Here is a 288,358-nt window from a genome sequence, read left to right as displayed (position 1 = left end):
ATTCACTTTCTCAGTTAAATATCTTCTTCTCTTGGTGACTTATCAGGCCTTCCCAATAATGCCCCAATTGCTCCCACTAGAAAGCTCCTGTGAAAAAGTTTTATTAATGGAGAAGCAACTTTTGTATTACATTGGAAGGTATACATGTTGTTAAGGGTGCAGACCCTTTTGTGTTTGGCAAGAAATTCCTGAAGAGGGCTCCAGACACTTTTAAGTCTTACTCAGAAAAAGAAATAGACTAGGTTGAATGATTAGTCACAGAAGCTTACAAACTTGCTCTAATAATAATAATACATTTATTGTCTTGTACAATGTACATTGTACAATGAAATTAAATGAGCCTCCCTCGTTTAAACAAGCACTCAATCTCTTATCGAACAACACACCACCTCACAAGTCAAAATGTTATTTTCCGTTCTACAGCCTAACAGCCCACGGATAGAAGCTTTTTTTTAGCCTGTTGGTACAGCTGATTACACTGGTCAACAACAAATTTGTTGTCTGTGTTTTTTCAGTTGATTTAGGACAAATCTGATGCGCTGAATCCAAAAATCACATTGGTTTTGCTCAATCAGGTCAAGTTTTTGAGCTATGGCCACATGTCGTTTTTTTACATTTTTGTTCACATGTACGCTTGTGTGGAGCATTTTAGAAGAAGTTGGTGGGGGTAAAATGCCATGTCCAATAACTGTTTTGATTGGAAATGATTATTTTAATGACAAGAAGTATTCAGGTCCGATAGTTGTGGGTGATTATGTCGAAAAGGGATCAGTTTGAAGTCATAAAACCTTGAAATCTTCCATAAATTGGTGCGGCAAAGCATAAACTTGGGAGATCAAAACTAAGTTAATGGGGCAGCCGCCCCATGAAGTATCCTGATCTTCAATCAGCACGTCGTCCTCTAGCTCATTGTGATGAAATTCCAGTGCCTATCTTCGGAGAACTTCCTGACATTAGTGATGAAGATGCCTCCAGTGTTGAAGGACATGAAGAAGAAGAAGTGGTTCTTGAAGATTATGCTCCACATCCATTTTCCCAAAAGGAGTTGAATGATCTAGTTCGCGACCTCAGCTTGTCAAAGGACTCTGCCGAACTGTTGGCATCCAGATTGAAGGGAAAAAACCTCCTCTCTGACAGTGCTCGCATCAGTTTCTTCCGCAACAGGCATCAAGAGTACCTCCGTTTTTTCTCAGAAGAGAAGGACTTGGTGTACTGTGCAGATATTGCGCAGCTTCTGCTCAAGCTTGGAGTGCTACAGTATGAACCCAAAGATTGGAGACTGTTCATTGACAGCAGCAAGCGATCACTGAAATATGTTCTGCTACACAACGGCAACCAGTTTGCCTCTAAACCCCTGGCTCACTCGAGTACACTGAAGGAGAACTATGAAGCGGTGAAGTATGTGCTGGAGAAAATTGGTTATGATCAGCATAAGTGGTTTATTTGTGTTGACCTGAAGATGGTGAACTTTTTGTTGGGACAAGTACCAAGTACCCATGTTTTCTGTGCATGTGGGATAGTAGGGACCGTGCTCAGCATTACACGAAGAAGGACTGGCCTGTGCGGGAGGAATTGGTGCCTTGCAAAGAAAGGAATGTCATCAACGACCCTCTGGTGTACAGAGACAGAATACTCTTCCCACCGCTGCACATCAAGCTCGGCTTAATCAAGCAGTTCACCAAGGCTCTGGACAAGGATGGTGACTGCTTCACTTACTTGTGCCAGGCTTTTCCAGGATTGACCATGGAAAAGTTGAAAGCTGGCATCTTTGACGGTCCTCAGATCCATCAGCTCATCAGAGATCCAGAGTTCAGAAAGTCAATGAACGAAGTGGAACTGGAAGCATGGAAGGCATTTGTTCTGGTAGTGAAGAACTTTCTTGGCAACAATAAGGCCAGAAACTACGCAGAACTTGTCAACAACATGCTGACTGCTTTCAGAAACCTGGGCTGCAACATGAGCGTCAAGATACACTACCTATTTTCACATATGGACTGGTTTCCTGAGAACCTGGGTTCAATGGGTGACGAGCAGGGGGAGAGATTCCATCAGGACATGAAAGAGATGGAGACCAGGTATCAGGGTCGCTGGGATGAAGTCATGATGGCTGACTACTGTTGGACTCTGAAGAGAGACCTCCCTGCCGCTGAGCATTCCAGCAATTCCAAGAAACGGAAGTTCAAGCCCTGAAGTTTGAAAAATGTGTACTTACCTTTATCAATGCCCACCATTCAGTTTACAGTAAACCTGACCTGATGGAGAGAAACGGATGCCATTTCCTGATTCAGCAGTACAAAAATACCCTAAATCAGTTGTAGAAATCTAGACAACATTCAAAAAGTAAAAAAATTGTTGCCCAGTGTTATACTTCTATATCTCCTGCCCGAGGGTAGAAGATTAAAGAGGTGCTGGCCAGGGTGTGAGTCATTCCTGAGAATTTTTCTCGCTCTCCTAAAGCAATGATCCCTTGCAATGTCATCTAGTGGACTCAAGGGACAGCCCATGATATCATGTGCTGTATTCACCACCCTCTACAGACTTTCTGTCCGTGGCTGTCAGACCACTTTCTATTGTGGACCGGTAAAAGGAGTTCATCAGCTGTTGTTTAACATTATTCTTTTGCAAGACTCTGAGGAAATGGAGTCTCTGTTGGGCTTTTCTGACCATCTGAGTTATGTTGATTTTCCAAGTGAGGTCCTCACTAAGGTAAGCTCCCAGGAATTTAAAGGAGGAGACTCTCTCCACACAGCCCCCCCCCCAATATATAATGGGGCAGGTTCCCCTCTCTTCCTCCAAAAGTCCAATACCATCTCCTTTGTCTTGCTAATATTTAGGTGCAAGTTATTCTCTAAGCACCATGTAGATACTTTTTTGAACCTCCCCCTGTACACTGTTTCATCTCTGCCTGCAATTATTATATTATCATTTCCCAACTAGAATCCACAGTGAAGGTCTGGGTTCAATTTGTGACAAAAGCAATATGGCAATCTTCCCAGGATGCAATGCTTCCCTATGAATTCCATCTCTGCTACAGAAATAAGGAATTGTGATATAGCTATACAGTGGTACCTCAGGTTACATATGCTTCAGGTTACAGAAATAGTACCTCGGGTTAAGAACTTTGCTTCAGGATGAGAACAGAAATCATGTTTCAGCGGCGCGGCAGCAGCGCGAGGCCCCATTAGCTAAAGTGGTGCTTCAGGTTAAGAACAGTTTCAGGTTAAGAACGGACCTCCGGAACGAATTAGGTACGTAACCAGAGGTACTACTGTACAACCATCACACAATTTCTCCTTGCCATGCTCTTGAAATTTAATAATATGGACAAAGTCTAGTATTGCCTAGGAGGCATCACCAGACCATTCTAGATCTCATCTAATATGATCAGTCTCCAATATGGTGAAAGAAAAGTGGCATCACCTACCTCTTTACCTCCTAGCATGCACTGAGCAACTTGTATGCCTAGAGTATCTAAGGATCTATTCTAAATTTCACAATCCATTATGGAGTTTAAGCAGTATAAAATCTATTCATTCCACACTGCATCACAACCCGTCAGATTGTTTCTGTTCACCCTAGTCCCTATCATAGTATTTGGAAGACAAAGTCATGTAATAACTTGTCATCACATTTTCTTCCTAGGTCATTTCCTCTCTATGTCATACCCACAATGTAATTATCAATATTCGTGTGCCAGCATACAATATGTTGTAGTTCTATGCCCAAATGTTGCCCTGATTCATTTGTTTTTATAACAATCAATTAATGAGAAAAGAAATTACACCTGAAAAACCATCAAATGAGAGATAATATTTCAGTGAAATTCTGATGAGCGCAAGGATTTTGTTTTGCTAACCTTACTTCCAAGATGAGGAAGGGGTCTTTGCCCTTGCATTCTGTAAAACATATATCTAGTGATCTTCAGTCTTCTTGGTTCCTGTGTTTCCTGAAAACACCAATGTATCCTCAGTTGGTAAAGCTAGATGTAGAAAAAATGGAATCCACTTTCAAAGGGGAAGAAAACTTTTGAGAAATTGGAGTATGGGTTTTGCCACAGCATTCTTATATTCTGCATGTGTGTGAGAGTGTTGCTGTGTGAAAGAGAGATAGGGGTTTAACTCCACTCACTAAATATTTCCTTATTTTCCTCATCTTACAATGGGGTAGCACATTACTACACAGGTTTATTCAGATGTCAGTCCCAGGGTATTCAATGGGTTTGTCTCCCTATTAAGTGTATTTGAAATTGCAGCATAAAATTCAAATGAATTGTGAGTGGATAGACCCGAGTCTTAGCTGAGAGCATTCTACAACTACTTTTACATCTGCTTTGTCAATTTATATTGTTTAGATGAATTCAGAACATTTCTTGTGACCTTTAAAGCCCTTGGCAGAAGCTCTTCCATGGTAGTAAAGATAAGCTGGAAGACGTTTGGTCTATAACTGGGTTTGAACATTCCATTGAGATAGCACTTTTGAAATTTGCTTCCCTTGGCAGCCTTAACAGAAATCTAGGCTAGTGACCTTCAGAGAATAATGCAAGACATATTTTTTTATGTTTAGTACTTTTTTTTCATTTGAATGTCATACCTAATTTGTGTTTTAATCTTTGTAATTCAGGTTTTGGCTGACATAACTGATATTAATAATAAATGGATAAAGCCATACTTATTTTATAATGCTTCTCCTACATATACCTGTCAAAACCTTATATGAGCCACTAAAACAAAAATATGTTTGTTAGCCAATTTATTTTCTCAGTATCTCTATGTCCCCCTTTTAGTACGTGGATAGGAATTGTTTGTTCCAAATATTTTTCCTCCAACCTTGGAAATGATGTTCATTTTTGAGATCATTGCATAACAAACCCTTGATTAAGGAGGTTAATAGCAGAGAATCTCATGTTGCCCTCTATATTTGGACAAAACAAAATTGGAAATACATTTTAGAAGGCTATGGATTGTAAGGTCAAGACTGAAGTTTTCGTGCTGGAAACCATACCTTGGCTTGCGATACATTAAATCAGCCTTCTCACACCTGGTGCCCTCCAGCTGTTTTGCATTACAACTCTCATCAGCCCCAGCCAGCCCCATGCTGGTTGAAGCTGATCAGAGTTGTAAGCCAAAACAGCTGAAGGATAACAGGTGGAAGAAGGAAACCTTAAGGGCTAACATTGATTATGCTATTCTCTTCTAAAGGCAAGGACCTCTGATCACTCCATGTTCTGATAAAGTGGTTTTGTCTTGCCTACAAAAGCTGATGGTACAGTACATTTGTAAGGCTTCAAGGTGCCACAGAAACTACTATAGATGAATATGCCTACTCATTTAGAATTTTTGCCTAAGCTTATAAAAGTGACTTAAGTCTGACAGTGACTTAAGCTGGTGAATGTGTTGATATTTTGATGGAAAACAGGTTACAGTATATCCATCATGAATACTTGCTCACATCTATCAATAATAAATTGAAGAGACATACTAACCATTTTCTTTGTTACACCAATGAATGATCATAAGTGGAATACAAAATTTTACATTTTTATTATGGTTTACTAATTTTATTGTGCACTACCATGATATTTTAAAAGAGGGCTTTTGTGAAAGAATGTGTGCGATTTCTGCATGAGGCTTAGAACAAAATCCACCCATCACTCCTTCTAGAAATTTGAAACCATGAGTAGCCCACATACAGAGAACCAGAATAGCATAAAGTAACCACTTCAAGTCTGGAGGCTGATTAAATTATGCCCATGCTCCCTGAACAGCTAGGGTACCACTGTGGCATGGCTGCTTCCTATGCCATCACTGTAATATTTGAAAAGAAGAAAATGTGGTTGAATCATCTGAAGTGAGAACTTCAAGGGCAATGCTGGGGCAGATTAACTATGTCACCTGGCCCATTTACACATCACTCCAATGGCATGAGAAGCAGCCATGCCAGGCTGGATCTCACACTGTTCTGGGAAATTTGATCTAAGGCTCACACTTTACACCAGCAGCTATTCCAAAGTATTCTTGGATTTGATGTGGGGAACATTCCTAAATGTCAGTGCCAAAGAGTTTGATTCATTTTACCTTTCAGATCTTCATTTTTGGACTGCCACCCTATGTATAAATCTAATGCTTTTCAGCCCAATCATCCATACCTTAGAATACATATGCCCAGTTTCAAAGAAGTGCCTTTGGGTGTATTTTCAAAATTAATCCCAGATATAATATTTGCAAGTCAAAAACAGGTTTTCTGCATAGTTTTGCCAGTAGGAAAATGCACAACATGTCTTTGGAACAACTATCATCCAGGTGCCTGACAAGTGAATCGTCCAAGCCATCTTCAGATCAATCATATCAATGTGACTTGCTTTGTTGATCTGCAATAATTGGTGGTTCATCTCACATTCTTTTATCAGAACATCCATATGGATATTATACTGAACTGTAATGTTAGGTAAAAGCCATGGGCAGAAAATCTATTCAGTTACAGCAATGGAAGAACACACCATACAAAACAGATCACTATCTGACTTCCCAGTTCAGAAATTGAAACTGAATTGTTTGTTCTGTAACTGAATTTGATCAGGCAAGTGTTCTGTGCTTCAGAAGAAGGACAATTCTAGAAGCATAAAGTTCACTTCCCTTTTATTAATGTCTGACATGTTACCATGTCTAGACTCAGAAAATGTACATTTCAGTACCCATTCACCTATTACCTCTCTAATCAATTACTCCTGTTATTCATGCTTTTGCAACCTCCAGATTAAACTCTAATGTGCAAGACGAGAGGTGCCCTCTGTAGACAATTCAGAAACTGCAGTTTCTTCAAAATATCACTGCTAAATTGCTAACTAGCATTGGTGATTTCTCCAATGCACTCATCTCCAGTCTGTTTCCAGGTTCATTTTAATGTGCTGGTCTTTTGAAGCTATTTGCAGCTTGGGATCAAAACACTGCCTGTCTCCACACATGCACCTGCCCATTTTAGTATATGGAGCAGGCTCCAGATACCATCTGGGGTGCATTGGGAGGCTGTTGGAAAAAAGATCTTTGAAGTAGTGGTCCCTTGATTGTGGACCTTCCCTATTCAGGATGTTCACCTGGTGACTAACTTGATGTCTTTTCGGAGCCGATTTAAACATTAGTTATCCAGGCTTTAAAATTGTTTAACTTAATCTGGTTTACCTTTGCTAGTGGTTTGGTGCTGCTCTTTCGGATTTCTCTCTGTGTGTGAATTTTTAAGATATAATGGCCAAATGGCCAGGTAGCAGGAAGGAGAGACATTTTGCAATCACATTTTTTGTAGACTGTATTGCAACATATTTTTTGGGTGCTGGAAAGTAAGTAATGAGCAGGGGAACAGTGTCTGAGTTAGCAATAGTTTGAGTCTTAGCTGAGCTATTTTTTGTTCTTGTGGCGAAAATGTGATGCATTATCAAAATCCTATATATCTTCTTTCAAGGAAATTGAACACGTGGTATTCTATGTAAGATAAAGGATAATTGGGAGTTGTGAATGACAGAATTGTCAAATAAAATATATTTTGGGATGTGTGGTCAGTGTATTATATAGTTTTCAGTAGTTTATTTTTAATTAATTCTTGTACCCATCAGTGGTCTCACCGTGGATGTTAAAATACATTTCACTGATTTGGGTAACTTCACAATTTGAATGTAGGAATTGTCCCTATGATCACAATCTAGCTGGATGAGTTGGAAACGTAAGCCACAAGTAAAATAATCCAAATTAAAAACATGTTGATTGAAAATCTGTCATGTTTGGGCTCCCACCAACCAAATATTTGTGTAGAAATATGGCGCAAAGCTGCATCCTTGCAGATTGGAATTAGTCTGGCTTGAACGGAGTGATTTTTATTATTTCTAAAGAACTGTGAAAAATAGACAGACCTGACACATAAGCGTTCTGCCATGCAATGGTCCTCATGTGAGCTCAGTCAGGACTTACACTCATTTAATCTTCTGCCAGAATGAAGGCACCACCGTGACTTTTTGTAGCTCTTTCTTTCCTGGCCATATGATTTTGTTTCCCTTTACAGCCTCTTTCTTCTCTTTCTTTCCCTTTCCCTTTTTTTGCCACATATAGAATTCCAGCCATAATTCAGACTATTAGCTTTTCCACACAAATAATACTACTACAGATAACACAGTCTGTTTCTAGGCAAATTCGTCTGCAAATATATTGACAGATTTTTATCACGCCCCACCCAGACTGGGTTTAATTTACAGGCAGCCCTAGCAATGGAAGAGGTGAGCCAAGTAAGAGAAGCAATAGTAATTCTTCTAAAGGTTTGCTGCTGGTTTGGCTGTCTTTTGCTTATCTGCCAAACTACTGCTTTTTAAAGGGCTCTTACTCCCATCCTTCTGGCAAACTACTGCTTTTTAAAGGGCTCTTACTCCCATCCTTCTGGCAAACTCTTCAGGAACTTTAATGCCATATTTTCCATTACTTCCTTTCAATAATGCTGTTCTGGGTTAAATCTCAACCCTGTCTTAACTCCAGAATCTTAGAGGGATGACCCATTATTCTTCCCCAACTTGGTGCCCTCCAGATCCTTTGGATTACAATTCACCTGCCCCAGCCAGTATGGCCAATGATCAGTAATGTATCGACTTTCCTAGATTAACCATGCTGTACTCCTCTAAATTTAATAAAACATCCTGCTTTTCTGGGTCATCTCTTGTGGACTGAGATCAGCCTGTCCCATTGCAGAAATAGTCATGGGTGGCAGATTTCCCCTGGCACCAGTTATAAATTCTTCCAGACATAGCCCTAAACATAATTGCATAGAAGCTAGTGCTACTAAAATTAACAAGGATTATACTGTACACTTGGCTCTCTTTGAATTCAGTGATATGCAGGTATTGGCCAAGTGACATACAGTAATGTGGCATGAGGTAATTTCAATCTGTTTTAGTATTTTAACTTTTCCATGTTTTAAAGTACAGTTCTGATTTTGTATTGATTTTATTGTTTTATCTTCTAGTAAAACTGCTTTGAGATTTTTTTTACAGTCAAGAGGTGTATAAATTTTTATGAAATAAATAAATAACAACTTTATGCCACTGGCAACAGTGACAGGCTGGAAAATTGAGTAGAACATGGGGGAGTGGATTTTTATTTCTTTTTAAGCACAGAGTTTGGGTTCTCTCTGTGTTCAACAGTTTTGTTATGGGTATGTAGGAAGCCATGTTATTCCAGGTCAGATGATGTTGTCAACCTAGGCCACTGTTGTATACTGACTCACAGAACATCACCTGGTTCTTAGGTCTGTCCATTCGGCTTCCTGGTGGTACCATCTCTGTTATCTCTTCAGTGCCTAGTGAAGGCCTTCCTCTTCCTACAGGTCTTTTAATTGTACAATAAAGTCTGCATCTGTTTTGGAATTGTTTTTAGATTTTTTTATAGCTTGTGTGGTTGCCACCCTGGACTCCATTGATAAATTTAACAACAGAAAATGTTGGGGTGGAGTTTGATCTGAGACCCCTGTATACAGGACATGCACTCTGTCACTGAACTAAGGTTCTTTCCCATATCTGCAATACCATTCTAAACACCAGGAGTAAAACCCACATTCCCTAGTAAGTGTGCTTAGAATGTTGTTTAGGAAACAACTTCTTGAAGTCTGAGCTATAGGTTTTGTTAGAGCTTGTGTATACCCTTCATCCATTTATCTGTTAGTTTATCAGGGATTAACCTTAGATAGGAGGTCAGCTCCTTCCAGTAGAGATAGCTTGTTGCCAGTGACACTAAGAATTATTTTAGAAGATATAAAAATATGGCTGAAGTGGAGCTTCACAAACCATTTTTCTAAGAAATTCATTGATATGAGTGGGAAGGGGGACTTCTAAGAAAACAATATGCTACAGTGTTTGTCAATTATGTATATATAATTGGGTTTTATTTTTAACAATACGTTTGACTCATAATTGAATCTAGAAACTATGGAAAGGTGATCCTGTTTCCTGGTAACTCATTACTGAAAAGGTTTTTCAGATAATTAGCGTGGCTATTTTGTAGCTGAAGATAGAAATATTTGGAGATCGTATTTTTTTAAAAAAAAACCTGCAGTCAAAACAAAAATTAAACAATAAATTATTTAATTCCCCTGGTCTTTCATGTCCTTTAGTTGAACTAAACCAAGCTCTACCTTTCTTGAGGTTTAACTGAACTGGCATCAACATCAATTAAAATTGGAGGGGGAGGTGCAGCAAAGAGTCAAACAGCAGTTTCTTGGGAACAGTTCTGATTCTAACAAGTCTTTACAACTGATTTCAATGGATTAAACTGAACTTTGAATCTTTCTAAAGATATATTTGATCTTGCAAATGAAAGTAGCAGACAATATCTTCCTGAGTCCTCTCTTTCTGGCTTGCTATAATCTTATCAAGAAAAACAGAGTGGAAACAAAGTACACAAAATGACCACCAAGGGAGAAAATCTTGGACTAGCAGATATTGCTTCATGCCTTGATGAAGGCAATTACTGTCAAAATACAAAATCTGCATGCCTCCTTACTTGCAAAGTGGCAAAGAGGCTTCAACACTATTAAAGATCCATGAGAAAAATTAACTCGGAAGATACAAGTACTGTAATAGAATTAAGTGCAAATGAAGCTATGGAATTGTGTGTGGAAAACTCTGGGGAAAAAATCCAAACCTTTCTACAATATAATAAAGAGCTGTATGACCATGTGGGTGTTAAGTAAAATCATGACAGACTTTGGAATTTAGATCAGTTTTAGAGGGTGCAGAGCAAAAAGATTAAAAAAAACTTTCTTGGCAGCCATAGAGAGAGCTTGTAACTTCTCCAGTGTAGTAGAAAAGTCCTAAAATTGGTCACATGTATGATATCTCACTTCTTTGCAAATGTCAACCATATTTTCTGCTGTATCACCAAATTTCTGGAGGGGTTGCAATAAACTTGGTACATATTATTTATGGTGGGAAATGGCAGTTGGTGCAAGATTTTTGGGATTTAATTTTGACAAATGATAAATATTACTAAAGAAACTATTGTTTGTTGTCCAAAATTAATGTTACTGAATATTTTTGATGATACTATTGTAAATATATCTTCAAAAGAATTGGTCTTGTATGTGATTTTGGTAGCACAATAGTATGTGCATCACAATGGAAAACAGCCAAAAATCCTACACTGGATGTTTAGAGCCACCCACTCTGGAACATAGCTATAGTGGAGAACATCATACATAATTTGATATTTTGACAGGGACAAAAACCTCCAGTAACATTTCATATGATTTGGCATTCATTTATGACATTTACAGTGGAACCATCATTTTCAAGACAATGCTTGTCACAAGCCTGGCAAATCTAGAACTCCGCTTGATGATCTGATAAAGTTGATAGTGTTTATCTGGACTTTGTTATTTTAACTCATGTGCAACTCTACATGCCTATGTTATAGTTTGGTTTTTCATCTTTTAATTGTGTGTATAACAACAACAACAACAACAACAACAACAACAACAACAACAACAACAACAACTTCACCAAAAAAAGCCCTATCAAATAAAATCAGGATACTGTGGCTTTTGTGTATGGGATACATATTTATGATGTCCAATGCCTTATCCTTTGCAAGCTCATTCCACAACAGTAGAGAGGAAGAGACTGCAGATCTGTTGTAGACTACAAGTCGCATTAGCTTTGGTTAACCCTATGCTGAATCAGGTTATAATTATAAAGTGCTGCAGTGATGCACAATGTACTGATTATCAATACAAGGGATGAAAGATTAGAGCACCCAAGTTTCCAGACAGGTGGAAGCTATCCAACTAATTCATAGGAGGGGACAGTACAAAAGATAGAGATTGGGTATTAGAGGCTGGAAACAAGATGTCAAGTTTAAATTGCTGCAGATATATCAAGATTTAATCACTGGCTCTTGGCAACTTAGATGCTAAATATTTGCACTGGCAAATCTTCCTGTGATGCAGGAGTTAGTATCCTTGCAGTGCCAGCATAACCATGATCTGAGACATTGTGCTGACATAGCAGCCTGCATGTCCTTCCTATCCAAAGTGTTTGATTGCACAGCAACACTTACCCTATGGTTGCAAGGAACTTTTTTAAGTGTAATGGATTTTTAATCATGTTTCTATCTAGCTGCTAGCTCGCTCATATTCTGCAGTGGCACAATAAACATTGTATGGCAGGAGAGAGGATAAAAAGCAAGGGAAGGGAAGTGTTAGCCGGGCTTCTGTTGTTCTGACATGCCACCACCGCAGATGGCCAGAAGGTCTCCTGTAGCTTTGAAGTCCAGCAGGATCAGGTGACCTGACTCCCCAGTCTAACTTGTTGCTCAGTGCAGATACATTATCAGGCATGGGCCTGATAACTCATTGTCCTGCCTCCCAGTCACCATATTCAGATTGTCTGGAAAGTGAACTTAACCCCAGACTGAAAGAAATATATCAGATTCAAATAGGCATTGTTCAAATCATGCCTGATGTCTATCTGTGCTTTGAACTACATATATTGTGCAATTTATCATTAACTAATTTGTTTCCATCTGAAACTGTCTTTCCACAAAAGATCCTCCTGCCTTTCATAAGAAAGACCTAAATACGCTTTTTTTCTTCTTCTTTAAGCAATTAAGGTGCACTTTAGGTGGAAATATCCTTGACTGTCCATTACACAGTCAGTCTATCTCAGACATAGGCAAACTCGGCCCTGCAGATGTTTTGGGACTACAACTCCCATCATCCTTGACCACTGGTCCTGTTAGCTAGGAGTGGTGGGAGTTGTAGCCCCAAAACATCTGGAGGGCCGAGTTTGCCTATGCCTGGTCTATCTGTTCCAAGCCCTGTTATATTGGATTTGACAATAACATAGTCCTGTTTAAGCTAACATGTTTCCAACAGACTGTCATATACATTTATCAATGCAATTTCCATCAAATATATGTATGTATGTGTCAGGGGTTTAGGAGCAGAGGCACGGGCAAGGGAGGAAACAGAGAGCGAAGGGGAGGAGGCAGAAGAAAAGATGAGTGATGACGACGACCCGAGATCTCCTAGTCTTTCTAGTGAATCAGAGGATTCACAGAAAGGAGCACCAGTGGCCAGGGCAAGGGGGGCACCCCAGGAAGATAGAGCCAGAGGGGACTCAGGGGGGAGCAGCTGGAAATCGGGACCAGCGTCACCGCCAGGAAGCAGGGAAGAGGAAGGGAGCCAGGGGGGAAGCGCTGGCAGCTCACCACAGGAGGGAGGGCATGAGTCAGGAGTGGCCACACCTCCATCGGGGAGCGAAGAAACGGTTAAGAGGAAAGTGGAAGGTTGGGCGCGCGCGCCAAGTTCAAATGCAGAGGAAGGCGGCGCAGTAAGCAGCCCCGAAAGGGAACCAGGTCCTAAAGCCCGGCGCAAGGAGGCAGGAGGGTCCGGGTCAGCGTCAGAAGAATCCCGGAAGGAAGAAGCCCCGGGGGGTAGAGGGACCCAGAGGAGGACAGTCAGGCGGAAAAGGTGGAGCAAGGCTAGGATATAAGTTGGTGCACACGGGGCGGAGACTCAGACGGAGCTTCGCCGATCTAGCTACTAGACGTAGAGTTTGCGCGCAGCAGCGTGAGAATGGAAACTGTAATTCAATAAAGACTTTTACTTAATGGTCGCTGGCTAGCGTGATCCTCTGTGAGCTAGGATCTTCAAGCAGCTCTGACAGTAAGCTCCGTCTCTCCATTGTGGGCATCTACAGCCTCGAGGAGGGGAGAGAAACAGGTGCCTACTAGCGAGCTCACGAACGGCAGACGACATGACGGCTGAGCAGCAGATAGAGGACCTCAGAAAAGCAGTGGCACAACTGAACGCCGAGGTTCTCGCATCCAGGAAGAGAGAGGAGGAGGCAGCTGCCGCCTGCAGGGATCTCCAGGTCAGGTTAGACGTGCTGACAAAGCAGACACCCCGGCAGGAGGGAATTGGGTTGGCGAGACGGACAGGCGGGCTAGTCTCTCACTTCGATGGGAACCTGCAACAGTATCCCAACTTTAGAGCCGACGTACTGTGCGCACTGCAACTGCTGCATAAAGACTTTAGAGATGAACAAGAGAGAGTGGGGTTCATCATGTCCCATCTGCATGGGGATGCGAAAGCATGGCTACGCAATTTATGGAGAGATAATGATCCGGCGCTCCAGAATGCGGATGCCTTTATTAAAGCGATGGATGGGTGCTTTTTATCAAGTATTGACGTGGATCTTGCACGGAAGGAGGTGCATGGGCTGAGACAAGGGAGGGCCAGCGTCAGGCAGTATCATGCCCGCTTTTTCGCCTTGGTCAGTGCCCTGGAATGGGACAGAGATTCGGCTCCTGTAAGAGACCTCTTTTGGGAGGGGCTGCACAACTCGATTAAAGATGAGATCGCACGGGGGGAGAGACCCCGAACCACCCAGGAGGTCGTTCAGAGGGCACTGGCAGTGGGGGTGAGGCTGGAAGGACGTCCGTGGAGCAAGGACGAAGGGCGTGGAGGGCGCGAACCAGCCGGGGGCCCCTCCTTCCTTCCCAGAGAAGCAGCGCGGGCGCAATCCACGCCTCCGCCAGGAGGAGGAGCCGAACCTATGGAGGTTGGAGGTGCAAGGGCTCAGTCAGCAACCAGAGCCCTAGCACCGGCAGCAGTGAAAGCGAAGCCTCCTAGAGGGAACAGGAAGTGTTACGTCTGTGAGGAACCAGGGCATATGGCAAAAGAGTGTCCCCAGAGGCCCCACAAGCTCACTGCAGCCTCAGCAATGGTGACTGCAGCAACGCAGCAAGGAGGACCACAGCAGGGAAACGACGCGGTCTGGCTGGAGGAAGAGGCACTGGGGCCCAGCCAGACGTGTTAGTGACGCAGTCCCCAGAGATTTTACAGCCCGTGAACCCCCTCCCGCCCAAACCAGTAGTGAGGCTCACAGCATCTCTCCAGCTGCCCAATGGAATCACCATAGACGTGCCAATCACCATTGACTCAGGCAGCAATGCGGACTTTATAGGGCAGGACTTTGTCGACAGGCACGCTGTGCAGTTGCTGCCGGCCACACTGCCCCTGCAGGTTGTCACGGTGGATGGCAGGGAGCTGCTCGGGGGGCAAGTGGTGAAGCAGACGCCACCAATGGTGATGCGACTTGGGAATCACAGAGAAATCATCAGCTTCAACGTCACTCAACTATCTGACACGCCCGTTGTATTGGGCATGAGTTGGCTGGACAAGCACAGCCCAACGATGGCTTGGTACCAGAGGCAGCTGACCTTCGGTTCTTCCTTTTGTGCTGAACACTGCATCGTGCCCAGGCAGGAAGGAGAGGAAGAGGAGTCACAGCTGCTGCTAGGCACGCTGCAAGCGATTCCCCACAAGTACGCTGAATTTTTGGAAGTTTTCTGCGAGAAGGAGGCAGACAGGCTACCCCCTCACAGACCATATGACTGCAAAATTGACCTGCTGCCGGGGGCGGCGCTGCCTAAAGGGAGACTGTATTCCATGTCAGAGGACGAACTGCAAGAACTCAAGGAGTTCATTGATCATAATTTGCAGCGCGGCTTCATCCGGGAGTCCAAGGCAGTGGGGGGCAGTCCCGTATTCTTTGTTAAGAAGCGGGACACGCCCCAAAAGAGACTCGTAGTGGATTACAGGATTTTGAACAGTGTGACTAGGCCATCGGACTTCCCCATGCCCCGAATTGACGACCTCCTCGCAAAGGTACGGAAGGGCAGAGTGTTCACCAAGTTGGACCTGCGGGGGGCGTACAACCTCATTCGCATGCGGGAGGGTGATGAGTGGAAGACAGCCATGTTCACGCCACTGGGGACCTACGAATATAGAGTTATGCCTTTTGGATTGCAAAATGGCTCCCACGTTTTTCAAGCATTTATGCATCACGTGTTGGCGGGACTTCTCTACAAGACGTGCGTCTGTTTCTTAGATGACATCCTGATCTTTTCGGAGTCGCAGCAGGAGCATGACAAACACGTCAAGGAAGTGCTGAGCAGGCTAAAGCAACATAGGCTCTACGCCAAGCTGGAGAAGTGCCAATTTGACGTGCCGGAGGTGGATTTTCTGGGCTACAAGCTGTCTGACAAGGGGCTCGCCATGGACAGCGCCAAGGTTCGAGCGGTGTTGGATTGGAAGAGCCCGCGCAACCGGAAGGAGGTCCAACGGTTTGTCGGCTTTGCGAACTTCTATCGCAAGTTTATCAAGGGCTTCGCGATGCAGACGGCGGCCATCACTGACACGCTTAGCTCCAAGAAAAAGAAGTTCATTTGGACAGAGCAGGCGGAGCAGTCCTTTCAGGCACTCAAGCGTCTCTTCGCGTCGGAAGAGCAGCTGCTTCATGTCAACCCCAGCAAGCCGATGAGGGTGGAGACAGACGCTTCGGACAGAGCCGTGGGGGCGGTCCTGCTGCAGAAAGACCCGCAGGGGGTGTGGCGACCGGGAGCGTTTTACTCCAGGAAGCTCAGCAAGTCCGAGCAGAACTACACCATCTGGGACAGGGAGTTGCTGGCCATTCACGCAGCGTTCAAGGCGTGGAGGCACTTTCTGATCGGCGCCAAGCACACGGTGCAGGTTTGCACGGACCACAAGAATCTAGAGCACTGGCGCACGGCACAGTTCCTGAACCAGAGGCAGATACGTTGGGCTGAGTTCTTTGCGAACTTCGACTTCCGAATAGAGTATGTCCCGGGGGACACCAACATCATGGCAGACGCTCTCTCCCGTAAGCCACAGTATCTGGAGGACGCAACGCCAGCGGCAGCCATGCACATCTTCGCACCGACAGTGTGGGCGTGCGCCGCGGCGACCGTGGACCTAGAGGCGGTGCGACGAGCGTTGCAGGGGGACTCCTTCGCACAAGCAAAGATGGCAGAGGTGCAAAGGGGCAAGGCAGCGGCCGACGGTTTCCAGCTAAGAGATGGATTGCTCATCCGTAAAGGGGCCATCTACGTGCCGGGAGACGAGCTTCGAGCCAAGGTGCTGCAGCAGCTGCACGACGCGCCCACGGCCGGGCACTTTGGCAAGGAGAAGACGGTGGAATTAGTAGCCAGGGATTTCTGGTGGCCTGGAATGAGAGGGGAGGTCGCAGACTACGTGGCGAGGTGTGACACCTGCCAGAGGGCCAAACCAGTGCACAAACCGCCGGCCGGACTGTTGGAGCCGCTGCAAACTCCGGTAGAACCTTGGGAAAGGGTGGCCCTGGACTTTGTCACGGATCTGCCCAGCTCAAGGGGCAAGACGGCAGTGCTGGTGGTGGTGGACCTGTTTTCCAAGATGGCGCATTTCATTCCGTGTGCTAAGGTGGCCACGGCGGAGCAAACCGCCAAACTGTTCATAGACCACGTGTTCAAGGTTCACGGTCTGCCACGGTCTATTCTGTCCGACCGGGGGCGGCAGTTCATCTCGAATTTCTGGCAGAAGCTGATGGGCTTCCTGAACGTCAAGATCAACCTGGCGTCGGCGAGACACCCGCAGACCAACGGGCAAGCGGAGCGGGTCAATGCCATCATGCAGCAGTACCTGAGATGTTATGCAAATCAACAGCCTGCGACGTGGGTGGATTACCTGCCGCTTGCCGAGTTCGCCTACAACAACACGAAGCACGTGTCCACGGGGGTCACGCCGTTCTTCGCCAACAACGGGAGGCACCCCAGAACCTTCCCGGGACTGGAAAGAATGGGGGAGGGGGAGCCGCAGACAGCAGATGCGTTCGCGTCGGAGCTGCAGGAAGTCCACGATCAGCTGAGGCGCCACCTGGAGCTGGCCAAGCACGCATACAAGGTACAGGCAGACAAGCACAGAAGGGTTGGAGAAGAGCTCCACGTGGGAGACTGGGTTTGGTTAGCAGCCCACGCAGTGCCGGCCAGGTCGTTGGCCAAGAAGAAACTAGGGCATAAACAACTGGGGCCCTACCAAGTCGAAGAGCAGGTCAACCCGGTAGCTTTCAGACTGGCACTTCCGGAGGGTTCCAGAATGCATCCGGTATTCCACAGATCGGTGCTCACTCCCTACAAGGCACCGCACAGGTTCCAGGAACCCGGAACGGCGCCGAGTCCGGCCAGAGACAGAACAGGGCACGCGGGAGTGGCACAGAAGGAGCGCATCAACGAAGTCACGGAGATTTTGGACTCCAGATGGGGGGAAGAGGGGGTAGAATACTTTCTCGCCAAGGAGGGCACCCCGGCCAGTGCGAACAGCTGGGTGCCGGGCTACGCCTTAGACGAACCTCTGCTCAAAGACGAGTTTCATGCCCTCTTCCCACATAGACCTATGCCAGCAGACTTTTTCGACGACTGGCTTTTCACGCCCACGCTTTCGGCCAGCACGTTCCGGGGGTTCGACTCGGACGAGGAACCGACACGAGACGTCCGTTCCCCGGAGGGGTCACCCTCGGGATCCGCCTCAGAACCCTCGTATTGGTGGGACGATAGGCCAGAGGAGCAGTTCCGCAGAAAGTGGCTGGAATGCTCAGGACGAGCAACGCCGCCAGGAGGAAGTGAGGGAGAGACGGACATGGACATTTTCGGGGACGACCCTGGTTTCGAGCACGGCGGCACAGAGATGGAAGCGGAGGTGACCGTCGTCGACGAGAGCAGGGAGGAAGACCCGGGAGAGTTCAGATGGAGGCCCGCCACGGGAAGCGACCGATATCCGACGTTCGTCCCTTTGCAACAGCAGCCCCCAGCTCCAGCACCGGAAGGAGGGGAGGGGGGAATGGGGGGCTTCGAGGGGGGGATGGATGTCAGGGGTTTAGGAGCAGAGGCACGGGCAAGGGAGGAAACAGAGAGCGAAGGGGAGGAGGCAGAAGAAAAGATGAGTGATGACGACGACCCGAGATCTCCTAGTCTTTCTAGTGAATCAGAGGATTCACAGAAAGGAGCACCAGTGGCCAGGGCAAGGGGGGCACCCCAGGAAGATAGAGCCAGAGGGGACTCAGGGGGGAGCAGCTGGAAATCGGGACCAGCGTCACCGCCAGGAAGCAGGGAAGAGGAAGGGAGCCAGGGGGGAAGCGCTGGCAGCTCACCACAGGAGGGAGGGCATGAGTCAGGAGTGGCCACACCTCCATCGGGGAGCGAAGAAACGGTTAAGAGGAAAGTGGAAGGTTGGGCGCGCGCGCCAAGTTCAAATGCAGAGGAAGGCGGCGCAGTAAGCAGCCCCGAAAGGGAACCAGGTCCTAAAGCCCGGCGCAAGGAGGCAGGAGGGTCCGGGTCAGCGTCAGAAGAATCCCGGAAGGAAGAAGCCCCGGGGGGTAGAGGGACCCAGAGGAGGACAGTCAGGCGGAAAAGGTGGAGCAAGGCTAGGATATAAGTTGGTGCACACGGGGCGGAGACTCAGACGGAGCTTCGCCGATCTAGCTACTAGACGTAGAGTTTGCGCGCAGCAGCGTGAGAATGGAAACTGTAATTCAATAAAGACTTTTACTTAATGGTCGCTGGCTAGCGTGATCCTCTGTGAGCTAGGATCTTCAAGCAGCTCTGACAGTATGTATGAATGAATGTATTTTCTAGACCACGTTTCATCTGAGGCTCACAGAATGGTTTACAATATAAAAACACAAAAAATAGCATAGTAACAAACAAAAAGAATACCCCCTCAAGTGACAGCAAAGGATCTAGAAGTACTGCCAAGCTGTGTATCCACTTCTTCCAACCCCAGACTATTTGTAAAGTTAACGTTATAATTAAAAATGTGGTATTAAATGCTTGCAATTATGAATGGTCTAACATTAACTTTGTTCTTTTCCTCCTATTGATTGTGCAATATTTTCCAAGAGACAACTCTTTATGTAAATGTAAACATGACAGAGGGATTGTCACCAAGAAATCCATAACCAGTTATTTGCATAAGTAGAGGATATTGTGTCAGTGTGTTAGCATTTCATTTCCTCAGAGAAGTGTTCTTTGTCAGAATTTTAATGTCATATTAAATAACCTTTTGTGCTATTTAGTTTGCCAAGATTCAGAAACTCTTCATTTGTTACAAAATGAGGTAGTCCTAGAACCCAATGCTACCTTGAGATGATACACAAAGGAAGTATCATCCCTACTGACAGATCAGTCACATCCACACCATGCATTTAAAACATTCCTGCTCTACTTTAGCAGTCATGGTTTCCCATGGGAAAGCCGGGAAATGGAGTTTGCTAAAGGTACTGACCTTCCACATCTACAATCCTGGCAATTCTTAACAAACTATAACTCCAAGGATTCTCCATGACTGTTAAAGTGGAATAGGAGTGTTCAAAAAGTACAGTGTGAATGTGAATTGAAGGCAGGTTAAATGGTCCGTGGTTAAAATTCCTGGCCTGCGACTTATAATTCATGCTGAAAACATCCATGACAAGGTCTTTTGCATTTTTTCTTGGACAGTCAGGTCTTGTATCCGCAGCAGTGAGCACTGCTAGGAGTGCAGAGAGAAGACACACCATGGTGCTCCTGTAGCAGCAAAACCAGATGCCTTCATCTGCCCCACCTGCAATAAGACATGTCCCTCCTCTACAGCCAAAGCCAGCGCTGTAACTCTCCAATGGTTTGACCTGAGGCTGTACTCTTCCATTTTCTCCTGAGACAGAAGGGTGCCAACAATAACATTGTGTCCATGGCCTCTGCTCCACCATGCTGCCACTAAAACAACATGTGGTAGAGCATGGAAGGAAAGGAACCTACCTTTGGGGAAGGAAAGCAATCGATTCTGAGCAAAGAAGCAATTTTGACAGAGCAAGCAGGCAACTCATGTTCCTTGCCTGAAAGCAGTAGTGAACAATTAAGACTGTAGCATCCATGCTCCTTGCAAGAGCAATGCATTTGGTATTTCTTAAAAAGGCAATGACAGAGATAGATGGATAGAGAAAAGGAGAGAATGAATGGCTGTTGGTGTGGGTGCAAAAGAAAGAAAGACAGAGATGTGTGAGGAAGGAAGAAAGAATGGGTGGTAATGGAGAGGGGGGGAAACATGGATGGGAAATGGAATGAGAGAGATATTGGCGGAATATGTGGCTGGCTGGATTTGTGTGAATGCCTGGGTATGTGTCAATGGATTTGTGTAAATGGATGTTGCTTTTGACCAAATCACATATGACTGATCCTACTAACTTTTAGTTTTTATCATATGCATTGCTGGCATATGGAAATAGTCCATGAGGTAGAAACAGCCAAAAGAGCCTTCCAAGGCCTGGTCTCATGTATGACAGAAGAAAATCCAAATACTACTTTGCTTATAACACTTTCCAGATCTTGCTTTTAAAAAAAACCAAAAAATATTCCTGTAGAGCAATTGTCACAGTCATGGCTTCAGAAAAGCATGTGGCAGTGCAATGATGGCGGGATATACTCCCAGTCAGCATCTCCTTGGGACTACCTCCATCTCCCCCGCCCTCCATTTTTTACATGGGAGGTTGTCTTCTTGGAGATCATCTCAATGTAGGGGGAACATAGGAATATGTTAATTAAAAAAATTTGTAAGCACCTATTTTACTTTAAGCATGTATGCTGGAAGCTAAATGCAAGTACAGTGGTACCTCGGGTTACATACGCTTCAGGTTACATACGCTTCAGGTTACAGACTCCGCTAACCCAGAAATAGTGCTTCAGGTTAAGAACTTTGCTTCAGGATGAGAACAGAAATCGTGCTCCAGCGGCGCAGCAGCAGCAGGAGGCCCCATTAGCTAAAGTGGTGCTTCAGGTTAAGAACAGTTTCAGGTTAAGAACAGGCCTCCGGAACGAATTAAGTACTTAACTTGACGTACCACTGTAGTGCACCTGAAGGAAAATAGAAACCCATTCTTTCTTCACAAATGATAGTGCAGAAGAAAAGGGAGAAATAAGATTGGGGGGTGGGGAATGCCACATGTGATACAATCCTCAGTATCTGCTGTTATGTGTCTCATGTGCACGTGTGTGCATGTACACATAACGTTGTTCCATTTAACTCAGTACTGTCTATATTAACTGGCTTTCCAGGAGTGCAGATAGGAGACATTCCCAACTCTACCTGTACATGAGAAGCATTGAACCTGGAACTTTCTGCATGCAAAGCAATTCTACCACTGTGCTATAGTCTTTCCCTTCTAGAGGTCTTTGGGTGGTGGTGTGGAGGAACAAGGAGTCATAAACACTCTACATAAACACCCAGGTCTCAAATTTGCTTATGCATTGAAATTGATTCTTATGGGAAGAGATAGTATAAATGAGTTTGCAAAATTCTAACAGAGAGGTATAGCACTGAACTCCATTCAGAGCCTTCGTGTTGCAGAGGATAGAGTGTGGCACTTGGGGCAGGGAGACCCAATTTCCAATCCTCATCCAGCTATCATGTTCACCACGGGCAAGTCAGAATTACTTAGCCAAATAGCTCTCTCAGCACTCCAGAGTAGATTATACAGTACGTAGAGGGTGGGCTTATGCAATGCCCCAAGCGCCTTGGTAGAAGGGTGGATTACAAATGTAATGAACAAACTCAGCAGGCATGACTGTTCCTGTAGTTCCCTGTCACAGGCACATAGGCTTTTGTGTGAAATTTATGTGCTCTGGAGTGCAACTTAGTCTCTCCTCTGTTTCTATGGGGATGGTGTACAGTATGAAATGTATGGTGCATGCAGGTAGTAATTGATTCCTTGCCCAAGTCCTTCTGATTGGCAAGACATGGCAAAAGAAGGGAAAACATTCAGCTCTTCCTCTACTAGCTAAATAACCGAATGTTGGCAACATCAATTTCAGAGACAGTAAGCAATGCAGACTGTGGACTTGCTTTCTGTTGGTGGTCTAGCAGGACTCCAAGGGCTTCACTTAACAGACTGGGCAGAAGGGTCCTGAAATAGAGCAGATCATGTTGAAGTGGGAGAGATAAAACATGTTACTTTCTAAAAAGGGATGCCTGTAGGACTTGGGTCAGAGAGGCGCACCTTCCAATCCTATTTCAGCTATGAAGTTCTCCATGTATCATTTGCCATTCCTTAACCTAAGGTTAGGAATATAAATTTACCTTCTGCTTGCATCACTGTTGACTTTTTTATATATAGGACTGAGTTTTCTAAGTAAGGACTTCAAATACTAACCCTTCCCATAATAATAACAAATCATATATCTAACTGCAGTTCTAATTTGCTTAGTACATCAGTGAGAAACCATTTTGGGTTTTCCCTTACTCTGTTTTGCACTCCTGCTCATTCTCCACCCCATGAGAACTGACATGGCCTTGGGATGCCATAGGTCAGCCTGCTGTAGTGTGTGCCCTACAGAGGTTTTGGAATACAGTTTGGGATGGGGGAGAACTTCAATTCACTTTTCAGTTAAATGTGGGCTTACCTGAATTGTACTATCTGAAAAAGTACACAGACTGAAACACATGCTTTCAGATTTGTACTTCTCCAAATTGGGCACTGCTTATTAGGGGAATTTGCATGCAAAAAAGTCTATGTCAGGGGAGGGGAGTGCACTGAAATGCTGATGAATGTGAACAAGGCCTTCTTGTGGAAAATCAAACTTAAGACTGTAAAAATGGGAAACACAGATTGACAGATCCCCAAGGGCCCCAGTCAGCACAGTTGAGAAAGACTGATGTAGCTATTCCATTTACTATCAACCACATGCAAAAGACAGTCAATACTGGGAAATAGGTTCCTTGATAGGTTCCAGTATCTGGAACACTCTGCATTTCTCCTGTTCCTGTTGGAAAACTCTTTCTGAACAAGCCTTTAAATAAAATACCAGCATGTGGCATCAATATGTTTTAGGATCTGTGTGCTGTTTGCCTGCAATAGTTATGCTGACTAGCCTTTTGTGCTTTGCTTGGACTAGGAGAGGGGCTTTCTTTATGCATGTTCTTTCTGAGCAGCAATATATTTTAACAGCTGATGAGATAGAGGGTTACCCTCTGGTATCACTCTGTATGACAGGGAGCTTGGCTCTATCCTTGCAATGTAACAGATGTTGTGGAAACTGCCAGGAAATAAGCAAGTAGAAAAACAAAGAGTCATGTTGCAATTTTGCATGGTATATTCTTGATTAAGAAGGACCTTAGGCAGGCAATATCCAGATGATAATATTATTTAAGCACAGAATTCAAAAATATGCACCCTATGCTCATGAAGAAAAACAGAAGAAAGCAAGTGGAGTGTGACCAGGCTCCAAATTATTTAATAAGGTTAAGATCTCTGAAGGGAAGTTAAACCAGATGAGCCTAACACAGGTAATGTTTTATCTTTCCTAGGCAGAAAAGGGAACTGATTCTGCCTTGCAGAGCTCCTCCATATGAGGAAGTTTACCTTGTTATGAGGAAAGAACACAACACCGACTTATTCAAGCCCCATTGTGAATGGCAATGCTGAAGAAGCTTGTATTCAGCCCAGGCCCAGAAAGCCCAAACACAGCTCTTGATTTTGTTGAGGCCTAGCTAGGACTAAGGACCTCTACCAGTTAGGGGCTCAAGACCAGTGTTGTCCATCTTTTTGGTGGTGGAAATTCCTCAGTTGGTACTCTAAGGGAGTCTCTCTTCTTCTGTCTCTCCCTGTACCAAAAATCATCATCAATGTACATCCCTTCACTTGACTCTGCTAAAGGATCTATGCAATCATGAATCCAGCAAGAAAGATGCTGCAGAAGAGTTGAAATAGACAAGAGGAATATACTTACTTGAGGCCAAGGTGAGGTGATCAGGTTCAATTCACAGCACTGTTAAAGGAAACTTGATGTGTTACCAATTCTAATTGTTAGAGTGACCTCCTTCAGGGGTTACAACCATGAAGGGGCAGCTTGTTCAGAGAAGGACACCTGTAGCCACCACCACCATCACCTGAATGGACTAGTGTCATTGGACATGCATTGGATTTGGCAATTCAAGGCATCAGTGCATTATCCCACGCATTTATCCCTGGTACTTACCTCCTCTGAACATTAGAGCCTAATTTTGCTCCTTCATTACCATGAAAACTCATTTCCCCTTTCATACCAGTTGCCAGTGCAAAAAAGACCACTTTACATACAACATAAAGCTATTTAGGGACTTAGAATAAGATTTTCTCTCCCCCCCCCCCCAATCCATTATTTAGGAAATTGTAATGCTGGAAGGACTATCTTTTCTTCCATCCAGCTAAAATGTATAGGTTGAAAATATCAGGCTTATTACCAAGTAGAGTGTGTAATATCTCCATATCTTAGAATAGCAAAGTTGTTTGAACATGACTAGATTTGTAAGAGTATCTTGTATCTATCTGACCCTCAGTTCTATAATGTGGGGCAGTCAGATACATTTTTATTGTAATTTTGTTCCCTATTTATGATTGTCAATATCATTTAGCAATACTTTGTGTTGTTCAAAGTACAGGCAGAGGGGGAAAAAGATTTTATTTCTGAAGCCGGAAGGGGAAAAACAGATGAGGCAAAAGTAGGCACTGTCTTGCCTCATATGTTTTGAAGCCTTCAAATTCAGTTACTAGAATTGGCTGTTATTACATAATGACTGGAATTTTTAAACTTCAATTAAGGACCATGGCCTAGTTTTACAGCAGGGATGTGGGGTGGGGGGAATTCTGTAAAGGAGTGTGCTTACCTGTTATTGGTCTGCCTACTAATCGGGCCTGATACCTTCTCTTCCAGTTCCCTACAAGTATTTAGGATGGGCAGCCAAACCAATAACTGGGAGTAGGCAGAAACTGTGTAGAGCATCAGCATTTATGCCATTGATTCCTCATCCTGCTACCATTTTATCTTGATCCACACAGATATTTAGGCCTGGAGATGGCAGTTGAAGACAGTAGCCTCTGTGCATGCCTTAGTGTTGCAAAAATCTGCACTTTAGAATACATGAAGAGTATGCCGGATGTATTGGAAGAGTCCAGCATGTAACATGCCATGTGGTAAGAAAGATGCCAGTGAATATTTCCTTGCTTTTGTATAGAAGACATTGAGGACTGCAGATTTCTGCCACCCTGTGTGTGCTGCACATGTTGGTAACTAGATGCTATTATGTAACTAGTATCTTTGAGTGAATTTGCATATTTTTGTTTTTTAAAAAATGAGTGTTTTGATTGCACTATTATATGTATTGCATTTTTATCATATATTTCTTCTATAATATGTATTAATAGTGTTCACAAATTTGGGGGCTTTCAGGCCAAAAAACAGTTTTTAAATGCTATGGGGACAGGTTCACATTTGCTGTGTTGACATACAAAGCCCTGAACAACTTGGATCCAGAATACCTTTGGGAATAACTCAGCCCTTATATCCCAACTTGATCACTTAGCTGATCCATGGAGGTGCTGTTAGCTGGCCCCTATGTTGCAGAGGCCTGACACCTTCACTCAAAGCCAAACATTTAGTGCTTCTGGTCCTATCCTGTGGAATTTGGCCTGCAGACATTCAGTAGTAATCCTTTGACTTCCAGGCATCTTTGTGCTTTTTATGCAGGCAGGTCTTTGTAGTTGTTTACATTGATTAACCAGTCACATTAATTACTATTGTATTGTTTTAAATGGTGTTTCATGCTTTGTTGTACACCACCATGATATCCTATGGTGTGACAGCATAGAAATACTTCTGTATCATAAATCAAAGGAACAATGTTGTCACCCAAAGCATGTCAGCAGAAGGCATGAGCCTTCCTTGTCATCACTTACCTTGCCACTCTTCAAAAAGTCTGCATTGCGCTCATGTACATATCATAACTCCTAAGTTCAACTTAAGCCACAAGTGGATTTAGCTTGGAATATGTCCACATCCTTCAGACACAAAGACTGTGACATCTGTGCTGCAGAGGTGAATGCAAAGGCTGCAGGTGAAGGTGGGTGTTTTTTTGTGTTCTTTCTGCAAACGGTTATACCAGAAATGAATTTGTAGACCTTTTGCTTAAACAAAACATGACAGTGTGAACTACAGCTGCAGAGAAATACTTAAGAGGCAGTGTGCCTACCTTCTAGGCATGGTCCCAACTTGCACAGCTCTGGCTGGCCACTGGGGATATAAACTGCATGATCAAGATAACTATGATTAGAGTGGATAAGTGTGCTGAAATCCTCTGTTTCAACCTTCAAGGCTGATCTACGGCATTTCTCTCCCTGCAGAGTCTGTTGTTAAAAGCCTTCCAAATACTCCAGGCTCCAGTAGAAGTTGATTTAATTCAGCAGGGGGAACAGACTTGAGGGGGAGGTGAGCAGGGGGGAAAGGAGTGCAAAGGACTCTCATGAGAAATGGCAGATTGACAGTGCTTAGAGAGACCTCTTCCATTTAAAAACATTGGAAAAAGCAGAAGATTCCAGTTTCATGTGCAAATACATTTCTTATCTTTCAAGGAAGAAATGTTTATAGGGGAAAAAAGAACAGAGTTCTCTTGGACTCCTCATCTTCTTGAAAGAAAAAAAATGGAATAGAAGCCTGTTGGTGCAAGGGCAAAATAGCTCCCTAATGTCTGCCAGTTTGGGAGATGCTTGTCTTCTCATTCTTCTCTCCTCTTTCTGATTGGGAGTGATCAACTCATTTTCACAGAGTCTACCCAAGCTGCTTTCAGCTAATAATGACTTCAGCTCTGTTCCCATTCATGTTCAGATCTGAACTTCTAATACCATATCCCATTATCGACCAACAGTTCTACTCTCTTAAAGAGGTCTATTATATAGAGAACTGAGTCTTGACTTAAACTTAGTTATGAGTAGAATGTGAAAGGTTTTTCTTTAAAAATGTCGGAATGTCTGTTATAGCTTCACTGCAAACTATACAGGTACTGTGGGGGGGGGGGAGAGAGAAAGAAAGTCCACCTTAAAGCAATAGATAATTTAGCCAAGGATGGGGAAGTCTGATATAATGTAGCATCTCACTGCTTATATTGATTCTTAGATGAAGGGGAATAGTGAAATAATTGCAAGGATATGTAACTGGATTCATTACAATTATTTTGTATGTATATAACTAACGTCAACCTCATAATAAAATGCCAACAGTGCAATCCTATACATTAAGTTCTGAGATGACCCCCATGGACATCAAAATGGCTTACTCCCAGGTTGCATAGGCTGTAATCCAATATCCACTTATTTGGCAGTAAGCCCATTTTAATTCAGTGGGACTTATTTTTGAGTAGACATGTATTGTTGGCATCTGTCTGTCTCAATAGATAAGTAGGTAGTTGTCTCAACAGACAACAGAATGAGCCTCTGAGGGCAAAGTCAAACCGTTGGAGAATCACAGCACCTACTGTGGCTGCAGTAACCAGTAGCTTGTAACAGCTGCCTCTCTCATCATTTTTGCTGCATTAGAAGTGGGCAGTGTATATGAAGGTCCTGGGCTGCCCATTTGACAAGACCCCACTCTTGGTCTCACTAATGTGGTCCAAGCAGCGGTGGAGGAAGCCACTCAGGCACCTGGGGTGTCATGCCCAGGGGTGGGGCGGGGTGCACTGTGGGGCCTCCGGAGTCTGCCTGCCTCCTCCCACTCAGCCACCCTACAGTGGGGGGGGGGAGGCAGAAGGTGGACCGTTTGGGCAGAGTGAAGCCTGTGGGCACCCAAACCACCACATCACTTCCAGGAGAGATGCGTGGCTCGGGCACGGTGCAGGCCCCACAGTGAGTGCTGCCCAGCATTTTGTCACCCCCCCTCAGTGGTGAGACCCAGGGCGAACCGCCCCCACCGCCCCCCTTCCTCTGCCACTGGGTCCAAGGAAAGGAAAGCAATACATTTGGCAGCAGCTTGGCTGTAGGAGTTGTTGGAAGGCGCTATCCAACCATCTTAGGGATTCCACTCTGGATTTGTGTAGGGTTTACTCCTTATCCTTTTCTTTCCCCAAAGATGTCCTGCAAGGCAGCGGGTAGGAATTTTCCTTGGGGTTTATTCCTGAAGCCTTTCTCATGAATGAGTATAAGCGCAAGGCTGGGGAGCTTTAGGATCAGAGTTTCTCTTCTCCTAGATGGGCTACCCTTCCAGCTTGACCTATCTGCCCCTCATTTCCCTCTACAGCACATGCAGAAACCGCCTTTTTCACCATTGGACCCACTGTTGGTCTTATCTACTCAATCCACTTGAGCCCATCTTTGCATGTAGGGGAAGTCCCTAACTCACTGAAGGTTTGAGACATTATTTTTAACCATTTATTGTGCCATTTATTTATTCAAGCATTTCTTACATTGTTAGACCTTTATTCATAAATTTCATATGGTCATACGTCTCAACAGTATCAGAAACATCCCTAAGACTGCCTTAGATATGTACAATGCAAGTCCCTTCAGGATCAGGCATAGTGCTTATGATGACATAGGAAAAAAGGCAACAAGAAAATATAGGTGATGTTTAAAATGGTCCACAGGGAAGAACAACATGTATTTTCCGTAGACCAGCTCAGCTTTGCACCATTGCTATATTAATTTCAATTTATTTAGGCACAATCCTCAATGACATTTCATTGAATACTTTATTCATACTATCTTTTTAGTGACATATCCAGTAGGACCAAGTAAGCTTCTGCAAGAATTGCTGGTTACATCCATCCTTAAAAATCTGGATCCCTTTCATCCTTAAAATCTTTGAGTAATGCTATTCACAACATTTCCCGTCTAGAGTAGTGTATTAAAAAAAACAAAAAACCTCCTGTTTGCCAATCTAGAAAACAAACCAGCTTCATTTGTGAGATTGACAAAGTGACCTAACAGGACTTTCCCATTTCGAATTTCTGCAATTCACTTAACTGTGATAATGTGCCTAATTATCTCATTTTAAACTGATTACACCTGTAAACATTCTTTGATCATTGACCTTATGTGCTCATGTATTTTACTGACAAATTTAATGGACCAGAAGTAATAGAAAGAGAGCCAATTACTTAAGTGAAATCTATCTTCATAGCTTTTGTTCAATCATTGAGCAATTTTTTGCTTAGCAAAAGTCACAACTATATAATTTTTATATGTAAATCTCAGGTTTTGAGCAGTGGGGCATTTTTGTCAGCTTTTAAATCCTGATAAGGTCAACGAGGGTCAATTATCCTTGCAACAAAAGGGTATAAGGAATGGGAAGCTGTATTAGGATAGAAGAGATTCAAAATGAATATCAAAAATGAATGTGGCACATTACAGTATGAGGAGTCCAGGCATTTCAGCTTATGGTGCATGAAGAGAATGTGTCTATACAGAGAAACCTTTTCAACTAAGGTTTGCTTTTAGGCATATATGATTTTATAGAAAGGCGAAAAGCTCAGGCATGCAGTTTTAAATTTTCATCATAACTGACAGCAATACATTTGTTCAAACCACTTCCTGTGTAACCCTGGGTGCATTAATTCAGTGCACCTCAAGACAGGCAGTGCTTTGAATGATTCAAGCACCCACGGGAAATTTGGGTTTACACAGTTAAAGTGGATTAAAGCACTCTGACACCTTAGAAACCAAGTTCATGCAATTAGGAAAGTGACGGGAAAAACATTGAAAAGTGGAATGAATGAATGATGGGAAGACATATAAACAGCACACAAGCAAATCAGAATCAATGCAGGATGAATGGTCATTGCGGTATAACCTCACGACAAAATGGAATAAATGCTTAATAAAGACTGTTCATAGTCTAACAATCACTTTGTGCAAGCAAATCAGAAGGAATGGTCAATAAACAGGTCCTTTGGAGCAGCAGCCCCCAGAAGCAACTCCCACCATGTTCAGTAGGAGCTACTTTCATGCCTATGTTCATTGTTCTGAAGCTTTATCTCTCTGCTCCTCTAGCCTAACAGATCCCTAATAGTGACCTTTGCTCATCCAGCTACCCATACATCCAAAGCTCTCCTACTCCCCAGAACAATTCTTCCCCCTTATTTGTCAAACTGCTTTCCAGACTACCTCCTTGCCTTCCTTCAGATCTCTCCTCAACCCCTTCCCCCACTTTTCTGTGAAGCCTTTGGAAGAAAACAGCCCCCTCACTCCAGTACCTTCCTGAAAACCAAATAGCATGTAAATGACACCAAAGAATCACATACTCATTATCAAATTTATAACCCTCCAAAGCAGCATGTTCTCCCCATCTCCATTTCCATCTACTACCCTGGTGTTTCCTTTGTGTCTATTTTCAGATTTCAAGCTATCGAGGTTGGAATGTGCTAATCCCTTTCTTTGGTATGCAGATGGTATAACAGTAATAATAATAATAAATGAAACTGGCAAGAAAATGTGGCACTGTTCATTTTTGCCAAATGTATTTAAAGACGCACACACAAAAAAACACAACATAATAAAATTGGAAGCACCAGTATCTCCTTGAATGATAGCGGCAAGTACTTGAAGCAAAAGTGGGAACCAGAGGCCATTGGTTGTGGCGGGCAAGCTGGAATGGATTTTAGGAATTTAAACTAGTTCAGCTGCCAATTCTCAAAAGCTGCTAAAGGAAATATTTCATTTAGAGAAGCACTTCAGTTTATTTGCCTAATGCATTTCAAGTATATCATACACATTCTTACAGGATTTTCTGAGAAGCCTGAGTAAACCTGAGAATGATTGCTTCACTCACAAGGTTCTGGTTCCTCAATAGCTGAGGCACAAAGTGAGCCTGTTTTACCTAAAGCTGCCTAAAGGGCCTGTTAACAAAAGATTGATGTGCCTCCAGCAATATCTTAGCTATTTCCTCCCATTCCACTTAACTTTTGTAAAAGCTGGAGTTAATCATTTAATAAGGGTTCATGTTGTAGTTTGTTAATAAAGCTGTGGCCAGAGTTAACCCGACAGTACCTTACAGGCTTCTGGGAGCAAAGGTTAATACTAGTGTTCTGGCTCCCAGTTGCTGGTGAATATGGACTCAGATGATGATGCTTTCCTAAAACTTCAATGCTCAAATCAGTCTGATAAAATGCAAAAACTCCTCTGCATCTGGCCAGTCCATGACACCATGATCCATCCTTTCCCTTGCTTTGGAAACTTCTTGCGGCTCTTGTGCAGCAATAAAACACTACAGGAGATATTTCATGCTATTTGTAAAATGACTGTTTTATGGATTTTTGACACCAAGAATGTTGGTATCAAGTGTTTGCAAATAATGTGAGGAGGTGATTAAAATACAATGCACAGAAGAACACCCAAAGAACACCCAACTCTATAGGGCTTTTTAAACTGACAAGACAGAAGCCTTGCCATCTGATAGATTGTCAATATATTGTGCTCTATCCATTATGGTTTTTAGGGAGGCTATTTCTGGCATTTAGAAACTGATGTATTTGTTTATCTTCTAATATTGGCAGGTTGTGACTGGTTCTTTGAGTTTCTACAATATTCCTCAAACTAAAAGAATCTGGGATCTCCATCTGCCCTTCAATGAGCTCAAGGTGCTGTACATCATTGTTTTCATTTAGTGTATTAAAAAAAAATTCTCTGCACGATAGTAAGTCCTACTGAACTCCGTGGAGCTTGTTTCCAAATAGACATGCATAGGTGTATATTATAAACTACCCTTTTCCGAGTCCAATTTTAAAATGTAGTACCAGAGATTTTGTTTTAATTTCCTTTTGCTTAACCTTATGCAAGCACAGTCTTCTGAAATCTGAATTTCCTACTGGAAAGCGGCAGCATCTGAGGGACATGTGACCGGTGGAAGAATAACCAAGTGGACTTGAGGTGATCCACATACAACCATCTTTCAGAGAATTGTTAGTTTCTTTTACATCATATTCCTAGGGCATTCAACAATGCAAGAGATGAGAAGGCCAGTGCAGCAAGACAAAGCTTTCTGCTCCTGCCTTTAGCTATGTTCTATTACACAGGTATCTTTTGTATCCTGCTAGCCTAGATGTTCCTTCTTTCCGGTAACTGATATATAGAGTTAACACAAAGGAGGCTAATACGAAGGCTTGCAGCATTGTAGTTGTCACTTCTATCCATCTTGGAGTGTTTTCTCTCCCAGATATCATTTGTCTTCATTCTTCAAGACAGTTCTTTATCCAGATAAGCACCTCGTAGCTCCTACGATGCTTGCTGACCTTGTAGAATGTCACTTGCTGTGTGGCCATAGATTTTTTTTTTCTGGAGTAGGTAAATCCTGCCTACAACTTCCACCTGTCAATTATTTAAAATCTTGACTTAAAAAAAAAAGAAGAAGTTGGGGCAGGTCCATTGCATCCAGTATCATTTCCAAGGCATTGAGTAGGTATTGGGAACCATTTCAGTTTGAAGGATTGACTCCTTTTGGATATCCTTCTGAAGCCCACATGGCTGTGGTGGGCAGGGCCAGAGGCAAAAGAGGGTGAAGCAACAAATGCAATTTGTAGGCTAGTTTCTACACACACTGCTCTCTCTCCGTCACTGAAATGTACAAGGCAGAAACATTATCAGAGCTCAAGAATAAGTGAATCAGGATAAGGGAAAGCAATTATTACATCCTAGCCATGGGATGTAAAGCAGGTCCAATGATGTATGTGGCCTGGGGAGAGTTCTGAAGACCTTATAGAGAGGATTGGAGGGCCACATTTGGCCTCTTATCCTGAGGTTCCTTATCCCTGGTTTTGGGGGTGTAGAGTTGTTTGTTTTAAAATCGAATTAGAGCTAATAAAGCTAAGTAGGCATTGTTGTTAATTGTCCCTCTGAGCTACAACCATAATAAATTAAAAACTGGGTCAGTTCAGTCAATCATCTATGAGAACCGTTTGGTATTTTGTATTTACTGCTTATCCAGAACACCATAATGGCAGCCAACATGGAAGGAACTAGATAGCAGGATGCTCTGATACATGGAACTGTGCACAGAAGGGGAATGAAGGGAGGATAACAAGCCTGACAATGTTGCTTCTAACTTTATTAATGTGAGGTGGAATACAGCTTTACTCTGTGAATGGAAGCTTCAGAGTTGCCACTCTTGCTCAGGACACATCTACAGAATATTTCTTTGTGTTCAGGGAGTGAGCTCTCCTGCAACAAAACTGATTGGCGGAATGCTGTTCAAATGTTCTGCTAGGGCAACTGTTTCCCAATGCAACTGTGGATCTTATTCTAGTGAAAGACCAGCTGCTGTCAATCTGGTAGAGCTAGCCCAATCTAACCCTTTGACCAAATACATGGAGCCCAAGCATGGATAGCATTTTGGTAGTTTAGTCGGGCAAGCAGAGTACCCCATAAGGTTGGGGTGCAATGAAGAAAAGTCAGCACTTTTCCAGAAAATGAGGTCAATACAAAGAGTAAATTAGTAGCCAAATTATTAACTCTGAGCTTTCCCAGAAAGAGATAGGGAAAGAAGGAGGTGGGCTAGAATCAATTGCGTGGAATGTATTGTGGTCTTTCTGCATGCATAAAAAAGAGAAGTTGCTTTTGGAATTGGCAAAAGAGGTTGAAAGAGGATGAAAAACATACCATACCTATCCATATTATTGTGGCAGCAGACTGGAAAAGGGGTGGACACCAGGTGACACTCCTAAACTTTGGTAGGCAACTGGTCTGACAGTAAAAATAAGGACATTAGACACTTGGACAGGTTTAGGGAGACCCATTGAGTTCAGAGAATCTAGAACAGTCATATTTATAATCATCATCATTTTATTTATCACTTAAAACCAAAATAGGCTTGTAGGTGATTTACAAAAACCAGGTACACAAAGGTTAAAATAGACTTTAGTAAAATAGACTTTGGTAAAGGGCTTAAGATACCAAAAGATTGCTCTGGATGGGTGACTCTTGAATACAAAGAGACATGGTTGTCCTTGGCTTGATTAACAATAACAACAGAGCAGTTGACAAACTTTCTGTTGGCTTTTAGAGTGAGATTTATAGTACTTCCTTGCACAGTATCCTTTACTTTTGGGGGCTCTCATAATCAACCAATAGCACAGTACAGTGAGGGTTGGACTCTGAGGCAGGCATGGCATTTGTGCACTCAGGGAGTTCCCCTGCTAGCTGAATAGAAGGTCCACAGAGGTAGAAAATTCTGATGAGAAACGTTCTTCATTTGGTGAGAAAGACATCTTAATTTGCCTATGCAGCCAAACCTCTGCTTAGTTTTCCTTACTGTGCAAAAGCTTTTGGCGCCAAGAGGCTGAGGAACATGTGAAGTGGTGTCATAACTTTAGTCTCCTGGCAATGCCTGGCATTGTGACTTCTTATATACTCGAAAGACTAGGAGAGTTCTCTGCTCCTTTTGAAGTAATGCTACTTCCTTTTTTTCTCTGGCTGGAAGAAATATGCTCTCAACTCTCCCATTGCCTATTTTGTTGAGAGAGCTGAAGTATAGCTCAATGTCTGTTGCTTCCAACAATAATTTACCATCCTATCTCTTAAAAGGTTTTAGCCACTTTCCTGGTGGCATTTTTTTTCCATGCACACACCTGGCTTTTAATATACATCCTATTCTCGGCTTCATCTTCCCTTGAAATTGTCTCTGCATTACTTGAGCTTCTTGCCATGCTTCTACATTCTTTTCTATGCTTGAAGTGTTTCATATTATAATAGTGCCCTGCATTTCATTGGTACTTTCTATCTAAGAACCTCAGCCCTTTTCAAATATTAATAAAGAGTTTTGGGATGGTATTTTTTGGTAGCAAGCCCAAAGGAGGTTGGTTGTATGCAAAGGCTTTACTCTCAAAAAGCCTCATTATAAAAGAGACAACAAACTGTCAATAATAGCCACCTTCCCAGATATAGGTGACACATAAAATACTGCAAATTCTCCCAAATATTTGTTTTTGGGCATGAATGGGTTAAAAAAGGTAACAGAAAACAATAAAATTATAAATCTTAAGCAGCAGAGAACAGCTACTGAATATATAATTAGCAAAATTATTTTTAGTAAATAGGTGAAAGGCATGTATGGCTTCTGGAAGCTTGGTGTCCTTGGTGGAGTTGTTGCACCAGTGGAAGCTGCAACAGAGAAGGCTCCACCCAATGCAGTAGCTACTCTTACCTCTTGTATGGGTGGCATCTAGAAAGCAGGGTTGCCTTCAGGTCAGAAGATGCTTGTGGGAAGTGGTACTTTTATGGGTAAAAGGGACAGCTTGAAACCGTCATTTAAGATTCCTACAAAGTTCTAGAGAAAATCCAACATGACATTGTTCTGAGGCATTGTAGGAAATATAAATTAGGGCTGTGTGTTTTGAAATAGGCCCCCATATGCTTTAAATTACATGCGGGGGTACTTAAAACCCAAAATCTGAAGCAAAATTCAGAAAACCAAAGCTTTAGTCCTCCCATTTCCTTTCAGCGGGGAACCCAAACAGCCACTTTTTAATGCAGGTGTGTGAAATCTGAAGTGTAGACAGCCAAGAGGAAATTAACCCTGCCATATTTCAGAGTGGTAGTTCCAGGTGTCCCCCGCACCCCACCCCCGTTTTCCCAAAAATAAATTAATTTATTTTTCAAAACAGCCATGATAAGGATGTGACACTGGTTACGTAACTAAGAATTGAAGACTAATAAGTAATTTCTATGTAGACAAGGGGCAACATACAAATTAAAGAAGGGACTGTGTTGGATTGGAAAGGATAGAATGGATTGAAAAGCAAACAAGTAGGCTGGTTTTGAACTGAAAGTTAAATGGATAGGATAGATTGAGAGAGAATAAAATACAGATGTAAATAAAATACAAAACCTAACACTATGGCTAAATTTAGGGAGTAACACCTAAGTAAATAATGTGACAAGAACATTAATACTTTAAAAAAACAAAAACTAGTACTTCTGAACAAAGATCTCAAGCTCTAGAAAGAACAACTCTTTAAAAGAAAATTTTGGAGAGATGCCTCTATTGAGGATCTGGAATTTTTCCTCCTGCCAAAGCTTCTTTTACAGCCATCCAAAGTAATAAATCTTGTTCAGGATTATTACAAGAAAGTGAGGTCAGAACTGAAAATCAACATATCCTGTCAGTTGCCTAGAAGAAAAATGTCTTTCTGAGTCAGGAGTGCCATCTGTCTGGACTTTCCTCTATGCTGTTGAACTGTAAATGTTGGGCACGGTATCTTTACATTTGTTGGCAGGGAGTTAAAAACATACTGTGCTTTGTGAAACACAGATGGGAAATAATTATATTTAAGAGTGAACAACTCGGGAAAATATGGACATAGTTAGATGAAACAGGGGAAAATATGTCCTCATTGACCACTGGCTTGTTTCACTGTTAAATACAGTGGTTGCCACAAAGAATGGTGAAGAACATTTGGAGAAAATTCTACAAAAGAAGTGTCCTTTTTTCCCCAAAGGGGTGATGAAAAGAAAGCTCAGCAATTTTCTCAGAAATAACTCTTCTGTTAAATATCAGCTCAGCTCTTATTCTTTCCTTCCCTTAAAGCAACATTGTTCTATCCCTTTTCAATATCACAAGAACAGTATATCACACTACTTCCAAAGGGGTACCCATGTTTTTTCTGTTGCAACAAAAAGAGCTAAAAGTCTAGTGGTACCTTATAGACTAACACATTTATTGTGTCACAAGCTTTTTAGAACTAAAGTCCTCTTCTTCAAAAAGGCAGTGTGTTGCATCTGCTGAAGTAACCTCTAGTCCATGAAAGCTTGTGCCATAATAAGTGTGTTAGTTTATAAGGTCCAGAAGACTCTTAGCAGTATCAACCTGCTGAATCACAATTACACAAGTATAGAGCCTAGAGAAGTGTGTAGGTGGTTTTTTTTTTTCTTTCCACCACTGGAAAGGTCCTTGATGTGAACATTAATGCTAGCACATTTGCCATACCCACAGAGGATTTTTTTCCAATAGCAGAAAGAAGGAAATAAAAAGACTCAAGTAGCAGAAAAACTAAAATTAATACCACTGACAAAGAAACAACAGCTGCCTTAGTCGCAGGACTTTTTCTTTAAAAATATAAAAAAAACATGCACTTCTTATTATGCCTGTTATTATATGCTTGCCATTACCAAGGCCAATTATTATTTTAGTATAGTGACACCACACAAGACATGCTTCTAGGTCTGTAGCTATGCAGTTGGTTCTTTCTGATGAATTGAGTTGTGCAAGGAGAAAATGGAAGATGGTCCTGACTTAGTTTCCTGGGCTGATGCTAATTTAATCTACCAAATTGTCTACCTACTTCTGGTTTTCCAAGCTAAAATACAATTACAAACAGATAAGTAATTAGACATCATCTATACCATAGAACAGTGTTTCCCAACCTTTTTTGGGCAAAGGCACACTTGTTTGATGAAAAAAATCTCGAGGCACACCACCATTACAGCCCCGTGACGTCAGCGCGCAGCGTCACGCCGGGAGGGACGCACGAAAGTGTAAGTTTCAATTTTTTTCCCTCCCCCTTGCCGGGGAACCTCCAAGCTTTGGGGGTGGGGGGGGAGGAGGCAGCAAAGCGAGGCAGGAAGGAGAGCGCGGCTTGGCTGGGTGAGCTTTGGCAGGGAATGAGAGCCGCGAGGCGGGCGCTGCGGACGGAGGCGCTGCCCGCCGAGCTCGCAGGCAGCCAGCCAGGCAGACGGCGAGAGCCCCGCGCTGGGCGGCCTCTCCTCGCTGCCGCCGCCCCGCCTCTCGCCGCCCGACTCGCCCGCCTCCCTCCAGGCAACATCTCGCGGCACACCAGGCAACATCTCGCGGCACACTAGTGTGCCGCGGAACAGTGGTTGGGAAACACTGCCATAGAACACGTCTTATAAAAATAACAAAAGGACTATGGCTCACTAATATAGATGCACTTATTGACCCTAGATGGTCCCATACATTCTAAATTACGGGGGGGGGGGTTAATCTGATGCATAATACATTCTAAATTATAGGGGGGGGGGTAATCTGATGGGGAGCATGTTCCATGGTCTACAGGAGTTAATGAATGTTGAGGATCTCATTTGGCAGGGAAAGGGAGAGGAAAGGAATTTGACTGCCTGACTCCTCTTAACCATAGGAACTACTGAAATAAATGTGGCACGGGTATGTGGGGTTAGGATTGCACCCTAAGCTCCTAGCAATTTATACTCTCCAGGAGGTGGGAATTAGGGTCAGGACATGAGGCTAAACATTTCCTTTCCATACCCATTACATGGGTTTCAGAATTGTAAAGGACACACTTTCCCTTTCCCTCTCTCCAGTAAGCTTTCTCCTTCAATATATACCAATAAAAGCTATACCAGTCCAGAACTCAAGCCTCCTTAGGGCTATATATATAGTGTTAAATGGAACAACTTTGGTAGAAAAGGAGGTTTTTAAATATATATATATACACCGGTATATATTATTTTAGCTATAAATTTTATTATATGTTTGTTTTATTTTGTTTTTTTTCTCTACCTGAGAAATTATCTAAAATGCAGAATAACAATGTATTCAACAACACTTCTTCTTTTAAAGGAATCCCTTTTCCTCTTCCTAAAAACTTCCCCTAACTGCAGCCCTGAACTCTTCTGCAGCATTCCTTCTGTTGGAGGCTAGAGATGCACTGCAACATTTTGTTGCAGTACATATATATTGTTATATATATTTTTCCATGCTATATTTTTGTACAAGTAAATAAAGTCAAGTCATGTTTCTTTTCTAGCCACTATTTTGATGGACAGCATCATATCATTACTTCTAATTCAATATTTAGAGGGAATTTTAGAAATTAAAGCAGATGCAGCAATAAATGGCACATTTTAAACCCAGATGGCCAACCTTTTTAACATCTTACCATCACATGGAGTACTGCAGTTAAACAGTTGTTGGGCTTTTATGAATTTCAAATAGACCTATGCTAATCAAGGTTCAGTGAATAATTCTGAAGGGGCCAAACTCTGTTCCCAGTACATCCTGATTTTACTTGGAGTGCAGACTGGCTGAATACTGAAATACGCCTCCTGCTGTTCTCTATGGCTTGCAAATGAAAATAAAAAACCTTCTTTCTCAAACTCAGGTGTGAATTGTATCCACAATTAATTTGGGAATAAAGGTGAAGCTTATGCTGCAATCCTAACCTTTCAATAGGAGTTTATTGTTGTTTAGTCGTTTAGTCGTGTCCGACTCTTCGTGAACCCATGGACCAGAGCACGCCAGGCCCTTCTGTCTTCCACTGCCTCCCACAGTGTGGTCAGACTCATGTTTATAGCTTCAAGAACACTGTCCAACCATCTTGTCCTCTGTCATCCCCTTCTCCTTGTGCCCTCCATCTTTCCCAACAACAGGGTCTTTTCCAGGGAGTCCTCTCTCCTCATGAGGTGGCCAAAGTACTGGAGCCTCAGCTTCACAATCCGTCCTTCCAGTGAGCACTCAGGGCTGATTTCTTTAAGAATGGATAGGTTTGATCTTCTTGCAGTCCATGGGACTCTCCAGAGTCAACTCCAGCACCATAATTCAGAAGCATCAATTCTTCAGTGAACAGCCTTCTTTATGGTCCAGCTTTTACTTCCATACATCACTACTGGGAAAACCATAGCTTTAACTATACGGACCTTTGTTGGCAAGGTTATGTCTCTGCTTTTTAAGATGCTGTCTAGGTTTGTCATCACCTTTCTCCCAAGAAGCAGGCGTTTTTTAATTTTGTGACTGCTGCCACCATCTGCAGTGAGTTACTTCTTAGTAAACTTGATAAGGATTGTGCTGTAAGTCCATTTCAATAAAACTGAATTGCGTTAGATTTATGGACTAGATGTTCTTAACCATTTGTGCATAAGGTCATAATTCAGTGTTTTTCCTGCATCTTCTTAACAAATATATTTATGCATTGTTCTGTTTCTTCTTTTTTGGCGATCACTCGTAGCTGAGGAAGATAGTCTTTCATGAACACGGTCTTAACAGTGAGTCCATAAGTGAATGTGGAGGCCAATTCTGGATCCACACGTCCTTCCACAGTAGGAACATTGGTTTCTGGGAGGGAGTTGATCATGGTGAGGGTTTGCCAAGCATGCTTTCCTCTTTACACGTTTCTCCCTTTCATCCTGAGTTGGAGCATCTTTAGTAAAGGCTTTTCTGCAGTTGGGGCGCTCACAGGCCATTGTTTCCCAATTGTCGGTGTTTATACTATATATTTTTAGATTTGCCTTGAGACAGTCTTTAAACCTCTTTTGTTGACCACCAGCATTAAGCTTTCCAGTTTTAAGTTCAGAATAGAGTAGTTGCTTTGGAAGATGATAATCATGCATCCAAACAACATGATCAGTCCAACGAAGGGTTGGGGGTGTGAGACAAATTTTGGCCTCACTCCCCCCATCCCCAAGCAACAAGCCATTGTGTGGCCTGCAGATTCTCTGTTGAAGTACCCTTGCAGCCAACTTGGTATGAAAAGTTGGACCACACTGGTCTAGTGAGCCAGCATCTTTAAATATTCTAGTTGGTCACATTTGACAGGAAGGTATGTGAATGAAAGGGATATTAGGTATACTGATGAACAGCCAGTGTCGTGTAGGAGAACCAGTGTGGTGTAGTGGTTAAGAGTGGAAATAAAAAAATTCCTTCCAGTAGCACCTTAAAGACCAACTTAGTTGGTCTTTAAGGTGCTACTGGAAGGAATTTTTTTATTTTGACTATGGCAGACCAACACAGCTACCTATCTGTAACTGGTTAAGAACGGGAGACTCGTAATCTGGGGAACCGGGTTCGCGTCTCCACTCCTCCACATGCAGCTGCTGGGTGACCTTGGGCCAGTCACACTTCTTTGAAGTCTCTCAGCCCCACTCACCTCACAGAGTGTTTGTTGTGGGGGAGGAAGGGAAAGGAGAATGTTAGCCGCTTTGAGACTCCTCCGGGTAGTGATAAAACCAAACTCCTCCTCCTCCTCCTCTTCTTCTTCTTCGGCTCCTTTAAAAGTGATAGGCATCTCCAGAGGCCTGCTGGTAGGAGCCATGGAGCTCTTTCCTGGATATGGAACATCCTTGAGGCTAATGAGCCTCATCTGACTGGAGCTGTGAGGCTCAGACCAGGGGCTTCCCTGTGTACCTTAGTTGTGTGGTCCTGGTAAAGTGGTCATGACCCAGTTGGCAGAGTAGACTTGTCCAGAGTTGCCCACACAATTAATTCCTTTTGCAGATGTTTGCTTAAATAAAATATGGCCTGAGTTCAACCCATTTTACATGCCTTGTTACTTATCGTGGTTCCAGTTGCTGCACCAGCAGCAACAACAACGTTTCATATGAGACTTAAGAATGCCAAACTCATTATGCTTTGCAAGTTGTTTGCTTTCAACATTAAACTTTAAAGAGCAGCATCATGGTGATCAGCCGGGAAGCTCTTTTTTTCTGTAAACCTTGCTGAACACAGTGGAATTTATTTTAGTAAATATGAATAGGATCAGGTGCATGGTGTGCATCCAAATCATATGCATGTTAACACAGAAGAACATTCCATTTATAAATACGATTTACAGGAAAGTATACAGCTTTCCTGTATGCATACAGCCACATCCAAATTCATTTTCATGCAACATAATTTAAAGCAACCTTCTCTCAGAAATCCTCTAGATGTCTACTCAGTATTGTCCCATTGATTCCAGTAGAGTTTCCTTTCAGGTTAGTATGCATAGTAGAGGCAGCCAATGTGGTACTCTTTGGATATTGTGAACTACTACTTCTCATCATCCCTTCGACCATGCTGGCTGGGGGGGGGGGGGTAATGGGAGCTAGAGCACAAAACATCTGGAAGGCACCATTACCCACTATGTATAGGATTGCAGTATCAATAGTTCCAGTACATGTTCTTTAAAATATGCCACACAAACGTCTGAGTTTTTTAAAAAATGCTTTTTGTAGAATACAAAAAACAACCTAGTCTTTAAAAATCATCATAAAAAGAAACTATGTAGACTGACCCACAAGCAGTAAGTAAATCATGATAATCCTAAAAGGTATCGTGACAATTGCAAAACAAGATAGTATCATTGGAAGTGTGAAAAGAAAGAAAGAAATTGTAAGTTACTTCAACCATGTTCTCTTTTCAAGGGGGGGGGGACACATATTGGAGAAAATTCAAGGTTAATTTGTGTCAAAGTTTTCAATTAAAGTGAGAAAAGCTCTCTTTTCATCCAGAATCTCACCAGCGATTGAGAAAATGGAGAGAAATAGCTTTGAGTCATGGAAGGATGGGACAAGCCAAAGACAAGTAATATTATGCAATAACTGGCAGTGAGTAACTTAACAAAAGTACAGTACAGTTGCAGTCATAAGAAGAGATGGAGCTTCAGTGTGTGTACAACTAGAACTGTGGTTCAGTGACTAATGAGATGAGGAACAGAACCCCTGGACTATAGAGACTGGAAAAAGTTGAGGAAGCCAAAATGCCAAGTTTGTCACATTAGAGTTCCAAGTAATGCATGTGCAGATTTTGATACAATTTTAGCATATACTGAAAAAATCTTTGTTCACTGTGGACTTGGTTGGTTGCTTGATGCTTGTCATTGTAGAACTTTTTTGTTTTCCTGACTGTTTTCCTGGGCTTTAATTGGATTTGTGTATTGTAATTTATGCTACTTAAAATGTTCACGTAACAGGTGTTAGGATTTTTCTTTACTGTATTATGCTATTTATATGGCAATATTAAGTGACATGCTTATTGCAACCAGAGGAGTAACATCAGCAACCGAGGGCAGGAAGAGCCATGCCTAGATGTTCCAAGTGGTGATATGCCTCAGGTATTAGAGATAATTGAAAGTTGAATAATCAGTGGAAATCACTTCTAACCTCAGCTGCAGGAATCAATCAAGTATACAAAACAGAAGACTCCTCAGATGGCCACTGGTGCTCCTATCTCTCAGGTCCTTGTTCTTTATGGGGACACTACCAAGAGGACCTGGAGGACCATGCAGCCATATGAGTGATAAAATGCATTGTGACATGAATTATGAACATTTAAGAGAATGGCCTAAAGGAACCTGAAGTTAATAAGTTATTATTTCTGTCTTGATCCTCCATGCCAGGGTTCCTCAACCTCGGCCCTCCAGATGTTTTGGGCCTACAACTCCCATGATCCCTAGCTAACGGGGACCAGTGGTCAGGGATGATGGGAACTGTAGTCTCAAAACATCTGGAGGGCCAAGGTTGAGGAAGCCTGCTCCATGCTCTGACTCACATCCTCATCACATATTATTGTTCTCCCTTCTGTGTAATTCACAACATTGTCTGCCACAAAAAGCAAAAAGCAAACAAGGATCCCCAAGCTGAGTTTCTGCATGATTCCAGTAATGATTTAGTATAAGAATCCAGATGGCTTGACTAAGTGGCCAAGCTGTCATGATGTAGGGAAAGACAAAAATAAAACAAAGCCAACCTAAAACAAAACACAGAAGCTAGCCAGGATTACTTGAGACAAAATAGATTGCTGACTGGTATTTGAGGGTGGGTGCAGGGATCAGGGCATATATTATCAAAGTGGTGACTTTGTTGTGGGTGTATGGATGATGATGCTATAAGCTAATATAATGACTTATTCTGTTTACAACCTGACTAATGTTCACATGTATCAGTCTGGACTTGCAATTTAACTGTGACCTTTGATATATACATATGAGAATCCAATGTGTTTGATCCATACCAGATTGCCTCCATGCAATCAGCAGGTGTGTGGCGGACACAAGGATGTGGTTCACACACCCTATGCACATGATTGCTGTTGGCAATGTGAGTCAGTCCAAAGTTATAAAGTATGGTCTTCTTGCAGCACTGATAAATTATACAGACTCCAGGCTGAAAGCTGGCATTTTCTGATAAGAGTATAGCCAGAAACAGTGACACTAACACAGGCTCAGGGTGAATGCTGCACTCTGGTCTCCCAGCTGCATTTAAGCTGGAGTTTGTTGCCACTGTTGCTGTAATCAGTGGGAAAACTCTTTGAAATGTGCTCATGATAACACTGTAGCTCATCATTAAAGTAAAGGGTCTTGAAAGTGTCCTTTTCCTTCAGCTGGTAACTTTGAGTTGCATGCACACTAGCCATGTATACTCAGAAGAAAGTTATTTTGAATCAGTGGGGTATAATCTGAGCTAAGTAGGGCTAGGATTGTAGCCTAAGTCATGCTGATTCTACTAAAATCAATGAAACATAAGTTAGTCACATTTACATATACAAAACTGTTTTTGTGTTTTTAAGTGCAGCATGGATGAAAGCAACAATATTTGGAGTTTTCTAATGATTGCTAATCAGTAGTTATGCTTTTCTGAACGTCTTTGAACTTCATCGAAATGTTGGTCATTTTTTGTTCCTAAATTAAAAGGTGTATCATTAAACAAGAACAGAATAAAAATGTTAAGAAACTTGAATTTGAATAACACTGTTAGCTGCACAGAGAATCTGTGGTTATGGAGCTATACTGATGATTCTGCTTTAGAAAGCAAGTTGACAATGGAAGTGCAAAACAGACACATTGTTCATCACACTGCCATATCTCTCCTGAGGCTGATTCCTCTCACGCTAATTTAGAGTGCTCCTGTCCGGAGTTGTTTTATTAATCCACTTATTGGGTCTTATTCTAATTAGATAATAACTTCCCTGATTGTTTTCTAAGCATGCACACATGCGCGCACACACAAAGAAAGACACTTTTGCGGTATATACCCTAGTGAGAAGAAGGCCTTGAGGCTTTGGAGTATAGCTTACGATTGTATTCTGATTAGAATTTAGACTGTTATCATCACCATCACCAATAGAAGCCTGGAAGCTACACCACAGTATCTAAGAAATATAGAAATTATTATTGTTGTTATTGCTACTAGCCTCAATTATAATTATTAACACAATTTAGATGTTGTTTGAGCTACGTTGGGCAAAATATTAAATTCTAGGAAAGTTTCACCCTTTGCTATCCCAGTAACTGCTTGTTAGTATTGATATCTGTGGACAAATAATCTTCACAAACTTCAGTTTCAAAAGCAAATCTTTCCTAGTTAACTCCCTAACAATATAAGTTACACTGGAACAAAGCTATTTCAAGAAACTTTCTGTATGGTATAGGGAAATGAATTTTCCAAGAATGCCCCTACAAGATTTAAAGTAAATGGAAAAGATTTAACTCTTTGAAATATGTACTCTGAGCTGCTTTTAAAACAGAAAAGGCCATGCTAACACTAGTCTTTTGTTGATATTTTGCATATTTGCTACACCATGGTACATCATTGTAATGGTCTTGCTCACTGTTCTAATCAATGTTGGTGCTTACTCAATTGTATTTTTAATTGTGAGAAAGCATTGCATTTTCGATGATTACTCACTTTGGCTCATCAACATTCATTCAAAATGTTTGAAGATGACAGCTTAGTTGTGTTTGCTTGTTGTATGAAAATAACTCCTAATTTTCTGTGGCATCAGGCAGGAAGCTTTGCTCTTTTTATCTAGAATTTCCAAGGACACAAGTCTGGCCCTGTATGTGTCATGAGTCTTTTAGTCATCATTACAAAGATTCAAGTACTGAATACTTAAAAGGCCCCTGTAGCTACCAAACTGACCTGGCAACTATTTCATGAACATTTAAAACTATAGAGTCAACTGTTAACATGAATTTATTATCTAAAATGAAAGTGGTAACAGTCTCTGGTTAGGTTCAGATGTAAGGTTAAGGCATGGTTTGACCTTGAAGAAACAAGGTTCATATGCTGCCTGCTCTCATTCCATCTATATCCTACCCCCACCCCCATGTGCTCTGATTCCTTCCCAAAGATTGCTTTTACATCTGATCTACATTGGTCCCACACCCTTGCAGAGTAGAGCAGCAACATTTAGCCCAAATCTCACCAGGAAACGGTCCATCTGCAACAATGTACTCACAGTGAGCCCACCAATCAATGGAATAGTGCTAAATTGTTGTGAGACAAAGACCAGGCTAAGGGATGCTCAGCTACATGTGTTGGGTCACTGATTTACTGAGGCAGCCCCATCTGAGGCAGCCTCAGCTGGATACTAAAGTCCACCAGCACCACTGTGTGGGAGTTCTCCAACCACATCTAAGACAACTTCCGCCAGCTTGGTCAGGGAGGTTGCAAAGAGTGGGGTGGATGGCATACCAGCAACATCCTTATTCTGCCGTTCTGTCTCAAAACCACAAACTATTTATCAAACCCAGACACCATGTGGATTGGTCTCCTGGTGAAGGAAACTGCAAATCCCCTACCCTTCTGATTGGAATATGCTGCACCATGTATCCAGGTGTGCACAGCTGGGCAAATGTAGAGCTATCCGGTTCATCTGCCCAAGACTCAGTTATACATGCCAAGTCTGCACCCTCATCTACTATTAAAGCAATTGTATATCTTACAGTTAGTAATTTAAAGGTTGTTATGTCGTGTGTGTGTGTGTGTGTGTGTGTGTAAGTTATATGAAAGTCAGTTATGATGGACACTGACACACCTCACAGGAAGGGCATCCACATATCAGGAAATACACCTGAGAACCTTCTTCTCTTTCTCTCTCCCCCCCCCCCCCGTCACCACCCACAAGCTCCCAAAATCTGCCTCAGAGGATCAGAGGATGTGGTGGGAGAAGATGAAGGAGAAAGTCCTGTCATGTCCACTGGTGTGGTATTGGCCATCACCCCTTGTCTTTTTGGTTTTGGTTTTCATTCTGTTATCATATGCCCGAAACAGGGCTTGTTCAAAATATGGCTATTTTAGGCATATTGTCTTAGTTTTAGGACTACTCCATAATAAATGTATTTTCCCAAACTTGTTAGAGAAATGTGCTGGTAAAGACTGACAATTTCATTTTGATGACTGTCAGAAGTTGTCATTGTATTGTTGGACATTCACAAGATTCATCTGGAATTCCCTATATTTTGATGATTTTCAACCCAGTACTCCCAGAACCTGCACCAGGTTTCTTTGTACCTGAAAAGGATGCCTTATACCAGGCATAGGCAAACTTGGACCTCCAGATGTTTTGGGACTACAAATCCCATCATCCCTGACCACTGGTCCTGTTAGCTAGGGATGATGGGAGTTGTAGTCCCAAAACATCTGAAGGGCCAAGTTTGCCTATGCCTGCCTTCTACTGTCAGTGCACAACATATATAATGGCTATAAAACCTATAGGCATGTCATACTTTCTAAATTTTCTACCTGGCACTACAGCACTGAACACAGAAATAATGATACGTATACAAGCTATTCACAGTGTAGCATGTCTCCTGAAATAAAAGGAAATGGGCTATTGACTCTATTGGGCTTTCAGTCATCATTTGGAGAAACACTTTACCATATCCTTGAGTTTATCCTTATTCCCAAAAACATTTAAGCAATTAGGGGAGCAGTACCTGTCATTTTTCCTACACTAACCTGTCCAATTTAATGCACCTTGAGTGGACCAGATTCCACTCAAGAATTTTGCTTCTTTCTCCTAAAGGCTGCCTTTGTCTTGCCTTCACAAAGGCCTCAGGATATACTTTCAGCATCTCGTTCCCAACAAAATCATCTCAGTTTCCCTCAGAAAGTTTGTCTGTATCTGGTCACTGATATCATTCACGGTAGAGACAGAATTTCCAGGGCCCAAGCAATTTATAGTGCCATATAATGAGCATACTGCAATAGTAGTAAACTCCATGCTTACCCACAAAATTCCAAAGGGACTGCAGACAACATGTGTACACAATTGGCAGCATGGACAATGTTGGGGGTTGCTACATTTTCAGCTCCTCGCTGATGAAGAATAGAGACATCAATTACAGCTACTGATTCTGATCTCGTAGGTGTGACCGATAACTCTGTTGAACAGCACACAGCAGAAGCATCAGCCATTGAAACAGCCCTAAGTCTATAGGAATTATTGCCAAAATACAAATAAATCACCAATAAATCTGGGAGAGGGCAATTTATTAATTATATGATGTTCTATTTTGTTGTTATTATATCATAGAAAAAATATAAAGGCTTTTTTAAAAAAACCCATATAAAAGTATTCTACAGCCATATCAACTACTGCTGTAACATATTGTGATGTGTGCACCCCATTACAGGGAAGACTGCAGGAATGCAGGAAAGGGGGGAGGGGTTGAGGTACATTGAGATACAGTAGCCATGGACTGGATTCTAGCTTTAAAGTTGTGTTGCAGAGCAATGAAAAGCTAGCTATGAAGTCTGAAATTATGTAAGTATATAAAGAGAGTGGAGAAAAGCAGAAGAGTTTGAAGAGTGATTAGTAGACATCACCTCCCTCCCCTAAGGTAGTCATGGAGAGGTGGATCTCAAAGAGAGAAAAGGTTGCTGTGAACCAAGGAGTTCTAGCCAAGCATCCACCCACAATAATAAAAAAGAGGCCCGTCTGAATAGGAGTTGGAGCCAAAAAGGTGGTAGAGGATGGAACATCACATCTTCAATGTACTTTAGAAGTTGTTCCCACTCTTTCTATGTCCCGTACAGTGGTGCCCCGCAAGACGAAATTAATTCGTTCCGCAATTTTTGTCATCTAGCGAATTTTTCGTCTTGCGAATCACGAAATCCCATAGGAATGCATTGAAAATCAATTAATGCGTTCCTATGGTCAAAAAAAGTCGAAACAAAGCCAAATTTGGTACAACAACAGTTTATTAACTGCTCTTTAAAGTCACACATACTGTAAAGAGCAGTTCAAAAATTGAAGGGAAAATAAATTAACTTTATAAACAAAACATGTCTTTGTTTTTAGACAAAGGAAACAAAGCCGCGAGACGTTTTCGCCTTGCGAAGCAAGCCCATAGGGAAATTTCGTCTTGCGAGGCAAATCGAAAATGGAAAAACCTTTCGTCTAGCGAGTTTTTTGTCTTGCGAAGCATTCGTCTTGCGAGGTACCACTGTATTTTTAAAATGACTTAAAGCCATATGATGCTTTGTTACTATCAGTACGTGTGCTCAAGTCATATCAATGGAAACTGTAGACTTGCATTCACCTGCTTTTCCATGCGGTTCTCCTGACTAGGGAGATAACAGTCTCATTATTGGCAAATAGCAATGCAATATAGCTTCTGAGTAAAACTTTCTTGCTACATTATAATGTGAAAAGAGAGTGCAAACATCATTTGCTTCACTGGTTATAAAATATATACATGTATTTTTAGGTGCTGTTTTTCTGAGAAAAGGTCCTTCATAGCATTGAATTGACTGCATATCACACAAACAGTCTACCACATTCATATAAAAGGAATGGTGTTTTTTTTTTATTTGCATTAATAAAGAAGCCCAAACCAGCAATTTTATAGACGAGTAAATGAATAGGTGTGAGAATTTGTGACACTTTCAAAACACATGGAAGGCTCCCATATATCCACTTTCCTAATATTATTTAAATATTTTAACATGAAAAGACTGGCAAGTGAATAAACACAATAGTAAGGAAAGATGGTGACATTGAGGGGGGAAGGGAGTTAAGCCCTGAAACTGCATTCAAATAATCATCACTTCTTCACCAAATACTTTACTGTCCAGCTAGGAAAGAATCTGGCCAGAATCCTGCAGTTTAGATCTAATTGGTGGATGTGAGCTCTCCTGAGGACTGGTAGCAACCAACAAAGTGAATACCAAGCACCAGTTCAAGAAAGCAGGGAGCACTATTTCTAACTCAGGGGCTGTAAATGACAAGGAAATGCTCACTGTAAAATCTGGAATACAATGCCAACACAGCTATAACCTATGGGGACAAAACCAAATAATAGGTGTCAGTAGGCCTGTATAAAAAGCACAGTGTCTTACAACAATAAATGTGAAATGCTGGCCACTTGCCCTGGGGGTCACTGAGAAGTTTGCCTGTCTCAGTGGAGCATAGCTTTCAGGAACTATACAGAACAGCAGAAGGGTAGGCTGAAGACCATGGGATGAATGTAAAATGACAAAGCAGAGGTACACAGGAAGCTGTGTTATTCCAAGTTAGCATATGTATCAAGGACTCTGAATGGCAACAGTTTCCCAGAGTCTCAGGCAGACTTATTGCATGTACACAACTACTTGTTTCTTGTAACTGAAGATACAATGAAGACGTTCTGTATGAGAAACATGTACTCTGACACTGAGCTACAGTATGCTAGGCTGAAGACATCAGACAATGGTGGAATTAGGGAGCATGGTAAGTCTTTTTCAGTAAGTCTGTATACATTTCACCCTAAATATTTAACCAACGGTGAAAATAAGTAGAACTCTGTTAGATCAGATCATAGACCTGTAAGCTCAGCAACATGTTTCCCACCATGGCCGACCAAATACTTCTGGGAAGTCCACAAGCTTGGCATTAAGGATGTAGTGGGTGTTCTATTAGCTACCATAGCTAGCTACTACTGACGGAACTATCCTACAGGTTTCTGTCTACTCACATCTTATTAAGCTATCTAAGCAAGTGGCATATGGTGGGGAAGATGGGGGGAAGACCACAGTCCTCCTCTCCTGGTTCACACAATATTAATTACATGCAACGGAATGCCCAAACAAGGTTAATTTGGAATATGAGAATTTCACATCACCTTGGCGTATGAGGATGTACATTTTTTTTGTAGATCAAGATAAAATATGGTTTCAATGATAAAGCTTTACAGTTTTAAAAAAAGACAAAAACAATATTTTGCATCATATGAAATAACATCATGGCTCTCCTTGTTATGCTATCTTGAGCCTTAAAGTAGTTATCCAGTGCTCTCACCCACGCATAGCTAACCATGGACAAGTAATGTACATTTTTTACATATGGTGAAAATTGTAGCTCCTCTGTTCCTTCCTTGGTCCTGCTGCCACCATGTTAAGCCATTGTTTGGTTATGTAGCAAATAGTCCATGCCACAGTCTCTAAAGCCTTCTTATAATAACAACACTCAGAAGATTTTACTCATCTTCTGCCAGGTCTGCATAATCACTACACCACTATCTCTATATTTGCCCCTTTATCATAAACCTTCTTTTAATTATTACTTCCTTTTATACTTCCTACATAATTCCCCCCTTTCTCCTTCTCCTCATCCTTTTCATCCCCTTGTCCCTATAGACTCCCCATGTAATTAAACTCCCATCCTAGTGCTCTTGCTATTCCATATGCCTTCATGAGATTGGCATTGTGTCTTCCTCTCCGTTTGATATAATTGCAAATCCACATGTTTCTTTCCATTCTGCCTGGTACCTAGGAAATAACAGGTCCAAGCTGGAAATCGAGAGCAATGCCTAGCACAAAAGTTATTATATTTTCTTGGATATATTATTATTTTAATCTTCCTCCCTTCAAGCCTTAACTGTCATCATATAAACATGATTTTTTTTGTTCTTAGAGAATACAGATGGCACGCTGACAAGTGTGTAGACGGATGAACACTCAATCTCCCCCCCACACGCATACACAATATGCTAGTAAATTCAGACTGCATTTTGAAAGCATAGATATATGTGTTGAGCTGCTACTGAAAATCTTTGAAAGTTAATTCATATCACTTTTACTTGAATTAAAGATAACTTGATTTAACTGTGGGAGAGCCTTGTCTGAGTAATAGGAGACATGTTTCTCATGCAGAGAACTCCAGGTTCAACCCCCTTTAGGGCTGGGAGAGACACCTGTCTGAAACCCCAAAGAGCTGCTGCCACTGACAGCCAGTGTAGGCAGTATTGATGTAGAAGGATCAATGAGTCTGACTCAGTATAAGGCATATTTCTATGTTCCAAAGTGGCACTGGAAGTCCAGTAGCCTAACACAGCCTTTGTTTCACTGTTTCACTGTTTCATGTTGGAATTTGACGGCATATTTCATGAGATCTGACAATTTGATGTATGATTTTCAGATTTCCCTAGTCTAAAAAGAACTCCATATATACCAAATTCAATCTTAGTAGCTAGAGTGGAGAGGTGCATTCCATACCCCTCTTTTAACGTAGTTCATAATCATGCTGTTCTCAGAAATTTCTAGCAATTCAGATGTGTGAATATAGCCAGAGTAGGCCCATGATTGACTTAATAACCACTGGTTTCAATGAGTCTACTTTAAGAATGACAGTTCCTGGATCAAACCCAGTGTGCATCCCAAATGACAGCTTTCTAGATAATATGAATAGAGAAGCAAGCACTTGGCTTACACAAAATTTTGAACACTTTCAGATGGTTTTTCGTGAGATTGATTACAAACTTCATGTTCCTGATATTTAATTTTAGATACAGTGGTACCTCGAGTTACATATGCTTCAGGTTACAGACTCCACTAACCCAGAAATAGTACCTCGGGTTAAGAACTTTGCTTCAGGATGAGAACAGAAATCATGCAGTGGTGGTGCGGCAGGCAGTGGGAAGCCCCATTAGCTAACGTGGTGCTTCAGGTTAAGAACAGTTTCAGGTTAAAGAACGGACTTCCGGAACGAATTAAGTATGTAACCAGAGGTACCACCGTATAAACCAGCACTGGCCCAAAGATATGGAGTCAATTCAGCTCTAGCTGCACCCAGTCAATGGCCTCATAAGGGTATGAACATATTCATCCGCATTAAATGGGTCAAACTGCTACATTGGGGTGCCCTAAGAAGCACAATGCAGGTGAACATTGGAAGCCAGGTGTGCATCATTATTGCAGTGTTGGAGACTGGAAAGATTCAGGTTCAATCCCAACTCAGCATGAAGGGGAGTGATTTGGAGCAATCATTATCTCTTAATCTAGCACGGACTTTGCAGGGTTCTTGTGAAGATGCATTTGGGGAGAGAACTAGGTACGCTGCCTTGAGTGCACTGGAGAAATGACAGGGGTATAAATGCAGTAAGTAACAATCCAGATGCCAATCTGCACCTGCACTGGTTGCATAGCTCCTTCTCCATGCAGACTTGCTGGTTTGGAGAGAGAATCTTTGTTTCTGGTGTATCTACCCCACACTTAGCCATTCCTTGCCTTTTCAACCATGCATATTATTTCAGCGCCTTTTAAATCCTCATCACTCAAAGATGGTGTGGTTATCTCTCTCTGCCCTTTCACCTGCTCTCCCGTTATGTCCTATATTCCCCATGGAAATTTCCGTTCAACTTTGGGCATTCCCGTTTTGGACGGCATAGCCTCAAGCCATTCACCCCAACGTCGGTCTCAGGTGGCCTTTCCAGATGCCCGACTTGTTTTCTCTTTTCTCCTTACAGCCATTTTGTTTTCCTCCTCATTAAAAAAGCAAGAAAAAAAGAAAAGAAAACCGCCTCCCCTCGCAGATACAGACATGTCTTTACAGACAGCCACTCGCCGCGTTGTTCTGGAGCCTCACCCACCGCAGCCCACCCCGCTTGCAGCACCTAGCAGGCAGATTTTGTCACTGTAGAAACCTTTCTGACCAGAGACTCCTCCAGCAGCAGCAGCAGCAGCAGCCTCCCCTTCGCGACTCGTCTCCCTCCTTCCCCGCACCTCGGTGCAACCTGTCGCACTGCACAGGCATGTGAGCCCACGCAGCCCCTCCAAATCTGCATATCCGTCGCCTTTCAGCTCCTGCAAACTTTTTTTTCCCCTCTCTCTTTCCTGTTCTGCCTCGCCACTGTTTCGCGCTTCCCCACAGCTCCGGGGGGCAGCTCCCTTTCCTCTTCTTCAGAGCCGTTTCCCCTTCGGCGGCATTCCGCCAGGGCGGGAAAGGCGCGGAATGTTGTAAGAAGCAGCGCCTGAGCGCCGAAAAGGCGCGGAAGAATCTCTCTCTCTCTCTCTCTCCCTTTCCTCGCTCTTTACCGCTCGTCGAGCTGGACCAGCTCCCGTTTGTGTGTGTGTGTGTGCGCGCGTTTTAAATCAAGCCGTGCATGTGTGCCGGCGGAGGGATACTTCCCATTCCTTCCTTCCTTCGTGTGTGTGTGTGTAACGGCTCCTCCTCTGCTGCTACCGCCGCCGCCTCCTTGATATAGCGAGGCGCCAAGAGGCGCTTGCAGTCACTCGGCGAACGGCGCTCGTGAGGAGGCTTCGGGGCTGGAGTTTGCTCTCGCGGCGCGCGTCTATGTGCGAGCGGGCGCGCGGCGGGCGCGCGCCTTTGACTGAAGGGGTGAGGAGACTTGAGCGCGAGGAGAGCGACGCAGTAGCAGCAGAGGCGGCGGCAAAGTAGGAGCGAGACTGCTGGCTTCGCCTCCGCTCGGCGCCTCTTAACTTGGGAACTGTCCACCAACGGGAGCTCCTGAAAATGAACCGCCTGACTCTTTACCTGCTCGGATTGTTCCTCAGTAGCGGGCAAGGTAGGAGAACGATTCCCCCTCGCTTCCCTTCCTTCCCTTCTTCCATGAGCCCCTCAATCTTCCTCCATCTCTTCGTGATGCTTATAATGCAATTAAAATAATGCGCGCCCCCACCCTCACACTCCTATCGCCAGTAGCAGCAGCAACCTGACACTTGAAATATCATTTTGCCTTTTGCATTGGTCACCTTCTTAAATCGAGGAAGATCTCCCCGTTGATATATACGTCTGTGATATACGATGGAAAACGAGCATGCTAACTGCAGTTTTCTTGGGGGCTAATCTTTCTCTGATCATTCGGAACAATGATTGTCCTTGTTTCTTCACAGCTGATTTTGATTTTTTTTTTCTTCCCCTCCCCTCTCCTGGTACTGCAGTAAAAGGAATGGGATTGAATGTAAAGCCTTCCTTCACATACTAATTAAACTGGATTTACCCAATTTGAATGAATTTGAAAGGGGTTGGGAGTCCTTGCCAGTGAGGAAATCTGGAGGTCCCCCCCCACCCCCACAAGAGGAAAAAATTGTCTCCTTGTGGTTCTGTAAGGAGAGCTTTCTTGGATTAAATTTGCCAACAGCAGACACTGGGTGCTGTGTTGTGTATGGCACATCTGTGTAGGTATGCACGCAGCCGTTCTGATACAAGGTGGTGCATGGCATGTATACATCCTTAGAACTGAATGGCAGTTGCATTGCAATAAGAAGGCAAAGGCAGAAGCTGCACCTCGGCGCTTTTGGTTTTCGGATATATGTTTGTGTGTTTAAACGTACATTTTAGCAGTGCTTCGCTTGAAACAGAGGCTGGTCTGTGCCTGTTGTGTGCTTCTTACTCCTAGGTTACTTCAGGATTCCACTACTTTTGGACAGGCAGAAGGAACATTGCACTGTATGAATGGGACGCACTAACAGAACCCCTTTGTGCAAATTAATTGCAGCGTTTCAAACTGTTTAGACAAGTTTTTGGCATGACTTAAAGAGTCAGTTAAATTGCTGGAGGAGCTTGTTTTGCCCTCCCTGGGAAAGGATTTATAGGTATTATGGCAACTAGCTACATGGAAGTTCATATATATATTTGTGTGTGTGTATGCATGCTGGGGAAAAGCTGGACAGATGCATGCCATACACTTTATTTATAAAGCATATCTAAGAAAGGGGGGGGTGGAATTTCACCAACTGGGATTACTTCTGGACTTGCATTTTCTAGGTTGCTCTTTTTACTGAATTATTCTGTCCAGCAGGGGGTGATAGAGTTCTACTGAAATGGCTAAGTTTGTTAATTTCACTCTATGTCAAAGCAAGGCTTTTACACAGGCAGAAAGAGAGTGAGTCTGTCTTCTATCATTCTTCAAGCACAGCTTGACATTTTGGATGTGACTTCTTCAATTCTCTGTTCTCATCTCCCCCTCAGCTGAGCACAGGCAGTGATATGCAAATTAGCTGCACAAGCCATTTTCCTGCCCTGCTTCCCTTCCATCAAACACATTTAGAATTAAGACCTGCAGCATCTTTTTTTTAAAAGCAACATCAACAATGCAGGTTTATAAAATGCCTAAGAGCAAACTGTTGCACATTTTCAAACCAATGATAATTAGGGATACTGAGGACTGTATCTCGCATAATTATTTTGTATCTCATGTCCTTAGGAATGTAAGTCACTGGATGCTATTATCTTAAGTGAAAATGCTGTTTTCTTTTCTTTTTTTGCTATCTCTGGGTAGACTTCAGATCAACTGTATTTAGTAATTTAGTACTGCCCTGAGGATATTCAGCAGAACAACAGTTAGAGCTAAGAGAAGAGGCAATGGAAGACAGTAGCCTAAGCATTCACATCTGCTTAGCGGGGTAGTTTGTGGAGCAAGGTGTTGCTAAGGTTCAAGAAATAGATGGGTGCAAATTTGCAAATTCATATTGTTCTTCAGCTGGGAAGATTCCATGTCCTAAAAATGACTTAACTGCAAACAACATATTTATTGATCAATTTCGCACTCTGCTATAACTCTGAAGAATACCACATCCAAGGCTAGACCTTATTGATTCATCAGTAGATCTAGACCATATGCCTTCAAGATCAGTTCTTTGGGTCAGACTGCTTTTGATAAAATTTGCATTGAAGAGAGATTGTATTTTAATCATTTCAGCATGCAGTGTGCTTTATAGTTGGTCATCCATTCTGTGAAATAGTGGCTTGTCCAGAACCACTGGGTTTCATAGTCAATTACAAACCATGTTTCATGGTTTTTTTAAGGTACAAATACAACATGTTATTTTCATCCACCACATCCCTTGTATGTTTGTATGTGTATGTGCATCTTTGTCAGAGTAATCTATCTCACTGAAACCCATATACGGATTGCTACAATTGTTGTGGATGGAACTAAATAAAGGGCTAAATAAAATTGCCTAAACAAATGGCAAGAATTAAGAAGAGAAACTTCGTTCATTAACAAGAAACACATACATCTTGTTGGGTGGGGACCTTGGAAAAAAATTGGGAGGACGCAATTTGGAACAATTCTGTTGGTTAATGTCAGAATTATTTGGGCATCCTATTAACTTCTTAACTGTGTACTCATCTAGAATCTTAGAATGCATGTTATCTCTCAATAACTGAAAGAAGTGGGAGAGCATATGGGAGGCACAAATAAAATAGACAGTAATCACTGGGGTCATTTGTTTTAGATATACAAACCCCCAAGGTTCAGGTTTTATGTTGGTAATATAGTTGATGTGGATTTTATGAAGCATGGTTGAAGCTTGTTTCTTTGGAAAGCATTGTGTTGTTAGGTTGGTGAAGGAAGAATGCATTTCTTTTTAAGCAATTGCAATATGTTTGAGATGAAGCAACTGCTTGCTCAGAATAGCAGAAGTAAAAAACTGCCAAGCCTGAGTGCTAATCAATGTCATAATTAAATAAGAAGGCCCAAATCAACACATTTAATTGTACTGATAATGCGATATGCACTCCAAAAACATGTTTTGAAGAGTATGTTGTCTTTTTAAAAAAGCAATATCTGAAAAGTGTCTAGATCAGTATTTCCCAACCTTGGGTCTCCAGCTGTTTTTGCACTACAACTCCCAACATCCCTAGCTAGCAAGACAAATGGTCGGATCATGATGGGAATTGTAGGCCAAAAACAGCTGGAGACCCAATGTTGGGAAACATTGGTCTTGATAATTTAAATCCTTGTAGGCCCACATTTAACTATAAGATGCAAAAAATGTTGGCTTGCAACATTTAAGTTGTCTCTATAAAATATGTGTAAAAGGTTGATTCACAGAAAATAGATTAAGCCCATTTTGTTACTATAAGGAATTCTGGTTTATAGAGGATGATGGGATGCCAGGTTAAGATTTCATAGAGGTTAATATTAATGCTTATTTGGGATCTCAAAAACTGCTTAGCTTTATGATGGAATAGGACATTGTTTCTGTACAATGGTGAATTGAAACAAGTAAAGTACAGTACATTCTGATCTTTTTGTTATGCTCAATATGATCTGAGAAAGATTTTGCTGAAGGCCTGGATGTAAATGTACATATGAATAAATAATATGGCTCTTACCTGACACTCCCATCTCTCCTTCTGAAATGTCTGTAGGAAGTTCACTATCACTTCTTAAAAAGGGACTGGGCAAGTGTCAGCTTGTAATATTAAGGTAATATTAGACTACTGCAGAAAATCACTTTGATTTTCCCTCCTTTTTGATTGAACTACAAAAAAGTCTTGCCTGGAAAGAGCAGTGTTGCTAACATTAGCAGTTACCTAAAGCACCCCTGGCACTCAAACAAGGGTAGCTATTCCTGCTACTTTTGCCCTGATGAGCAACTGATTGGGAAAACACAGAGTTACATTCTGATGACATGTCAGGGCTTTTATTCTTCCTCACTACATTCTTCAAAATAAACAGTATAGCACAGGCGAGTGATCTCCTACAATCCTTCCTGAAAAGAGAATTGGGCTGATGCTGAAAGGTAATTATAGAGGATGTTAATGTGCCAAGAGTGCTCTGTTGGCTGAAAATAAGAACATCATGACCTTAAAACAAAAGAAAACCAAGAAAGTTTGTTTACTTTATGAGAGAGAAGCTTTAAAATTGGTTGGATAAAGTTGCATTTTAAAAATTGAACCATTTTGCTGGCATTTTGCTCTCCCTCCCCCCCCAAAAAAGTCAGAAAGGACTTTTTTTACTAACTTAAACAATATCATACTGGATGTTGAATGGGATTCAACTGGCTTTAATCCATATACATCTACTTAAAAGGATTACTTGTAAGACTAAAAGAGATGGTAGTGTATTAATTCTGTTTGGGATTCTTCTGATGGTAATCTACGTGGAGTTCATAGGCCTCTCTTAGTGAATGGGTAAGGACACTGTGTATGAAAACAACTCTCGCATCATTTTAAAGCCATATTTTCATATTTCATTTCATTTATTTATTACTTTTATTCATTACGTATCATGTTCTCTGAGTTGGTCTCAACACAAATCCTCAGTAATAAATAAAAACCAAAAAGAATCAGTAGTATACCTTGGTCAGTGTTCAGCTTTAGATAAATCTCACAGATGGTACACTTGATGCAGCACTCCATTTTCTTGTATATGTACTTGCATGTAGAAAGCATTTGCATGAGAATTGTTGTTGGCTACATTTACAGTATAGTGCACACTTGGACAAATGCCTCTGCCTCTCTGATTGGTCAGAATTTCTTGTGTGAAATATTCTATTTAGTAGTATTTCCCTCTCTCTAAAGTAGGCCTGCTCTGGACCAGCTCAGTTGTTACATCTGAATCCTTAGATATGTGTACATGACAGATCTGGGAACAAGAATATTCTTACTACCATTTTGCAAACACTCACTTCCATTAACACACTGCCTTGAACTATCAACCACTGCTGCCACAGCAAATTGCAAGGATTTAGATATTGCAGTGAAAAAGGGAGATTTGAAAGATCAAAATTTAGGCCTATCTACCTCTCGTGTTGGCCTGTCAGTATCAGCTATTTTAGATATAATAATGTGGCGATAACCAAATGCAATATGCTTTCGACATAAACTAGGTATTGAATTTGTAGGCTTTTAAATGGCAGTAGAATGTAGTTTATCTACAGATTTACAAGAAAATACACTGTGGCTGTTTTTTTTTTTAAGATTTCAACTTTTCATGCTTTTCAGCAAATCAGATTCGGAGTCTAAATTTAGTGGTATTTGCTCAATAGCTTTAAATAACTGTTCTTCTCATTTTATCTATTTATCTCTTCCTTTCTGTGACACACACACAATGAAATCAATGGGAGTATTTGTCTGAACAGGATGACTTCAGCAAAAGTATATTTCTGGAAGTTTAATAATTGCTTTCTACCATCCTCTGATGTTTGGAAATAAATCTTACTTGGAATTCAGATGTTTGTGGCAGAGTCTCTGGGCCTGAACATGAGGGCTGTAAATTCTGAATTATATGTGCAATGCATCATGTGCTCTAATAACCAGGTCCTTTACCTTAATGGGTGGGGGGAGTTTTGTTAGATCACATCACATACAAACCAATTCATTCCTTCCATTCTATAAATAAATTATAAAAAAGAAAAGCACTTTAATATGACCTCAGCTAAGCAGTGTTAAGATTACCCACTCGATACCCACAGCTGCGCATCATTTTTGACATGTGTAACTTATTCAAATAATATATTTTCCTCTCAGAAAAGTGCCACGTAAGTGGTTACATCCAGACTTTGTTGTGCTTAGAGTGGACCCATTGAAATAGTAAGTCCTATTATTTTAACTGGTCTACTCTAAAGCATGACTTTGGCTCAAAGCCAATAACTGGTTAATAATAATAATAATAATAATAATAATAATAATAATAATAATAATACTACAGCGGCAACTGATAAGGCCTTCAAAAGGTCCCAGAATTTAACAATGACATCTGCAGTTTTGTCAGCATCCTACAGTACGTTGGGGAGTGATATATGTGATGAACTGGAGGAAGCAGATGGATTATTCACTTCTTATACATTGCATGTGTACTCCACTTTCAATTGTCAAGATGGCAGCCAGAGCTGTGGTTTATCTAGGCTCTGCAGCTTGTTTTTATTTTATTTTTTGCTTTTTTAATGTAGTGTTTATGTTTTTAAATGCTGTCACCACCCCAATACTTTATTCTGTGATTCTAAGGTGTGCTCAAGCATTTTCATACTTTTTGTACTTCAAGGCTTCATGCATTTTAGGTTTTACTCTAATCTATCATGGTTGCTATATCAGCATGGGAGATGTCATCAGAGCTCTCTGCATCTGGAATACAACTGAACGAGTCTCCCATTACAAGTGGCAAGATTCTGAAAACTGCCTTCATTATTGTCACCATAGTTTTGTAAGTACATTGAACTCAGTTGCTCCTGGAGGTTTTTTTTTGTTAATTATCAGATGAGGAAAAACTCTTTACCCCAAACTCTGGTTATCCTGGCTGACAACTCAGGATCATATAAGAACAACTATATGATGTTGAAATTCATACTACAAGGGCACTTGTAATAGAATGCCATTCCAATAAGCTATATAAAAATAATAATATTCCAAGAAAGTACCTCATATCTATCCATACTTGTTCACATGAGCTGAGGTGGTGCTTGACTAAATGTAGCATGAATTCCTTTGCAGTTGATGGAGGTGAATGAATGCTATGGGGTTCAACTTGGTGAGAATAGATACTTCTCACCTGGTTGCCACAAGAAAAGGGATATGGTACACTTTATAAGGAAATGTTGTCTGTATTCAGATCTGAGGAGCTCTAATGGTACACATTTTTTTATTGGCCATACAATTACTTTATGTCATGCAGAACTACCAAATTTGTTAAAGAGGCCATGAAGATGCAAAAACCATTGATAGGCTCTGGAGACTATGTGTGTTAATGCATTCTGTCCTGATTTTGCAAGGGAAAGTTTCTATTCAATTTATTATGACAATGAACTGTGTAGGCATGTGTTTTGTTGTTCCTTTATTGAACTTGGGCTGTGTAGTGTAACTGCTTAAGATGTGATACTTATATGTTGTAACGTTTTTCCCAATTAGTCCCTTGCCAGGCACAACTACAAATTAAGTTTGTACAGTGCTTCCTTTGTTCTAAATAGTATATTGAGTCGTTTGTCACAATCCTCATTATATCTTCTCCACTGTTGATCATGCAAGTGTTTGAAAAACTTTTACTCCTTTATTCAAGAGCATGGAATCAACTTCTGTGAAATACTAACATATATTTAGTCTTGCTACATTCAGACTGTACCACGTAGTGTCCCTTTCTCTCAGTGTTCCTCCAGCTTTAATTCCATATACCTCTTCATTGCTGTTGTCTGAAGACAAATCTCTTTGAAGAGCTCTAAACAAAATGTAACACAATTCAATCAGAGTAATATGTATCTTATCTCAAGGGAAATCGCTTTAAACAAGTTTGCATAACTAGTAAAAACAAATATTTCTTATACGTAATTCTGCACATCTTAATGCAAACATTCTCCCATTCAATTAATGATTCTGTAGCAAGGAAAAGTAATCAATTTTGCAATGGGGAAAAATGCTTTGATTTTGAAAACTTGCACTGTTGGTTATTTTTACATTTGTAAAAACAAGACAGATGCACATACCTATAGCCTCTTGTTTTAAATACAAAAGATTTCTGAATTCCCATCCCCATGTGCTATGGGATATGGACCAGGTTACCAACATAAATGAATGTATTGTTACAGATATGAGGTAACAGAGTTTAGGGGTGCAGTAGCACTCATAATTTCTAGAGTTAGTGAATGTTAGAAAATATTATATGGTAGAATTTAGATAATATTTGGAGTAATGAAGGGAAGATGCCAGGCCAATAAAAAATACAGGCTGAACCAGTTTTCCTGTTCAGGAGATCGCTGATAGTGACACTATTTAGAAGAGAATGAAAACTAAGTACCGGAAGAACAATTGACCATGCAGATGCTGTCTTCCCCACCAGCTGTGTGTTAGTTAGCTGAAGACAATAGCAGAGTTGAGATGGGGAGGTTGCCTGGGTAATAAGGGTACGTAGTGTTCTTTTGAAATTTAGAGGTTAGGAAAGAAGGGAGGGGACTTAATGAGCTGCTGTGAAGGCCAGAACCATCTTGGCAGGATGGGACAGAGGCACAGAGATGGTGTTCAGGATGCCTTGGATTTCAATGCTGCACTGCTGTGGGAAACAAGCCCTTCATGAGATGTGATACTCTGAACTGTCTCCAAAGTAGACCCAGGTATAAACAGAGTATGTGTACAATAAGCCATGTTTATTAAGGATACTAGTTTCCTCTGTGTTGCCAACGGAAACACATCCCAGGTTAGCTCCTGGAACTCCTGGATTCATGCTACTGTTCTGCAGCGATTGGGGGTGGCGCACAACCTCTGTAGCAATATAAACTTTTTAAAACAATCTTGCAAAACACACTTCAGGGCACTGATTGATCATTATCAGTAAAGTCAAATATGACTAGGGCTGTATGTGCGTATGTCAGAGCTCATCTTCGTTTCTCAATCCCACTGTACCCTACAACTTGTTCTTGTGGTTGTTTTTCTTGAACAGATGATGTACGTAGAGACATGCCATTCTGTAGCATAATTATGGACATAGTCCTAGGGAAATGGGATAGATCTGTTCACTTTTGTATTGACAGCCTGTTTACCCCAAATAATGACAATTGCCACTCACACAGCTTGATATTATGCTTCATACCTTTTTGTGGGTGCAAAACAGGAACCTGGAGGAATTCCTTTGCATGCTGATTCAAGTTATGCTGAAATCTGTCCTCCAGTTTCTTAAAGGTTTTCAATTTTTCTCCCTCATTCTCGAGGTGCTTTCAGATCTGAAAGCTTGCTTTATTACTCTGAGATGGCCATGGGTAATGTGTGTGCATTTTAATTTCCATTAAATATTTCTCTAGCCCTCTACAGATTCTCTGCTTGTGATTCCTGATCTGGATAAGGTCCATGGAAAGGAGCTTTAATTGAAGAATAGAAATCCAGGAGATGTTACAAAGCACATGAGACTGGTTCAATTGTTGATATTATTTTTAAGGGTAAGAAGAAGAAGAAGAGTTTGGATTTGATATCCCGCCTTTCACTCCCTTTAAGGAGTCTCAAAGCGGCTAACATTCTCCTTTCCCTTCCTCCCCCACAACAAACACTCTGTGAGGTGAGTGGGGCTGAGAGACTTGCAGGTTTTTTTTTTCTTTTTTAAATCCAACCACTTAAAAATGAACAGCTGTTGTATGCACCGGAAGCACCCCAACCCCAACTTCCTATGCTTTTAGAAGAGTTCAGCTGAAGAGGTCATGGGGTTTTCAGGATGCTCACAAAAGCCCCTGGCCACTTGGAAAATAAGCACAGCAAAACTCTGCACCTCACCTGTGAGAACTTCTCCATTTTGATAATTTTATTATGCAGATTCTTTTCTCTTTAATTGATGGAGATTGACTGGGAGGGGGGAATTCAAGAGACATTTTAGCATGGCACTAATGCTGATACTAAGCTGTGTGCTGTGCAGGGCTCTGGTGCTGACATCAGGCCCTTGTTCTAACATGAAGAAACAAGTTGTGCCTTTGCAGCTACAGTAGGATCCTCATGCCTGTTCCTGAGTGCAGCTGCATAGAATCTGGGCTTTAATAATGAACAAGAGCATCATTCTTATGTTACCATTTGTGTACCAAATTTAAAATCAATGGCAAGCAGTAGCTGCTTCAAATATATGATGCTGTCTGCTAGGAAATCTCACTGGAGCTCTAGCATGGTCATATTACATTTAATTACTGGATATATATTTTTGACAATAAGGTGCTTGGGAATTACGTTCATCAACCTAGAATCTTTCTGCTCATATCTGCACTATAGATTAAAATCTTTTTTACTGGCGAATGCTGTAGTGAAGCAGGGGGAAGTATGGACATCTAACAGAATTCTAGCACTTCACAAAATTTACATTGCCCGTATTTTGTCAGGGAAGCCATGTTAGTTAAAGTAGTATAAGACCAATAAAAACTAGATAAGTATTCTTTTTAAATAATCAGAGCAGGATTCAATAGCCTTTTTGCATACTGCAGAAGAATAATGACAAGTAAGCACATGATCATAAACCTACACTTTTTTGACATGTGAAGTTCTCATTTTTCTAAGAAATCTTTAACAAAAACCATATTATCAGACCAGCTATGAATGTGTACCCATACACTTTCCATTACATTTGAAGTCTAGGTTTTATTTTCTCTTTGGTTGATGTTATGTAGATACTGATAACAGTTTGACAACTATGATAATAATGAATGATTAAGTTCTAAGGGAGTCAAGAGATTAAAATAAAACTCTTTGCAGCATAAATGGGATTGCCATCTAAAATGGGATTGAGTCTTTAATTTCACCCACTTCAGGCAATACCTAAATTTATTTCCATGCCAATTTGAATTCATTTCCTAGCTAAATACCACACACCCATGATCTCCCCACACCCGAATACCCTTCTTGGATGTTCCATCCTGCTTATCTCATTGTTGTTGCTGGAGAAAAGGAAGAGAGGGATGAATATTCACATTTTTTTCTGGTAGACGAGTAGGCACTTGGGTATAATCAAATTCTACACCAACTTTTAGAATGAGAGTATAAATTATCTTGATGGCATTATAATGATGGAACACTGAAAAATTCAGACACCTTTTTTTTTTACCACCACTCCTGTAGCAGCTGTATTGTGGTTGTGAAACTTCTGGCATTGTTTGGCCATGTTACTCTGTTGCTCTGGAATGTTCAGTTCAAGAAGCTAAACAATTTGAAGTACATATTGAGTGAAGGAAGGGTAACTTATTAGTTTGCTTGGGATGAAAACTTCACAGGGTACACTAGGAAGTGGTCCTGGTATTCACTGAAGCTTCAGGACAGGGAACCTAGTAAATTCAATGAAGCCAAAGGCAACAAACGGAGAAATATGAATTTGAAGAAAGAGTAGATGAAGAATGCAAGTAGGGGCAGTCATGGGTTGGCTTTGAATAAATTTTGCAGGAGAGAGGAGTGATCAGGAAGCTTACTAAGAGGCCTGGGACTCCTTGGATAAAGAAAAACATAAGGAACTGATCAGAAAAAAAGTTCTCTGCCTCCCCCCTGTTCAAGCCACCCATGTACCTTGGTAATACTTTTTGGACAGCCAGAGCATCTGCTGAACATTGTGGGATAAAATACAGGGACTCCTAAGGAAGGGGAGAATTGCCTTGATCCTAGAATAATATCAGGATGTTTATGGAAAAATGGGTTTCAGAAGAGTCTCATGATCCCCAGAAAAGCTACAAGAGATGGTAAGCTTTCCTTCCTTGAATTTCCTTATCTCAGGATTCAAGCCATAGTGACCAAACAAAGTGAGACAAAGTAGCTTGTGGGTTAAAAGTAGAAACCAAGGCAACATCAGACACTGGAGCAGGCACAGAGTTGAATAAAACAGAAACCAACAAAAGGAACTTACTCAAAACAAGAGATCATGTGAATAGCAGTGATTGGTTAGCAGCATCTCTGCAGATGTTGTTTGATTACAACTCTCATCGTCCCTGATCATTGGCCGTGCTGACAGGGGTTGATGAGAGCTGGCGTCAAGTAACAGCTGGAGGGCCACAGGTTCCCCACCCCAAGTCAGGAGTCTAAAAGAGCTTCTACTGTCACTAATATATTGTGACCTGACAACCCTCAGGAAGCAACCTGTGACAAGAAGCAGTAGCTAATGTTGGTGGGCAGTGGTAGTTGCATCATTTTAGACTGTGGTTTCACTCATCCTATGGGGCCCTCTCTTTAAATGGCAATGTGTGTTACTTTACTGTTGTGGCATCTGTCTGCCTCAAGTGTGTACTTCCAGAGCTGAAGTCAAACCACCAGAGTATCACAGTGCCTCCTGTGGCTGTAGAGACCAGTAACTCATAACTGCTGCTTCCTGTGTTGTTTTTGCTGAGTTGGCATCAGGGAAGTAATCACTCCGGGATTGCAAGCCTGGGCAATGTGTTTGGAAGTTGTGGGCTGCTCAGATAACAAGGCTTCCTCTTGACCTCACTGATGTGGTCCAAAGGAAAGCAGAGGAATGTATTTGGCACCAGCTTGGCTGCAGGAGTTGCCAGACGGAGATGTACAAGGTGCCATCTAACTACCTTAGGAGCTTCATTCCAGATTTGTGTAGGATTTACTCCTTAGCCATTTGTTCTCCTGAATGTCCCATGAGAAGTGGGTATTACTTTACTATTTTGCAGTGTTTAGAGACTCTTTGCATTCTGAACCTCTGCCCCCAAAGTCCTGCCCTGACAGTACCACTGCTTCTGCAGCTGAATGCCTCATTTTGATTTGAATGAAACATTCAACTCTTTGGCTACAGGCTTCTAGTTATTGCTGTTTGTATTAAATTATAATAATAGTGGTCCTAATCTCTGTATATGTGAGATAAGACCAGAACAGGTCTGTAAGTACTAAAAACAGGTGTGCTGTTCTTATTTATGGAAATAACTGTTATTCACAATCTGTGATTCACGCTCTGAATGTATTGATTCCAAGGATATAGCATTTTAGATAACAGGGAACTTATACATATCATGTGAGTTTGGTGGCTTAGTTTCTGGTTTTATATTACAACTTCAAACTGTTTCAGAATGTTCAATATTCAAATCATGTTGCTAGTCATTGAAGCATTGGGGCTGGGTGATTGGATATTAAATGGCTTTGTGCCATTTATGGCAGTTCTGGGCTCTGATTCCAACAACTGCTAAGCGCTTGGATGGGTCTTCCCATAGATTTGCATTTGATTTCTGTAGCTATTTTTGCTCATAAATTCTGTGTACTTACAGGGTTATGATGTAATGCTTTTCCTTTTTAAAAAAGACTGGTACTTTTACAGGAGTATTTATTTTAAGATGTGTCGGTACACCCCAATTTTAACATATCTAGCTCTATCCTGACTATGTTACTGCTATTAAAAAATGGAATCTTCCTGAATATATCAAATATTTTATTTGATATGATTGAATTTAATTGTAGAGTTAGTTTTTTTTACTCCTGCTTTTTGGCATATATGCACATTTTATATTTTAATCACATATTATTGTGTTCCAGTGTTGCTTGAACCATGCCTTTACATTGATAATTGTATGTGACTATGAGAAAGAGGCATGGGTTTGATAAATCTGAGCTGAATTCTGAATTCAATTAATGAACATAGTGGTTTTTAAGAATTTGTACGTAGAAAGGCATTAATATAATATATGCCTACCTATTACTAAACATGTGGGCCAGTATCAGTTGGCCTTTATTTAAAATCAGCATTGTCTAGAGTGACACAAATAAGAATTCTAAGAGTTAATTACTCTTTCGGGACCCATTGGTCATAGCACTGGAACATCTGTGCTACATACTACTATGCAAACATGCTGATTCATGCAGCTACAGTATGTCTATTACTAATAGAATTAGAAGCTGGAGAAGCTGGTGCTGCATAATAAAGTTTGAAGCTTAACACGTAAATCTTTGATATGAAAATCAGTGGCACGTGAAAGAAAGAAATGTAAGGGGACTTCAAGGCAATGCAATTGACCCCAAGCTTCAATAAAGTGATGTACTGATTAAATAAAGCATCTATGGGACACTTAACCCCCCCCCCCCAAAAAAAGAGAATAAGAATTGTATTGTAAATGTCTGGATCTGAAAGATGAAGGTTTACTGAAAACTACAAGTTGGATTGGTACTATAGAAATTTCTAATGTACTGTAGGTGTAGTTCCCTTAGAAGTGACTTTAATCTTTTTATATCATTCTTGCTTGTATATCTTTTATTTATACGCTAATTGTAACAGCAGCAGCAACAAAATATGGGCAGCTATCTTTGTCTATTACAGCAGTAACCTATAACCGCCTATAACCATGCCCTCCATAACCTCACTGAGTGCTTTTCTTCATCAGGAATATGTTCTTCTGTGATTATGCCTCTTGCTTTTCTGCATGGAGAGTTGTGCATGAGTGTTACTTTGTAGAACCTCATACTTTCATGTGACTTGTATAATGTAGCCTACTGTACAAAGCTAAGAGGCACATCCATTGCCTCTGACCATTCCCACAATTGGCATGTTTCTCCCCTCCCCCCATAGATACCAACAAGGGAATGTGGCCCTTGAGCAATGCTTCATGAAATACTTTTCCATTCGTACCTATTAGAACATAGAAACTTCCCTCCTTTTAAACACAAGAGGAGTTGTCCATAAGACCACATGTGGAACTGTGGGTTTCTTGTAGTATATCAGAAAGGATATCACAGAGCTGGAAAAGGGGAAGAAAGGGGCAACCAAAATGATGAAGGAGTTGAAGCAAGTCCCAAATGAGGAAACATTTCATAATCTGGAGTGTTACAGTTTAGGTGATTAAGGCAGGGCATTGATAGATTGATAAATCTCCCCCTCTTTTAATACTAGAACCTGGGCAGTTTTACAGCCAGCTGCACCTGGAGAAGCTGGGGATTGACCCTGGGACCTTCTGCTTGCACGACAGGTGCTATTTTACCAAGCTGTATGTCTTAATATCCTGAGGGCTAGATCTGTCAAAATCCAGTTCATTCCAACTCTGCATGAGTATGGGACTAATTCTATGCTGTCCTGGTTCTATGCATATTTGTAAGGGAAAAATCTCTTTAAAAATTCATGTAAAAACATGAGGCAGGTAAATGCCTTTACTATTTACATGGAGCCAGCCATGTTTTCCCCTGTACAATTCTCCTGAAGAGCAATGGGACATCATCACTCCCTGAGGGAACTGCTGTTGTGGCTCCAGATGGCTGGATTATCTGCTTTCAAACATTTAAAGGAAAGAAATAGCTTTTAGAGGCTGTGCTGCAATCCTCATACTACCTTATAACTGGATCCACAGAACTGTGAATTCGCTGTGGGTTCACGGACTGATCCAGGTCAATTTATGCCTAGATTGTTAAGTTGTGGGCGAACATATCAGATGACACAGCGATTCTTCAAACAGCTCTTGTTTATTCAGAGGCCAGAACAGAACTGAACTGAAGAGCTCAGTCAGCCTGCTTATATAGAGCTCCAGAACAACGTAACCGTAGCAACTTTCTAAAACTATCCAATCACTGAACGTCACTTTTGATCCTTCATTTGCATAACTATCTACAGTATCCCCCTGCTGGCCCAGGGTGAGAACTTCAGTGCATAACATAGATCAAATCATGTCAGCCTGTCTGAACTTGGTGGATTCCTTCTCCATGCCTAATTATGGTTCCCAACTTGGAAAAATTCATATTACCTCCAGTATTAGATGTAGAGTGCCAATCATCAGGGAACAAAAGCAAACAATGGCTATTTCTCTCATGTCCAACTTTGGGGCTTCCCACAGGAGTCTGGTTGGCAGCTCTAGCAAAGAGGACTAGCTAGACATTTGGTACGATCCAGTTCTTCTAATGTTCTTATGGAAGATGAGATATGTGCAATGGTGACATAGAACATTCCAGCTGTATTATTTGCAAAGAGATGACATCTTTCATCATTACGAAAGAGACTGAAGTTGTTTTCCAGATGACTTGTTTAGAGAGTACTCCTGTATGTGACGATGCCAGCTATTTACTGGGCGTTCATTCTGATTTGTTTTAATTGAAGTATAAACTGATCTGATCTGCTCATACTGGACTGACATGTGGGTCAGAACTTACTTATTCACCAGTTTTCACACTTCCCAAAAATTTGAATGCAGTTCTCAGCTCAAAAAACATCCCGGAATATATTTAGAAATGTGTATTTTCAGATGAAATATTTTTTAAAATATGTCTTTAAATGTGGATATTCATCATTGCTTTTAGTTCATAGAAGCAGACTTATGTATGAAAACACAAGAGTGCAAAATGGAATGTTGAAAAACTGAACTTCTCATCCCTTGTATCAAATAGTTGCTTTGAGTTCTTGCTTCTTTCAAAATATAACTGCAAAAATTCACTGAAAAATTACAGGATGAGCCAAACACTGAAATTTTGGCATCCATACTCTGTATTTTATATCTGATTCTGAAATATTTTTTATTGGGAAGGGGGCCTTTCCTAGCAGTCCATGAAATACACTGAAAAAAGGCCTTTCTAATTAGTAAAATCTTTGTTTGTAATGTTGCTGCTCTGCAGTGCTGACCAGAATGCTAAGTAGCTTTAATCCATATATCCCTTTTATCTGTGCAGGGTAGCTGCCAAATGTATGCCAGCCAATAACTTTAGAAGGTTTTTGTTATGAAAATACAACTACCTGATAGCCACCTAAGAAAAGGAACTTTTCCCCTAAAACACTACTGTTCTATATTTTTAGATTCCCAGGAATGATCAAATGGGGGTTAAGAAATGACAACCCCATTTTGGGGTCTACCTAGCCTAATTTAAGGAGATTCTTTTATTAGTTCTTGAAATTATAGCTGTTGGATCATTGAGTGCTAAAGATAAACTATAAAATCGTGGTAATTTTCAGGTGCTCTTTACAGAAAGTGCAGTGCATGATTATTCCAAGCTTTTTGATTTAAACCTTTCCCTTTCCCTCCTGTATGAAGGATAAAGCCCTTAGCTAGAGTGATTACAATAATGTTATCTGAGAGCATGAATAGGAGGAAAGTACTGTGTAATGGACATATTAAAATTATAATGGGCCTGGTAAAGTATCATATCACACTCGGAAGCACATGAGCAGACTAACAATAAACTGTTGAGCAAAATATATGCACTTCCACGGCTGCCCCAGGGAAAAAGTGGTGGTGACTTTTCAGAACCCCCTCCCCCCAATAGCATTACCATTATGTCAGTGTTTTGCTTTGTGTGTGGATACAGGACCTACCTACATGTTAGGTTATTTGTATGGTTTGTTGCACTAACATTTGTGAATTTTAATCCTAGGCGATCCCCACTATTGCATTTAGGCAGGGGAGATCTAACATTTTCTTCTTGAGCTACAGTGCTGATGGAAACCACCACCAGACTATATTTAGTTTTAGAAAAGGTGGCCCTTTGGCAACATACAGACCTCCTCCACCCCATTGCTAGCAGTTGCATGGTGTGATTTCTATGGTAGTGTTCCCATGGGCAATTTTATCCCTCCTGCAGCAGAAAGCAGAAAATTATGGCATGCTTGCTGTGGGCAGCTACATGCTTTTAAAATAGTGAAATAGAAGGCATGGGGTGGGGACTTACCACCTTGTTATTAAGTAAATTAAGCCAAAATATTTGTTCCTCTCTCAAAACATTTGCAAGGTTTTTTGCTCCCCTGCTGCAGTTTTTGTGACTACTTTCCCCCCAGCTATTTTATTGCCTATATTCTGCACACACACACACACACACACACACACACACAAACCCAAATAAAAAGCTGGGCCAAAAATTCTGGTTCAGCTCCATTTCAAAATAGTGTAAAAGGGTTGTGAATCTTACACCTTGCACAGGATCAGGAATCTTTTGGCTCAGTCATTAAAGAAGCACATTTTCAGGCACATCAAAATCTCACCAATTGCCACCAATTCCTTCAGGTCAAGTGCTGATGATTGGGCATGTTAAGTTTATATAGTTATCATTGCAACATAGTTGAGCATAAGCTAGTTTTTGTAATTTTGTGCTTTTAGAAACTGTGCTCATCACTTGCCACTAAACTAGAAGTATGAGAAGGATCCTTAAAAAGCAATGAAAACATGAAGCACATTATACTGGAATTTTTGTTGTAGTATAAAGAGAATTGTGGATTCCTTGCAGCAGCATAGACTTTGGAAGTCTTCGAGATCACAGCACTGATCTTCAGCATCATTATATTTGTTTCCATTCTGCATCAAATTCGTGCAGGCCTTAAGTGCATCTTCAGTGGGTTTTATGTTGATACTGTATATATCACACAGGAAGCCAGATTGTTGTAGCTTTCGAAATTATATTGTTGTTTGGCAATGCCTAAGACAGCACAGTAGAAACCTATTTTGAACTTCTGGTTTGGTTCTTGTGGCGCCTATTTTGGGGGCTCATACTCAAACTGCTATTTCTGTCTCAAACGTTGATAGTATTTCTAGATCCTTTGCAATCTCAGTAGCATCTATCAAAACTTATTGAAAATGCTCATCGTACCGGCGTCTCACAAGGTAATTCTTAGGCATTTGCAACTGGCTTGTAGCTGAATTTAAATCAGTTTTCTTATTTTGCAATAGCTTGCTTGTAAGATTGACTTCAAAAAGGATGTTGCGCTATGTAACAAGGGATACCGCAACTTGAACTTACAAATTGCATTGGCAAGGGCCATAGCTTAAATTTAGAAAATATTTCCAGAGAAACTTTTAGGTGTGTGCCATCAAAAATCTCTATTAAAGCATTATTTATACTACCAATATGATATCTTAGTGGTTTTAAAGCATCCGTCTGACTCTTCCAGCTTGTCAGTGTGGTGTAGTGGTTAAGAGCGGTAGTCACGTAATCTGGGGAACCGGGTTCGCGTCTCCGCTCCTCCACATGCAGCTGCTGGGTGACCTTGGGCCAGTCACACTTCTTTGAAGTCTCTCAGCCCCACTCACCTCACAGAGTGTTTGTTGTGGGGGAGGAAGGGAAAGGAGATTGTTAGCCGCTTTGAGACTCCTGAAGGGGAGTGAAAGGCGGGATATCAAATCCAAACTCCTCTTCTTCTTCTTCTTCTTGTCTTGCTCAATGGCTTAACAGTTATCCCTAAATTTGATACATGGCTAGTTATAATTTTCCAATGTTGAGTCGATGCAGAGGAATAATTATATATCAGCAGAACGAAATTGAAGAAACTAGTGGCTCCCAGAAAACACTTAGCACCATTGGCTAAGTTTAATGAGTGTGCATTGAAGAGGACAAAAAGCAGTTTATGTCCAGGAGTCTCTTTTGTCTGCCATTTTCTTTGCTTTTCATGTTACTCCCATGATCATAACCTTTCATGATTATAACCTTGACCGCATAGATTCACAACTGATAATCAAATTTTCTCAAGCTATCCAGGAAGAGTTTCTGTTATATAAAGGCACCTGCAAATTTATTGGAACAAATCCCAAGAATTTTTTTATGATAGCCTCAGGCTCAGACACCTCACTATCTGATAGTCTGATTACATCAACATAATGCACATTCATTATCATTTGTTCAATATGACTAACATCAGGTATGCCGTCCAGAATAATTAAGTAGTATTCAGCTGAGTTTGCATATGCTAAAACTCTGTTTTATAGCACCTGTTAGAAGCTGTATAAGCTCGTTTTGGATATCTTATCCTAGGTAGTGAACCATTGTTTCTTGATCTTTGTGCAAATTTTCATTCATTAGATCTAAAAGGACTTGTTTCCCTGCATGAGCTGGCAGAACTGGTCTGGGAGGCAATATTGAGGAATTTGGAGGGACTTTAATATCAGTGCCAAGGTGACTGGTTCTGGAGTGGCTCAGGACTTCATAGCTACCATGATGACCATGGGGCTGCCCTTAAAAGGCACCAGTCCAATGCATATGGCAAGCCACACTCTGGACCTTGATATGTTCTGCTCGGATCAAGGTTTTCATCACCTTTTCCCTTCCAAAGAGGTGAGGACCAATGAAGATGATCCACCCTTGGAGGCTGATGGATCCAGTGGGTCTTCAAATGGCTCTGAGGGATTTTCCAGCTGTTATGACTGATGCTTCTGTCCATGCCTTGGCCATACTCTGGAACATCTGGATGCTTTCCTGCTTTGTGGAACCCACTTGGCTTCCTGGTACACTCCAGAGCTTAGGGCAGCATGAAGTAACATTAATACTTGCTACATAGTGCTTGATATGGAAGAGTAAGTCACCACTTGATGTTCAATCAACTGATACATGAACAGTCCTTAGATAATGTTAAGATTCCTCATGAAATTCCTACTCTACATTTTATTCTGTATTTTCTCACACCCTTCAGTTTCATTCCAACTCCACAATTCTATGATTCCTTGTTGCAGGAGGACTTGGTGATAAAAAGCCAAACTGGGTGATGATGTTCAAATTTAGTAAATAAATATGTGTCTGTGGGAGGAGTTATAGGTCTGTTTGTTTTTTGTTATGTATTTTGTGTTCTCATTTTTTATTTTGTTGTGAACTGCCCTGTGTTCTTCAGATGAAGGCTGGTACACAAACTTAACAAACAAAACAAATACATGAATGATTGCCCATAGTACTATTAGTAAATGTGAATCTTGAGTTAAACTCTGAACTCTGTGGCTGTATGGGAAATGACACACTAGTAATGTCTTGGTAAAGGAGGATAAAATTGGAGACATGCCTATAATTCTAGTTAAATAGTACATGAAATATCTTTGAAAACAGTGAAATGTGAAGTCTGAGTCAGTAGAGCATGAGAATCCCAATCTCAAGATTGTGAGTTTGAGCCCCACATTGGGCGAAATATTCACACATTGCTAGGGATAGAACTAGATGCCTGTCATGATCCCTTCCAACTCTACAATTCTATGATTCTATACAAATGACAAAACAGGGTTTTTTTTTTGTTTTTTAAAAAATGCAACATTTGTGAGATCAAGCATGCACTCCTTTTCAAAACTAGAGGTATTAGAAATTTTCTAGTCACATTGCTAAAGCCGATCTGTGTGTGTGTGTCCTTGTAAAATCTCTGCATTTAAATATATTCTTGCACAAGGCTATCTGTATGTGTGCTACAGCTGGCTTGATCTTAGTCTTAAAACAAACTACCAGGAATTATTTGCATAAGGTGTACTGTGCCTTTAACATACTGGGCTTAATAGCCTAGTTTGCTGTTTCCAATGTGCTTTCTTTTCTTTTGTGGGTGACAGACTATGAAAAAAACAGAGACTACAATTCTTTATTCAGTGGCATTTCCTCTGGATGTGGGAAATGGGGGTGCGGAGGGGGGTTAAATATGCCATTTTAGTTGATATCCATGGAAAATATGGCTTTTGCAGACTTGGCAATAAAACCTAAGGTTTTCAGAAACCCCAACATCTTTTGATGAAAACAACTTTGCAGGATTTACAAACTGTTAAGTGCAAAAAGATGAAGCTAGTAATTCAGCATTTAGGTCACTGTATTTTTTAAGACATATATATCAAACTGATGTAGAAATAAACAAGTGTGATACCTAAATTTGTCTCGGCTGTTTTCTCCCTCTCAAGGTAGACTGTTTTAACATTTTACACTTAGAGTTTTAATGGTTGATTTTCATATTTGCACAACCACTTCTGTGTGAACATTTTCCAAACTGCACTGCAGATTTTTAAAATAATATTTTTAGCTGAGCAATAAGGCCACCATCCATTGCACACTCATGTGGGAGTAAATGCTATTGAACTCCTTTGGACATACTTCTGAAAAAACATACATAATCTCAAGCTGTTTCTGAATATCCTGGACATTTTCTTTCTTTTCGAAAGAATATAGCACAGTCTTTTAATCACTACCTGGATAGCTTAACCCTATGAAGAGTTGGTCATGTCCTTTACATCTGATTACATGCTGTTCAAATATTGTATTTATTTTTTTTAGTTTACTGCTGTTCATCCGAAAATCACAGGGTGGTTAACAATAAAAAACACACACAATGAGAACACAAATTACATAATAAAACAAAAACAAACCAATAACCTATCTCCTACAAACACATTTGAAAGGCCAAAGGCCTGGTATTTAAGTAGCTTCCATGAAAGATTCTCTATCACTAACGTCACATTCACATTTCAATATGTCCTTTGGGTTTGTTTGTGATGTCTGAAACATTAGGCTGGTCCTATTAAAGTCAATGGCAAAGCTGTCTTTACCTATTAACTAAGACGCCTGCTTCATCCAACTAAAAGTCCATCTGGTACAGTATCCAAAATAGGGCACTGCACATGGAAGTATTAATTTATAAATGCTTATTGTCATGTTTGTTTACTTGACTTCCTGCAGCATCTCATACGCCACTTAGGGGAGGGAACTGCAAAGGTGACATGTACATGTCACATGTGTATGTGGAAATGCATGAAGCTTTCAGATAATACCACTTCCGTCTTGAATGCCAATTTGAGGAAGAACACTATATCATTGCTCACAAGGTGTGTGAAGTTTGACTGAATTGGGTTTAATGCATTTGCTTCTGCTGCCATGCAGAATGGGAAGACTTTTTCAAGAGACAAGTGCTGGATGGCAGGATGGATGCACCAGAATAATCATGCCAGGGAATGGACCTCTCAGTAGTTTTCAGTAAGACTGACCATGGTATCATCCTGGCCCATCTTCCTGGGCTGAGCTTAGGCACAGCATAATGGTGATTCCAATCCTTTTGGAGCAATATTCCCCAAAGGAAGTGTGCACAGACTTCTGCTCCATCACATGGCTTTTGATATAGAGGGTGCCCCAGAACTCCATCTTTTCCCCAAACGTTTGCCTGAAAATCCAGCGATACAGGCTACAATGTCACCAGTATACGGCTTTAACTTTCATCTTCATCTACCAACCCCAGGGAGGCTGCCATGCTCATAAATAGGGGTCAGGAGCTGATTTTTGCTGAACTAGCTGAGACTTAAACCAAATAAGATTAAGGTTCTTGGTAGGAAAACCAACTGCTCTAAATTGAGCTTTGCTGCTGACTATTGATTTGGGAGGACAAGATTGCAGCTTTGAGGTTTTCCTGGACTTGGAAGTGCTAGGTACATCATAGGGTAGTACACCAGCAGAGACCATACCTAGAGAAGGGCGACCTAGTCTCTACTACTCATCCACTGCTCATCTACTGACTAGAATATTCCCGTGTGTCTTCATTTGAAGGAAGTACAGAAGCTGGTACAAAATGAAATCACCTGGATTATATTGGTGACCACCAAGAGACACCACAGCAGTGAAGGCTGCTGTACCTAATTGGCACGAGGGAACAGGGATTTGTCTTCCACAGAGCATTGGTAGCTTCATTGACCTCATAGATTAGATAGTGTGAGATGGATTATGCTGCCTATAGTTCCCTCCTTGAATGGACTGCGTGCGATGAGCAATGGTCAGATACTGGTTGATCCCAGGATAAGAACCAGGGTGGAATTGCTTAACGGGGATGACAACAGGATGTATTCATTCTAAGTATCATCTTACTAAAGAGTGGTAGCCATGATGTGATGAGTATTTATTTGTTTCCATTTGGGGACAATAGTTTTTTCAAAGCTTTATGAAAATTACCACCCTCATCCTTGGCTGCAGCAGATTTTCCAGATTTTCTTTAAGAGCACATGACATTTTGAAGAGAATCTTGGGAATTCACTGAAATTATCATATCTAATTTTGTCTTTCACTCCTCACTTCCCTCAAGAGTGTCATCTGTTTTTTTTTATTTTGTTCATCTCCATCAGGATTTTCATAAAAGGACAAAAGGATTTTCCTTCTCAGCTGTTTTAACTCATTATCATTTGTCAAATATTGGACATTCCAATAATCCATCTTTAATACTCTGCTTCTAATAATACTATCCATCTGTTTGGTTGATGAAGATTTGCAAACAGGATTAGCTAAAATTGAAAACTGTTCCACAGAATTAATCCACTATATATTAATATGCCAGAGCTGTTATTTCTTAATCATAAACTCTAAAGTCTTTGGAGCTCTCATTCTGTTTTAAGATGGTATCATTTTTCTGTATCATTACATTTAAAGATTTTCTATTTGAGAGGCTTCAGAAGAGCACCTAGGTAATAACAATACATTTGGTCCTCATAAATGATTTTATACATATTGCATTCATTTGGGATGGTGAAAGCAGTCTAAAAGAAAAAAAGGAATGTTGTTAAATGAGTTTTGGCATTGATTTATATAATTTATAAAAAAGAGTTTCAGTTTAGGTTGGGACTGTGCTTCCAATGAAAGTAAATAATAATTTAAAAAAGCAGAGCTAATGATGAATATTGTAAAAGTCATTTGATGTATGCGGGCAGGAAATATTTAGTATTTAGCCCAATGCAAGATGAGCGCCACACTCCATAGTCACCTTTGACTGGACTTCACCATCCAGGGGTCCTTTACCTTTACCTTTTTACATTTAGTTATACTTATAATTATGAGGTGGTCCAATGGCCTTTTATGTCTTCTTCTTCTTCTTCTTCTTCTTCTTCTTCTTCTTCTTCTTCTAACTTGTTTAAAAGTTAATGCCACATGGAGTGGCTAGGAAACATCCCTGTAAATGTCTCTTAAAATTATTTTATTATTTATTTGTATTTATTGCATTTGTATACTGCCCACTATCTGTAGATCTCAAGGTGGCTCACAACATAAAAAACACACAAAAACACAAAATACATAATAAAAAAGAACAAAAAAAGGCAATACAGTCCCCTCGCCACATCCCCTCTCTTTCAAACACATTAAAAAGGGGTATAAGATGTTAATCAGCCTAAGGCCTGGTTGAAGAGGAATGTTTTTGCCTGGCACCTAATGATTTATAATGAAGGTACCAGCTGGATCTCCCCAGGGAGAGCATTACACAAATGGGGAGCCACTGCAGAAAAGGCCCATTTTCATGTTGCCACACTCCGGACCTCACACGGTGGAGGCATATGATATTACCGTGACAAACAAGAGTTGTGAATGTCCCCTAATGGAAATTTTGTCCCTGGAAATTCTGCTATGTGTTCATGCAGCAATATTTACAGGCAGTGATTATTATTTTAGGGGTACTCAAGGGTACGCAGTACTGGCAAGATTTGTTGTTGTTAAAAAGTGTGACACTTATGGTAACAACTTCATGGTAAGTACGGGCACCTATTTTTCTAGAAAAATAGGAAGTATCTATATATTGGCAGCCTTGAAGTGCATTCCCAGTTGTTCCTTGGCAGGTAAGCTTGCATTCAATGCCTTTTACATTTGGCACCAAATGCACCCCCCTTGGAATCTGCTGCATTTTCAAGCTCCTGATCAGGAGATCTTGAAGCTTTGTTGATTAGCAGTGACTTCAAGCCTGCTGCTTTGTGGAGTTAAATAAGAGTCATGATGAAATCAGGTGACTGACTGCTGCATTGGGGGGCAGAGCTCAGGATCCCATCCCCCACCCCTGAACTAAGTGGTCTAAAGTGGGACCAATGCACTACTGTGCATGTTCTTGGAAGTCTGCCTGAGAATAAATGGTGATAAAGGATGTAAGTGTATTTGAAGCAACAGGTACGAGTGGAAGAGTCTCAGCTGCTTCTAAAATAACATTACAAATGAGATTTCTTCTTAATGTAGCAGCAATTAAATACTTCATCTTGTCCTTAACTCTTATAATTTCTCTTTTAGACATGTATTTTCTGGAGTTCCTAACATTCCAGGATCTTCCACATATTGATTACAGAACAGTTGAGCAGTGTGCTTCTCTACAAAGTTGGTTACTCTGTCCAAGCTGAGAGTAAAAGGATGTGATTTTGAATAAAGGTTTAACACCGCTACCCCTGCTCAGGTCTGCAATGCATGTTTATTGTTTTTATCCTCTTCTAGGCCCTTTTACCTCAACAATGCTGCTTCTGCTCTGGAGTGGGTATGTTGCTTAAATTCCTCAGTGCCCTATGACTTGTTCCTTTATCTTGAACCTTATGAATTCTTTTCCTGAAAAGTTGCACCTTTCACTGGGAACAATATGATATCCTGCAGCACCCTATAGCACAACTGCCAGGAAGTTGAAATATCAGCCCTCAATGCTTCCTCTGAAACCAGCCTTGAAGGTTTGAGCAAAACCACTCCCAACCCATCAAGCCAGCTCAGTAAAACATATACATGCAGAAGATCAGAAAAACAGGTGCCAGAACTCACCAGGAATACCTTCCTCATTCTTTTAGAATGGCAATGGCACCCACCTGAGAGGTTCTGGAACTGAGTTCCTGTAAGCTCCCTCTGAAAGAAGCCCTGCTATGGATGATGGTATAAAAAGCTGCTGAGAAATTAAGCCCAGGAGGGTAATATTTCACCCTTCTCTCCTGGACAACTAAAGCCACTTTGATCCATTCAACCTGGACCTAGACTGAAACGAGTCCAGATTGATATATAATAAGACACTTACCTATGTATATTAATAATAACATATATACGTATTATTTTCATGGCAATAACCATTCAAAAACTGGTTGCTTTATTTTACGAATTACTTATTGGCAGACAAGCAGGCTGGGTTTGGAGCCAGCTATAGATCAATATTTTATACTGAATCATTTGATTCATAAATAGCTTCACATTAAAAACAACAATAACCAGAGACTTTTGTTGGTTTTATTGATCCCCTTTCCACTTTTGATTCAATAAGTAGAAATATTTATGAGCCATATTAGAAGATCTTAATAGAGATAGCAGGCTTTTAGTACCAATTAGAGCTCTATTGTTGCATGACATGTGTGATTCCTTCATAGACACTCACACTTAATATATGAATGTCAAGGGTGCTGGGAATCTGAGCTAAGATATCCACATAGCGAAAGTTGTCCACAGTTACAATCACCACACACAGGCAGCTTAGGTCCAAACAGTTTTACTGCTGCAGAAGATTATGCTTCAGTAATACAGTTACATACATTGATATAGACATACAGCTTGTAGGCTTTTAGATACAGATACAGATATATACAAGCACAAAGGATATCTGTTGCTCCAGCAATTCAAGACGTAACACATATTCCAATTCACAGACAGACTTATTGACTGTCATTCAGCACAAGCGCCTGGACCGCTGAGCTGATGTGCCTTAATGACTTATATAGACAGCACTGGGCCATTGCCATAGCAACTGGCTTGGCTGACCTTGCACCTGTAAAGAAATTTACCCCTTCTTCCATGTCTAGTTCCTCCAACAAAACATGGGACCAGCTTAGACAGATGACATTGGTGCCAGGGCTATTATATTTTCACATTACAAAGAAAGGAATGTTGTTTGTAATTTTAATATATAGTTTATTTACCACTCCTATTTTCCTTTCCCCCATTCTTATACTGATTTTCACTTCATTCTTAGCCTTCAGAATGAAACACCTGAAATATTTAAATAAATAAGACTGTAAAGTCATAAGAGTTTTGGTGCTGAGTCAGCCCACTGGTACTTAGATGTGCATGACAATTCTTAGGTTCTTATTTACTTAGATGCAAGTAATATGCCTTTTATAAATCATTTCTGCTTCAGCAGGCAAAAGTTTATTTTACATTAAACTTAAAAGTTTTATTACAAGTTTATTTTTTGGAATTTAGACTGTGGTTTGTACTTATAAATTATATGCCCCTATAATTTTGCCAACCTGTATGTGAAATGGAATTACTTTATTTCCTTTTCTAACAGTTTATTGCTGAAATGATTGAAAGAAAAGTGTATGAATGGCAGAACATGTGTGCAATTTCTCTACAAATGTACTAAACTCTCTTTGGTTGAGTGGTTTATAATAAGAATAAATTTGATGTTTAGACATATACCATATCATAACATTGAAAATGCCTTTTGAAATTGAAATGTGTGCTAAATTACAGTGGAATAGTGGTCTTCGCCAGGAAGAGTGAACTCTAATGATATTTGTATAATACACTTTGCTGAATTCCTATTATTTTCTGGACACTGTAGGTCCTAGGCAATGAATAACCCCTACTTTTATTGAGCCACTTTCAAAAGCTTTCATCACATCTTTTTTAATTTTTATTTCAGCAGGCCAGCTTACCATTGTGAATAGAGTGCTTAGTATTGTTTTCTATGTTAGCGTATGTCAATTTGTGACCTCATTCTCATTTCTGAAAAGGAAGGAAACAGCAAAAAATGTTTGTGATCATATTTGTGTGATATGAATTAGCTATCAGAATAGCAATGGAGTATAAATGATAAAAAAAACTAGGAGTCTGACTTCTTTTTTAAAGCAATGTATGCCTACGGTGGGATTCACTCACCATCTGCATGTTCAAAACTTATCCATATACTGCAGGACATTCCTCTTACCCATAAGCTTTATTCTAGATGTTGAATCACAAGACTGAATTGCATGAGGCGAAGAGTGTGGCTAGTCATGGCAATGGAATAGAGGAGGCAGGACCAGTGAATGGCCTCACTCTTTCTAACCCACATGTTTCCAAGTTGGGCTATCATCACAGGGAAAATAGTTTCCTGAGAATGGATGCATATTGTACTGGCAGCAACTCTTTCATATCAAAAGCCATTCTTAGTAATTATTTTTAAAGTATTTAATACTTTAAGTGAATTGGTTCATAAAAAGGGACTGTGAGAGCTAACCTGAAGCACTGGAAGAGACTAGTAATCAATTTCAGTTGATAAGATCTTTTTGAACAATGCACATGTTCCAGAATGAAATTGCTTGTCATTATCCACACTCCCCCTCCACTTACATATCTGCTGGAGCAACAGAAGGAAAACAAAAGATAAAGATAAATCAGTATAACCAGCCTACCAAGATATCTTGATGAAGCTTTTCCTTTCTTGAGGCATGGATTTTTCATCCTATAAATGGCTGACAAAGACAAGAAGTGTTCATATTATCTGAGAGTTCCTAGGCTGAATTAATCTCTGAAGTAATGTAACATAATGGCAGATGCATTGCAGAGTGCTTTCATTTGATATACAAATAATAGTACTCAGATGTACCAATCACTATGGACGTTGTTAATAGTACATATTCCCTTTGTGTGGGGAAATCTGTATCGTAGACAGGAGTGTCATTACAGAGGATGTTTTTCCTTCACTCCACCATTTTAAATCAAGAAACAGCCTCACAAAACTGCAGCTTCACTACACCTTATAAACACAATTCAATCTAATAGGAAGAAGAGCAAATCATTTCTTCCACTATTGGGACAATGTCATACAAACATACAATTTTCCTACCTCCCAGCTCACCTCTTGAATGCATTCATTCAAGTGAAACTGAAATATAAAAATTTCTCTTCCAAGAAAAAGCTTTTTTTTTAATAATAGTGAATCCACTGACATGGTTTTGTCATATTTTCCCTGTGTTCAGCCTCTGGCCAGGTAGGTTTTTTCCTGTATACATGTATGCAGTGGAAGGGAAAGGGATTGAGAGAGAAGACAAAACTTGTATAACATCTCATCCCTTGTATCTATGGTGTAGCCTCAGGTCTCAGTAATAGAGTAAAATAATACAGATAGTTCATGGTCTGCATATTTTAATAGCATTGCTCATAGGTTGGATCATCTGTAATTGCCTACTCATGAGTAACACAAGGAAATGACTTCTGTTAGCCTAGTTTCATTTTCAGTTATGATGGTGTAGAGATTAGTGACCACCTTCATTCTCTAAAAAAATGAGGTACAGGTATAACTTCTTGGAATATAGATTTATACAGCGGATGAATAAAAAACCCATTTCTGAGTCCTAATTCATAGTGCACATTATTTTTCTCACACATCTTTAGAATAGTAAATTAGTGATAATGTGAAAAGACCTATCTTAAACACAAGTAACATTTTAAGGGAGCTTGGAAGTAAGGATTTTGTTTGGGATTTCAAACAAAAAATGAATTATCCCTGAATTGCCTGCAGTCATCTCTAGATAAAACAATCTTAAATAATTTTATTTCTCCAAATATACTTCTTAACAAGTCAGATTGCTACCCAATTCCATTTCTCCTCAATTTATAACCCACTCAGAAACATTTTGGGGCACTTGGAAAATTATCCAGGACCTATTCTAACAACACCCCTGGGATGATTTATGCAAAAAGCTGACCAGCTTCTTCACTGGCAGATGTCTTCACAGAAATATACAAGTGATTTGATTGATTGATTGATTGATTGATTGATTGGAGTGGGGCCACAAACATGATTTGAAGTTCCAAGGGTGTCTTTGTTGGGAAAATGTAAGACATGGCTGTATAAAATTAACAGTTCCTGAAATCCATTTGATTGATGTAATAAAAGTAAGCTTATAATGAAAAAGTCTTAACCAATTTATGGCCTTATTGAGGCCAGCTTAACTGAAGGAATAAGTGAATTTATATTCCATGGCACCATGAACTACTGAAAGCTCTGTAGTGGAAAAACTAATATATGTTCAATGTTTCCAGAGGAGAAGCTGTATCACACAATATCACACAAACTGAAGTAAAACTCTTACTTAAGATCACTGGGGAAATGGCAAGTTAAGATAAGAGGCAGTGTCTTCTTTAACAGGAGCTAACATTAGACATGCAGCACACAGAATACTGGATGTGGGGAAGAGCACTATGTGTTGCGTCCATTAAATACTTCTATTTTGTTTTCTTTAAAACATTTTTAAATCCTGCCATTCGCCAGAAAATGCCTTAGTCAACAAGAATGCAACCACAGTAAAACTATTAAAAATGGATGGTGTAGTGCCACAACCCTGATAAGTAAATGTTAAATGGTGCGGGAAGAGGAAATGCCACAGAGTAGAATATATTGCAGACCCTTGGAAGAAATGCAAAATGGAATGTGAAATTGCAAGCAGACGGGGCATGTGTGTCCTAAAACTTCCCTGGTGAGTAGGGACTGCAGAGGATCTTGCATCTTATCCCCAGGGCAGTCAGCCCCATTCACTTGTTGCTGTGGCTCTGATCCTTACTTGAAAGTTGAAGAGGGCTCATAAGTCAAGTGATTAACATCTACAGCCCCTCAACTTTAGTGTTTCTTGTGTGCTTTCTCCAGGTTGCCAATTGCCATTCATCAAGGCAAAGCCATGACTTACGAATACTTTTTGTATTTGTACCTGCCCTGCTCTCAGATGTAACTGCACACTCCTTAGTGTCTTAAGCTTAATAAATAAAAAAGGGTATGCTTTAAGGAGGGAGAACTTTAGCCATGCACTAGGTTGTACATACTATGCCGAGTGCCAAGTTCAAGTCTCAGTTATCCGATTCTATTTGATTTTGAACATTCATTTGCTTGAGGAAATGTCTCTGAATTTAGGTATTATTGCTTTGGAATATAAAGTAGGGATAAGTATGTCTTACTTCTTCAGTGTCTAAAAAACAGAATAAGCACTTGAATTCTTGTAAGCTTATAAATAGAAGTAGATTATTTAGTATAAGCTGTAAACATTTACTCATGCTTTTCCCTTGAAAGCTAAACACATCACCTTTTTAAAAAATTAACAGGCTACAAATCTGAGAACACTTAAGTATTGTGATGTGATTTAAGGCTGTGCATGAAAGGTCTGCATGGCATGAGTACTAAATTGTTATTAAAATTCTGTTTCATTGAAACGGGTCATAGATTAGATTTTACACGTTTCAGTTTCATGTACTCCAAATGTTGTGCTTCCCACCATTCAGGAACAGTACATATGATGGTAAATGACTACTGTATCAGTTTTTAGCAACAGGCCTCCACACATCCAGCAAGAAAAAGCAACAACCCTGTTTCTCTCCATCGTACTGGGAGAAAGTAAGCCTCAAAACTTTAGTCTGTTAACCTCATAATGGTGTGTACAGAAACAGTCTAGCACACATGGGACATCTTTATCTCTGATAAGAGTTGCCTGGTCCAGTTCCTAGGACAGGGGCAGGAAACCTTTTTATTCTCTCATGGGTAATCTGTCAGATGCTGCATACCAATAAAATAGGCAATGGGGCCAGAGGCAAAGGGACAGAATGCAAAAGGGGTGAAATCAGAGCCAAAGGTTGCTGCCCTTTCTTCTACTACTACTTCTTCACCATTTTCTCTTTGCCACCTGTGCCCTAATGGAACTACTGTAGACAAAGGGTATTACTGCTTCTCAACATCAGAAATTCACTTTATATCACCCTCTTCAGATGTGTATTTGCAACTACTGCTTTCAAAAGCATTTACTATGCTTTTATATTCAGAACCTTGCTTTGCTTTCTGTACTGTGGCTGCTTAATTTGGCCATTAATCTTTGGTGTCAATATTTCTCTGAAAACTGAAATATACTATAGTTACTGAATTTTCCTCTTTTTTTAAAATCATGGGAGTAATTTTTATAAGAGGTTGTTTAAGCATGACCTTTTCTGCCTGAATCTATGAGTCTGTCATAAATCAAACCACAAGTGTGTGTGTGTGTGTGTGTGTGTGTGTGTGTGTGTGTGTATTCATCATATATCTAAATCTAATTTCAAAAATGATCCTTCATACAGGTATTTATGATTACTCATTTGACGTTTCAGTAGCTCTCCCTAAAGGGGCAAATCAACATGAACCAGTGGCATATATTAGTAAAGTTAAATTGCTTCTGAAGCTGCTACTGTACATAACAAGATGTTTCTGTACAATAGTTTGCCACCTGAACCCACTGACCTACATTTTTTTTTTAAGTGTGGGAGCAAAAATGTCAGGAAGGAGCAAACAAGACCATTATCTCTATGCTTGGCTCCATAAGATTTGACCTTTGACCTTTTATATTGTTCTACATTCTGATGTAAGACATAGGAGAAAAATGTAACAAATTGGGAATGATTTCTTTTAAATAATTTATCATTAAAATACAGTACCATTACACAAAAATAATGGCATCCAAACTTTTAAAATTGTTATTTTTTAGTATTATTGCTTCTTGCTTCATACCCGCATGAGAACATACCTGAGATGAGCAAATATATTTTTATGACATAATCATCAGAAGGTTATGCAAAATATTTGTATAAAATTATTTTAAAATTACATTTCCACTACATCAAATATAAGGCTGGAGACTTGAGGGAAATTTTAGAAGTTAGTAGGAATTTGAGCAGTTAATTGATGGGTTGAAACGTTACAGTGCCTGCTGTGGCTGTAGAGATCAATATAGGAGATAGATGTTTTATTGCAGCTGGGAGAGATGAAGGCATTTACCGGTAGTTGTGCTGCTGCAGTTGCACAATGGCGTTTCTTCTCTCTGCACTCCTCCCAGCAGTCATTCCTCCTCTGGTCACTGCTATGGATGCATGACCTGACTGTCATCTGCAAGTGACTGGATGTTAGCATCACATTCTCCCGTACCTTTCTGGAGAGTTGAGATACTGCTATAGCTGTCTTGCTGATATGTTTGTCCAGCTCAGTATCAGTGAGAGGTCACTGTATGTGGTGGAGCCCAGGTAGACAAAATTGTCTAAAACCTCAAGTATGTGGTCATCAATGCCGCAAAACAAACCTATCAAGACTTACAAAGAATATCCAAGGTCAGAGAACTTTGTGCTGAAGCCAGACATTCAAAAGTAGGGATAAGGAACCTTTGGTTTTCCAGATGTTGTTGGACCCCAACTCCCAACAGTCCCAGCCAGCATGGTCAGGGTGATCGGAGATGTTGTCAAAAACATTGAGAGTGCGAGTTTTAGGAAGGCTGGGTTATCCAGACTTCTACTTTGGTTTCCTTATATTTGGGCTGTTAATTCTGTTCTGCTTGGCAAACATCCAAATCAGGCATTGATAATACTTGTGGTTTCTCCTAGTCCAAGAGTAGATTTCTCTAGGTCCAACTGTAGCTTGCGTTTTTACATATTTTTTTTGTATAGGAGGGAGAGAAATCAATTACTTGTCATTCCTGTTCTCATGCTTCTTGTCACATTATAATATATAATTAATAAGAACTAACCTGCCTCCTGTTTGGTGTGATGTGTATCATATGAAGTTGTATATGCATCAGTTTCCTACTTTTGGATATTACATAAGATTAGTGCAACATTTTATTTTTCCCTTCTCCCTACCCAAAGCTATCCTTTCGGTGAACCAGACAGACTAGTTTAGGAAAGAATGTGAGCCTGCAAAATAGTCATTTTTCATGAATTTTTCATTTCTTCATGAAGAGGGAATTACTGAATAAGTCAAAAAGTAGTTTTCTCCCTGCTGTTTTATGTTTCATTATGACATTGCAGTGCTTCCTTTTCCTATCTTGAAATACTCTAGCTGTGAAATCTAAAGTAAAATTAGCATGCCTGAAATTGTGCTTGTCTGTTAAAGAGTGTGATTCACAAGATAACTTTGTAAGAATCCCAGACAGAAAAACAACACTCATTGGTGCTTTGCTAGAATGTGTTTTGAAGTACACACTTAATCAATAAAGAAATTTAGAATTGTTATTTTAAACATACTATGAATATGTAAATCTTTTAATAAGTTCTTTCTACGGCACCCCTGGAGGACTCAGGAACCCAGCTCTGTCACCCCTTGCCTGCAGAGCTAGCACCCTCTCACCTCTTTTTGAACACGGTCCCTTGTGGAGTGTTCCCTCAGCTTCCTCTCCTCTCCCCTTTCCTTGGGAGTCATCTGGGTCGCTGCAGCTGCTGCCCCTGGTCTCTGAGCTGCCCCCATGCCCCAAAGAGAGATGCCTCCTCACACTGCCCCACAGGGGCCTGGGAAGCACCCCCTGGCCAGATCCAGAGGCACCATTCACCTGGGAAGCTTGTTGTTGTTGTTGTTTAGTCGTTTAGTCGTGTCCGAGGCTAATGCATCAAACAGCTGTGCAAGCCTTTGGGAGGCAGAGCCACAAGAGGGTATCAGAGGAAGGGAGGGAAGGAAGGAAAGAGGAACAGAGGCCATTGTTGCCTGTGGAACCTCTGATCATCATTCAAGGCACCCCAGGGTGCCACAGCACACTGGTTGAAAACCACTGAAAGTAACCAGGAAGTCACACTGAGACAGGGAGGAAGAGCAGGTACTGGGAAGAAGAGGGCAGGGGAAGGCTGACTAGCCATTAAACAGGGCTTTGACATCACCCAGCCTCCTGTGCCACACAATGCATGTGTGAGGATGCATAGCATCCCAGGGGAGTGTGCCTCATCAGGTGGCAGGCTGCAAATGTGCCCTGCTGGCTAGCACCAGGGTTGAACGGGTCGTGATGGAGGAGGAAGGGGAGATATGTTTTGCCAGTTCCTCTTCACTGCTAGCCCACAAACTCTCCTCCCATACTGTTCCAGAGGGACCCCCAACTTTGGAGCAGCTTTTCATGGAACACAGGAGTGGGTAGGAAAGTGCAAAACCCATGCATAGGAAGTCTGGCTCCACTCTATTGTATTATATATGGCCGTTCCTCCACCAACTCAAATAACTGTCATCAGACAGTTGCCATTACAACAAAGTGTAGCAGAGTGAACAGAAGCAGGGCCACTCTATCTGCTCAGCTAAAAGTCAGCAACATTTATTTATTTGTTTATAAGAATATTTATAAAGTGCCCACTCATATAACATAACAAGGAGGAATATAGCAACATGTACAAATACAACAAAACATAATATATGTAAAAAATAAATAAATATCAAAACAATCATAAACATGACTTGCATATTTTGAAGGGGGAAAAATGTAGGCAATTATATAGACCTGTCAACATAAAATGGTATTTAACACACATCTGAAATTAGCAGCAGAATGCCTGACTCATCTCTGCGGATCTTCCTGAAATGTTTTCCAAAACAGTTCTTTGCTGCAAGTACTTTGTGACCAAAGATTAGCTTCCCAGTTTGCCTTTTTCCTTCTCTGTCATAGTGCCTATTCCTTTTGTGTTACAACTTTTAGATTTTAACTGTAAGGAAAGGAAATGTCTTATTATTGACATTTTTTAAGCCTCTGGGAGCCTTTTTGGTGTTAAAATAAATAAATGAAACTGAAATCTTTATATCCAGTGTAACAGTATAACTCTATTTTGACAAAATTGGTTAAATCTGAATTGGTTAAATATTGGTTACATAAGACAATTGTTGTTGAACTTAATGAGACCTCACCAGTGCATGCCCATAAATAAGCTAAATTGTGCTGTTGAATTAAGTTGTAGTACTTAGAATGAAATATCCATTAGGTTAAAATTCTGTATGTTTCTATACCGATTATGGTTTAGATTGTAAACAAGCATTGTTTCTTATTCAGATTTATTAATATACCTTAAAACACACCAACTGCCTTTAATTGGAAATAAAAACAGCAAATATAAGGGAGAGCACTGAATGTTTAGTGCAAATATAATAAGTCATTACCTAGAAAATTAAATTTATTGGATCAATTGAATTGAATTAGTAAAGTTTCCAGTCTTGCAGGCTCCATACATTAGCTTTTGAAGGCATTTTTGACATTTTTTACTCCATGCAAAGATGAATATTTATTTCTGTGTCCATCAACCACTAAGTGCTACACAACTGATACAACAGAAGACCTTCTACCACAAGCTTGCAGTTAATTGGACTTTGCTTCAGAAAATAAGCTTCAGTTTCCAATCAGTACTGAATGATGATTGTAGGCAAATGCGTTCCAGCTTTTTCGCACCTTTGCCTACCATCCAAGATCCATTGCTGTATACTCTCCACAATTATACCTTATTGCATTGATGATCTGTCAGTCTCACAGTTTAACATTAATTTCCTAGTCTGCTTCTGCCTTCTCAGATTTCCCCCCTTCTCAATTTATTGTCAGCTATCCATAAATGTCCTGCTAATCTGAGTGCAAAACAAACCACACCAAGAAAAATCCTTACTATGCAGTCCTGTGCTCAGGAACAAGTTATACTGAGTACAGCAGAGCTTGTTCCTATGTAAGCAGGTATAGAATTGCAGCCTTCTTTCATTCTCAAATTCTAGCAATGTGATACTGTTTAAAGTACAGCTATTTCTTTAGCTTCATCAAAAGTTTACTAAGACAGCATTGGGTGGTCTATCAGAAAAGAACAAATATATTTACAGGCATAAGTAACTGCACTAGGAAAATAGCTGAAAATTGTCTAATTTCTCACTTTGCCTAAAAGAAAGAAAAGATTTCTGTGTAACTGAAATTGCATATTTTTCAGACAATGGGTCCAACAAAAGCATTCCTATGCCTACTTTGAATGGAAGCTGTTATTTATCTCAGTACACTTAAGAGTCATAATATTGTAGTGCTTTTCCCAGTAATGACTTCGAAAGAAAAGTTTGCAAAGGCAATCTCATACTCTATTTATTCATGTAAAAGGCATTACAGTGCAGACATGAGAAGATTACATTTCTGTAGCTTCAGTCCCCATGGGATTTGGTGGCACATTAGCTGTTCTCCATCATCAAATACTTCAGTGAGCAGAATGAAATCAGGTGTCACTCTGATGTGATTTGGCATTTTCATAAAGGATTTGTTTGTTTTCCTTTCTAAATTGGATTGTGTCACTTTATAGGTTAAACCAGAGTGGTAATAATAACTTCTCACTATAAAGCAGATATGAGAAAATTGTGTTTTGTTTCTTTTTCTTTCTTTCTTTTAAAAAACCTCTCTTTTCTCTAGAGCCCAATTGTTTATTTGTTCCTAGGACCTACTGGGTTTCACATTATTGTGTGATACCTGCATACATCCTTCAGCTAACAGATGATTGATTCACTATGTTTGGGGAAAGGTGGGGAGACGGGCCTTCATTTTGGAAGAATCCATGAAGTTTATTCAGAAAGAAGTCTCCTTTGCTAGATTAACTCTTTCTTTTTAAAAAATAATTATAGGTGGGAAAACCCACCTGTTTTATTGAGATTACTGTATATTACAATTAGTCTTGCTTCAGTATATGATTGATTTACTTCTTTGTTATTTGGGGGGTTTATAGCTGCCCTTCACCCCCAAAGCTTTTGAACTATTCTAATGGGGGGAAAGAGCAAAAGGAAGGAGTGTCAGTAACAGATTGGAAGAGGTTTTGGATCTAGTAAATGCGAAGTCTGGCCATTCCCTTAACACTCCTATCCTCATCCCCCACTACAGCCCTTTGGACAGGGGGAAAGTATGCTCTGAGGCTAGCATAATTTTTCTTTCCAGCCATTCCATCACCTTCTGGATGGCTAAGTTGGTTAGAGCATGGTGATGATAACACCAAGGTTGCAGCTTTGATCCCCATATGGGACAGCTGCAGTTGGAGTAAATGAGCCTTGTGGTCCTTTACAACTCTGCAGTTCTATGATTCTTCCCTGTCCTGGTCTAGGCAAGACTGTCTGAGTTTGGGATTTGGCAGCTTTACTCTATCTCTCTCTCTCTTTCTCTCTTTCTCTCCAAACCTCTTCTAATTGTCACCTGTTGCTATCTCTAACTCCACGTGGGGTATAAACAACAAATTATTATTATTATTATTATTATTATTATTATTATTATTATTATTATTATTATTATTATTATTCCACCACACTCTGCCATTGCCAACCATTATTTTGTTACACAGCTTCTTAGGGTGATTTTCATTACTGTTCTTGAAATAAAGGAGATGCTATAAAATATTTACAGACACACATACAATTTTGGTAATGTGAAGCAGTTGAAATGTGATGAATATTTCTTACCTCATTCACAACTTTCACCATAACCAATTGATCAAAACATTCACATCCATGTTTTCTCACTTATCACTTTTCACATGAATAGCAATCCTCCTTTCTTTTGTATGGATCTGATAAAGCGTGTTCTCACTAAAAGAGAGCACGTGTTGCGGATGGGGCCGAACAAAACTCCACTTGGTTGCCAGGCAGTATTAGATTCAAGGGGCCTGGAGCAGATTGGAGGATGGTGTTACTGGGGTAAATTTGATGTTGCCAATTTAGGGGTGGGATCAGTGGTTATTTAAGCAAGGTCCACAGCTTTCTCTTTCTCTTTCGCTGTGGACATCGGATCACATGGAGCACTTGGACTGTCTGGAGGACAGTGATGCAAACTTCTCATTGTCTGGTTACATTTCTTTATTTCCCCCTTCTTTTAATCCTCTTTAGTCCCTTAAATAATTTAATTCCCCTTTTTCCTGTTCAATTTCCCACCCCACCCCTTACCCTGCCCTGTGGGAAGATTCTCCCTGTATCTGTGGCTTGCCTTTCTTTCGCAAAAAGGTTTCCCCCATTTCTCCTGTTGTAAATTGTGGGGCTAGTCAGGGCTGTTCCCAGCTTAGCTGGAATCACTTTCGTTTATAGCACCCCCGAAGGTTGGCTTTATTTGAGTGTGTGCAGCGCTGTTGGCCAAATTTTAATCTAGCCTTGGGCGGGAGCACTAATTTGAGTTCCTTTAATATTGCTATGAGACTAAGATTCTCAAGAGCAGAGGCATGGAGCCCTATTCGGCCTGCGCATAACTTCCAAGCCTAAGTATGCTACAGGTAGCAGTTAATTGTTAAGTCTCTGACCTCTCTATAAGAATGTACCTGCTTGCAGGCTCAGTTGCTGCTAATGTATATCTGAGGCAGACAGAGGGCGGCAGAGGCTCTCTGTGCCTCCAATGACTATGAGCACTCTGTATATGCTCTTGAACTATGCTGTTTCTGAACAAGTTTATTTTCTTTAAGTTTGTTTTGCCCTGATAGTGGCGACTGCCATTTTAGAGATGAGCCATTGTGGCTTAGTGACAAAAGTGTAGGACTAGGACCTGGGAGACAGGGTTCATATCCCCCTCTTAGCCAGTTATATCAAAACAAAACAAACTGCTCCTTTTGGGCTATTCTGTTGCTGGGTAGTTCGGCCCATTAGTGAAAAAAGAACTTTGGGTCTCTTGAAGGGGTGCTTCCCTCTAAAAGGGCAAGCAGCGGTACCTGGACAAGCTGTGGGCTGCCTCAACTCTGCTATTTCACTGGAAACATTTATGCCTGGCCTAGCAGGTGATCCTAGGGCTTTGCCCTAGTATTCGATGGCCTGGAAGCGTTTCCGGCCTGAATAGTGTCCCCATGTGGTCCATGAAGCATTGGTTTCACCAGTTCCTTACATTGTTTAGTTTTTGCGGACTATGACTGGGCTTTTGCAAATGGCTCAAGAGCTTGCCTCTCCTGCAGGGGATGACTTGTGGACGCCCCAGGTGTCTTCTTCCAGAAGGAAGCATCTTCGAAGGCTGCAACCAGGAGGAGGGCAAAGAGGAGCAGGGATCATGATTCAGACATCACCTTGGACCTCTACAGGGGTCAGGGTGAGGCTGTCCTGGGTCTTTAGGGATCATCCTGGATAGCTCAGCTGGTCAGCGCATAGTGCCGGTAATGCCTAGGTTGCAGGATTGGTCCCTATATGGGACAGCTGCATGCTTCCCCCATTGCTCTACTTGGACACTTAGGTCCAGTGTCGAGGGCCTTTTGGTGGTTCCCTCACTGCGAGGGATGTAACAGGCGCCACGTTTGCAATATGCAAGCGGGAGAAAGCACCTTTGTGTGCCCGCACTGCAGTTTGCTCTGTGCGTTGCAGGGCACAGCGCTGCACGGGCTGCATTTGCATTGCATTGCGTGAGAGATTTGCATTTGCATTGCACAGGGGTTGTGTGCATTGCACAGAGGGTGTGTGTGCATTGCACAGAGTGTGTGTGCATTGCACGGAGGGTGTAGTGGCATTGCACAGAGTGTGTGTGGTTTTGTTTTGTTTTGTTTTTTGCATTGCACAGAGAGTGCATTGCACGGAGTGTGTAGTTGCATTGAACAGAGGGTGTGTGCAGTGCACGGAGTGTGTAGTTACATTGCATGGAGGGTAGTTGCATTGCATGGAGTGCGTTTTTGCATTGCACGGAGTGTGTAGTTGCATTGAACGGAGTGTGTAGTTGCATTGCATGAAGTGTGTAGTTGCATTGAACGGAGTGTGTAGTTGCATTGCATGGAGGGTAGTTGCATTGCATGGAGTGCGTTTTTGCATTGCACGGAGTGCGTTTTTGCATTGCACGGAGTGTGTAGTTGCATTGAATGGAGTGTGTAGTTGCATTGCATGAAGTGTGTAGTTGCATTGCATGGAGTGTGTAGTTGCATCGCACAGAGTGGGTAGTTGCATTGCATGGAGGGTAGTTGCATTGCATGGAGTGCGTTTTTGCATTGCACGGAGTGCGTTTTTGCACTGAGTGCGTAGTTGCATTGAACGGAGTGTGTAGCTGCATCGCACGGAGTATAGTTGCATTGCATGGATTGTGTGAGCACTGCACGGAGTGTGTTTTTGCATTGCACAGTGTGTGTCTGAAAAGGAAGCTGGCTCGGCGGCAGTTTTGTCGGGACTTTTTTAGCGGTTCTGGCCAGCGTCGGCCCTGTAAATTTACGTATTATGATGGCAGCACAAGATGCCCCCTGCCCAAGCGGGGCTGGAAGCTGGCAAGCAATACCTCAATACTTTTTGCCCATATTCCCATTTTATTTAGGGATCCAGTTGGATATCATTGCTAAAACATACCACTTGCCTATGGAGAAGCTGTCTGCCTTGGAGGAAGTTATTTTGTAATACTTCCTCTATAGCAAGTGATGCTTCATCAGATCCGATCTTGCCGGGTCACTTAAGTAATCTTGCATGCAGAGTGGTTGCCCCAGGCCGCCCCTTCCCTTCCCACTAGGCCAGGCTGCCTGCGGCCTGAGGTCCCCTTACCTTTCTCATGCAATGGTTGCAATTCCTAAATGTTGAGGTCCCCTTACCTTTCTCATGCAATGGGATCTCATGCAATGGTTGCAATTCCTATATGTATGCAATAGTAGTTGGCCATGGCAGGATACTTGCACAGGGATTTTTTCAGGTTCATGCTGATGCTGCTGGATCTTTGCCCTTTGGTTGTTTTTTTTTTTTTATTTCAGGGGCTGCTGGTGTGCAAAGCCATGGCCTCAAGCCCGGTATGGTGAGGCAATCATGTGACCTAACTTTTGAGTTTTCCCCATTGTAGTAGCAGTTCACATGTGGCCCGAGGAGTTCAGTGAACATCGGATCTGCTTTTGGTCTGATAACCAGGTAGTGGTGAGCGTCTTGGCTAAACAGTCCTCACGCTCCAGCAGAGTCTCCGCCCCTCCGCTCACGCTTTTGAGCTGCACCGCTTAAGGTTTAATATTGTGCTTTCTGCTCTCCTGATTACGGGATCCTCTAATGATGTCTCTGACACTCTATCCCATTTTCAGATGGAGCACTTCAGATCCTGGGCTCCAGACTCAGCTATTGCCAGACTTTTCCAGACCACCTGTGGCATTTTGACAACAATTAGTAATTACAGAGAGCAGCAGCTTCCATTTCCCCTTCTGCTTTTAGCTCTTATGGGAAGGCCTGGATGGATTTCTTAAGGCCTGGGTGGATTTCTTAAGCTGGCAGTCCTTGGCCATTCAGATGAACTGGCCCCCATCCTCTGAGCAGATCCTGCAGTATTTGGTCCACCTGCTGCAAATTGGGCATGATGTTATAACTATAAGAATTCAGTCCGCTGCAATGTCTGTTATACTGAAGCTTTATTTTTCAGAGACCCTTGCATAAAGCTTGTAATGCGCAGGGCCTTGGAAGGTTGGAATAGGCTCCAACCTCATAGGACAGTGGGCAGGAAGTCGGTCAATTTTACCTATGCAGGATCTGCAACAAGTTAAAACTTGTCTGCTGGTAAAAGATCAAGGCGAGACTCCTTTCAGTATTCCATTGCATTTTGGGCACTGAGGGTTGGGGAAATGGTTGTTGGAGCCAGCACAGGGCTGAGAGTCTGGAGGCTTATTGCTTCAGGACTTTTCCTTATCTGCTTTGGAGCTTGTCATTAGAGTTGGGAACTCTAAAACAGACATAGTGGGCAGGAGTGCCACAATCAGGCTTCCCATTACAGATGAGGAGGGCCCTTGCACGGTTATGGATACCAGAAAAATTTGGCTTTTCATTCCCCTGGGGGCTGCCCCACTCCTAGTGCATGAAAATGGGTTCCCATTAGCCAGGCATTAATGTGCTTACGTCGTGCACCAGTTATTACGGCCTGCGGCTTGCCTACCACTGAACACGCCTCATTCCTTCCGAATAGGGCTGCTGCAACGGCTGCAAACTGGGGGCCTGTCTGTAGACAGGATTGTGAATACGGGTCATTGGAAGTCTGACGCTGACAAGGGTATATCAGGAAGTGTCACAATGATGTCTGTGCTGATGCTTGTCTGTTATTTCCTTTTCTCATAGGAGCAGCGGTGCACATTTGGGCCACAGCATTGTACACTGGGCTGGCAAGCGCGCTGACAAGTCTGGACTGGGGCGCCATCTCAGTCTTCCTGCCCATGTGGACATATACTGGATGTCCAGATGGGGAATGCTTTGGGAGGAGGTCCTTTCTTTGGTGCGGTCGAGTGTGACCTGTGCAGGTCCTCCCGCAGGGCTGGTGGTACAGCTGGGCGAGAATGATTTGCTGTCTTCCTCCAGCATAAGTTTGCATTCCTGCATGCAAGAGGGCTTGGATTGAGTTGATGGCAGCTCTCCCTGGACTCAAAATAATTTAAGGCATTTGGTTCAAGGTGGTCTGGAGGGGGGGTTGGAGCACCTGCCCCCTCCAATGCGCAAAGATATTCCATTAAAGGAAACCAAGGATTTGCCATGCTTTGTCAACCCCTTTCGAGGGGTAGGGCCATGCAAGAGTCCCTGGGAGCATTTGGGGTGAGCTTGAGTCTGATCCTGGTTCATTGCTCCCCCATGCTGTTTATTGGAACTGACGATATGGTGGGGCCCAGTCGTCAGTGCTGCCCTGCTGAGGTCAGGTGCAGCTAGTCGAGAACCAATGCCTAGACAAACTACCACCGAGCAGGCCAGAAAGCATGTTAATATGGCGGTGGGAAATAAAATAAATAAAGTAAATCAAATCAAATAAAATAGCATATAAAATAAAATAACAAATAAAATAAAATAGGTCCTTGCTTTAGGTGGTTCTGTGATATTGCACCCTGCTATTTTCTTCAAGACTGTTCCCCTCTTTGGGGCAGATGGGGGGTGCATCTTTCCCCTATGGAAAACGACACCTGGCGGGATGCGATTGCCTTGGGATTCATTGCTCCCCCACAATGTTGCTGGTACTGACGATATGGTGGGGCCCAGTTGTCAGTGCTGCCCTGCTGAGGTCAGGTGCAGCTAGTCAGGAACCAGTGCCTAGACAAACTACCACCAAAGAGGCCGGGAAGCATGTTAATAAGGAAGTGTAATATAAAATAAAATAAAATAAAATAATAATAAAATAAAATAAAAATAATAAAGTAAAATAGGCGTTGCTTCAGGTAGTTCCGTGATTTTGCACCCTGTGATTACCTTCAAGGCTGCTGCCAGCTTTAGGGTGAATTATTTCCCCTATAGGGAACGACACCTGGTTGGCTATGGTTGCTTTGGGATTGAAGGAAGGGTTGCATTTGTGAGTGGTTTGGCGGTGAGCTAAGGCTCTGTGGCGGTTAGGCATTGGTTAAATTGGTTGGTGGAGGGGTATGGATTGGCTGTGCCTGCCCCTCCAATGCTGCTGCAGACGGGTATTCCGTTAAAGGAATTCTGAAGCTTACCATCCCCTTCGTCCAAACCCTTGGAGCAGGGTGCGGGCCGCGTAAGCTTCAAGGAGCAAGCGCGGAGTAGCTGAGGGCCTGTGACGCAGCTCCAGCTGACTCTGTCCCTTGTTCCTCCGGGACTGACTAGGGAGTCAGTGCTGTCCCCCAAGGCGGGGGGTGACAGATAGTCATAACCAATGCCTAAGCAACCACTCTCAATTTGTATGAAAATAAAGTTGTGGCCAAAAGTATGCCAAAAACCTTAAACAAAAATTATGTGTGATGTGTGAGTTATTGGGGTAGGGGTTTTGGGGGACCTCAGCACGCAAATCATGGTAGACTGAATTTCAAAAATCTTGAGTGTGATATAATTTATACATTTTTTTTTCAAAAAAGCATTTTATACTGTTGCTTTTATTGTAGCATGCTCTGCTAGAAAATATTTTTTCCCAGAGGCTTTATTTTTCTTGTCAAAATTGACTAAAGATGCTTACCAATTTACATTTAAATCACATATTGATAAATCCCCTTGAAGAGCAAGTTTGATGTTTGGGACTATCTGCTATCATTTATAATGCAGCACAATTATTAGACACTAGGTTTCACTGCATGCAAAATGGAAACAAGCTGATCAGCATGACAAAAACAATACAGCTATTCAGATATGCTTGTGTCATAACGAGGGCTGGCTGCGCTATGTACCAAAGGAATCCAAATTTATTCCAAGGAAGCTCAAAGTATTGTGTTTTAGAATGAATTATGTATATCAAGTACATTTGCATGGTGTTACTCACTTTGCAAATATATTCTTTCTCCATTACAAGTTCAGAAATTTAGAACAGCTGAGCTTCATATTTGTATGTGTTCAAGGATTAGAATGACAGAAGATAAAAAGAGCAGGGGAAATGGATGGCAGGGCATTTGGAGATAAGGTTACATAAAGGGGTTGTAGAAGCAGGGCTGCAAGGAATAGTAATTGTTAGGAAGGAACATGGAGCTGTGCATGACTATTAGTCTCTCTCCAGTCCATAATCAATGGTTCTGAGCCTTCCGATAGCACGTCAATACATTCTCACAGCATTGTTTGTGACGTTGGGGAAATCTGTGCTCTGCGATATAATGTATGAAAATGGGAGGTTATAAAAATGTTAGTCATCATCATCATCAAACCTTTTATTGGCATCACGTACAAACATCCAAAACAAATCAATACAGAATTACCACTTCCCCAGTGGCACAAAACATTTGCTAAAAGAAAGGAGGCAGAGCAGTCTATCGTCACAGGAAGAAAAAAAGTTAGTCAATGTCTTAGTAGAAGTTATCGTTTCCTAATGGGCCTAAGACTCAGACAAAATCAACATTAAGCATCTGTTTTTCTGTTCAGCCATGCCAAGCAGCCTTGCACCACGCTGCTGTGTTCAAGAAGCAATGTATGACCTTAAGCCTCTCTGAATCCTGGTGCTATTTCTCAGCAGCAATTTGCATGAAGGAAGTGGTTGAAATAAGTGGTAGCACTTATGCAAATTGTCATAGGGAAATTGTGTTTGCATTCCAGGTCAGACATTATTTTCTATTCTTTTTGGAGTTCAAAACACTCAAACGTAACACTGCAAGTGCTGTAATGTGTGCCAGCAGCCGCAAGGGGGAGTTTCTGCTTGTTTTTTTTCCCCATTTGTCCCTTCTAGAATTCTGGAGGTTCAGTAGAATACGGTTGTTGAGATTGCCCTAAATTAATATTTTTTTCTGTTACTGAAAAAGACTCTGTATTCCTGAGTTAAAAATATTACAGTATGCCTGGTGCCCATAGTATCGTATGAAAGCTTCACATTGACATTGACCATTATGAACTCATTTTCTAATCTATTGATTTATTGATATTTGTTTGCCCCACACATGGAATGAAGAATTGATAGTAAATGTTTTGGTAGAAAGAAAACTCTCACCAGTCGCGAAACAAATGCAGGCAGGTAAAACCTAGACATTGGCAAATCTCCCTGTCTGCATTTAGGGACAAACCTCCACAGATAAATTCCCTGGCATTACTAGAAAGAAAAAGGCATCTTTCCATAAAGGGAAGCCATGAATGAGTTACCAGCAGCTGCCTCTGCCACCCAGTATTGAAGGTGGCAGTGTGAGGTGCGGGGGCTGCAGACAGTATGGAGAACCAAATAAAATCACCTCTTTTCCTGTTCGACTAATGGTAGCCTCTACTAAATCAAAGATCCTTCCATCAGCAGGACATCTTTGCATACAAACCAGTATTTTATGGTGTTTTTCCTTCCTTTATTTAGTTTCTTTATTCAGCTGGGGATTAATAAAAAAAACTTTAATGATAGTGAAATGGTAATTAACATGTATTTGGAAAACATAAACTATAAACTTTATATTAATTTCCTAAGATGCATCTCAAGCTTTTTTCTCTATACTGTACACACATCTTGTCAGCATAATCTGTATTATTTTGCTTCAGGTGGTTTCTTCAGAGAATAAATCATCGCAAAGACAAAGATAATACTTGATGATATAGCGCGGTTTATGAAATTTAATATCCTTGTTGGACTAAATCCCTTTTCCAGCATAAATTCCAGTATAAGGACGCTTCAGTAAAATTCAGCTCCTTAGACTTTTATTGATTTTCAAGTATCATCTTGGATTACATTAAATTATGAAATTCAGATTGCTCTAAGGAAAGTAGCATATGGAATTGATTTCCAAGTATGCATCCTAGCTGTTGTTAGTAATTGAATTGGATTGAAGTTGGGATTATAAATGGTCCAGATATATAAACAGGTTAATTTTGCCATTATATTTGGTGTGAAGACCTTCAACATTTCTTGTCTAATCTAAGAATTTAAATCAGAGCATGAAAGAAAAAGAGGGAGAAAGAAAGTGTGAAAGGAGAGAATAGAAAAATTGAAGGTGGGCAGTTACAATACCCCTGTATAGGATTCGGCCATCCAGAAATTACACTAAAGGAACAATTCTGAGCATGTTCTGAGTCAGACACAAGTCCCACTGTTCAATTTTCTAGTGTGTGTAGAGTTGACCTCTATGCATGTTTGATGGCCTCTATGTCTTATTTCTATTATTCACTCTACCCCTTTAAAAATATTTTGTGCTACCAGTAATGTGTCATTTCTTATCTGTAGAAAGCAGAAGAGATATTGTTTAATGATAATATTATTGTGGGAAGTTTTCTCATGTTTCAGTGTCTAATTTTGCAACAAGAAAGTTTACATTACTAATGCAAGTTAAATATAGGTGTTTGGGTTTATACAAAAGGAGCTTAATGGAATTATGACTTGGATAAATCACTCCATTTCACCCTAACTCATATTGTAATTTGAAGCATTTGGTCTGGTGAGCAAAATGAAATAAGCTGTGTCCCTGTAGGCAAAATTCTGTGTAACAAAACCAAGAAAGCAATTATACATCATTATGTGGGCTTGACATTGCTGAGAAATCCCAATACCAAGCTGGTAAAGAAATTGAACAGTGGAAGGTGGTAGTCCTCACACCACATCACACACACCCCAATTTAGACCTGAAGAGATTGTACATTTTGGAATCTCATAGAATAGAGTGGAAAAGTGGCTCAATATGAAGTATCTGCCTTTTTTCAACTGGTATTTAAAACTGGGTCACCCTTTCTGATTTATATTATTATCATTATTAATGTTAAAACCTAGACTACTAAACATTAAAATATCTAAGCAGTATATAGTTCAACATAGCACAAAATAAAACATAACATAAAACATGGCATGGAAAAAATCACAATGCAACATCAGTGGTACAGAAGTCCAACTTTAGAAGTCAGAAAAGTGCCAGGCACATTTATGTTGCCCCATCAGGTTCTGGCCTGTTGTCACAGTGGATACTCTAGATAAGTGTTTAGGATCAGCATATTGGTTAAAGAAGTACGAACTCACATCGATTTTAAACATCCCAAAGAAAAATACATTTAGAACCCATTTATGGCTCAAAGCCTTCTAGAGTATGGTATAACTCACTTTGTTCTGGGACTGCTCATGCTAACATGTCAACTATACCTTACATGACAACCTTTCAGGTGGGAAGAGATTTGAAAATCTACTGGCACCATGGACAATCTGCCTGAGATTCATGCAAACTACATATTGGATAATTTTTCTTTGAGCAGCCTTTGGGAAGGAATGAAACTTCATAGGAAGTGGCACTGTCAAGACAGGCTTTAGACACATACACTGTCAACTGGATTACGTAGCACAGTTGCTCAGTGCAGATGTGGTTGTAATTATGAATAGTAAACAGAATGTATCACAATATATATTCAGTGGTCCTATATTGCTAAACATCCCTCCCCTGTAGAGGTTGCCAAGATGTTCAATATTTTAAATGATGTACAATTCCACTGTCTTTTAAACATTATTTTGGGTGGTTCAATAGCAGAAGTTTCTGCTTTGTCAAATACTTTAAGAAACAATGCTTGCTTTTTAGCAATATCTTATAATCTGCCATTAAACGAGTATTAAATAGGTACCAACTCAGCATCCAACTGTTCCTGTAATCCCACTGAATGTCTGGGCATAATACAATTTAGATGCTGTTAAACACACTTCAGGTAATCAGCTCATGAACACTAATCCCAGTTAAATTAACATCCATGTTGTCTGCATTTTTTCTAATTCTATTAATTTGTAGATACTGTGGTGATAGAAACCTGGATGTGAGATGCTGCAGTCATTACATCCAACCAGAGGTAACTAGAGCTGCTGCAAAATCTGGCAAGCAGCCTTAACTCTAGCAAACAGCAGAGGCAGCACCAAAGAGTTGCCCAGAAGAGCCACTGACTCAGTATCAACAAGTGTGTTGTAGCTCCCAATGTTGCAAATCTGCCTCTACACCAGCAGCTATAACCACTATGATAGCCACTACTGTGCTGCTAGCAGAATCATTTGGAGGATTTGTATCCTTTTCAGTTTGATTTCTGATCTGCTTCAGGAATGGAAACAGCTTTTATCACCTTGGCAGACAATTTCATCTTTGCTTGCAACAGTCAGGTGGAGTGCATCGCTGTTGAATCTTACAGAGCTTAAAGTGGTTCTTGATGCCATCAACAATATTTCTGAGCTACCTGGATGAGTTTGCTAATGGATGTAGCATTTTATGTTGGTTCTGATCATGCCTGGCAGGCAGGTCTAAGAAGGTGATATTGAAAAACTAATCTGCAGCCCATGGCCTTTGAATTCTGGAATTCATTAGGAATCCATCTTGTCACTGTGTTGTTCAGCTGTTACATAAAACTGCTTTGTGAAGTGTAGTGGAAACCCTGAACCAGTGTCTGAGATGTAGGCTAACAAGCTGAAGCTTTACCCATACAAGATGGAAATCCTGTTAGTAGAAAGGATTCCTGACCCAGGACATGTGTGTGACCTGCCCTGAATGGGATTATATTCCTCTCACAATAGCAAATAAGTAGTTTGGAGTGTTTCTGAACTCAGTTTTGTTCCTGAATAGGCAGGTAGAAGTCATAACTAGCAGCACTTTTTCTCAGCTTCAGCTAGTATGTCCCTTCTCATTCCTGAGGAAAGGCTGGTCTTGCATACTCTGGTTACTTCCAGTCTAGAGCTCTGAGTAGGGCTGCCTGTGAAAAATGTCCAGAAACTGTAACTGGTACAAAATGCAGAAGCTAGCTATTGACCAGATCCCACTAGTTTTAAGTCTCTGCCCCCACCCCAAAATTAAATATGGGTTGGATCCAGGTGAGAGGCAAATTGAAATCAATGATATTGGTTTGAGCGATTGTATCCTAAGCATGACTAATCCTGGAATCATCCCATTGATCTTGTCAAGATCCTGGGCATTCTGTTATTGATGTGGAAGAAAATAATTGACCAAACTGCAGGAGGCAGTGGAAGACAGGAGTGCCTGGCGTGCTCTGGTCCATGGGGTCACAAAGAGTCAGAAACGACTAAACAACACAAGGACCAAGATAGAAGTTTTGTTAAACATATATATGCCACCAAGTAACCACATGTCTAATTCCTCTTCCCCTTCCCCCACTAATGGAATTTGCCTCATATAATGTCATGATCTATGTTTTCTCTTTCACACTGTCAGAAAACAATGCAGTGGAGTTGGGGTGGAAAAACACAGGACATCATTAGATCTTAAAATATAATAATAATAATAATAATAATAATAATAATAATAATAATAATAATAATTAAAAAAAATTTTATTTATATCCCGCCCTCCCCAGCCGAAGCCGGGCTCAGGGCGGCTAACAACAATAAAACAGTACAAAAGTACAGCATAAACAACATTCTAAAATCATTCATTATAAAATTAATTAATTCAAGCCACTGGCAACCATTGGGCCAGAGCTCCGCGAAGATTTCCGAGGGAGGGAGTCAGGCTGTGCCCTGGCCAAAGGCCTGGTGGAACAGCTCTGTCTTGCAGGCCCTGCGGAAAGATGTCAAGTCCCGCAGGGCCCTGGTCTCTTGTGACAGAGTGTTCCACCAGATCGGAGCCACAGCCGAAAAAGCCCTGGCTCTAGTTGAGGCCAGCCTAACTTCTCTGTGGCCTGGGACCTTCAAGATGTTTTTATTTGAAGACTGTAAGTTTCTCTGTGGGGCATACCAGGAGAGGCGGTTCCGTAGGTACGAGGGTCCTAGGCCGTATAGGGCTTTAAAGGTTAAAACAGCACTTTAAACCTGATCCTGTACTCCACCGGGAGCCAGTGCAGCTGGTATAGCACCGGGTGAATGTGATCTCGCAGCGAAGACCTCGTAAGGAGTCTCGCTGCAGCATTCTGCACCCGCTGGAGTTTCTGGGTCAGTCTCAAGGGCAGCCCCACATAGAGCGAGTTACAATAATCCAGTCTGGAGGTGACCGTCGCGTGGATTACAGTGGCTAGGTCAGGGCGAGAGAGGTAAGGAGCCAACTGCTTAGCTTGGCGGAGATGGAAAAATGCCGCCTTTGTTATAGCTGCAATCTGCACCTCCATGGAAAGGGAGGTGTCGAAGATTACACCCAAACTCTTAACGGACGGTGCTGGCACTAATTGCGCCCTCGCAAGAGATGGGAGTTGCCCCCCCAATCCCATATCGCCCCGTCTCAGCCACAGGACCTTTGTCTTCGAAGGATTTAGCTTCAACCGGCTCCCACATTACCATCCAGCCACAGCTTCCAAACATCTGGTCAGTGTGTCTGGGGCCGAGTCAGGATGGTCATCCATCAACAGATAGAGTTGGATGTCATCGGCATACTGATGGCAACCCAGCCCAAAACTCCGAACAAGCTGGGCGAGTGGGCGCATAAAGATGTTGAAAAGCATCGGGGAGAGTATCGCACCCTGAGGTACTCCACACACCAAGGAGTGGCACGATGACAATTCCCCCCCAAGCGCCACCCTCTGTCCCCGACCAGAGAGCAACGAGCGCAGCCATTGAAGGACTGTGCCCTGGATCCCCACGTCGGCAAGGCGGTGGTCCAGAAGTTCGTGATCGACCATGTTGAAAGCTGCTGACAGATCTAGAAGAATCAGCAGCCCCGACCCGCCTCGATCCAGCTGTCTACGAAGATCATCTGTTAGGGCAACCGGAGCCATCTCGGTCCCATGACCAGCGCGGAAGCCGGACTGGAATGGATCCAGAGCCGATGTTTCATCCAGAAACCCACCAAGCTGTTCAGCAACCACTCTCTCAATCACCTTACCCAGGAACGGAAGATTCGAAACCGGGCGGTAATTGGATAGATCTAAAGGATCTAATGATGTTTTCTTTAAGAGCGGGCGCACCACTGCCTCCTTCAGTTCCCCTGGGAATGTCCCCATGCCAAGGGACAAATTGATGAAATCCCGCAGGAGGGCCCGCACCTCATCTGGACACGCTCTAATCAGCCAAGACGGGCACAGGTCGAGAGGACAGGTGGTGGGCTTTCCAGCTCGGAGGAGTCTGTCCACATCGGCTGGGGATATCCGGTCAAAGTGGTCCAATACTGGACCCGAGGACAGTCGAGGGGCCTCCAGTTCCTTTATTGTATCCAAATTGGCAGGGAGGTCATGGTGGAGCAACAAGACCTTCTCCGCAAAAAAGCTCGCAAATGCCTCACAGCTGTGTGTCAAATTGTTATTTAACTTTGGCTGTCCCTCAAGGGACGTTAAAGACCTGATTATACTAAATAATTGCGCTGGGCGAGAGCTAGCGGATGCAATGGAGGCTGAGAAGTATGACTTCTTAGCAGCCTTCACGCCATCTCTTAGGTTTTCATAAAAGCCCTATAAGATGTTCTTGAGGCTCTGTCATGGGCACCCTGCCATACTCGCTCTAGCCGTATGAGGTCCCGCTTCATTTTCCGGAGCTCCTTGGTAAACCAGGGAGCCCGGTTTCTGCGGGGTCGCAGAGGGCGCTTAGGTGCAATCTCATCAATGGCTGCCAGGAGTTGGGTATTCCAGCCCTCAACAAGCTCAGTCAATGAGTTGCCAGGGGGAGCAAGGTCCTGCAAGGCTTCGCGGAATCTATCAGGGTCCATCAGCCTCTGCGGGTGAGCCCAAATCGGCTCGTCACCTAAGCAGGGTGGGGGTGGAAAGTCAACCCTGGCTTTCAGAGCGTAGTGATCAGACCATGGAACCTTCATCGAAGGAGACATGATCACATCTATACCTACGCCAAAGATCAAATCCAGCGTGTGGCCTGCTTGATGTGTGGGGCTGAAACAAACTGGGAGAGCCCTAGTGTCGCCATGGAAGACACCAGGTCCAGAGCCTGTGAGGAGGGAGTGGCATCAGCATGGATATTAAAGTCCCCCAATACCAATAGGTTAGGGAACTCCAAGGCCCAGCCGGCCACCGCCTCCAATAGGCCTGACAGGGTGGCTGCTGGTGCGCTAGGTGGCTGGTACACCAGCCAGACAGCCAAGCTCTCCTCGGAGCCCCACACTAGGCCAACACATTCAATGCCGGGGATCGATGGTGATGGTAGAGCCCTGAAAGGACAATCTTCCTGGATTAATAATGCCACCCCTCCCCCCCAGCCCACAGTCCGCGACTGGTGGAGGACGGAGAAACCTGGGGGCGCCATCTCTCGTAAGGTAACTGTTGCCCCTTCGCGCACCCAGGTCTCCGTCACACAAGCCAGGTCGACCCCCTGCGAGATTAAGAAATCTCGCAGGGTGGCGTTTTTATTGCCTATAGACCTGGCATTGCACAGCACCAGTGATGGAGGTGAGTAATCCTTGCTCACCCTACCCTCGTCCCTCGGGATGGGGCGCAGATTGGAAGGGGTACGAGCGTATCCATATCTCGGTCCCCTTCGCCGATAACAGCTTCCCCCACCACCATACCTCCCTCGCCCCTCCACGGTAGCAATCCCAGGCCTCATAGTAGCCTCCATTGATGGCAATTAATGTTATTCTTTCGCAGCCTAAAACAATAAAACCTTAAAACAATAAAAACAAAAAACAAAAACAACCCAGAAAACAATAAAACAATACAAATAAAAACTGCAAAAATTACAAATTCATCAAAATCTAACAAATTCCCAAGCCCACCCAAACATCCATCCCACCCCCATATATAAAAAATCTAAAGGGAAAGGATTTTTTTTTAAAAAAAAACATGTTAAAAAGAACTCTGCACCCCTCCGGGTCCTCCTGGGCAGTAGCAGCATCGGTGGCAACAACCATCCTTGTGAGGCCCCACCCTGGGCCAGATAGTAAGTGGCAGGAGCAGTCCTTGTGAGGCCTGTCAGGCCCTCCCTGGGCCAGGTGGTAAGTGGCAAGAAGGAGCAGGGCCCTCAGGCACTCACACAGGGGAGTCTTCCTGGGCAGCAGGCAGCAAGCAGCAAGCAGTCCTTGTGAGGCTTCAGGCCCCACCCCAGGCCAGATGGTAAGTGGCAAGAGCAGGGCCCTCAGGCACTCACCACAGGGGAGTCTTCCTGGACAGCAGGCAGCAAGCAGTCCTTGTGAGGCTTCAGGCCCCGCCCCAGGCCAGATGGTAAGTGGCAAGAGCAGGGCCCTCAGGCACTCACCACAGGGGAGTCTTCCTGGGCAGCAGGCAGCAAGCAGCAAACATGAGCTGAGACTAGATATCACAGGAGAGAGAAACTAGATGTAGTTGGTTTTATTTGGAAGGAAACACACTTGTACTTTCTTGTTTGGTCTTAAGTACAGTGGTGGTAGAGTGATGCTGAGCTTAAATTGCCTGTGAGCTGACTGAATTTCCACAACTGCTGCTTAGTGACAATACAGTTCCTTCTGAGATACTCAAGTAAAGCTTATATACTTGCACAGTTGATTCAGTTGTTCTTAGCTCTTGTCAAAGAAGCTGCTCCCCACTTGTGGCTGATTATTAAATATATTAATTTATAAGAGTCATGGGTACTTGAGAGCCAGTGTGGTGTAGTGGTTAAGAGCGGTAGTCTTGTAATCTGGTGAACCAGGTTCGCGTCTCCGCTCCTCCACATGCAGCTGCACGGTGATCTTGGGCTAGTCACACTTCTTTGAAGTCTCTCAGCCCCACTCACCTCACAGAGTGTTTGTTGTGGGGGAGGAAGGGAAAGGAGAATGTTAGCCGCTTTGAGAGTCCTTCGGGTAGTGATAAAGCAGGATATCAAATCCAAACTCTTCTTCTACAATGAAGCACCATCTGTAAATGTATGAATGTTACTCTTCACAGAAAGTTTTAGGCAGTTTAAAGTGTTTCTAGAATGCGAATTAGTATCCCTCACTGAGGAGCAGAAATTCAAGGTGTAAAAACTACTGATGTACATTAAAAGTTTTAAAACTATTTGAGCATGAACACATTCCAGCCACTTAAATTTTCTTGGTAGGTTGATAGCTGCCTTAATTTCATGGCAGACCTTGACAGCTGCCCATTGAGAAGTACCTTTTTCAAAAGAAATCTTTATCATTTATATTTGCCATATCAGCAGTCAGCTGAGATGATGAGAGACTGACAGGTAAAAAGCAAAAACTTCATAGGATCAATATATTGTTTCCTTCTTGTGAATCTGATGAGTTTTCAGATAGTGCCCCCTTCCTGAATGAATGATAATAGGACAGATTATTCTGCTAGCCTGATCTGTAACTGCAGTGTCAACTTAAAATCAGATGTTTTTCCTTTCCTTTCCTTTTATATGTCTCATATGTATGACAGCTGTTAAATACTAATTACTGCCTGTGGTATTAAATTACAAAGAATTACAAATATAACATAATGTAGCCTGACACCTCATTATAGATCATTTGCTCCAGCAGGATGTGACAGAAATCAACAGGAAACTACCATTTGTTTGGAATATGTTGCCTAAAAGAAGGCTGGGTATGATTGGAGGGACCAACAGCATCTTTTTCTCTCTCTACCCAAATAATTCAAATCACATAATAAATAAGAGAAGTTTCTTTCATATACTACCTTTATGTTTTTAACCCACCTACTCTGCCCCCTAAAATGGCAGCTTACCAGTAAGAATTACCAGCAGTCAGCAAACCACATATTCCCCTCTGATTCCATAGGAGAGGGAACTTTTGCGGATGGATCATGTACCTCATCCACATGTCCCATCAGGTCTTTTGCTGCAGATGGGCCTGGTGTCAGTTCTGTGGAGATGCTGGCGATGTCTAAGGTAGCTCTGGAGTTAGGGTCCTCATTCTGACATCTTCATGTGCTTTTAACTTAGCAAAAAAACAAAACAAAAAACAACAACCACAAAAAACCCCAAGTGAGCCAATGGTAACAGGATTAAGAGGAGGTTTTATTTTATTTTATCTTATTGAAAAAATCGATTAACTGCTAGAGAAAAATATCTTCCACAGGAAATGTAAAGAGACCTGCCAAGATGCTTGAAAAAATTGGGGGAGGGGGATTTCAAACTTGGATTCTTTTCTTTTCCTAGGAAAAATAGATCATGTTCAGTTTCAAACTAAATTGCTAGGTCTGTGGGCTCTCTTTTTCTAACCATTTCTTTTGTTCGGATTTTCTTTTTAAAGAACACTCAAAGCAGCTAAGAAAAAATCACACAATACAACTCATGAAAAAAGAAACAAATAGATCAAAAGCACATTTCATAACCTTGGCACCATGGCAGGGAACCAGTAGTCAGGGTATTGGCTTTGAGACCCTGTAGGAGGGAGGCAGTGTGTCAGAGACTCTCATTACATTGTATCTCATATTCTAGCTCAATGGCTGAGTATAGATGATAAATTAGTAGTTCATTTAGGAGGTGATCATGCCTGTACAGTATTGTGTGAACTTTCCTTCCTTTACTAGTTACCGGTAATACATATGGGAAGGGCAAGTAGAGTTTAACATAGATGATGAGCTCACCATACTTGCATGCAAATGATGTAGCCATTTGAATCCTCCACCATTCTATCTAAATCTTGTATCCTAACCTCAACAAATGAGCCTAGCTTAAAGTGTGGGAGCGCTGAGAAGACATTCATGTTTGTCAGAGTTAATATCAAGGTTTATGCCCACTCTCTGACCAAGGGCCAATTTGCCACAAGGGTACCTGGCAGCTGGCAAGCATCCATTTTGTGCAGTGCAACTCTCCACCACCAACCACCACCATGAAGACTGATATGTTCCATAATGCCTGCCAACACTTCATAAAACCAAGAAAGTCCCTTCTTCTATCTGAGTGAAACTGTCATTTGTGTAGGAGGGGTGGGATAGAGTGTGATTTCAGGTTAGCTTGGAAATTATATGTGCCAGTTCCAATGTTTTTGAAAAATGGCTTGTCTTATTTTTGGCCAATTCTAATCCAAGATTTCCTGTTCACTTGGGTCACCTTGTGGGCAGTGTTTGCTGCCTGGAGCAGCTGCGAGTCCTGGGTTAGGCCATCTTCTTCCATCATAGCTGAAGGGGGGGTGCCCAGTGACTCTCCTTTTGGTTGCGCTTGTCTGGTGGGAAGGCCAATCAGGAGAGTGGTGGAGGGGGCTAGACCTGGCCTGCCTCCACAGTATTTAAGAGGGTGACCCTTGGAAAGTCACCTTTTTGGGAGACCGACATGGGATTTACCACCCGTTTACTAGACTCTGTGGCTTGTTCAAATGTAAGTGGGCACGCCAACATATGACCTTGTTATGGTTTATACCAGACTTCCTCAGCCTCGGCCCTCCAGATGTTTTGAGACTACAATTCCCATAATCCCTGATCACTGGTCCTGCTAGCTAGGGATCATGGGAGTTGTAGGCCAAAAACATCTGGAGGGCTGAGGTTGAGGAAGCCTGGTTTATACAGTTTCTGGGTTGGGAGAAGAGGAGGATTTTTTTCCTGCAAATAAGTTGCTCTTTCTGCAGGTTTTTGCCTACCTCATAAGCACTGTCACAACTTTGGTGAATAAAGCAATTATCTGGATCCTTAGTTTAATGGGTGCCCCATTAAAGGAGTCCAGGAGGGGTATCGCTGTCTGGGAGCCCAAAAGGGGCGTTATGGGCCATAGCATCTCTCCCAATGGTGACCTTCAGGATGAAAGCACCTGGTACACGTCAGGGGTGACTCTCAGCTCAGGGTTGACCCCACCCAAATTATCCAGCAGCAGATGGGCTGCTTGACACACATCCAATGTCTTGGTGAAGACCTACTTAGATATGCAGTCAATAAAAAGTTGTGGCCTATTTCAACCTAATACAAATATCCTGTGGTTTTTTTCTATGGTTCACCATTCCCCTTCACTGGGTTGTGGTCAGCATGCACCTGGGCAGCAAACACTCCCCTCACACTCTACTTGTTTCCTGAGCTCTTCTTTGATTACTTGACCATTGGCTTATGGCAGGACTTGCCAAACTTTTTGGACTAATGGGCACATTTCAAATTTTGAGAGCTTTCTGAATTGCCAGTCACATATTGGCTGCTATGGAATTGGTGTGGCATAACACAAAATAGAAAGAGACAACTGCCTCCAACAACCTTATTCTTATCATGGGAAGTCTGCTGTAGAGCAGTGCAACTCCATAACCTGAAACATGTGCAAAGTGAAGTAGGCATAGGCAGCTTGCCATTTGTTCAATTTCCTCACATTTTGCCTCCTTACTTACTCAGCACCCTTGTTGAATGTCTAGGCTGCCATGGCCCAATTGCATCCTTTCCTGTCTCTTAATTGGTGGCTCTGATGTTTGTAGTGCACTGTGTTTCTAAACAGAAGTTGGTTTTTATACTTTGAGAATCTTTCATTGAAAATATGCTAAAATATGTATAGTGTTTTATTACATTGTTTAGTGTTTTACTGCCACTAAATGAATGTTTACAAACAAGGATGGAATATTGATTACCAATAGAACAATGCACCTTTGCGTATTCATGAAGATAGAGCATTTGGTGTCAGCAGATTAGATATTTGGATGAAAGCCAAACACAAGCTGCAGTTTTATTGTGCTCCCTATGTTGTGTTTGATTTTGCTGTATAACACTTTTTAGACAAAAAAGGAAACAAGGAATCTACTGACAAAGCCTTGTTTATGTAGGTTGCCCCATTGTAACCAAGGAAGCTCTTTATATAAAAGACAGCTGATACCCAAAGAGAAGGAAGGAATGGAATGAGAAGGAGCTAATATTTATTCTAAGAGTGGCTGTGCACAGTACTTTAAACTCCATGCTGATGTTCTAATTCAGTCTTTGCCAACCTGGTGCCTTCACATGGTTTGTACTACATCCCCAACTAGTACATCAGATTGGTGAAGACTGATCTAATTGTATAAGTGTGAATGGGGGTCATGATTGTACCTCACAGTCTTGGCATGCCTATAACATAGTGTTTGTGTATGTGCAAGTCTGAATATTTTGGACCACCACACAATTGTGTTATATTGTGTGTTCATTCATGAGCGTCTGTGTCAATGATGCAATCTCCTATTCCACTCTCTGCTTATGTATGTACCTGGTATTAAAAGGCTTTCTTTTTCTTGAGTAATCCTTCTTCAGAAGACTGAGCACGGTTAAGTAATTAGATTCAGTATTGTTACTGATAATGTTACTTTTATTATTTTCCAAGGAATAGTAAGACAAAGCTAAACTATTAGTATAAATGAAGCATAATTGTGCTGTAAAATATGTTGCATGTATTAAATTCAAACAACCTGCATAAAAATCTAAACTAACTGAATTTCTTCTGTCTTTCTCTTTCTCCTTCCCCTTTTGAATACAACCACATCACCTGGATTTACTCTCCCTGATAAAACAAAACATACCTTTTGCATTGGGATATATTCTGATATGCTTAAAATAGGTAAGTCAACAGAGTGTTTATGCTCATGTTGTTATTATCCTGGCATTGCAATGTTGTGTTTTTTATATATTAAAAAATCATAATGTTATAAAAAGATTTATTCCCTTCACTTAATGGGATGAATCCAGATAGATTCTGCAATCCTTTGGTTCCTGGGAAAGTGTACCAGAAAGAGCATAAGCATTGGGAGGTTTGACCTTAGGGATTTAACATTGAATGCTTTCACTCTGCTACAGAAAACCTCTGCTGCCCTTTCCCTACTTATAGCAAAGCTACATCTGGAACATTGGGCTGGAACGTTTGAACAGCAGCTCTATAAGCAGATTGGGAGCCATCACATTCCCAGTTCTCTGATGTGCCCAAAGCAGGGATGAATCTACACCAGACCTTCAGAGGGCAGAGTGAATTTTCCTCCTAATGGTTGTCATTAAAAGCAAGAAAGCAGACAAAGGAAAAAGGACAGAACAACAAAATAGCACTGTTCCAGCTTTGCTTCTATTCTGCTGGCATAAGCCCAGCAGGGCATAGGATATGGTGGTGAAGCTACCTTCAGTTTTTTATACCTGCCCCATTAGGATTGCAGCCTAAGAAACCAGTGGCCAAATGAGACATGTCTCAGGTCCAATTTTTGGTTCTAACTTCTTCTTTTTCTGATAGTGAACAATTTCTGTTAAGCTTTTTTTTGGGGGGGGGTACAAGTTTGCTTTTCTTTTATCTAAAAACAAAAAGTGGGATTGTTTATTTTTAAGAGTATTTGTCAGTTTCCCCACTTCACAATGCCCTTTCTCTGTCTTTTCCTTCTTGAGCATTCTGGTAAAGAAGATGATTGCAATAGATAAAGGTTGTATATTAACTGCCTTTCCAATGGTTTACTTTTATTTTTTGAGATATCTTTAAATAAAATTTTGTCACTACTGAAAGTATTCAGGGATTAATACAAGAACCCAACACCTATGCATTCATGGATCTCATGGGCTGGGCTGTGGGAGAACTGTCCTAACAACAGCACACAGAACTGGTCTGAATTAATATTGGTCCCTCTACATTCAACTATGTGATTTTGCAGACCTTTCTCACATTAATTTTTATATATAATTTTGTTTTGGGCATTTCTTTAGAACCTTGTAGGCAAAGAATCTTATACCTGATTCTCTTACTTTTGTAGCAGTTGACTCTGTAACACAAGTGGACTGTAATACAATATTCAGAGTATGTGGTATGAACTAAAAGCTTAGTTTTCTGTAGCCAACAGAAATCATTAAATAAATCTCCCATAAGACTAGCTTCCTATGGGTAAATTTGAAAAGGAAGGCAATTTCTTAAAATCCCTTTTTAGGATTTAAACCTTTAATTCTTGATTATTTAGCACCCAATGAAGCAAACAAATATACTTCCAGGATTAAGCCAGTACACATACACTAGTTTGTTTTCCCTGGAACAGCTAAAGCCAAAGCTTGGCATTCTTGTTTTGCCTCCTGAGCCAAGTTAATGAGGCCTAAATGGAACTTGTTTGGAAATTTCTTTTATTCTTAAATTGTTATTTCAGTATTAATGGTATTGAAAGCAAATAAGTTGGCAATTAAATAACTGTATACACAACATCAAAAAAACTAAGATCATGGTCACTGGTCCCATCACCTCCTGGCAAATAGAAGGGGAAGAAATGGAGGCAGTGAGAGATTTTACTTTCTTGGGTTCCATGATCACTGCAGATGGTGACAGCAGTCACGAAATTAAAAGACACATGCTTCTTGGGAGAAAAGCAGTGACAAACCTAGACAGCATCTTAAAAAGCAGAGACATCACCTTACCGACAAAGGTCCATATAGTTAAAGCTATATGGTTTTCCCAGTAGTGATGTATGGAAGTGAGAGCTGGAGCATAAAGAAGGCTGATTGCCGAAGAATTGATGCTTTTGAATTATGGTGCTGGAGGAGACTCTTGAGAGTCCCGTGGACTGCAAGAAGATCAAACCTATCCATTCTAAAGGAAATCAGCCCTGAGTGCTCACTGGATGGACAGATCCTGAAGCTGAGGCTCTAATACTTTGGCCACCTCATGAGAAGATAAGACTCCCTGGAAAAGACCCTGATGTTGGGAAAGATGGAGGGCACAAGGAGAAGGGGATGACAGAGGATGAGATGGTTGGACAGTGTTCTCAAAGCTACCAACATGAGTTTGACCAAACTATGGGAGGCAGTGGAAGACAGGAGTGCCTGGTGTGCTCTGGTCCATGGGGTCATGAAGAGTCGGACATGACTAAACAACTAAACAATGCATTAAACCTCTTTGTCTTCAGCGTGTCACAGGGTTGTTGTTTTGGAGTCAGGGAGTATTTTGAAAGTACCGATATTGAATTTATCTAGGCAAAGTTAAATTTTGCAATGTAAATCCCACACTTCTGAAGCTCGCTGAAAAATAAGAAAGATCTATGAGTCTGTCACACATTTTCTTCATCAAATCTCTTGGAGAAATGTTCTTTTCTTTTTTTAAAAAAAGATACTTTGACTTTGCAGTACCTTCCCATCTCTGGTTGCCTGTCTCATTTAATGACATAAGAATCTATATTGCACTTTAAATGAGAAACATAATTTTAGAAGTGCTGTATTGTGGAATTCATCTGACAGAAGAGCGTTTGATAAAGTAGGCAGGATAAGGCATGCAATCTCTTCTCAATATACTGCTATACTCTAAAACAACATTTGATTCCTTTGGATGCAGTGATGTCTGTTGGACTTGGTTGAAATTCATGTTCAATTAAGAAGTGTTTTGGCTGGCTTTGAGTAAATTAGCTTCAGACTAACCTGATTCTTGTTACAGATATGTAGCCGTGTTGGTCTGCCATAGTCAAAATAAAAAAAATTCCTTCCAGTAGCACCTTAAAGACCAACTAAGTTAGTTCTTAGTATGAGCTTTCGTGTGCATGCACACTTCTTCAGATACGAAAGCTCATACCAAGAACTAACTTAGTTGGTCTTTAAGGTGCTACTGGAAGGAATTTTTTTATTCTGATTCTTGTTGAACTTCTGGTACTACTAAAGACTTTTATTCCAGCTGACATTTTAATGAAAGCTTGATTTTATAGTTATAACTGTTTTTTATGTTTTGTTACTTTTGCACCACTTAAAGGCAATTGTAGTTTAAGTGGCATATAAATTGTTGAAATAAACAAGATAGTGAAGTATAGGGTCCTGGTAAGACTTGGTCTATTTGAATCTCTTGGAATTCATCACAATCTGCTGCCTAAAATGGCATAACATGATGTGCGTACAAGGATATAAAAAATATAAAAAGAAAGGAAACATTTAATTTTTTTGCAATGTATTTGCTTCACGGTTGTTGCAGTTGTCTTGTGTCAAATGCTGTTTTGAAACTGGCACTATCCCTGTGCCTGCTTGCTTGCAACTTTCTCAGTCTGTATATCTATATGTAAGAAAACATTACATATAGAACCTTGCAGTGTTCTCACACCTACATCTATAGGAAAATGACCCTATACTGTAAATCTATTCTTGAATTAATATGTTCCCTTGGGTTTATTAGTTTTGCCTATGTATCTTACTCTTTCGAATATTAGTAGCTTATTGTCCTTAAGAATTATTCTGTCCTCATGTAGAATGCTTCTGACTGACAACTAATTTCAGCTGAGTTGAAACACTATTGTTGTTTGTTTTGACTTTCCTTATTTTAGAAAACACCTTGTGTTTCAATGTACTTTAGACTCTCACACAAGCCTTTGGATTTTATCTGTTGTTTTGTTCAAATTCTGGACACCTATAAGTATGCAAAAGCTTCCAAGCGCTCTGCCCCACCTTGCCCAGCACCATACAATCTCATATCCATCCTGTGGGACACAACTCAGGGGGCCTTCTGGAGTTGGTATCAAGACAGTTTTGCCTTTGTCTAATTCACCTCTGGGAAGCTCCCAGAGCCAGTTAAATTACAGCTTTGTCAGAATCCCTCTCTGTACTCTCTGTAAGCCCTTGCCTTCATTGCTAGTCACCATATTCATGTTGCTTGTTCTTAAAAGTGAATATATAAAGACACTCTGACTAAGATGGGAACGCCAACTTCTCCCAACATCTGCACACTACTATGCTTCCCCAGTCACTCGTTATGGTTTAAATATTGTACATATTGTAAAAGAAAGCACTGAATAAGCCAGAGCTGGCTATAGGAATCTAGGAAAGCTGATTTGGCTACTGAAAACAAAACAAAAGCGGAATAACCCTCTAGCATGTAAGTAATGATCATGTCAATGTGGCAGCTCCCTTTGTTCCTGTTTGGGAATAGGTGTACTGTTGAAAATACTTCCTCTGGTAGATAGCAATGTCACCAGGGGCTTGTTTACTTTAATGAGCTTTGACCATGGGTTCTTATAGTTTGATGACAGCCTGCTAGCATAAGAAATGATTGTTTAAAGCTATATGGAATATTTAGCTAAACATTAGCAACCTTCTCTTAGGAGAGCACTTCTAAGAGTAAGAATAGCTGAACAGCAGTCCACCCCCCTTTCTTCTGAGACTTTTATATGAAGATTTGGTAGGCATCTGGGAGATACATGCCTTAGCTGGGGGTGTACGTATAACGACAGTTGAATTGTACCTCAAAGGGCACCTTGTCCATTTCCTCTACCAGTGCAGGAAATCTGCTGTTACAGCACCCATTCTAGGTAGCCATCCAGTCTCTGCTTAAAAACCTATGCCAAGGGAGAGTTCACCACATTCTGAGGGAGTCTGTTTTGTGGCCAGACACTTCACACCACCATCAAATTCTATACGATATACAATATACGATATCTTTATTGTCATTGTCCCATGCAGAACAATGAAATTGAAATTCTTTGTAATGTTGGGTCAAAATTCCCTTTCTTGTACTTTGAACCTGTTGGTTTGAGTCATAGCATCTGAAGTGACAGAAAATAAATGTGTTCTATCATCTTTAAATGTTAAAATATCCTATTTTCTTCAGGCTACACATAACTCCTCTCACCCTGTGTGACATCGTGAACTAAATGAACCACTGAGCCATTTAGCATTTTCCACGCTCCCATTTATTCAGAGTGCTCCCACTGCAGATTTTGGAAGCACTGTACACAGGACATTATCCATAATGCATACCTCCCTTGTGTCTATCCTATATCTAGCTACCCATTGTTCCTTATGTAATGCTGCATTTTAATGTGTTTTCCCTAAAACCAGATTCCATCCAAACTGACAAAAAAGGAATGGCCTAGCTGCATTTTAAGCCAGTAATGTGTACAGAGCCTTTTGCTCCTAAAATCTCACACTTCTTCATACCAAATCTGCATCCTTTTCATTCTTCACTTTTAAGAGAATAGAAACTACTTGGAAGTCAGCCAAATCCTAAGAAAGACATATCCCCCTGTCTGTTCTTAATGGGACATAGATATAACTTTTCTTCCAACTCATTACAAGAAAGAGACAAGCTAGATATATGATCAGAACTGATGCCAACAGCACTTTAAGGTTTCATTATCCCTAATTCTGTTTAAACCTAGATATCTGCAGCCAAAGTTAGTTAGCTAAAGTTGATATGTGAAATTCAACTCACCATGAACACATCCCTTCTTTGTATTCTGTGGCATACAATTTCCCAAACTTTGAAGCACATTTGCCTCTGTTTGTGGTCCACCATTTGTTGCAGCAGTACAATTTGCATCCCTCCCTAATCATTGGCTTTCATGCCTGGGGCTGATAGGAGGAGGAGTCCAACAACATCACAGATTCACCAATTGTGCCCTATGTGAGGTCACCCCCTCCTAAATGTTGCTATTAGCATATTTGTGGGGATAATATAGGTGCCTGTACCACACTTGTATATTATTGCAAGTAGGGTGTGTTTCAGATCTGGAATATGGCACCCTGAGAAAAGGTTAAACACTCCCTTCGCCAGTATTACTGCTATGATTTGAAATAGAGTCCCTGGGACAGCTTTAAATTAATACTACAACCAACCCCTCATGATGAAACTCCTATGCCATTTTTTGGGTAACCTACAAAAATGTTATTGATTAGCTTGGTTCCCAGCCCCATATCCCGAAGCTGTGGATTTAGTTGGGGTTTCTCAGTTCTTTCACTTGCAAGGATTTTGGCTACCACATTAAATGATTATATTTCCTCCACTATCCAAAATATTCCCCAAACTTGCTACTGAAGCTCTAGGGAGTGTGAAAATCATCAGCATAATCCAGAGATAAGGAACCTGTGGCCCTCCAGATGCTGTTTGATTGTAACTGTCATCAGGTCCAGCCAGCATGGACAATGGTCAGTGATGATGTAAGCAATTGTCCAACAGCATCTGTGGCATAGTGAAAGCCCCCCCCCCCAGTGAGTAAGGAGTCTAATTTGCATTGCCTCAACTTTGTAGCCACCTGCTGCTCTTCCACACAGTTCTCAAAACTGAAGAACTTCATTTCTGATACTACATACTGTTTGACTTCATTGGCACATGTGTCTTAGGTAAAGTGAAGTCTGGCCTTATTTAATATGTTGTTATCCTTTTCCATGGTTTCTTATCTGTTTGCTAGACATTCATATTATAGCAGATCATCTGTTTGCTTTCTTAACACTTGAGATTGTAATAATATTGCTGGGGGGGGTTCTCTTTAATGTGGGGAGGAGGAGAATGAATATGCACTCTATTAATAATTTTAGCAGGATGAACTACTGATAGAAGAATGAATGAAGCAATTCTGAATTAATTGATTTGAAAGCTGGTGATAGGGAAAGAAATATTGCTTAATTAATACTGCTGCTGAAAATATATTTGTATGTTTTTGTGGAGGGAGAGGGGGATGTAGAAGATTAATTATGATTGATTAATACATAATATCATAGTCTTATGAAGCATCACAAATATTAAATGATAGCAGGGAATCCATTTTATTCTTGTTGCTTTTTAACAACTGTGGCTCATGAATAGTTACTATGCAGTTCGAAACCCTGAAACACATTCTAAATCAGAGCTGATTCAATAAACAACCTTGCCCTATTCTTATGCTACACACACATACACATTCTCCTTTGCTCAGCATTGATCAACCAAATCAAACTCATTTGAGAAGACATGTGTGGCCAATCCTACCAGGGGCTTGGAGGACCTCTTGTTCTTTTCCTTCCTGCCTGGTCTATCTAGTGGTTGTCAGAGTATGTGACTGGTGAACTGCATTTGAGTATGATGGTCAGAAATTGTGCAGACCTAAGTTAGTTGGTTTTTCTAAATACAATTTTTGTATTGATTTTCAACAAATTATAAACATAACGCCCTTCAGCAATTATGCATTTAGCACCAGAACATCCCAGTTGATACTAATTTCCTTTAGATATATATGTCCTACATTTTGGTACAGAGGGTACTGGGTGCAGTGGTAAATTCTGAAGTTAAGGAGCTCACCATGACAGCCCCATAGTCATATTGCCAAAGAGAAATCATATTACATTCTCAATGAGAATACACCTCTATCTCCCTCTCCCCCTACCCTACCTTACCTATCCGAAAGAGCATAATGCATAGCATAATACCATTTTATTAGAATACCATTTTATTAGGATCATCTGACAGAATTGTGAACTGACATGGTTGTTATGCTGGGCAAACAGTTTCCTTTGGCTGGGAAAATCTGGGTTCACTCAGTGACTCTAGCCTACCTGACATGATAAACAATTTTCAAAACCAGACCTATGCCAACCACCCCCACAAGTTTACAATGACCTACTAATATCTCTCCGGCAGGTCAGTAGACTGCACCACCAGTAGAAAGAAGCCTAAAAGTTTAGCATGTCCTTTGGCTTTCACATTAACCTGAGAATAAAAATCTTTGTAGCTGATAAATATGTTTACAATTTGAGGTTTGAAACCCTGCAGACAGGCACCGTGAAACACATTAAGTGTGGCAAGGTAGGTGGAAGAACTGGCACACTCATGCACATTTCCCTCTCTTCCTACATTTTCTCACATAGAATGCAGGCATAGATTCCTCTATCTCTATAATTAATTAACTAAGGTCCTAAGGAAGGTTACAACAATTTAAATTCAGCATTAAAAACCATGTAAAACAAGAATATTTTTCTGTGTATGGTTTTAACATCCTTCTTTCTGAAGTAGCTCCACCAGACCAACACCAGCCTAATCCCTGGTAGACTAGGGAGAAAGAAGGTTCCACTAAAGAGCTAGGTCCCCCATACTGTTATATGTGATCTAGAATGACTTACAGTGGTGCCCCACAAGACGAATGCCTCGCAAGACGGAAAACCTGCTAGATGAAAGGGTTTTCCATTTTGGAGGTGCTTCGCAAAACGAATTTCCTATGGGCTTGCTTCGCAAGACGAAAATGTCTTGCGAATTCCTGCGGGCTTTTTTCCTCCCCCCCCTTTTTCCCAAGCTGCTAAGCCGCTTATCAGCTGATCCTAAGCCGCTAAGCCACTTAACAGCTGATCCGCTAAGCCGCTTATCAGCTGATCCGCTAAGCCGCTTAATAGCTGATGCGCTAAGCCACTTATCAGCTGATCCACTAAGCCCGCTAAACCGCTAATAGCGCTAATCTGCTAAGCCACTAATGGGCTTGCTTCGCAAGACGAAAAAACCGCAAGACGAAGAGACTCGTGAACGGATTCTTTTCGTCTTGCGAGGCACCACTGTATTCCCTGAACATGGGCAAATAGGTTTAAGACCTGAATGAAAGGGCAGCTTTCACCTCTTTCAACTCACTCTCTCTTACTTGGTGGTTTGATTGGGTGGATTGGGTCCAGTCCGCAGCAGTTCCTTTTCCAGAGGAACAGCACACAGGAACAAGTAAGTGAATGAGACAACTTCTTCTTCCATTAACAAACCAATATGCTGCACTGGAGAGACAGACAAACAGAATATAAGATTTGTCTATTCCACACCATGGGGCCAATCCTCCTTGCCATGATGTCTGGGTTGCAGAGCCCTTCCTAGCTAGATGTGCATGCTAATTTCTTGGCTCATCTGTGGGGCAGAGTAAGGGAAGAGAGATTTCTGGTTACTATTTAATCATTTCTCCTCTTCTCACAACCTCCTCCCTCCCTCCCTCCCTCTGTCTGTCAGGTACATATTGTGGACATATGATTATAATTAGGTGGGTGACCATGCCTAACTATGGCTAGCTTCTTTAGTATTTCTGAACTTTATTGTCATTGAAATCTATTCATAACAAGGAATACTTTACTTGCCTATACTTGCCTATGTTTGACATGCAGTGTTGAATTTATGAGGTAAGTGTATTCTACTGCTCTCCCTGGTCTTGTCATGGACAACTGTCATGGACAACTAAGAGGGAAATCAGTTAAGCCTTACTTTCTGTAAGCACTATTCAGCACAGACATAATTAAGGATCCATCAAATATATATAGTTCCACCTTAAGTTATTTTAAGATTCAAGAGCATCAAATCTAAGCCTGATTGTGCTTTGTGTTTTACTTTTTCTGGGAAATCAAGTGGCACAGATTTCTTTGTATGCAACACTATTCATTGCATTAAGTCACTTTTATTTTGTATTCAGCTTAAGTGATGCATGACGTTGTGAAAGTGCATCATTATCAAGCTAGAAAATGCAATTATTCTGGAATGGGTTTCTAATGGGTACTTATTTTGCCAAGAAAGTATGTGAAAAAAAATAGTATTAAGTAAATGTCATTCCTCTGGGGGGAGAAACATGGTTTTGAAATAAAACTGGATTTTTGCCTGTGTTGTGGTGGTTCTGCACAATCCTATTTTTCACATGATGGCTACAAATGTAGCTTTCAAATTTCTATCAAATGTTTGCTCTGGCTATGATAGCTATTTTATACATGCAGGCAGCTTCTTTTAATTGGATGCACTAAGCTTACCATGTTGCAGTCCGCAATAGACATGTATAGACTAAAATGTTTGTGTGCATGAAGATTTGTGTATGCCGTAAGGAAATATATAAGACATAAGTTGAAAGACGAACACTGCCAACAGCATCTGCAACATCTAAGGTCAAGGAGAGAGCTTTTGCCATAATTTCCCCCTCAAAAGGATTTTATTACTGTGTTATTATGTATTATTTTCACTTATTCTGAACATGTCTTAGACACTTGTTGTCAGGCAGAAAGGCAGGATATTGTGAATAAATAAACAAGGCCTGAATAATGCTATAAAAGGTTACTGTGGTTTTTTTAAAACCATCTGGGGCACATTACACTATATTTATCCAATACTAAAACCACACAGATCTTCTTTAAAGAGGATCTCCAATCACCTTTCATAGCCAAGCATTCTAAGCATCTTCTACAAATAAAGTATCACACTATACAGGAGCTGAAGCCGTGACGGGGTGAGCTCCTGTTGCTCGGTCCCAGCTCCTGCCAACCTAGCAGTTCGAAAGCACGTCAAAGTGCAAGTAGAGAAATAGGTACGCTCCGGCAGGAAGGTAAACGGTGTTTCCTTGCGCTGCTCTGGTTCACCAGAAGCGGCTTGGTCATGCTGGCCACATGACCTGGAAGCTGTATGCCAGCTCCCTCGGCCAGTAAAGCGAGATGAGCGCCGCAACCCCAGAGTCGTCTGTGTCTAGACTTAATGGTCAGGGTTCCCTTTCCCTTTACCTTTACTGTGTGCATATGCATGAGATCATTAATATCAGGGTCGTGGGTTCAAGCCCCACGTTGGGCAAAGTTTCCTGCATTGCAAGGGGTTGGACTAGATGACCCTCATGGTCACTTCAAACTCAACAAATTCTATTATTCTATGCATATATCTCTGTTAGTATATGCACCTCTTTTTCTCTGAAACATGTAGGTGCCATTTTCTTTAATATGTGTTTAAAATGAGGCTGTAGTACACATACATCAATACATTTAAGGTATTTAATTGACATTTTACTGTGGAACATATTCCTATCAAGCTGTTCTTCTCATTCCTGCTGTTTGTTCTCGTGACAGATGTAGCCTGCTATTTTTTGTTGGGTATTTACATTTCAAAAATTAGCAAACAAAACAAGAATTACAGAAGGTATGAAATGTTTTTTATTTATTTCACCACTAGACAGATTATTGCCATTTTAATATTGTTACAGATGATTATGCCACATGTCTCTTTATATTCATCTATCTTCTGGAGAGTCTCTATGATTGATATTTCAATTTATGAAATAATTAGCTCAGAAAAATGCCATGAAATATGAAAGATCTTCTGTATCAGTAAAGGTCAGATTGATAACTATGGACACAATTGATGTTTTCCATTGTGTCACATGTTAAAGCCTTTTATCAGATTTCTTCCGGAGCTTTCTTATTTTTAAATGTTTGGTTCATTAATAGATTATTTGTATGAAATAATAATGTGGTTCAAATCTTACAACTGGAGTTGAATGTGGTAAAGCTGCTTCTGTCTGCAAATATTTCTAATTTTATTTCCATGGTATCAATGCATTGAACTTTTAATTGTCCATTGGCACCTGCTTCTGAATGAAACATTTTTACTTGCGAAAGGATATGAGAAGCATCCAAGTTTGAAGGAGTGGGCTCAGTTGATATATTTGGGGTACTTCCCTATTTCCACCTTTGTTAATGTCAATATTTGGAATAATTTCACCTTATGTGCATGTTATGCATTCAGTAAATGTTTTCATTCTTATATCTGTATTTATTGATAAAAAGAGTTAATAACAGAACATTGTCCAAGTTTCATCAGCCACAAATGTGCAAAGAGAAAGTCTCAAAGAACTCAAAGCCATTACGCTCATGCTTGCAACGTATTAAAACAAAGTCATGTTTTGAAGACCAATATACATTGTAACCAAAATCCAGATCCTGCCAGTAATGCATAGTCTATGGGGGTCCAGTACCCAAGTACCCATGGATAGGGCTTCATGGTTTATGGAATAGCAAACTAACTAGTATATATATCAATGACCTCTTGAATGACTAGTTTATGTCAATGCCTTCAGAAGTCGATAAATTCTCCATTTGAGGTTTCTAAACAGAGAGGCTGGATGGCTATCTGTCAGGGATTCTTTAGCTGTGATTCCTGCATTGACCCGTGAGTTTTCTCCCAACACTACAATTCTACGATTCTATAAAACTATGTTCTAAAAAGCAGTTGGCTTATACTTGCACTGTTATCTCACACACTGCATTGCATTGTATTGTATACAATATTCCCATCAGTTCTTCATAGTTAAAAAGATTTGTGCTATTCTTTGTTCCTAAGTTACTTCCTGAAACAGTGGGCTTCTCTTGTCTTTGCAACATAGCAGCTTCATCTACTCTTTGATTTGTCAGAACCAACTACCCCTTCTCTCAAATGTTTTCTATTTTCTTCATAGCAGGATGCATTTCCCCCCTCCCTTTCCAAATGTATAAAAAGGTGAGAGGGGAAAAGAGTCCCTCTACCCCTTTATCTTTCTGCTTTTCTCTTTCTTATATCATGTAGGTCGATATACTATCATATGCTTGGCTTGCTGTCTTTTTTTAAATTATTATTATTATTTTGCAAGAATACCTTTCATCTGACCCATCAAAATCGTTTTTTGTGTGCTATTCAATGGGTTAAGCCATTGTGCTGTGACACCTAGGGTTGCATTGAAGGATGGTCAGGGGTGCTGCAAGCAAATCTGGTCTCTGTCCCTCTTTCCTTCCCTCGCTTCTCTGATGCCCTCTTGCGTCTCTGCCTCCCAAAGGCTTGTGTGTCTTTTGTTGCAGCAGTCCTGGCTACAACTCCCCAGGCAAATGGTGCTGGTTGCTAGGAACTTAGGCGGTGTCAGAGTAAGCAAGCAAGTGCATGAGGGAGCCCAGCCAGACAGTCCACCAGCCTTTGCTGTTGGGAATGGACAGACAAGTGGGAGGCTGGGCAGGCAGGCAGGCAGGCAGGGGCTGCGCTGGCCTTTCTTGTGCTTGCTGTTTGCAGTGCCTGCCTGGTAGCAGAGTGCCTGGTGCCAAAGGGGAGCCTTTTCGCCATGCAGGCCTGGCAGCACCCACTACTACCACTGCTGCCTCCCAATGTGAGTAAGATGGTGGCCTCACATTCACCTTTGGGCAGTCTCCCATCAGGCTGGGAGCACCCTCTTCCCAGGCTCCTGTGGGGTGGAGTGAGGAGGCTCAGGAACCAGAGGCAGCTGTGGCAGCTGCTACCTGGATGGTTCCCAAGGAAAGAGGAGAGGAGAAGAGGCTGAGTGACTACTCCACTTGGGAGGGTGTTTGAAAAGGGGTGAGGGGATGCCAGCTCTGCAGGCAAGGGGTGACATAACTTGGCTCCTAAGCCCCACAAGGTAGCCAAATAAAGAATGCATTTGGTCAAGGGAACCGTGGACTCAGAAAGGTTGAAAATCTTTGAGTTAAGCAGTCACATCTCCTTTACAAGCAGAAGACCCCTCTTTTTACACAAAAAATTATCACAACATTGGCTGAAACCTTAAAGTTCTGGTCCTTAAAGACCATAGTGGCTTGGGTTTGAGTGTGTGTTTTTCCAGGTTACAAACTTGAAGCATTTTATTGAGAACTTCCAGTATATTTACCAACATAGCAAGGACAAAATAGGGAAGTAGGGGAAGAGACTGACAAAATGGATGCTTTATTTGGAAATCCAAGCCTGGTAAATCAAACCTTTCTTAACCACTGCAGCTTGCATTATTTCCTTTCTGGTCCACTAACAGGGAAGAGTTTGTTCATAGCATGCATCCTTCAAATGAGTTGCTTTCTGTTCCTTTGTTTTAGCTGCAATGTTAGATAGGTTCAGATGCATCTCACCCAGGTCAGTCTCCTAAATTGTTGCTACAGAAAAAAGTAGAACAAGCACAGAAGCAGATACAAATTGCATCAGTTTAAAAGACAAGGTTCATAATGTCCTTTTAAATGAGTATTTTTACAGAAAACAAAACTAAAACTAAATTGGCTACCCATTTGTGCCAGGAATCCAGTGAAGCCCACCGGTTCCCTCATGTCAAGAGTAGTAGGATCTGGATTAGCATGGTGGGGACTGACAACACAATGCCTTGCAGCATTGAGAAAGTATCCTAGGTTGCAGCCTATGGGGTGTAGGTCTCTTACTTGGTTCACCAAATTGGGTTGCTCTGGAGCATCAGGAAGTTGACAAAATTCAAACACTTTCAGTGGTTCAGTGGGAGGGAAGGACACACATCTCTTCCTTTACCTTCAGCCATCATTTTCTTGCCACAGTAGCTGTGCCTGCCAGCTGTCCTAAAAAGTCCAGGTCCTAGGAATATCTTTACAATGACAAATATGTTTCCTTGAACAGACACTGACCATTTTCTTTTCTTATAACATGGTAAAGGGCGCACTCCAAGCAACATTAAGCACTTTTAAGTGCCCTTGTTTTTTTCCTTTTCCTTTTTGTATTTTGAAATTTATTTTAAGCACTGAACTTTGCTCTTCACCAGATAAAGCATCCCAGGGCAGCTTACCCGAGATCAGTAAAAATGCATTCCCTGCACTCAGGTTTACAAGCTAAAGACACAACAAAGGGCTTTGATGAAAGGGGGTTCCGTAGGCTTCTCAGCTATTCTGAATGTGGACTTGCTTCTCATAATTTTGTCTGCTGCAGCCTAGTGGAATGGTTGCTGCCACTGAGGAAGAGAAGCCTGATGGAGTGGTCTTGCGTGTCAAGGTTCGGACAAACAAGGGAGATCCCTCGGCTGTGCAGCAGCTTAAATCAGCCAAGCCACGCCCCCTGGCCACCTGGATTTGCTGGCTGGAGTCCATGGCACAGCCAAGGGATCTCCCCGCTGTGTGTGAGAGGCCATGTGGTCTGTCTGCAACCCCGCCCCACAGGGAAGTGGACCGGACTTCTCAGCAGAGCACATAGTGACTCTAATTTACATCCTCTCCCTTTGCTGCTGATTTCAGACAGAGCTGAACATGCAATTAGCTCTGTCCTATTGAAATTGATATTATTTAAGTACTGAATTTTGTTTCAATGAAGCCCAAAGGTATAGCAGTGTCATATTAGTGTAGTAGCACTTGTGGCACTGAGAAGAGAAATAATTGCTCTACTTATTATAGTGACCTGTACCTTTTCATGTTATCTACTATACATTTTGGAAAGTGTATGATGTGTTCACTATGCATTTGGACACCTTAAAATTATAACCAAATCAAGAAGCAGGATTTTGTCTGTCTTTTAAATCAAGATGGCAGGTTGAATTTTTCAAAACTGCACTAATTTTTTGGTTTCTTAGAATTACCAAGCAGTGCTGGGTATGAGGCTTATAGTTCCGAATAAATGATAAACAAAGGTTTCTTCAAAAAACAAAAAATGTTGGCATCTGTCTGTCTTGAGAGACAATGGAAGAGACTGTCAGTATATGGAAACATCGCAGCTGCAGACAGCCAGATTGTTGACATCACATGATGCGCCTATCTGTGGGAAAGAAGAATTTCCCAGGAAGTTCACAGGCTGGAAAAGTCTCTGTGAAGTGTGTAATTTGAAACCTTCCGTGTGCACATGTACAGGAAGTTTGTCAGACGTGCTGGAAGAACTGAACTGAAAGGACGTGTTTTTCTGTAGTGCTGCAATGTCAGAAATAAACATCATGTAAATAGATTTCTGACTACTTTTCTTTCCCCTGCGGAAGCAGGAGGGGGTGTGCATTTCCCCACGCTTGGGAAAATGTCGCCTATCAAAATCTCCCTGGTCTGTCTGGATGTCAGCCAGAGGAGGTAAGCAAGCTCCGAGGACAGTGAGAGGGGCCAGCCTCTGTGGAGGGGGCTTGCAAACCAACAGAGACAACTGGGGTAGAGTCAAACCACTGGTGAGTTTACAAAAAAACAACTTGTGGATTTGAAACAAAATACAAACATAACTTTCTCTTCTACAAGGTCAACATTAAAATGAAAAATGGGCATTGTGAAATATATATCTTCTTCTTATGTCAGCTATAAATCAAATATTCTATAAATCAATCCATTGAAAATGCATGAGAATCTTGTCAAAAAAATAAATATGCTTTAGAATTCTGATACATTTTTTGACTCTAGACTCTAATGTTGTATGTAAAAGACAGCTCAACACTTCATACAGCAAACAAAATTGCTGCGTCTTCAGCAAAATATGTACACTACAGTGGGGAGGCACACTGTGTCCTGATGTGGACACCAAAATAGAAACAACAGTTAGCTTATACTATCGCTTATTGAACCAAGCCCAGATCAGAAACCATAATTTGTCTTTGGCTTGCTTTAATAAATCATGTAGTTCACACTGACCAGAGATTGCATGTAACTGTTGTTAATTTAAACCAGAAAACAGACATTATTCTGTTCCTCATCACCATGATGAAGAGGGTGAGATTGCACACAAGGCTCAAGGAGGCTTGTTCCCATAGCACTAAATTATGGTTATGGTTATATCCAAACTAGCCCTATGCATGTCAGACTGATTTTGTCCACAAGTTGGTGAGCAATGCTGTTGCATGCAATAGAATTGAATATACGTTTCCCCTCTAAGGTCATCCAGACTGATACATATTGAGTAACTATGTGAACATGGTTACCCACTGTGTTTTCTAGTTGTTGTTAAATTCATTTTAGAATTATGGTAATGAGAGAAGTTACATTAGGACATATTATCTGTCTTTGATATTAAAATACATAACTACTTTAAAGGCAGGTGCTTAGAAACTTTGGTAGTCATGCTCATTAGCTCAGCAGTCCTATAGGCAACGGGTAGAACTGGTGAAAAATTGAGTATAGTGAAACTTTTCCAAAATTAAAAGTCTCAATTTTAATCTACTCTTTCTTTTAAAAAAAAAATCTGTGTTGAAGGACATATAAAAGGCTAAAGCTAATATGTGTTGTTTGATATAGTAGGAAATGCTATGGTACAGCCCCAAATGCTCCATTGATTCGGATCAGATTTTCTGGCAGTTAAAGATGCTAATACACTTTTTAGCCATGATAAAACAAAAGGGCAGGTATTAAGGTTTTTTTTAAAAAAAATGTACAAGGATCATACCATTGTATTGTTGAAAGGGTATTGCATTATTACATTAAAACACTTTGTCATACAGCAAAAAGGAAATATTGCAATAGTCACAGAGGAATTCGGGCAGTAATTAAATTTATAGTCCATCATGTGCTGGGAAGGAAATATGTGGTCAGAATCAGCAATCTATCTTTGCAGTAGGATTTGAAATTTGAAATTCCTAAAGGGCAACTGGCTAGTAACATGGAAAACTAAGCAGGATGTAATGAGATTTCCAAGTCCCATAGAGACTTGGTAGAAAGTTTGGCAATATTTAAGACATTTCCAGATAACCTTTCTAGAGGCTGGCCTGAAAAGACTTGTGTTGGGACAAGAAGAATGCTGTGGAAGTCGATGTTATTTTTCCTGAGATAAAGCCTCATTGTTCAGTAATGAAGTTCTTTGTGCTTCTAATGTGAAACAGGGTGGGGTACAACACCTACATGTAGACAAAGGTGAATTAAGAACAACCATGACTTTATTGAAGATGGGGAAAGAGTTTGGAATGGCATAGGGGATGGATCTATGCACCGGAGAGCCTAGTTGCTGATCAGTATCACCAACCATCCTGTGTATTGGGAGAATGTTAGTGGGAATAGGCGGCAATCACAGGCCCACATCAGCATGATGTAGGCCTTTACTGTGACCAGGTGTGTGACTGGTGTATTGGCTGCTGAGCTTGGATAAGGCCTTGATGTGACAAAGCAAGGTGTCTTAAGGGAATCGTCCTGGGGAATCTAAATCTGCATGACTAAAGGAGGTATGGTCTTGCGTTTCTCCAATGTATAAAGTGATGCTTGAGGAATTTGATCTTTGCTAATTACTGTATGAAATATTCTGATCCATATCTATCACTCATGTGCAGACTGGAACTTAGGTTTCTGTCTTCAACAGAGACTGGAAATAGCTTTGTTCATCTCTAAATACATTCTTCATGGAAAATGGCCTTATGGGCCAAAAAGGGACCGGTTCTGGGTCTAACTAAGCCCATGGGCTGGTGGTTCCCCACCTCTGCAGCCTTGGTTATCAGTAGGAAATACAGTTATAGCAGGCAGACCAATATTCTTTATCTGCCTTTGAAGCTCTACAGCCTTGGCAGAACTGGCTGAAGGCATGATGGTGGTTGACAGGACTCCAGCCAGCTGAGCATCATTTCCCTTAATATTTTTTATGGAATCACTGTGTGTGTGTGTCTTTAGTAGAGTCCCACCCACAATGTGGAGCTACTTTATAGCCCTAAACTACTACGAAGCTTATATTAGCGATCAGCCATATATCTTCCTTCTGGCTTGAAAAAGATCCAGGTGAAAATGAATGAAAAACATCCTGTTAATGTAATGTTCAGCAGACTCCTGCTGGGGTGTAATTTGCATACTTAAGCACTAATTTTGCTATTGGAACTATCCATTTGTAGTTCTCCCCTACACTGTTAGAAAGAAACCATTGATGACAAATAATATTTTCAGTAATAACCAACCAATTCCTCAAAAAAGAGACTTCCATTTATTAATGAAAAATCCATATGCTTAGGAATTTTGAAATGATTCCATCTGAACAATTTATTGGGTGTTTCTACTATTAACTTGCTTTCCCAAGTTGCTAACAATAGCACAGTGTATCATAATGGGTCCCTTTGAAGTTAATTAAACATAGCTGCTGTGCAGTGTTTTCTAAGGTGTGCCTCTCAAATGCATAAAAAATGGAAAGCATTGTACATAATACTGGACAAGAATTATAACCTTGAATCAGTTTAATAATGTATAAAATAGAGGAAAAACTGCAGGACATTTTAATTTGCACTTCAAACAAATTTCAGTGGTCTGAACCAGAGCTCAGATTAATAAATCTAAATTCAGTCAAGGGAACACGTGGGCTTCATCTAATTTTGAATAGCTTCTTCTTGAAAATGGAATGTAGCAAATCATTGGATTCTGAAAAGACCTTTGTAAAAATAAGCTGTTCCTAATGCTCATAGAATGTAAAAATAAACTTTTGAATAAGATCATGTTAACGCTTTCAATGTTAAATTAAACCCAAATTATTCCATCCTGAACTATTTTTGTAAAGCTGAAAAGGGAAACTATTGATAATTTTGAAAACATAAGGATTTTGAGTCTTTATGCATTTATTTACAAATGTTACATTATCTGGAATGCACCTGAAACAACTTAGAACATAAAACAAAATAAAACAACCAACTACTAAACTCACTCATTTCATCTTGTTTATTACGTTTGTTTTTCTTTACACAATTCTCATTTTTATCCACAAGGTCTTACTAGATATAAGAGAATTGCAAGAGAGTCTCTTAAAGATGCTCAGTTCTTTGGCAGTTCTTTGACATTTTCCCAATCATTCCATTTTTATGGCCAGGGACAATGCTTAACAACTTTTTGGGAGGGGGGCTCCTTCAAACACATGGGGCACGCGTGTGAAGACCCTCAGCCCCTAGGAGTCTTCATGATTACTTTGGATTAGGTAAAGGTAAAGGTACTCCTGACCGTTAGGTCCAGTTGCGGACGACTCAGGGGTTGTAACGCTCATCTCACTTTACAGGCCGAGGGAGCCGGCGTTTGTCCGCTTCCACAGAAAATTTTTCTGGGTCATGTGGCCAGCATGTCTAAGCCAGTTCTAGTGAAGCCAAAGCAGTGCACAGAAACCCCATTTACCTTCCTGCCAGAGCAGTACCTATTTATCAACTTGCACATCGTGCTTTTGAACTGCTAGGTTGACAGGAGCTGGGGATTCGAACCGCCGACCTTCCGATCAGCAAATCCAAGTGGCGCAGTAGATTAAGGCCTACTAAGTTCAGTGTGAGGTACTCCTGTTGTATAACTGTTGATAGGACATGGATGTTATTTACTCCTACTTCCTTGCATCCTATATTGAAATGTTAGTTTTATCTGCACAGACTACTGTGATGACATAGGAGGAAACTGACTCGGCCTCCGAAAGGCATTTTATTATCTCTGGGGAACATTGCACTTGAAAACCAATATGAATCCCATACCCATAGCATACAGCAACCAAAGAATTCAAGAACAACTGCCTTTTGAATCCAACTACTGTACTACAGAAGATTTCATGCACTCCCTTGTATGCCAGGGAAAGAGCTGCTGAGAAGTTGTAAAAGAACTGAAGTGTAACTAGATAGCTCAAATTTGGTAGTTGTAGCTATGTAACATTCATGCTTAACTGCAACCTGGGTTTACTAGCATATATTCTTTCCCCTGGCCCCAGTCCTGCCACTCACCACCTGGCCTATGTTTGTGTTTTGTTTCTCTTTTTTTTTAAAAAAAAAAAATTGCTCTTATTTTTTACCTATGTCATTTTAAACTGTAATATTAATGCTATATTCTTAGTTTTAGGTTTTTATTTATGTGGAAATTGTTTTCCATTTGGCTGTGGGGTTTTTTATGTGGTTTATTTATTGAATATGACTTTTATAATTATGTAAGTCTTGTCATGTTGTAAACTGCCTTGAGCATTGTTTTTAACTGTGGAAAGGCAGCATACAAATAAAATGATGGTGATATAAAGATTGCTGAGAACAACACCACAAGGGGAAGTTGAAAAAAATGTATTTTCCATGTTTAGTATGTTACAAAATACTCCCCAAAACTATGAGGACACATTTTGATTAGGTTTATCTGTCTGTTTCTGCATAGATATTTGACAAATTTTAACATATCAAACTGACAAAATATATTCCTGTGTAATTTTCTAAAATATTGTTACTGTGTAAATAAGTCATGTACAGCTGCAATTGTTTGGTTCACACAACTTTTTAAATCACAGTTATGTTTAACTAAGGTTTAGAGGTGGACATGCAGCATGGTGGTGAATAAGGCTAAACTGACGAATGATTCACTCCCCCATGCCTATGAAGCGTGCTGTCCTATCAGGACCTAAGCTATGGTTTGGCTTAGTGTGTCTGAACCTGGGCTCAAATAAACCATGACTAGTAAGCCAAAAGCAAAGCTTGGTTACCGCTTGTGATTTGTTTGTAGAAAAGCAAACCACAATCCCATAGTTAGGCTGATTTCTGTTTTAAAGTGAGGTGAAAATCAGGCCGGTATATTTATAAAGTGCAATACATGAATAGGTTGTATGAAAGGATCTTAACAAGATGAACATTTGTTTCCGATTTCATGTTTAGTTTATGCATCACATGTCTGCATCACATGCTATGTCTATTTGTTGTTGTTCTTAATATTTTTATTTTTTATTTTTTTATTTTTGCAGATAAATAATTAAACCAACATTAAGTCCCCAAACCCCACACTTTTATTGGGACCAACCAAAATATTACAAAATAATGATGAAGCTTGCACACTATTCTGTGACATTTTGGTTGGTCCTAATAAAAGCATTGCCCAACCATGGGTTTTGATTCACCACCCACATCCCCTATTATGAACCAATGCGACTTCATTTGTTTTGCATGTGTCTTGAAGAAATAGAACTATTAATCTACAAATAGCCTAGCTACATGTCAAACAGATTCTCTCTCTCTGGTGGGGAATCTTATAATAGAACACACACAGCCATCTGAATGTGTAGAAGACAGCAAACTGGGAAGCAAATACATTTCTATGTCTTTGCTGATCTCTGATCCTATCCTTCTTGTTTATGATGGCTATCCCTACCCCACCCCACTGCTTATGTAGCAATGGCATTGTATTCAGGATATAGGATAAATGACTTTCGCCCCTGCTCCAAAGGACTAGACAACTTCAAGGAGGACAGATCTATTCCTTGCTGTACTGTAAGTCATTATAGATTAATTAGATTACTGATTGGCAGCTGGGGAAAACATGAGGGGGAAGAGGCTTCCTGTTCTGCTGTTGAGCTGTCTAGAGGTCTCTGACTGGCTCTCTCTGCCAACAGGGCTACTGAGACCTTTCTTCTGATCCAGGAAGGAAGTTGATATGCTCTGAAAGTAATTTATGTTTATATCTGAAATGGCAGTATACATTTCGTGTGTGCTGTGTTTGTGCTTGGCATCATCTGAAGCATTTGCATTGGCATACTTATTTGCAGTAATGGTGTGAAATCAAGTTTTGAGTCGATGTGTTGGTCCCTTTATATAGCAAGCAAGTGCCAGGTTTAAATCTGAAAATATGTGTAGGAATCTAAGAATACAAAGTGCAACCTTATGGTACAGAAAATAATAATAATAATAAATGTACCAAGAAGGAGAAAGCTTTATGGCCTATGAGAAGAAAAAGCTCAGTTCTAAGAGAGCATGTAGGGCTTTTATTTATATTGCAATAGTGCCAAATGGGCCCTGATAAATTCAGAGCACATTGAATATGACTCATTGATGACATTTTATTTTCTAATGTACGAACAGATTTCACTCCAGCTATATAATCTCATCAATACCAGTGGTGTTCTGGATAAGCAGAAAGGCTTTGTGTTCTGCTATTGAAAAGACCAGGGTAAGCAAAACATTAGGGTTGCCATATTTCAAACAGTGAAAATCCCCTGCTATAGACAGCAGTATCCCATATATGTCCAGGAAATTCTGGACGTATGGCAACCATACAAAACATAAAATATTAAACTCAGCATAGGCAACAAGCTTAGCTTGTTTTGCTCATTGATCATACACACTCTTATTGGGACAGAATTGTTGATTCATAGAACATATGGACAGTGCTCTGGAGAGTGGGAACCTTTTCCAAAGCATGACACAATGTTTTGTTTTTTTTCTTGGTATGCTGCTACACAGCAAGCATGTGGTTTGCCACTACAGTGGTACCTCGGGTTAAGAATTTAATTCGTTCTGGAGGTCTGTTCTTAACCTGAAACTGTTCTTAACCTGAAGTACCACTTTAGCTAATGGGGCCTGCCGCTGCGCGATTTCTGTTCTCATCCTGAAGCAAAGTTCTTAACCTGAGATACTATTTCTGGGTTAGTGGAGTCTGTAACCTGAAGCATCTGTAATCTGAAGCATCTGTAACCCAAAGTACCACTGTACTAGATAGACTTTCAGTCTAAACCAGCAGGACTGTAATGATGTTCTTATAGCGTGCTATATCTGCACTTTCACTTTCCAAATGACTAAAGTGGCACCATTGCTGCACCTGCCAGGCCCTTAGAAAATAATAATGAAAGGGCTTAAAGAGTGGCAGGATGATGAGACATAGTTGGGCTGGCTGGCTAGGTCAGATGAGTTAGCGAGGAATACCTGGGGAAATAACCACCCAGTTTGTTTATCTTGCTCTTCAGACAAGTATTGTCTCAGTTTTCTTCATTAAAAAGCAGGGGGGAGGGAGGGAGGCCCTGCTCTTAGCCTTAAAAACTTTTTTTTTAAAGACCACAAAAGGAATAGAAGTGGAAGCAAGATATAGGTCAGTTCTTTAAGGTCAGAACAAAGAACACGGATTTCTGTCTAGTTTGGTCCAAGCCCCATAACTATGAGTTTCATTTGCATCTTTATTGTTATGTGTTAACCCATCCCCTGCAGCTGTAAAACATGTGGCAAGTCAGATAAGTTCATTCAGTAGAGAAATAAAATGGATGGTCATAGTTGTGCAGGGGAAGTTCTTATCAGTTTCATTTTTGAATGACAGACTTATTTGAACTCAAGCTTGACAGTGTGTCGTCTTCTTCTTGTTGAAAACGTATGGTGGGGACTAGATCAATGCTTGAATTATAGGGAATCTAGAAGTCCCAATTGTAGGGAATCCAGCTTGTTTTAACAAAGCTATGGGGTGATATAGCTAAAATTCAGGGGCTGGGCTTTGTGGATACCATTTATAACCATTTTCCTTTTCACCTAAGAAGTGACCACAACACACAACATCTTGCTTAAGCTTGAGAAAGTATCTGTAAAAGTAAGAATGAAAGACAGTTTTTTACCCACTTCTGCAGTTAGCCTGGAGAAGACCCTTCACTGTAGAAGGATCTATTTTAAAATTCCTTGTCAATTACACCACTGTGCTGACAGAACCTCTGGGACTCATGCCTACTAAGAACCAGGGTGAAGTGATAATTGTTTTTTTCTGTTCTTTTTTCAGCACAAATTTCCAAGATTGTGCAAGTTCTATTTTATGTATTTATTACAGTCATGTTCACCTTTCATCTCCAGAGCTGAAGGAAGAGTACTTGATTTAATAGAATAATAGAATTGTAGAGTTGGAAGGGACCTTGAGGATCATTTAGTCCCAACACTTTGCAATGCAGGAATATGCAGCTGTTCCATATGGGGATTGAACCTGCAACATTGGTATTATCAGCACCACACTCTAATCAACTGAGCTACCATGTTAGGCTGAGCTTGGCTAGAGAGCTTCATGACTAGTTGGGGATTTGATCCTGGGTCTCCCCTGTTCTAGTCTGACACTATATTCAGCCCCCAATATCCCATTTCTCCAAAGAAAGTCAGATGAGATTGAACTGGACATAAGGATATGGAATTCTTGTCTGCTCAAATGGAACTGCAGTACCTTCATGACAAAATTGAACCTGGTAGTGTACCAACAAATCTGTATTCAAAATCTAGTGAGGAGTGCATATTGAATTCACTGGATTAATATATGATTTATTTATTTTTTTGGTGTGGGTCACTGTTTATTTATTTTTCACACACAAACAACAAGAAAATAAAGCAATCTTTTATAATCAACAATTTAAGTCATTATATTTACACTGCATGTCCTCACGCCTCGGCTTCCTTCCTTTCCTGCTTTGATTTTCTTGAGATATGTCCCCTCCTGTAGATTCTTATTCCCCTTCTATGCACATCACAGGAATTAATATATGAATTTAAACAGCCTTTGCAGTTCAAAAACAGAGTTTCCATATTACCTAACATAATCTTGAACATACTGCTTTTCAATTTTCACATTCAGCTGTGAGTAATTGATTTTATGTTCCATAATGTACAAGTATGTCTGAATCAGCCCTAAGTCTTATTATAAATCTGCATTACTCTTCAGTAGTCAACAGTATCCCTAGAGTACTTAAGAATAATAATTCCTCATAGCAAGTGAGAATGAGTTTAGCTTAGATATGTTAATTGGTTTTACTTAGTCATGTAGATATTCATTTCTCCAGCAATTTGAGAACCTTGCTCAGTTTCATTTCTTATTTCTATCATGATCTTCTACCAAAAGTATTTAGAGTAGCTCAGAACATGTGAGAAATAGCTACTCATTACATTCAAATGCATGTAATTGAATCCCAGTGACACCCATCCCCCCCCCCAAGTAAAGCAACTTCAGCTGGTGTTCAGAATGGAAAACAAGCTGGGGAATCATGTAATGTGGGCTGGGGAAAAGGTTTAACACCCTTCCATCATTTCCTCACTTCGAATCACCCTGTACTCAAGTGACTTGTGGGGGCAGTGGCAGAGTGCTGGTGTTATGATTAAGTTATATGCATTGGTGTGCAGTGTGTATTCCAAGTCTTGATGTATTTCAAGCAGTTTTTGTTTGTTCTTTCTGAATATAAGATATACAATGGTATGGCCCTCCCCCCGCGGGTGAACCTGGTACTGCCATTGTTCAGATTTCACCACTCATCTCTTTCTTCAAGTGGAGAGGGACACTGAAAAGCCCAACATTGGCATAGGTTACAGGGGTTCCTGGCTTTATGCAATTTTGCATTTATACATGGAACCCAGGAACTGAACCTTCATGTAAGCTGCAAGTTACCTGTATACATTTTGAGTCAAGAATCTGTAATACTCTCTCTCTCTCTCTCTCTCTCTCTCTCTCTCTCTCTCTCTCTATTTAAATGTTATTTTGATATGATTTTTTTTTAAAAAATAATGCATACAATGCTAAAAGAGAACAAAAATTTTAAATGCGCATGTGAAAATGACACTAGTCTAGACAAATTTGTCCATCTGTAATTTTGTGGTAGTTTTTCATAGTGTTCACTGTGCTGAAGAATATAATTTTGAGTGAACAGTTCAAATGTTTAGTGAAGTACCTTATATGAAGTGTTGATTTCATATAAGATTTGAATTTGGTTAGGGTAAGATATTCCAAAGCCAGAAAGGAAAAGATTGGCATTAGTATTTCAGTAAAATTATTTCAGTAAAATTCTTAATACTTTCGGTTATAAAAGAGACATTAGTTGTTTTAAGAAATACAATATGTTTTTGAATTATGCAAATTTTCTGTTTCTTACGTTAAGCTTGCATCACTACATTATCATATTTTTTGCAGTTATTTAGAGATTAAATCTTGAAGAAATGAACACATTATTTTAAAGCAATATAATATTAATTTCAAAAAGGAAAGTGCATAGTTCTTGAGTTAATTTTCAGAGCTCGTTTTCAAAACAAGACATAATTGTTGCTGCTGCTTCCCCCTCCTTTTGTTTGCCCAATCTTAACAGCCAGTACAATGGAAGCACATTCTGTTTCTTTGACACATATTTTATGTAATGTGTATGCATATGTGTGTGCATGCCTTGCCCCTTATTTTCTGGCACCGGTAGAGTTCTGACATTTTAAAGGTCTGGATGTACATATCAAAAACTGTATGTTTCTGAAAACTATACCAACAAATCAATGTTTATCGTATTTAAAGATAGTCCATTATAACTTAATTGGGAACAAGTGGCTGTTATACAACTAAGCATCCTGTACATTTGCCAAAACCAGCAAAGGTTAATAGGACCATTTTTAATTATCATTACAATAACATCATGGAAAGAGGAAGACTGAAGAGGCTTGTTGATTTGAAGGCATTGTCCTAGTGAAGCTTTAATGACTGTACTCTAGGCTGCTGGAAGGAAAGATTTTTTGGGGGGGAACATGCACATGATTCTCTTCTCCATCAACCTCACCAGTCTTACATGCACTTTCACTTGCCTTTTCATTCTTCTTCTGAAAGCGTATCATGATGGTGCTGATCTCTTAGAAAGGCTGGGGAAGTACAGTGTCATACTCAGGATTTGGAAATATCCAGGAGAAAAAAATGGAGAGGTGGTCAAGCATTGAGTGCACACTGATGGGAGAACTTTCAGATTTCATCCCACCTCCAACTCAAAAGGGCTTGGCATCGGTCTCAGTTTTGCTTCTTGCCCCTTTACCACTGAAGGGTCTTGGACTTTCAGAGGAAGAGAGGGGAACTAGCCCCGTTGTATATCAGGTGGGAGGGGGCTGTGGGGAGAGAGTCTCTTCCTTAAAATTTCTGGGAGTTTACCTTAGTGAAGACCTCACTTGGACAAACAATATAACTCAGGTGGTTAGGAAGGCCCAACAGAGACTCCATTTCCTCAGGGTCTTGCGAAAGAACAATGTTAAACAACAGTTGATGACCTCCTTCTACCGGTCCACAATAGAAAGTGTCCTCTCATATTGTATCACAGTGTGGTACGTTGGCTTGACAGCCAAGGACACATCAAGCAGGCCACACGCTGGATTTGATCTTTGGTGTCGGTATAGTTGTGATCATGTTTCCTTCGATCAAGGTGCCATGGTCTGATCACTATGCTCTGAAAGCCAGGATTGATGTTCCACCCCCACCCTGCTTAGGTAGCGAGCCGATTTGGGCTCGCCCGCGGAGGCTGATGGACCCTGATAGATTCCATCAAGCCTTGCGGGACCTTTCTCCCCCTGGCGACTCATTGACTGAGCTTGTTGAGGGCTGGAATACCCAGCTCCTGGCAGCCATCAATGAGATCGCACCTAAGCGCCCTCTGCGACCCCACAGAAACCGGGCTCCCTGGTTTACTGAGGAGCTCCGGAAAATGAAGCGGAACCTCAGACGGCTAGAGCGAGTATGGCGGGGTGCCCGTGACGGAGCCTCAAGAACATCTTATAGGGTTTTTATGAAAACCTACGAGATGGCAGTGAAGGCCGCTAAGAAGTCCTACTTCTCGGCCTCCATTGCATCCGCTAGCTCTCACCCGGCACAATTATTTAGTGTAATTCGGTCTTTAACGTCCCTCGAAGGACAACCAAATTTAAATAACAATTTGACACACAGCTGTGAGGCATTTGCGAGCTTTTTTGCGGAGAAGGCCCTGTCGCTCCGCCATGACCTCCCTGCCAATTTGGATACAATAAAGGAACTGGAGGCCCCTCGACTGTCCTCAGGTCCAGTATTGGACCACTTTGACCGGATATCCCCAGCCGATGTGGACAGACTCCTCCGAGCTGGAAAGCCCACCACTTGTCCTCTCGACCCTTGCCCGTCTTGGCTGATTAGAGCATGTCCAGACGAGGTGCGGGCCCCCCTGGGGGATATCATCAATTTGTCCCTTGGCACCGGGACATTCCCAGGGGAACTGAAGGAGGCAGTGGTGTGTCCGCTCTTAAAGAAAACATAATTAGATCCCTTAGATCTATCCAATTACCGCCCGGTTTCGAATCTTCCATTCCTGGGTAAGGTGATTGAGAGAGTGGTTGCTGAACAGCTTGGTAGGTTTCTGGATGAAACATCGGCTCTGGATCCATTCTAGTCCGGCTTCCGCGCTGGTCATGGGACCGAGACGGTTCTGGTCACCCTAACAGATGATCTCCGCAGGCAGCTGGATCGAGGCGGGTCGGGGCTGCTGATTCTTCTAGACCTGTCAGCAGCCTTCGACATGGTCGATCACGAACTCCTGGACCACCACCTTGCCGACGTGGGGATCCAGGGCACAGTCCTTCAATGGCTGCGCTCGTTTCTCTCTGGTCGGGGACAGAGGGTGGTGCTCGGGGGGGGGACTGTCATCCTGCCAGTCCTTGGTGTGTGGAGTGCCCCAGGGTGCGATACTCTCCCCAATGCTTTTTAACATCTTTATGCGCCCCCTCGCCCAGCTTGTCCGGAGTTTTGGGCTGGGCTGCCATCAGTATGCTGATGACACCCAACTCTATCTGTTGATGGATGGCCATCCTGACTCGGCCCCAGACACACTGATCAGATGCTTGGAAGCTGTGGCTGGATGGTTACGTGGGAGCCGGTTGAAGTTAAATCCTTCGAAGACAGAGGTCCTCTGGCTGGGACGGGACGATATGGGATTGAGGGGGCAACTCCCATCTCTTGCGGGGGTGCAATTAGTGCCAGCACCGTCCGTTAAGAGTTTGGGTGTAATCTTCGATACCTCCCTTTCCATGGAGGCGCAGATTGCAGCTATAACATAGGCGGCATTTTTTCATCTCCGCCAAGCTAAGCAGTTGGCTCCTTACCTCTCTCGCCCTGACCTAGCCACTGTGATCCACGCGACAGTCACCTCCAGACTGGATTATTGTAACTCGCTCTACGTGGGGCTGCCCCTGAGACTGACCCAGAAACTCCAGCGGGTGCAGAATGCCGCAGCGAGACTCCTTATGGGGTCTTCGCTGCAGGATCACATTCATCCGGTGCTATACCAGCTGCACTGGCTCCCGGTAGAGTACAGGATCAGGTTTAAGGTTCTGGTTTTAACCTTCAAAGCCCTATACGGCCTAGGACCCTCATATCTACGGGACCGCCTCTCCTGGTATGCCCCACAGAGGAACTTACGGTCTTCAAATAAAAACATCTTGAAGGTCCCAGGCCTCAGAGAGGTTAGGCTGGCCTCAACTAGAGCCAGGGCTTTTTCGGCTGTGGCTCCAACCTGGTGGAACGCTCTGTCACAAGAGACAAGGGCCCTCCAGGACTTGACATCTTTCCGCAGGGCCTGCAAGACAGAGCTGTTCCACCAGGCCTTTGGTCAGGGCGCAGCCTGACTCCCTCCTTTGGCAATCTTTACAATACTTTAGTTTATGGTTGCCATCAATTTTGATTTTAATTAATTCTTTGATGTTTTTATAATGTTGCACTATTTTAGTGTTGTTAGCCGCCCTGAGCCCGGCTTCGGCTGGGGAGGGCGGGATATAAATAAAATTTATTATTATTATTATTATTATTAAGGACAGAGAGTCTTTACAGAGGGTGGTGAACACAGCACATGTTATCATGGGCAGTCCCCTGAGCCCACTAGATGACATTACAAGGGTTCGTTGCCTTAGGAGAGCGAGAAAAATTCTCAGGGACGATTCACACCCCGGCCAGCACCTCTTTAATCTTCTACCCTCGGGCAGGAGATATAGAAGTATAATTATCTGTAAAGGTAAAGGACCCCTAACCATTAGGTCCAGTCGTGGACAACTCTGGGGTTGCGGCGCTCATCTTGCTTTACTGGCCAAGGGAGCTGGCATACAGCTTCCGGGTCATGTGGCCAGCATGACTAAGCCACTTTTGGTGAACCAGAGCAGCACACAGAAATGCCGTTTACCTTCCCACTGGAGCTGTACCTATTTATCTACTTGCGCTTCGTGCTTTTGAACTGCTAAGTTGGCAGGAGCAGGGACCGAGCAACAGAAGCTTACCCTGTCACAGGGATTCGAACCGCTGACCTTCTGATCGGCAAGCCCTAGGCTCTGTGGTTTAACCCACAGCCCCACCCACGCCCCATAATCAGTCGTACCAACAGGCTAAAAAACGCTTTCTATCCATGGGCTGTTAGGCTGCTGAACGGAAAATAATATAGTGCAACTGACTTTTGGGGATGGTGTGTTGTGCGACAAGCACACAGAATGCAATGAGATTGAGTGTTTGGGGGGGAGGAGGCTTGGTTAATTTCATTGTACGTATGTTATACATTGACAATAAAGGCATTATTATTACTACTACTACTACTACTACTACTACTACTACTACTACTTAGCATGCTGTGATTTTATTGGAGGTCGGGAGCCAAGGCTTTTCTAGTTGTTCTTGCATTCTTATTGTGAATTATGAGAAATGAACATTTTTGGAACCATCATCATGAAGACAAGCCCCAGTCCATGCCCCACCCCACAGATAATTCCTCGTGGGAAAATAATGTTGAAGCAGGGCAACAAGACCAACCATATAGCCTTCTTTCAAGCCAGTCAATCAGGAAATAGTTATTTGCTTTAATTTGCATAAAGTGGTTCACTGCAGACTGACACCCACAACAAATCCATTGCAAGCACTTCAAAATATTTCCCCCAATTTTACTCTGATTGTTGTCATGGGATCAATCTAGTAGTAGATAGGTAGCCGTGTTGGTCTGCCATAGTCAAAATAAAAAAATTCCTTCCAGTAGCACCTTAAAGACCAACTAAGTTAGTTCTTGGTATGAGCTTTCGTGTGCATGCACACTTCTTCAGATACACTGAAACAGAAGTTGCCAGATCCTTCTATATAGTGAGAAGGTGGGGAGGGGTGTTACTCAGAAGGGTGGTGGGAATGGGAGATAGGCAGATAGCTGAGAGAGCCTGTTGACGACTCTTAATGACTGTAATAGGATCCATCTGAATTTATTCTGGACAGTTTCAACCAATCACATTTTTGTTGTTGCTTCAGTTCATTTCCGAGGAGCCAACACACTATTTTGAAGAGTGAGTAGATAGCTGTGGAAGAAGCAGGCAGGTTGTGTTGCTTTGACTAAAGCAGGAACTGGGTACCATGATAAGATCATTTGGTTTCTTCCTTTCTTGCACCACATCTCAGAAAAGTTCTCCGCTATTGCATCTCCACGTGATTGTCTGCTCTCTCTTTGTATCATCCCTTTCCAAAGTGTGCGATGTTTCCTTTTTCCTACTCTAGAGTAAACATTTGGAAGGCCTAATAATATAGTTCCTGTTTCAGTTAAGAAAAAAGTCCTCTTGAAATTTGAGGTCACTTAAGAGTACTGCAGTTGTAATGTGAAACAGGATATTCACAGCAGGTTTCCTCTTTTTTTACCTTTACTGTTAGGTTCAGTACTGCTTTGTTTCTGACTTCCAAGCTTTAAAATAAACATTGCATAATGCTTTAGATCAGTTGAAGACTGCAGTTAATATCTGTGATAGGATACCTTCCATACCCCCATCCATGGTCAGCCCACCCATGGGGCAAGGTGAAGCCATCTCTCCAGGTGGCAAGATCACTAAGGGAAACACAGTCTGATGCCAATCTTTATTCAGGGCTGGCTCATCCGTGATACAAAGTGAGGCGCGACTACTTCAGGTGGCAGAATCCACAGGGGAAGCAGACCCCAATGTTGATTTTTCTTCCTTCCTTGTTACTAACATAGCTATTCTGTAGCACCTTTTTTCCTGATATGGAGTGAGACACCATTTTGAGATCCACCTCAGGTGCCAAAATGTATTAGGCTGGCCCTATCCCTATCCATATCCCAGTGTTTCCCAACCGGTGTTCCGCGGCACACTAGTGTGCCGCGAGAGATTGCCTGGTGTGCCGTGGGAGGGAGGCGGGCGAGTCGGGCGGCGAGAGGCGGGGCGGCGGCGACGAGGATCCGCGTCGAGCCGGGGGCGGCTCCGCGGTGGTGGTGCCGAGATTTCTCTCTCCATTCTCCCCTCACACACACACACAGGAAATAACACAGGATCAGCTGACAGGACCCGGCCAATGGGGCGGCGGTGGGGCAGCGCACGCAAAAGGGAGGAGCGCGAGACAGCGGACGAGGAGGAGGCCGGCATGTCCGGGCAGCAGCAGCAACAACAGCAGCAGCAACTCCCGGCGACGGCTCCTCAAGCCCCGGGCAACCCTATTCCCTCACCGGCCTCGGCCGCCCTCCTGCTCCACCCGCCGCCGCCTCCCCCGCCGCCACCGGCCACCTCGGCCCTGCCGCCGCCCCCTCCTCCGCCCGCTATCGCCGCCACCACCACAACAGCCGCAGCCGCCTCAGCTGGGCCCATGCCTGCCGGGAGCGGCGGCGGCAGCAGCAGCGCCCCGGCGCCCTTCCCTCACGGCAGCGACCCGGCCCTGCAGTGGCGTAGCGTGGGGGGTGCAGGGGGGGCCGGCCGCACCGGGCGCAACATCTGCGGGGGGCGCACTCGCAGCTCTCTGCCCCTCCCGAGGTACTATTTCTGGGTTAGCGGAGTCTGTAACCTGAAGCGTATGTAACCCGAGGTACCACTGTACTTCCAAGTCAGCGTGCAAGGGATTGCAGGACCGGCGGACTTGGCGGTGGGGGTGGTTGCTGGAGCCTTGTCTGTCCTTTCAGCCCCGCACCCACCGCAGACCCCTTCCTATGCCACTGGTAGCTAGGCGAGGCGGGGGGCACTGGGCGCCACACCTCGGTGCCTGCAGCGTGCCTGAGCCATGCGTCTGCGGGCGAACTGCCCGCAAGCTCTGCTCTGGCCTCTGCCCACCGCCTCAGCCTCCCTACAGCTGAGGGGGAGGCTGCAGCGAGGCTCCACGCAGCACGCCCTGCCATGACTCGCCCCCATGGCACTCGCCCCTGGCTGCAGGACGCCCGTGCCGCCCCGGGCCCCTGAGCGGCTAGCTGCGCCGCTGCTCTGAGCACAAGGAATACGTCCTCTCTGAGTTCGGCGTCCTCTTCGTGGGCAGCGCAAACCGCATCTCCAGCTTTGGGTGGAACTTTGGCCAGGTAGGGGGAAGCCTTTGGGCGGGGGGGGGGCTGGAGACCGGGGTGGGGAAGGGTTAGGAGAGACGCTACCGGCGCCGTCCAGAAATGCCCAGAGCAACTGGAGCTCAGCTACGCGCACACATGCGCCCTCCAAATCCCGTTTCCCACCCCTTTCTCAAAAGAAGAGAGAAAAAATGGGTCCTGGGTGTGAAACCAAAGGACCTTTCCAGCTCCTCCTCAATTCCAGGTGTGGATGGCAATGCCTCGTGTCTCCTCCCCCGCGACCAGAGCACACTTCCTAGGCTGGTTGGACGGTCCCTGGGGGTCTTCGGGTTGCCATATTTTGAAGAGCAAAAAACAGGACACATTTGTCGACTTCTGCTTTTAGCTATGGATCAGTGGCCTAGCGTGGGGGGTGCAGGGGGGCCGGCCACACCGGGCGCAACATCTCGGGGTTAGTGTTAGGGGGCGCAAATCCACGGGTTAGGGGGCGCAAATTACTTGCATTGCCCCGGGTGCTGACAACCCACGCTACGCCACTGCGGCCCTGAACGAGCAGGAGAAGGAGCTCAAGTGACGCTGCGCACTGACGTCACGGGGCTGTAATGGTGGTGTGCCTCGAGATTTTTTTCATCAAACAAGTGTGCCTTTGCCCAAAAAAGGTTGGGAAACACTGCCCTATCCCAAATAATCTGGAGCTCTGCCTGGTCAAGATCAGAAAAGGGGTAATGCAGATTAGAGTTGTGCAAAAGTCTGAAAAGTACGGTACTTATCTCTTAATGGCACCCTCTTTCCATCTGATATGTTGTTAAAGCTGCAGTTGATGAAGCAGAGTTTCAGCACTTAATCATACAAGCAAACTCCTAAAATGTACCAGTTAACATAGTACTGTTATTTTCCTTGCCTGCTTTCCTTGCTCATTCTGTTTATTTTTGAAGCAATGTCCTTATTTATATGTAATTCATTATTATTATTATTTTGTAACTTAAACTAATTGATTAGTGGTGCCTATACTAATGGAGGTTCCCTGAAGTTTAAACCTAGGGCATAATTTTAGGACATTAGTGTTGCACTACTGTATATAATACTGCCCTGCAGGGTGTTTATTGATTCTCACTGGTGTCTTGAGTATGCAAGAATGGCAATCTGAAAATGCCTGTTCTGCTGGGGAAAAGGCTAATCCTTTTATATAAAAATTGTGACTGGAACCAAGAAACACTAGGTGTAACAAAGGACAAAGAATGAGAACCTGAGATTTGTAGGGCATAGCCGATTAAATTGAGGTGAATGGGTATTTCAATGAGACTTTTAAAAATTTCTTTTTCCCCCTTTTTTGGTGTGTTAACTTACACTTATCACTGGCAGCTGTTCTTCTATTTTATCACTTTAATTATATTTTCCATTTTGTGCTTGTGGCAGCAGTGCCTGTCTTATTTATCCCCCAGGATGCCCTTGGAATGACACTACATGAACAATGTCCTCCATTGATAGTCACCATTCCCCACACCCTAAGGCCTGTCTTGGAATTATGCTACATCTCAATGTAGTGTTGTTTTTCAGGCAAGGAGCTAATGCAAGAAAAGGAGAAATTGCAGGCATTCCCCAGCTGCCTATGGTAAATGCCGCTGAAACTTTTGGAGGGATTAAAAAAATGGTACTCCTCAAGAAGCACAAGTGCCTCTGGGGTTCATGGAAGTAGTTGTAAAGTGTTTTGGATTGTGGCGAATGATATCTAGGTATTGTGGATAAAACAAAAACCTCTCAATTTTATTGACACCAAGTGCTTTTTTAATCATTGTTTGAGCAAATTACCTCAAACAATTTTGTCATAGTCTAGAAAGAGTTAGTTGCAGTTTCTGTTTTATCTAATACTGCTATAATACACTACCTTATTTAAATGCACTATATATATTTGCTCTTCAGTCTGGATAGCAGGTATGTGGAAAGCATTTTTTAATCAATTCAAAACCATCTGCACTACATATATTATACAAAAATATACCAGAGCACTTTTCAGGCATTCAAAAGTGGGCAATCCTGCGTATCCTTACTCAGACATCAGTGGGGCTTTCTATAAAGTAACGTTTATGTAGAATTTACAATCTTAGAAATCTATGCTGTTTTATAGCTTCTATAGCTATGCTTCTCTTGTGTTGTTACATTATAGGAAACACTTATTTTCAATTTAAATTACACTTGCTAGAAATGTGCATTTTTTAACCTATGAATTGGTATAGTTTTAAAGATGAGAATTGGTATTTTTATTCTTCCTTGTTGAATATGATTTCATTTTTAAAACGGTTGCTTTTCAAGACATTTCCCCAAGGATCTGCATGTATTTGAGATTAGTTGAAATACACTCTTCCCCACACACAAAAGGGTGTCCACAAAATTCTGACAGTGCATTTTAATTCTGAAGTTTACAGCCCTGTTGTGTTCTTTAATATATCTTCCTTATCTTTTTTTTAAAAAAATCGAACAATGAATGTCAAGTTAGTGGAAGGGCCATTAGCTCAGTGATAGTCCAACAGCATTTCAGCTAGAAAAACTGCAAATGAGTTCTGCATGTTGGTCATTTTTGTGGTAAAAAACACAAAAGCCAACAACATTTTGCCAAATGTAGAATACCACTATTCATTGTGCATTTATTTCTTTTATTAGTTCATGCTTGATATGTAATCCAATTTTTATTCAGGCATGTGTGCTTTATTCCAAGGAGAAATATACTAAAATAATATAATTCCTACTAAGCATGACCACCTAACTCTTTAATCCTCTTTATTAGTCAAATTTCTTACACATTATAATTTTGAATCATAGTGAGTCCCCATGAATTTTCATTGTTTCTCCCGGGAAAATTACTAGTTGAGAGACTGAAAATGATTTCTAAACCTTCAAAAACATTGGATTGAAATTGTGGGAATGTATCCTCTTCTTGTTTGCATGCAGGATACAAAATATAGTGTGTGCATTTGCGTGTGTAATTTTAGAACAAAAGGCGGGCCCACCAAACCTCCCCAGTTTGCCCATGATATGGTTTTGCACAATTACTTATTCAGCACTTGATGTCACCTGATGTTATGTGTGAGATAGGTAAAAGTGTGGGGCCTAAATGAAACTTCTAAGTGCTTTCATTATTCTTCCTTTGCACCCACTGACATAATTTAAAACACTTAAAATGGTTCTGTCACAGAAAAAGGCACCCAAGAGAAAAAAGTGTTGAATTGCAGTTGGAGGGAAAGACTTGGGAGAGCACTGAAAGTGGAGTTCTGATTGTTCCTTTGAAGTCGAATCACATGATGTCAGGTGATCAACCGGTGGGCTGCCCCTTCTACCTGTGAAAGGTTGGTTGGGGGACCTGGAAACTTTCAGAAAGATGGCATCTCATATCAGGGCTCACAAGCAAAATTGCTATTTCCTTCTCTCTTTCTCTCCTGTTTATTCCTAAAAGACTGGAAATTATTTGGACTTAATCTGTGATATCCGTTAGAAGAATTAGCTAATTTTACCTCCATGGTATCCCTGTGGGGCATATCTTTGCCTGCCTGCCTGCCTTTCTTTCTTTCTTTCTTTCTTTCTTTCTTTCTTTCTTTCTTTCTTTCTTTCTTTCTAAAAATATTTCTTATTAAAGATTTTCCTGGTTTACAAAAGCACACACATTGTCTCTGTCTTCAGGCTGTGTTTTCTACAGATCAGTTACATCTGTTGTGAAGCATTGGTGTTATATGCAGTATAGGGTTGGGAAGAAAAGAGGGGGAGGGAGAGAGGGGATAGTAAAGCTTATGTTCTTTTACTTAGTGTATGTGTGGGGGGTTTGTGCAAGCGTCACTTGGGTAGGTTCTCTTTCTATTTACTTGTTATGTTTCCTTGTGGTGAGAGAGGTTGGGGTGGCCTAGGGTGTGGTTGATTGTCTTTGGTTGGCAGAAGTGAAGTTTGTGGGGGGGGGAGGGGGTTGTTGAGTTAAGTTAGCCATATTGAATATCTTTTCAACCTGGCTCTAGCAGAAAAGGACAAGGTGTGTATTAATAATAACTTTTGCCAGTATGCACTTAGAGTACAGAAAGTGTCCAGACAAGAGGGCACCAAACTCATTTAAAAGGTTTTAGTTACCCTTTCTTGAGAAAGAAGTAGCAAACTCACACATGCTACAGTTTAGATTCAGAGTAATCACTGTGAGCTAACCCTGGGTCTACAAATGCAAATGAATGATGTGGAAATGATGTGATGGACTACTGTCATGGTATATAGAATTGTACTGCTGCATACTATTGGTATAGGGCTCCAGGTTTTTTTAGTTCTTGTCCATTTAAAAAATAATATAACTTCCCCACAAATACAAACCAGTCGATCAGGGAGAAACGTTTCATGGATTTTTGTGCTGATTTTCTTTCAGAAGAGAATTATAAAAAACTATGGTTTTCCTACCTGCTGTTAGAAGTGGTGCATTCTAAACTGCCACTTCCTTTTTCATAACTATCCTCAATCTTTAGTTACAATAGAAGCATTTTTTATTTTATTATTCTCTATTTCTTCAGAAAATATTAAGCAATTTTCTTAGTTATTTTGGGAGGGACAGGGTTAGTTGAGAGCAGATTTTCATGTAATTTGACTTTCTATGCCAATCTAAGGATTTTTATAATGTCTGGGCACTGAGGTCTCTTGCTTCTAGGCTCTAATTTATGGTGGTGTTCATTGATTTTGTGTATGTGCAAAACAAATTGCTTCTGGAAATATATTGATATATGAATATGGATCATATTCAGCTTTCTGGAATGGCAAACACCATGTGAGAGGTGTATCTTGCCCTTTCAAAATCATCTTTATTTAGTGACTCATTACCTTTCCCCGTATTTGATTCTCTTCCATATTTTATATAACAGATCTATATACCCCAGTAACACATTAACTTGTTAAATGATGATTTTTAAAAAGACATTCTGTGTTGGATATTAGAAAGATTGCTGGAAGGTTGTGTTTAGAGCAGGGATGAATCATTTATTATATTTTCTGTCTTCAGGGATTAGTGCTGATACTTGCGTAGCCAAAATCCATGCACTTATTGGAAAAAAGTTATGCACTTTTCATTAAACGCTTACTTTCTTAAAAAAAGAAAAAGCAATCCCAAACAGGCAATAGATGTATGACTACAGACATTGCAGAAGTAGATGCTATTATAAGAAAATGAGAAAAAAGAGCACAACAAAAGAAACCCGAGGTGGGGGGGGGGACCCACAATAGACTGTGCAGTCATGCAGAAGAAAGGGGAAGGGGAAGGAGCAGGAAGAGAAGATAGCCCATATAAATGTATATACTTGTTCAAAGACATTAAAAGCATAAGAAGAACCCTGCTGGACTAGGTCAAAGGCCCAAGCACTTAGTTTAGCTTCCTGTTCTCACAGTGACCACACAGAGATGTCTTTGAGAATCCCATAAGCAGCACTTGAGTGCACCAGTTTTCTCAAATCTGCAATTCCCAGGTTTGTTCTACCTGCTCCAACAGTGCAGGGAGAAAATGAAAACATGGCTAGATGCTTTATATTTCTTTAATCCTCTTTTAATGTCATCCCATTTTATTTGAAATAATTTCAATGGAAATGTTACTCCATTTCAATACTGTCGCTTGAAACAAATGGCTCAATGCTAATTTGGAAACAATCATAGTTAAAGTGTAAATGTTGGGGCATTAAAATAGCATGTACAGTAGTGCCATGCATAGCAGATAACTAATTACAAGCCTTTCGCTCTTGAGTTGAGCCCAAACACTTTTAGATTTTAGGCAACTTCTGCCTTTCCAGCACAGCATGCTGCTGCTTTGCCTAAAGGTAAAGGGACCCCTGACTATTAACTCCAATTGCAGACAACTCTGAGGTTGCAGTGCTCCTCTTGCTTTACTGGCCAAGGGAGCTGGTGTTTGTCCACAGACAACTTCCAGGTCATGTGGCCAGCCTAAGCTACTTCTGGCGAACCAGAGAAGTGCATGGAAACGCTGTTTACCTTCCCACTGGAGCAGTACCTATCTATCTACTTGCACTTTGACGTGCTTTCAAACTGCTAGGTTGGCAGGAGCTGGGACTGAGCAATGGGAGCTCACCCTGTCGTGGGGGTTCAAACCGCCAATTTTCTGAGCAGTAAGCCCTAGGTTTTGTGGTTTAGACCACAGCACCACCCGCATCCCGCTGCTTTGCCTAGCAATTGCTTTAATGGCTGAAAAGTTTAGTTCAACAATCTTTAAGATGAATTATAATTTACTGCATGCAAACAACTGAACATAATTCCATTAGTGAACATTACATTTACATTATTCTGTTAAAGATCTCAAATGAATCTGTTTTGATATGTAAAAGAGTAAGACCCTGCAATATTGTCTTTTTTATTGTTGTTCTTATATAAAGAAGTCTCTGTGCAAGAATATTCAGGCATTTACTGTAGGGGAAAGCAGTCGTTTCATCAGAACATCCCACAGGGAATATGGTGCTGCAGTGTGGACAATGGCTTTTATTAATTTGCAAAACAGCTTTGACATAGCTTGGAAAAGAGAATACAGTATTCCAAAAATGTTAAATAGAAGCCTTCTACTTAGAGTTTTAGGGGTTTTTACTGCCCGCCATCTACAGTTTTCCAGACCTCTGAATCCAAGCTACTACAAACAATGTTACAACTCCTGCAAAAAGGATGTTAGTGTTATTAGACTTTTCTTCCTAGCAAGAATCCTAAGCACTTCATTTTAAAAAAAATCTTTTAAGATAGTCCAAATTAAGTTCAAGATATGTAATAGAATTCTGACCCCAAATTACCTTAACTTAAAGTAATTGCACTAATTCTACAAAAAGTTCTCAGCAGTATAGTGTAATTCAAAATAAGTGTGGGCTTCCTATACCCCAGGGTGTATTTTCAAGAGAGCTGATTCACTGGTTCCAATTAAAATGAATGGGCAGAGAAGGGCATTTTGTACCTCTGAAAGTTAGGTTACAACTAATATTAATAATGTATGTGAAGCTAATCACATATTAATACAAATTTCTGTATTAAACTGAGCCAGGACACCAGGGGCCTTCTGAAAATGTTTATAGGCCCCATTCTTAATCATTGACTAACCAGTTAAAATTTTGGGTTTCAAGACTTGACTCAAAGCATTTCTCAATTTAGAGGGTAGCTACCAAATCCTAGGTGTGTAGCTGTGTTTAGTCAGGAATTAAGAATGTGCCCTATGAACATAGTTTTACAAGGTCCATATAGGCCTTGAAAAATAGAACACACAATTTAGCATAAATAATGCTTTTTAAAAAATGGCATAGGTACTGAAAGAATACCAGCTTACTAAAGGTTGCATATAACAATGTTCAGCACAGTATTACCATAGCAACTGCTCAGGCTGGGGCTAAGGATAGCAACTTCTCAGGTTGTGTCATTGAAACTGGAACTTACTTCTTAACATAATTTATCTAGCCAAAGTTCATTATATTTAAGTGCCACTGATTTCAACAGAAGAGAGTTAAGCTTGTAGTTAGGCTTCCTTTTAGATAAATTAGACTTTAAAATATTTACCTTTGACTAGGTAGTGCCATAAATTTTAAAAGTTTGTTGATTACAATGGGATTTAAATGCACCTAATTTGTTCTGGCTTGTTGCATCCATATATTTATTTTCTGTACCAAAGGATGAAACACTTGCATCACTCTTCTTACACTGGAAACATCTTGAAAATCCCATGGGCTGAATGAACTTTGTGTGACTTCTAGTTCAGTCCCATAAGTAGAGAAACTAAGATCACTTTGCCTGATGATACAACGAAGAATATTACACACAGTCAGGCTAGGAACATAATAATACCAGTATAATGAAGAGTAGTCATTGGTAAACAAGTTAGAATCACTCTTCAGAATTAGTCAACTTGTTTTCAGTTCATGTTGATAAATCTCAGTGATTTTGTGAATAAATCCTAAATTCTTAAATACATATGATAACTGATTTAACAACAGATGAAAAAAATTCCCATTTGAAACTTAATGGCAAACACTTAAAAAATACAACAAACATCCTTCATTACCTTTGGGACTCTGGAGACTGTTGTTTGCCAAATATGGGAGGAGGAAAAATAAACTCTAAATGACCTCAGTAGAGTTTAAAGTTTTGTTTTGTCAAAACTGGCAGGTGCAGCTTACAGGACCGGTGGAAGTTTGCACAATGTAAACTGCCAAAAGCTGATGCCATAAAGCTACTTGGGAGGATGGCATAGGTTGCCATGCAGAGGACATTAATCAGCCGAATCTTTCTCCTCCCACTGCAATAATTAATGATCACAGAATCATAGAATTGTAGAGTTGGAAGTGATCCCCTGCAATGCAGGCATCTTAACTAGATCATGCATTTTCTTGTTGACCTATTTAAATGTGCATAGGTTCTGTCTAAGAATATTTATTGATTCATCACACAATTCATCACGCATTTTTTGAGGAAACAGATTTGTTGATTTCAGTGTATGTAAATAAGCAAGGCTGAGCATTTAGGGATGCAAATTTTGTGTTTTTGAACTCAAAAGCAAAGCAAAACACTTGAGCTCATCTTTAAAATAGAGTACACATTTATTACAGTGGGTCAAAATCACTTGGGAAGCTTCCACAATATGGTGCCTCCCAACTTCTCAAACAGGAAAGGTTTAATCTAAGATTACCAGACATCCCCGTTTCCCAAGGACAAACCCCAGATTTACAAATCAGTTCCCATTGATAAATTATGTTAAGAAGTAACCTTAGTTTAATCATTATATACACTACTGCCACATACCTGTCTAAAAGTCAGTTCTATTGTAATAATAATAATAATAATAATAATAATAATAATAATAATAATAATAATATAGAGAAGAAACACTTCTATCTTGACAGCAGGTCATTTATGGAGCCTGTTTATATGGTAAGTACATGGTACAGCATGGGTATAGAGTTACTTCAATGGAGAAACATTTCCAGTGGGAAGGGGAATTTTGAGAATGGGTTCTAGGAGTAGGAACGATTCATATTTCTAGCTTTTAGAAATAAAGAAACATATTATTACACATCTGCACATTTCAGATAATTTTTGAATTGACTGTTGTTGGATATCACTTAGTAACAATCAATAGCATATTATGGAAATGGAATTTACTATCTTACATTTTGTTTTTAATGGCTTAAGGTTGTTCACCGAAAAATAAGAAAATAATTATTGTAGAATATGTCTGTAGGATACCAGTGGTACCTTGCAGTGGTAGCTTGGTTGTCAAATGGCTTGGCTCCCAAATGCTGCAAACCCGGATGTGAGTGCGAACATTTTTCGGAAGGCAAACGTCTGACACGGCTTCTGTGGCTTCCGATTGAGTGCCTTGGTTTTCGAATGGTTCCGGGAGTCAAATGGACTCCCGGAATGGAGTAAGTTTGACAGCTAAGGTACCACAGTAATTAAAGAAATATGGAGAAATAGAAAATAGCAAAAGGATAATTAACTTCTGATATAGTGCACAAGCAACTTGAGAAATAGAATGTGTAAATTGAGATACTAAGGGTACTGTATAACAATACTTCCCTTTTCTCTCCTCTCCCCACACCTCTAAAAAATCTACTCTAGGATCCCCCAATGCTTCAGCAGATCTTGAGGGTGCATAGGGGACTGCAGGGTAGAGGAGGAGGAAGTGCTGTTGTATGTCACTCAAGTTTACATGTCACTCAAGCTGACTGTTTGAGGGGCTTAAAGAAGTGGCGTAAGTGTTACTCCAGAAGCAGATATGAATGCACACTGGTGGGATGTCTAAACCAGCTAGAAGTTCCCTAACATGCCTCTTTACAGATCCACTGCAGTTATTGTTCCACCAGCAGAGAGGAGAAACATGTGCGGTGTAATATGTTCCTCCATTGTTGTCAAGAGGTAGGAAGGGCCGTTCACCTCCCCGCTCTGACCACAGTAAAGCAGCAAGGGGATGGATGTGATAGATGCTCCACAAGTGAATAACCATGGGCTGCACATGCATAAATGCGAGTTAGAACTGATCTTCTCCTGCCTTTTATGCAGTAGCTTCATCACATCATCTTAGTACTTCCTGTCGTGTCTTTACAGCTTTACATCTGGTCATGACATAAAACTTTTTTGGACACTGATATCCCTTCAGAATATTTTCATTTTAATTAAATGTCATACTTCAAATAACTGATGAGAGAACATTCCATGAACCGGTAATAGAGTTTGCTTAACTACCTCATAAGCACAGATTGCTCAACTAATCACTAAGGAAATACTTTTCGATTCTAATCTGCATCAGGGATTTATTTATTTTTAATTCTCTCAAACCGTATTTACATAAAGCCTTGCCAGAAATGATGCTTCTGGCTGGGCTGGGGAAAGAGGGCATATGGTATTTTTTTGTTTTCTATTTTATAATTATTAAATAACCATATGTAGAACATGTGTTTACATTCTTTGCTTTATTCTGTTACTACTAGAGTTGTGCCTACATTTATAAGTGTAGTTTAGAATTTTTAATACCAGTGCCTTCAAATTCTATTCCTCCTCATGTTGTTTAAGTTGAGGAGCATTCTGTGCCAACTGAATATTAGTGTATTCAGCAATCCTTGGAAATTCAGTCTTCTTCAAATTTTGCAGTGTGGTTCTCCAGCCAACTCATGGAAGGTGATGAAAAGGAAGAGAGATGGGCTGAAGCTAACATATTCATCTCAACATTTTCCTCCTTATGGAAGAACTTACTCCATTTCCATAATGCCTGAATAGCTTTTCTGCTGTGCTGTGCTGTCTGTCCGTGTAGCATCACAATACTACAGGTTGCATCAATGCAAGCAAATATTGCAGTCTCTTGTACCATGTCCCATACTGCTCTGAAGTGTCCCCAACCGTCATAAATATATTTTTGGTAGCACAGGGGTTTCCTCTGGGTAGGGAAGGGGGACATCAACAACACTAGGGTGCCCTTCTTGCTTGACTGCATCCCATTAAAAACAATGAATGATTTCAATGTGAAGCATAATTAATCAGAGATAACTTTTTAACCACTACAAAAATGCACTCATTAATCTAGCCTATTAATCAGCTAAACATTGCAGCTAGGCCCATTGCTATTGATCTAATTATTATTATTATTATTATTATTATTATTATTATTATTATTATTATTATTATTTATTATTTATTATTATTATTATTATTATTATTATTATTATTATATCCCACCATCAGGCTGGGCTGGGTTTCCCCAACCACTCTGAGTGGCTTACAGAACATATAAAAACATAGTAAATGTCAAACATTAAAAACTTCCTGATTCAGGGCTGCCTTCAGATGTCTTGTATAAATTGTGTAGTTCTTTATTTCCTTAACATCTGATGGGAGGGTGTTCCACACGGAGGGTGCCACTGCTGAGAAGGCCCTCTGCCTGGTTCCCTGTAACTTTACTTCTTGAAGTAGGGGAACCACCAGAAGACCCCCAAAAGAGGACAATTTCTACTTTCTGCATGCAGTTTGGAACTTTTTAGAAGCCAGCATCACTAATTTAGTCAGAATTCTGTTTTCCTGTTTTAATTGTATGTCGCTCAGAACCATGGTCTTCTGTCCCCTTTCAGTAAACATGATATCCTGTTTCATTGGCAATGAGTGATTTAACATATTCTGATGAGTTTTAAGCTTTTATGGTAGATAGCAGGGCACAAATGGGATTTTTATGTTTATTTTTCACTATCCTTTGGAAGCACTCTCTGTCTCTCTGTCATGGTCCTAGTAACTTTCAGGGTTCCTCACACATACAGTAAAGTAAAGAAAAAAATAGAGATGTAGCTGCACACTAAACATTAATATTTAGTCCATTTGATAGCTGAGAGGAAAGCTGTAGCTTTTTGACTGCAAGCAGACTGGACACAGAATCATTTTGTAAGCAACTGTTATAATAGTTCTGCTGATGGGAAGGTTGAGTAGTGAGCAAGATGGATTTCTTTAAACAGAATATGACCCCTTTTACAAATGACAAATCTTTTAAAGTGTTATGAAAATTTTGTAACTTGTCGGGGGGCGGGACCTACATTGCAGCTGAGAACCAATGTTAACTAACATTAATGGTAAATGGGGTATTTTTCTGATTCAATTAAGAAACCTTCAAGAGAACTGCTTTTTGTTAGAGAAATATGGATATGCCCCACCATTTCTTGACCTTTCTTGAATTTTTATTCACCCTGGTCTGCTAACCTTGGCTTGTAGTAAACACATCCCAATGGCAAAATTCAATGCATTTCAGCGTCATATATATTTTTTGCCACAGGTGGTTTTGTTGTTGTTGTTTTGTTTCCAGAAGGAAAATATCAAGTGGCAACTGGCTGTAATTTGGGGACATTGTGCAGGTAACAATCTGTGACAATGTCACTCAAGGACTACCATGTAGGTCTACTTATGCGTGAATTATTTAGACACCATTGAGTTCATCTAGCGTAGTCTGGATTTAGCTAAATGTATTTAAAAATTAACAGATGGTGTGATGTGTTTAGAATAACGTGATTGTCTCTTTTAAAAAATCTCATTAACTGTTTTTCCCCCTTTTTTATACATGAGTATGTCTGCCCCTAATATTTGGATTCTGCTTCTAAATATTGGTTTGTAGCACTTGTTACTTAGAAGTATTCCAAGAGGTAGGGTGTAAGGCTCTCTCCCAGAGGAATCTAATTTGTAGGGACATGATTCTATTTATGGTTTTAATATGTGGAAGTTTTTCTCTTTGTGGACATATGGAAAATTCTGCTTCAATAATAATAATTTTTATTTTATTTTATTTTGCAGCACTTTTACAAGTGTCAATTTCCCTCAGCAAGGTAGAAGTCAGTGTGGGTGTATCCAAATTCTTCACATGCACAGGTATGTATATTTGCTTAATTTCAACTTGACTTCTATCCCTTTTCACGTGTGACTAGTGTGTACACCAATTGGAGGCAAGCAGCTAAGCGTCGGGATGCTTAAGGAAGTGTAACAATGTTGTTCATTGCAACAATCACTGACTAGTGATTGGCCTGATGGGAATGTAAGTATTTGAGGCTTGGAATCTAAGATTGGAGAATATGGGGCAAGGCAATATCTTACATAGATATCAGTGAAAGAAGAAGCTATGAGCTGATGGAAGGAAGGAAGTGGTAGAGCAAGGAAATTTCAAATATTTATGGCCCTCCTGGTCATAAGACACTTCCTGGAACCAGATGTGTACTGGAGTTTTATGAGGAAGAGTGCAGTTTCAACCTAATATTTTGTAATATTTTTTGACATTATTTTTTGATACATCAACATGGATTCTTAATGTTGTGTGCACTTTATGTTTCATTGTATTATTTTAGATTATATATAGTTACATACCAATATAGGTACTCTCTGGTCTACAGGAAGCCTGGTCCTGCAGAGCTTTTATGGAAGCAAAAATTATTTGTAGGCATTAGAAAGCAGCTACCCCACTTGAGAATAATGTCTGGCATTATTTTGATTTGATTGATTGGGAAATGGTCCCTGATCTTTGCACGAACTGTATAAACTACATATTCTCCAACTCTACCCCCCCCCCATAGCATTGAAACGTGTGGAATGTGCTTTGCTTGAATTGTGTTTTCTTATCATGTGGTGATCACAGGCACCTGGTGAAATGGTCCCTTATATGCAAACTTTCAGAAGTGAAGATTCCTCTCTATGGGTCTGGAGTCAGTAGTCTAAGGAGCAAAAGGGGAGAGTGAGAACTTGGCTGCCTCAGGTAGAACAGCATATAGCGGTCCCTTCAATTCAGATGGTATAGCGCTCCCTTCAAGTCATATGGTATACTTGGTATACTTTGTAAAGTGGTGTTATATATATATAGGCAAGACTCCCCATTGGTCTTTACAAGGCTTTATTATCTGTCCAAAATGTTCACAATGCAGATCGACTCAATTCCATGTCTGCTCAGTCACTAGCAGAATCTGGGAGTGGGCGGTCCTTAAACTTTCCCCAGCAGAGTAGTCTTTTGACCCCCATCCTACACCTCCTGTCTCTGCACGAAAACTGACTGCGCAAAAAGGGCGTGGGCAGAGGGGGACCTGCCTCCCCCCTGCTTCGTTCATGCTCGGTACTGTGGCTCTCCCTTGCATCCTCCGAGCCCTGCACCCCTTCCCCACTGGAGGCGTGGCTTTCTTCCTCCACGGAGGAAGTGCTGCTTCTCACGATCTTTGGAGGCTCTCTGTAACCCAACTGCCCTTCCACCTCTCGTCTCTGAGCTGATGGCAGTTCCCTGACAATATATATTGCTATATATATAAAATTAAGCGGTATGTAAATTTTATGATGATAATGATGATGATGATAAATTAAAAAACTAATAATTTGCTTCTCTTTCATGGCCCCAAATATAATGCAGGCACCACCTCTAAATAATGGTAGAGCCAGCCCTTGGTAGGAATTGAGTTTTTCATATTGAAGCAGCCAGTTTGCAGAGGGTACAAACTAAGGCAATTAAGTGAGAGAAGAACTGAGCTGGTTGGAAACATTAGTGGCACTGGGCATGACCTCTTTTCACTTCTGAAAAGATAGCAAGAATAGAGTTGCTTTCTATTTTACTGGATGTGCTCCTGAGCTTTTCATAGTAACCCTTTGTATGGAAATTTAGAGGGGAATCTTTTCCTGGTACTGAGTAGCAAACTCTACCTGTTCTGCAAATGCATTACAAAGCATTAAAAATGTACAATGAACTGAAACATTGAGAAATGTTCTGGCACTAATTATTCAGTGGCTACTGAATAAATTAAACTATCTGAACAATGTGGGGTTTCATTTAATGAGTACAGGTATTGGTGGAATTTCCTTCTAAGTCTTAACTCTGAAAATCACATTTCCACTGCATTTATGCTTCATAATCTCTTGCAATGTGCTTCCAAGTGAGATTTGAAAGGAGTTGATTTTACTGTCATATCATAGCCAGGAGACAATGAGATATCCCATTAGAATTTAAGTATACATTATTAGGTCTATAAACCATGGGGTCACTACCTTCTAACTTTGAAATTGTATTAGGACAGGAGAAAGTACAAAGTTCCTTCCATGTAATTGTTTTTATGGCTACTCATTCCAACCAATTGAATGTTGAGTTAATGGCAGATAATTAAAGATTATTACAAAAAGAAGTAATACAAACAAAACCTAGCTAATCAAATGTCAACCACTAATGAATAATTTGTTCCTGAAAATACTCTACATTTCAGTTGTTTTATTCAAATAATAAATAGAATGGTTGGTTATTTTATTTTGTTGTTTTTAGAGTTTGTTTTTTTTAAATCATATCAATGCAGGAATGGATGCTTGGGCAATGACACAAAGGCAGAAAGACTCGATTGTCTATCATTTTGGAAACAAATGTCATTAGCAGAACTAGCAAAACAAGCAGAACTGGTAAAAACAAAGTGATATAGTACTTTTTAGCATCCTTTCCCTGAAGCATTGTGATTGCAGAGACCCAATTAAATTATTTCCGCTTTCCCACTTTTACAGTGGAATTTCATTACATTGGAATCTTGGGAGAAATGGTTTGATTTTTGCAGGCACATTGTCCACAGATATAAAAAAGAAAGTATCTCCAAATCACTTTAGTTGTTCTTGCTTCAGTTCAAGGCACTTCAGACAGATTCCTCTTTGGTTTGGACAACCCTAGGCTTGCCATACATCCGGAAAATCCCAGACATGTCCTCTTTTGGGGGGCCTACATCCCCATCTTTTTTCTCTTTTTTCATTTTATAGGAAATGCCTGGGTTTTAGGGGGCTTTATTTTGGCGAGATTGCAAAAAAAAGTTGTTGAGCTTTTATTTTTTGCAAGATCACCCGAATTTTTACTTCTTGAAATATGGGAATCCTAGACAAGCCTGAAACCTGCCATTTTGTGTTGCTTGTTTCTAATTTAGGATTCAGTAAAATCAGATGCACACCCCTAACAAAATCAAACTTCTGGAAGACCCCTACTGGACATAATATTGTGAGACTGCTTGATATTGTCCCAAAATATAGAACCAAACTGATGCACATGAGCATAGCATATTTTAAAGAAATGTATCTGATACCTTGTCCATTATTCATTATGTACATTGTTGTCTTTCTTTCTTCTTTCCTTTAGTAATTGGTGAGGCTGAGAGTATAGATTGGTACAACCCACAAGGAGAGAAGATTGTATCTAATCAAAGAGTGGTAGTACAGAAAGAAGGTGTCAGATCACGGTTAACAATCTACAATGCCAATGTGGAAGATGCTGGAATATACAGGTGTCAAGCAACAGATTCTAGAGGACAGACTCAAGAGGCTACTGTTGTTTTGGAAATTTACCGTAAGTAAAATCCAAAGGTGAAAATAAATTCAGTAGTGAGGCTTCTCTTCCTTCATGTTGTACCGAAAATGATGAATAAAAGTGCTCTGTAAACTTTATATCAAAAGTATTCATTATATTGGGGCTACTCAGTGCTAAGTATTGTATGTACTCAACGATTACTTTGAAGTAAGCAAATTTTCATATATATATTTATAATAGATGGCAGCAGAAGACTTATTTATAGTAATTGGTCACAACTAAATGATTAAACAACAACTTTTAACTTGAAATAGTTTTGTCTTTGTTAATAGAAACTTAAAGTATTCTGGTATTTTTGAAAACAAATTTGATGTGATTTAAAAAACAAGAACAATCAAGCTGTGTATGACTTTTATGACATAAAAAAATAATATAGCACTGATGCCCTGCTTTATATTTTTGCCATCGACCTTGTCTTTTTGCTGCAACAGAACAATACGATAATCGTACTTATCCAACTTGCATGTGAAATACTTTTAACACTTTAAAGTGCTAAGTAAATTCTCTTTGTTACCTAAGTAATGTACTTTGGAATTCTCAGCAAATGGTAGAAGCTACTAACTAAACTGTCTTTCCTTCTTTCTTAGAAAAGCTCACATTCCAAGATATCTCATCCCCACAAGAATTTGTACAGGGAGAAGATGTACAAGTCATTTGCCGTGTTACTAGTTCACCTGCACCTATTGTCAGCTGGTTGTATCAAAATGAGGAAGTCTCAAATATTGCTGACAGTTAGTATTTTGGTAACTCTTTAAATTATCTGTTTTCATTCTACATTCAACCAGTTTAAAGGCACTTACGTTAATGTTCTGATATAGTAATGAAACACCTATTGTGTTAGCAAAATAATGAGTAAATGTGGTCATTGAGATGTTATATTGCTGGAGATGGGGAATGCAATTAATGTTACTATTAAATCGCGATGTAGTCCTTTTCCTGATATATCCCTCTGAAATTTAATTTTCCATTGCAAATAAAGGTAAATAGCTTAGGGATTGGCAAATGAAAGCCACAAGATAAAACTGGCCAAAAACAAAACAAAACAAAACAAAACAAAAACCCTGGTGACTACGGAACTTGGGTCCTATGTACAAACTCAGTGATGAAAGAAATTTCCCAAAGAAGTGGTGGTTGTCGCCACAGGACTATCTATCAGGTTATTTTAGACTCTGTGTTGTTTGAGACTTCTCTGCTCAGGATCCCTCTTGAATTTACAAACTGACTATGTTTGGTACCTTCTTGTTAAGTAACCCCACAGTTAGGTAGACTCTTGCCAAGTACAAAAATAAATAATTCTAGTCAACAGCTGTGGGAAGACATTTGTAGATTTTTAGCTTTAAAACTTGGTTGTAAATTAGGTTAGTCATGGAGACCAATGAATTCAAGAATTGTCATGTTAATCTTCATTTGTTTGGTCTTTGGATTAGACCCTCAAGACGATATTTTTTCTCATACATGTCTTCAATTCTACTTTAATTTCTATACTACCTTAGTAAATTCTGAGAACTAGCTAAAATATGCTGAATTAAACATCAGGAAAATGACTGAATTTTAACAAAAGATATAAATATCTGCTCTATGGTTGTTGGATTTTGCCATGATTTGGAGCATTGAATTATTCTTTCTTTGTCTTCTTCTATCCTATTTTCAATCAGTCAGTTGATTCTGGATTATTTAAATCATTGTGGGAGCTTTCTAAGTGCTACATTGGGAGAGAGGTAGGGCAATGGTTTCAGCAGGTGGCCAGAACCTCTCCTTCCTAACCCCCCTGCAGACCATCTTTGACAGGTGGGCAGGGCCTCCACTGGTCAGTCACTTGACTTTATATCAGGTTGCAACCATTTGAAGTTGATTGGCACTGGGAGTGTGCCTGCAAAGAGGCTTGCTGTTACGGATGATTAGCAGTTACATTGAGTTACAGCAGTTACATTTTCCATCTGCAGGTGGTATCTGGAAAGCAAAAATCAGGGAAGTTTTTAATATGTAATGCTGTACTGTTTTTAACACTGATTGGGAGCCACCCAGAGTGGCTGGGGAGACTCAGCCAGATGGGTGGGGTATAAATAATAAATTATTATTATTATATTATTATAAAAATGTCTGTTTGCAGATGTGCTATGAAACTTCACCTGCAAACAATAGGGGGACTCACTCAACATTGATCCCCCTCAGCAGCATACATACCCTAGTGGGGTTCTCTGCCAGTGCTTTTGAGCTTGCATTATTCCTTTGGAGAGGCACCCTTACCTACCTCACACCTGAGAGGAGGTTTGGGGGATATTGGCATGGTTTGGGTGAGAACAGTCTTGTGGACCAGCTTGGACTGACCCCTGCATTATGAGTTCAACAACCTTCATTGGTGGCAAAAAGTTAAAACTTCAAAACCATGAGCTATCTCACTCTCCTATTATCAGTTACATGGTAGAGACATGCAAGAGTTCAGTGTGTGGAAAAGTTATATAACAGGAGAGAGACTTATAAAAATGATTGAGAATCCGTAGATAAATTCATATATTACCTTCCAATAGCCAATGTGGTTCATTTCCTGTGCTTGTTGGGCAACCACTTGCACACGCCCAAGCCAGCTAGCATAGCCAGAGGTCAGAATGATAGGAACTGCAGTGTAACAATGTCTGGAGGGAACCATGTTGGCTTTCCCTAACTTACTTCTTTATCTCTCTTCCTGCCTCTGTTCTTTTTTTTTCTTTCCTGCCTCCCTTTTTCTTGTTCTGATATTCATTTCTTGTTAGGAAAGTTTGTGAGGTATGATGGGTCAGATGAGCTGTTGTTTATAAGAGGTACATTTGTTAACTTTTTTAAAAAAAGACAACATGAAGCATTTGATATAGGATAACTGAGCTTCTAGAATTACATTTTACTTGTAAATTGAAGTATGTTTTGTTGATGAGCTCTCTGATAGTATAGCAGAATAGTTTAAATTTTATCAGTTCATAACCATGTTCCCAGCAGTGCCTTCACTTACTGATACTATTTTATATCTTACATGCCTTTCCAGATAGGTTTGCCATGCTGCCAAACAATAATCTTCAAATTCTTAAAATCAATAAAAGTGATGAAGGTGTTTACAGATGTGAAGGAAGAGTAGAAGCCAGAGGGGAAATTGACTTTCGGGATATCATTGTACTTGTAAATGGTAAGAAGCAAAACTGAACAGTTCTACACACAGAGAGAGACAGAGAAAAAGAGAGAGATGACTGTTTTTTGTGTTAAAATAATTCTGCTTAGCACCAAACAAAATATTACGTAAATCTAAATTATCACCCTTTATGTGTGGCCCTCAGTGCTTTCTCTTGCCTTGTTATTACCACAAAATATGCTGTAGCTTACTCTAAGTGTGTAAATAGCTGAGGTCTGGCAAAAGTCATGAACAAAATCATTTTTTCTAATACTATAATATCAAGGTAATAGTCTACCATTGAGTTCACATTCCAGTTTATAATAGAAATTGGGCTAGATGTTACATTGGGTGAACCTCCACTTATATAATTCAGAATAATCAAGGATTCAATATTATGCTCATTACTGTAGCAACTTTATCAGCTTGTTAAATTACACCTTGAGACTTTCATTTAATGATGCTGCAGCCAAACACACACACGTATATAATCTAATGTTTGTGACTATTGTTGTGCACCTAAAGTTTACATGTGACCAGGGTTGTAGTCTTTTATTACATATATGTATCCATGCAAACCTTTTATTTTAAATGATCTTCAGTTCAGCAGAAGTATCTTGATTAAAAAGATAGGCCTGGGTCCAAAGGTGCCCTGCATAAGCTGAAAGGCAGTTCCATACTGGGGAGGTGGCAGTGCTCCAATGGGGCAAGTGGAGTCTCACTTAACATTTCTTTTCATCCAAGGCATAATGTTTGGTGTATTATTTTTAAACACATACCTTAACTATGGGTTGTGTATGACTTAGAGCAGACCTCTGAATTTCAGTTAATCATCTATGATTTCATTAGATACAACTCTATATTATTATTTTTCAAAATGGCACCTTTTATTAAGTGTGTGGTATAGTGCATAGAAGGGACGTGGGTGGCGCTGTGGTCTAAACCACAGAGCCTAGAGCTTGCCTATCAGAAGGTCGTGGTTCGAAACCCCGTGACGGGGTGAGTTCCCATTGCTCAGTCCCAGCTCCTACCAACCTAACAGTTCGAAACAACGTCAAAGTGCAAGTAGATAAATAGGTACTTCCCTAGCGGGAAGGTAAATGGCATTTCCGTGTGCTGCTCTGGTTTGCCAGAAGCGGCTTAGTCATGCTGGCCACATGACCCGGAAGCTGTCTGCAGACAAATGCCGGCCGGCTCCCTCGGCCTATAGAGCGAGATGAGCGTGCAACCCCAGAGTCATCCACGACTGGACCTAACGGTCGGGGGTACCTTTATCTTTACCTTTATAGTGCATAGAATGGGCACAGTCCAGCCAAACCAAACATTTATATTCCCTCCTTCCACAATGAAGATACATGCAGACATAGTATAATAAAAAATGAAGTAGTAAAAAGCTATTGGCTAATCTAAGGTGCTGTTGTTAAGGCGTTTTTCCTGTTTCCAGTAATGAACTCCTTAAAACATTTATACTGCAGTAACCTTTAAAAACTATCATGCATTTATGTCAAAAAATGACTATACATTTTAAAATGGCATCAAAATGCTAAGAGTTAACAGTTTAGAGCCTAACAATTAAGGTTTAAATATCCATGGTTTCTTCTGATAGAAGTTCTGTGGTTAACTCTGAACTGACTAAAACTGAAACTATAAACTGCTAATATTTTTTATCAGACATAGGCAAACTCAGCCCTCCAGATGTTTTGGAACTACAGTTCCCATCATCCCTAGCTAACAGGACTAGTGGTCAGGGATGGTGGGAGTTATAGTCCCAAAACATCTGGAGGGCTGTGTTTGCCTATGCCTGTTCTTTATGATAGTAAATAAGTAACTGAATTTTACTTGACTAAAACTTATCCATCGGCCTTATTTGTGGTTCGAAAATGAAATGGTTATAGCAAAGTTACTTTAAGAAACGAGGGATCTGTGTGCTTTCTAACCTTATCTAACCTTACATCCATTTTCCTTATTTTCTTCAGTTCCTCCAGCTATCACATTGCTACAGAAGTCCTTTAATGCCACAGCAGATCGAGGAGAGTCAATTACATTATTCTGCAGAGCCATGGGTTCTCCTGAACCTGAAATCAATTGGTATAGGTAAGCTCAAATATATGCTGCAGAGATATTTCAAATATACATTTGAATAGTGAGGTGAAAATAAATATTTGAGCTCATAGGGATTTCTTTTTAAAGGGTCACTAATTGAGCAGGTATTTTGTTCTTATTTTTACTTTATTCCTGTTGGAAATGTCATGTAATTGGACTTTGTGTTATCTGAAACCATCAAAATTAACATGAAACATTGTCTGAATGCTGGAAATACAAGAAAGACATGGATCCTGAAATATTATTCACTTTGTTTATATCTGAGTTACACTGCCAAAGTGGATAGTGCTTCAGCCAAGCTGGGGAGAGGCAAAAGTTCAGACTTTCATATTCAGTGCAGTCATCAGCTTGTCATCCAGATGATACACCAGCAGTTCATCCAGATGAGTCTCCAGGGACTGCGGGGTTCAATACACACACCTCAATCTGCTGCACTGTGGATGGAGCCTAGAGCAGTTCTGCAGGCCTTTCCCCACGTGCAACTCTCTATTCTACCCACTGAAAGTGTGGCTGGCTTGTTTCTCTTACCCTTTTTGACTGAGGTGGTTTGGGCCTCCATCATTTTGCATGCAAATCTTCAGTGCCAATTAGATGTAGAATACAAGCTTTTGCCATCCTAGCAGTTTGAAAGCACAGCAGTGCAAGTAGATAAATAGGTACCGCTGCGGTGGGAAGATATATGGCATTTCCGTGTGCTCTGGTTTCCATCACAGTGTCCCGTTGCACCAGAAGCAGTTTAGTCCTGCTGGCCACATTACCCAGAAAGCTGTCTGTGGACAAACGCCGGCTCCCTCGGCCTGAAGCAAGATGACCGCCTTCTCCCATAGTTGCCTTTGACTGGACTTAACCGTCCAGAGGTCCTTTACCTTACCTTTTTAGAATACAAGTTCAGTTGTATTCCCACATATGGATAAGGTAATTTGTTTAGAAACATTGCTACATAGACTATAACTAATACAGTCCATGATCAAACTTTATTTCTATTTACTAATCACCTCTTGTTGAGAGATGCTTTCTTTTCCAGAAAACATTTTGTTGAGATTCTGTCCCAAATCTCATATTTCTCTCATATGTAAATTGTAATGAGCAAAGAGGTGCTTAAGAGAAAAGTCAATCAAAAATCTGAGCTTTTCTGTCTAAACAAGTATTTCCAGTTGTGTGTTCAGAAGCATACTCCTTCTCAAAGCTGCTTCTGCAATTTTGAACATGAAAAATCTGACTCAGGTATTGCATAAAAATACCATTTCGTTATGTTAAAAGCATGAGGGGTCATCTCTCAGAGAAGTTATTTTACCAACTTTTTTCTTTCTGCTTATCTATTTAAATAAATATTACAAAAGCTGTAGTTTGCAAACTGATGCAGTTTGCACATAGATGCATAGATTTTAAAAGGAAAGGGGTGCAATTCCAGTACTATACTCAGTCTAGCATGAAATTATTCATAGCAATATTTTTTTCAATGTTGAGAATTACAGTAGTAGACTTGTACATGCTATTTTTATAGTGCCCACCTGTATATAAGCTGCTGGATGAGATCTCTTCTGTTCACTGGAGGGTTTGAAATCTGACCTTGTGGATCTTTCCACAGAAAAGTTCCTTCATAGGTAGAAGCAACTAAATCAGCAGATTTTATCAAAATGTCATTTTCAATGGCAATTATCATTGATTGAAAAGAAGTCCCCCTGATAACATCTAAAAAAAAATTCTGAGGCTTATCTTTAAAAAATGAAAATGGATGCCTTCTTTAATATTGTTCATTTTCTTAAATTATTAATCTCTTGAAGACTTATTTGCAACCTCAACTGTTGGTATTCAGATCCTTGATTCCTGACATAAGCAGAACTTCCTGTTGCCTCGGGGTAATTCCCTCTCTGCCTGTTTGAGGATAGCATGTTTTGGAGTATAAAGCTTTCTTTTAAAGATGAAAATATCCAGTATTTAGCTGTGGGGGTGTATTTTTGGTTTGGTTTTTCAGTTTTCTTTTTTCTTCCCATATCCTTGAGAAAAGACATATTCTGCATGGTGTGAGCAGGCTATAATTTGCAACAATGAAGCAGGATTTTTGCTAATATTACAGGTTTTCTCTTCCTCCTACACTACAGCAACGTACAGTAACGTCCCTTTTGCTTAAATTGTAACCTCTTTGGTATTTGGTATATTGAGTCCAGTAGGAGAGAAACAGCTAACCCAAGCTTTCAAAATGCATTCATATTTCATTCACACCAGTGGCCATGGTGTAACACGAGAACTAATGTCGCTGGACATGTCACCACAACCCCACCTGTGTGCTCCCATTTATATTTCTCAAAACAATTAAGACGTAAATGAATGCTAAACTTCTGCTAGATTCCAGTGGATTTCTAGAAGTTGCTTTTATGCCATAAAACTTCAGGGTTAGTGGAGTCTGTAACTTGAAACATATGTAACAGGTAGGGTTGTGGAGACATGTCCAGTGACATTTGTTCTTGTGTGACCATAAAACATGAAAATTAACAGGTATGGAAAGGTCAGGAAGACCAAATAAAGTGCTGTCTGAATACAGCCTATGAGAGTACAGTGGTACCTAGAGTTACATACGCTTCAGGTTACATATGATTCAGGTTACAGACTGCACTAACCCAGAAATATTACCTTGGGTTAAGAACTTTGCTTCAGAATGAGAACAGAAATCATGCAGTGACAGTGCAGCGGCAGCAGGAGCTAAAGTGGTGCTTCAGATTAAGAACAGTTTCAGGTTAAGAACAGACCTCCAGAACGAATAAAGTTCTTAACCCGAGGTACCACTGTACATCTCTTCTGTTAGTTGTTCAGCTTTGTGATTAAATTGGCCACAGGTCAGTCAATCATGATGAAGTGATTGTGGGTACTAAGTTCAGTAGTACAGTGAGAATATATTTAAACTCTCATGACTGGAGAAGGTTGGAATGTGTGAGGTTATATTGAATTTACCTGAAACTAATAAATAATTTGACCTCGGGTAATTAATTTGCATAGTCCTCAATTATTCAGTGAACCCTATTAAAATGAATTGCCTTGCAATTTTTTTTTTAAAAAATAGCACTGTACATTTGCCAGTGAACCAAGAAACTGTGTGCTACTATTGACACTAGTATGCTATGTACTAGAAATGATCGTGAAAATATTCTTAGACTTATTTATCATTATTTATTTATTAAATCTGTTAGTCACTTTATCTCGCCCAAGACAACCCAAATAACAACAGTAATATTGTTTTGAAATGCTTGCCTGTTTCAGATCAGATGATAAAGTATGCTTTGTGCTTATAAATCATTTTCGTCTCTCAGGAGAGGAAAACGCATTGAGGAAAATGAAAAATACGTACTAAGGGGAAGCAATACAGAACTGACCATTAGAGATATCAAAAATATTGATGCTGGACCTTACATCTGTGAAGCAAGAAATAAAGCAGGAAAGATGACAAATCAGACATTTCTTCAAGTTTTTGGTAAGTATTGCTTGCTATATCTACCTTTGAACTCTGTTCAAAATTAGAGTACATATTCTGATTCCTGTTGTATTGTTAAAGTTGCCACTGAATTTCACATAAAGATTTCAGACAAATTTGGAGGTGCTGTGCAAGGGTGTATGACATGCACAGGCTAACTCGGCACTCCATATGTTTTGGGACTACAACTCCCATCATCCCTAGCTAACAGGACCAGTGGTCAGGGATGGTCAGAGTTGTAGTTCCAAAACATCTGGAGGGCTGAGTTTGCCTATGCCTGGTGTATGGCATACGTCCAAGTTGCCATAAATTTCACCTAAGGTAAAAAAAGAATAAGCAAACTTCTGAACTCTGAGGAGTTTTAAAGGAAACTTAGATTTTCCATAAAGCAACATATCTCAGGGAATAGGGATTATAGTATCTTGCATATTGTGATTCTTCCCCCAGCCCGAATGCTAATCCCCAAGGATTCATTAGGATAACCTAGGGGAGGGACAGTGATGCTATAACCTACCATTATTTCTAATGCTGAATTTGAGTAGCCTAGTGTCTGTCAGGCTGGCAAAAATACAGGAACACCCACAGACATTACCCCTTTTCCTGCTTTATTATAGCCAAGCACTCTGATTTGAAACTAGTAGATAGCTCCAAATGCCTTTAGCACTATTTAAAAGAGTGAGAGAAACATTTCAAAGGAGTAGGAAATTTCTACCCCCATCTTTATCTTGAAAAACACCCCTCCCCCCTTTTCCTTAGTAAGCACAAACAGCACTATGAAAATCCTGTGGCAGCTAACTGAAGCATTGAAGAAGACCACTTTTTAAAAGTGATAAGGGTTTGCTGCAACTTTTTTCTAAATTTGAAATACAACTTTCATTCTTTTAGTATGGAAGTGATGCACTGATGCACCGAAACCAACAATTTCCAGTTTCATTTACTCAATGGCTGCTATTTTTTCTTTTCTTTTATTGCTTACATTTATTCACAGTCTTACAAAAAGTATGTTCTGATTAGTGCTACAAGGGGACTTGAATTATTGCTAAATTTTAGATTTGGGAATAAGAAACACCCAGGCTTCCCCACTTCTGATTTAATGTATTACTATTCTACAAGATTCTTTGTTGTCAACGACATGTATTCCTTGTATTTTCAAATTTCTAACGGTTGCCAAATGAATAAATCTGATTAGTTTAGTTGACTATGTTAAAGTCTTTCCTTTTGTAAGTTACAAGCCTATTTCAGAAATTCACTTGGTTTCACAGCAGTTAATGTTTTCATCACCTGTATGGGTTGGACACTAAACAATGTCTGCATGTACACCTAAAATCCGCTAGATTTGGATGCCTGCTGTGATGAAAGCTTTACCACACATGTGCAGAATTTCATTCATCATAGGTTACCGAAGTTCCAGGGGAAGTGGCACTCAGTTGGTAATACATTTGAGTATAACAAGTTTGGCATAATTATCTACAAAAACCAGTTAATAGCAAATTTCAGCACAATCTATAAGAGGAACGCCCTGCTCCCATTCCTTGGGGGCACTGATGCACTTCCAATAATGTCCTTTCTCTCTGTGTGTCCTGCTAAATATTTATGTGTGTTCAGATCCAAAAAAATGTTTTCAAATTGTCAAGTACTCTTCCTTTCATTCCACTGATAGGAGAGACTTGAAGTTATGCATGATAGAGCCTTCTCCATGGCTGCAGCCTTCTTGTGGAATGTCACCCACCCAACACTAACATAGTGCTAAATGAAGGCATACCCACTCATCCTTTTTAGTTACTGTTTTAGTCCTTTCCTCTGCTTAGTTGTTGAGTTGCTGTTTTGTTTCCTGATGCTTTCTTTTATTATTGTCTTTTAATAATTTATTTTGTGTTGTATCTTCATTGGTATTGGTACCAATGAAGGGTAGCTTATAAATCTTCTAGCTAAACAAATAGCATTGTTCATATTTATTCAAATCAAGAATGAATAATATAAATTATATTTCTAACAGTACAGCCTCAAATAATACAACTTAAAAATGAAACTACCTTTGAAAATGGCCAAGCTACCCTCATATGTGAGGCAGAAGGAGAACCTGTCCCTGAAATTACTTGGAAAAGAGCAATTGATGGAATCACATTCTCTGAAGGTGACAAGGTAAAACAGTCTCCCTTGATTATTATTTTTTTAAGAATCAGGATTATGTTGAGTAAAGGCTAAATATATCTCTTTATTACTGGAAAAAAATGGAGATGGAGGACAGGTGTAAATACCAATGTCACTTTGAGTTTGGTACTTTTGTTTCCAATATATTTATACGATAGTGTGGGAATTGCAATTTTCCAGTGGAGAGGAAAATAAAGACAAAATACTTAACAACAGCAATTCCACAGACTTCAAGGGAAATGGTCTTCCTTGAAACTTGTTTTCTGCACAGGGATGAGACAATCCAAAATAAGGGAACGTTTTTGAAGAATGCTGTCCTATATCCACTTACAGGGAGTAAGTGTCATTGAATTCAGTAAGATTTGCTTCTGAATAAGCATGGGTAAGAATATTTTGTTGATCTCTTAAAAATTCCCTGCTGAAATTTGATAGGACATTTCTCTACATTTCCCCTATAATTTAGAATGTCAGTATTTCCCCTTTAAAAATGCTCCCTTAATTTGCTTTATCTAGGTATAATCCCAAAGACAAACTGCAGGGTGAATGCTCTCTTCAAAATCTGTAGGACTTGTGCACATTGAGTATTTTGTGGATAATTTGAACATATTACTGTATTATGAGAAAGAACTATCTAGTTATGTGATTATACATTGTATTCAGATTTGGGGCTATTTGTAATATGATATTGTTTTGATTCATCTTGTTGGGAATGCAAGAGAATATGGAAAGAAAGGGTCATAATGTACCTAACTATAAAGATATATTGGAAATATGAAATTATATAACTGCTGGAAATGAGTAAGAGGTGGTCTTGAGAATGACTTCTCATGGCAAGTTCCAGTCTTCATATTTCTGTACAATTCTCCATTAACCCTAGTCCCAGCACATATTCCGTTACTTGCTACCAACCAATTCCTTGCAGCTCTGAATTCTTTTTACCACTGCTTTAGTTATTGTTAATTATTTTGTTGGACCTGTTTGTTGGTGTTTTTAATGTAGTTTTATGAGCTTATTGAACATTGCTTGTTTTATACCATAACACTCTTTGGCAGCATTAAGATAATAAAGCAAGAGGTAAATACTAAAGAAAATGATTATATGTGTGTACTAGTATACTTTTTTTTTAGTTCTCTTAATGTCTTGAATCTTCCACTTGAATTCTTCTAATGGTGACCTCTTTGAATTATAGCAAATTTTATATGACACCCTTGTCTTGTGTGCAGATAAATATGTTCCACAAATAAGATAGATGTCCTTTGGGGAATGTCCTTTGGTGTCAGATTTCACTGCTATTATCTGCAAAGTCGAATGTCCCATACACCACTGTGGATATGTCTCCTCTCATAAATTGTTATTCTTAATAGAAACTGGCAAGGTTTATCTTGTATGTGCTAGTATACTTTGAGAAGATGGTTGAAGCTATGCACTTCCAAGGATAGTGCTTATTTTGAAGTTGTTGTTTTTTCTGTTTGGAGCTGTTCTTTCTGATAATCTCAGCTGAGTTGGTTATGCCTATTAAACCTACTCTCATGAGTATTTTACTGGGTATAAAATGGTGTTATTTGGAACTGGGCTTTCTTTGCTTCTGCCTTTCTGGCTTTTGTTGACTCTGTCCTTGAACTTTATTGTAATAAGTTTTTCAAGACATGTTCTCATCCTGTTTCTTGTAGACTATCTGATGGTGATGCAAAGATTATTATCCAAAGTAGAATCATATAAAGAAATCCTGAAGGAAATGACTACTCTTGATCTAGAAAAAGATTTGCAAAGCAGTTGTTTTCAACTTATTTTGAAAAGACATCAGAGTAGCAGGGGCTGACCAGGTCAGCTTATAGGGTGGGGAGATCTCTCTTTCTTTTTTCCTTTATCCTTTAAAAAAATCAATCACCCACAGAGATGAGTTCAAATAATGTCCAATTAAGTTTTTTTGTTTTTTTACAGTTGAGATTAAAGGAGCTAGGGCATTTTTATTGAGAGAGGACCAATAAGTACTTTAATATATTATCAGGGTACTCAATTAAATGACCTGGCAAGGTATTTCATGGTCAGTTTCAATAGGTTTCCAGTTCTGTGCACTGTGTAAATAATTGTAAGGTTATGACTAACCTGTCAAATATGGGAATATTAACAGTATACAGTAGACCTTAATATATAAGACTTGACTCTAATGTACCGCATTGTATTATACAAGCAATCTATATTCCTTTCCCTCCACCCCATTGAACCTCACAGAGGATAGGCTGTAAAATATCCGGTCATTCTGTAATGTGCTAACCTATTACTATGGTGCAAGTCCTATCCTCTTATTTTCTTGGAATTTAATGTGAAGTATGTTTGTTGCAATTTTTATAGGTTCTGTTTATTTCTTCTGGTGAAACTATTGTAATTACTATACAGGAACATCAGTAGAAGGGATAGAATTAAACAGGGGAGAATGAGAACTAAATGGGGGGCATAATTTCACTTTATAAAGAAGCCCCCCAAAATTACTAGCCTTCTAATAGTCCTTTGAAGTCATTTCTTCCACAGCAAGCATGGAAACAGCAGACAATACTCTCTTAACAGACTAATAAAAGAAAATTGGTTTATATCAATCAGGCTGGTGGAGAAATTGGTTTCTCCACTCTACCAAGCCACATACTCACTGTCATGCAATTCCACACATTTGACTGCGTGGAATTCTTTATCACATATGGCTACCAGTCAAGTCATTAAATACAACGATGGCATAATCAATAATGCATGTTATTCTGGTAAAAAGCATATACACATACATGCTCAAAGCTTGAATATGAAATGTGATCCACTGGATAACTGAAAAGAAGTGGGGTGGTATACTTTTTTAACTGCAGGCGCTGTTTTCCCTTAAATTCAGCACCAGTATTAGTACGTCATCTTAAGTGTAGAAATATTGTGTTTGCACTTTTAATTGGTTGTAGAACTCATATAGTAATCATTACAGAATTCTGCTTTGTCATCTTCATTTCCACACCCTTTTGTTCCAGAAATTTAGTTTCCTATAATTTCCTCCCAATCTCAAGCCTCTATATTTTAAACATTTACAGCTTGTTCAAAATAGTCTAATTGCATAGATTAATGAAAACTGGAGCATTAGATTGTACTGAGCTGCTTTGGAAACACCAGTGGAAACATCTTGCATTTTTATCTTGTGAGCCGCCTTGAGATCTTTTAATGAAAGGTGGTATATAAATCTAATAAATTAATAATAATAAACATAAAGGGTAGAATCCAGCTGATGTTGTTCCTCTAATGGAGGCCTTAGTCAATGGAACAGGGAAGGGGGCAATTTTGTCTCCCTGCAGCTTCCTATACCCCTTTCTGTTCTGTACGGTTGGAATCTCCAGAGCAGTTTTTGACAGTATCTGACATCGTATTTCAGTGAAGTTTTTAGTATCCTTATGTAGTTCCCTTTATTTTTTCTGTTCTGTATGATTACTGATGCTTCTTTACTTTTTTTTAGCAACAAAAACACATTTAAAGTATCATTTTTCTTCATTATTTTCCTTTTTTACCTTCCTACAATTACAGGCGCACCAATGCCGGCTCTTTCAAGAACAGAAGAAGTAGTATTGGGTTTGGTATGTACAATGCCCTGTGTCACCTCTTTCTATAACCAACCAAAATGTTGCATGAAAACACCAGCATAAAGCAGTGATTAATCATGTCTCATATTGCTACCATTTCTTAAATTATGTCTCATGTCCTTTAGAATTTACTTATTGTACCTGTATGTAATGATAATTATCAGGCAATTTTCAGTACATACCAAGTGATATTTCTACTTTGAAATCATTAAAATTAGCTGCTATGTCTACAGATGGACAGAAAGCCAAAGCAACAAAACAGCTTTCCTTCAGGATTAGATTTCATATAATGACCTAAATACTGATCAGCTCTTAAATGGGTGACTACAAATTATTTCTTCCCTTGAAGGGCGAAAGTATATAAACCCATTAAGGAAATTGTAGCATGTTGCAATGATTAGTACCTGCGTGAAACTGAGAAATAAACTGCACTTATAGACTCCATTCAAGGTCTTTCATTTAGGGGAAAAAATCACAATCAAATGCAAGACTCAGGTGTAACATGACTGAATCAGTGCGCAATAAGGAATATACACATGGCAATACTCTGGAATTTTCTGCTGTTTCCAACAGGTGCATGGATAGAATACATTTACCAGAAGAATGTGGGGAATGTTGTGAATGTTGCATCCATAACCCAGAAGGGAGCTTCCATCAGCTTCTCCACATTGGTGGCTGTTGTGAATAACAGCCCTTGCTCATCAAAGGTAGCTTTCAGCCTAGGAAGTCTTGGCCATCTGTTTCAACTTCTGGAATTTTCATAACACCTTCAATTCAGATAGCACTTTTTGTCTCCATTGCTTTTCTTCTACTTGAGGAACAAGCTTACTGCTAGAGTTGATCTACCCTGTGTCCGACAGTGAAGTCTGACTTGCAAGTGTCTGTACTGTTTTATTTATCTCTCCTGTGGATGCTAGTTCATCAACCATACAACATGCAATATATTTCTTGGCAAACAGATATATTTCATGGACTTCAAATACAGTGCTGTTTAATCAGGATTCTGGATATTTTTGAAAATCAGTAAAATCTGGTCCTGACAACATGAGTAAACCAAACCATATATTTGACTTTCTCAGCCAGCTACCTTTTGCCTGCTGAAATAAACAGCAGCTGAATTAAATAGTAGCAGTGAAGAACTAAGTATACGATTGAGGCATCATCTTGCTTTGGCTCTCCTACCATCTATACTTGTGGCAATTATAGGTACTCAATTTCTGATGACTGCTAATAATAAATATTGCCTTTTTGAGGGGGACAGATTGTAGTACAATCAAGAAACCAATATTGTCATATGCATCATACATTTGAGAAATGGCAGTATTATACATACTGGGGCTCTATTTCCTGTCATTATAGCTGGTGACACATGGCATTCTTTAGATCTAAACCAAGTGAACATGTTGATAACAGAAATGCATTTGAAAATGCATTATGGCTACGAACAGTGACAAGTAAAATCAACCTATAGTGCAATAGTTTTGTAGTTGTTATACAGAATTCTAAAAATAACAGTAATTCAAACATTTACTCAGGAACAAATAAAAGTGCCACCGTCTTTTCTTAATTTTATTTCTTCATAAATAATTTTGTTCTAGTCCTTTAACTCTGTCATATAATTGCCTGTGGAAATTTACGTATGGACACTGAGACCTCTACAAAAGAAGACAAGCTTATTATATTGTAATCCAAGTAGTCATTACTGCTTACAGCTCTTCTCACATTGTATATTATCCTCCATCTAATTAAAAATGGACAATATGAGAACTCTATGATGTTATCCCTTTTACTGCAAAAAAAGAAAAAAAAATCCATCAGACACTGATCAATTAAACTGAGTTATCGTTCACTGCAATTTGCATAGTTTTGTAACTGGGGATCAACAAATAATTCCCATGTAGGACATCATTACAGGCAGCCAGCAAGAACTAAAATTAGAAGCCATTCTTCTGCATTGGAACAAGACCCCTTCTCTCATCAGTGTCAGTGATCTCTGCAAAGCATTGCATTGCTACCATAGATTTTAATGCTACAACGCATATATTGCTGGTTATACAAATCACCTGGGTTACTTTTCTTTGACTTACTTAAATGAGTTAATTATTTATTTATTAAAATCATTTCTAGACTGATTCCCATCCAAAAATCCTGAACATGTTTGCATAAAAAAACACAGAGCTAAAACAAAAACTCTTCAAACTAACATTCAAATTTCTTGAATATAATTCTGAGTAAGATTTCTGGGAGTGGATTGAAATTCTGCCAAAGAGCTACAGTCTCTCATAGGCAGTCTCCCAGAGCTCATATGCCAGTGGTGGGCAGGGACAGAGGCAGAATTACAGATGGGACTGTTACCTTTTCCCAGCAGGCTACACCCTTGTCATGTCTGCTCTTATTTTCCTTTTCCCTGTGTAATGTCAAATCCACCTTATCCAGTGCAGCCGTTTATGCCTGCCAAGAGCTTCTCCTGAGAGTTGGAGGACCCTCTGAACAGTATGGAATATATACAGGGTTTCAATTGGTAGAAAGGATTGCTTAGGCTACAGCAAGTCCACTGTTGGATACAACCCTTTGAAAGTAAATTGGACAGCTTTCACCAATATTTTAATCTGACCCTATTATATTGAGTCTGATCCTTATTCTTAAAATAAAAGTGTTCTTCTATGTCTGTTTTTCATATTTATATCTATATTCTTAGCCTTATTTTGATGCTATTGTTTTGCTTACAGTACAATCCTATGCATGCCTGCTCAGAAGTAAGTCCTAGACTTACTTATGGGTGAATATGCATTGTATTGCATAACTGTATTTTAATGATGTTTTCCTCCTATGTTTTCATTTTGTAAACTGCCTTGAGGGTTTTTTATTTTTAAAGAAAATATATATATGTATTTTTTGCAATAAACAAATACAATATGCATAGTTAAATTCAGTATTGTGGATGGAGAAAATGTTTGTTTCTATTGGTAACAAAACTACATTTGTTGTGTTATTTTATATTAGATTTTATACAACGTATTCATGAAATGTAATTCTTTTTCCATTGGAAGTGATGACAATGTGTCAAAAAGTATTGCAGCTTTATAGTCAAATATTAGTTTATTTAACGACATAACTGAAATGATAGGTCTATATATACCTTTAGCTTTTATTATTAAAACAAATGAAAGTCTTTTTAAAAACCGTGTCCAGTCTCAATGAATGTTAAGCAAAATAAGTCCTAGGTAGCCTGTGGATTTCCATATTATAGGGGTAAAAGTTGAAATGAAATTTCTAAAATTCCCTTCTGTGTAATCACCACCATTCTTTCAACCTTTTATGGCTTTTGTTCTAGTCACAGGGCTTTTGGTGTAAGAACTTTCCTTTTAACTTGAATGGTGATTCATTGTTAGATTCCCCTTGAGCGTGTAGTGATACTCACCAAATAATGTAAACTGGAATCACATACTCCACATGTATATCAAAGTACCCATGGACTCTGGTTCAGGGACAATTCATTTTATTTATTTATATGATCAGTAAAGGCCCAGAAATCCATATTCAGTAAACTTCTATTCTCTTACATAGTGTATGTGCAAGGTTTTTGTGTCAGTGTCATGTGGGTAGGTTCTCTTTCTGTTCCTTTATTAGTTTTCACTGGCAGTGAGAGAGATTGGAGGGTCCAAGGCATTGTTGGTTGCCTTCAGTTGACTGCAGTGAGTTTGTTTGTGTGTGAGAGGGGGAGGGATTGCTGGGTCAAGATAGCCATATTTATTTGTATGCTGTCGGCGGGTTCTTTTTGTCTTGTTGGACTATGTGTAATAAAGGAGAGCCACACTGGGGTTAAGGCATCCTCTTTTATTTTTCCCCATGCTAGTTTCAGTTTGTTGGTCAGGCTTTTGCCTTCATATGATTAACATTGCATGGAGCACGGGAGCAGGGTGATCCTGTATTCTTTCATTCTGCTCACCCTGCTAGTCATGCATTCAGCAAAGGTCTGAAGAAGGGAGCCTGCACTGTGCTCTTTGGCTCATTGTGTGATTCAGAACCTTCCCATAATGTGTGAGCTGGCATACTAATGGCAAACGCAAACTGTAATGGCAGCACTACAGTAGTACACAGGCAATATAACTGGCAAGTAGTGGGTTGGCATCACAGAAGTAAGAAAGTGGTGACTGCTTCAGGTTGAGATAGAAGAGGAACAACTGGGATGAGAAATATCAGGGGAGTATATGGGCTGCACACAATACAAAGGGGAAAGGAATACTAGCTTGTTTAGAGCCAGTGGTGTGTGATGGGGGAGGGATGAGTTTTGTGGGTATTGTTACTTGAATGCAACTGGCAATTTTAATAGTATTTTCACTCATGTTCTTGAGGGATTTGTTCTGTGTGAGTTTTGGCATGTCTGCCATTGATTCACTGATTCATCAGTTGAGCTACACACTGTTAATCTCAGATTGCCCATCTGACAAAAAGTGCAAATGCTTGCTAGGATTATTTTATTTTTTTGATTTCTCCTGAATATATATGACACAAGAGTGTAGTCCGTAGTTTGGCTCATCATTCAGCAAATGGTCCAGCCTGCACATTTAGTTCATGTTTTGTACTTGTGCCATAGGTGAAAGCTGATCTATTGTGATATGTGTGGGTGGTCTTGCTTGTTTACAGGGCAAGAACTAGCTGTATTCCATAGATAAACAGATCCACCCCTTTACAACTGGCTACACAGGCACACTGGGATCTGCATATTACCGATGTATCTACCTCTAGGTACTTTGGGTTCCACTCCTTACCACTTTCTTTATTTCTCTGGTGCAGCAGCCTTCACCCCTATTTTGCTGGGTTCTGGTCCCAGACCTCTTGATCTGTATTCTATATTGGCCATTATAGTGAGGCTGATGGGACCTAGAGTCCTTCAGAAGGGCCACAGGTGTCCCAGCACTGGATGATATCTGAATTCAGTTTTTTTACATTTTGTCATTAGCAATGTGAGGTTGCAGTTCTGTACCCACTTAGATGACAGCCAGCCCCATTGACCTCTGAGGGACTTACCGTACATCTGAGCAGATGTATAGAATGACACTGTGAAAAGGCGCTCTATATCCAAACTTTGTGTCAGTATCACATTTTTCTGCATACATAAAATTGCCACTGGTTACAAATTGCAAAACCTTAGGCATGTTTGAATACAACTGAAATCAGCAGGATTTAAGTGCTTAATTGTACCATTCATTTCAGGGGGACTTCGGTGTGCCTTTCTCTAGACTGTATTTGCTACTGATGAATTAATTATATTTTCCTTTACAACATTGTATGCCCTTTATTATTTTTTATTGCATAGGTTTTGAAACAAGTTCAATGAAACTACAAAATCTAAAGGCTACATGCAGTTTCACAGCAAATGCCTCACAAGTTTTGTTTTGTTTTTTTAAAAAAACATAGACTATCTTTAGCAATTGTGTCATTATAAGAAGAAACATTTAGCCCTTCTGTTTCTTTGTGCTATGCTAGACGGTTTACTTGCATTTTGTGGTTTGCACAGCCTTTAAGTACATGTAGGTCAGCATTACTCTTTTAAGTGTTTTACATCTGCATTATTCATGGATATCTTCAATATAATATGTCAATCTGATTAGAATGCAATTAACTATTATTTTCAAATCTGTTTGTGATATGTTACTTTATGTTATGAAAAAGTGGGGAACCAATTTATTCTGATTCTAAATATTCTGGTTTTACATTTGTATAAAACCAGAACACTTCAAATGAGGACTGCTTTATTCTATAATTTTTTTAAGCCATTATATTCATCAAGTAACATATACACTGTGCTTTAATTAAGATGGTTGAGTGAGTGTGTGTGCCATTTTATTCATGGTCCCAGCATCAGTGTCCCATCTGTACTGAAGTGCAGGAGCAAGCCTCAGCCTCTCCACTGTCCCCTAGTACCATATATAGAGCATAAAGTATATTGTGCATGCATTTATGATGTCGAGCATGCAGTCTACATGTCTTTACATATGTAGGCCTGACCCACCCAAGCTATACTCACCAAAAATGTGAGGAGGTAATCAAGATGAGCCTATATTGGTACAGACATGTGTGTATCAGCACCATGTATGATTCGCTACACTATGGCGAAGTGAGTACAAGACAGATTGGTTTCCCGGCCAAGAGATGCCGAAATCTGTTTGCTTCCTGTCTGTGCCACTTTCTGTTTTGTTCCATAGCTGCATTAATCACAAATGTAAACACCCTCTCAAAATACATATTTAAATGTGTATTTAAAATAATAATAATAATCCAAAGGCTATTTAAATGTGTATTTTGATAATGTTTAAACTGCCAAGAATAGCATTTCAGCATTCAGAGACATGCAAGTTTCACATATTAGTAATAGGAACACAGGAATGCGCCTTATACTAAGCCTAGATCATTTGTCCATCTAGCATTGTCTATGCTGATGGGGAGCAGTTTTCTAAGGTTTCAGACAAGGTCCTATACCAACTATATGTGTAGATTCCAGGAACTATACCTGGCACTTTTACAATAAAGCCTTTGCTCTATCATTTGGTTGCCACCATTCCTTGAGACAGATAGATCAGGTCATCTTGGAAAGAAATCACAAATATCTGCCTCACCTCACATAGGTCATTATCACAAGGACTTTAGGAGAACCAGCCCTGTGTGAGATGGTAACTGAAACTTTAATCCTTTAACAGCATGAAGCTATTTATTTAAGGCAAAGTACAGAATAAACACTATGCAAAGTACACAATAAACACTAATGCATATATTATGGTTAAAACGCTATTTTAAAACATCCAGAATATGTCATATAAGCTTTATTAAAATTGCTCTGTTTTCAAAAGAGGTATGCATTCAGATACAATTGTTAGTAGCATTTAGTACAAAATAAATTGAAGACAAAATAAGTTACACAAAAACTTCTTTCCTGAATGTCTACAGAGCCCAGATGGCCGGATAGAAGTCAAAGGGCAACATGGAAGATCCTCACTGCACATTAAAGATGTGAAGTTGTCAGATTCAGGAAGATACGACTGTGAAGCAGCAAGTAGAATTGGAGGGCACCAAAAGAGCATGTATCTTGATATTGAATGTAAGTTCTACTTTCTCTTTCCTAAATTGTGCTGTGAAAGGAAAATGGGAATACACTCTTTAAAATAATTCTGATTGAAAATTATAATTTGCCTTTAATTATTTGAGTTAGTAAAGTTTTCATAGCACTCCAGTGTAGTGTATCACTGTATTCAGTATAATGTTTTTCTCTTGTGAAATAAAATTGCCCAACAGATAATTGGACAAATATATTGGATCCAAAATCAAGCTTATCAGAGTTCCACCTGTGCTTACAGAAATAGAGCAGCAATTAGCCATCATCTCCAAATGTCATGACTATGCCAGGACTGCCATGAAAACCAGTAAGCCATCATGGTTTCTTCCTGTGCCTCAGGCTGTCCCAATTTTAAAAGAGCTGTGGGCAAAATTGCTACTAGCTTGCAGCTCCTTTAAGAGTATCTTGGCTCCTGAAGTCCCCACCTTGCTCTCCTATATAAATGACTGAGACAAATGCTCTTACCTGTTTAGTTCACTTTCCACAGTGCCTCTCCACCCTCTCTCATTAATTCACACTGGCAGGGTCTCCTTGGCTCGGCAGAGGAGCATTGGGCAAGGCCCCAGAGCAAAAGAGTCGCCTCAGAGTCAATGGTTTGCAAAGTTAGATAGTGGTTCATTTTTCTTTCTCTTTCTCTCTCCCAAACCCAGCCATGTCTACTTGGTAGTAAGCCCCATTGAGGTCAGTGGGATTTGCTTTCATAGCCAACGAGTAGCCAGGCTGGCCACAGAGAAGAGACATGCACAGGGGCTTGTTTGGGGCGGGGGTGGGAAGAAAGAGGCTCTGATGGTGAGAGGCATGGCTACATTCCTGGAGCTGAGGATGCCCATCTGCAGGCTGGGCACTTGACAGGTACTGGGCAAAGCAGACATGGGGCCTTCCCTGCTTCTCCTTTGGCAGTTTGCCATTCACAGTTCAGCTCCTTAAAAGCTGCCCTGGAAGCTGGAGTTTTGTGGGGTCTTCATAAGGCTGGAAGCTACATAAATTCCATTGGGCTGGTGTTGTGAATAAGTGTGTTTAAGCTTTTCATTCAATCCCTTTTTGAATTTGCAAATGAATGTTTGTGTTAGGCCTTTAAAGGGCTGTGCAAGCCTTTGAGCACGAGGGTGCTGTAACTTGGGAGCTTGTGTGTGTTGTCCAACTGAGTTCAGTTGATAGGAAGCAGGCATTGCACCTGAGGTGTAGGCGTGTTGCAAGTTAATCGCCTTTTAGCATGTGTGTATGTGTGCTGTCATCATGTATATATATGCAAAGGTAACGTTGGGCATATAGACTGACACCTCCCCCCCCCCAGCAGAGTTAATGTCTCCATAACTGATAAATGATTTGCAAAAATTCAGCAGGTCAGAACCAGCATTTTGAGTATTCTTCCTTGGAAGCCCATGGGGTGTAAATGTACACTTCTAACAGTTTAAAAGGGTTGTGGGTCCCTTTGTGTGCTTTCACTGACTGGAATGGGACAGCATGTGTGTAAGATTTCGAACTTGAGCACACTTGTATTTGAACTTGGTGGAGCTTACAGTTTGAACACACTGGGGTAACTCAGTCACCCTTGCCTTTTTCTTATATTCCATTGGCAGTGCACATATGTAGGGGGTACAGCGGGAGATATTGAAGTAGAATAGAATGCCCTTATTTTCATCTAAGTAATGTTGGAAGGTTATCTGTATTATCATTTCAAGTACTGGTGTATGCCCCCACCCCCAAGCAGTGAAATGATTATTTCCCCTTGGATTACTTGGACTGTAGCCACCTTCTTCTTCTTCTTCTTCTTCTTCTTCTTCTTCTTCTTCTTCTTCTTCTTCTTCTTCTTCTTTATACCCCGCCCATCTAGCTGGGTTTCCCCAGCCACTCTGGGTGGCTTCCAGAAGAATATTAAAATACAATGATTTATCCAGTGTAAAAAGCTTCCCAAAACAGGGCTGCCTTCAGATGTCTTCTAAAAGTCTGGTAGTTGTTTATTGCCTTGACATCTGCTGGGAGAGTGTTCCACAGGGCAGGCACCACTAGCAAGAAGGTTCTCTGCCTGGTTCCCTGTAACTTCGCTTCTCGCAGTGAGGGAACTACCAGCCCTCAGCGCTGGATCTCAGTGTCCAGGCAGACCAATGGGGGTGGAGATGCTGGAACTAGAATTAAGTTCCATTAAATTCTGTGGTCCTTACTTCTGAGTAGAATTGTGTTGTAAGAGACTTGGATTGCTGTTTGCATTCTAAACACCTAGGCTAGTAGCACTGGACTAATGTACTTAGTTTTCTTAGGATACCTAAGGGCTGTGGTTTTGAATTTGAAGTTGCCCAGGCAGGCACAGTATGCAACCCATGATAGCAGCAAAATAACCAGACTGTACAATGGTGATAGGATAAAATCTTTATTGACAGCAGCAGGCAGGGCAAGGGTTAGCATGGCTTGGGTCCCAGGATCAGTTCATCGTTCCACAAGCTCCATGTTAATGGAATGGATCCGCTGTGTCTGGATTGCTCAAAATCTATACAGCGGGAGTCAGCCGGTCGGCCAGGTTCTAACCCAAAGATAGGTGGGTGGGAAGCTCTCAAAGCAAAATGGCTGTGAGATCCAGGGAAAGCAGCCTTATATAGGCTTTCCCCTTCCATCTTCAGCAAAGGTTAATGGGACAGCTTTTTCCCATGAGCCCATCACACAGAGAAGATACTGGGCAAAACCTTGCCCATTATTTTGCTACAATCTATGGGCCACAGCGCCGCTGGGCAAAGGTGTCCCATGCTTATTGGGCATGGAATCAAAGAGCTTTAAACCAACATTTAACTGGTTAATGCTTTTCTTGGACTTTTAAGTTTACATTTGCACTAAATTTATAATATTAATAATCCCTCACTATCCATTTTAATGGGATGTGTATTTGGATGCTCACACTGTTTATCTCCTTGTAAAGAGTTTCACACATTTTCAAGAAGGGGTACCAAAAATCATGTGAAAGGCCTGAAGGTTTGTTTACAAGGAAGCAGTCTTTGCACAAAGCCCAACATGTTTTCATAAAATATTGTCACATAAGAAACAGCAATATTTTAATTTTAGTGACAATATTGGGCTTGAAAAGTAATTCTATCCCCACCAATCTCCCCACTCCCACCCGATAATGTATTTCAGGTCTTTCCTTTCCTTTGAAATGTTCATAATTTGGTTCTTCCCCTCCCATCCACAATTGTTTCCTGTACTATGATATTTGAGTTCCCACATACTTCACCTTTCTGAGTTTTACTAAGTAGCTGCTTGTCTTTAATACAAATTGCTCTAGCATCTGTTCTGGTAACTGGGGTGATATAGGTTAACCAGTATGTGTGTGACATCGGGTTAGACAGTACTCATATTAATGTTTAATTCTAGGTGTTAGTATAGAACAGAGTCTGTATATTGGAAAACTAAATACAAGTGCAACTTTGTGTGCATGAGAATTCCAGGATCAAGTTGTTTGGACTTATTATCAGTAATAATTTTCCTCAATATTCCTGACCTGAAGCATGAAATAACTTGTTTTAGTTCTTGACTTTGGTCTTTTTTATTTAGTGAACTCAGGGAATCACTTCTGTTTCTGAACTCATCTCTGTGCAATTTGGTATAATGCAAACTTATTTTAGTGACACCCATATTAACTATGACAAATCCACATAGTATAAAATCTGTCATGATATAGCCAAAGATTAAGTACTTCGAAGTCCTCTAGATTTCAGTGGGACCAAAAAGTGCTGTAAATTATCTAGATTGTGCTCAGAGAGTTCAGAACACTGCTTTCTTTAACTTCACAGAAGTATTGAATGGTTTTGTATACAACAATTTTCTTCGTAGAAAATTTCTTTTTCAAAAGAAAAACAAAAGCAACTCATTTATGAGCTGATCTGTTTGTCAGCAATTTTTCTTATTTTTCTTTTTCTTTATCTCATAGTAAGCATCTTTAACTCCACTCATTTTATAACTTTAAACTCATTTTTAAAACCTACTTTTTAGATTGTCTTGAAACTGGTTTGGCATTACTTATAAACAACTTCAAAATAGTACTATTTAAAGATGGCATGCTGGGGTTTAAACTGAAAAATGGATTTGGCATTTACTCATTTGGAACTGGTTTTTCTGTCAGCATGTGAACTTTATTGCAGTGATATATCTTAATGATGTCATTGAGCAAATAAACTACTTAAGTAGGAGTCACCAAAAAGCATATAAAAGCAGTTATGACATACATTGACCTTTGAGGCAGAAATGAAGGTTCTGAAATACAATGATTTAATGAATAAAGGGTAACTGCTTTTTCAAGTTAATTCAGAAAAAGGAGAAATTTCAGAAAACTGCAAGTGAATATGACAATGGTGAGTAATATAATTCCTGGGTAGAAAAAAACTGAGGCAAGTGAAATCAAATGCATTAATATTCATATGATTTATTTCACATACCATGTGATTTACATTAAGTGTTCACAAGTATAGCAGGAAAATGAGATGGTCATCTGGTTGTTGCAAAAACTTTGTAATGGGAAAATACATGCAAGGCAAAAACTATCAGTTCTTAAACCGAATGGACTCTTAAAACTAATCAAAGGAAGGAACAATTATATAAAATTGTGGTAATGAAGCAGTTTAAGAATCTGAAGAAAGGAAATGAAGAGCCTTGTATAAAACCTTGTGGGATTTTTTTTATAAAAAAAAAAATATATCCAATGAACTAAATTGAAGTTAAACTTGTATGGAAAAGCAAAGAACATGGTGAAAAATAAAGAATGCTTGAAGATATGGGCAATTGAAGAGGGAAATCCTTTCAACTTTAAACGATTAATGTGTTGTAGTTGTGGTGGCACAGGCAATGCCTTGTATTATTAATATATTCAGATTCCAAAGCTTTAGCCTGAAGGTGTGTGCTTTCCAATGTTTTCTTAACATTAGCAAAGACCATTGTCATACTGGAGCTTATTCTATATCCTGAGCTTCTGTTGAGAAGATCTTGCTCTGCTGTCCTGATATTTTAAGCTGTTATATCTAAAAGTAGGACCCTCACCTCTGATTTGACATCTCTGCTCATATATGTAGGAAAAATAAAAAAAAATCCTTCCAGTAGCACCTTAAAGACCAACTAAGTTAGTTCTTGGTATGAGCTTTCGTGTGCATGCACACTTCTTCAGATACACACTTGTAGGAGTGCTGTCTAAGCTATGTTATTCAAAGATTGTGAAGCCTTTAAAAATGGGCCTGGAAAATTGCCAGCAGCTGCTACAATTTTTGCAAAACTGTTTGAATCTGTTTCCATCTTTGGAAGGTGTAGCTGTGAAACTTCTCAGTTGACATGCAGCTTATTTCCTAGCTTATTTCTCATATATTTGACTACTGAAGCTATTTTAAAAAAACCTTGCATGATAAAGTGAAATTCATATCATAGAAGAGGGAGCTTATAATATATAGTTGATAAAAGGTCCATCTGGCTGTGGGCATGTGTTTCTTTTTCCAGTAGCAATGCCAAGTCATTGAGCATTCCTACCCTTTTTGTGCACGTGATCTGACAGGGCAAGAAAGAGCAGGAAAAGTCATTTACCCCTCAGTGTCTGGATTCTTTGCTAACAACATTCTGTTTTGTCTAAATTTTGTTCTGTGTTTTTCTCCTCCTCCACCTTAACACAGTTTCTCAGTGGTTGGTTTAAAAGGCGATCCTTGCTGTGTCTATCCATATATTAAATCATAGATTACTATGATGTAAATGCACTTCAGATAGCTGTGCACTTACTTGCTCCCCACTTGCTCCTCCTTGTGCAGCTGTGAAGAGGAGTTTGAAAGCTTTTGCTTCTGTCCCCCCCCCCTCCTCACTACAACTTGCTGTGACAAACTATGATTAATGTTTGAAACAACCCACCTTGATCAGTTTGCCTGTTCAGATAGCACAAGAGGTGGTTAATAAAAAATGGAAGTGAAAGTTTATTAATTCCAGCTTGTAATCATGCTGTAAGAGGAGATGGCATGAGGAGCATGCATACCCAAGTTTCACGGTGGTGCACCAATGTCACAATAAATTCTGGTTTGTATGATGTCTGAATGCAGCCTGATATTCAGTTTGGAGGCCATAATTAAAAAGCTTGAGAAACACTGGTTAGATTAGGAATGACTGCAGTTGTTACGCAACCTCATACACTCAGTAAGATCCCCCAAACAAAGACATAATATTCTAGAGTAGATTTAGAGAAACCTTGTTGAATATTCAGGGAAGCTGCTCCAAAATTAGTTATTTGAATTTGCTTGTGGGCAACTTTACAATTTCCACAGAATATTCCATTTTAAAAGCATTGGGCTGGGTTCAGACTTTCCTCCTAATGGCGGATGGGGAAGTTGATGTTTGCTGATTCCACATCTTCCTGCAGACCCAATTGCCACTTCCCACATTCTCCCAGAGGGTTAGAAACCCTCCAGAACAGTATGGAAGGTGGCACACAGAGCTGCATGGAGATGGGAGCAACACTGGAAGAAAAGCTAAGAATAAGAAGGCATCAGGCTGTTAATCCCTTTGGTAAGGGATTGGGCAGAAGAAGTTGAGGAATAGTGATAGTGTAAAATATACACCTTTATTGAGAAGATCTAATGGTAACATTCAAGGCCCCAGAATAAGGATCCTGCCAAGATTTGGCCTTAAACCCGAAGGTGCTCCTTGTCTTGTTGGATAGAATAATTGCAGAAGCCTGTTGAATGCGTTTGATTCCAAAAAATCACGAGCAGTCAAAGCTCATTAGCAAATAGAACTTTTACTAATGATTTCTGGCTTAGTAGCAAAAACAAAACAAAAACCAACTTCAAGAATAAATATATAGAAACTCAGAGGGTGTGAAGAGAAGAAAAGAAAAGTGAAAGTAAGAATGAGCAGGCAGTTCACTGAGCTCAGATATATCTTTCTGGCTCACTGTGGCCTTGACATCGAACACACAGAGAACAGAGAAACCCATGACATCTGCTGCTGTCTCAGCAGAAATGAACAGTTACAAACACACTAGAATAAACCAGTATTTTCCAGTACTGGGCAGTTGCTGCCTTCAAAGACTGCCATGAGAGATCCCACAGAGAATAAAGATTTCTCTGAAGTGAAAAGGCTACTTAGGTCTCTGAAGATCATATGAACGCATAAAAAATGTATTCAGTGGCTGGAAGGAGACTTACAGAAGGTGAAGCTTGGAGCCAACACATAATATGTTTAGGAAACAAGGCAGCATCACTTTCAGAAGATGACAAACATGTATTTGCTACATATATTATCACTGAAGCGATAGGAAATTCTTTTTCATCGATTTAGAGAGTTGGGATCTGCTGAGGTGTGTTTACTTTCTAAGAAATCTCACCATCTGTATAAATGAAAAAGAGTCTTGTGGCACCTTAAAAACAAGCAGATTTGTTATGACATATGCTTATGCTTCACTAAATCTGTTAGTCTTTAAGGTGCCACAGGACTGTTGTTTTTACTGCAACAAACTAATACAATTGTCCCATTATAATTTGTCTGCCTAAGGTAATTATTGCATAGATTCTGCCCAATTCAATTGTGAAAATGTTTACATGCATACATAAAAAATATATCTTAAGAAACTGGTCTAAAAATGCATGATGTTTCTTGAATACACACTGTAATCTTAAAATTTATTCAAATTCTTTGAAGACTTCTTCCACCGCATAGAAGTTTAACAGCCTGCAAAAGGCATAAACTGACTGTTTGCAGAGCAAAGTGCTATTTTAATAGTTTTTTGAAAGAGTTGTTTTCAAGGGTTCCATAGGGGAATGGCTGAGGCTCAGAAACAGACCACCTTCTTTGCATGCAGAAGGTCTCAGGTTCGATCCCTAACGTCTCCAAGCAAGACTGGGATGTGTATAGCAGTTGTAATTCTGAAGAATCTCTGCCAGGCACTGTAGATATACTGAGTTAGATGGATCAAAAGTTGTACTTGTTTTAAGACAGCTTCCTATGTTTCTAAATATGTAAGAAGGCCTCTCCTCCTTCCGGAGGGGAGGTGTTGTGAGCGGGAGACGATTCCCGCGTCATGCAGGGGGCGTTCTGCCCCCTGCCCTATCCTCATGTCTGGCGCGCCACGCCCCCGGTTGGGCACCCAACTGGGAGGCTCGGTGGGGGCGTGGTTTGCTGCTCAAAATGCAGCTGCGCCAGCCATTCTGCCTCATTGCGCTTACTTTTCGCCTCAAGTCCATTAAAGGAATCCGGCGGTCGTGGATCCTGTCCGATGCCTGTGTGGTGACATCAGGGGAGAGCTTATAGTTGTATTAGCATCAACAGGCTCCCCCGACTGGTGGTTAACCCCTCTTCAGGCTCACCCCTCTCCGAGTGGGTGGAGTCAAATCTTTTGTGGTCCAGTGCCTAAGCCAATACCTTCTCACATGCTGTAATCAATAAAGTTGTGGCCTTTTCTTCTCCTTTAACCTTACATTCTGTGTCCATTTGTCTTTATTCCCCAAGAGGGGATTGGGTCCTTGAATCACAAGTTATGAGAAAATAGAGCTTGCTCCTTGTGGAGCCTCACTCAGCATGCACATTCCTGAGTGCTGTTATGTGCATGCAGCTTGTTTTATTTTTAGTTTCCTTTTATTATTGTAGTAAGAGGCCCAGAAAACTTGGTTCTAGGGTACAATATTAATACTAAAATAAATAATAAATAATAATTCTTCTGTGAGAGGGCTATGCATATGAATAAGGATCATGAGCAGGACCAGCATTCATAGAGGATGCAAAAAGAACTGAATTTTGTGCTAAAGAAAGCACTTTTGATCTAGTGGATGTGTCTGCTAAAGGAAAAGGAAGAGAGACATTTTTGCCTATCTTCCCTGCATCCCCCAATGCCATTGTTCCGAGAGTGGGGGGATGTCACAACTCTGTAACCAGTTTTCAAGGGAGAACTGGAAACTGGGAGAGGGGGAGGAATGGTTTTTTTAAAAAAATTCACTTCCCCTCTTCTTCCATTAGCATGGGCATCTGTTGAATCAAAAGGGGAAGCAGGGTTATTGGCTTGTTTTGTTCTTGTTCTTGTATTGATTATGAATTTTGTGTTTCATCCTGTGTTTTTATGCTGTGAACCACCTAGATTATATTTATTTATTTACCAGATTTATATCTCATCTTTCCTGACAGTTCAGTGATAAGATACAAAAGCACAGCTATAAAACCAGATATAAAAACCAGATGAAATGTCTGCCTTAAAGGTTTGAAATGCTAAACACAAGCATCAGTGGCAGATAAACATATTCAGTTGCAAAGTAAAACAATCCAAGAAAACCAGTTATTCAAAGGGATTAGCAAATTAGAAGGTCCCGCCCCCCCCAAAAAAAGTTTTTTTACATTGAGCCAAAAAGCTAGCTGCTTGGGAGTAAAAGGTGAACATTGCATAAATAAGCCACACAGTTTACTCCCACCCCACCCCCACCCTTCTGGAGAAGGGAAATACACTAAATTTTGAAAACCTTTGGCCATCTGTTTAACAAGCAGGTTTATGCCTGGCCATCATAGCTCCCTAGGCGCATATGCTGAATCAGGTAAATTTCCATATCTAATTTTGGATACAACTCTGAACATACACTAGGGTTGGATCTAAGAAATCATTAATTGAATTACCTGCTGGATGTGACAAGTGATATATTACCCAGTATTCTCCTAACAGTTTCTGAGGCATTAAACATAATGGAAATATTCAAATGTATGGAGACAGTTTCCAGCCAAGGGTTTGCTGCTCTGCATAATTTCTGTATTGATTTTATGCAAAGCCACTTCTCACCGATGTAATAATGGCCTAAGAGAGTTTTTCCCTCCTCTGAAAGGAATGGGGAGAATGACTTATTTTATATTCAGCAGTATTGAACACTTTCCTTGTAGCTTCTTTAACCCTCCTTCATTAGAAAACCTGACTGGACCTTTCTAGTACTGGGGTCAAATGTGCCTGAATTTGGGGGCATTGTTTATAGTAATAAATTAGGAGGACTGCTGTAGGTCTAGTTCTGTGTAAATTCTGGAATGAACAGGGGCCCCAGGTGGATTGCAATTTTCATTCCATTTCTATCTAGAAGGCTGTTTCCAGAAGGTGGTGCTATGGGACTGCTGTTCAGCCCAGTATGCTATGTAGTCCCACAGTGTTCCATCTTTTTCCATATGCATCTCAACATCTACCTGAGGCCACTGAGTGACATCACCCACAGGTTTGATGTTTGGTTTCATCGGTATGCTTTACACCTGAGTCTGGCGTGGACGTGAACATATTAAGTCTGTAATAAAGTAGATGGAGATCGGGAAGCTCCAGGAGATCGGGCAATTTGTTGTCCAATGAATGTTTAACCTGTTCTACATGATGTTGCTATTCCTCTCAAGGAGTTCACAATTTGGGGGTGCTTCTTGATCCAGCTTTGTCACTGGAACCATGATTCCACAGCTCATAATATCTTTTGATGGCACATTAGCTGTGACTCTGCTTGGCTAGAAATAGCGAGCCTCACTCATCCATGTGGTGGCAACCCCCAAATTAGACTATTGCAATGTGTTGCATTTGGAGCTACCTTTGTCAGGAAACTGTTAGCTAGTTAGTTAGCTACACATCTGCTAACTAAACCTGAATGGTGGGGTCATACCTTACTGGTGCTGTTGCACTGGCTCCGGGTTCATTTTTGGTCACAAAATGCTGTTGTTTACTTTTAAAGTCCCAAATGGTTTCTGACCTGGGTAGCTGAAGAGATGCTTCTAACACAGCCTGAGGTCCAGAGTTCCTGCTGTCTCACGTAAAGCAGGTGGCAATGGGAATAGGGTCTTGTCAGTTGCTGAGCCTTATTTATGAGATCCTCTTCAAAGAACTACGTTGTCTTTCTGGAACAAAGACCTTTCTATTTTTCCTGTGTTTTATTCTCTCTTTGCAGAAATGTTTTAATTGCTGCTTTTATCCTGCATTTTGTTTCTTGTTGTATTTTTTAAAACAGCAGCATATGTTGTTGTTTAGTCGTTTAGTCATGTCCGACTCTTTGTGACCCCATGGACCAGAGCACGCCAGGCACTTCTGTCTTCCACTGCCTCCCGCAGTTTGGTCAGACTCATGTTTGTAGCTTCGAAGACGCTATCCAACCATCTTGTCCTCTGTCGCCCCCTTCTCCTTGTGCCCTCCATCTTTCCCAACATTAGGGTCTTTTCCAGGGAGTCTTCTCTTCTCATGAGGTGGCCAAAGTATTGGAGCCTCAGCTTCACGATCTGTCCTTCCAGTGAGCACTCAGGGCTGATTTCCTTAAGAATGGATACGTTTGATCTTCTTGCAGTCTATGGGACTCTCAAGAGTCTCCTCCAGCACCATAATTCAAAAGCATCAATTCTTTGACGATCAGCTTTCTTTATGGTCCAGCTCTCACTTCCATACATCACTACTGGGAAAACCATAGCTTTTACTATACGGACCTTTGTTGGCAAGGTGATGTCTCTACTTTTTAAGATGCTATCTAGGTTTGTCATTGCTTTCCTCCCAAGAAGCAGGCGTCTCTTAATTTCATGGCTGCTGTCACCATCTGCAGTGATCATGGAGCCCAAGAAAGTAAAATCTCTCACTGCCTCCATTTCTTCCCCTTCTATTTGCCAGGAGGTGATGGGACCAGTGGCCATGATCTTTGTTTTTTTTGATGTTGAGCTTCAGACCATATTTTGCGCTCTCCTCTTTCACCCTCAATAAAAGGTTCTTTAATTCCTCCTCATTTTCTGCTATCAAGGTTGTGTCATCTGCATATCTGAGGTTGTTGATATTTCTTCCAGCAATCTTAATTCCGGCTTGGGATTCATCCAGCCCAGCCTTTCGCATGATGAATTCTGCATATAAGTTAAATAAACAGGGAGACAAAAAACAGCCTTGCCGTACTCCTTTCCCAATTTTGAACCAATCAGTTGTTCCATATCCAGTTCTAACTGTAGCTTCTTGTTCCACATAGAGATTTCTCAGGAGATAGATGAGGTGATCAGGCACTCCCATTTCTTTAAGAATTTGCCATAGTTTGCTGTGGTCAACACAGTCAAAGGCTTTTGTATAGCCAATGAAGCAGAAGTAGATGTCTTTCTGGAACTCTCTAGCTTTCTCCATAATCCAGCGCATGTTTGCAATTTGGTCTCTGGTTCCTCTGCCTCTTCTAAATCCAGCTTGCACTTCTGGGAGTTCTCAGTCCACATACTGCTTGAGTCTTCCTTGTAGAATTTTAAGCATAACCTTGCTAGCGTGTGAAATGAGTGCAATTGTGCGGTAGTTGGAGCATTCTTTGGCACTGCCCTTCTTTGGAATTGGGATGTAGACTGATCTTCTCCAATCCTCTGGCCACTGCTGAGTTTTCAAAACTTGCTGGCATATTGAGTGTAGCACCTTAACAGCATCATCTTTTAAAATTTTAAATAGTTCAGCTGGAATACCATCACTTCCACTGGCCTTGTTATTTGCAGTGCTTTCTAAGGCCCATTTGACTTCACTCTCCAGGATGTCTGGCTCAAGGTCAGCAACCATACTACCTGGGGTGTGCGAGACATCCATATCTTTCTGATATAATTCCTCTGTGTATTCTTGCCACCTCTTCTTGATGTCTTCTGCTTCTGTTAGGTCCTTACCACTTTTGTCCTTTATTATGGTAATCTTTGAACGAAATGTTCCTTTCATATCTCCAATTTTCTTGAACAGATCTCTGGTTCTTCCCATTCTGTTGTTTTCCTCTATTTCTTTGCATTGCTCGTTTAAGAAGGCCTTCTTGTCTCTCCTTGCTATTTTTTGGAAATCTGCATTCAATTTCCTGTATCTTTCTCTATCTCCCTCGCATTTTGCTTGCCTTCTCTCCCCCACTATTTGTAAGGCCTCGTTGGACAGCCACTTTGCTTTCTTGCATTTCCTTTTCATTGGGATGGTTTTCGTTGCGGCCTCCTGTATAATGTTGTGAGCCTCCATCCATAGTTCTTCAGGCACTCTGTCCAGCAAATCTAAATCCTTAAACCTGTTCCTCACTTCCACTGTGTATTCATAAGGGATTTGATTTAGATTGTATCTTACCGGCCCAGTGGTTTTTCCTACTTTCTTCAGTTTAAGCTTGAATTTTGCTATAAGAAGCTGATGATCTGAGCCACAGTCAGCTCCAGGTCTTGTTTTTGCTGAGTGTATAGAGCTTCTCCATCTTTGGCTGCAGAGAATATAATCAATCTGATTTCAATGCTGCCCATCTGGTGATGTCCATGTGTAGAGTCATCTCTTGTGTTGTTGGAAAAGCGTGTTTGTGATGACCAGCTTGTTCTCTTGGCAGAACTCTATTAGCCTTTGCCCTGCTTTGTTTTGAACTCCAAGGCCAAACTTGCCAGTTGTTCCTTTTATCTCTTGACTCCCTACTTTAGCATTCCAATCCCCTATAAAAGAAGAACATCCTTCTTTGGTGTCACTTCAATAAGGTGTTGTAAGTCTTCATAGAATTGGTCAATTTCAGTTTCTTCAGCACCAGTAGTTGGTGCCTTGCCGTGGCGAAGGGGCTTGAAGAACTCAGAGAAGCTATGAACTATGCCAAGCAGGGCACCCAAGATGAACAGGTCATAGTGGAGAGTTTTGACCAAACGTGATCCACCTGGAGGAGGAACCAGCAAGCCACTCCAGTATCCCTGCCAAGAAAACTCCATAGACAAAGACAACAGCAGCATATATGTGCTTTCATATTGTGTTCTATATGACTTATATAAGCCATCCAGTGGTATAAATTTATTAAATATAGCTTTGGTGCTTTCTTTAATATATATTAAACACTCTAAGTTTCATGTTGCAATATGGCCTTCATCAAGTATGCATACAAATTTCTGAGAATTCACAGAGGTGTTACATATTGTTTGAACAGCCTATGCCATTATTTCAGCTTAACATCAGCAAAGCAAAACACCTGGGCAGAAAATTTGTCGAAAAATACATAATGTAAAAAAATATCCTGATCCACTTTGCAGGCTGGGATTGCTGAGAGCTGCATAGGTTTGCTAAATACAAGGAACTGTGATTGCAGAAACTACCCACTTTATGTAGGTGTGCTATCCAAATTAAATGATGAAATGCTCCAATATTTGATTACCAGTTAGCCAGAACATGATCTGGTTTCCAGCGGAAAAGTTTCCACTGCAGTTTTACTTCCTCAAGTTTAGCACAAACACTCCAGATAGCACAAACGCTGTGCTTACACAGTTCTGTTTTGCATTTCTAAGAATTAAGTGGCTGTGTTTTACTGTTCCCCGTTGCACCTTTTACTTCTTAGTATCTCTGCCTGATTCCACCCAAGTGGAATAATAATAAAATTATTAAACAAATAGGCAGGAAAGCCTTATAGACTTTCAGATACATTTATTCCTGATACAGTACTATGAAGATGCTAAACTCTTAGAAATGAAAGGTGCTTAGTGGTTCTGTGCCTTGAGAATTATAACTCAAGTTATAATTTATTATGATTCTATCAAATACTATATATGTTCTTGATATGGGCCTAATTTACCAGTAGTATAGCACACACTTCTTCTCATTTGAACTTATTGGCTTCATTTTGAATTACGGGTCGTATCAGATACCATTGACAGCACTGCAATTTAACTGTCATAATAGTGCTTCATGTGTCAAAGTCAAAGTAATTCAATTTGCTGCCAAGCTTGGTGCTTTCAGTAAACTGTGTTCTGTCATATAAGCTGTTGATTCAGTGATTCCTTGGGCATTATTTTTTGTTTTAATCCTTTTAAAATGAATCTACCTGATTTGGATGGATCTTATCTCATGTCACACGGTTTGCAAACCCATTCATCTTCCACTTTAAAGCCACTATTTTAAAGTCGTATTTTCAACTTTCAATTTGTGGTGGCCATCCAGATGAAGATGGGGAACCGTGAGCATTCTCATAGAGCCCTCTTCCTTAATTTGGCCCAGCTCCACACTATGGTCCAGTAGTGTGCTATTTCCCTCTGAGCCCAATTCTCACAGTTTCTCTCCGTGCTCTTTATTGATTCTTGCGTGATCAGAAGGATGAACAGCCTGCAGCAGCAAAGGCAATTAGCTGGGTCGGTGAGTGCCTAATGATGTTGTCCCCTGGCATTGACCTTCTTCTGTAGCTTCTTCAGCGCATATTCTGTAGCCTCTGTTTATGAATGCCACATATGGTCACTCTGGCTGATTCCATTTGAGGTATTATGCAGCAGTCACATAGAAATCTGATCATGTTCCTGTAATCAAGGGAAGGTGAAGTGAAGGCACGATGTGACATGGTGAGATGTTTCAGGTGACAATTTTTAGCAGGGGTGAATTAACCAGTTCTTTGTTTTCAGTGTTTTTGATGAGAATAGCTTAGGGACAGTTTTTCCACCCTGAAACTGTATTTAATGAGGAAAATTTCATCCTGTTTGCTATGTGCCATGTGTAGCTCACACCATGTAGCTATGTGAGAATTAAGTTTAAATCAGATTTTAGGTTGGGGTTTTTTTTTTGAAAATAATTTCTAAAAAATAATTTTAATAGCTACTTGCCATTAAATTTTAACACAAGCAATGCTAAAAATGCAGTCAAGCATGTTCACTAAGCCATGATTTGCTTTAACCACGATTTGTTCAACAAACAACTAATCTTCTCACAGATTAGCAAACAAACTATATCTTGTTTCTCCAAGTAGCTTGATTTGTTTTCCAGTTGATCTTGCATTGTGCATCTATATAGTGTGTTGAGCATTTGGGATAGGCTTAGTTATGTTTAATTTTGACTAATATGTAAAGTTAATTTCTGTAATCAGTGCCCCACTCACACAATGTATTTAAAAGTGCAGTATAAAGCCAAGTATTTTGTTAATGAGAACAAAATAGAATAGGAAGTGTGCTAATAATATTTCAGAAATTATTACGGAGTAGTTCTTTATATATTACACACTGATATAACTGGTCATTGAAATCTCTATAGGATCTTGTATAGCGTTGGGTTGACTGAAAAGAAAGCAAGAACACACTTTTACAATATGTCCTCTCTTTTTTTGCAGATGCTCCAGTCTTTGTTTCAAATCAGACAACATATTATTCCTGGGAAGGAAATCCCATCAATATAAGTTGTGATGTTCTATCTAATCCATCAGCATCTATTCAATGGAGACAAGGAAAACTACTTTTACCTGTAGGAAACTCAACTCATCTAAAGACACACAGTGCTGGAAGCAAACTGATACTAGAGGTAAGACCTTGAACCTGTGTTAGTAACTTAAATACTGTTTTGAAAAAAATCATATCTTTGCTTCTACAATTGTAACTAAGATTATTTTCTGATGAGGGATTCTTCACCCTTCCCTTTTACATTCCCTTTTCGGCTGTGGCCCTGGCCTGTTGGAACAATCTCCCACAAGAGATCAGGGCCCTGCGGGATTTGGCATCTTTCTTTTATCAATAATAATAATAATAATAATAATAATAATAATAATAATAATCTGATACGGTTTGTTATTCTATACTTGAATTTGTCAATTTTTTCCTAGTGTTGTGTGTGTGTGTGTGTGTGTGTGTGTGTGTGTAAGCAATCCTATATACACTTATCCCAAGTAAGCACCAATGAATTCAAAAGGACTTCAGAATAAACAGGCATAGGATTGAGCCTCTCCAAGTGCAGTTCCAGTGTTATTGTCGCAGAGGACTCAGACAAGATTCATTACAGCCCTCCTTCCTCACCTGTCTTGTGCATACCAGCAAGGTTTATGCAGCTGAGCCCCTACACTTGGTGAAATTATGCTCTAGAGCAGTGTTTCTTTCCAACATTATTGCCCAGCATGGTACCCTCCAACTCCCATAACCCCCAACCAGCATGGTCTGGTCCATGGTGAGAGATGATAGGAATTGCAGTCCAACAGCATCCATAAGGCACAACATTGGCTACCTCAAATCAAAAGTAACTTGTACAGTGGACAGAAGGACAACTGGGCCTCCTATTCCTTGTAGTTGCCCTGTGTACATGACAAGTAGGTGAAGGGAGATGGAATAGATCAGATTTTAGCAAGTAAGCTATGTGACATCGTTTACAGCTAGATTCTGTGCTTGCTGTTGGCAGGATCAAGCCCCCAGAATGGAGGCTCCTTCTCAAACCTTGTACAGTATTGATGTTAATCACAGAATCTTAGTATTGTAGAGTATAAAGGGAGCCCATGGGACATCTAGTACAACTCCCTGCAGTGCAGGAATATCAACTAAACATCCATAACAGATGACCATCCAATGGCAGTGGATATTTATGCTTAACCATTTCCAGTTGCTAGATGGATATGTAACTAGATTCACAATTATTATTATTATTATTATTTTTTGGGGGGGATAAAAACTAGATAATAATAAATTGCTTAAATATTATATTGTTTTGTTTTTACATGCAGACTGATACACATTTGTATTTATCTATTTTCCCCCTCCCTTGTTGTGACCCTAAAGTTTGCTCCTACATCTGACAATGATTTTGGACGGTACAACTGCACAGCCACCAATAGAATAGGAACACGATATCAAGAATATATATTAGCTTTAGCTGGTAAGTAAAAATATTTGGGTTTTTTTATATATTATTTCAACAAACTTTCTGAATGGAGATACTTATACCAGCTTGTACTGACTTTAATTTAGGCTATGTGCGCTGTTGTTTGAAAGTGTGTGTGCATGCATAAATTTGTGGGTTTTTTTTTTAAAAAAATATTATATATGCATTTGTTTAAACTATTTTAGTGTATGTATATATATATATATATATGCAGGTTTTGGTGTCTTCGGGTGTCTTCCCGTGTAAGAGTTGGGGTGTCTAGGCGACGTTTCGACGAGGTCTCACTCGTCATCTTCAGGCTGGTGCTTTCGGCTTCTTGTTACTAGAACAGAGCAGGATCTCAGTGTTTGAGTTCCTATAAATACTGTTGAGGGGGTGTGGTGTATAGCCTCCAACGTTCTGGGCAGAGAGGGAGTTCCCAGGTTAGTGTGCCTTTTCTTCTTTTGTTCCTTAATTACTTGAGGGATATCTTGAGTGATTTCTTGAGTGATATTCTGAGTACCACTTAGGAGGGTCATTAGGTGTGGATTAGTTGCTAAAGCTTTCGTGTCTTGACCTCTTGAGCTTGTGAAAAGTTTTTCTGAGAAGATGGCTGTACTGCACTTAGTTGTGCTCTGGCTTGGCTTCGTGTATAGGGGCGAGCTGTGGTTTTGTGCCCTGTGCCAGCCAGATCTGTGTAGGGATTGCAGGGGGGTGCAGCATCCGGAGGTGCCACTATGGTTTGGCTACTGGATGGTGTCTGTACTTTATCTGTGGAGAGGGTCTGGGTTTGGGTCTGGTGTGGTTGATTGGAGATGGCGTTCTGTGTGTCTCTGGTTCTGGTGTCGGTTTTTGTGGGGAGGGCTAATTTCCAGATGTCTGGCAGGCGGGACGTGTCGTCACGCTTGTTCATGTTGTGAGGGTGTTTCTCTATCTCGATGGCTTCCATGATTATTCTCTTGTGGTGATGTTCCATGTTAAAGAGCAATTTGGAATCTGCAAAATTAATTTCGTGTCCTGTTTCTTTCATGTGTTGGTAAAGAGAGGAAGTTTTTTCTTCTTTTTTGACGGCATTCTTGTGTTCTGCGATACGTGCATTTATTCGTCTGTTTGTTTGTCCAATGTACGTGGCTGGGCAGACTTTGCAGGGTATTTCATAGACCCCTTGGTTTTCTAACTGGATTTTATCTTTTGGGTTTCTGAGGATATTGGCTATTTTTTGGTTGGTGCAAAAGGCTGTTTTGATATTGTGTTTATGGAGGATTTTGCTAATTTTATCTGTAGTGCCCTTGATATAAGGAAGGAGGGCCATGCCATTGTTTTCTTCTGTGTCTTGGTTTTTGGGGGGTGTTTCTTTTTGGATTAGCTTCGTAACCGTGTTTTGTTGGTATCCGTTGGCGATTAACACATTTGAGAGATTCTGTAACTCAGTTGTCAAGTGGTCCTTGTCAGCCAGGCGTTTGGTTCTGGAGATGAGAGTCTTGGCTACGGAGTTTATTTGTGCAGGGTGGTGGTGTGATTGTGCATGTAAGTAGCGGTTGGTGTGTGTTTTTTTTCCGGTAGATAGTGTGTCCTAGGGAGCCATCAGGTTTTTTGTAGATTAGGACGTCAAGGAAGGGAAGTTGGTTGTTGGCTTCTATTTCCATAGTGAATTGTATTTTGGGGTGTAGGCTGTTGAGATGTGTGAGGAAGCTATCTAGTTTTTCCTTCCCGTGTGGCCAAATTACAAAGGTGTCGTCAACATATCTGAGCCAAAGTTTGGGTTTGTGTTCTGACTTGTCTAAAGCATTGGTTTCAAAGTGTTCCATGTACAGATTTGCGATGACCGGTGAGAGGGGTGATCCCATAGGTGCTCCTTCTATCTGTTTATATCTTTGTCCATTGTGGATGAAGTACGTGTTGGTTAGGCAGTGGTTGGTCAGGTCCAGGATGTATTCGGGGGGATTGTATTTGTTTTGAATGGCTGTCAAGGCTTCATTAATGGGCACTTGTGTGAAGAGAGATACAACATCGAAGCTCACAAGTAGGTCGTCGGGATGTAGGTTTTGCTTCTTTATTGTTTCTATGAACTGGAAGGAGTTTGTAACGTGTGAAGCGATAGATTCTGCATAGGGCTGAAGTTGCTTAGCGAGAAATTTAGAGAAATTTAGAAATTTACACCATCCAGTAGCCAAACCATAGTGGCACCTCCGGATGCTGCACCCCCCTGCAATCCCTACACAGATCTGGCTGGCACAGGGCACAAAACCACAGCTCGCCCCTATACACGAAGCCAAGCCAGAGCACAACTAAGTGCAGTACAGCCATCTTCTCAGAAAAACTTTTCACAAGCTCAAGAGGTCAAGACACGAAAGCTTTAGCAACTAATCCACACCTAATGACCCTCCTAAGTGGTACTCAGAATATCACTCAAGAAATCACTCAAGATATCCCTCAAGTAATTAAGGAACAAAAGAAGAAAAGGCACACTAACCTGGGAACTCCCTCTCTGCCCAGAACGTTGGAGGCTATACACCACACCCCCTCAACAGTATTTATAGGAACTCAAACACTGAGATCCTGCTCTGTTCTAGTAACAAGAAGCCGAAAGCACCAGCCTGAAGATGACGAGTGAGACCTCGTCGAAACGTCGCCTAGACACCCCAACTCTTACACGGGAAGACACCCGAAGACACCAAAACCTGCATTCCTGTACCCGTGAAAATCTACGAAAGCATATATATATATATATATATATATATATATATATATATATATATATATATATATATATATATATCATATTGTAAACTGCTTCAGGGTAGCTCATGAGAAGCAATACTTTAATGAAAAATGGATAAATAATATACTTAAGAATGTATAAGCCTACTTAATGTGTAGAAGTGAAAATCTCAATATAGCTTATGAATAGTGGAAACATATAATTTTTAAACCATAACAACACTGGATGATATAATTGGCCCTAAAATCTGATTGGCGAAGTGTTTCTTCAGAGCATACAATGATTAAGCTAGAGACACTTGCCTGAATAAATGAAATTATTAAGCTTTTTGAACAGTGTGTGTGATTTAGAGATAGGCAGAGAGAAGTGAATGAGAGCAAGCCTTACAGGATCATATCTCTGTGGGATATGAAGAGGAAAAAGAGGGAATATCACTGAAGGCCTTCTTCTTTATAACTTATTTCAAATACTTATTTGTTTATTTTACTACATATATGCCCTGCTCTTTTGGCAATGAGAAAGCAAAATGGTTAGCAACAATAGGCATAATTAAAATTTCTGTTCCCACCCTCAAAAACATCAATATGTCAATAACTGCTACTGTCCAGGCTCCCACCCCAAAATATGCAAATAAGGGCTCTTACTTGTAAGCAAGAAAGATATATTTATTCAGGCAAATTATGCTAAAGGCTCAGCAGCAGACACGAGTTCAGGAGTTCAAGTGCAAGGCAAAAAGCTGAGAACTAGGTGGAAGCAACGGAAATGTCTCAAGAAGTTTCTACTCTCTGCCCACCAAGATGAGGTATGACATGTTCACTCGTCTCACAGGAATGTTCAGATTGCAAGTGTGTGCTATGACAGGGTGGGTGAGTCAGCTCCAGTCTCCAGACATGGCATCTGGTTCTAGGTGACATCCCTGTTCCCTGTTTCCAAGCAACAGACGTTGGGGTGGAAAGGCAAGATTCCCTTTTCTTCTGACAGGTTCCCAGCATTCAGGCTCCCTCTGTTTCTCCTCCTCCTCCTCCTGCATCAGAGCCTGCTAACCCAAGCTCAGCATTTCACAGTAAAGTTTTATATACATAGCACAATAATGGTTACACATGGTTAGACCAGAAATTCTCAAACTGTAGCAGTGAGGGCCCTTAACGCTGCAATCCTAAGCATGTTTACTCACCATCAGTAATTCAGGGCAAATGGTGCAGGGTGAGTGAGATGCACAACCCACTATTGCAGTGGGTTTACATGCCTATAAAGAAATATTCTAGCCCGCTTTTGACATACTGTGACTTATTTTAGCCACATTTTACACCACAGCACATAAATCTAGGTGTCTTCTGGTGCAGACTAGGCGTGACTGGAATGATAGTAATTTACACCAGTGAAGAATGTGGATCAAAGACACAAATCTCATTACAAAGCCAGATAGTTGCAAGGTGGTGATTATGTACGTAGCTTTCTCTCTGACTTCATTTGCTCTAATTGTTCTGCAATTCTTAAAGGTTGATTATGCTGGCTAAATGTCACTGTGCCTCCTTCATAAGCAATTAACATTTCTTTTATAAGTTTTATGAGAACAGCCCTTAATACATTCTTTAAAAGAGAAGTTTACAAGACAAAGAGTTGGGGGATTTTTGCTGCAGAACATTTTTGTCTGAAGAAATAATGGGTTATGCAGCTCAATAAATTTACTCAAAGCAAAGAAAAACTGTTTGCCAAGCAAATATTTCACAAGCACTGCACCCCTTAGAAATGTATATTTATACCTGTTAATATAACAGTTTTGTGTTAAAGGGAAGGATGGCAGTTTTAAGAATACATTAGCATCTTTCATCCATGGCATGTGATTTGTTTAACATTTATTCTGTACTACAGCAATTCTTTGAAAATATATTAAGCCCTGTATTTGAAAACCCCTATTTTTTTAAGGCCACTATAAAGGCCAGTGAAGAAAAAAATCAGCAACCTTATTTCACTTTCCTGATGTATATTGTTAAGGTTTATAATTTAATGAACCAGAATGCTGAAAAAAAGTTGCAGGGGAAAATATATATTTGGTAGATTATTCCTATCCAGTTCAATTGAATAGCAACATTAAAAACCAGCATCAAACAAATAAACGACATAGACTCTGGTCACTTTTATGGTCCCTGGAAAGGCAGTTCAGTGTCCTTCCAGTGACTGGGCTAAGGAAAGAACCAACTGCTGTTACTTCTCCATCATCAGTTACCTAATGGCTGAGAAAACACAACAGGGTGTGTGTTGAAGAATGTTTTGAATCCTGTTTATCCAACGTTCCTCCTCCCTCCCCAAGCTGGCTTAATTATTTTGCGCTCCCAATGGGAAGAAAATCCACGGGGTGGAGAACTACAGAAGGAAGAAGAAAAAGAAGGAGAATAAAGAGAATGCCAAAAGGAGGAGAAAGATAAGCCACCCCCCCTGTCCTGGTAGCATGAGCCCAGCAGGGCTTTGGATTGCTCTGTTGGTCATCAAGCTCATCTTGCAATAAAAATATTTTTATAAGCCATCTAAATACAGAAGAGAAGAAGTCCTTTCCCAGGCACACTTCAATCAGGTCTTAGCCGATAATGGTCCAGACAGCAGGGCGTCTGATTCTGATCTTGAAGCTTGGGTTGTTTCATGTGGGCAAAGCAAGTCATTACTGTGGCTTTGTCCCAGGCTGTTTAGGACTCTGAAGGTTAATTAACAGCAAGTAAAACTGAGTCAGGAGATGAATTACTTGTTTCTTTAACAATGCAGATTAAGAATAACCTATTGCAATCATCTGTAGCATCTGGTCACATGAGGTGGTGAACTTTACTGCACCCTAATATTTGACTCTTCTATATGTGGCATATATATAATATACCTTTTTCATTCAGATTTGCATATAACCTTTGCAATTAACCTTTTATTTAAAAACAAAACAAAACTGACAAGGCATCGTTGGCTCAGGTATAAGCTGGCACTTGATGCAAGAGAAGTGTGATGTGTGCAGAGCTTCGTCAGGTTGGAACCACCAACCATGTGCAGATCCATTTTAAATGAATTCGCCATCCATCCATATCTAGGATGGTTAGAGTTGGCATGGAATTAGATGGGGAATTGTGCTCCCAGTACATTTCTGAACACAATTCAGTGTGTTGGTGCTGACCTTTAAAGCCCTAAATGGCCTTGGTCCTGTATACCCGAAGGAGCGTCTCCACCCCCATCATCCAGCCCGGACACTGAGGTCCAGTGCTGAGGGCCTTCTGGTGGTTCCCTCACTGCAAGAAGTGAGGTTACAGGGAACCAGGCGGAGGGCCTTCTCGGTAGTGGCGCCTGCCCTGTGGAACACCCTCCCAGCAGATATCAAGGCAAAAAACAACTATTTTACTTTTAAAAGACAACTAAAGGCGGCCTTCTTTAGGGAAGTTTTTAATGTCTGATGCAGTATTGTTTTTAATATTCGGTTGGAAGCCGCCCAGAGTGGCTGGGGAAACCTAGCCAGATGAGCAGGGTATAAATAATAATAATAATAATAATAATAATATATTATTATTATTATATTGCATTACATGGACAGGAAAATGACAGAGGTAAAGTCACGTGAGCACAAACTTAACATGCTACCATAAACAAGCTGAAACCATGTAACTCTTTTATTGCTGTTACATTAGCTACAGAATATCATTTAATGTTTCTGCAATGTGGTTTTGACATTTTAAGACACATCAGTACACATTTTATAATATGTTCTTCTCAAGATGCTGAACACAGTATTATGTTTTTATTGATAAGGAATATAATTTCTACTTACTTATCTCTTACACTTCCCTAGATGTGCCATCCAGTCCACATGGAGTAAAAATTATAGAGATCTCACAGACGGTTGCAAAAGTCTCTTTCAATAAACCAGATTCACATGGGGGCGTCCCAATCCATCATTATCAAGTGGATGTCAAAGAAGTCTCTTCGGAAACATGGAAAGTCGTTCTTTCCCATGGAGTTCAGAGTGAGTCTGCAACGGGAAAAACAGGGATAATTCATAATATGAATATAAAAGGAAAATACTTGTTAAATGCTCATTTCTGTCCATGGTATTACATGGGAGAGCACATTCTCTAATGGGGAACTAACATGTTTTAGATAATGAACACATATAGTCATCTTTAAATAGTTGTGGTAATTTTAGTGTGTAATAAAGTTTCAAAATTAAACCACTAAGATTTACTATGCTGTCGTCAAGCAAGATGTTCTTCATAGCAGAGTTATTCCAGCCCCTTGACTATTAGGTTGACTTTTCTCAAGCATTTTCAGATCTACAAAATCCTAAGGTATGGTGACTAAAACACATTATTCAACATATAGCCACACTATTTTCAATTTCTTTCCTAGCAGAATTTTCCTTTCACAACTACAACACACTAGGATGACAGTTTCATTATGACCCCAATCATAGCTGGCAAATGTCCCTTATGTGGCGGGAAACTCCCTTATCCTAGCGCCATGTCCCACTGCTGTCCTTTATTGATGATGTCCCTTAAATTTCCCAGGTTTCAAAGGAAGCAGCTCCTCTCCCTCCCTCCCTGCCGGCCAGGGAGGAGGGAGGCTCCAACTGTGTTGCTTGGCTGCCCGCCCCGCCCCCCCTCCAGCCTCCTCTCACCAGCCTTGGTCCCCAGGAGCCCCTCCCCGCCGGGACTGGCGGGAGCCTCGGGCCCTTCCGCCGCCATCCTCCTCGCGGCCGCTGAACTGAGCGTCTCTGCCTGGGGCCTCCCCTCTGCTGCTGCTCCCACTAGGCCGTACTGCGGCTGCGCTGCCGAAGGACCTGGATGAGATGGACAACCTGGTGCAGCCTATGAATTGCAGAGGAGCCATGAGAGGAGAGTGAGGGCAACCATAGAGAAAGCAGTTCAGAGAAAGGAGGAGGAGGCGGAGGCGCGGGCAGGTGTTCCAAGGGCTAACCATAGAGGGGGAAAGCGGAGGAAGGACCGCAAGCACTTCTCCCATAGATTTGTAGTGGTAGACTATCATAGATGGTCTGATCTGTGGGTTTACGTCGGGTGCTATTCCCCCCCTTCCTCCCGCCCCGCCTGATGGAACTGAGAGCTGCAGATGGAACATGAGAGAAAAGATACAGAACTGCAGCAGCAACTTTGTAGCTTGGACTTGGTTTTGCGCGAAAAGTGGTTGCTGCTTGTAGTTGCAGTGTTTCATCAGCTGGTGTCTTGAGCAGCAACCTCTGCAAACGAAGGGCTAAAAACCGGCGCTGCTCTCCAAAATTATCTGGTCTCTTTTATCTTCGTATTTCAGCTGGTTGACTAAAATCCCTTATTTTGGCTGCTGATCCCTTATTTTCGAGGCTGCTGGCCCCTTATTTTCAAATCTGTAAGTTGACAGCTATGACCCCAATATATATTTTCTGGTTAGTCATTGCCAGTTCACACCCCATAAGAGTATATGTGATTTTTTTTTGGGGGGGGGGTGCCACACTTAACTCTTGCATACCTGAAGTTGCATTACCTGGACAAGAAAATGACAGAGGGAAAGTCAAGTGAACACAAATATAAATGTCCTCTCCAAGTGGATATACATTTTATGGAATTTTATATAAAGAAATATATCAAGCACACTTTAAAATTCATGAGCCAAGAGAAATATTGGCCCAGCTTTCCTATGGCGTTTGTTTGTTTTTATATTAAGTACTCTAGCAGCATAATTCTACATGTGGGAGTTTAATGGGGTTTGTTACTGAGTAAATGGGTGCAGGATTACATGATTAGATTATTAATAAAATTGGTGGTAGTTTTGGGTATGTTTGTGTGTTTAATATATAGTGGCTCTACATATTTAGGCAAGGTCCAGACAGTCTGAAGGACTGTATCTCCCTGTATTAGCCTGTCTGTGTTTTGAGATAGCTAAAGACATTGGAAAAATTATAATGCCTGTAATGTTTTTATTAGTAGCCATGAAAATTATTTAGGCAAAGCATGGGAAATTAATATCTATACCTGCAAAGAAAAAAATGACTGGGGAAAGCCATTTATTAACATAATTAATGCTATAAATTAATGCAAGAATTTAAAACTTTTATAATTGCTGGATAAAAAATGGGCAATATTAGAAGTATGACACTGCACAAATATTTGTATTTGTAGAGTATGCATTATTTGATAACTGTGGCATATCTGTTACATCCATTTCAAATTTCTTTTTGTTATTGAAAACATTTTTAATACTAAAAATAAAGGTAACTCTACATGCATAGTGGATACTTGCGTAGAATTTTACACTCCCAGTTTCTTGATTAAATCAGACTATAGGCTCACACCATATACCGTATTTTTCACCCTATAAGACGCACTTTTTCCCCTCCAAAAATGAAGGGGAAATGTGGGTGCGTCTTATGGGGCGAATGCAGGCTTTCACTGAAGCCTGGAGAGCGAGAGGGGTTGGTGCGCACCGACCCCTCTCGCTCTCCAGGCTTCAGGAGAGCCCCAGCACCAGCCCCACAAGGTCGGGGGACAGAGGGAGGCGGAACGCCGCCATCCCGCTGTCTCCCGAAGTGGTTTGGAGGCTGACGGCGGGGAGAAGAGCGCTGCGTCTCCCTGCTGTACCCGGACCTGATCGCAAGGCGGGCGGGGGGGGGGAGAAGAGCGCTTCTCCCCGCTGCCTGCCCCACAAGCGCCTGGGGGGGAAATAATTTTTTTCTTTATTTCCCCCCAAAAAACTTGATGCGTCCTATGGGCCGGTGCGTCCTATGGGGCGAAAAATACGGTATTCAAGTAGTTTGGAGACAGTTCACTCGAATAGCATTTGAGGTTGTTCAGCATAATAAGTTGTTTATTACCCAAGCCACAATGTGTGTGTTTTATCAATACAGTGGTACCTCAAGTTACGTACGCTTCAGGTTACATACGCTTCAGGTTACAGACTCCACTAACCCAGAAATAGTGCTTCAGGTTAAGAACTTTGCTTCAGGGTGAGAACAGAAATCGTGTTCTGCTGGCTCGGCGGCAGCAAGAAGCCCCCATTAGCTAAAGTGGTGCTTCAGGTTAAGAACAGTTTCAGGTTAAGAACGGACCTCCGGAATGAATTAAGTCCTTAACCCGAGGTACCACTGTATCTCAGTTTAGTGTGTCCCTCAGACATACTATTTTCTTATAATATGCTGTATTTGTGTGGTGCTACGTTTTGACTTTATTTTATTACAACATAGGAACTTTAAATGGAATCTGAAAGACTGAGAATTAGTGGTGTCAGAAATGATACACATATCCTAAAAGAACTAGTAAAATGAAGAAATTAACAATGTGATTTCTAATGGTTATGTGATGGCAGCATTAACGTTCATTGTAATGAATAATCTCACTTTCTCTACCCAGAGGCTGAACTTCTGAAAACAGATGTAAAATTTTAAGCTTTCTACTTGTTACACATCTATTTATATAGCATTCATTTAATTATAACTGCAGTACTTCACAGACTGTTTTGGAACTGGTCCTTCATATGATAACATTCTTTCTTTTCTTTTCTTTTACTGGACCAAACAAAGCTGCTGAATAAAATAACACAGGGCGTAGAACATACTAATTAAAACCCATTCATACAAAGTCCATCATACATAGTGTTTAGTAGCTTCAGAATGAACAATGTTTTGTTCTATTTTCTGGCTCTTACAGAACTAAATGTGTAAAGTATTGGTTGGTGCATTTAATTGGGCTGAAGAAATGCCACTGAACAATGGGGAGAAAATGTGCAGATATAACAAAAATGAACAATTTAATGTTTCATTAAGGATCCTGCCACCTCATTCCATGGCCTGTGGTTGACAACATTTCGAGGTTTGAGTGGGTTGGATCCAGCCTTTATATTCTGTGGACTCCAAGACTTATTTTGTCTTTGAAAGGCTACCAACTCAGTGGAGGGCCAGACTATTCTGGAAGACCCTCTGGAATAGTGTTGGAAGTAGTACTGGCAGATAGATATAGGAGAGAGGGAGTTGGCCACAGTCACATTTGGCCAGCAGAAGCGTTCCCTGAGAACAGAGGTGTACCTGGCAAAGGTGTGCCCATGGCTAGCAGCTGTATCCCCCCCCCATGGCTTGAGCAGCAGAGCAGCAACCCAGGGTGAATCCAGATGGGGTCCTAGCCACTCCTGAGGGTGGAGACATATGATTTTATACCAGCACCAAGGGTGCAGGCCAGCTTAATCAACCCATAGGTACGCTCCTGCCTAAGAACTCTGCTCAGAAGATATTATAGTGGGGAGGAGCAAATGCCAAATTGAACCCATTTTATTTACTTATTTTGGTTTTCATATTCCTCTAGCAAAATAGCTCTGCTATTGTATCTTTTGTATATTACAATCAAACTCTGGGATGTGTGTCCATTATGGTAGGGTTGCCATCTGTCTGTCTTTCCCAGACCTGCCCTCTTTTTCTAGCTTAAAGTGTCTGTCTGGGCAGGTTTTTAAAATCAGGCAAAACGTCAGGAGTGGGGAAAGTTTGGGAGTTGAAGTCCGTAGTGGTGAGTGAACGTGTTAGAAGAGTACTGGTCCTCTTTACCCTGCCTGTGTGAGTGTGTGTGTTTGGCTCAAGGCTCAAGGGTCTTTTCCATAAGCCTTGCTTGCCTGCCTGTGAGAGGGAGACTCCAGTGTGTTTGTGTGTGTGCACATGTGGCACTGCTGGGGAAGAGGGAGTTTTGCTGTTAGACATTCTGCTTGGCTTCCTGCAGGCACACTTTCCTTGGGGGGGGGGGTGTTTCCCCTTTAAAGGGGACCAAGTGTTGCTATTAAGGAATCCTGCAGGGCTTCCTGGGGTGAGCTCAAGGGTATGTGGCTGCCCGTGGATAATTCAGTGTTGGTATGCTGCAAGTGGCAGCCCTGGGTTTCAACTTAATCTTGTTTGCTGTTACCAGCAGTGTGCAGGTGTTTGGGATAAGTGGGTGTGAATATTAGTTTTTCTAACTGGGCACGAGTGTGAGGATGAGCGAGCCCCATCTGGTACACAGGCTGAGACCCTACCTTCCTGCGAGACTGTCTCGTCAGAGTGGTGCATGCTCTAGTTATCTCCCGCTTGGACTACCACAATGCGCTCAATATGGGACTACCTTTGAAGGTGACCCGGAAACTACAACTAATCTAGAATGCAGCAGCTAGACTGATGACAGGTAGTGGCCGCCGAGACCTCATAACACCAGTCTTGAAAGACCTACATTGGCTCCCAGTACGTTTCCAAGCACAATTGGTGCCAACCTTTAAAACCTAAACGGCCTCTGTCCTGTATACCTGAAGGAGCGTCTCCACTCCCATTGTTCTGCCCAGACACTGAGGTCCAGCTCCAAGGGCCTTATGGCAGTTCCCTCACTGCAGAAGCAAAGTTACAGGGAACCAGGCAGAGGGCCTTCTCGGTAGTGGCGCCTGCCCTTTGGAACACCCATCCATCAGATGTCAAAGAAATAAACAACTATCCGACTTTTAGAAGACATCTGAAGGCAGCCCTGTTTATGGAAGCTTTTAATATCTTATGAATTATTGTATAAATGGGAGGGGCATTATTATTATTATTATTATTATTATTATTATTATTATTATTATTGTTATTATTATTTTCACTGTGAAGTACAGTCTGTCTGGGGCTCCCTCTTTTAAGTTCATTGTCCCTTTTTCAGTTCACGGTTAGTGTGAGTGTGTCTGCTATGTGGGAGGTCGTTTTTGTTTGTTTTTCTTGATTACCGGTATATGAGCAAGTGTGGCAGCCTGATTGTTGGGATATAATTTAACCCCTTTGTTATAAAGGTTGCATTAATTTTGCCCTGGCCATAACAGTTGTTTCCCCTCAGATCCCTTGTTATCATGCCACAAATAGCCACAAGTAAGGGAAGCAGCCTCTTTCTGTAACCACTGTAGCAATTTTAACTGAAGTGTTGGGGAGAATTGTTTTTCTCTTTTCTCTTCAGCCAAACAGTTGCAGTTCATTGTTACAATAAATACAGCAAAAATAGAGGGTAATTATTTAAATAAGCAAATTACTGAATATTCTTATTTTGTTGTTGAAAATTACAGAACGTAGAAATATTTCACAGCTTCTATAGTCTACATAAAGTAGGGATATTCACAATGAGAGTCTTCATAAGATCCATAGTTAAAAGTAGTTGGCAAATGTGTCCTCTTTTTGCTCTTTAAAATATGGCAACCCTACATTATAGGGACTATTTTGCAACTTGATTGGGTATGTGGATCTGGCAAGGAATGGTACAGAACTTTGTGTTACTGCAGTAGGGTATGCAGTAGAACCATGGGATATCTTTCCACTTGCTGTTTCTGCATGGGGAAGGTGGCTATTCTCATTACTTAATGTAAGGTAGAAAGATTTCTTCTCCTCCTTCTCCACTTCTTCCCTATTTTCCACATCCTTCTTTTCTGATTTTAAATGTTGCTTCTCTAGACTTTTAAAAGGGGTAGAAGTTGAATGTGAAAACTGGCTTGCATAACCAGATTCAATAAAGAAGGGCCATGGTTCAGCATGCACTTCAGTAGTTACTGAGCTTAGCTGTAGGGACACGGAAAGGTAGGTAGATAAGGCAACCAAAAATCCTAAAGGAAATTTGCTTCTAAAATTCCGGACAGATCAGAATTTCACCTTCATACAGAAGGACCTCTTACTGCCAGCCTGGTGAGGAGCAGCAATTGTGGTCTGGCAGCCATTGGCTGGGGCAGTCTGATCTTCTGGTCCCTGCATGGCCAGGGGAGGACATCACTTCCTGCTTCACTGGCCATGCTGGCTGCTTGGGGAGCAGACCGGAGGGACAACTTGCTCTAAGGTCTGCTCTCTGGCTATAAAGCCAGCTGTGCCCAGGACTCACCACTTAGACCACTTCATCCCAATTTAAAACATTGCTGCTTCATTTCAGAGAAACTAAACATTTTTTTGATAGGGAAATGTGAAGCTCCCATTATTTGTTGCTGCAACCTCCTAAGGTTTCAAATTGATTTAAAAGAAAGTATAATGCAATACTTAATTATCATATATGTCTTAACCTTTAGCATACAAATTGTTTATTATGAAAGTGCAACTTGGCATTTCAGCTATTTTGTGACATTTATAATGTGATTCTTGACTCACAATTTATGAATTGAGTTGTTATTTGAGTATTGCAAACTGAGGTAATTGGGTTAGTGAGACAGTTCCTGCATGAAAATTAATATAGTGTCTTTAAAGAAAGGGAAGGGGAGAAAAGATGGCATGCTTCAAAAATTATTTTTGCTTGCTAGAAGAACTACACATCCATACACAATTTAGTTGAAGTGTTTTTTTTAAAAAAAAACCTGACAACAATCAGACAATAACATTATTTTATTTCCCTTAAACACTTGATATCAAAATTATTCTGTAAAAAGTCACAACTCATATAGTAGAAATTACCTGACTCTTGTTTTGTGCTGAAAATTGTCATCATCTCCCCCTCCCCCATGCTATCTATTGAACATTATAACTTATACTTTTATTCTGTTGATTAAAATATGTTTCTATATTGGATTCAGGTTTGCAGTTTTCCAGGACAACCACACTCTCCTTCACTATACAACACTGATTGAGATAGTGACATGGTGTGATTTTCTGAACATGTGCTCATGGAATTTTTATGTTTACTTAGATGTGTTGAGTTCCCTCATCCTACAGTATACTTGTGATCACAAATCTCGTGGAACATAGATAGTTACATGTTCATTGTTATGTATTTTTATCATTTGATCACTAATAACACCAAAGCTGATTGCACTATCATAGCAGCATTCTTGTGTAAAGCAGAAAACATATTTGCCTATTGGCGAAGAACTTAATATTCCCACTTAAATATAAAATATATATTTGTCTAACTTCTCAGTATAAAATTTGTGAAATGCTTTTGAAGTAACTGAAGCAGCAATGTTACAAAATGCTATATCCTATTTCATGTGTGTGTTTCTAAGCAAAGTTTTTCTTCTTTTTTAGCAACCGTTATTCTCAGCAATCTGGAACCTAATACAACATATGAAATGAAGGTTGCTGCTGTAAATGGAAAAGGGCAAGGAGAATATAGCAAAATTGAGATATTTCAAACATTGCCAGTTCGTAAGTAATCTCCTTGCTCTTTAATGAATTATATTTGTTGAAAAATCAAGTTTAGGTGATACTTTGGATGCATATTTGCTGCTGATTCTTTCACCCATTCTGCCCATTTCCTCCTTCTGCTTCCCAGCAGCATTGACAGCACTTGCAGAAAACAACACTTCCCCCTTCTGTGTTGGCCAGCCCACCAAGATGTTCCATGCCTCCCCTTCCCCAAAAACATTGGTTTTTAAAGGGAGACTTTTCTTTCCAGTGGGTCATCACACCCACTGCTATCCCTGGAAACCTCCATTTCCCCAGACCAAGGATCTTCTTTTGATGTGTTGATGACCGGTCATCAGCATCATTGTACTCCTTAACTAATTCCCCCAGGCAATATCCTGGACAAGAAGTTTAGCCTGCCATTTTGCACTGTTAAAAAAGGTAAAGGATCCCTGACCGTTAAGTCCAGTCATGAATGACTCTGGGGTTGCGGCGCTCATCTCACTTTACTGGCCGAGGGAGCCGATGTTTGTCCGCAGACAGTTTTTCCAGGTCATGTGGCCAGCATGACTAAGCCACTTCTGGCAAAACCAGAGCAGTGCACAGAAACGCCATTGACCTTCCCACTGGAGCAGTGCCTATTTATCTACTTGCACTTTGACGTGCTTTCGAACCGCTAGGTTGGCAGGAGCTGGGACCTAGCAACAGGAGCTCACCCCGTCATGGGGATTCGAACCGCCAATCTTCCGATTGGCAAGCCCTAGGCTCAATGGTTTAGACCACAGTGCCACCCACGTCCCTTTGCACTGTTAGCTCACCTTAATTCTCAGCACACTGATCAAACCCCAGCACCCAGGAATCTAGAGGGTATTGGGCACCCAGAAACCTGTAACAGTATATTAAATGTGTTTTAAATCCATGGTGTGCGGACCATGAGCCCATACCATCTGTGAGTTATGTTTTGCTATATCCTGTGCCTACCTTCTGGTACACTGGGATACATAGCAGGAAAACAGTTTCATTCTGGGATACACATAAAGTAAACAAAACTCTCTTTACCACTTCTTCCAAATATACACAATATATCCATTACAGGTACATACCATTCACGTAACTAATGGGTATCAGCTGAAACCTAAGTTCTCTAAAGAGTTTTCCAAGCTGTGGGAAAGTAATATTCCATAAATAAAATGAAATTCAATTACCTTTTCTATTGCAGCATACCAGTGAGGAGAGCAATTTTTATTTATCATTTCCTTTTCCTATGAACATATGGAGATTTCTAATCTATTCACATAGTTCAGATAGGGGACCATGGGGAGTGGGGCACAAATGCTTCTGGTTGGAAACACATGAGAGAACAAAAGGAACAGCAACACAGTTTCCTAATTTACATCTCTCTCTCCTCTCAAGGCATTAAAAGTACAATTGGCTTAGCTGTGCAACAGCTTGTACAAGCAAGCTGTCCCTTTTTCCACGGCTTCAATTTCTTCAACCTGTCCTGCAACAGAAAATATATGGTTGCTTTCTAGTCTGTGTTTTTGTAATAAATTGCATAAACAGAGCTTGGTAACTCACAGGGCAGAGATTTTAGAAGGAGAGCATTGTGTGATTTGCTGTATGGTGCGTAGATAATGCTAATGCAGCCATAGCCATGAGTCAGCCAGAAGTGGCGAGACAGATCCTGCACTGGTTTACCTCCCTACACATGGAATTTTACCCATGTAAGATTCAGGAATGGATTGTACCCTGGGTGGTCTTTTTGTAACCCAGTCAACCTTTGGAAAGATATGTTGTTAAAGTTATATTTTTCAAACAAAATATAACACAATGTTTTCATTAATTGTAAATACTCCCTTATGTGAAATTACTGTTTCAGTGATATCTGTAAGTGGTGCTTAAGACCAGCTTCCTAATAAAATTGTGCATTTTCTTCATTTGATTGAGATCAACTCACATCTGTAAAATAACATGAGAGCAACCTAAAAATACACATATAAATGAAATGCAACAATTACATCATAGAATTATTGCATATCTCTTTTCATCTTGTATTTTAGGTGAGCCAAGCCCTCCAGCTATTCATGGACAACCAGGCAGTGGGAAAAGCTTTAAACTTAGCATAACAAAGCAAGATGATGGAGGAGCACCTATTTTGGAATATATTGTAAAATACAGAAGTGTAAGTATTTTATTAATCTCAAGAATATGCTTATGTTAGGATTTTTCTTTTGAACTTTTAAAATAAAGCTACAAGCACACAAGGTCTTTCCCCAGACTGTTTTTGCTAAAGTTGCCACAAGGTTCTTTTTTATTCTTGTTGCAGCAAATTTATAAAACTTCCCCCCTGGAATATGTTTCGACAGTATCTACAAGCAAGAACCTCAGACTTCCATTGCAGATTTCACATTGGGGCAGTTACTAGTGTGTTGAAAGGATGTGTATGCTGCAATCCTATGCACACTTTAAAACACACACACACATTTTTTATTGGTTGTTAAAGGTAAAGGTAAAGGTACCCCTGCCCGAACGGGCCAGTCTTGACAGACTCTGGGGTTTGTGCGCCCATCTCACTCTATAGGCCGGGGGCCAGCGCTGTCCAGAGACACTTCCGGGTCACGTGGCCAGCGTGACAAAGCTGCATCTGGCGAGCCAGCGCAGCACACGGAACGCCGTTTACCTTCCTGCTGGTAAGCGGTACCTATTTATCTACTTGCACCCGGGGGTGCTTTCGAACTGCTAGGTTGGCAGGCGCTGGGACCGAGCAGCGGGAGCGCACCCCGCCGCGGGGATTCGAACTGCCGACCTTTCGATCGGCAAGCCCTAGGCACTGAGGCTTTTACCCACAGCGCCACCCGCGTCCCCTTATTGGTTGTTAAACAAATACAAATACAACAACCATTAAACATTTATCCAGCAGTGCATCTAATGGTGTTTGTTTTATCCATTGACTCTAGACATAAACTTACACATATAACATTCAAACATATCACTTAGCATACTCTCTCCACTGAGAATATTGAGTTGTTGGCCTAGCAAGGTCTTGATTTTGGTAATTAAAATAGTTAAAGTAATGGGTCCACGTTTCTTGAAAGGTGTCTCTTTTCTTGATGTCTTTAATTGCTGTCCTGTGTCTAGTGCAGCCATAGGCAAACTCGGCAATCCAGATGTTTTGGGACTCTCATCATCCCTAGCTAACAGGACCTGTGGTCAGGGATGATGGGAGCTGTAGTCCCAAAACATCTGGAGGGACGAGTTTGCCTATGCCTGGTCTAGTGAGACACTCCCACATTGCTATATGCAATACATTATTTCCCCAAATGTTCAGGGGTATTTCTGTCTGGTTCTTCCATTGTTGGGCTATCACTAAGTGTGCTGCGGGCAGTAAGAAGCCTACTAGTTCTCTATGGTGCAGGGTGGAATCTAACTCTATGTCCAAAGATAATAGAGTTAAGGCAGGATTTGGAAAAATGGGTTGGCTTGTAATTGCAGCTATAATGGAAAATGCTCAATTCCAAAAGTTTTAAACATGGGAGCATTTCCATAAAACATGAATAAATGAACTAAGATGGAGGATATCTTGTAGGCCATGTAGTCCAACCCTTGCTTGATGGTGTTTTCCTGTGGTATTCAAATGATTTTATTTAATAATGTATTTTCCGGCTTACATTAATTGCTCTTGAAAGAAAATTGTGACGCTAGTTTCTCATTAAAAATGGGCTTTTTTACAGTGAAAAGTATGTTTTAATTGTAGTTGACCTTGATTGACATTCTTTCCGTTCTAATAAATTCATTTGAATTTCTTTCTTACAGATACATATGTTATATAAGGGTGGATTAATCTGTAATTTTCAGTTTATCTCAGTTTCCAATCTTAAATTCAGTGTTCCACATTTCTGCAGGAAGTTGTGATTTATTCGTGTATTTAAAAACCTTCATGAAAAGTTGTGAATTTCTCTTAATATCCACATTTTTGTATGCAGTTTCAATGGATATGCACATTTTTGTGCAGCTTTCCCTACTATGATGCATTTTTGTATCTTACATTTTCTAATATATGCACTTCATGCACACTTTATCCAATACATGTGCTTTGTATACATTATTTGGTTGGAGGTAAAGGTAAAGGACCCCACTCAAAGGTGACTGTGCCTAGCATGACTAAACCGCTTCTGGTGCAATGGAACACCGGGATGGAAGCCAGAGCACACAGAAACACCATTCATCTTTCTGCCACAGCACTCATCTTTCTGCCACACCTATTTACTTGCATCGATTTGCTTTAAAACTGCTAGGTTGGCAGAAGCTGGGACAGAGCAACAGGAGCTCACCCCATTGCACGGATTCAAACTGCCGACCTTCCAATCAGCAAGCCCAAGAGGCTCAGTGGTTTAGACCACAGTGCCACCCACTTCCTAAGACAGCCATGGCCAACCTTGACACTCCAGCTGTTTTGGGACTACAGTTCCCTTCATCCCTGACCACTGGTCCTGTTGGCTAGGAATGATGGGAGTTGGAGTCCCAAAACAGCTGGAGGGCCAAGTTTGGCCATGCCTGTCCTAGGACAAACACAGGCTCCCTTGGCCTGAAGCGAGATGAGCACTTCGCCCCATAGTCGCCTTTGACTGGACTTAACTGTCCAGGGGTCCTTTACCTTTATTTATTTGGTTGGAGAACATCACAAAATTCAGGGAAGTCCTAGTTTTGAAGGATAGCTGTGTTTTGGTTCACATACTTTTTTGTAAGTGTGATTAAGGTATTTTCTCATTAATACGGGTGCAAAATCAAATTTCTTTCTCATCCCTAATAGATATAAGTAAGTGGGGGAAGTATAAGACTTTTCTTCTCACTGCTACCTGCTGCTACCTATAGGCAACTAGATCAAGAAAAGGCTCCAATCTGCTTCTGTTTTCTGACAGTTATAACTGTTTCCCAGATATCTATCTCTCTCTCTCTCTCTCTCTCTCTCTCTCTCTCTCTCTCTCTCTCACACACACACACACACACACACACACACACACACAATAAATATAATTTCATCCAATATAATGCTACTTTAGAAAGAAGCTATTGCTTTAAATGCTTTGTCGAGAGTAATGCTGTGCCATAGTAGTGGTTTACTACAGAGGAAATAACTGTTACTACTTTCCCCAAGCCTTTCTGTACTTTATATTTCCTCAGAGTGTTGTACCAGTGAACTCTAGATTATAGGGATGGGCAAGAATTTGTTTGTTTAGTTATTACATTCATTTTTGTTACTAAAACCTCATATGTTTTGTTATTCATTAGTTCTTCTCATTATTATTTCATTTGTTTCCAACTGTTTTCATTGGAAGACCAGCTGCTATTATACTATCTGTATCTTCTGCTTTTCCCATCTATTTGGAATTGAACAAGAAATTAGACTTGCCAGATTTCAGACAGATATGAGAAAGCGTTCCTGTTTTGTAGGCAACCTCAAAAGCCACACACACACAACCTAAAAATGGGAAGGAGAACTGGTTTTGCACAAGGAGAAAGATGAACCTCTGTGCATGGATTAAAAGGCTTGGGGATGCAGACCAAAAGGTTGCCCAATATAGTGTGAAATCCTCCCCCCATCCCTTCTCCGGCTAGGGCTGCTGCTTCTCCCTCCAACCCTCACTTCCAAGTAAGGTAGCTTCCAGAAAAGGAGGCTTTCCAGGGCTATACCAGGAACATGCAGTATGGAGGGGCAGTGCTGAGCCCTCCCAACAGCAAAGTCATTGCAGAGTTGCTACCACTTATAGAAGGTGCAGGGTAGCTGTGTGGGTGCATCAGTGCAGTCAATCCAAAACTCCTACAAGTACATCCACAGAGCCTAGCCAAACCCTACATAACTCCTACACTGTCTCAGCAAGTAGCAGTAACTAGTGTCTGAAAGGGGACAGCACAACACCACTTCTCCATACCAGCAGCTCCTGGTCAGTTGCTTTTTATATGCTTAATAGGAAAGTACAGTCATATATTAGATGACTGATGTTGTAGTTTGGGACTTGCTTTCAACTGTACTCAGTTTAAGGACTAAATTCATCGCAATTTAGACTGTTCTTTGCATTTTTACAGAAAGATAAGGAAGACCAATGGGAAGTGAAAAAGTTTCAAGGTAATAAAGACCAAATTATTCTAGAACCGTTGCAGTGGACAATGGTCTATGAAGTGCAAATTACTGCGACCAACAGACTGGGATATTCAGAACCAGCTGTATATGAATTCATCATGCCACCAAAGCCCAATATAATTACAGGTAAGTTAATTCTAACATACTACTAACAGTTACTTCTGCTCTTATTTTAACATTAGTGGAGAATTGGTTTTCTATATTTTCTAAACATCTTCAACATTTCTGGCCCTGCCAGATATACCGTTTGTAGCGTTATAACTGGTGGGGCTTTTATCTTTATTTTTCTACATGTTTCCACATGGCAGCAATATTTCATCACTATTCCAAAGCACAGCAGTCATCAAACCACTTTTTCTTCTGCAGCAAAATCTCTGACATTTGTGAAAGATCTGGAATTCTTCTGCAATCTGTTCATTGTGTGGAACACCATTGTGTGGTGTTTTGTGCAGTTCCATGCATTCTAGGTACTGTTCATGGTGTGGGATTTAAGCCACTTTAGCTTTGTACTTCTTTAACCTCCTTGGCCTTTTTTGACAGGAGGTTGTCCATAGTCAAGACCAAAAACTCAGAGAGTTCCTACTGCCTAATCTCCCTCACAAACAGAATTCCAGAACATCAGGTGTGGATGCAAGAGGTCTGTCAGTCTCATAACTCTTACATTGGTTTCAGGCACAAGGTAAAGGAAGGGGTCTGATTATAGGCACAGATTTTTTCTCAGTCTGAACCCATCCCACCATTGGTATAGGCAGTGGGGAAAGAAGCAATCAGCCTCCAAAAAAGCAGCAACATGTGACAGCTAGTGTGGGCGGTCCGCTACAATTTTGCTGCCAAAATCACCAGAACAAAGAACAGTTATAGCACTACAAATGGTATATCTCAAATGGCACACAGTTGCTTATTACTGGTATGACTATTTCCTTATTACTAGCAAAATCACCAGCTACAAGGTTTACAATATTCTGTTGATTTTATGCACTGACATATGCTAACAGGTCGCTATTTCAAAAGAAATCACTTACCATATCTCTGCAATTTTACGGTCTACAGTTTGGTAGTTACATCCACCTACCAGTAATTGGTTTTGTTGCAGTAGCACTTAGAAGAAGTCTCTGCATGGTACTGCATGCATCAAACAACAGGCTCCTAGAGGGTGACATTAAAGGAGATGATGGTACAGTTGCTAGCAGATTGTTGCCTGGAATATTAAAGTTTGGTGGAGTGGCAATGCCTCCCTGGGATCATAGTGTAGAAAAGATCATGCTAGGCATTTTTGAAAGCACATTAGTCAGGTGACATCTGCCCCACTTGTATAGCATATGATGCTGGTCATTCTGCAGCTGCCATGGCACAAGAGCGGTAGTCTCGTAATCTGGGGAACCGGGTTCGATTCCTCGCTCCTCCACATGCAGCTGCTGGGTGACCTTGGGCCAGTCACACTTCTCTGAAGTCTCTCAGCCCCACTCACCTCACAGAGTGTTTGTTGTGGGGGAGGAAGGGAAAGGAGAATGTTAGCCGCTTTGAGACTCCTTAAAGGGAGTGAAAGGCGGGATATCAAATCCAAACTCTTCTTCTTCTTCAGAAGAGGTGGACTTGTGGCCATCCAGATGTTGTTGGACTTCATGTCTAAACACAGGGCTGATGAGAGTTTGGTGTCTGACAAAATCCAAGAAGCCACAGCTTCCCTAATCCCTGTTCTTTTCCATGACTGTTTGGGATCAGGTTGTCCAAAAGTTACCAATAGGTACTTTAATTAGAAATCTGAAGAATATTAATGGTGCCTTGTTTGCCTGACTTCTGACTTGAGTGTTCGGTTCCCTGTGAAATTTTGTCAAAAGTTTCTTTTAGCTATAGGCCACTAGGTAATTCCTGCAATCACATTTTCACGAACTATTCAAATGAATTTTCAAACTTGGAAGGAATTATAAAAATTGAATTCTAGTAATGATGTGAAAATCAGATTTCAAAATCTTGCTGGGTAGGGCCTGGAAACAGACCTGATGGAAGAGTGTATCTTTCCTGATCTGCATTTGAACCTTAAAAGGGTGGTGGTGACCTCTGTTGTCTCCCCCCACTGATCATGCCTTGCCAAACCCCAATGTTCCTGTAGGCTTGTTGTGGATTTGTTTACTCCATACACGGTTTCAGTCTGGTTATTTCTTCATGTGCACCTGCTCCCTTGTGCCTAGTGCATAATAAAAAGCAGATAAATTTTATTCAGAATCACAAAAGAAATTGTGCAAGATCTGAAACCTTGCAGAAAATAAATTACAAGCCTAAATGAGATAGGTCTCTGTGATTAATGGATTATTTCTACAGAATCATTTTTTTAAAAATTCATTAAAATAAAAGTAGAAAGGGAAAGGGCAAGACAACGGGTGGGAAGATGGACATTTGCCATGTTTGGATAATCATCCAGGACTTCGTAAACAATGTTTTAATAAAGCCATGCATGAATGATCTGGCTACACTCTCATCCCTACACTGTTCCCATTATCCAGCAGTGTGAACTTTTTGGCTTGCGTTAATCCAGCATTCCATTTTACACCTGAACTAAGGAACTATGCCTGAACTAACAAACCAGGAAAATAAGGCTGGGTATCATTATTGCTTATAAAGCCTTGATTAAGCATCCAAACGTGGCCATTATGACACATTTAGTAACAAATATAATTCCATTGAGAAGGATTTCTGCCATCCTCAATTACTTTCTAGGTCTCACAATTATATCAATATCAGTTTGGTATCTGCAAATTGGTAGGAAACTAAAACTAATATTATCGGGTGATTTGAAGGTAGAAGTTGATTACTTGATTCAACCATCATCAAGACAATTGCTATCTTAGGAATCCACATTGATTATTTTTAGATAAAATTGAAAGCTTCTAGACATATCTCAGTTCTCCCTAGAGTTTAACTTATGTACAATAATTCTCAGCATATTAAGACTGTGTTTATCAGCGAGGCAGAATTTATTTGTTGATGTTTGGGATGAATAGCTGCTGTTTCCAGTCACAACCCTTCAGCTTACATAGCAATATTTTCTTGACTATGGACTTAAGCCAATTATTTCATGGAAGCGCACCCATCAGTCATTGCATTTAGGACTGTTTTCAGATTCCACAAATATTATGACCTTTTATGTCCCTGACTGGAATGTCTTGCATACCCTTTCAAACAAAGTGCCATCATGTGTGCTAAAGCATCTTCACTCTTCCTGACCAAACCCATTTTGTCATAGGCTGAGATGATGGATAATCTATTTAATGTGATCATGTTGTGCTATATACTTGCAAAAAATGTCAGTGTTCATCAAGTTAAACCATTCCTTTTTATTTTCATTAATTACTTGCAGTGACAGCCTTATGAACTTGAAAGGTTCGCCTGGAGGTTAAAAACATTTATTTTTGTTTTAAGTATAACAATATGTTCATATTTTGAAGCTTGAATAAACACAACACTGATATATTCTTTTCTGCAACCCCCCATAGGAAATGTGTGAAACACTTCTGTTTACTTTTGCAACTAGAGTTTCTTTCTTGCTTCATAGTTTTCTGTAATGGTAAGGTGGATTCAGTACCTAATTTCAAGATATTCTAGGGTACAAGCCTGTTACAATACTGCTACCTGCTTCCAAATCTCATCACTATAGAAAAGAGCTTTCAGTTTATTCATATAGATTTACTTACAGAATAAAATTAAATTTAAAATAGAAAGAAACATGTTAGATCTGAAATACTCCCGAAAGTGCACCCTGAGCCTTGATGTGCGTAGTCTGATTATTCTCGCTGCAACAGGAAATTCACTTGGCATATGCTAAGAAGGGCACTCAACTATTATGCACTTCTCCCAAGGCTAAAATATGAAAGTAAAAACAGGTTTGAAATATCACTCTGGTGGCCCCAGCAGAATTTAAGGCCTGAAGTGTTTTGCGACACTGCGGGAATGGGTAGGGGAGAGATTGCTGTATAGAAATGTCTATAGCATCAGTGAAAACTGTGTAGGAAATAAGATGAATAAAATCTATCTTTGTTTGTTGGCACAGAAAGAGAGGAAACAGATAATATGTATGGTACTTGTTAATTATTACATGTTCACCCCACCTTTCACCCAACAAGTGCAGGGTGGTGTACATGCCCTGCAAGGGGGCCAATGTGAATAAAATATGGGGGGCAGGTAAGCCCCACCCCACATAATTGATAAAAATACACAGCACACACCTGCCCATCTGCTTGGGGGAGGGGGAATAGTCCCCTCAAATACTTTAGGGGAGGCTGAAGGGACCTCAGCCCCTAGGAGTTGGCTCCTATGACACCCTCCCCATTTTATCCTCAAAACACACCTTTGAGATAGATTAGAATGAGAGGGTGATTGTCCTAGGGCCACACATGAACATAGTGCCTTATCAAGGCTGGAACAAACTTTTTACAACAGTAACTGGTGGAGGAAAATTTCAAATTCTTGCACGGTACTTGATCCCATGAATGATATCAACATTCAGTGCTTACAGTAGTTTGAAGAATTTAAGCTGAAGAAAAGACCCATTTAAATATCAATTATTTATTATAATCCAATACATGACAACTGTATTAAGAGCTGGCTTAATTTTTGACTCTGTTCTCTATAATTAAGGGCTCCTTAATTATACACCTTTAAATGTAACACTAATGTCTCAACAAATGAAACTGATCTGTAGAAAATGTAAGTTGAAAAAAGAGACATTGCACATACTTTTGTAAACCAAGAAACCTTTAATAAAAACATCACACACACACACACCTTTAGGAGCCAGGCAAAAACATTTCTCTTCAACCACCCTATATCTTTTTAAATGTGTTTGTGGGAGGTGTTGGGGAGAGCGGGGTTATTGTTTCGTTCTTGTTTTTATTATGTATTTTGTGTTTTTATTTTGTATTTTTATGCTATTAACCACCCTAAGATCTATGGATGAAAGGAAGTGTACAAATTTAATAAATAAATGCACCTTTTTTAAAAAATAAACTATCATAGAAACAAACCAACTTCAAATTATTTGTTATGGAGCAGGCTTGTTTCAATAAACCATATTTAGTTTACCACATTTTAGGCTTGGGATGCAACACTAAGATAATGTAAAACAGAAGCAAAAGCTTCCAAACCCCTCAAGACCCCATCAGGGGAAAGGAGTAAATCAGAATGCTCATTATCTGAAATCTCAGTTATCTGAACCCAAAGAATGATACCCAAACCTCATTACACCAGCAGCTGATTCAGATATCTGAACAGTCGAAGTTTGCCCACTTCCTTACTTTTTTTGTCTTTTGCCAGAGAGGGAGGGAGGGAGGGAAGGGGGGAGGGTATGAGGGAGATCGGACAAGTCATGATTTATTAATCTTCCCATAAGAAATAATGGAAATCATCAGCTTGTTATGCAAACATTCACCTAACAAACGATTTCCTGGGGGTGTACTGCTGGACCTGTGTGTACATGAGTTCATTGCTTACTGTAGCTCATCCTCATAATGCTAAACCACTATTTAACATGAATGTGTAAATGCAGCCAATATGTCACAAGAGAATCTTTCTCATGAGCAAGTCTTGATTCTGTAAAAAACTCTCAAAATCTGCAGGATAACAAAAAACAGTAAAAGCACACGCCAAAATGCTAAATTCACCTGAAAGTGTAATTAATTCACTATTCAGGATGAAAGAGCTATTTCAATTACTAATTACCTGAACTGAAAATATATAACTGAATTGATAAAAAGTGTGCTTGCCATTACTGAGTTGACTTTTGTAGAAGATTTCCTCTCCACCAAAGGGATTGAAATGAACAAGAGGAAAGTTCAGGGTCCTGAACCGATGCCATTGCTTTAGTCAAACAAAGAAGTACAGCATTTTCTGGGAAAGTTAAATTATTGGGTGAAATACACATATAATTTACCACAAAAGCAGCACTATGATTCCGGGATGTGTGTCAAAATATCAGTTGGATATATTATCATCTGAGCAAGGAGCACAGTCTGCAGATACACAAATCTATTTTGACAATGGCTGACATACGAATATGAAACTGGGAATGCAGAAGCAAAGGGAATGCCATTATGTCCTCTTATCAACCAAAGAAACAAAGACCAATGAGATGCTGCTCCTTCACTCTCCTAGGAAGAACATCACAGGAAGTGAAAGATCATCTTGTGTCTAGCTATCAGAAGAGCGCTGGCCTCTGTGTTAGCCTAAGGAACAAGGGTTCCTGGTTTTTTGTTTTAATTTATGTAGCCTGTTATAAGCCACTTTTTGAAACCTGATTAAGAGATGGTGTGCAAATCTTCTAAATAAATCTGACTGCGGCACAAACAAGATACACAGAAATCAACAAATAGTTGCTGGGAATCTTATCTTATTACTATACCTGTGCAAACTGCCCAGAATTAAGCAGATCACAAACTCCTTATACCACATTTTAGGACAAAACAAATGATAAAAATGCAAAAGTAGAGTTAAATGTTGCACCTGCATGACAGGTAAATGCATATTTTTAGATGTTATTTCTGGAAATTTAAACTCTATATTGAAAGCTGGTAAGATCTCTGAACCTGAGCTGCAGGCCCATGCAGGATTACTTGTCAAATCACTCCCTCTAGCATAAAAAACAATAAACAGGAAATCAAAGTGGAAATGGAAAAGAGGATTGTTCATTGAGAATTCTAGAGGAAGCAGTCATATGAGAAAGCTAGAAAATAAATGTAGCTGTGATCTCTGGGTGAGAGACTACAGGAATTGCAGATGGGATAATTTTGGAAGGTGCTTGATTGCAAGAGAAGGCACTAAATTCTCACCCAATGCCACAAAGGAAGGGATGGCTTGACTTGAAATTCCAAGATGCACTTAATAATTACATTTAATGTACCCCAATATATCTATTCACTACATGCCACATGCATCTCCTCAGTGGTGGCTGTGTTGTAGTTAACATTCTCAAAATATAGCATACCAAATAAAGTCAGTAATAATTGGCCTCAGTTTCCCAGTGCTGAATTTAAACTGATTAACTGCAGCACAAGTTGCCCGCATAACCCAGAACTGTGTGTAATTGAAAGAGCCACACAGTGAAATAATTGATGAAGGAAGTATATGTTGTATAGAGATTTGTTTAAAGCATTACTGACCTATGTACACCCCTGGAGTATGGCTTATTCTCAGTACAGTAGCAAATGGGATGAAGGATGGTGCCATACAATTAATGACACCCTACTGAAAACTCATGGCAATGTCACCTTAAAGAACGTGAAAGAAAGAGAAGCAAAAATGTTCATTTGACAAATAGACCCAGGAGTGTCTTTTGCTGAAAACAAGTGATACTGTCTGCTTCAGAGATAAAACTTCAAAGTAAACAGGGCCAAAGATGAACACCCTAGCATTTGGTGCATCTGCAGACTGGATCAACAAGATCTCCAGTTATTTGCTAGAACATTTCTGTGGCTGAACAGATGATGCTGATTTGGAATTTCCTGAGCCAGCTGGTCTTTCCATATTACAAAGAATAGCTGCACTAACAATGCAGTGAGCTGCACACATTTCATGAAGGGACTGGCACTCTGATGACTCACAGATAAAACGCTTATAGGCCAACAAGAGTAAATGGGAATTAGGGAAGTGAGTAGTAAAGACTCACTCTATAGCGATGTACTACTGACATCTCCTCTGTAGTTACAGGAATTCTTTCTTAAAAGAGTTATATTATTTCTCAAGTTTACATGACCTTGTGCCAGGTAAACAGGAATTACAAAATGAATCTTCACTGGAAACTGAAAGTAGCTGAGGCAGTTAAAATCACACAACGTCTTGTGTGATCACCCCAGAAATGACTTCAGGATTTAGAGATGCTCTCAAAATGACTCAGTTGACTGTCTTCCAGAACAAAACAGTTGATTGCCCAGCAGATTCATGTCCAAAGGAAAGAAAGCCAGATTATGATGGAATAAAGGGGGAATCAAACTCTGCTGGGCATTTTAGCTCTAAACTTTTAGAACAAATGACAATGGGTTCTATGCTCCTTTCTGTTTTAGATTTATCTTGGCAAGTCCTTGCCCTAGTAGACCACAAGATATCAAAGATGGAGCCCATTCTGGAGATTCTGGACCAAATTATGTTAGTCCTTTGTATGCTATCTGCCATGTTTTGGTGGAACAGCTGATGTACAACTATGGTAAACCGAAGGGCAATTTAAAGTGGATACTTTCACGAAGAGAAATTCCAATAAATATAACAGTCAGAATTCCAAAGTGTAATGGAGCAAGATGATATGATCCTCTACATCTCAATTTTATTATTATTTTCATCAAGATATGGGATTCTACTCATATTGGCACATTCCAGTGGACCATATTCCAGATCTGTGCAAAGCTACTGTGTGAACTATATCTCAAGCATTATTCCCAGGATGTTTGAACAAAGATTGACTGCAGTTTTGTGAAAAGCAGCCTTTCAGGCTTTTTATTGCTGAAAACACTCATGACTTTGCCTAGGTCATCAGTTGTCCCTATGTGGGAATGAACATGGATAAAAAGTAGAAAAGAAGAATGCACATATCTGTAGCTTTTATTTTTTTGGGGGGGTGGTAATATCAAATGGCACACGTGATTTCTGCCTTTGTCCCTGTAAAGGGTCTTGGTTGTCAGGAAGGAACTGAGTAGTGAGGAGAGAGGTGCTCAGCCTGCCTATCAGCACATGTCCACTAGGTCAAAACCCATCAGTCAAAAGGGGACCCAGGCACCTTTGGGGCTGCTTAGAGCTCTAGAATCTGTGACTTGTATATGTGTGGTTCTATGTGTGTGACTGCATAGAGGACCTGATTAATGAACAACAATTTGGGGTAAGTGCAACCATTTTTTTGGATTTCCTGCACTTGTAAAAATAGCTGCTGGGAATGTTATACCCAGGGGCAGATAGTTTTCTGCACCAAGCAAAATGTAAATCTGTTTCGTCACCATCACCACCACCATCATCATCAACATCAATGTCAGCTACGTTACCCAAATTGCAATTAAATTATGATATTTTTGCAACTTCAGCACTTTTTGAACATTAATTAGCTCTTCAGGAAAAAAAAGTAAGAGAACACATCACTTTGTATTACTGCCCTAAGTAATTTACCTTTACATAATTAAAGCTATTATGGCATTGTTCTCAAATGTGGGCTGAAGTAGCTATAAGACTGAAGAATGAATTTGCCCAACAACAAGTGGACCTGCATTTTATGCACTTCTTTTCTGCAATCTGCAATTCTATTCCATTTATCATTAGTTATGGTAAAATTATGATAAGACTGTTCTTCTGTATTTTGCATTAAACCCTATATATCAATATATTTCTAGTGTGCTTACACAGTAACTTTCCCCTAGACTGTGTGATTTCTCCTCTCCTGTTTTGCTTTTCCTTCTAATGTCTTTCATTTTTTTAAAAAAGAAAATTTGTTTAAATAACTTTCACAAATTAACTTCAAGGCAGTGCCTATTTTCAGATAAACAACCACAGAAAAGTTGCTTAAGAAGAAAGGAAGGACGCCAGAACACATGGGGAAATGAGGTCTTTAGAACTGTGGAGTGAGTCTTCAGGGACTAGAAAATTAGACAGAAGGAGGCAGGGGGTGAAAGCAACAGTTCTTTAGGAACACAGGTGTTCCTATTGCTTGGTGTCCAAACAACTCACTAATCAGTCACAGCTCTGACTTCACTCGTTGACTATAATCACTGAAAGATGTGAGCAGCCAGACTGACATGTCATCTCACAGAAATCGCTTAGAAATTTGCCTCCATGTTTGCTTCATATCTTCCCTTCTGGGAGGTCTAGCACCTCTTTTTTAAATGGAATCTCAGAGTCCAGGACCCCTGCTCACTGCAGGTCTTGTAAATCAATACCTTCTGTACCCACCTCTTGGCAGCCCTGCCTGGCATAGAATCAAAGAATTATAGTTGGTAGTGACACAGAGTCATCTATTCCAATCCCCTACAATACAGGAATCATAGATCTAAAAATCCCTGACAGCTGGTCATCTAACCTTTATTTAAAAAACCTCCAGTGAAGGAGAGTACACAACTTCCCAATAGAGTCCATTGCAGTGTTGAACGGCTTTTACTACCAGAAAGTTCTTCCTAATGTTCAGGCAGAAACTCATCTCCTATAATTTGAATCTATGGGTCCAGATCCTACCTCTGGAGAAACAGAAAACAAGCTTCCTCCATCATTTATGTGATTGCCCTTTAGATATAAGTTGGCTATCATATTATATCAGTATAGACTCTTTTGGCTGGAATTCAGCATTGACCATGTAGAAATTTCTAAGATTGATATTCCCCTAGTTTTAAGTACATAGTCTAAGATCCAAAGAGTGTACCCAAGGACACAGATATGTTCTCTACATCAGTGTTTCCCAACCGGTGTTCCGCGGCACACTAGTGTGCCGCGAGATGTTGCCTGGTGTGCCGCGAGATGTTGCCTGGAGGGAGACGGGCGAGTCCAAAAAAGGTTGGTAAACACTGCTGTAACACACGCCAGCCGGGGTCTGCCTCCGCGTTGCATCAGCTTCCTCTACGTTGTAGAACGCAGAGTTCTTATTTTGGGAAGGTTTGAGGGGTCGGACTAAGCGGGTTGGGGGCTGGTCTGGGCTTCCGCTCCCTCCCCTCCCCACGGAGTGTACCTGCGGTGCAAGGAGGCGCTCTGAGCCACTGCTCTGGGAAAGGAAGGAGGGCGAGGCGGCCTGGCCAAGTGCAGGGGAGACCCGTAGTGGGGAGCAGGGGGAGGAGGAGGCACCGAGGAATGGAGGCGGGGGAGACTCCCTAGCTTTGCAGAAACTGCAAAAAAACGAGGCAGGAATTGGGTTTGTTTTTGTAGCTCAGGACGTGCTTCGCTTCTGGTGTGCCTAAGGCGGCCGCCCCAATTATCCCCTAGCCCATCTTTCCAGGTGCTGCCCCCCCTCCACAAAGGGCCATAGAACTGTAGAGTTGGCAGGGGTCCCAAGGGTCATCAAGTCTTAAGTTTCTCTTTCAAAAAGGAAACGTGGGTTAAAGCGGCGACGACGCCCCCCACTCACTTTCCTGCTCTGGCTTCCCTAACAGTTTTCCGAGTTGCGTCACTGGATCCAGCCCCCTTTTCCACAGGTGACACGGGGCTGGAGGGAGGGAAAGAGGGCTTTACGTCGCGCACAAAGGCAGCCTCCTAGAAGCGCTCTGGGCCGGCGCCGTTTCACCGAAGGCGCCGGAGGACCCCCACCCTCAGCTCCTTCAGAAAGGACTGGAGCGGAATAGTCCTATCTCTTCTTCCCCAACCCTTGTCGTTGGAGGAGTCCCTCAGTCCCTCGCTTTGCTGCCTCCTCCCCCCCCCAAAGCTTGGAGGTTCCCCGGCAAGGGGGAGGGAAAAAATTGAAACTTACACTTTCGTGCGTCCCTCCCGGCGTGGCACTGCGCGCTGACGTCACGGGGCTGTAATGGTGGTGTGCCTCGAGATTTTTTTCATCAAACAAGTGTGCCTTTGCCCAAAAAAGGTTGGGAAACACTGCTCTACATCATGGGGCAGAATGTTTGTGATACAATGAGGATTCAATATAGATTCAGTAAAAATATTATTAATAATAATTAAATTTGTATACTGCCCTTCATCTGAAGATTACACGGTGGTCCACAACACAAACATATGAAATGAGAACAGAAGAATACATAATAAAACAAAACTGATAATAAAAACAGACCAATAATGCCTCTCCCACAAACAGATTTAAAAAGTCGTAGAGTATTATCAGCCAAAAGCCTGTTTGAAAAGTTTTTGCCTGGCATGAAAGGATATATTATGAAGCTGCCAGTTGAGCCTCCCTGGGAGAACGTTCTACAAATGGGGAGCTACCACAGAAAAGTCCTGTCCCAGGGTTGTCATGTTTCAAAAACAGGTTTTGTTTTGTTTTTTGGACAACAGAAGCTAGGCTATCCTTGTCCAGGTAAAGGTGCAGCTGGGTTACTGGCCAAACCTAACAGAAGCTAAACCATGCTAGCAAGGCCACCTGAGCCTCAAGAGACAGCTGTGGCTCCAGAAGTAATCTAGAGATAAGAGTGAACAGGGGATTAACGTCTGATACTCTGAAAAGGCCATTTTCTACACTGGGCGACTGAGAAACTGTCAGCTCCTGGGAACCTGAACAAGGATGGGCAACTTATCAGTAGAGGAATCAACATTTTGCCCAAAAGCCACGTAAGAGCCCTGATGGGTATGAGCCTGAAAAGCATCCCTTTTTCTAACAATCTCTGAGGCAGTTATATTTTATGACTGAGAAAGATTTCTGTTTGCCAGTGGAAATTTAATCTGGTGTGTGATCTACTTTCTGGCCTTAAGAAGAGTTGTTCATTCAAGGCAGGAAGAAAAAAACATGCTCTAATTGTTTGAACCAATAAAGTTTTAAAAGATCACAGGAGATCTGAGCGCTGATAATTCTTATTTTAATTCTCTGTTTTATTGATGAAAGTGTTGCCTTGAAATCAATAGTAATTTTGCCACTTCATACCTCCTCCATGGGAAAGGAATGTGTTTTGATAAGAGGTAGTGCCTTTAAGAACTTAAGGTGACTATGGCAGATGTAATGAGACTAAGTTGTTAATAAGATCAAGAACATTCAGTTTTGCAAATACATTGTTGGACATTCCATTGACTGTTGGCATCCTTCAGGAAATGTTTGATGAGCAAATAAAAGTGATTAGAGCTAAGATTGATGAAATGGTGAATGAAAGCAGACCAGAGAAGGATGAAATGGAAAGCAGAATTGAATATGACACAGAGACTTCAGAGAACAATATGGAGAAAAGATTGCCAGAAAAGGAGGGTGAAATTGTAGAGTTGGAGGCAGTGGTTGGTGAAATAGAAGAAACCCTTCACACAGGAGTTTAGAGAAATGAAACAGCCAAATGCTGGAGTCCTGATGGAGTAGAATGAAGTGTAAACAGAAGGGTAATTTTTAAAAATCAAGATGCAGAACCATGGCAAATTCATCAGGAAATGGAAGAAACTGAACTGGGTGTGAATTGATGAATACATCATAAGTAAAGTACTATGGAATATTAGTTTAATATATGATCACAGCAGAAAGAGTCTTATGTGGACAAATATGGAAAGAGTTATTATTGTTTAATATGGAGGAATGGTAGTTGAAGTTATTGGAGAAGAAGTTGATACGTTTGATTGGATAAAAACCATTTCAGACTTTTATTAATATCAAGAATTAGAGAACCATTGTTAAACTTTTTGTGTGAAAATGAAAATGAATTAATTTGAGACATTTGGGTCAGAAGATTGGGGGGGGGATGCCTAACAGAAAGTAGATCAGTTGGATGTCATTCTAGAATGTCTATTTTGAATTATTTATTTTATGTAACTGACAGACAGACAATCAAAATTCCTTTATATTTTTCTTCTTTTTTCATTTTCTTCCATTCTTTTTTGTTTTCATTTGGTGTTTTCTCTTCCTCTTCCTCTCTCTGTTTTTGTTTTTATTCAGATTAGTTTCTTTTAATTTGTTGCATTATGAAAAAGCTTTAATAGTTTTATTTTTTTAAAGAGTATTTTTCAAGAAAATACAAGTTACATATCAATTGTGGCTAACATCATGTAATACTCATCTTCAAACACCAATGGTAACATGTACACAGCTTCAGTCATGTTACTGTTCTTTGCACAGCCCAGCTGAATTGTAGAAACAATTGAGGCTTCCATGATCCAGTACAGATGAATGATAAACTCTAGACATCTTTTGCCAGCATAGGCACATTGAGATAATTGTGATATGAAGAGCTGTGAAAGAGAGATACCCAAGGGAGGAAGTCTGAGTGTAAACTTCAGTGGTGCGCCAAAGAAAACAGGTTATACTGTAAGGGTTGTTTATCAAAAAAGGGATACTGTGATTAGAACCTGCCAAGCAGAACCTGGAGTAAGAAACCATTGTGGGTCTCTGAGTCCACCCTGTAGGGTTCTATGGGAAAGAAATATTGACACTCAGCTCTGCTTCTTCCTCTCTGTCCTATTACCACTCAACATGTTACAGCATCTACAGTGCAGTAGTTACATTGCCACACCAGTATGCTCTGTAAGAACTATAAGTGGGTAAATTATATGGTTCTTTCTAGGAATGGGTTTGGAGAATACAGTTCACATTTAAAGGTGAATTTATCAAACTCAGAAACAAACATGTTTCTGAAATGCTATGGGAATGGAAACACGACTATTCTTTGAAATTCGCCCTTATCTGACTTTTTCACTTCAGTTCTCTAACTAATTAAAAATGAATTTGTTAGGAACAATTGTGCATAGGATAAATTCACTGCAAAAACATGTACTGCATAGAAAAATATGTTTATTAGGAGAAAATCACACAATTATTAAATCTGACACTATTTTGTGATATTTTTCTTGACCTAATAAAATTATTGCCCTACTGTGGAGTGTGTAATTTTTCTTATGGACCAACACTGCTATCTTTCCTTTTTGTGCTCCTTTATTTCAAACCCTCCATATTAAGCTGCTCACATTCTTAAATAATTTGGAAAGCACCGCCTCGTTTCAAAAGTAGAGGACATTTCAAAGCAAGAGAACTGTGTAGTAGCCATTTCTTCCCATTTCTCAGATGTGGCATCTACTGTCTCAGAAACAGAGACCTGATCAATGCTGTTGGGTTGTGCTATGTTGCTCCTAGTTGCTGTCGTCTGAGAGATGTCTAGAAAGTGCCTTTGCTCAACCAGCTGAGAGATCCTAGAGATCTAGAGTTAGGAGTCAGCAGTGAGGTGGCTAAGTTTGCTGCCGACACTAAATTGTTCAGGGTTGTCAAAAACAAAAAAGAGAATTTGAATAAAGGACCTCTCCAAAGTGAGTGAATGAGCAGTAAAATTGCAAATGCTATGCAATATAAACAAGTGTAAAGTGGTGTATGTTGGACCCCACAAAAATCTTAATTTGAGGGGTCTGAAATGGAAGTGACAGAGCAGGAGTGAAGTCTGGGAGTCATACTAGCTAGCTAGTCAAGCTATGGAACTCTTTCCCCCAGGAGGCATTGACGGCGAGCAACTTGGGTGTCTTTAAAAGATGATTAGGCAAAGTCATGGAGGAGAGGGCTATCCATGGCTTCCAGCTATAGTGGCTATGCTCTGCCTCCACAGCTGGAGGCAGCAATGCTTCCAAATACCAGAGTGCTCTTGTGCTCATGTTCTGCTCACTGGTTTGCCACAGGCATCTGGTTGGCACTGTGAGAACAGGATGCTAGACTAGATGGGCAATTGGCCTGATCTAGCAGGCTATTATCTCCAAGCCCTTCTTAGAGAGGTGTCCTGTCTGTATCACAACAGCTTCCAATATTTCTTTCTAATGGAAAAAAGAAACTAGTTGGGGAAAGTAGTATAGGTCAGGCTAAGTGGAGCATGCCTGCTGGGAAATGCACACCTCTTCTGAGCAGCATGTCACCCTCCCCAGCATAAAAATAGGCTGATGCCTCAGAAGCTTATGTGCTGATCGAGAGGCATCTGGAGTAATTTTCCAATGGGATGTGAGAGGGCTAAGGTGAGTCATGGCTATTGACCAGAAAGAGCAGCAGAAAGTCAGAAACCCAACATGAATTGCTTAGAAATCTTACATTTAAAGTCCTGTAGGATAGAGGCGTAGAAAATTCTGTTAGCTGAATTTGCTATATATGCTTATAATGATAGGGGTGTTGGATCTATTGGATCTCCCTTGGAGAAGGAGGTATGAAATCAGAGGCTTCCTCTACTGTATGTTGTTGTGGAAAAGTTCACAGCCAGTTTCTCTCCAACACTGGAGCACTAATGTCAAAAATGGTGATGGGAACATTTATGTTTGCGCATGAAACTGTCCCCATCATACTCCCAGAACTGGAGCAAACCCAGTCCTGGATCTGATGTAATTATTTCTCTCTCATTGTGAAACTGTTTAAAAGACAAAAAAATCCAGAACTAATATATACTCCCACTCACCCACCATTTCTGCTCTGCTGGTGATTTGTAGGGCACAGGAAGAGAAAGATTCACCCTCCATTTGTTCTTCCCCAATTCTGCTCTTTGATCAAAGACTGGAGGTTTCAAAGACACTTAGGCTGCAATCATCACCCTACATACTTGAGAATAAGCTTCATTTGATTCAATAAGAGTTATTTCTGAGTAGACATGGCTAGAACCGAGGTACTTCATTGGGAGGAAGATGGATTACATCCATCTAATTCATAATCAGGATAGACCCACTGGAATTAATGGACTTGAGTTATATATGTCCATAGATTTCTGTGGCCCTGCGCTGAACCTGAATAACATTTTTTATTTCCCAGTGCAACTTATTTCTTACATAACATGAATAGATAAATGGTATTTTGCTATTACCAATCAGATAAGGTCATTCATGTGATAGAGCTTTGGGCTTCATACATGCCACCACCATCCATATACATTGCATGCAGAACCTGCACAGTGTAGCAAGATATGCCAAACTGATTTATAGCTCAGCCACTTCAATAGGATTTCTACCAACACTTTAAAAGATGAAAATTGCATAGCCTCTCAGTACTTCCAAAGTAACGGAACAGAAAGAGCTGTATCTAACTAGTATGTACTTCAGATCAGCTGAAGGCAACATAATGACTCATAATTTATTGCCTGCACCTTGGCAAGGTATTAAATGTAGGTGAATGGGAGGCCATTTTGTTCCATTGCAATCTTGCAAAATCAGATTTTGACTGGGTTCTGATGCATCTGAGTAGTACACTGATCAGCAATATTGTGGTAACATGGCATCTTGGCTTGTCTAATAATATCAGTAGAAGGACTAAAATGGGATTAGCAGTGGTGTGGTTCCACCTGAAATTCATATTGTTGTCCTAGGGCTCTTATGGTGCACTTTTACTGAAAGTATATTCAGTATCTTAACCTAGTAATTCCTCCTACTTCAGATGATATTTGTTTCACGTTTTTTTAAAAAGGGCCCTTCATTTACCTACATTTTCAACATTTTAAAGTAATTGGTTTAAGTAAATGTCTTTGACATTGTATAAATATTGCATTAATTATTTTTTCTCTTTTTTCTTTCTCACTATCACTGTTTCCTTTTAATTTTCTTTTTTCACATTTTATAATATTTTTTTTTCATTTTTGTCAATTTTTTTCTTACACTTCTGATTTTTATATCAATCTTCATCAAAGCAGATACCTGCTGCGAAGCCCGTAAAGGTGGAAATGGATGCCAGTCACGGCAGCTGAATGCTGCTGGCTTTGTTTTCCTTATAGTCATAAGTCTATTGTGCACGTTTTCATATTGGTGGTGAACCATGCAGAACATTGTACGAGGTTTTTCTTTCTTTCTGTGAACTTCCTATTTAAGGGGAAATAACAGACCTGGATACTATTGGACTTTCTGGAGCTCCTTTAAAATATTTGTTATATTACATCAACATGAAAGCAACTGAAGAAACTATGCATGAATGAATGTTCCTTACGAGTGGCTTTTTTTCATTGGGGAAACCCTAAGAATGTTTTCAGAAGTGATGCTTAAATCATCTTTTGTATTTCATGCATATGCAATTTGAATGTAGAATCTTCACGGTATAGAAGTAGAATCAGTTCAAAATGATAGATTCTCAGCATCACTTGTGGAAACAGTTTCAATCTTATGGCAAACACACAACATGATTAGCTACTTGTAGCATGGTTTGGAGTAAAATGTTGCCATTCTGTCTCAATTATGTTTCTTTGCAAAACAACAACAGCAACAACCACAAGCATAGTTATTCATTGGCCCATGGGTTGACCTGTAGTTCAATTTTATCACATGACTTGAATAGTCTATTAGAATACTTTGGTTTCATATATGCCACTATGCATATTGCTGTGCCTTTATTAAGATGTATTTATATGCTCTTTGTTATTTCTTATGACATTGTTTGTTTTTTGTTTTTAAAGCAAGGTGTTGAAGTTCAGCCCTTTCTAAAGGACTATTAAATATAGTTGGGACCTCTTAAATACCCATAAAGAGTTTTACTGTCCCTACCTGTGTTTTTCCAGTCACTGTGCTGTCAGGGAGAGCCTGTTTAGACATCCCTGTACAATGTTATTTCTGACATTAAAGTCCATGGGGAAACCTGCAGAAGCATATTGGAATGCATGCAGAACTTCAGGCCGGAGCGTTTTTGCCTAATATATATTTTAACATAGTTTAGATTTATATGTATATATATATTAAAAAACAAACAAGCAGCCATTTCGTACCTCTATAGGCTTTGTAAGTTCCCCAGGCAACCCTTTTCTATTTTTCCTTCCTATCACAATTCTTCAGACAACTAAAACCTCTCTCAGAATACCGTCCCAAGACTGAGAGTAAAATATACTATTTATTGTAGGTAAAATGCAGCCATTCCTGCCTTAACTAATACTTCTTTACAAAAAAATAATAATCATTCCCATATGAGACAGTTAATAATTTTACACTAAATGTTGTTACTTTTCAATACATCCACCAGATTAGATATTGGTGATAATTCCATTAACACAGTAATAGGCAATATTTTATATTACTGGCCTTATTAGTATGTAAATTATTGGAATGACAGGGATTAATTTATAGGGAAAGGCCTTTCTTTTTATGTATTAAGGGTAAAACACATTCTTTCATATAAATACATATAAATGTTCAGCTAATATAAAGGAATAACCCACTAAAACATATATCTAGAAATACATATTGAAGTAAAGATCCCAGATAAATAATTATAATACCTGATGATTTTAAACTACCATATATCAATCCTCTAATAAAATTCATCATTGGATTCTGTTTCATACTATTCAGTATCTCTATGTGAAATTTAAAATCTAACTTTAAATAATAACCCAAAGGCCACAGGTCTTATTGTATAGTTTCTGTAGTTATGTCACTCAACAGCATCAGAACTGAGATATCCATATGCCTCATTTCACCTGTGTCACATCTGTTCCTATTGCTGGAGGAAAATTTCTATTACCCTTGGAAAAGGAGCACTTTCCCCATGTGGATTCAGCACTCTGGAAATTACTTCCCATTTTACTATGTAGCAATTATGGTATGCTATGCTATGCTCTCATTTACCTAAAAAAGGTATAAAGCAAGATTTGCACCTCCTCTCCACCAAAGGAATTTCTTTCTCTAAAACAGTGTGAAAAACACATTTTCAGACTCTGTGTAATACTTCTCAAATATGGAAATCAACAGGGAACAGAATTTCATATCTTCACTTCTTAAAGGTATCAGTAAATTCATGCTTGCTTAGAGCTTTGCACCTCTGAAATGTTACTTTATGAAATTTGGATTACATCTGGAAGCAGCTAGTGGACTGTTCTGAGGCTATGATTCTCCCCTTCCTTTTTACCCTTACTGTATATCAGTTATTATTTCCAAACTTCTAATACATTAAGGACTCAAATTGTTCCATTTCTTGCCATGATGCTTCCTGATAAATCCTTCAACTGACAAGCATAAAAATAATCAGCAATATGCCCGTCTATCCCCCTTAAGGCAACAATGTAGGATGTAACTCTTGTTTAGCCTCATTAAAGTATTTATTTTAGTTTGCCATTTCATTAATGTATTGGGATAATTAAATAATTGACATTGCTTGAAACAGATAATTTTTGGAAGTGCTGCCCAAGATAAACCACACCCCATCCATATTTATAACTCTCCCACCCCCCACACAATTTTTATTGGTTTTTAAACAGATACACGAAACATTAAACACTTATCCAGTTGTACATCTAATGGTGTTTGTTCTATTCAATGACTCTAGACATAAACTTCAACATTCAACATTCATACTTAATGCAACCTCTTCAGAACATTGGAGGTGGAAATATTGGTTCATTTAATCATCTTTGGTAGGAATAGAGTATTCTCCATTATATCCACAATTATAACTTCTTAACACATACAAACACACACACACATACACCCCACACAAAGTAGTTTATTACACATAAATATAACATGAGAAGAGCCTGCTGGATCAGGCCAATGGTCCATCAAGTCCAGCATCCTGTCTCACAGTGGCAAACCATTTGCCTCTGGGAAACCAGCAAGCAGGGTTTGAGAACAAGAGCCCTCTCCCCTCCAGTGGTTTCCAGCAACTGGTACCCAGAAGCAATGCTGCCTCCAACTATGGAGGCAGAACATAGCCATCATGACTAGTAGCCATCGATAGCTCTCTCCTCTCAGAACATGAGCAAGTGATCAGATGTAGGATTAGATCCAAGTGTCTCCGATATTTTTTAGTCCACACAAATGGGAACTTTGATTTACTCTCCCCTTGCCCTTAGTTGTTAAAGTAATATACTTTTCTGAGTTATCATGGTTAATAGCAAATCAAAATGCTTCTCTAATGCAGGTGTGGGAAATCTTTGGCTCTCTAGATTCTACAGTTACAGCTCTCATAATCCCTGGCCATTGTCCATGTTTGCTAGGGCTGATGGGATATGCTGTTTAGCAACATCTGCAGGTCCAAAGGTTCCCCAGAGAGCTACTGGGGTGATGTTTTCAGTTCTGAAAAACATAATATTATAAGAGATACATGATATCCTATGACAATGGTGATATTTTACTAGTCTGATTATTTATTTTTATTTCATTTGTATGTTTTACTTAGCGTAGCATGCTGGTATTCAAGAACAGGGAAAAAGGACATCTCTGACTGGTTTTCCTATATAAAATTTTAATTTTGCCCACTGAGAGATTTGCTCAGTTATTCAGTCTTTCTTGCATCAACCATAGATTTCTATAAAGAAAGTTATTTCTTCAAATTAATCATTTTTACGTATTAAATAGTCAGACATTTTATATAGTCAGACAATTTACACTACTTACCTTTGGGCATCTAATAGGTCTGATGATTAAGCAACTACTATACAGGTAGGTAGGTCTAATAAGTTTGTTATGTTTTTAATATACCAGGGAATACATTTTTTTCTAAAGGCAAAAATAGATTACATGAAAATTGTAGGATAGTAATAAACTTATCATTAATAATAATAATAATTTATTATTTATACCCCGCCCATCTGGCTGGGTTTCCCCAGCCACTCTGGGCAGCTTCCAACTGAATATTAAAAACAGTACAGCTTCAAACATTAAAAGCTTCCCTAAACAGGGCTGCCTTCAGATGTCTTCTAAAAGTCTGGTAGTTGTTGTTCTCTTTGACATCTGGTGGGAGATATCATTCAATCTGTGTTTCAAATACAGAACATAAGATTGAAACTTCTCAATGGTCAGTGATATCCACTTATGTATTGTATTTAGGAAAGTAAATGTTCTATTTCACATTATTTTTATGGGTATCATTCAACATATCATTCATATTGGGAACTTCACTAGCCAATTTATAATTTAGCAAATAATACCTAGCAACTGTTTTGCAACTTCAAAACCTTAATGAGCTACACTTGATATGTTGTTTTATATAACTTTCTTCACTCCTAAAACCTTTAGTAATATGTTGGGAATCTGCATTAGGCAGATGTCCTAAAAATACTTAACCATGTGCATATCCTCTCTGCTAGTGTATATGCTTTAAATATGCATAAGCCTAAACATCTTGATGAATTGAAGCCTGTCAGTTTGACTGGCCTGTCAAAATTAATAAGTAAATAATCATTTAGATACTAGATGTTGCTGTTAGTTAGCATCCTTTCCTTCTACGATCTGCACGTCTTGTTAATATAAACCTACTATGGTTCCTATAGAAATATAACAATAGAACTTAAAATAGGACTGGGAATTTTTAAGGAGGGGTGGCCAATGTAGTGCCTTCCAGATGTTGCCTGCAACTTTCATCAGCCCCAGCCAGCATGTGGCCAATGGTCACATCTGGAAGGAACCACTTGGGCTATATCTTATACAGATGTTCAGAAACATATGAGGTTGTTCCACAACTCACAGAGAGAGGGTCTGTTTAAGTGTCACCCTCCCTGTGAAACCACGTTCCCTGTGAGTTGCAGGAAGCATATATATTAATGCAATGTTGGCACTAGCTGAAAATGCATTATTATTATTTTGAGTGTTCTGCTGGCTTCTAATGCCAATTTGTTTTTTATTGTAATTTTATTGTAATTCCGCTTTTTTGTATACTGCCTTACTGCTGTGTATGAATAATGCTCTAGAAATATTTTAATAAATGAATAAATAAATTTTCCCATATAATTTGTCTAATCAGTCAGCAATGAGGCTGCCTATAGCATTGTTGATTCTAATAAGAGCTTGAAATTGCATGTCTCCATACAAGCAATAAAGAGCCATGCCCGCTGAAGTAGTGAAGTACCATATATAAATGGAACATATAGAAAGCATACTATAGGATATATAGAGAAACAGAGGGGATTGCTACCAAATGTGTGTCATCTGCATTGCCCCCCCCCCCTTATTACAGCTATTAGTCTATATGGGCACTAATGAGTAGCAACAATTGGTTGTTCTAGATAATTTAGGCCTACTGTCTTGCTACTATGACATAGCTTCTCAGTTACATCAGGGAAGTGAACTCTCAAAAAATATCTGGAAGCAAGGCAGCAGCAGACTACCTCTTTCTTACCAAAGAGACAACACTGGAAACATGCGAGCTATCTTATTTGGAAAGGAACACTTCAGTGGGTGGGTTTGGAGTAGAATCAGCTGTACTGCCCTTTACATTGACCATGGCAAAGGCATTCATGACTTTCAGGCATTCAGACTGAATGTAAGTGAAGCGTAGGTGCCAAGCATTGGGTGACCTAGATGCCCCGGCATCCACAACTTTTTTCTGGGTGCTTGGTACCCACACTGCAGGCTCCGATGTGACCTCTGGTTTCTACCCAAAGTCGCGCTGGAGGCCCAACCAGGCCTTCTGACAGCACTTTCAGTACAAACCAGAAGTCTCGTTGGAGATCGTGGGAGGCCTTGGGCACGATCTCTGAGGCGTCCAAGGCCCTGCCAGGCCTCAGAAGCTCTGCTGCAGCGCACTGATTAACATGACATCATGACACCGCAATGTCATGTTATGTTGCAGGTGCCATTGGGCACCCCTGGGATGAAGAGTCCCTACACCTTCTCTTGTCATCTTTCAGTGAGGCTTTCCCTGTGGACAAAACAAGGGGCAGGATCATATTCACAGCTCCTGATCCAGCTCTGACCTATCTCAACACTGAAAAATATTGGTGAGGAGTGAGTAGGGAGAAGGTGATGGGATGCTGTGATTGTGGAATGGGAAGTTAAACACCTGAGTGCTCAGATGAAGGGCAGAAGGGCTGCTGAATGAGGGAGGGAGAGCCATGAAACAGAGTCTGAGTTGTGAAGGGGAGGTGCTGAAGCAAAGGAAGCAGAAATAGGTTGGGGAAAGGGGAAAGAGATGGTGTGAGTCCAGAGACTATTACGCCAATCTGATCCTTTTACAGGCATTTAACTAAATAGTAAGTACTATGTGAGTGAGTAATAACATATTTCTCTAATTATTGCAACATATTTTTATGGGGTTTTTTATTAGAGGCCCACACCAATTCTCTAAGAATTTAAAGGTGTGACAAGCAGGGCATCATTTAAAGCTAAATCTCTAGGCAGCAATACAGCTACCCTCCCTAAAGCACCCACTAATTCACAAAGTTCAAAACTGTGTGTGATATCCAGCTTCAGCCATGCCCAGAGTAGACACACTGAAATAAACTGAGCATTGTATATCGATCTTAGAATCGGTTAGCATTTTATTTGTTCTTGTATTTCATAATCCTTAAAAGACATCTACTTAGCATTAAAGCTCTGGATACAAAAACATGTTGCTGTCCATTAATGTAAACTCTTTATTTCAGTAGTCAAATTACAGGAATGTATATTTGCAGGTTGTAAAATAATTGGGTTTTTTTATATAAAGTTGGTCTTAACATTATTTTGTTATTTTCTTTTAGTTACTAATCATATTTGAATTGTAACACATAAATCAAGCATATCCAGCATATGTCTAGTTCACTTAAAGCAGATGTGAGGAACCTCTGGCTTTCAAGATGTTTCTGTACTACAGCTCCCAACAGCACCAGCAAGTATGGTCAGTGGTAATGGATGATGGGAGTTGTATTTCAGCAATGTTGGAGCACCAAAGGTTCCCAACAGCTGGCTTAAGCTAGTCTAGCCTGGTTCAAACCAGAGTTTGATCCTAGTTTGCTTTAACTAGCTTTGGTTAGAGCAAACCACAGTTCCCCAAGGTCAGATGTAATGGGGAACTGTGGTTTTAAAGTTCATGGGTCACTGCTTCTCATTCCCAATAAGCCATGATTTTAGGTGTGGGTGTGGGGTGTAGGGGTGTGTGTGTGAGAGAGAAACTGTCCATACTAAATATCTTCTCTGGAATGCTATTTAAAAACAAAACTCTTTCCAAATGTAGAAATATATAGTTTTAAAGTAGTTTATGAAGCACTGTGTAACTCTTTATTCATTCATTCATGTCTCATTGACATTCTGTCTCAATAGCTTTTAGTACACACTGATGGTTACTGTCATGCATCATATCTTTTCCTTAAAACAAGTGTGTGCATTGTAAGTGTAATGTCCCAGAAAATCTTCCCAAGTGTAATGTCAAAAACATTTGTAACCTTATGCACGTCTTTCATTACTTGTTTAATGTCCATTTTGTTTTATGTAATCTTTACGCCATTTTTGTAATAAAGAAAAGTGATGTAACATTCATTTAGCAGTAGTTTCTTTAATTATATATAAAGATACTGTTGTTCTAATTCACACGTTTCCACATCACAGTTAATTGTATAACATTCTTCTCAGGACCCCCCCCCCCTTTTTTTAAAGTCAAAGGACAGTATTGTCTTATCAGTAAAATATTGAAGAAAACACAATCATCGCATTGCGGTTATTGCTTCTTATTCTGAACCCTACCAAATGTAATGCAGCTATAAGAACAGTCTAGTTCAGCATCTGGTTCTCACAGTGACTAGCCAGAAGCCTATGGGAAACCCACAAGCATGACCTTAATCCATTTGTAATGCCCAGAAACTGCTATTCAGAGGCATACTGCTTCTTTACAATGGACATAGAACCTAGCTTATCATGAAGATCTTTCAGTAAAACATAATAGTGTTCAGATTGTGTGTGTGTGTGTGCGCGTGTGCATGTACGTGTATGTGTGTGTCTGAGTATAACATTTAAAAAACCAAGCAAAATTGTCAGCTCCTATTAACAATAAAAATAATCTATCAGTTATCCTTAGGCCTCAACTTCAAATCAACCAAAGCTGAGACCCACCTGAATCAGGTTGACTTGGCTTGAGATTTGGTCAAATCTGGGATACAGCCCTAGTACAATAGTATTGTGGGGGTGTGACATGTATACATCAGTTCAAACTTGGCTGTACACATGGCAGCAGCTAGGAGGAAAGGTGCTATGCCATACAACATAAGAATTTCAGGCCTGTGATTTTGGTAGCATTTTCAAAAGAGCTGCACAAGTGCCTGCTTCCTTATTAAACTTGTGTATACCTGTTCCGTCTTAAGTCAGAGACCTGCCTTAAAGCATCATGGGAGTGGGGGTGAACAACATATGGTGCTCCTCCAGTAAGATTCCATACCTTTCAGTCCAAGAATCACATTTTTCACAAGGAAACTTATGTGGACTGCATGTCAGCTGTGGGCAGGGCCAGAAACAAAAGTGGGTGGAGCAATGGAGGTGACTCTTGCCCTTGGTAAACTACAGCAGCCACGTGAAAGACAGGGGCCCTCTCTTCACATAGACATTTCCCCATCCTGCATATAGGAAATCAAGATGCATTTTCAGAGTTAAAGCAAAACAACCCAAGGAAGGCACAGAGCAGGGACATGGTCTAGGGAGAGAGGGTGTGGCCTGGGAACAATCCCAAGGCCCTATTATGCCAGGAGAGCTGGATTCAGTCCCAAGGGTGAAGATTCCCTTTTCCTATTCTGATTCCAACATATAGATGTGCAGAGGAAAATAACACATGAGGAATAGCTCTTAGCAACTGTTTAATTAATTTTTACTCTGATAATTTATTAATCATATTAAAAAAAGAAAATCCTACTTGTAATCCAAGGAGGGCACAGTGTCTGACAAGCTATATAGAGTCACCACCCTGAGATTTTGTTGGTAATACTTTCACCTTCCAAAGCTTGGTCTTCAATATCTATTATTTCAAATTGAAATAAACTGGGACCAGTAAGAAATATTGTTTGTATTCCATTCCCATTTACTGAACCATCATTTGAAACGAATGTCATGGTGATTTCAGCATCTTTTAAAATTAGTAATTATGGGCTGTAGGCAATGCTAGTTCGACTCAGAGTAGATACATTCAAACTAATGAACACCACTAACAAATGCATTTCAATGAGCTTATTCTGAGTAATACTAGCATTGGATACAACCCTTTATTCCCATGCAGGTAAATATTACAACAGATTACATTAAGGCCCTCTTTTTCTAAGCTAAAACAGCAGAATAGACCAGTGCAGGTAATGAGTGGTCTACATAATTTACATGGCTTCCTGAAGTATTGAACTGGTTGGATGCACTGCCCATCTGAGCCCCAAGTTGTCACATGCAGCTAGTTTCCTGCAACCACAGGTAATCAGAATCATTTTTAAAATGCTGTACTTTAAAATACAGCTTTGTGGCGTCCTACTGATGTTATTAGAACTCCCATCAACCTCACCAGCATGGCCAATGATCAGAGATGTTGGAAGTTTTATTCTAATTACATATAGAAGAAGCCATGTTGGCTACCTCTGCTATATATTGATGGGTACTACCTGCGAATACTAATTTTCACATGTCATCTCATTTATCTGATTCTGCTTTGATGGAATATTTTCAGAACAAAGCCCTCTGTCATAGATAACATATTTATAATTAAAAGGGTTGGGAGTGATAACACATTCAAAAGTTTTTGAGAAACTCTTATTGAACCTGGTGTAGTGATGGCAAAAAAAAAAAATTATAGTTAACTTGACAGGACCATAGATAAGGCATGCTATTTTCATTTATGAAAAGCTAGTCATATTTGAAAGTGATAGAATTGTGGAACCAGTACATTTTTGACAAATGTCAATCAAACTAAACACAGGATCCAAATTAGCAAATTTTATACAGCCCACTATTTTAAAATCTGTGACTAGCTTGCAAAATGTTGAATTCTCAATTTCAAATTGCCGACGCTCAATTCACTAGAATTAAGTATGAAAATATGTGATCAACTGAGATTTCAGATTTTCATTACACAGAGTATTGCCCATAAAATTCAATATTTTATTTCCTTTCTTTACAATTTGATGTATGTTTGCTTCATAACTGCATTGCTTTGCAAAACCATCTCTCCTTATTCTGCTTTATGCAAAGGCTTTCATTTTCTCTGTAGCAATTTATGTAACAGTAGCTCTAGCTCTATGATGGTGATCACCACAAGAAAGTGGTGGAGAAAATTCTACAGAGTTGCTAATCCGCCCTTAGGGGGAGAGAAAAAAAAAATCTGAGCTTTTTTTATGGGAGGGGGAAAGTCTGCTTTGGTTTATTTTGCTTTTTGCACACTGGACATCTTTAGTTGAGAGTTGGGTCTCAGAATCTGTCTCCAATTATGTGAAAATAAAAAAATTCCTTCCAGTAGCACCTTAAAGACCAACTAAGTTAGTTCTTGGTATGAGCTTTCGTGTGCATGCACACTTCTTCAGATCTGAAGAAGTGTGCATGCACACGAAAGCTCATACCAAGAACTAACTTAGTTGGTCTTTAAGATCTGAAGAAGTGTGCATGCACACGAAAGCTCATACCAAGAACTAACTTAGTTGGTCTTTAAGATCTGAAGAAGTGTGCATGCACACGAAAGCTCATACCAAGAACTAACTTAGTTGGTCTTTAAGGTGCTACTGGAAGGAATTTTTTTATTTTGACTATGGCAGACCAACATGGCTACCTATCTGTAACTGGATCCAATTATGTGATCAGGATTTCCAAGAGGGCTGGAAGTAAGGACTTCTCCCTTCCCCAGCTATTTGTCATCATTAAGGGGTTGCATCCCAAAGAACAGACGCAATGCAGAAGCTTGTATGCGAGTTTCTTTGGTGGATTGGGGGGGACAACAAAGAAACAAGAGAGAAAATAATCTCTGCAAGTGTCATGAAACAATGTAACATGAAGAAATGCATCTCAATGCATTTTGGATATAAACTGCTCATTAGGGGCAACTTGAAGATAATGTTTGTTGTGCTGCTTCTTAGGCTAATTAAGTTTAGCACCTGTTGAGGTTGTCTCCTTTCTTGCTTATATCCCTTCGTGAATCAGATCACTTCTTGTCTCCTTCAACCATGAAATTCTAATCAGTTCTGTTGCTAATGGGATTAGAACTATTAATTGCTCCACTCAATTAATTAATAAATTAAAACATCACATAATAAAAAAAACCAAGAACTTAAAGTGAAAGAATAAAGGGATGTGCTATTCTCAGCAGGAGCAAGATGATTAAATGGGGCTTTATAGTTTTAGGAACTCACCAAAGAGTGAGTTGAAAGCACATGATCAGACCATAGTTGTAATGGATAGCATTACTTAATCAAGTCTTGTTCACCCATTTATGTAGTGGGAGGATTCTGCCTGCCAGACTTGCACACTAGGGATGCACAAATTTAGGGTTTTATCCAACGCTGCCACCCTCATGCAGCAGGCTCCCACTTATGAAATGGAAATTTCTCCTCTTCTCCTTCCCTATCTCCAGCAGCCCCCTTCTTAAGCACCCTCAGAATCTTCTGTAGAGGGTTTGGGGACCTTCTGAAGCAGGGATGGGAGAAGGGGAAGATCTACTGTGCAAGTAGAATGCCACTCATGGACTGTTGGATACAATCAATGCCTTGCAGCTCTCTGCTTATAGAGGATTTATCCTAAGATAGTCTTGTGACTCAGTTCTGTACAAACAATAATCATTTGCACAGAAAGAAAAGCCTAACAGTAATGTTAAGCTCACTGCCTGAAATCCATCAGCATTGCAAGAAAAGATGGTAGGCTTTAGATTTATTGGTGGGCAGAGCTCTGTCTACAAAATTCTCCCACAGGGAGAAGGGGACAAAGCTGTTTTTGCTGATAGTGTGAGATGTGACGTAGTGTTTGTAGGGGGAACTTGGGATTTGGCTGAATTTCCGTTTTAACCCAAGGCAATTCTGAGAGACAGGCTAGAAAGTGGGGGCAGAGAACATACCTAAAGGCCATTTCATTCAGATTTTGAAGTGAAATCCACATAAATTCAGCTCACTTGTATGGAATTTGGGTTCCAAAAACTTAATCATAAATGACCATTCACTCTTCGACAGATTATAAGTTAAAACCAAAGTATTAACACCAGTTGTTTGGCAATGCAGCCATTTGGGCCAGGGAAATGGGATGGGGGAATTAAGGGGCCTCTTCCCATACTATTTCTCAATTTCATTTTTCTCCCTTTTCCAAACTGTATTCGTTTTGCTCCCTCCCCTGGCATTAAAAGGGTCATTGGGCTAGTGGAATAGATTCCAGGTTTGACTAAAATTAAGCCTGAGTCTCAGTTTCACAAAGCTACCTCAAGACAAATATTTGGCACAAATATCTGAAGATTTCAAACATCTCCTTTAAGCTGTGCAGCAGTAAATTACATCAACGAACAATTTATCTATTATACCCAGAGCCGCTGGACACATTAATGTTCACCAACATATGACTATAGCATATGTGAATCTACCATTACAGATCAAGCACCACAGGGTTTAGCTCAGAGCTGCACATCAGCAGCAGGATTCATGGAGTGAGGCAGCCATGTCCATGCTTGTTTACATTAAGCCATGGTTTGGCTTTTTGTAACATGCTTACTAAGCCAAAGGTTGTCCTCTTGCTGCACTGTATTAGTTGCATTTTGTATTGGTTTTAAATTATCACCCTGGGATCATAGCTGATAAAGGGCATTAAAAATAATCAGCTAATAAATAAATTTGTAAGAAAGCTTGGATGAATTTCACCAACTAAAGATAAAATTGACAAATTATTTTCTTTTGAATTAGGAACAGCAGTTCAAACTGGGGTTAGGTTACCCAGTAATCTGAAATGGAACGCAAAAATAGCCAGTCTTTTTAGTGAGACAGTCAGAATCATTAATCAAAATTTGTGACTATTGCCCTTAGACCTTCTGAAATTGCATATAAGCCAGTGAACAGTGTCCTGGTATTGCAAAATTATTCTATATGTTTATAATAGTTCCCAGTCGTTATCTTGGCTGTGGTGCCTCACTGCCCCTATGTTATACATAAAGAAAGAAAGAAAATTGTCCTAATTTCATTAAACTCCTCTAAACTGTCTTATGAGTCATGTAATTAATGACTGAGCCTGGAGGGATAAGAAATAAGTAAAGTGCAGCATTACTGGCCTGATCATTTCCCCTCGATTTCTTGCCTCAATATTTCTTCAGATATTTGGCCTAAGCAGGACCTCCCAAAGCTACTGTGAATTTTTCTATGTGCAGCGTTGTGGGACAATTGTACCATCCTTCAACCAAAGGTGATTCTATGGGATTAAGATGTACAATTCACCAAACAGAACCTATGCAATCATATATTAAAGAGATTATTTATTATTGCTGCTGCTGAAAGAATTGGGGTGTCCAGTAGCCTTTAATCACTAAGTTCCATTTCCCATGTTTTGTGAAATGCAATGTAAGACAAAGCACTAAACGTGCAAACCTTCACATGGCCCAGCTACAGTTGTGAAGAGTTGGTGCTCCACTCCCACTCTTAATTACGGTACTAGTCCTACTTTTTTTCCTTTCTACTTGTGTCAGCATCCTTTTTGGTAGTAACAGATTTGCACTATTTGAAATTTGTTTTAATAGTGCTGCATGTATTGGGGCTCTGGTTTATATAAGGCTTTCAGATCATACTTGCTATTTGATGTCTAGAATATAGCAGTCAACTTTCCAGCTTCAAGTGATTAACAAATAGAACAGAAAAAGATGAGATATAACAAATAGACAAATTTTATTAATGTATATCTGTCAATTCTCTATTCTTCACCACCACTATCCGTGTCCATTCTTACTAAGGGCTGAGTAAAGGCCATATGACAACAGCCCACCCTGGCATTTTTTGACATTCAAGGCCCAGATATATCTTTGAGCACAGATATCAGAGCTATTACTACTGCAGAAAAGAGGGTGGTGCTGTTACAGTTGCTAAGGAGATGTCAGGACTGTAACCAATAGCAAAGCACATGTGAAAAGGTTCCCGTTAAATCCCACATCTCCAGCTGCTGGTGGTCAGTGTACACTAGAGATGGAAAGCTGTGGCCTTCCACATGAAGTTGGATCCCTTTCAGTGTCAGCATGGCCAATGTTCAAGGGTGATAGGTGGTGGAGTCCAGCAACAGGTTCCCCATCCCAGGTGTAGACAGTTGTGAGCTAGATGGACCAATGTTGTGATTCAAGGCAACACAGCTTCCTATGTTCCTAATATGCCAGGTCTTACTAGAGCTGCAAAGGCATGACACAACCAGCCAGTCACATGCAATTATGCAATTCAATATTTTGTTTTGTAGGCTTAGATGATCTCTGTCTACTATAATGCACTTGGATGGGATAGGAAAGTTATGTAAAATAATTTACTTGAATAAAGATTGACAGTGTTGATTTTTGAAATTAATAGTTTTAAAACTACATTTGTATATTTCTTTATTACCTTCAGATAAGGTCCCCTATCCCTCACAAATGATTTTGTCTGCCAAATACCAATTGTATGAACGTGTAGCCTGGATAGACGTTTTCAACCAATTTTTATTCTGCTTCAACTCCAGAGTAAACTTAATGAAGTTCTGTGTGTTTACACTGGAATAAGTACAAAAATATATTTGGAGTTCATCAAGTGTGAACTAATAGCTGCACAATTAACTTTGAAAAGTGTCTATTTGTACTAACCGTAGCATTTAAAAAAGTATTTACATATAACCTTTCTGTTTCGTTCAACAGTGGAATGATGGGATCTGACAAACCATCAATCAAATAATGGATGTTCTAAAAATAACACCCCTTTTGAGCTATAATGTTTGATTATCTCCAAAGTACATGATCAGCCATTGAATTCTGTAGCTAAATTACCTGACAGAACACTCTTCCTAGTTTGCATGTAACTACCACGCTTTAAAGCCAGCAGGCACAATGCATACTGCATTGCAGTAGAAGAAAATTGTTTTGCTAGAAAAGTCTGAAGTACTTTAAGGCCTTTAATGTGCAAAAGTAGGCCTGCCATCAAGACATATAAGCTCTCCCCTTTGTGAATGCATCACAGTAGATTAACCAGATTGCCTTTGTCTATTTTGTTTATTTTCAAGACACACTTTTTAATGGACTTGGACTCGGTGCAGTCATTGGACTGGGTGTAGCTGCCCTTTTATTAATCCTTGTCGTGACTGATGTCAGCTGCTTCTTTGTACGGCAATGTGGATTGCTGATGTGCATCACCAGAAGGATCTGTGGAAAGAAGAGTGGCTCCAGTGGGAAGAGTAAAGAGCTAGAGGAGGGGAAGGCTGCATATCTGTGAGTATTAGTCGCAACATTTAGCCAAAGGACAAGCATATGTGAATTGTGAATCTGTCACGAACTGCCATTCACAGAACAACCTTGGGTCTCCAAGGCTGAGAAAGCTTATTCACTGTGTCATTTAACTACAGCTTCTTTATGGCCTGCTGCACTATTTCAATGGTGTGCCAACAGGTGACTGGCACAAATTGTGTTCTTTAACTCCAGACATGCTGCTCCAGTCCTTGCAGGTCAGTCCAATTGGACTTTCTGTTGGACTTTCTTCACCAACTGAGTTAAAGCAGCAACTGGGGCAATGGAATAATAACTTGCCCGCAATATCTTTGCTTATCTTTTATTTTTAAATAATAATCAAACAGCTGCAAAGCAACCCTTCTCACCACTTCACTCCAGCCAGTATCATACAAAGCATTTGATCAACTTAAATGCAGTTTTCAAAATAATCAATTACCCTATCACATCACTGCATTCGGTGCAGCAGGTAAACTCCCCCCTGCTAATTAGTTAAATTGTTAAGAGACTGCAGGTGTGTTGAATTGGCAAGAGCTCACAGATGTGCTGCCATGCAGGTTATAATTACAAACATACGCCTCTGAGTAGCACCATTGACCACATCAATATTAAGAAAACCCAAGGCTTCTTCCTTAATACATGTGCTTAGGATCGCAGCTGTACAGCCTGCTCCTATGCATTTTTATTGATGGGCCATATTGCCAAGGAAAGGCAGAATTACACATTACACTTTACAATTTTTTAAAATAGTTTTTTTTTAATAGACATTTGTGCTGAGGCTTCAGTGTTGGAAGGGGCTGTAGTTCAGTGGTAGAGAACATGCAAAATATCTAAGCTTTAATCCCTGGAATCTCCAGGAACTGCTTGGAAGGACCATTGTCTAAAAACCCTGGAAACCTGCTTTCAGTCAGTACTGAGACTGAAGACATAACAAATCCCATTCAGCCAAAATTAAGCACATTCATGTTTTGTTGGTGGCTTTCAGTGAGAGAGTTAGGTAGATGCTGATCAGTTTCCCATATTTTTAAGCAATGGGAGTTAAAAGTCCTTATATATAAGCAGCACTCAAAAATGATTTCATTCCCTGCCCCACACATTATATGCTACTTTGATGAAAAGGAAAAGGGTTTTCCAACATAACACATTAATGAAATTGGCAAGTCTATGCAAGCATATCGTGACAGCTCTGAAAATCTTACCATCAGTTTCCATGAGAAAGGCATTAGTTTTTCTTCTTTTATTCAGAAAAGCATATTAATTAATCTAGTTAAGTTGAAACTATAACATGGCTACTATCATTTGTCATGCTGAATAGATCAGATAGTTTGCTAGCCTCAATGTTAGTTTTTGAAAAATCCAATTTGGTACTCTCAAATTATTATTTAGATATAACATTTATTTTTGCATATTAGTTTGAGGTTAAAATGTATGATAATGTATGAGGTAACAATGATGGGTGTAATAAATGTTGAAATATTTTTATCAGTATTAATTATAGTTGCCTTTTGCTTTCCTTCCATGATTCTGAAAGCAGAATACTGACAATTAATAAAATGCAACATATTTTTATCACAAAGGAAGTGAGGCTAAGAATCTTTCAATGTTCTTTAGGAAAGACGGATCAAAAGAGCCGATAGTTGAAATGAGAACAGAGGATGAAAGAATTACCAATCACGAAGATGGAAGTCCAGTAAATGAACCCAATGAAACAACACCATTAACAGAACCAGAGTATGTAGTCCACATTTTAATAACTTCACACCCTGTATATTCAAAAGTGAATGTCCAGCAGATTAATCTCCCAAGACTGGACAAGAGGTATAAGTTCTAAAGCACATTATATACACATATGTGATTTCCTACTGTACCCTGCCCATCCCCATTGCACTCCCCTGATTGGCCTGTAGCACAGGAACCAACTCCTAGGGGTCAAGGGGGTCTTCACCCCCTCCAATAAAATACTTGAGGGGACCACCCCCTAAGTTGATGAGTATTGCCCTTCAAATGATGTGCATGCACCATGTCATTTGATCGATTTATGGAGCAGGGTTTACCTGCCCCACCCTAGTTTACTCAAGTTGGCACCCTGGTGCAGTCCTTCTATAGACGTGTTTCTCTCAAGCCTTGTGTTTCTTCCTATTAATCAACTTACGCTTTAGTTGCAGCAGACTGATGTTCTAATTTTTATAAATTGGGGCTATCAAACAGGAACTCTGTGGTTGACCCTCAGCTCAGTGTTGAGCATCAGAAACTAGCTCAAGCAGGTGCTGTGGTTGCTTGCTGCCTTGACCCCTGCCTCTGGAGCACTGTAATTTTTGACATCAACAGGAAAGTCTCAACTGTAGTCTGCTGCGTTACAGAATCAGCATTCTCTAAGAACAATAGGTAAAGGTACCCCTGCCCATACAGGCCAGCCGTGTCTGACTCTAGGGTTGTGCACCCATCTCACTTAAGAGGCCGGGGGCCAGCGCTGTCCAGAGGCACTTCCGGGTCACGTGGCCAGCGTGACGAAGCTGCTCTGGTGAGCCAGCACCAGCGCAGCACACGGAAACACCGTTTACCTTCCCGCTAGAAAGTGGTACCTATTTATCTACTTGCACTTAAGGGTGCTTTTGAACTGCTAGGTGGGCAGGAGCTGGGACCAAAAGACGGGAGCTCACCCCGCCGCGGGGATTCGAACCGCCGACCATGCGATCAGCAAGCCCTAGGCGCTGAGGTTTTACCCACAGCGCCACCCGCGTCCCCTAAGAACAATAGCTGCTAGCTAAAAAGGTCAGGGTAGCTGCCTTGTGTTGCCTGCTACTAAGAACTGAATGAGCAGAAGGGATGACTCATCGCTGAACCCATGTAAGTGGGTCTGTGACCTAGGTCCAGATCACACTACCATCTCCATAGTGTATAGGCTGTAGGTTGTGCACTAACAGCAACAACTTTCCTCCCAGAACTATGGGGAAAAGTAATCTTAGTGTACCTTACAACATATCATCTCGATGCTCCTTCCATCATATAATACATATTTTCTAGCAACTGCTTGTTCTTGAAGATATTTGTCCCAATCCAAATGTAGCTGGTTAAATGGACAGCCCTTTGAAATCAATCAAATGTAAATGGCAGGTGTGGGAATGCCTGATCTGGTTTGGGACCCCAGAGAGAGGAGGAGAAGCTTTAAATTGTTGCCCCCCCATTCCCAATCTGCATTGGGGGACCCTGCCTGCTAGTAGTAGTATTTCTTAGATTTGTTAATCATTTTTATGGGAATGTCTCCAAGTGATTTACAACAATGTTAAAAACACAACTAAACCTATTTCTACCAGAAGAAAAGCTTCTATTGAGCATGAAAGACAACAACACATGGGCATCAGTAAAATACTTCACAAAATGAAACTTGATGCAATTGTATGAACAATTATTTTTTGGCAGTGTTGCACATTGTTAACAGTGGTGGAAAGTGGTGTGGGGAGGAAGAGACGCATAGGAAACTTAAATATTTGCCACTGCAGCGGTGTAGTGCTCTCAACAAAATCTAAATAAGAGAAAAATGATCTAACCCCGTCCCCCCCCCAAAAAAAAAAAATCACCCATGAATTTACAATGTAATATTTTGGTTTTTCCTTACTTTCTCACAGGAAACTGCCATTAAAGGAAGAAAATGGAAAAGAAGTTTTAAATTCAGATACTATAGAAATCAAAGTTTCTAATGACATCATCCAGTCAAAAGAAGATGATAGCAAAGCATAATACAACAACTACAGCTGTCTAGAGGGGAATAAAAGGCATTTGGATTCAAATAAATCTGTGACCAAAACTTTACAGCTGACCTTAGTTTCTTGGGCAACTTAAGATGGAATAATTCTCAGAAGTAGTTCAAATGACTTCTGTTGACTGTCCGTTTTCACTTTATTTCAATAGTTTTAGTCTGTAGTCCTGGATGACATCAGTCCCGTGGTCTCAGTTTGGCAAATCAGCCAATATAAATATTGTAATTTATTTTATCACTGAAGAAATCTATTTATAAAAATTCAAGAAACCCCCTTAGCCACAGACTGTACACCTGACAGCCGTACCACTTACAATGGAAATTAAACCCTGAGAGGAAGTGCCATATACATTTATATTTGTTTGTACTTGAAAATTTAAAAGATTTTGGTTGCCTTTAAAAGAATATATATATAAACAAATTATATATATATATATAGATATAATATTAGGCTCCATTAGAAATTAGATATATGTGGCTGGCAAAGCTAAATAGTGACTTGACTGCAACTGATCTTTGACACAGAGTAGACAACCTCCTTATGCTGTTAACCCTGCACTTCACACCAGACAATGAAGGGTTTGTAGGTTTGATGTACAGATTTTAACAAAAGTTGTGAACTATTTTGATGAAGACAGCGATCACATCCTATCAAAAGTCCACAGAAATTTCAGTGCTTCAGATACTTTGTATTTATGTTTGGAAGATCATGTGTAAGCTAAAAATGTCGAAACTTATTTTGTTGTGAAAATAAGAATCCTGACTTATGACCATAGCACTCAGCTTCAAAGCAAGTCTTACAACAATAAATACAAGCTCAACTGAGTTGCCTCAATGTATTTATAAAGAAACATAATATGCACATTTCTGCTTTCATTTGTTTACTACAACAATAATCATATTTGTTCTAATATATATTTTAAAAGTTATTCACGTAAACTCAAACCCAAGATCCAAAAAACCTCTCTAGGCTTGGCCACGCCCTGTGTAATTTTCACTTCCACCACCAATTTAATAAACCAACTACACAAAAATAAAAGCAATGGAAAATGTGGGTCTTAGGAGGAAAGTCAAAAGATAGGTGATTAGAAAGATAAGACTGAGGTTGTGTGAGCTGCATTTAAACAATAGAGGGAAATATATCCAAGAAACCAGTTGACTTTTAAAATGCTGTTTCTGTTCTCATAGAATTCTATACAAAATTTTTCCCGGCAATATCTTCCCTAGCTTGGGAATGAACTAAGCAGACAACCTTAAGATGCATTTAAATCCAAATAAAAATAGAATGTTGAGCTGCAGTCTCCAAACCCTAGGCATGCCTTGTACTGGATAGCTGTGATGGCAATAGAACAATTTGTGGACCATACCCTTCAACAGTTAAATTTTGGTTGGCCTCTACAGATGTGTAACTTGCTATTGAAATAAAATAACAAATAAAAACTGCTTTTTTTTTTTGACCCTTGGTAAAATTGCCATCAGCTGCAGTATATTCATTTGGCTCCCAGGTCCCCCTTAAATCGTTGCTGTTAATAAATATATGGAACAGTAGTCCTGCATGGGAGCAAAAGGCTGAATGTGTTATGGGAGGGGTGCAGAGATATGTTGGACAGAGATATAGAAGTGCTACCCCACCTCCATGTCCTGACGATTCTTGCAGCTCCCAGCAAGGGCTCATGGTATGATAGGTCTGCCCTGCTGGGCTCAAGGTTTCCATCCACTAATGGCCTGATAAAGCATTCACCTTCTCTGGCATACACTATTGAAATATATGGAATGGGTATAAATATATATATATATATATATATGATTAGAAATTTTCATAACATGTTTACTGGCTTCCTGTGTCATCATGCTAGAACTGCTAAATATTAATGGTCCTACAGTCTGATAATGTGGTGCCATATGTCAGAGCCAGTTTTTTCTTTATTTGAAGACAAATATAGTTTTTCTAAACTACTTTGAATACTTTTTGCTTTATTTAGACAGTTTATATAGTGTTCATGTTTTACCCAAAAAATAAAATCTCCAGGTGATTGACAACATCTTTGCAACCTATCTTCAAACATCGAATACAAAAATAGCATAATGAAATCAACATGATAGAATTCCACAATTAAGAGTTAAATAGGGAATTCTCTTAAATTTCAGAACAATGCAATACATGTGAAAATCAACTACAAAATGATTGTAGTTAATTTCATATTTAATGCTTTATTTTATAGCACATACCAGTGCTTTAGCTTTCTATCAACTAGAATCCATTGTTCCAACTTCTCCTTTTGAAACATTTGAAATATTGTGGTGTGGAGAGTGCCCCTTTCTAGGATACTCACCCCCTCCCCAAGTTTTCCATCCTTCCCCCAATGGCCATTCATTCCTCAGTCATCAATGAGATAGTATGTAACTTTCTCCTTCCTCCATTAATCCTGCCCTGCCCACCACCTACCTCCTTCTTGGACTGACACTCAGAGAATGAATTTTCTATTAGTATATAGGAATATCTGGTAACTCGAGTGCTAGATCAATAATAATAAACCAATACCACCTTATAGGGTGATGCAAGATTGTAACTGTCCTTCATAAGCAGCTCACAGGTGTGTGTGTGAGGTCTAGTTTCTATCTACAGAAATATACAGCAATAGTCCACAATAAAACAATTACTGAGACAGACAATATGTAATCATATGACAAATCCCACTAAATATTGCCAAGCTTTGAACTGTGTATTAGAAATCAATTATTTGTCTAATGACTGTGAAATAAGTTCATTTAAGTGCCAAACTGTGAGTCATTTTCCCCTGTTGCTTAGCACAGTAAGTAACAGAGCGGGTAGGATGTCACTCTGTTTTAGTCAAGCAAAAAACAACACCCACCTCCAGTCATATATCTATAGATCCCTAGTTTCATTGAATACAGAGCCTCAGACTTGCTTACGTTCTTGCATATGGAAATACACCTGGGCCATCATGTTATTCAGTGGCACCATGAAAATCCCAAACCCACCTAAGACTTGCAAAGTAGCCATTTTGTTTGTATTTGTTCAGTATGTTGCTAAATGTAGTTATGGGTTTTCAGACGTCTCTCTTCAACTTTCCTTTAAGGGAGAGAGAATGAGAGCTCTTTTGAAGAAGATTAAAACAAAACAGACACTGCTATCTCCCACAAAAGCAATGAGAGAAACAAAAGCCCCATTTCAATTATTGCCTTCTTTAACTAAATCATCATAGCAAAGGCTTATTAGAGCAATCTTATCAATAAACAGCCTTCTGTGTTAATATTCCTAACTCTTAACATTTAATTCTGTTCTCTTTTTTTCCCTAAAAAGGTGGGGGGGGGAGGATCTGCAACATACTATCCCTCAATTTTCAGTGGATCATAAAATTATTAGGAGTGTTGCCGAAGCTCGTATTGAATTCACTGCCTCTGCTTGCATTGTCACAATAAATTATTGACCAAGAACTCTTATTGCACCATGCAGTTCAATCATTTCTATGCAGGGAGTGGACATCAGGTCCAAGCATCAGTTAAAATCACTGGCTGCTAGTCTTATAAGAAAAACTTAGTATCTTTGACAAAATTACTGCAATGGTCCCCTGAATCTGTTTAGGAATTCAGTTAGATATGCTTCTTTTTCAGAACCCTCATCAGTAGCCACACGTGAGATGATTCTTTTACATACGATAACTTCATTGCTATGTAATATTACACTCACCAGATAGAGCGACTTCTGGCCACAGAATTTGCAACATTTCCACCATTCATGTATAAATGTAACCTGCATTTAGATTTTGAAGACCTGATCAATTTACTGATGCAGCTGGGAAGCTTCAGAGCTGTCTTTGGGCCAATTACAGTTTGTTAGTTAAAAATTCTCTTTAAAAAGGCATTGTGATTTCCATTCTGCTTGTATTTAAGATTTTCTTGTAGACCTGTCCTGGGTTGTGTGGTGTGGATGGGCACAAAACAATTGAAGTTTATCAATGTGTAGCCCCACTGATTCCACGTGATCGCAGCAGAGCAGTAAAAAGAGAGGTGACCAAAACAGGAAAAGATGGGGGAAAGGATAGGACAGCAACAGGTCCCATGAAGGCAATGCTGAAGTGGTGGTGCAGCCAACAGAGAGCAACAAATAGATGGACAATAACATAAAAACCTATGCTTGTTTTGAATGGAAACTGTAAGGAGACTTGTTCTCAGAAAGAGATCTCAGGCAGAACAATCCTAGGTGGAGGCAGGGAGTAGTCTGTGGAAGACTACCCATCATATCCTAAGCCCTGCCATATTGTGTGTACAAGGCAGAAGGTCAGGGGAATGATTTTTTTTTAAATATTCATTTCCTTCTTCAGGGACATAGGAGGGATTTGGATCTTGCTAATCTAAGACTTCCCCCAGTCCCTCCTGACATGTTCACAGCATACCCCTTTTCACTCTCTACTGCCACTGGAAGTCTGAATGCAGAGGAGCAACAGCAGTGGAGCTTTCTGCCACTGCCATGAGGAGCCTTCAATGGCAGGACTTACCCAACCCATGTAGATTGGGAACCACTGCACCCTGCAGCCACCTGCTACCCTCCCCTGGGGCCTTTGAGTTACTTCCTTAATCATGCAGTTTAATTCAGTTGCCATCATCACAACAGCCTCTGAATGTACATAAGTGGATAATAAAAAAGAGACAGAGCATTTTAAGCCTCCAGATATATAGCCTACTTTGACAAGGATAGTTATCCTGCAAAAAAATGAACATTTAGTAGGTATTTTGGATTCTGTGTACAGTAAAATTAAGACTTAACAGTTTTTGTTCATCAACATTTCTTTTGTTTCAACATTCCATATGGTATCTGCCATCTGATCCACTTACTGTACTGTTGCATTACCTACAACTGGGGTGCGTTTGTTCATCGTTTCAGAATTTTATGTCCCTATGAAATGCTGTATATATATATTCTAAACTGTAAAAAAAAAGATACTGCAATGCTGAAGTTTTGTATTTATGAAAGATATTGAAAGTATGGATTACAGTTATATCAATTATTTGTCACTCTTCACCATTTGTATATTAATAGTAAAGAGACTTTTACTTTAATGAAATGCTTCACTTTCCATTTCTGTCTCTCTGCCAGGAATAAGCTGATTTGGGAGAGCATTTACTTAAAAACCTTCACTATTCCAAATTTTGTTTCCAGAGAAAGTTTTCCAGAAGACATTTTAAAACAAAAATGACATGCTATCAAAAATGAGAAAAATAGTATATTCCTTCTGCACTACAACTTATGATGATGTTTTGGTATAGCACTTATGGGAAAGCCTTCAAGTACACTGCTATTGTCAGTGAGATAGTTTGGATCACAAAAATAATAATAATCAGTCTTTAGTTCTACAAATGCACTGTTGCTAGCATTAAAAATAATTCCACCTAATAACTGCAAGCAGAGCTCCATTGGCAGGTAAGGATGAAGAACCTGTGTTAATTTGCATAGTCAACTAGGTGACTATGCTTAAAAAAAAGGTGTTTGGAATAGTTTCCAAGAGAATAAAATATTTCTTGCATAGACTGAGAAAAGTGTATAAAGAACTGCAGAATCATCTCTTGGAAACAAAGATATAAAAAGCTATTTCAATGAATAGCATGTAATTAAAGGACATTCACAATGGCGTGCATTGGGTCCTTTACTATTATAAGCACTTCCTTAATGGGGTTCTGAGTAGACATGCATCAGGTTGCACCATAAATAAACATTAAATCAGTTATTATTTATCTTGGCTGATACAATCTGTAAAAAATGACGCCATTCTAATACGTAGAATATAAAAATATGGTATGCTTCATATATATGAACATTTGAAAGTCTCAGAAACTCTCCCATATGTTTCTGAGCTTCTGCAGTGTTTGGCATATGCAATATCCTTGACTGATAAATAGATTGACAGTGAACTGTCACAGTCTCTAAATGAAGTTTCACATAACATTTTAAGTATTAATGTTAGATTAATATTCTAGCACAATAAGGAGTTGCATGCGTGTATTTTCACTGATACACTTTCTTCGCTATTTGTTTATTTTATACCAAAGGATGGCATTTCATTACAGTTTTTTCCTGGCACCCTTCTAGCCCCTTTTTGGTGATGATAATGATTATGGCAGGCCTGATAGGGGGCGGGGGGAGGGAGTATTTCAGTGGTCTGCAGCAGTTTAAAAGTTGATCCGCAGGGTGAAAAATTTCAAATCCACTCCTCTAGAATTCCCGGAACCTGAACAATATTGTTTTCTGATCTATGGATGTTAAAGTCTTGGAAACTACTTTTGCAGAGCTCCTGACACCTAAGATTCTGCCACAGCAGTATTGTGAAGCAGAACTGAGACCTAATTTCCAGCAGTTATCTTTCGTCACTACCTTGGTCTGGGAGTTTTGGTGAAAAAGAGAAAAGATCAGCAGTGTTGAGGAACATAATGTGGCTCACTTGCTATTCCTAGGCAGGCCAATTAACTTACAAACTAATTTAGAGCAAACAAACAAACAAAAACTCTATGTACTGGTAGGGAGAGTGCCAAAATAATAATATAGTAACTGGAATAACTGAGTCTCAGTATGCATGTTGGTTTTTGTTTGTTTGTTTTTCTTTTAAGAGGAACAGAATTAGATGAATGAATTTTGAATGGTAAATGTGTTTCATAAAGGGAGCCAATACAGAAAAAGCCCAAAGGTGAAAAAACAGAGATAGAAATACAATTTGACAAGTGACAAAAAAAGAAAGGAGGCCACAAAGAAGAGGACACAGAGAAATCAGAGATTAAAGATAAGCATTTGTCAAAAGAACTGTTCACACCTTCATATTGGGGAAAGAACACCTGGCGTAGCAATGAAAGAGATCACACTCTCTGGGCCCACTTCCAATTTCACACATTTAAATGAATCTATGAACGACAATATCTTCAGCACACATGATTGTTAATAAGAAAACCCAGTGGCCAAAGATAAAGAACACAGATCAAAGGGCCTCGAGGAGAAGCTTGAGGAACCAAAAGGTTTGAGTCAACAAAGGAAAGAGAAACGTTAATGAAAATCCAATAAGTATGATGTGTAAGATGAGAGAACTAAAGGCAGTTTAAATAAAACTAAGGAAGAACAAAACTACACAAAGGCATTACAAAGGATGAGAAGAAAAAAATGACCAACTCTTAAATAATAATAATGCAGAACATTGCTGGTGTTGATGCTTTGACACATTATGACAATTTGTTAAGTAATGGAACATTAACATTTGTCGTTTATATCAAAATATGGAGTTTTGGAGGAGAGATTTGGAACCCTTATTTCATTTCCCTACATTTTATTTTTAATGTATCCAATGCCTTTATACCCCATGTTTTCTCCAGTATTGTACATATCAGGATTCCTGGTGACCTCAAATTCAGGCACTGGTTGCACCCTCACCTGCTTAGATTCAGAAAGTTGCCTCATCTCACACCTTCATATATGCTTCTGTAAAAACTAATTTGGTAAAAAGTTTCATTATTTATTGATCCATGCTTGCCAAAAGGACTTTCGTTGATAGTTATCCCTCACAGCTTGCTTCTCCTCTACATCAAGAGATTGTGTTGTAAGTATTTCACACCTAATAACCAACATTGCAATTTATCTCAGGTTCCATTCTCAAGTTCCTATTTTGTCCTGGGTTCTCCTGAAGAATTCTTGGGCTCTGTGTATGCATGTTCACATCAAGGGAGAATATTTCCTTATTAGAAGGTGTGGAACCAGTGGCGGATGGCAGGCATTGTGAGATTGGTAGTGCAACCCCACTTCCTTCCACACAGTAGCCCTATGCATGGGGGATAACATCTGAATAGGCCTATAATGTGTTATTATGAAGCTATTAGCTTTCATACATAATCATGCTGCTATTTTACATTAAACCATGGTTACACATTAAACTGTGGTTTAATGTGATGTGGGAACCAGGCCACAATCGTATTTAAAAGGAAAAATCCACTGGAGTGGAAATAATTTAGGCAGAATTTGCAGTGTTGGAAAAATTGAAAGTAAATTGGAGCAATTTAGTAAAAGCACTCTTGATATCGCCTTAGTTTTACTTAGTTTTTCCTTGCATGTGAATGTGTGCCATATTGTGTGAATTTTCATTTTAAACCTGCTTTCCCCCTCATAGGAATGACAATAAATACATTTTTTGTATTTATGTGTATGGGCTCAGTGTTAATATGTGCTTAGGTTGCATAGTGGTTTGCAATTACACAGGATTTAATAGCGACCATGTCACTGAATTACATGAAATGTATTTTCCTGGTTAATGTGTTGCAAGACATAAAAATGCATCTTCTGTTTCATCATTTATCCAGCCAGAAAACCCATACTTGCATATGAATAAACACAGATGTGCCATAATTAGAAAATAATAATATCCTAGAAACAAATGCTGTTCATCAGAATATTTTGCCTACTTGAAGATCTTTGCCAACAAACTTAAAATGTATCTCTGTGGATTCAAAGAGAACAAAACCAATACCTAATGATTATATGATAATTCAGCTTGTGTACCCCCCATAAATGCAAAGGAATGAGTATTATTTTACAGGCCTAATAGAGGCAGCTCTATTATTCTTAATGTTATTTATGATTTGTAGTTATAGTCCACCCTTCAGTGAGTCGTCTCAGGTTGATTTACAAAGATCAGACTTAAAAACATGTACAAATCACCATTAAAATCAGAGTTATGTGATTTAAGTTGCTTAAATCTCTTCCAACAATAGAGAATTGTTCTTAGAGGCATATGACTAAGCTAAGTAAATTTGTATCCCTGCCTTACTTGTCTAAAGGTTAAGAAAGTACTTGATTGTTTTGAATTATGTATCTCGCTTTTTCTGAGCAACCATCAGAATATGGCATAAGTTTTCATTGTACCTCTTGGTGATGTACCACAGTGGAACCACCAAGATAACGATAAAGACCTTGACTTGTATTCATGTTAGCTCTATTCAGAGTAACCCCATTAAAATTAATGAACATAAGTCAGGCTGCATTTAGACAGCATTTTTTCCCACCATCATGTTTATAGCACAAATACAATCCAAAAAATACTTTTAAAATATACAGTCAACATTAATGACAGGCGCACGACCACAATGAAATGTTTTGCATATCACTCTCAGGAGAGTTGATAAATTGAATGAATATATACATATGTGCATACATAACATATAACCCCAATATTATTTGGAGTAAATTGGATAGAGCTGAGTGCATTGAGTCTGTAGCATACATTGGCCCATTCAGACCTGATATGCATGAAAACAGTTCAGTGTAGATGGAGATGGACACCCAGATGAAGATTCTGGTGTCCATCTCATCCAGGCTTCAGTGAACTGGTTTTTGGAAGGTTGCACATTCCTATCCAGGGCTGCCAGTTGTGTATGGGAGCTGCATCAAGATCTGCATCTAAACTCTGCTGCCATTATTTTATCATTTCCTATTTCTTTCTAAAAAATAAACAAGTGTAGTAGTCAATTTTAATTATACACATAATAATAAATTGGTTTTTCTGCATCTTGGGTGGCTGTTGCTTTTAGAAAATCCACACATGGAAGTGGTATGGGATTTTGGACTTTCATAGAAATCGAAAAAAGGCCTTCTGAGGTGTTTAAAATGTTGCATGTACATATCAAAGCTGAAACATGAAAAAGAAGTGAAATGCCATCTGTTCTTAGAGTGAGACTGGGTGACTAAACAGCAATGAATAATTCATCTGGTGAATGTTCTCCCTGTTTTATGATTGAGTGCTTAGAATACGGAAACCTACAGCAAATTGCTTCTGAAAATAATTCTTGGCTTGTAGCTTGCTCACAAATAATGTGACAAGTATTGCAAGCATTGGACATTCAAGATCAGTGCTTAAGAAGTTAATATGGTTAACATTTCACATCATCTGCATGTATCTGTTGAACATCTGAGTTTGGGACTCTACTCAAATGAAGTACAGTGGTACCTCGGGTTAAGTACTTAATTCGTTCCGGAGGTCCGTACTTAACCTGAAACTGTTCTTAACCTGAAGCTCCACTTTAGCTAATGGGGACTCCTGCCGCCGCCACACCGCTGGAGCACGATTTCTGTTCTCATCCTGAAGCAAAGTTCTTAACCTGAAGCACTATTTCTGGGTTAGCGGAGTCTGTAACCTGAAGCGTCTGTAACCTGAGGTACCACTGTATGTGTGAAGCTGGTCCAAATGTGAAGAAAAGCCTGGAAGAAGGAAGGAGGCTAGATACAGGATTTCCAACTAATTCATGATGTGACAGGAGAGAATAATAATGCCATTTACCTCTCCTAACTTGCCTGAGAATTTAGGGTAAATTATTAATTGTTGCCACCTCCCACAAAATAGGGAATTAAATCGCTCGCCTCTTGACATAGAAATGTTTGGATAGGTGACCAATTCCCAACAGGTGAGAGCAAGGGAGATTTGTCTTGCAACAGCATCTTTCTTCAGTGGTAACAAACATTTTGGTTGTATCCAGCAAGGTCATTGCACAAGCAGTAGAATTTCTGATTGTGTAGTGGAACTTCCCAGCCCTTTCGCCCCAAATCTACTCACCACAATGCATCATAGCAGGTTTGGGAAAGGTACAGAAAATGTGCAGGGAGAAGTTCCATAAGAAGTCCTATTGCTCTCACAATGACTTAGTTAGATTCATCCCTTTATGTGGCCTATGTAAATGTTTGCAACCTGTCTCTAACTGCCAAGAAGAGAGTGTCTTTCAATAAAAGCCAGGGCTTTTTTACAGTCAAAACTCACGGAAACTCTGTTGCAGCTCCTCTCAGGTGGGCACCATTGCCATTATAAGGGAACAAGGGAGGCGTCCATGGTGAGTAATGGCACCGCTTTTTCTATAAAAATAGACCGAATAATAACTTCTTTGTGTGTGTTAATGCAGTTATTTATTTATTTTCACTTTCAGAATTTGCATTCTGCACTGTCACAGCACAATGGTTCCTTCAGGGAACCATGCATTGAAAACATTGTCAGCAGTAACAACAACAAGACAGAAGTACTGTTTTGGGGGGACAGGGGGTGGGCGGGGGTGGGGGATTCCCTGGTCCTGAATGGGGTAAATGTGCCCCTGAAGGACCAGGGGCGCAGCCTGGGAGTCATTTTGGACTCACAGCTGTCCATGGAGGCGCAGGTTAATTCTGTGTCCAGGGCAGCTGTCTACCAGCTCCACCTGGTACACAGGCTGAGACCCTACCTGCCCGCAGACTGTCTCGCCAGAATGGTGCATGCTCTAGTTATCTCTCGCTTGGACTACTGCAATGCGCTCTATGTGCGGCTACCTTTGAAGGTGACCCGGAAACTGCAATTAACCCAGAATGCGGCAGCTAGACTGGTGACTGGAAGGGACCGCCAGGACCACATAACACCAGTCCTGAGAGATCTGCATTGGCTCCCAGTACGTTTCCGAGCACAATTCAAAGTGTTGGTGCTGACCTTTAAATCCCTAAACGGCCTCGGTCCTGTATACCTGAAGGAGCATCTCCACCCCCATCGTTCAGCCCAGACACTGAGATCCAGCACCAAGGGCCTTCTGACGGTTCCCTCATTGTGAGAAGTGAGGTTACAGGGAACCAGACAGAGGGCCTTCTCAGTAGAGGTGCCCACCCTGTGGAACACCCTCCCTTCAGATGTGAAGGAAATAAGCAGATATCCTATCTTTAAAAGACATCTGAAGGCAGCCCTGTTTAGGGAAAATTTTAATATTTAATGCTGTATTGTTTTTAACACTTGATTGGGAGCAGCCCAGAGTGGCTGGGGAAACTCAGCCAGATGGGTGGAGTATAAATAATAAATTATTATTATAACAAGAACAGAAGAAAAACCTGGAAGCCTGAAAGCACAGAATTAAACACAGTACTCCCATCTGTTTCAGATGTTTTAAAGCCTGGGATCAAACCTATCTATTCTTAAGGAAATCAGCCCTGAGTGCTCACTGGAAGGACAGATCCTGAAGCTGAGGCTCCAATACTTTGAAAAGACCCTGATGTTGGGAAAGATGGAGGGCACAAGGAGAAGGGGACAACAGAGGATGAGATGGTTGGACAGTGTTCTCAAAGCTACCAGCATGAGTTTGACCAAACTGCGGGAGGCAGTGGAAGTCAGAGTGCCTGGCGTGCTCTGGTCCATGGGGTCACGAAGAGTCGAACATGACTAAACGACTAAACAACAACAAAACAACAAAGCCTGGGAAAATAAATGACATGAATATAGGTATTGCATGAGTCTCCCTTGGGAAAACATTTCAGAGGTGTGAGCCCATGAGACTTTGTACAAATTTCAGAAACAGACCACGTGCAGTTCCCATAGTATATGCAAGATGAGATCCTGCCACCCAGACCCATTTAGTAAAATTGATTACATTAGGGATGGAGGAGATATTAGTTAAATTCACATTTTTATTTGAACCCACCCAATTCACTCTTTCAGAGCAGGGCTGTCTTTTGAAACTATCATTATCCAAATTTTGTGATTAAGTTTTTCAGCCAAAATATGCATACCAAGAAGCATATCTTAATATAAGAGTACAGCACAAAATGTACAAAAAAGCATTATATTATAGAAAATGGCTGCCAAAATAAAGATATAAGATGAAATGCAGACACACACAAAAAATAAATGCATTGATTTCCATAAGAACTTTCCCCCCACAAAAAAATTCAGATTAGAAAAATTAGAAATTGGGAGATACTAAAATTGGGAGATTCATCCACCTCTACATTAAATGCTTACAGGAATGTTGTAGGAAAATGTACGCTTATTCTAGGTACAAATGTAGAAGCAGTCATTTAAAACTTTCAGATGAACTTTTACAGGATCCTATCTTTACATTACTTCATTTTCTTTCTGAAGCTAAACGACACAAACACTGGCCCTTATGAAGAGAGCTATGTTTTTACAACTCTTGCTGTTCTTGTTTTCTTTGTGTGCTGTGAAATCCAATATTGCTTTCCCAATTATGACAATGAAAGAACAGATGAGCTACCATAGGCTTTGCCCCTTCAAGCCTTTAGCAAACAAGGTGTTCAATGATCCAAGCAGATGTTGCTGATTTGAGCCCTTTTCACTGGTTACCACAGGAGCAAATGCTGCACGAACGATCAAGATCTGGACCGGAGCCCATCCACACCAGGAACAATGTGTTGACATGGCTAGCAGCACTCGGAATCTAGCCATCATTCCCAACAGCTTAATTTCCTGATCAGCCAGCCTGATCATCTGCTCCTTCTAAATAGAATGTCTTGTTGTTTTCTCTCTCCTGGGTCACTGCACTCCACTCAGCATATTATTTATTTATATTTTAATCCACATTTCCCTCTGTCCATCCGTATGTTAGCAATTGTCCCTGAGACAGCTCTGAATCCCAGACACATCTGTTGTTTGAGATTTGCCAAAAATTCTCCTGATGTTCTTCTCTCATTCTGCCTTCCTTCTCCCATAAGGCAGGCAGGCAGACTGCCTGCCTGCCTTATTTCCTTAGTTCATGTAGTAATAGTGTGGATTGACTGCTTTGATCCGTGGAGTTTCCAAATTTGCTTTTCTGTCCTTTGGAACTTGCCAGCTGAAAAATTGTGCACCCTGTTAAGCCACTTAAATTACATTGACTACAGTAAGATTTAAGCAGTCTATGTGCTACATTACAGTCTAAGGTTGCAATCCAATGCATTCTTACCTGAAAATAACCCTTATTTAAATCACAGGACCGTCTTTTTTCTTTTCTTTTTAAAAAAGGTATTAAAGTTAGGGTGTCATGTTATTCATTCTCTAGTGAAAAGGTTGAGGGAGTGGAATGTCAAAACGGTGAATGTAAATGCCTTCAAAAATCTATCCCAAAGCTAATTCTTTTCAGATAGAATATATTCATCTAAAAGTGATACATTCCTTGCCTTGAGCTTTCCATGTGAAATAATCTCAGGGGATTGTAGTTACCTTTCATAACAGTCACAGTATTCTTCATTTGTTTAAATATACAGCTTGCTCCATTGCAAAGCCTTAAGATAATTAGGTAGCCATAATTCTTAGCACACATATGAACACAACTGCATGAAATACATAAATATAACAGCTAGGCATTGCCAGTCAAGTACTGATTATACAGTGTTCTACAATGTGTGATAAGGCTCTGCATGCAGAGGCAGCTTCTGCTTCAGAAACATGCATTTTGACACATGGCACTTGATGGCTGGGAATTTTTTACATTAATTGCCCCAGGTGATCCTTTGGAAAGCAAAATTTGAGTGGAGATTGATTTGGTTTACCTGGTGCCAATACTTACAATTAGCCAGAATCTATATTCTCAAGATTATGCCAATGGTTACTATATCATCTTTCCTAGTCTGTCTGTTCTGGAACTGGTTTAAACATTTTCATTGTTCTATCTTTTGTATGCTTCTCTGCCCTGGTCTCCTTCTGGAGAAAGGACGGAGAGGGAGAGGGCTATAAATTTTAATAAATAATCGTATGATAAGCAGAGTTGGAACAGTATCAGTACTACTATATAAGCAAACCTCTTTGGAGAGGAAAATACCACATTGTAATAACAACAACAATAAAGATGAAGAAAGCATTTAATATAGTGTCTGGTGTTTGGCAAATTGTGTTGATATAGCAGAGTAAATGAATTAATGACTTTGAATTGATTTTTTTTCCTCTGAAGGAAATGTAAGCGATCCTGACTTTCAATGAGTTATTTATAACTGAGGAACAAACAAATGTGTTTTATGGATCTCAAAGCTTGATTGTGGTTTTTGGATGAGGTCTGTTTCTCAATCAGCTATTATCCCCTAAGTGTGGAGATGTCTGGTTTTGGCAGGGGGGCGGGTGGAATCTATAAAGTTATCCAGCTTTAAGAGCATCCTTATTATTTTACAGTTTGCATATTGCACTAAGTCTTTTTGTTAACTCAGGGCGATGAATGAACATCAAGCATCTTTAATACATCTTGGAAGCACAGGTTGTCTTACAAAAGAGGCTGCTTCTGCCGAATCGAAGAAATTTCACTAAAGACATGGTGGTGTTTAAAATCTAATTATATGAAATTGAATCATTCAAGATATCACAGAAAGGATGAAGAAGACATTTCTAATTTCCAGAACGATATACCCCCAGAGAAGATAGTAAAAATAAAGCAATTATAAAAGGCTGGGAAAATAAATTAGGCCTTATCTAAGATGGGCATGTTTGAAAAGGGCAAAAGAGAAGCTAAAATAGATTATTGGTTCATATAAAATGGACTGATCCCTCCAATTACTAGTTTGTATTCAATAAAATTATTCTCAATGCCTCCTCTCACCCATTCTTGACAAGGTAGTTGTAACTTTTAAACAATACACATTCATGTAAAGGTGAGCATTCTAAGAAGTTCTTAGATGTCTATCCTTGAAACAATAAGACTTAGGGCTAAATCTTAATTTCACACACTGTATATGCTAATAGGGTCTGAACTGGCAGTGACTGACCAGGAACATGGCTTTGACATCATAGAGCAGGCTTCCATAACCTCGGCCCACCAGATGTTTTGAGACTACAATTCCCAGCATCCCTGACCACTGGTCCTGCTAGCTAGGGATCATGGGAGTTGTAGCCCAAAAACATCTGGAGGGCCAAGGTTGAGGAAGCCTGTCATAGAGGATAGCTAGACCCAGTGTGTGGCAGCTGTGTAAAGGGTGAATTCAGTACTTGGGATCATTAAGAAAGGAACTGAAAACAAAGCTACGAACATCCTAAAAAAAAAAGTCAAACAAATGCAGCTTATAGCCAAAAACTACTGTTATCATAGTGCCATTTATATAAATCTTTGGTGTGAACATTTGGAATGCTGCATATAGTTCAGCTCACCTCATCTTAAAAAGTATATTGTAGAGTTGGGAAAGGTTCAGAAAAGGGCAAAGAAAATCATGAAGGGATTGGAGAAAACCCCCTGTGAGGAAAGCTTTCAGCATTAGGGCGTTTTAGTGTAGGGGAAAGGCAAGTCAAGAAGCTTTTAAAGAAGGGGCAGCTAGCTTCCTTTTCAAGGACCTGATGAAACAATATTTCCCTACCCAAATTATAGCAGCAGGTGCTAAATGAAGAATAAAAAAATAGAGCGTGGGGATTGGTAGTGCCCCTTCATGGGCATCAGTTTGATAATCTGGTGAGCAGAGAGGGGCTATAACCTTTTCCTCGGCTGACCTGCACAGATTAGCTGAGGGGCCTATGTGCCTATTTGCGAATGCAGAAGTGTACAAATGACATACTGGCCCTCAAAATTGGCCAAGAGTGAATGTGGTTCACCGTGAATAGTAGTAGAGAACATATGGATGACCGCATACAAAATACAAATTCTTCTTTGGGTCTCATATGTGATAGAGATTATTACTCCTCTTGCTGATAAACCTGGAGTCATTTCAACCTAAGCATTCTAATATCTTGGCTTTTTAACATTTGCAAATGACACAGCTCCCTCCCTTCCACCCTTTTCACCCTGCAGTAATGAAACTGCACAAGGTAATTAAAATTTTAAATTCAAATGAAACATTGAGCTGATTAACCTAATTTTAAGCCTATTATTGTTGGCAAGTGTGGTCCAACAAAACTCTTTTTTTTTAATGCATTACGTGCTAGATCCTAGTGGCATGTCAGTTAATATATTTTCCAGAAGATAGGTAAAACCTTTTGCAGCAGCAGGAAAATATAAAGGCATCATGCTGTGATCAATCCAAACACATCTCTCACCTTTAGTTCTGAGCTCTGGAAAAAATAGCACTCTAAGTTGAGAACAACATTTCTCGCTGTGGATAACTGAACATGTATTTTGGTGCCATCATCTCCGATTGGAAAGGGCACTAGAGTACTTGCTGGTGTTGTCCTGAGCACACAAGGGATCATACTGAAGATTGAAGCATGCACTCAAGCCTTCCCCTGTTGTTTACTTAGCTGCAGTCTCCTCTCAAACCTTTATATGTTAAGCATGAAAGTTGAAGAGGGGCTCCCTGTCATTTTCACTGGATGCAATTATATGCATCTGATTGGGAATCTGACCTTTCAGGATTCCTAGTCTTGAAGAAGATTTTCAGTGCTTACAGTTGAATATGCATAGATTCAATGTACAAAACTCTGAGAGGCTTCTGCAGGTATGGAGACCCCTGGGCACAGGGTTTGCTACATATTTGTATCCCTCCTGTATTCAGATAAATATCTGCCAGGGACCGATAAATACACAGCTATTCTGTTCTGCAGCCTGCCTGCCCCTTCCTTCCTTCCTTCCTTCCTTCCTTCCTTCCTTCCTTCCTTCCTTCCTTCCTTGGCACATTTATTTAATATTAATACAAACCATAACAGTGGAAATGTTTTGTTTGAAATGTATTCATCCACAGCTTTTCCAGCCAGTTAGATATCTCCATTCTGCAATGAAACCTAAATGCCACTTCGCAACCACCTTCCCCTTTACCTAGGGCTGTTCAATGATGTTTACAATTTTGTTAGTCCATTTGCTTTTCTTATTAAAGACCTCACTCTTTTTGTGACATAAAAGGCTCATTTGTTTCAGCATTTGTCTGTATGTGTTTTCTTATGCCAAGGGTCTAACACAGAATGTAAATCTATCTGCATGAAATTTCAAGTCCTCTAACATATATAGAAAGCACATCTCCCCCTTGACATACTACCAGTGTACAACTTTCCCTGCTATATGTTGAATAATTCTCATTAGAAAGGCGCAGCAGTAGACCCAGCTACACATATCATTCCTTTTTTTCAACCACAACATTTTTAACATTTAAAAAAACTGAAAAAGGCAATGAAAAGCAGAAGGCTTTTTATTATTTAAAAAGTGTATATATGAAAAATCTGTAAACTGGCCTCTTGCTACTGTAAATAAAAATCCTGTTGTTAAAAAAACACACATCATGACACTAATATTGAAGGCATAATAAGGTCAATTCTATTAAAATATTAAATATATGTTATATTCTAAGACAGCAATGCTGTGCATAATTACTCAGTCATAGGTGACCCTGTCTCTGGCAGAGTTTTGTTGTTGTTGTTGTTTAGTTGTTTAGTCGTGTCTGACTCTTCGTGACCCCATGGATCAGAGCATGCCAGGCACTCCTGTCCTCCACTGCCTCCTGCAGTTTGGTCAAACTCATGATGGTAGCTTCAAGAACACTATCCAACCATCTTGTCCTCTGTCATCCCCTTCTCCTTGTGCCCTCCATCTTTCCCAACATCAGGGTCTTTTCCAGGGATTCTTCTCTTCTCATGAGGTGGCCAAAGTATTGGAGTCTCAGCTTCAGGATCTGTCCTTCCAGTGAGCACTCAGGGCTGATTTCCTTCAAAATGGATAGGTTTGATCTTCTTGCAGTCCATGGGACTCTCAAGAGTCTCCTCCAGCACCATAATTCAAAAGCATCAATTCTTCGGCGATCAGCCTTCTTTATGGTCCAGCTCTCACTTCCATACATCACTACTGGGAAAACCATAGCTTTAACTATACAGACCTTTGTTGGCAAGGTGATGTCTCTGCTTTTTAAGATGCTGTCTAGGTTTGTCATTGCTTTTTCCCCAAGAAGCAGGCGTCTTTTAATTCCGTGGCTGCTGTCACCATCAGCAGTGATCATGGAGCCCAAGAAAGTAAAATCTCTCACTGCCTTCATTTCTTCCCCTTCTATTTGCCAGGAGGTGATGGGCCCAGTGGCTGATTGGCCAAGGCTGCAAACCCCACATCAAATTCAACAGGCTTACTTCTTAGGTAGAAATGGTTTGAACTGCTGAATAAGTAAGCTTATTCTGTTTGCTTGTACACATGAACCACATTGTCATGAGCCAGATGAGAAGTTTCATTGACAAGCTGCCAAGCAACAATCAGATACCCCAGAACATAGCTTGAAAATGTCCTCTGAACAAACCCACACCTACAGCATTGGATTGCACTCTATTGAAGCAGTACCCTGTTTAAAAGAAGCTAGAGGATGTGCAATATATGTAGGGATGGATATTATTATTATTATTATTATTGATCTTTCTCTGAAAGGTTGAGTTCACCCACTGGTCTCCTGTGGCTGAAGCCATTCCCACTTGGTTTCTCATCAAGGCAGTTTACAAGGACAAACCAACTTACTTTCAGCTTTAAGACCAATTTTTGGAGCATTTTTTATACTATTGACTATTAGACATAAATCAGGAGGCCAGTGGTTACCATTAAATATATATTGATGATCCATTATTTGGATCTGACTATAAATATATAATGAACATTGATGTATATGGTAAAAGGTAGCCTTGGGCCTGATTCTCATATTATGGTATTTATTCAAGACACAGTTAGATTTTGGATGGTCTTTGCTTTTAAAGACAGAAACTGAACTGAGGTACAGCGAAGTTTCAATATGGATATCACTCAAAGTTCAGATTCCCCTGATCTCGTAAACCAGGCATGGGAAACTTGTGACCTTCCACATATCACTGGACTATAGCTGCCATCATTTTGGACCACTGGTCATGCTGGCTGGGGGTCATGGGGCATCAACACTTGGAGGAACACAGGTTTCCCAAGCCTGTTGTAAACATTGCCTTGCATAATGACATTCAACATGGAAGGCCATCCAGGAGGCCTGGTCTCCATGCAAACCCCAGATCAAAGCTGGCCACTATAGAGGAAGCTATCTGCAAATGAGTAATTCATGCAGGGAACAACTCTGTCATATGCAACTTACTGCATAAAGTCTCTGCCACACTGGATTCTTCAAAGGGACTGTAGTACTTTATATACAGGGATAATATAGTGGAGCCACTACTCAGAAAGGGACAGGAGTGCTTGGGTTCTGGACTAGTGAGAGTTTCTAAGGCTTTGGGATAGGAATAACAAGAAAGATAAGAACTGCTCTGGGACTCCAAATGGCTGTTAAAACTAATGTAGCAAGCTTCAGATTACTTTAAAAGAGCCAATGCTGTTTTCGCTTTATCATACTGAATGCACAATGCTGCGTACATCATCATTTCCCCTTAAATGCCAGCAGCACCTTCATCATGTTGATGATAAAGTACCTGCATAAAGAAAAATAAGTAAGCACCAATCAACACACTTTCCCCCCTGTAAAAGCTGCTTACCTTACTTTCTAATCTTCATAAAACAGATTTTGTGTGATGGCGCCTTGCCATAAGCTGTGGAAAAATCTCAGTTCTTTTTGTATGTTTTTTAGCCCTCAAAAACTGGTGGCACAGATGTAAAGACTTCAGTAGCACTCTGCAAGGTGAGTTTTATGGAGATTGAAAGTAAAGTTGATTATCTGACAGTGTTCACATTTGGAAGTGCAATCAGTCTGTGGACAAAACTTTTGAAAAGCAAACTATCATTAAGTCTGATTCACTCCCTTGAAACTTTTTCTTAAGGAGTGTTTCACTTTTTGTAACAGACTGACAACTATCTCTGTAAAAAGATGGAATGAAATGAACATTGCCATTAGCACATGTCAGGAACATTTTTACTTCAATTTTATTTTGTTGCTTTGAAAAAGTATGGCTATTTTAGACCCTTAATTACCATTGCCCAGATCTAGGGCTCGTCCAAACATACCTTTTACAGCACTACTGCACTGTTTTTTGGGTGACATTTTTAGTGCAAAAATGTGGTGTTGCTTATGCACTTCTGCAGTCACTTAACTGTGGTTGAGACTGTATTTGATGCTCTTTCCCTTCCACACTAGTGATGGGATGTGTCCAGAATGAGGCTCTTTCCATCACACTTATCACTTCACCTTATCTAGCCACTAGTAAAATTCAGGTTTTTGAGCATGCAGAGAGGTCACTGGTCTCATGTAAACTGTTTTTGAAATCTATGTTAGAGAATACTGAATTTCAGACCAGCAGCGACTGTCCTAGGAGACTGAAATGTACTTCTACTGAACACTGCTATTATACATTTTCATATGCAAGATAGAGCTGATGAATGAGAACAATGAAAAATACTGAGTTACCAAAAGGCCAAGTTTTTACATTCCACAGTTCAATTAATACTGCTTTAAGAAAAGTAAGATAGGTGTAATTGCTCCTTTAAGTTCATCTCCATGCCTACCAAAACCACTACTTTAGGAGAAGCAGGTGCCATTTTGTGTGACTCAGAACATGTCTTCACACCCTCCATTCTTGGCCTTACATTAAAAATACTTTATCATTCTACTTTGAATTTTTTGTTATACCTTTAAAATCAAACAAATTGCTGATAAAAATCATTAATTCCACGATGGGAAATTACAAGAATTGTGCTGGAGGAGAAGAGTGGAGGGTGAGAGGGAAAATGCAACCCCCCCTGGGAACCGGGGCGATTCGTAGAGCCTGGCGAAGAGAGACGGAGACTTTGACAGCTGTCAAAGTAGCTGTCAAAGCTGGAGAATATAAAGAGGACTTTGTTACAAGGATTTTGCTGGCTAATTCTGTTACAATTTGACATAATATGGATATAAACTGTCGGAAAATAAGGAACAACAATTTGACTTTTGGATTAGAGGATACAAAGTTACTACAATCCCCCTAGAGGGGTTTCGGGACATTACAAGTGGTCGTACGTGGAAAATTACTCTGGGATTCGCACAGGACTTATCTTCTGGGAAAGCTGCAAAACTGAAATAGTATTTTGTCTACAGAGGTGTTTACATTAAAAGGAGACAATAGAATTTTCTATTGAAGAAAGGAAGGGACTGGACGTAAGTTTTTGTTCCTGAACAACAAACCTCTGTAGAGATACCAGATCTCGGAATAAGAACGTTTTAGCAGCTGAACAAGACAAGAAACCTGAGAAAGTAAGGAATAAAAAGAACAAAGGACTAACTACGACACGGAAAGAACAATGGGAGGAGCAACAAAGACCAAGGAAATTAAAGGCCTCAATTAGACTGGATTTTTGAAGTTAAACATCATTAAAATAAATAAATTAAAAGAAAACCGGCAAGGTGGAATGGGAAAAAATCTGGCCATGGACTGGAGAACTCCAGGCTGACAACATATAGACTGATGGACATGGGGAATTCAAACCGGGGAAGGGAGGGGGGAGATTTGGAATCCAAAGGCTATGTAACCATCTTTTTGAACCTTCTTGTATTTTTTATCTTATATTTCTTTATATAACTTTTGTATATCATGGTATTTTGATTTGACATGTTTTAAAAAAAGGGAATTCGTGGAAAGAAATTGGGGCAGATCTTGGGGGAAAATCTTTTTTCTTTTTCTGTTAACGATGAGGGGTGATGGTAAGATTGTACAAATTAAATTGGTTAATGGGTTAAACATATTAAGTTTTAAACTGGGAGTGAGAGCTTGTGGAACCAAATTAATTGAAAGGGGAATATAGTCGGGAGGGGGAGGAGGGAGTCCTAGAAAGAAGGTAACGAAAGTAAGGTTTTAAATATATTTTTATCTTTTCTATCTTTTCTTTTCTGTTATATTTCTATATTATTGGAAACTCTAATAAATATGATATAAAAAAAATCAAACAAATTTATCCATTCCACTACAAAATCTTCCAGAACAGTATAGGGAACTTTGCTGTGATGGATGGGACTACCTTAAAAAAAAAAATTGTATGCAAGTGTTTCAGGGGAAAACACCAAAACAATTTCCTCCCTCATTCTCAATCATTTCACCTTGGGTCACTTATTCTATACCTGCCACACTCAATAAGATCAGGACTTGGGCAAATGAAATTTGTGAGTAGTCTAGTATTGCTCGAGGGGACTGAATACATATGATTCGAAACAGCATCAAATGCTTACCTACTGAGAGCAGAGTTGTCAAGTCATTTCACATTGGAATCAATAGCAAAATAAATGCTTTGATCAGGACATGCTCTATGAGAGCTCTGGGGGCTGCACTTTATATGTAAATTCTGATGTCTAGTACAGACAGTGGTTAGAGCCAATAATTAAAATGACGAGGAAAGATTTCAGGAAGGGAAATGTAGGGAAAGTGCTGTAAAGTAAACACATTTTGAAACTTGACCAAATGCCAGATATACAATTCCTAGTAATTTGTGACCTTTAAAACACAGTTTTTATTGCTTAATTTGATTGCAGGAGGGTGGGTAGGAAGGAAGCCATAAGAAGCTTTGTGATAAAATACATACTTTTGTGCTGAGTGGTTGCTGCTTCCAGAGATCCATTGACAGAGTAATCCTAACTTAAGGAAACCAGTAGAAGTTACACTAGCCTAATTTAAGACAGTGTATGTTGCCCCCTTATGTTGTTCTATTTTTTCTTCTTCCTGATGCTTTAATCTTTGTTTTCAATCTTGTACATTGTATGTTTTGGGTTGTTGTTGGTTTTTTTTTACAGTAAGTCACTTTGAGACAAACAGTCAATCAATCAATCAATCAATCAATCAATCAATCAAAGAAGCATTTTAGATCCATAAAAAGTGTTCAAGCTAAAAATCCACTGCCACAGAAATCTTTGCCATATGTATGGGTATAGTGAATGTTTCCTATCTTCAAGCATCTATAACAATGTACATTGTTTTGGCTTTTAAAAAGCAGAAAAAATGGAAAAAAGACATGCTCAGGGACGGTACAGAACATCTGTACAATATTGTCTTCAATAAAGAAATTCAATTAAAAACTCAACAATGTTATGCATGAGGTTTATTTCTTGTCTAATAGAAATATGGCAGGTTCAAGTGCTAAGATCATCTATCGCCTAAAGGGTGAAAACACTTGTGATTTTAGCATGGCAAGCAGAGTTTAATATGATTGTTTATGGAAATTGTAAGTCATTAATTGGAACTTTCTATAATAAGGCTGCCGAGAGAAAAAAAGTTTCATGTTCACAGATCACTTATAAGGAGGGCATGCCTTAGCAGACATTCTACACTTCTTTTATAAAATTAGTTTCCTGTAGGTTTAGGCAACTGGATCATCTAATTAAAATTTAACATGCCAGTTCCTGGCCTGCATGTGCATTTGGTAAAATGATGTGGTGACTTTTTTCATTTGTTTTTTAAGTTTCTAGTTATCTCTGTAATCAAGCAAATCCTAAGCAGAGATATTACATTCAATAGAATTCTCTACTAACCCCCCTCCCCTGTTTTTGTGGATGTCATTGCTGATGTAGCCAAAATGTCTCCACCCACACTCAAGAGTGAGGAATCAGGAGGTTTGATGGACCCTCATAGTACAAAAATGTTCCCCAATTGTTGAGTCTACCATATGTGGAAAAGCAGAGAGAGAGAGATAATACGGAATAGCTTAGAATCTTGAGAACTGTAACAGTTTATTGCAGGCCCCATTTGACCTCTAATGTCCTTTGACATAATTCAGCAAGTGTGATCCATGAGTTGAACTGATTTTCCATCTGTGGACTTTCAGTGCAGTCAGTTGTTGCTGGAGGACGGGATTTGCTAACATACATTACTCTTAAACTATCTCTAGGGTTATTTTAGGGAAAAAATGTTAATCTGTCTTCATTGCCTTAAAAAAACACAGGAATGCATTTAATGTCCATGTATCTACAGAACAATCTATAAGCCTTAGATTTCAACAGGAGCATTAGAGTACAATCCATTGCATGTAGAGCAAGATATAAGTTTCACTGTGTTCAGTGGGTTTTCCTAGATAAGCATGGATAGGCCTGTAGGTTTAAGAACATTCCTAAATTTCTCTTGTTTAACTCCATGGGGCTTTAAAGTGCTAACATTCGGCTGGATACTGCCTTATGTAAAGAATTATAGTTGCCTCCCCTTATTATCAAGATGCTGTTTTATATGCAAACTAATTCAGTTCCATTTTACTTTCGTGGTGCTACTTTTGGGTCTATAATTGTTCTAAACTTTACCAGGCAGGCACTGAAAACTTATTAGAACAAGGCTAGCTTTAAGTCACAAACATGAGTCTGACCAAACTGCGGGAGGCAGTGGAAGACAGGAGTGCCTGGCGTGCTCTGGTCCATGGGGTCACGAAGAGTCAGACACGACTAAACGACTAAACAGCAAAGCTTTAAGTCTGAATTTCTTTGATTTATAGTATAGCTGTCAAACCATCAAGGGCACGGGACCAACTGAAAATGTAGAGCATGTTCTTAAAATAACAAACACTACTAGTATTTCATACAACTTTGATCCTTGATGGGGGTCGAAAGAGAATTTTAAATATAGGCTAACTTGTAACTAACACTCTAAACACACCAATTAGCAGGACAATTCTATAGGTGTCCATTCAGAAGTAAGCCCCATTGAATGGGACTCAAAGGTCAGTATTTATAAGATTGCTTGATAAGCCTCTGATGTTGCTATCAACAGTGTGCCTAAGAAAGTATGGGGGGTTCTTATTAAGGGGAAGAGCAACTGGAACAATTATCAAGGAGTGGGACTGACAGTCCTAGATATCTCTGCATTCAACCTAAAGTAAAATTTGAAAATAATTTGGACGCCCTACTTTAACTGAAACACTCAGTGAATTTTTAAAAGTGTTTATATATGAAGAGCAATATTTCTGGGGAGTTGGAAATGGGTAGGTTTTTTTATATGGTGTGCCTTCTGCCATAGAACCACATACGGGTGCAATGGAAGACACTGTGAACCTATTTAACACCATGAAGATGACTGCAGCACATCCTATGGGTAGATCAATCTTCCATTATATAATTTGGCAGTAGTAATTGCTGCTGTGAAACACAATAGATTAAATAGCACATCCAAATTACGTTCCAAGTTGGAGTACCAAGAAAACATTCATTTCTTAAGCTTGCTATTTTACTTAAGTGCCTAGCAATAATAAAATTATTTCCAGCATTATGAGGAGAAACACTTACTAGTTATTATGCATAATCACCTTCTTACCTAGAAATTTCTATTATGTTTTGAAGATCACACTGAGAATAATAAAAAACCAAAATGCTGCAAGATTGTGCTTAAATATTTAATAGCTAATCATTAAAAAGTCATTCAATCTATTTGCATTAAATATTTTCTCATATATTTAATCTTATAATAGCATTGCATTTTTAGACATAGGGCCAACACGACACTGGTACAATCACATATATTTTCCTTCCATGAAACTGTAGCTTGTGGGTCTGATTTCCATGTAAGGTGTGACACAATTATGTCAAGTATTGGCGACTGACTCTAATTTAGGAAGGTTTGATGTTTTACATTGTTTGGGCAACTTCCAACAAATTAAAACATCAGCGTGGCTGGGGCAACCCAGTCAGATGGGTGGCATACAAACAAACAAACAAGCAGTAATAATAATAATTATTATTTATTATACCTTTAGTTAACCCAATACTATGATTTTACCAGATGTCCAATTGTTTGTCAAATTGTTGAAGGATCTGGGCAGAGGGAAGGGTATAAAATAATGATTAAGCTGTTGCTCTCTCCTCTTGTGAGTAAATGGTATTCAGAGTCATGGTCAGCAGCATAGAATAGCTTCCAGCATCATTTCATGTCTGCAGGCTAGGGTTTGCTCCACTAAGTGCCATTGTATTGAGGCCAATAGGATAGAACTTGGGGGAAATGAGCTAATGAGAGAATTGTTAAAGTACAGGCAAGTCCCCATTTACACAGGGCTTACATTCTGAGGCACTGTATGTTAGCAGTAAGCCCACCCCACCCTGTTCTGCCCTCACCCCCTTGCGGTGCTGAAAATTGTGTGTGTGTTAGCAGTAATACATGTGCTGATTGCACACAAATGGAGAGGTACCTGTATCAGTTGAGTTTTGTCTTTGGTTACAGTAAGTTGCTAACTTGGAGCTATCCATGGTCCTGCTTTGACCCTGTGGGTGCCTGGTGCAGATGGGTCAGATAAGGTCCCTCAGTCTGAGCAACTTATCCTACAGAGTAGCTTTTCTAGAAATGTCAGGGCTTCCTATCTTTTCTCCTGCTTTGCCACCTCTAGACTCTAAACATCTGCCTGATGGTGATAAGTACTTTTCTCTTGGTTCTCCTGCCTTTGTTTGCCGCTTGATTTCTGCCTGATAGCTGGTTCTGGTTCCTCCAGTCCTTCTTGGTTGTTGAGGATAATGACTAATCAGGTCTATAGGTCCTGACTCCATAGGTCCCTGTTGGTATGTTTATTATCTGACAGGCATAAATAGCAGAACAGTTTAGGAAGGTGTATGCCTCTGGAAAGCATAAATGAACCATGTGTGTGTTGGCACCTTTCAAATCAAAGGGAATGAGGATCCCCACCTGATATTTAATGGCTGACTGTGTTTTCTGTTTCCTAAATTGCAGCCATCAGAACAAGGACAATTCTGTGTGTATCAAATAGGAGGCAGTTGAAGGGCATATGTCCTCCCAGAAGTGATGATATATAATTAGTGTCAGTCATTTTCACAGGAACAACAATTAGGTACTGTATTTGGTAGCCCAAAGGAAAGCTAAATGTGATTGCTGCTGACTACCTTAATAAGCAAGGACTAGGATTAACTTCCAGTGTTCCTTAAAGAGCTTTGGGTGGAAATGCTGATGGGTCAGCAAACACTGCTGCTTTTTAAAAGAATAATGAAAACATTAAGTATCACTGGAGAATATTTTATACTTGTGTGCTTTCTAGTGGTCCTTTATGTATCCACATTATAAATAGCTTAACATGCCATTCGTTAATCAACCTAGTAGTGTGGGGAGCCTTTATCTGGGCCCCTGTGCTCTTCTGGTTCTGCGAGATTCAACAACCACTCCCAAATTTGACTCTTAAATTTGATTCTTAAATCTCCTCCTCCTTCAGGCATGCTGATATTTCCCTCTTCTTGCTAGATAGTGCTGTGTAGGGATCAGTAACTACCCCTATGCATTGCTAATGGAAAGGATGATAGCAGAACTCTCATGAATGGGTAATTCATAATTATTAAATAGTGGGAGGCATTGCATACTTCTGCATCTTAATTTAAGAACAAAGACTAACCCATTGAAGATACTCCCCCCCTCCTTATTTGCATGTATGATGTTAACTTCACCATTTTGATAACCTGTGACATTTTAGCACTTGGGTGCTGACAGAGCTGTAACTTTAGTCCATTTATATGCAACCAGAATGTTTTGCTAGTTTTCAGATGCCATGCTA

The 288,358-nt window shown here is 40.3% G+C and overlaps 1 protein-coding gene and 2 long non-coding RNA genes across 5 annotated transcripts; 1 reads left to right on the top strand and 2 right to left on the bottom strand.

The window, feature by feature from the left end:
• The first annotated feature begins 54,612 nt into the window (after positions 1-54,612).
• On the top strand, positions 54,613-261,103 carry NCAM2 (neural cell adhesion molecule 2). Of its 3 annotated transcripts, XM_081199627.1 has the most exons (18): positions 54,614-54,918; positions 160,328-160,402; positions 163,659-163,865; positions 164,474-164,617; positions 166,903-167,040; positions 168,999-169,116; positions 172,431-172,591; positions 174,588-174,733; positions 185,296-185,446; positions 201,469-201,656; positions 202,895-202,991; positions 209,516-209,689; positions 217,670-217,789; positions 219,829-219,950; positions 223,853-224,033; positions 256,302-256,506; positions 258,133-258,252; positions 260,148-261,103. In XM_081199627.1, exons 1-18 carry the CDS (start codon positions 54,867-54,869, stop codon positions 260,257-260,259), a joined length of 2,511 nt encoding a protein of 836 aa, XP_081055753.1. In that variant the 5' UTR covers positions 54,614-54,866; the 3' UTR covers positions 260,260-261,103. The 3 variants fall into 3 exon arrangements, with proteins under 3 accessions (XP_081055755.1, XP_081055754.1, XP_081055753.1); XM_081199629.1 differs by lacking the exons at positions 256,302-256,506; positions 258,133-258,252; positions 260,148-261,103 and adding an exon at positions 241,121-243,760 and having other exon boundaries at positions 54,613-54,918; XM_081199628.1 differs by lacking the exons at positions 256,302-256,506; positions 258,133-258,252; positions 260,148-261,103 and adding an exon at positions 241,118-243,760 and having other exon boundaries at positions 54,613-54,918.
• Positions 74,611-83,384, bottom strand: LOC308590083. The gene is made up of 3 exons (XR_014009688.1): positions 83,339-83,384; positions 80,768-80,816; positions 74,611-74,699 (listed from the first exon to the last, which is right to left on the bottom strand). It is a non-coding gene; the product is annotated as an uncharacterized lncRNA (long non-coding RNA).
• On the bottom strand, positions 110,431-120,040 carry LOC308590062. Its single transcript, XR_014009663.1, has 3 exons — positions 119,798-120,040; positions 113,018-113,132; positions 110,431-110,669 (listed from the first exon to the last, which is right to left on the bottom strand). It is a non-coding gene; the product is annotated as an uncharacterized lncRNA (long non-coding RNA).
• Positions 261,104-288,358: the final 27,255 nt, after the last annotated feature.

The sequence above is a fragment of the Podarcis bocagei genome (assembly GCF_964188305.1).
Source record: "Podarcis bocagei genome assembly, chromosome: 6".
Lineage (NCBI taxonomy): Eukaryota > Metazoa > Chordata > Lepidosauria > Squamata > Lacertidae > Podarcis > Podarcis bocagei.
This window is presented reverse-complemented; position numbering and strand designations above follow the sequence as displayed.

Bases quoted from the DNA above. Each gene is read 5' to 3' on its own strand.
- NCAM2 (XM_081199627.1), top strand. From the start codon at position 54,867: ATGAACCGCCTGACTCTTTACCTGCTCGGATTGTTCCTCAGTAGCGGG. The intron at 224,034-256,301 runs GTAAGTTAATTC...TTTATTTTCAAG, and splicing joins AAAGCCCAATATAATTACAG to ACACACTTTTTAATGGACTT. The intron at 256,507-258,132 runs GTGAGTATTAGT...AATGTTCTTTAG, and splicing joins GAGGGGAAGGCTGCATATCT to GAAAGACGGATCAAAAGAGC.